A 237,676-nucleotide genomic window follows, 5' to 3' on the forward strand; every position below is an offset into this window, starting at 1 on the left:
TTCCTCTAAATTCATCAACAGAAATAGTATATTTTTAGATGTAATAAACCTAATATAACGTAATCAGTATTTAATTAGTAACAACTAGGAAATATGTTTCATAATATTCACACATTCATTATGTAAGACTCACTTATTCTAATGCATAATCACAACACGCTTGCAAGACATATTTAGTGCAAGATACTGGACGTTATGATGATATGAAATAACACACACTAGAAAACCCTTAACAATAACATATTTTGAAAAAAATGCTTTAGCACATTGAAAGAATACTTTGTAAAAAGTGCTTCTGAGCTCCCCCTACAATTTGCTGAGTGTGATTCACGTTTACAGTAGTGTCATGAAAAAAAGGCTTTCTCAAACACACACACACACACACACATACCTCTCTCTCTCTCTCTCCTCTCACAAACACACACACACACGCACATACCTCTCTCTCTCTCTCTCTCCTCTCACAAACACACACACACACACACACATACCTCTCTCTCTCTCCTCTCACAAACACACACACCTCTCTCTCCTCTCACAAACACACACACACACATACCTCTCTCTCTCTCTCTCACACACACACACATATACCTCTCTCTCTCTCTCTCTCTCTCTCTCACACACACACACACACACACATATACCTCTCTCTCTCTCTCTCTCTCTCTCCTCTCACAGACAAAAACACACAGATCTTCTGAGCCAAGGAATATAACCATCGGTCATGCATCGGCCATTATAACCACGCAAAAACCAGAGAACAGCATGCATTACATTAATCCAGTGGTTCCCAAACTTGAGGCACTAGGGGGACCACTTTTTTTTTCTTTTTTTTTTTATTATGTCCATTTATCATTAACATATTTGGCCATAACTTAAAACGTGATCTATGATTTTAAAATAATTATTATTTATATCTAATCTTGTTATTTATATTAATAATCTTGTTAAAATATATCTTCCAGCCAATCACATTTCTCAGTCGTCCGCGTGTGACCTGGCGGGTTGTCTATCCTTAGAACAGCGACACATTGGTAGAATCTACGAGCAAGTCTGTGTTTTTGGTGGAGATATCCAGCACAATGGACAAGTTTCTGGTAAGACAAGGGCCTGGTCCATCAGTTGAAAGTAGTGCTGAAGAAGAGCTTAGTGCAAAAAAAAATATATATATATATATTTATTTATTTATTTATGCGGGGCAGTGGCACTTACTTTCCACTTAAGGGGCCCTTTATTAGACAAGTTTGAGAACCGCTGCATTAATAGGGTGACCAGACGTCCTCTTTTTGTCGGACATGTCCTCTTTTCGGGACCTAAAATATGCGTCCGGGCGGGATTCCAAAACTATCCGGGATTTTACCGCCTACAGTCTTCCCCCGTCCCAATTCTTACAAAAAGCCCTAATTTATTTCTTGAAGTGTGCACTTCGATGACGTATGATGACGTTATTGTAGGTGAGCAAAAGGGGCGCGCCGGGATCAAGTGTTCAAGGGGGCGGAGCTCAGAGCAGAAATGGGACACACTTAGCCGCGCGCACATTTTTGTGCTTACATCACTTTCAGCCGAACTCCACATCACAGTGTTTTACTGCAGCCAAGAACAGAAATGTGTTGAAAGTTGTTTCATAGTTTCTTCTTCGTATTTGGAAGCGTTTCTGTGTCACACGAGCCTTTCGCTTTCTGCTCTGTATTAAAAAAAACGGAAAGTCGTCACTTCCGTCCCCATAACGACACAAATACACGGACACACTTGACCGTTACTGACTTTCTGACGAGTTAATCCAGTTACATCCGCGCAGTTTTTCTGTTTAACATTAACTTTAGAAGAAAACAGGCCAACTCTCCGGATCATTAACATCAGAACAAGAGAGAGACTGAATTACAGCTCTCACATACAGCACGGTTTATCAGCCAGACCTTATAAAATATGAAATATACGTATTTTTACACAAATGTCTGGACGTATTACTTCTGGTTGATAAAATGTGGTGCTTGCTTTTAGTAACGTTTAAAAAACACAGTCACAAAGTAAACAAGTCGCTTTAATACAGGGCTTCAGTTTTGAAAGTTTGGTATGAACAGAACATAACAGGTTTCAATGATAATAAACTGTCAAAAAATGACAAAAATAGTATTTTAATAATTAAATAATTATTTTATTCAAATTTGGTCCCCCTATGCATTAATCAATGTCTGTTGCTAAAGTGTAAGCTAATCTGGCTAATGTCAGCAGGCGCAAACCCTGGCTCACTGCTCAGTAACGCTCAAAAATCTGATTATAACACTTTTGTCAACAACATTTATCACTAACTAACACAGTAACACATGAAAAAGGAAACAAGCCACTTACAATTCTAACATACGTCTTTATATCTGTTTTAACTCACTCTGAGTAAAGTCAGTACAATATCATACTCTCTGCCACTCTGCCACTTTCTAGTCTTTTCTCTCTCTGCCATAATGTCCGTACAGGGAATACAGAGCTAGATTCTTCTTGTAGCAAGATAAACACCCGTGAGCTATGTGCCGTAAAGCGTTGTGCTTTTCTCGCGAGAGAAACTCCACCTCACGTTTCTGAATTATATGGCCAAGTATTTTCGAGAAGAAGGCCCGGGAGCAGTGAGAGAGGCACAATGGAGCCTCACAATTATTTTGAAGTTGTCGTTTTTAGGGGAAAAAAAAACTACATAGTGTTCCTTTAATTTGCAGATCTGGAGTGCCTACCAACTCAAAAGCTGTGGGAAAAAACCCAGTCAGTTTTGGTGTGGTCTGCCTAAGTCAGAAAATGTGATTGAATGAGTCTGATTTTGTGCTGCAAATGACATATGTGCAGTCAGTTTAGAATTGTTTTACATCTGGGTCTCTCTAGAAACAGCACTGGACCTGATCTTATATGAGCACAAAAAGGATGAGTTTTAACACCAAAATGACACAAGAAGACCAGTGAACTGATTAAATGTGTCAAAAATAATTACGGCAATGAATAGAGCCGAGCAAAAAACGATACTGGATAGTTTCTCTTTATTTTTCCGTATCAATAAAATTTGTCTCCAGTGAAGAGTGAGTTACAGTGGGTTTGTCTTGAAAGTTAGTGTTGTAGTGGTCATGCTCAGTGCAACACACTATACATTGTTATACGTTGTACACTACTGTAAAGAACGCTCACTAGAAGACTCTGGAGATTTTCCTCTACAACAGGAGTGTGAAATCTATTTGTCTTGGGGCTGTAAACAATGTCTGTGGAGAGCCAAGGGCTAAAAAGACAATAACAAGTAATATACAATAGGATAAAAAAAAATCCAAACAATGTTTTAAAAGAAAATAAAGGACTGAGTTTAATGGACAAAACGTTTAATACGAAATATTCTATATATTTTCCCTTTGGGTGAGGGGTCAGTGTTGGTGTCAAACATACTCCCAGGCCAACTTTGACTGACATTAGTAAACTACATTATTTCACATTATCTTGTTTACTATTCCACAGCGTGTGCATAATGTAGCCTATACAAATATCCATCCATCCATCCATTATCTGTAAGCGCTTATCAAATTCATTGTCACTGTGGGTCCAGAGCCTACCTGGAATCATTGGGCGCAAGACAGGAACACACCCTGGAGGGGGCGTCAGTCCTTCACAGGGCAACACACACAAACACACATTCACTCACACACTCACACCTACGGACACTTTGTTTTTGAGTCGACAAATCCACCTACCAGCGTGTGTTTTTGGACTGTGGGAGGAAACCGGAGCACCTGGAGGATACCCACGCAGAAATGGGGAGAACGCCCTATACAAATATGAATAATTAAATTATAATATCAGTAAAGTTAATGTTCACACTTCCCATGTATGATATACAGATTGGTATGAAGAATACCGCTCTCAAAATAGGGCTATTTTATAAATCAGATACTGACATCTGGTGGCGGCACACGGTGGATAACACTTCATTACTAGCTGGAGTTTAAGATGTATCTGTTGATTTCTAAGCAATGTACAACTGCTTTATCCACTGGCACAGGTGTACACCTTTGCTTTAAAATTTTAAAGCTTATTTTAAATGTTTTTATATTTCCTGTTTGACTAGAATTTGCTATACATCTAATTGTACTAATGGTTGAAAGAAAACTTTGGAGAAGGACTCTACAAGAATATTCTCAAAGACATGTCCTAAGACTTTTTCAGCAGATCACCAGATGATTATACTACAGATTTTACCCAGTAATTAAATACATAACTAAATAACAGAGTATAAGCATTCACTGCACATTTATTATTTTGGGAGATTATCATGTATCATGTTACAAAATCACATCATTCAATCATATTATTCATTCATTCATTATCTGAAAGCGCCAGTGGCGGATGCTGGTCTTTCAAGGAGGGGAAGCTCAATTTCAGCCTACATTATAAAATGTGTCGGTTTATTTATACGTAAATTCTACCCTCCGTTCCTTTTCAAGAAAATGATCTGTGACCCTGTCGTACCAACAAGGCGTCTTTTCTAGGGACTTGACTAGTGTCCTCTCAATGGCCAGCAGAGCTAGGCTGCTTAAACGGCCTTGGCCCATGTGAAGTGTGTCCGCCTGTGAGTGCTTGGTGACGGTGGAGGGGCTCAGCAGCACCCGCTGGACAGAAACTGTGATAGAAGTCAGAAAGAGTGATAGAAGTCAGTCTCCAAACACAAGCAGCTACAAAAAACCCACCAGAAATAGAAGCTCGATTTGTCGCTAGTCGTTTGTAACAAAGAAAATGCCACTAAGAGGATTAAGAAAGTCTCCGGTTCAACGCAGAACAGAATAAAATGAATGGATCTTTACACCAAAAGGATCGCTGATTCGCTCACTTCGCTGTCAATCAAAAAGGGATTCAGCCTCAGACAGATTATCCAATCATCATGCAGAAGCTGAGCGTCCGGGCCAGCCGAGGCCAGCCCACTGCCCCATAGACCCCCAGAGACTCTGAGCGTCCGATGGGCGGGACAAAGCCCAGCTGAGCTTCCCTTGCAGTCGCCTCTGGTAAGTGCTTATCCAGTTCAGGGTTGCAGTGGGTCCAGAGCCTACCTGAAGTCATTGGGTGCAAGGCAAAGGAGAACACACCCTGGAGGGGGTGCCAGTCCTTCACAGGGCACGTTTGAGTCACCAATTCACCTACCACCAGGTGTTTTTGGACCATGGGAGGAAACCGGAGCACTCGGAGGAAACCCACACAGACACAGGGAGAACACACCACACTCCTTACAGTCACCCGGAGGAAACCCACGCAGACACAGGGAGAACACACCAAACTCCTCACAGTCACCTGGAGAAAACCCACGTGGATATGGGAAGAACACACCACACTCCTCACAGACAGTCACCCGGAGGAAACCCACGCAGACACAGGGAGAACACACCAAACTCCTCACAGTCAGTCACCCGGAGGAAACCCACGTGGATACGGGGAGAACACACCACATTCCTCACAGACAGTCACCCGGAGGAAACCCATGCAGACACAGGGAGAACACACCAAACTCCTCACAATCAGTCACCCGGAGGAAACCCACGTGGATACGGGGAGAACACACCACACTCCTCACAGTCACCCGGAGGAAACCCATGCAGACACTGGGAGAACACACCAAACTCCTCACAGACAGTCACCCGGAGCGGGAATCGAACCCACAACCTCCAGGTCCCTGGAGCTGTGTGACTGCGACACTACCTGCTGTTTAGTTAAGGTGGTGAGCAATGCGCTCACTGATAAAACAATCAAAAAAAATTATTCTGTGATTATTTGACTCCATCTTAACGGCTAAATTTTCTGTACAATTAGATATTTGCTTATTTGAAATTTTCTGTACATCATTTAGGGTGCCTCTTACACCTTAAATGTGCAGCAAGTTTTTTTCTGTACTTGGAACTGAATTGATAAGGAGCTGCACTACATATCAAGGCAAGGCAAGTTTATTTATAGAGCACCTTTCGTATAAAAGCAATTCAAAGTGCTTTACAGAAGAAACAGTTAAATTAAGAACAAGAATAAAAATCACTAAATTCCAACCCCAGGATTATCTTTTAGAATATATTCTTATCTGTAACGTTTGTGCTTGTTACTCAGAGTGTCATTCCACCTTAAAACAAGCAGCATATTTACATTGTGGCGTATTATTAGAACGACAGGTGTGTCATCAGAAATCTTTTAGAAAACCAAATCTGTTTATCTTTTGGCCTGTGATCCGACCCACTGCCCAATCTCTAGTACCCTTTACTACACACCCTGGGTTGCCAGATATGAAACACATTATCAGACAAACACTGAGAGCTGTGAACTGAGATAAGTTTGAGAGAGTAAATGTGCCATAAAAACAAATTTCAGCCTTCCATTAAGGAAAAAATTAAAATAAAGAGATGGCAAATAATGCCAGTATTAGCCATTATTGGGAGGTGGAGCAGACCATTTTGAATTTGAACTATGGCAGCCATTTTTAATACAATCTATTGCAGATTGATCCTTTACCTTCAATTAAGAACTAATGGAATAGATGAGACTTTCTACAAGCCCAACTGGGAAAAAATTGGAAAACTGGGGGCATTTTGTCTTCTTAATTAACAAGTACCAATTAAACGATAAAGAAAAAAACCTCTAGGGAGAATTTTATGCTGTTTGTGTTTGTCGTGTTTTTTGTGTATGGAGGTGGTATAATTTGGACTCACCTGTAGGAGTTCCTCTGTGTTTTGAGGCAGTCTTTATAAAGGCTGTTGGTATTTCACCTGTTCAGTATAACCACTCAAGTGCTATTGTCCTCGCCTCTTCTTTGACACAGTTACAAGTTTATTCAGTAACTACAAACATTATGATACAATAATGTCAATTTCCTTGGCGTCTCTGTGACAAAATTAATGCTATTTTTTATAGCTAACCTATGACTTGGCTCGGCATTCGTAAAATTACCAATTTGATTAAAAAGTATACTATGTTATTATTATTATTATTATTATTAGTCTGCCCATCTCCAGCATCCAGGGCCACTCTGTTATTTATGATCTATTCTGAGATATATAGCTTTCATTACTGTGTTGTAGGCGTACACAAAACACTAGCTAAATAATTTCAGGAAAATGATCTACTTCATACCAGTGACCAAAATTCTATTGCTAGTGAGGACTCTTGCTCTGGGCGGCACGGTGGTGCAGCAGGTAGTGTCGCAGTCACACAGCTCCAGGGACCTCACAGTGACTGTCTGTGAGGAGTTGGTGTGTTCTCCCCGTGTCTGCGTGGGTTTCCTCCGGGTGCTCCGGTTTCCTCCCACAGTCCAAAAACACATGTTGGTAGGTGGATTGGCGACTCAAAAGTGTCCGTAGGTGTGAGTGTGTGAGCGAATGTGTGTGGGTGAGTGTGTGTTGCCCTGTGAAGGACTTGTGCCCCCTCCAGGGTGTGTTCCCGCCTTGCACTCAATGATTCCAGGTAGGCTCTGGACCCACCGCGACCCTAAACTGGATAAGGGCTACAGATAATGAATGAATATATATCAACAAATCATACAGTATATACATACAAATCATGTATACATCAAATATATATTTGAAATATGAATTAAATATAAACATTTCTCTATTGACTACACACACATACAGAGCTGGTATGATTTGGGTGATTGTTCATCCTCTGCGCTGCAGTGACACTGATGTGGTGCTGGTGTATGTTACTGTTTATTGTGCAGGTACGACTGGATCAGACACAGCAGTGCTGCTGGAGTTTTTAAAGCCTTCAGTGTCATTACCGGACTGAAAATAGTACACCAACCAACAGCATCCTGTGGGTAGTGTCTTGTGCCAACTTTTAACGGACTACAGGATCAACAATACAAACTGAGTGCATGTGTGTGTTCACTGCCATGGATGGGTTACATGAAGAAGACACATTTCGTTGTATGTTGTACAATGACCAGTAATTTCACATTTTACATTTTTAGAAAGCCAAAATTCACGGCCTTAACTGTATGAGCCTAAGTGCTGAACTACATCATTTAAAGAGATATTGTTTTCATGATTATAACTTTGTACAATAATGAATAGTCCAAGGTGCACATATGACGATGAACACAAGGTGGCAGTAACGCCATAGTTTGAATATCTCATCTATTTAAACACAGTTATTTGACACAATAGTCTCCTTGTTGATATATTGATATGAAAAATAGAATTCCTTCACATTTCTGACAGTTATTTCACAGATATATATGAACATCTTGGAAAGGATAAAGTGTTTTATATAGGAATATTTACAACAAAGTAGTGGTTGTGTTAGTTTTTAAGTTTTGTTTGTCAGGGCCCTTTAGCAGCCCTGAAGCTCCATTCCATACTAAATGCCAACCTGGCAGGGTGTGGCGGAAGCCTGTTTGATGAGGATAGCCTCAGTGCAAGTAGAGATAAGAGCTTTTCAAGTGCTTCATTAAAGCAGGGCTTTAACTGTAGATTTCTGGCTGGATGCTGTGCTGATGAAAGAGCTGTTAATAACAGACATCTGTGTAAGGTGATGGCTCTTATTTAAGGCTTTAAACGGCCATTTTGTGACAAATTGGTAGTAATTTTTAGAACCATGAGCAAAATGACAAATTATGCAAATGCTAAAACATATCAGCTGCAAACTGAGTCACTTTGATGTTGCTAAGAAGAGGAGCATGTCAGTTTTTCCTCCTTGTTCTCCCTGTTCTCTTTGTGCTGTGACATGGCATGAGGCAGATCTATTATAACAAATTGGAGATTAAAACATTTCCCCATCCTGTGTTTTACTAAAGTCACACCGATGAAAATAACAACCTGATTGTTATGATGGGAGAGTGCAAAGTCTTTTAAACATCTCTGCTCTATTTTAAAGGGCTCCAGCAAATTGAATATGTCCTCAGAGTAATGAAACAATTTATATCTGTACAAGTTATTTTAATCAGTCTTTTGCGTATGTTTCCAAAGGTAATGCACTACTGATCAGAATGGATATTCATGCTGTGCATCTCATGATTACAGTGCTTACATTTACCATCACTTTAGTCCTGTACACCTGCCTCACAGAAGAATGGCTACCCCTGTAATGACTACAGCATAGTATGCTATTTTCCCAATGCATTTGTTCAACATTGACATTCAGCTGGCATACTTAATTTACCAGGGCGCTCGTGCGTTAGTAACACTCTTCCCTTTGAAACCAAAGAAGCTAAAAATAATGTCTGTGAAACATAGCCGCACCTGTGTATCATCCTATAATCATGACAATGCCTAGCAACAATACCTGGCTCTTATGTGCACTTATAACAAGCCCCAGTAAAACCACAGTGATAATTGGGCAGAGCATTCAGCGCTTCACTATAGGCGCTCATCGGTCAATCCTTTCGTTAAACTGCCATTGTCTGTAGTATGGCTTTTGTAAAGAATGAGAGGAACCATAGGTTACTGCAATGGCCTTGTAGCTAGGAGAATGCAAAAAGAATACTTTTAATGTCTTTCAGGTTTAGCATGGTTCTGTATAGAGAAAAAAGGAATTATTTATTCATCCTCCTGATTCTGTGTTTTCTAAATGAATGATCTATTGTTTACTATTGCCATTGTCTCCATTCACACCTTGAACTGTCTCCACTAATCATGCACAGCTGTATCTCACACTCTGTAAATGAGATGGGCGATCTCTGCTCAACTTAAATGGCATTTATTAACTCAAATGAGCTCTCCTGGGTGGGTTCTGCTGCTTATATTTCTCATCGTTCCTGTGTGGAGCCATTTTTTTCCCACTGGCTCATTTGCACGCATAGAAGGTTATGGTAATGGAAATGTGCACTATCACTAGAGCCCTGAGTGCATTAAAACTTTATATGATTATGACAAATCTGTGTGTCTCCCAGGATAGGGGCTTGTGTTTTAAAGAGACAGCTTTTTAGTGCCATATGTGTACAGCAATTTGGATTAATGGTTTAAAATGGCATGCATTAAAGGTATTTACCTGTGGTGCTGGTGATTTACAGAGACAGATTTGTGCATGTGGAAGGGGTGTGGGGGTGTCTGTATGTTCAGGAAATATATTTTCAGTTTTGCAGATGCTTTTCTGTTTATAAAAATGTGTTTTGTTTGACTGCATTTTCAGCTTTTCCCTATCCAAGAAATCCTAAACATATTTAATAATGACATTAAAGTTAAAGTTGGGAGACACGGTGGCGCAGCAGGTGGTGTCGCAGTCACACAGCTCCAGGGACCTGGAGGTTGTGGGTTCGAGTCCCGCTCCGGGTGACTGTCTGTGAGGAGTGTGGTGTGTTCTCCCTGTGTCCGCGTGGGTTTCCTCCAGGTGACTGTCTGTGAGGAGTGTGGTGTGTTCTCCCTGTGTCTGCGTGGGTTTCCTCCGGGTGACTGTCTGTGAGGAGTTGGTGTGTTCTCCCTGTGTCCACGTGGGTTTACTCCAGGTGACTGTCTGTGAGGAGTTGGTGTGTTCTCCCTGTGTCAGCGTGGGTTTCCTCCGGGTGACTGTCTGTGAGGAGTGTGGTGTGTTCTCCCTGTGTCTGCGTGGGTTTCCTCCGGGTGACTGTCTGTGAGGAGTTGGTGTGATGCGCCCAATGATTCCAGGTAGGTTCTGGACCCACCGCGACCCTGAACTGGAAAAGCGGTTACAGATAATGAATGAATGAATAAAGTTAAAGTTCATGATTGTAATCAAAAACACTTATTATAAAATTCAGAAGATGTTTCCTTGCCATTTACTTGCTCTCCAGTCAGTTTGTGTGCTTGAAACCAGTCTAATGTGTTTTAACGAAACCCTTTACACGAGTAAATAAACAAACTGTCTCAGCCTGGTACGCTAGGCTTTCTCCCTCTCTCCCTGCTCATGGGAGAGAAAAGGCATCTGTCATTTATTTAAACAATGGAGAGAACTCCAAACATTCGAAAGCATGAACAGAGATGAGGCTGTTGCTCTATTACTGCTTTAAAGGTGGGTAATATTAACAAATTCTTATTTGAAAGAAATTACTTCTCTCTTGATTAATGGGCGGAAGGTCTTTTCACAGAAGATCATTGCTTCTTTTATATTCACCTGTGAAATGTCTGAAAATTATTTAACTTAAATTTTCAAAATTGTTCCATTTGACTGTTGCTGGCAGTAATTACGAAATTTGTTTATATTTATAAAATGCAACCGGATGGAGAAAACAATGGAGATTACATTACATTATATCTATCTATCTATTTATTACAACTGCACTATTCTTGTTACACACCATTGCTTTGAGCACTGAGACCATTTATTATGGCCTTTCACTCTATTATACAGCAGTTTTTATGAGTCTTTGCTGGTCAGTTGCTCCTTGCGTGGAGGATGGAGTATGTCATAATAGTAATGATTGGTTTAGGCTTCATCTTGAAGCAGTGAAAAAGACTCCAATTTGCATTTCATAATGACCAATGTCAAATGCATTATGTATGACAAGTCCACAATTAACCATGACGTATGGGCTGCAGCTGGAAACTGTAAAAATAATACTCACTCTCACTTTTACCTTCGGCAGCTGAGCCTGAATAGAGCGGCTTCATTTAGTCCTTTTAGTATTCCGTTATCCAGAGGAGCGGAGGCAGCATTTCCTGAATAGAATTCAGTAAAATGAGACTACTCTCAGACCTGGTTTACATCCTCATATTACACAGGTGAGGCTGAATTATGCATAGATGTCAGGTAGATCTAGCCTATCCTATGTTCCTCATTCAGGACTGTACTTGAGGCAGATCTCTCAAAATAATTCAAGAAGTTGTTTTTCCAATGGCTTGAAACTATATTGAATTAGAAGCTCTGTCAGATTGCTCTGTTTTTTGTTTTGGTCTCTTTTCCTGCTCCTTTCTCTCTCTCTGATGTTTTACCACTGTCACCAAACCATGTGTCCAGTGGCCCGTGAGACAGCGATTCTGTTTCTCCAACAATGGAAATTCAATCAGGAAATGGAGGAGCTATGATAGTCCAAAATCCCCATCTCTCTCTCTCTTTCTCACTCTCCAGTTCTCTCTCACTATCACTCTCTCTCTGGGTCACAGTGTGAGATGAAGTCATGAGGGTTGGCACGTCTACAGAGAGAATAGAAAGGATTTTCCTTCAGCAGAACGGAAGAATTGCTTAATGGCCAAGAATCATCAACACAGAGCTGGCAAGTATGTTTGCTGATGGCTGTATGATTGCAATATGTAGGAATCAAGAAGAGGACTGGTTTGATTGTTTAGAACAGTGGTTTTCAATAGAGTTTCTGGAGTAGCCCTGCTCTAGACATATTAGTTTTTTCTTTTTCATGTACCCAGACACTTCAACTCAGGAAGAGTGTGTTAATTAGCTGTTTAGTTTTATTAAGGGCACTCCGGGAGCAGGATTAGGAACCATTCATTTAGAAAACGTTTCTAGTTATTAGAATTATAAACAGTTCCTTCTGACCCCTAAGCAATAGGAGACCCCATTGGTATGCACTCCCTTGTAAAGTCCTTGTTGGATTTTGGTGTGAGCTGCTTGCTGGCATGTTCACATATTTTACATGTTGTTGAAGATTGCTTAGGCTGATTTCCCATAGGCAAAAGTCTAATGGGCATTGTCACAACTAAGTAATTTATGGAAATGACTTATTATCTTGTTCTTACACCTTGATGACTCAAGGCCAGAACTTAACTGAACTTGTTGCCGTGACTTACTAAGTCTTGGACAAGCATTTGGATCTTGTTTCCATGATGTAATCATTTGTGGCCATACGTTATTTTCATTAAGAGAGGATTGTAAAGCTTCAGTGCTTAAAGGAATAGTTTGGTGAGAAATCAAACTTACAAGATTATCCACTTACCCCAGATGCAGCTGATAGGACAAGAAGACATGTTTGGAGTCAGAATTTTGAGTAATTTTCTCTGCGAAGGCAATATTTGCTCCAAAAATGGAGTGGAGATGGTTTGGTTACAAAATATCAGATGTAGTGTAATTGTAAGCTATGGAAGTAGGCTGTAACAACAAAACGGGGAAACATAGCTAATTTGTTTCACTACCTCTAGATAGCTTCATGACTCAGCATAGCAACTATTCTGTATTTGTTTACTGTGAAGTTTGTTGGGCCACCTACCGGGCCCATCTGGAAGAGGCATTTTCTCTTACTGACTGACTGACTCCTACTGTTGAAACTCCCATATTTCGTCCATGAACTGTTAGGTCAGCCATATTTCACAGAAGGTGAGTTTCCATCCAAAACTTTAGCATATGTTTTGTGTAATAAAGAAATATCGGAAGAAAAAATGCGAAATTAGTCGTATTTCCATCCACTGCACTTTCACAAATAAACTTAGAGTTACGAATGTTTACAAAATAAGCAACATCTGTACTAATATTAAACTTAATATAATTAATATTAAAATAACATTTATTTTTTTGCAGAGGTGTGTTCATGAAATTAACAAGTATTTTTCCAGTATTTTCCTCATATCACCAATAATATTGTTATCTGCAAATACCTAGGAATATTGTGATATTATTTTATGGCCATATCGCCAACCCCTATTGATTGTTGGGGTACAGTGTTTGGTAGCAATACTAGATTCAGAAAGTGAAACTCATATATAGATTCATTACAAACAGTGATCTGTTTCAAGCATTTATTTCTTTTAATGTTGATGATTATGGCTTACAGCCAATGAAACCCCAAAGTCCTTATCTCAGAAAATTTGAATATTATATAAGACCAATTAAATGGTATGTACAGTATATGCACTCAGTACTTGGTCAGGACTCCTTTTGCATGAAGTACTGCATCAATGTGGAGTGGCATGGAGGCAATCAGCCTGTGGCACAGCTGAGGTGTTGTGGAAGCCCAGGTTGCTTTGATAGCAGCCTTCAGCTTGTCTGCATTGTTGGGTCTGGTGTCTCTCATCTTCCTCTTGACAATACCCTATAGATTCTCTATGGGGATTAGGTCTGGCGAGTTCGCTGGCCAGTCAAGCACAGTGATACTGTGCTTATTAAACCAGGTATTGGTACTTTTGGCAGTGTGGACAGGTGCCAAGTCCTGCTGGAAAATGAAATCCGCATCTCCATAAAGCTTGTCAGCAGAGGGAAGCATGAAGTGCTCTAAAATTTCCAGGTAGACGGCTGCGCTGACTTTGGACTTGATATAACACAGTGGACCAACACCAGCAGATGACATGGCTCCTCAAATCATCACTGACTGTGAAAACTTCACACTAGACTCAAGCAGCTTGGATTGTGTGCCTCTCCACTCTTCTTCCAGACTCTGGGACCTTGATTTCCAAAATTAAATGCAAAATGAACTTTCTTCTGAAAATAAGACTTTGGATACTGCGCAACAATCCAGTCCTTTTTCTCTTCGGCCCAGGCGAGATGCTTCTGCCGTTGTCTCTGGGTCATGAGTGGCTTGACACAAGGATTACGACAGTTGTAGCCAATGTCCTGGACACGTCTGTGTGTGGTGGCTCTTGAAGCACTGACTCCAGCAGCAGTCCCCTCCTTGTGAATCTCCCCCAAATTTTGGTTTTCCCAGTTAATTGTGCACCTTTTTCTACCACACTTTTTCCTTCCACTCTGTTTGTAAAGAATCTATATATTAGTTTCACTTTTTGAATTGAATTATGAAATAAGTACCTTTTTAATGATATTCTAATTTATTCTGATGCACCTGTATGTTGATTTTTCCCTTCACTATTTCTTTAACAAAAAATAAGTTGTAAGAATCCTAAAGCAAGGCTGTACAACTCAATAAAGCATGGAAATAACCCATGTTTTAGCAAATCATTGCCACAACATAACTAGCTCATTCACATGGCTTTCTAAATGGTTCGTAAGCAGAACGATCCCACTCCCATGCTAAGTAAGCTGAGCCCAGGCCTTATTTCTATTAAGAAGGACTCCCTGTGAGGCTCCATATAGTACTTAATTTCACTTAGCAACATAACTCTGTAAAATGCAGGTGCTAAACAACTGATTTAGCAACAGATCCTCCCACTGAGAACTACAAGCTCTAGCTGTGGAGAGCTGAGATTTGAACTTGATAGAGCGAGAGGAAAGGCCTCATTGATTAAATCTTTAAAAACACACCCAATTGCATTCTGAATACAATAGCAGCATGTAAATATGCTGAAAGTGTGCAGGGCTCTTGTCCTCTCCCTGAAGGTTTAATTGAAATGCACTGGTGAGGCACAGGGCAGCAGAGGGTGGGGAGATATTGTTTTAATATCAGTGCAGCTTAGCGAAACACTATAAATGTTTATTGAAATGCAGAGTTTATACGCAGAAAGTGCAGCCCTCTGCAAGACTCTGCTGTCTGCATGCACAACACATCAGCTAAACATATTTTCATCCTACCTCTTTTACTTTGAATGGAAAAGAAGCAGGTGCCCTGCTCTGATTACTCAGTGTCCTGAGGTGTAGGTGCTGCACTGAAGGGCAAAGACCTGGGCTATTTATTAACCGGGCCTATAATTCTCAGTTCGATCATCATAACTCATGCCAAAAGAACAGAGGAAGCTTTAATTAAAGATAAACTGAAAGTGCATGAATATTGCATTAAAGTTAGCAGTGGCACCAGACGCACTGCAGTCTAACATCGCCAGTGTGACTCAGATCAGTTCTGATGAGGTGTCAGAGTTGAGAATAGAGTTTCTTTAATTCATGCTGCTCATTCAAATGAGAATTCCAAGAGGAATGCAGTGGAGATATGAGAAGGGAAAGGCGAAAATCCCCATGTCTTGCCTGTTCTGAAGATTGAGGTATTCAGCTCATTGATGTAGCTACGAAAATGCTGCATATATTATATCTGAAAGCTGCTCAGGTATGAGAACCATTATTTTGTCGTAGTTTTTTTTTTCTTCTTTTTTCTCGCAAATGCAAAATGGCACTGCCGACATCTTATTTCTTTTGCTGTTATGGGAATAGCTATGAAATGTTAGAAGTGTGTCGAAGAATGACATTGGTCCTGATGTATTTCATAGCATTTGGAAAGCTGTTTTTTTTAGGCTGTCACTGCTTCTCAGAAGCTACATGCCTTTTCTTTTTCGGAAGCCATCTGAAGGCTGTTTGCAAGCTCTCCATCTTGTAAGGCATGACGGTTAGTGAGGCAAAATCCTATTAGCAGAGGTATGAAATGAGCCATTATGAAACATAACTCAGCAACGCTCACTACCCAGTGCAGCAAATCATTCACTGTGGAGTTTTACAACACCTCTGTGCCTTCCTTTTCACATCAATACAATCAAAGATCCCTGCTAAGACAATAACTGAGCAGATGTGTGCATCCAAGTGCCTTTTAAAATATTATGTATTAGCAATAACTTGAAATTACATTTAGCTTCAAATTCAGCCCAAGAGATTTTGCACTAAATTGAAGTTTCCAAGTTTTCTCATTTTCCCATCAAACTTTCATCAAAAACGTGATCAAAATTCAGTTTAATTATATAGAGTATGGAACATTGTGTGCTCAGATGGCTGTGTACCCAGTAATTCAACTCCTTCCTACACGTTCAGTTTACTGAGTTTACTTAAATACTTACAGAGCAGTGAGTTGCTGCCATTCCCTTTTATCAGGTTGTGGGTTCGATCCCTCTCAAGGTGACTGTCTGTGAGGAGTTGGTGCATTCTCCCTGTGTCCGTGTGGGTTTCCTCCGGGGCGACTGTCTGTGAGGAGTGTGGTGTGTTCTCCCTGTGTCTGTGTGGGTTTCCTCCGGGTGACTGTCTGTGAGGAGTTGGTGTGTTCTCCCTGTGTCTGCGTGGGTTTCCTCTGTGTGACTGTCTGTGAGTAGTGGTGTGTGTTCTCCCTGTGTCTGCGTGGGTTTCCTCCGGGTGACTGTCTGTAAAGAGTGTGGTGTGTTCTCCCTGTGTCTGTGTGGGTTTCCTCCGGGTGACTGTCTGTGAGGAGTTGGTGTGTTCTCCCTGTGTCTGCGTGGGTTTCCTCTGTGTGACTGTCTGTGAGGAGTGTGGTGTGTTCTCCCTGTGTCTGCGTGGGTTTCCTCTGTGTGACTGTGTGTGAGGAGTGTGGTGTGTTCTCCCCGTGTTTGCGTGGGTTTCCTCTGTGTGACTGTCTGTGAGGAGTGTGGTGTGTTCTCCATGTGTCCGCGTGGGTTTCCTCCGGGTGACTGTCTTTGAGGAGTTTGGTGTGTTCTCTCTGTGTCCATGTGAGTTTCCTCCGGGTGCTCCGGTTTCCTCCCACAGTCCAAAAACACACGTTGGTAGGTGGATTGGTGACTCAAAAATGTCCGTAGGTGTGAGTGAGTGTGTGTTGCCCTTGAAGGACTGGCGCCCCCTCCAGGGTGTATTCCCGCCTTGCATCCACCGCGATCCTGAACTGGATAAGCGCTTACAGATAATGAATGAATGAATGAATGAATGAATGGCCTTTTAGAATGCAGGGCTGTCTACTTTTGTTTTAAGTATGTAATCAAATGACACTGAACGCTCCTGTAAGGAAGCACCAAGCAGAACTATTTCTGTGCCTCAGCTAGCGGTGTTGTATTGATAGATAGCGTGCTGAAGTTGTAAATAATGCATATGCATTGGTACTGTCTTTTAGTTTAGTTACTCTTAGATATAAATCTTCTTTTGTTGGAGTAAAAAGAGGTGGTCTACCAGCAGCTTTTGATTTATATCTTCTAATACATTGATACAAATCTCTTGGTAGACTTCAGTATAAAATACTTGGAACTATTCCAAGATGAGTAGCAGCTTGTGTCTGTTAATTTTGAGAGAGAGAGAGAGAGAGAGAGAGAGAGAGAGGGGTTAGCCTTTAACTGCCCAGTCTTAAATCATCAGTTCAGTGAGGGGCATGCAGCAAGAAGAGGATTACGTTGCTGCCGTGGTGTTGAACCCTTGAATGGAGGCGGATTAGGCCGGTCTTAACAGCAAACCTAATTACAAGCAAACTGTTTTCCAAGCCCTTAAAGCCATATATATCACCTCTAAGGTCATTCATCCAATGAAAGGATCAATGGAGCAGACACAACGTGGCAGGAGAAATAGTTGTTCTCAGATAGATCGCATAATAGCAGCCACAATAATTACATCCCTTTGAGTGTCGTGGGCATCCGATGATTACACATCCTCCCAAAGACATATTGTTGCACTTTTTGACGATTTAAGAGTGAGGTCATCTTCACATTATTGGATATCAAAGGGGTTTCTTAAGCGACGTGTAAGAGGTTAGATTCTGACACTCATTTTTTTGTAGAAAATCCTATGAGAATTCCCATGAGTTCCAGCCCACCCTCAGAATAAGTTGTTGAGAAACGATTTAAGTCGCTGCGCATTAATTTATTACATTTAGTCATGGCTCATGTCTAATTTGCTTAACTTCTACAGTATGTTCTCTGACCCAAAGCCTGGTCATTTGCTTATTAATGAATCTTAATGAGGGCTGTTCTTTCGTGTCATTCATTCTCCTCCTCCTCCTCCTCCTCCCTCTCCTGCCATTTGCCCCAGTGTGCTCATTTCCCTGTGAGTCGGCCTTTGTCTGCTACTCTCCTGTTTCCCTCAGGATTGATTTCCGTGGCCTCTGTTGTGGCAAGGTGACCAGTGGAGAATTAATGGATAGACAAGTCTCAATGGTAATTATATAGGGCCCAATGGTAGCTCAATGAACAAGTGTATGACATTGCATTAGCAGAGTTTTACCAGTCGCTCTAAAACTCTCGATGGTTCTGATGACTATAATTTCTACCGCTGTACATTGATTGTTTCACAACATGTGTGCACAGACGCATAGCAATTTCAAGACAATGTGCTACAGGGTCACAATGAAATTCATCAGTCTTTATTATCTGCTTTCTCATCTTGCTCTGGTATTATTTGAGATTAATTACAAATTGTGAGACATGGCATCGGGATTGGTTATAGGGCTGTGCATCAGATTGATGGGTTCCAGAGAGAGAGAGAGCAATGTGTAGTCATACACAATGTGTTTTAATGAAGATGAATGTTGAGTCCCTGTTAATATGTGAAAGGGAAGATAGATTGGAGTGATGTTGTGTTAGTAAGTGAATGGGTATGATTGCCAGATGATCACAAATACTGATGCCATATTCAGCAGCAGCCTGCTGAGAAGCCGATCATCTCGTTAATGTCTAATTGTGAATGAGAAGGAAGAACTACAGTTCTGAAATTATCTGATGCCTAATTACAAGTTAGTAGGTTCATGGCTTCAGATATATCTTATCCTTTGACGGCAGTGCGGACAAGTGTGGCCTGTTTCGGTCTAACTTAAGCCTTTAGTTTTCTGTTGGATGTGTTGTGTAATAACAAGCTTTCTCCACAGGGGAGCAGTGTAATGTCTGTAAGACTCCTCACTACTCACAGGTTCTTGTGTAACTTATGTAATTGTCATCCTGGCATACATTAGGGCCAAAGTATAACGATCCTCCAGAGGAGAGGGGTCTGTCTTAGGGCCAACTGTCTGCCAGGAATTAGCAGTTATTGAAATCAAATGGAGGTGTAACGCAGCACACTTAGAGCTGTTCTCCACTTTACTTGCCAGGTTTGCCACTGGTTTCCGGTGCATCAGTGTCAGAAAAATCTCTGCAGCGATGCATATGGCTTTTCATGGCTCACAGCATGCTTCCTGAACCTCAGTCTCATATGACACTGCAGCTGGGTTAAAGCGAAGTGACAAACCAACACAAAGCTTCTAGAGGAAAAAGCCTTGTGCTGTGTTTGATTAGTCTGTAACCACAGAGCTTGATCATTCTTATTTACTTTTTGCTTTTCTGATCCCAGAAGATATTAAAAGGGAAAACTAAAACAAAAACTGTCAAAGCCTTGTTTAAGAGTTTTGAAAAAGAATGATTCTTCTTTGATAAATGTCAGTCACGCACAGCCACACGTTCTCTGTTGTCAGGGAGCAATATCAAAGGTCCTATTTCTGCATCTGGCTGTCATCTCAGGCCTTTGATAAATGAAGAATTGTCTCAGCCCCTCAGCTCTCCCACGTGTGCAATGTTTGCTATGTCTCTGCAGCGCCTTGTGTAGACATAGGGAGGCAGTGATCTGAATCTTTTTTTTTTCTCAGCGCGTTTCATATCAAAATATGGGGTTTGTTTTCGGCTGCGGTTGTTGCAGACCAGCAGCTGTAATGCATGGTCTCAAACGAGGGAATGTAGGTCATCCCGGTCCTTGTCCCTTCTCTTTTGTCACTTGAGACAGTTATATTTAGCCTATCTTTCTGAGTTTTTTGGGCACTGAGATGGGGTGTCAGGACTGACTGTCTCATACGACACGCAGGGGTCTAAATATACATGCTGTTACCATGAATGTCGGCTTATGCTCTCTTTAACATGCACCAGGCCTCTGAGGCCTATCTGCTGTAATGGACACTGCTGATATTCTGTCTCTTTCACCTGTTTGAAGTTTTCCTATTTGGAGTAGTTTCCCCAAAGCTACCCGTGACTGGCGGTTCTGAAATTTTAAATCATTCTGACAAAAAGGCCTCAACGCCAATTTGTGTTTTTGCATACACAGTGCCCTTTTTTTTCCTTCACACATTCATGTGAGGCTTTCTCAGTTTTGCACTTTTAAAGTGTCTGGAGTAGCACCCAACAGTGAGAGATTTCTCCTGAGAATTTTCAGGGCTCAATTGGGGGAAGCTGGCAGATCATTATTTTACTGAGACCTAAGTGAAGGTGATAGACAGCTGTGTGTGACTGGAGGGAGGGTTGTGGGGGGTGGGGGTGGGGAGTTAGAGGTGGGCAGACAGTGAGTCTGTGAGTGTGTGAGAGAAGATTTCTCAGGATGTAGACAGATTCGATAGTTGGTTTTAATGCAGGACACACTGACATAACTTCCAAACTTCTCTTGTGGAAGAAATATGATCCATTTTATTAAAATGTTCCAGCAGCTTGCAAAATTTTCAGTCCTCAAGGCCGGCCAGCTACTACATCAAGTCACACTTTTCCTCTGTTAAAAATATTCAGTAACAGTTATGGGCAAGGATGCATTAATCATTAAATTTTATGGTCAATTCCAGTTGCTTCCAACTGTTTCCAGATTCCTTTAAAAACCAAAGAGATTGATGGTGATTTTTTTTTGACCAGCTTTCATTAGCCCTTTTCCAAACCTGAAGTTCACACTCTGTCGGCTATTTCCAGTACAGTCCACTATAAATCTCACCATAATAAATCTCACCCCACTAAGTCTCACTATAAATAATGTCATTTGCTTTTTCAGCATTCAAATACAGCACACAGGTATTTGCCGGTCTCATGATGCTGTATTTGTTAACGCTAAGCCCAAATACGCTTAGATAAAATGATCAGTTTTAGGTACAGTTTTAATTAAAATCAACCTGTTTTGATTTTGCTTGAAAAAAAATCCTTCCCTTCCAGATGCAAGGAATCTAATTAAGGTGGTGGGATCAGGGACGGATTGTCCTCAGCCTGCCCTGAATCTTTCTAACGTGATATGCATTCTTCAAAACCTTGGTTCTCGCTGAAGGACAAGGAGAGGCGCTGAAAGATGGAGACGAGTTAACCCATCTGCCTCTCACCTTCAGCATCATCCGCCCTCATGCTCCTCCATCTTAAATTAAAGATCAGGCTTATGTATTATTCCCATTGCTCCTATTCAGACCGTCTCTGCCAATTCTTATCGGTCATCCCTCATGTTGTCACAGCCTGGCCTGCTGGTATACGTCCAGAGAGAGTTTTATCATTTAGCACGTCACTGGGAAGCCAAGAATCCTGTGTGTTGGAGTGTGTGTGTGTGAGAGTGTCAGAGTGGGGAGGGTGCAATATGTTCTCTGCCACTACATCAATTATGTAGCACAAAGGCACTATCCTCTGGCACAGTCTGACACAGTCTGCCTAAACAATGCACTTTGTCCTCTCTGGAAATAATCAGTATTTTAAATATGGCATGAGAAATTGGCTGTAATACCAAGATTATGAGGGGGAAAAATCCTTCACAGTCCAACACACAGTGTAATACAAGCCACCTGGATCCAAGGGCAGACTGGCTACACAAAAGAGCCTGTCTTCAGTATCAACTGTACAGAGCTCATGGTTATTTGGCTTTTGTATCATTGACAAAGGCTCAATTAACAGAAGTCATTTGCTTGTTGTTTAGAGCGCAGAATGTGTATCGCTGCTTTTCCCATTCATATCAAGCACCGTTTTGTTTTGTTTTTCTTACCTGGGCAAACATGAGGTGTAGAAATTAGCGTACCTGACAAAGGCAGCAAGTATAAAAAGCAAGGACTTTTCGTAAATGGGGACTGGTTGCCATGGCAAAAAGAAGTGAGTGGAAAACGTGAGAGAGAGAGAGAGAGAGAGAGAGAGAGAGAGAGACCAAGAGTATGTGTGTGATTGTGTGTGTGTGTGTGTGTGTGAGAGAGAGATGAGTGTCTGTGCACACTCGTGCGTGTGTGTGTGAAGGAGACAGAGTGAAAGTGGCTGTAATGGGAAGCATGAAGGTCATTTCAGCAGTGCGCGTCAAACTAAAGCATTAACAGGAGAGCAGCGTAATTAAGACCTCTCCTCACGTGCGCTCTCTGTCTCTCTCTCTTTCTCTCTCTCCATCTCCTTTTTGTCTTTCTATCCTTTCCCTTTAACATCACTGCACTGTACGGGCACTTAGCGCCTCTCTCTCCCTCCTCCAACAGACAGACTGAACCATATCTGACCTCCAGACCAAGCATGTGGGCGTCAGAAATGATGCCTTCACCCACGCCAGATTTATCACCAAATGGCTGATCAGTCCTACCCACGCGTGCTGGGGCCAGTCAGAATGGACTCAGGCTCGGGCTTGGGTCTGTGATGGGGTACAGAGTTTCAGGAGGACGATGAAGGCAGCAGAGGAGAGATTTGCATTCATTAGGTTGCAGCCAAGATGGACGCCAATGGGTGTGCAGAGGGGACAAGAAGAGAAAGAAGCAGAAAATATGCCTTACTCTAGCTGCAAAGAATGATGCACCATATAAGGTGTGTGTGTGTGTGTGTGTGTGTGCGTTTTATCACTAGGGAAAGGCATGACTGTTCAATAAAACGACTGAACTGTCATAGGCAAATAATTTTTCCGAAATTTTTTATTTATCTTTCATAAAGTCTCATAACCGAATTGAAGAGGAGGGAGTGTTAGTCATTTAAAAATTGACTAGTGCAGATAAAATGGCTGCATACAAAATGGCTCCCTATTTACATTTTAGGGCACTACTGAGTGTACTGTCATTTTTATCTGAGTGTCCAAATCATAAAGTTGAATTTGAGTGTGATATTTAGGGCACTACAATATCCCACAGTGCACTCCTAATTTATAGAGAACATTGTAGCTCACTACAGATCTGAAAGAAGACCAAGATGCATTGCCAGTGTCTTTGTTATGAAGCGAAAGACAATGGAAGTGTCTGAATTAACTTGTGTTTCTAGGGCTTCTGAAATACTGCCTCACTGCAGAACACAGTGAGGGATTCATTTTGGTCACAACCATAGATTATCACACTGACAGTGCTCATCCTGAGTTGTCACGACAACAACAGAATTTAAAATTTTAATGTCTCATGATTCCTGCTGCTAGCGTCAGCAGAATTGACTCCTTCAATCCTCTTTATTTGTACCTGTTTTTACCAAGACAGCTCAAGAGCTGGATCGAGTTGGGATTAATTCACTCTCACACTTGCAAAAGGGATTTAGTCAACTCCAAGCTTTTCCTGAATCATCAACCAAGAGCTGATCTCAGCTCCCAGCACACGTTGGAGTCACAGAATCATCTCTTTGGTATTCAATTGCTCATCTATTTTGTTCTTTTTTATTTCAGGTGTTTAACAAAAGTTAATCTTCCTTTCTGGAGGTTTCTTTTTGGTTAAAACTAAAAGAACTGTGTAAGAGTCCCTTAAAATATGTCTTGACAAATGAAATATATTACAATATATATAACAGAAAATGATCGGAATATTCAGTTATCCATTAAGCGATGTTTAAGAATACCAGCTGATATTTATATTAATTTGCAAACTTCCTTCTTTTCTTATTTGTCTTTTTATCTTTTCTCGGTAACAGCTTCTTAAAGTTGCACATCCGTTTAGACCCAGTGTTCACACACAGTGTTGTCTCACACATGGACAGAATGACTGATATCCACTCCAAGATGAAAGCTATAAATACTGTGTATACTGTTTAAGGTGAAGTTATAATGTGTTTGCAGTGTTGTTATCGTTATATATTTCTGGACAGATTCCAGATGGGTATTGCTGAACATCTAGCAGATGTATTTATAGGAATCTTCAACTAGTCTCTGACAACAGTCCCCAAGTACCTGGAGTGAGCCATCATCATGCCAGTGCCCAGTAACAAACATCAGCAGTTTAAAAGACTAGCATCTGGTTCCCCTCACATCAGCAATAATGAAGTGCCTTGAAAGACAGGTCCTTTAACACATCAAAGCCGTTACCCCTGCTTCTCTGGACTTAAAATCCCTGTGGCTCTTCACACTGTCCTGACTCACCTGGTGCACATACATGAGACTGCTATTCATAGGCTACCGTTCTGCTTTCAATACTGTCATTCCCAGCAAGCTCACCTCTAAGCTCCACCAGATAGGCCTCAGCTCATCATTCTGCATCTGGATCTTCTGAAATTCTCCTCAGAGCATCCTCGGGTGTCAAGGCCTCCACCTGTCTACCACTATAACACTGTGTACTGGCACACAATGATGTGTACTAGGCAGTGTTCTCTACTTCTTCTTCACACACAATAAAGCGTTTCCTGCATTTGCTACCAACACTATCATCAAGTTTGCAGATGACACAGCGGTGATTGGCCTGATCTCTGGCAGCGATAAGTCAGCCTACAGTACCAGGTGACCTCACATTGACCAAGGAGCTAATAATCAGTTTAAGTCAGAAGTCAGAGAATGATGAGTATGGTCTATGCTTCATTAACGTGGGCAGAGTGGAGAGAGTGTCCAGTTTTTCTCCATTCTTACAGAGTTACAGTGTTTCTTACATGGCCTACACTGCTGCATTAGTAAAGAAATCACAGCAACTGCTGTTTTTTTTTCTGAGGTCGCTTAAATAAGCTGGTCTACCCCAAAAGCTGCTGGTGTCCTTCTACTGTTGTACCACAGAGAGCATTCTAACATACTTGATTTCTAAATGGTATCTCAGCTGAGAGGAAAGCTGTTCAGTAGGTTGTGTGTAGCATGCAGTGGATCATTGGGATACAGCTCCCAGCCCTGGAGGACATTACAGCCCACGCTGCCCCAGGAAAGCTGCCAGCTTCTGTAAGGGCTCCACACACCCGCACATGCCTCACATTTGAACTTTGCACTTTAAATTTTCTCATCTGGACAAGAACTGTTACATATTATCACACATAAGAGCTTGCACTACAACACATTTATAGCTAACAACTGTCTCAGTGATAAACATTTGTCCACATCTGAGATTTTGCACTTTTACTGCTGCCTGACACTCTTGGTTTATGAAGTAGATTTTGTGTCAAACATTTTACAAAAGCAAAAATAAATCTGCAAACAAAACATATTATTATCATTCATTCATTCATTATCTGTAACCCTTATCCAGTTCAGGGTCGCGGTGGGTCCAGAGCCTACCTGGAATCACTGGGCGAAAGGCGGGAATACACCCTGTAGGGGGCGCTACTCCTTTACAGGGCAACACACACACTCATACATTCACTCACACCTATGGACACTTTTGAGTCGCCAATCCACCTCCCAACGTGTGTTTTTGGACTGTGGGAGGAAACTGGAGCACCCGGAGGAAACCTACGCAGACACCACACCAACTCCTCACAGACAGTCACCCGGAGGAGACCCACGCAGACACAGGGAGAACACACCACACTCCTCACAGACAGTCACCCGGAGCGGGACTCGAACCCACAACCCCCAGGTCCCTGGAGCTGTGTGACTGTGAAACTACCTGCTGCACCACCCTGTCGCCCTAAACATGAGTCTGCCATGTGTCGCCACACATTCCTTATCTCTTATAAAGTTGTTGAGGCTGGAATAGTGAGGTATATTATAGTCTGAGCTGTAAGCTGCACGTTGTAATTTTCCCAGTTAAAGAGAAACCTATGATTGTAGGGAAATGCAGTTCTCTCTGCTTGTTAACATTTAGAAGCTTGGAACTATGTGTTTGAGGAGAAAAAAAAACAACTGCTGTTTCTACATTGTTGAAATGAAACTTTCTGTTTGAATCACCACAGAAACTCATTTGTACCTCAAGATGTTTAGTTTTGTAGCGCTTTCGGTAAAGCAGTTAGGGTTAAGGTTACACTACACATAGGTTTTGTTTTATTTCCCTTCCAAAGAAACAAGGGAACACTAGGATTTTCATTTGCGCTTGATCATGATCAATCACATAATGTTGTTGTTATTAATTCAATTACATTTTTAATAACCAGTTGTTTTCACTATTAAAAAATTAAAAAACTGGTAGTGTCGCTGTTACGGGTTGTATGCCTGTCTCTCTTCTTTTCCTTTTCTTGTTGTCTTGCTATCCCTCCCTGTCTTTAGGTGGAGCTGTGGAGATTTCTGGGATTGCTGGCTACTGAGGTGTTTCCTGTATCTGCCTATAAAAGAAGCAGGAAGCTGAAGATTGACACGCCCCTTTTTCCAATTGTGAATTGCCATGTGTTGTGAACTTGGTGATTGCTTTGTCTCTGTGTGAGGACTATGTATTTCTGGAGACTGTGTGTTTCCCTGTGTGTGTTAACTTGGTGATTGCTCTGTCTCTGTGTGGGAACAGTGTATATCTGGAGACTGTGTGTTTCCTTCTGTGTGTTAGTTGTGAACTTCTGGAGACTGTGTGTTTCCTTGTGTGGGTTAATTCTGTTCTGTTTATTATTTTTGTGGTCACCTGTGCCGGAAGGGGGTAAGCGCCTTTTGAGTTTATCTATTTTCTCTTGGTTTATTGTTAGATAGGGAGTCAGGGTTATTTATTGTCATTTATTTGTTTATTTGGTTTGAATAGCAAAGTTAGTGTTGGGGTTGGAGTTAGTGTTGGGTTATGTTTGTTATTTTGGCCATGGCTTACCCCTGGAGATATGGCTTTAAGTTTTGTGTGTTGTTATAAGATTTGACTGTTTGATTTATTTAATATCCATATTTTCTTTGTAAATACACTTTTTTCATTTATTCTAAACTGTGTGAGTTTCTCTTTTTTTTTTTTTCCTCTTTCTACCCATCCCCTAGACCGAAACGTAACAGTCGCAGTCACACAGCTCCTGGGGCCTGGAGGTTGTGGGTTCGATTCCCGCTCCGGGTGACTGTCTGTGAAGAGTGTGGTGTGTTCTCCCCGTGTCTGCGTGGGTTTCCTCCAGGTGCTCTGGTTTCCTCCCACAGTCCAAAAACACAAATTTGTAGGTGGATTGGCGACTCAAAAGTGTCCGTAGGCGTGAATGTGTGTGTGTGTGTGTGTTGCCCTGTGAAGGACTGGCGCCCCCTCCAGGGTGTATTCCCGCCTTTCGCCCAGTGATTCCAGGCTCTGGACCCACCGCGACCCTGAACTGGATAAGGGTTACAGATACTGAATGAATTAATGAAATCTCCACCTGACTCTCACTCGCGGTGAGTGATTTGTCAGATCTACAGATCCAAGGTCTACAAATCCATAAACTGTGTATATGAATGAATAGTAATTACTGATGACTCAAATACTAAACGGTACAAATCATTTTGTTAATTCATAACGGTTCTAAGAACTGGAAGTGATTATTTACAGTTTCAAATCCGCACCACATTTGATAAAAGCAAAGTCTGCCTTTGGTATTATTGGTTTTAGGAAACATTTTCTTTAGGCGGAGAAACATTTTCACTGTGTTTGTTGGTCTCCTAGCAACGGAGCCACTCTGTGTCATGTGGAGAGCTGTGTGGAGCAGGGAGAGTAAAGTACAGATACATGTAAAAAGAACTTAAGTACAGTAACGAATCACATTCACTTCGTTACTGTCCACCACGGCATATCAGTGGCTGCCCCATGTGTCCGACTGCCAATTGGCTTGCTGAAGCAACACTTCAACTAACATATTTATTTGCATTTTCTTTTAAATCAGCCCCATGATGCTGTATGATTCATAAACAACTCGACACAAACACAAACATCTCTAAAGCTTTGATGTATTAAGTGCTGGCAAGGCAGTCTCTTGGTGTGCCTCTTCGACTGATTCCCAGGTTTCAATTTATTCGCTTTCTTTAAGGAGGAAAAAACACACATGCACACATTTTGCTCACCAAACACTTGCTCCCTAAGAGTTTTAAATGGACTTGAGCAAGGTGCTAATTACAGAATTACACAACATTCTGGAGGCATAAAGAGAGATAGCGAGAGCGACAGGCAGAGAGACAGGGAAAGAATGGGTTTTGAGGGTAGAGCCAATCCTCGCCTGCGGCCTACTGCCTCTGCACCTTTCACCTTCTCCAAAATCAGATCAGAGACAAAGCCCTGTCTCCTGCAAACAGCCTGGGAGCGACCTGTGCTGTACAGACAGCCTTCAGCATCACAGTTCCTGCGTGGGCTGCATACGATCGAATACCCAACGTTCCCAGGATTCTCTGAGCATCAAAGCGTTCCAGAGAGTTCCGGGTGAAGGTCTGCAGTATGGAGCAGACGCATCATATCATCCTCTAATGAAGAAAGGCAGAACCTGTAGCGTAGTCTCTTCTGAAGTGCTGCATATTTTGTGACTAGCTGAGAGAACAGACCTGATTGTCTCTGATTTTCTTGCTGCTGTGGAGGAGGGAGTAGTCCTGGAACTTTGATGTTGTAGTAGATGTCAAGATACTAAAGGGCCATTGACCTTTTCTGTGACAACAGAACTCTTCCTCCTAAGGTAGAAACATTCCTAGCAGTAGATTGCTGTAGGCTAATGCCAATAAGATTCAATTTTCTAGAGTGCCTGCTAGTTCTGTTTTCAGCTAGGTCTTGTCGGTTTTGTTGGCTGTTTAGGGTCTTGATTTTTATTTGGTGCATCTTTTTCATGTTTTAAAATCTCAGGGTTAGAGATTGTTGTAATCAATTTGGAATTTGTCATATATCTATAGATATATGAGACCAGGATATAATTAGTTAAAATCTAGACTAGATGACTAGATTAAGATGTTTTAAAGTATTTTTTAAAGAATTGCAAAAAATTTTAAAATACAGCTTGCATTATAAATTGTTCTTCCCCAGTACTTACAGTAAATATTCGTGCAGGAATACCTACATATAAAATAATACTGACAGTTGTTTCTGTTGTTTCTTTGTACTTACAGTGGAACTGTTCTATACATATGGGGTAATAGCAGGAGAACAGGACTTGCCTTGTGATGTCTGTGTAATTATTGAATAAAAACATTTTTATAATTACTTCAATCCCTAATTAGGGCGGTATGGTGGCGCAGCAGGTAGTGTTGCAGTCACACAGCTCCAGGGACCTGGAGGTTGTGGTTTCAAGTCCCGCCCTGGGTGACTGTCTGTGAGGAGTGTGGTGTGTTCTCCCTGTGTCTGTGTGGGTTTCCTCTGGGTGAATGTCTGTGAGGAGTGTGGTGTGTTCTCTCTGTGTCTGCGTGGGTTTCCTCTGGGTGACTGTCTGTGAGGAGTGTGGTGTGTTCTCCCTGTGTCTGCGTGGGCTTCCTCTGGGTGACTGTCTGTGAGGAGTGTGGTGTGTTCTCCCTGTGTCTGCGTGGGTTTCCTCTGGGTGACTGTCTGTGAGGAGTGTGGTGTGTTCTCCCTGTGTCTGCGTGGGTTTCCTCTGGGTGACTGTCTGTGAGGAGTGTGGTGTGTTCTCCGGTTTCCTCCCACAGTCCAAAAACGCACGTTGGCAGGTGGACTGGCGACTCAAAAATGTCCATAGATATGTGTGTGTGTTTGACTCACCCTGTGAGGGACTGGCGCCCCCTCTAGGGTGTGTTCATGCCTTGCACTCAATGATTTGGGGTAGGCTCCGGACCCGCCGCAACCCTGAACTGAATAAGCAGTTCAATTAATTATTGTATTAATTGTTAATTGTTGATCTTCCTCGGATATAGGCCATCCAGAGCTGTCCACTCCAGAGAGCTCTTGATGCACTTCTGAACGAACATGCCTACCAGGAGCTCATTTCTCAACATATTCTTATTCACATACATCATTCACAAGATGAAGTAGAAGACATAAGCATAATAAGTCCCGGAGGTATGTTGCCTGTCCAACTCCCGGGCACTAAAATGACTGCTCAGCTGTAGAAGTTAGACGTTAGCAATAATGTAATGTCTGATCAGTATGTGTGTGTGTGTGTGTGTGTGTGTGGACATTCAGCTGCATCCCCAGCTGTTGCTTGCTTGTTACCTGCTTGCTGTAACTATATATAACTACCAGTAGGAACTGATAAGAGTTTTACACTGGATTAGGATCACTGATCAAGTGCCTCCAGTTGGTGGTAATGTCACAGTCGGTTCTCATATAAGGTGTCGACTTGTCCACTGCACAGCAGAAGGCAAGATTTACCAGTTATAGGTAAACAGCTCAGTGACTTTAACTGTGGACTGATCGGGAGCTCAGAGGTGTGGTGCCAGTGTTTCAGCAACATCTGCACTTGTGGGCCGTTCCCGTACTACGGTATCACAGATGTTTTAAGAGTGGAGAAACCATCAACGAACATTGAGCCAAAGGCACATGTGGTTGATTCAATTGGTAATGTGACAATGATGTGCAACAGTGGGTATATTGACTAGCCGTAGACCGACATATGCTGACCACCCTTCCTCACAACCAACACCTCACATGGGCCAAAGAATTGCGTCAAAGGACCTTGGACACATGAAACACAGGGATTTGGAAGCTGCATCTTCTTGTTGCAACGTTGGAGTGCTACAAGCTGATGGTTGTGGTGCGATGGTCTGGGGAGCATTCTCTTGGTATGCCCTAAGGCCATAAGTCATCCTACGACAATCCCTGACTGGTGAATACTACAGGGACCTGTAAGCTGACCATCTACAGGGACCAAGCTGCCTTGGCCCCCAAACTTGCCTGACTGCACATGTTTGTGATATGCTGGAATTGGCTGTACATTAGCCAGGTGTTCCTAATCCAGTGGTCATTCAGTGTGTATGTACTTATTTATAAAGCGATGTTGCAGTGTGGGTACAGGCTGTACTGGAAATATCCCAGTATCTAAACACGGGCTGTGTCTTAATGTTAATGAAAATGATAGGAACAAAAAACTGTCATTTCAGGACAAAATGTGTTTGGATAGTGAATGACGGGAGCGGGGAACTGTTATTTCCTTTAGTAAAACTGAAAGTAGATTTCACTATAAAAATGTTAAGAAAATTTAATGAGCTTGAATGCATTGTTGATGTTCATAATGATAGATAAAACAACATAAAGTTTAGTTATTACTGACTGCAGGCGAGGAGGCCTTGCACTTAGCTAGTCCCAAGAACAGATTAAGTCCTCCTTACTTTAAGCTAAGGTAGTACACCTCGTGGGTAGTAGCTGTGGGCACACCGCCTCTAGATGCATTTGACTACCACAACTAATAAATGCTGCGTTCTCTCCTCAAGGCAGACAAAGAGAAGACACGTTGCTACACCTCGAACAGAGTGGATATAGTGTAGAATGGACAGGTAGAAAAACACTGGATGGCAGAGAGAAAATGTGCTACAGAGATGCCAGACTGAAGGTGAGCATGCAGCACTTCTCAGTGCAAATAAGAGAAATGCATAAAACGAAGTGCTACATGGACATGCACAGATATCATATGCTTCAGATTTATGTAAACATATTGGTGTTCATACACGGTATTGTTTGCAAACTTTCCTCTCCGGATGCGTAGTGATCTTGGCTGATGCTGAAAATAGAGTTGGAGCGGTGTATTGTTGTTGGATGCTGCTTTTTTAAACATCAGCTTTACTTGTCTCTCTAAAACTTGAGTAACAAAACAGAGCCCCACTCCCACAGCCAATTGACAGAGAGCAGCTTGTGTCAGAAGAAGGGACTCTGCAACAAAAGACCTGCCATTTAAATTCAACATTTTCTCTAAATGAAGATTTACACAAGAGTGATTTCTCCCCATCAGGTTTTTTTTTCAGAATTTCTCTCTCTCTCTCTCTCTCTCTCTCTCTCTCTCTCCCCCCCCAAGCCACCCCAGTAAAGCTGGGAGGAAAAGATAGAGCGTTGTTTCTAAATCCCTTGGTCTCCCACGGCGACGCAGTCCAGCACTGTCCACTTTACATCCAATCTCTTTCCCTGATCTGCCTTATCTAAGCTGGGAAATCGCAGCTTACAGCCATAATCATAGCCAAGCAGCCGCCTGCTGCTTCTCTCTCAGCTGAATTACCAGCCACTGTGTTTCTTCTTTGAGAAATGCCACATTACGCCTGAATGTAAATTGTGAGAGTGAAGGAATTTCTGCATTATTCAGTGGATGATGTAAAGAGTAGATACATTGTAAATCGGTTTATTGTAGAGAAAATGGCTGATTTCTTTATGCCAGTGGTGATAGAAACCAGGGCTCACTGATTACTTCTACTACACAAATATAGAATTTTACTGACTGTGACCATGTGACCAGTGAACAGTATTCAGTGTTTATACGTAACGCTGATAATCATAAAATGTGAAATAACATCTAGTGTCACACATAACCAGTTATTGCAAATGTCAGGTTTGACAAGTCTGTGCAGTTTTGTGGGTACAGGAGGCTCCAGGACTGGAGTTAGGAAACACATGGTGTGTATTGCATGGTGTGAGGGGGTTTGTGGGTTTGTTTGGAGTATATATTCCCTGTCCACTGCCTGATTCTTTTTTCAGCACTCTACTGGAAAGCCCCTTTCAATAACCCCATACTAAATATACCCCACATAGACAGAAATGCACCATCCCCTTAAGCCTAGAGCAGCTCCATAACCCTTGTGGATGAACAAGAAGATCTGAGCCGGGCTGAACCTTCACTCCAGCTCAGAGACACAGCGAGAGAGAGAGCGAGAGGAGGGAGTGTATGGCTGCTCCCATAATGCTGTTCGTTCTATCTCTCTCCCACAGAGCAAATCTTCCCTCGTGATTATGAAAAGCAATAACAGAGGGCAGCCTGTGATATTCTATTTGTGGTGGTGCAGAAGGTATTGAACCTCGCAGTGACTTTGCGAGGTGTTTAAGGAGTGCAAGGAGAACTTTTCACAGAGAGAGAGAGAGAAGGAGAGGGAGGGATAAGCGTCAGCGAAAGACAGTAATTTGATCCAGGGGGAGATATTCCTGAAAAGAGCCGCTTTGAGTTTTGTGTTGTTCGTGCTTTTGTCATGGCGGATTTTCTTAGACAAGGTTTTTCAGCAAACAAAGCACAGCAGAGAGAGAGTTGACTGTGCTGGTGATTAGAGGAGGGTTTTCTCTTCCCGCCACAATCTACCCACAATCCCTCAGAGGAGCTCTGGCGGAAGCACCGTCAGGGGAGCATTTGATTTGCAAATAGATTTTAGAGACAAAAGCAAGTTTTCACAGCCTGAAGGCCTGATAAGCACTTACACACACCGTGAGCTTGAAGATGACTTTTTAGCATTCTAGTTTCCTGAGGATAAAAAAGGAAACAGATGTGTAGGCTACTGATGGTTTTCTTTTATTCCTGATGTGGCTTTTTGATGTTGCCATAGCAGCAGTACAGCATCCAGCAAAAAGTGGCAGCGGTTTGATGTTTTCAGATGAAAGACAGAATTTACTGCTATTACTGTACATTAAAGCTGGTGCCATCTTGGTGAATCAAACACGCTTGCTTTTGTCCCTTAGAAATCTCATTTTCTGCTCATCTCTGCTAAAAACACCAGTCCTTTTGGACAGATATGATGGATAAGGCAAACCAGGAGAAAGATAGGTAAAAATACATAATATTTTGAAACAACTATAGGAAAGAAATAACATTTTTAGAAGTGAATGCTAGATTGAGAAAATAAGACTTGCATTCCTAATTTTGCTTTTTAACTCAATCTGTTGATTGAGGCATTACAGGTAAAATAATTATTTAACAATCATTTTACAAAAATTTCAATATTAATGAACTATGTACATTCAGGAATATACTGCATTCTTACAGTGAAAAAACAATAATAAAGCGTGAAAACAGCAGAGGGAGAACACAAAAAATATATATAAATATCACAATACAATTTTCACAAAAATGAACCAATTTCCTTGTGGGCAAAAAACAAACAAAAAAAAAAAAACAGTCAACTGTTTCATTCTATTCCTTTGATTACAATAGGTCTCATTTTTGTTACACGCTTTAGCCATTCCATTCATTCATTCATTCATTGTCTATAAGTGCTTATCCAGTTCAGAGTCCGGAGCCTACCCAGAATCACTGGGCACAAGGCAGGAACACAGGGCAACGCACACACACACACATTCACTCACACCTACAAACACTTTTGAGTCGCCAATCCACCTATCAACGTGTGTTTTTGGACTGTGGGAGGAAACCCGAGCACCCGGGGGAAACCCACACGGACACAGGGAGAACACACCACACTCCTCACAGACAGTCACCCGGAGGAAACCCACGCAGACACAGGGAGAACACACCACACTCCTCACAGACAGTCACCCGGAGGAAACCCACGCAGACACAGGGAGAACACACCAAACTCCTCTAAGACAGTCACCCAGAGGAAACCCATGCAAACACAGGGAGAACACACCAAACTCCTCACAGACAGTCACCCGGAGGAAACCCACGCAGACACAGGGAGAACACACCAAACTCCTCTAAGACAGTCACCCAGAGGAAACCCATGCAAACACAGGGAGAACACACCACACTACTCACAGACAGTCACCCGGAGGAAACCCATGCAAACACAGGGAGAACACACCACACTACTCACAGACAGTCACCCGGAGGAAACCCATGCAAACACAGGGAGAACACACCAAACTCCTCACAGACAGTCACCCGGAGGAAACCCACGCAGACACATGGAGAACACACCAAACTCCTCACAGACAGTCCCCTGGAGGAAACCCACGCAGACACAGGGAGAACACACCAACTCCTCACAGACAGTCACCCGGAGGAAACCCACGCAGACACAGGGAGAACACACCACACTCCTCACAGACAGTCACCCGGAGGAAACCCACGCAGACACAGGGAGAACACACCACACTCCTGACAGACAGTCACCTGGAGCAGGACTCGAACCCACAACCTCCAGGTCCTTGGAGCTGTGTGACACAGACACTACCAATTATTCCAGGGTTTTTTAAATTAATCTATTCTGATATTAAATGAAAATGTGATCTTTTCAATTATATAAGCCTTGTTGGTTATTTGTATTCAATGATCTATAGTTGATCCTTCTGATTGTAGCCATTTCCTATTCAATGCATTCTTTACTAGCTGCTAAGAGCACAGCCATTAAATATTCGTCTATCTGTCTTTTGTCAAAGGCATTCCTAATTTCAGCTTTTTTGTGTCTTCTTTTCATAGGGATACTTAACAGACTGTGTACTTCACCCTGGCCCTCAGTTCGAGAACCACAGTCCAGTACCAGTCTGCTTTGGCTGAGCAGTGGGATCCACAGCTTTGCAGGGCAGGAGCTTTATAATGGAAAGTAAGAGGCTCTTTCTCTGAAAATGTTGTAAGCACACACACCCAGCAGGCCTTCCTTAAAATTCTCTCTCTGTTCTCGGTTTTAAACTGGCTAATAATTTTAGAATTGAAATACATTAATATAAACTATTTCTGTTTATAGCCTTATAAAATAGATTAATAAATCTCCCCCTCGTTCTCAGACTTTAGAGGAGGTTGGGAGCTTTCTTGTGGATTATGTAACCTGAACCCACAGAGCGGTATTATATATTTTTTTCTGTCCTCTGGCTGTGCACCCATTCAGTGAAAGCATGTTCTAAATTCCTCTTTAAAAGTTTTCAAAAGTATCTCTAATCTGATTGTTCTGTGCCTTTTTGTAGCTAAACCACTCGTTACAGACTTTTATTCCTGGATTTAAAGCTGGCAGTCTGCACTTTAAGCTCTTAGTCTTTTCAAATGGCCTGCACGGCTAAAACAGCAAAAACAAGGCTACTGTCCAAATACTTACAAAAGCGCTGTGCATCTATTGCTGCAACCTCAATTTAATTTACATTTACGCAAATGAAAAACCTACAGAGTATCTTTAAGATTTTAGCCCAGATTTCAGATTGTAATGAATGTCTGACTCCTGGAACCTGTTTACAGTAAAAGCTCATTTAAAATGTTATTTGATGAGATGCTGCAGATGAGGGAGCTGGGTTTATTTGCTTTTAGGGTTTTTGCTCTGTGCATTGGCGTCAGCTTTCTTTTTGTTGTCTGTGGAAGCTTGTTTACACTTGTTTTTCAGCTAATCAGGGGAAATAAGCCTTTACCATGCAGAGAGAACTTCCACAAAAGTGTGTCAGGACAGCGCAGCACCCTTGGCACGGCAGGTTTTTGATTAAAAATGAATGGTGACAGATTTCTTTATTGATGTCTTATGATAAATATGCATGTGCTTTCCACCTCGCAAAACATAGCTGTACAATATAGTCTCTTTTCTTCAGCTTTGCGTGAATGTTTTATGTCACATTTGAAGTTAAATATTTAATTGTAGCAAAGGTTTTGTGATGAATTATAGCAGTTTTTTTTTCCTGTTGTATTTCCACGTGAAATGGCACTTTCATATTGCGCTGAAACATACATTTAGAAGTAACTGAACACACTCCCTCTGTGGTTGTCCCTCACTTACTATACAGACATTGACTGTGTGTATTTTATTTTGGGCTGCTCTTGTGATGTCAGTGTGCCCTTTCAGCAGGGTGTGGGGCAAAGGTGTTCAGGAATGATGTATGTTGACACATTCCTGTCTGCATGTGATACACTGCACCAACACTTGTGTTCAGGCCAGACTCCATGGCCCCTCTGCCTTCACATACAGTAATATACACACCGATGTGTTTAATCTCATCAACTAATTATACAGTAGCTACTAACTTCAGCACCCTACATCAACATGTCTGAGGCTCAGGCTCATTTGAAGCCTAGTTCGAGATCATCAGCAGCACTGTGTGTTAGTTGAGGACTCACAGATTTTTCGGAAAACTTTGACAATCTGCCAATAAAGAATAAAACATCAGTATACATTGAAGTGACAAAGTCAAAAGCTGCAGGTACATATAGCACACGTAAGTGGGATTACATGTGGATAACTTGTAAATGGACAGAAACCAACAAAACCACTAAGAGGTCTGGGATGCCTAACTCGGGAGGGGTTCATCATTCTGTGAAAGACTGCACAGAGAAATAATTCTGCATCTACCGTTCATAATACCAAATTTCTAAGAATCCAAAGACATCTCTATTAGCATGGGAAAAGGCCCAAAACAAAAAAATGCATTAAAAACAGACCTTTTTTAGTGGAAATCACAGTATTCCCTCAGGAACAACCACTGCCTGTGAACCCAGTCCACTCATATATGTGTACTGTATATGTGAACTCATATAAAGACTGGATCCAGAAATGGCACCAAATTCTCTGGGCCCAACTTCATTTAAGATGGAAAGAGGCAAAGTGGAACTATGTCTGTGGTCTGACTTCATGGAAATCATGAATGCCACATCCTCCACAATAAAAGAGGAGGGTTTCAGCCCCATTGAAACATATGGTGCCTCAAGAAATGAAAAGCATTTTAGTGGAGACCCTGAACTGTTAAGCATCTGAAATATCAAGCAAGAATGGGAGAACTTTCAAAACTGCAGCAATTGGTCTCCTTGGTTCCCAAACATTTACTGATTGTTCTTAAAGTTAGAGGAGATGCACAGTGGTAAACATGATACTCTCTCAGATTTTTGGAATGTATTGCTGGCATCAGGTTAAAATGTGATTTTTATTTTCTTCTATCAAATTTCTCAGTTTCAACATTTGACATGTTGTCTGTGTACAGTTATCAATTAAATATTGGGTTTAAACAATTGCACAACACTGCATTCATTTTTTATTTACATTTCGGAGTGTTCCAATAGGGCGGCACAGTGGCGGGTAGGTAGGCAGGTAGTGTCGCAGTCACACAGCTCCAGGGGCCTGGACATTGTGGGTTCGTTTCCTGCTCCGGGTGACTGTCTGTGAGGAGTGTGGTGTGTTCTCCCTGTGTCTGCGTGGGTTTCCTCCGGGTGCTCCGGTTTCCTCCCACAGTCCAAAAACACACGTTGGTAGGTGGATTTGCGACTCGAAAGTGTCCGTAGGTGTGAGTGTGTGAGTGAATGTGTGTGTGTGTGTGTCTGCGTTGCCCTGTGAAGGACTGGCGCCCCCTCCAGGGTGTATTCCCACCTTGCGCCCAATGATTCCAGGTAGGCTCTGGACCCACCGCGACCCTGAACTGGATAAGCGCTTACAGATGAATGAATGAGTGTTCCAATGCATTAGGAAAAATGTATGTGTAAATGGGCATGTAAATATTATTTACGATAGCATAAGTCTGCACAAATATCATAAATGAACCATATAAGCCAGGAAAAAGGCGTATTCTTTTCTCATATTCTCATATTCTAAGTCTCTTCTTGGAAACAGACGCCTAAAGCGTTCATGACCGGAATATTGGCAGTCTGAATAAAGCCTAGGCCTACAGCATGGCTTTGAATATTCAAAAACTCACAATGTCATTTTGTGACACAATGTTATATCTTTGGTATAATCTGAAACAGACTTAGAAATGGTTAGTTGTCTGTGACCTCCATTTTAACCTGATCTCTTTTACTCTTCTCTCATCCCAAGCCAAGGTACTAAAAGTCTGATATACAGTCCCTGCAGTGGTTAAGTCTATAGATTCTGCTTTATTACCATGTATTGTTGCCCTCATGATTGATGGCTAAAGAAGCATTAGAGCACATCGTTGTCAGTAATGGCTTTGTGATTGAGATTTCAGTGGGCGGCGGAGAGAGGAGGTTGTTGACACAAAGCCAGGACTAGAGAATAGAACAGATTGCTTGAGCCTAGCACTCTTTGGCAGGCTTTCAACGTGCCTTAGTTACCGGTCTGACTGTATATGGGTCAGCTGGTGAAGACTCACCTATGACTGTGCTGTGATTTTAGCCCTCCATGTTCTGATCTTTACACAAATTCCATTACTGCCTTGCTGAGGCTTTCTGCTTTTTTTTTTTTTCTTACACTCTATTAAATGATTCAGGTAAGCTTGTGGAGGCTGAGAGAGAAACTAGCCCTTAAAGAGCAATTCATTGCTCCACTTTTAATGGAATCTTGTTTTGTAGCACTTTCCCTATCTCCATTTTCCTGTGGACCCACAATGAGTTGAAACCAAATTGGTAGAATTGGACTTTTCCATTTATTAGTGGCTGTATCAGAGAAAGCCAGCACCACTGTCGCCAAGCCTGTAAAATATGATCTTGTAATGCATGGTTGTGTCTGGGAGAAGAGCCAAGGAAGGACACTCAAGTCATCTGGAGAAGAGAGGAGCCAAAGGTGCAGGGAAGCTAAGGGGAATGCTGATAGGGGCCTTAATCCAAACCTGCCAGCTGTTGTACCTTATTAGCATTGCACATACCGAGCGGTTAGGTAGTCTAGAGTAATGTAGAGACCTGATTAAAGATGGCCTGAAACCAAATCCTAATGTAAACCCGAGCTTAACATATTCTTGACCGCTGCTGTCTCTTTACGGCTCACCCAAAAGACATACCTCAAAGCTTTCAGTCTTTCCTGAAACGTAGCATCTGTCGAGCTGTACTTATTCAGGCAGCAGCCTTTTGGTGAGTCTAACCTCTGAATTCGTTTGGCCCGAATTCAAACAACCTGATAGTGCCCTCCTGACAGGCCTCTGCTGCACACAGCATCACTGCAATTCTCAAGACTTATACTTATACAGCACAGGAAAATACTGTGTTTCCTTTGGTTTTATCTGTGTGCACCTGCAAGGACCTTTTAAGAAATCCTTCTCAAAAGTGTGAAATTCCTCTATACTGTGTAGGGCAAGGTCCTTGTTTCTTTTTTTTTTTTTTGTGTGTGTGTGTGCTCATAGTTCTTTGAGATAGATTATAGATTTCCAAGGAATTTGACCTTTGACCTTCAGTTTTTTTTCTCAAACCAGATCACAGAAGATCCTTGATTTCACAGAGTGCTGAAACGCAGTAAGTCAGTGCCATGTCTCCATGCCTCAGATGGCAGGGCCATGAATTAGCAGTAATTCTGCAATCTGTATGATTTTACAATGATAAACACTACAGTAAAATCATTACAGGGTAATGAAAAAAGCATTTGTTTGTCATTTTAATATGTCAGGACACAATTAGCTTTCAACATAAAATGACAAATATTTATTTGCATATATTAGGCTGACAAATGTGTTTTTATTACTGCAAATCTAATTATGCTACACAGCCATAACAAAGTCATTAAAAAAGCACTGAAATGCTGTCTCATCCACTTTCCCTTGCATTTCTAATTTGTCCTCCCTCCTTTCCCCCCTTTATTTGGAAATGAAGGCTAAACCATCTAAAATGATTTAATGGATTTTAAATTACTTTCCTGTGCACTTTGTTCTCGAAAAAGGTGAAGCCGGTATTCTGTTTTGATGTACTTTTATTTCCTACTCATCCTTTGTGAGGAAAAATAGGTGTGAAAGGCATTTGTGTTTGGAGTTAATATTAAAATAGAGGAAAGGCTGCTGTATGATCCCAGCAAGCGAAATATGAGAAGTTCCTTCAGGAATTATAAAAGTATCATGTAACCTTGAAATTGACACGCAGTGTGTTGTTGACGTGGATGACATCTACTAACACTTATACGATGCTTGTTTGTTTGTTTTTTACCGCCTATATCTTGACTCGCTGTGTACTCATGCTTGAAAGTATATTTGAAATTATCAGCATCTCGCGAAGCTTATTTATATTTCATTAAGGTTTTGCTTGCATTAGATGTTGCTGAGGACTGTACAATTATTTTCTTTGCTGTCCCCCTCTTCCTTCTGCACTTGGCATACTGCTTGTTTACGAATGAGGCATTTTAATAGTGTCCTGATGTATGTCACGTCCCACCCCCTTTGTCCCATCTGCATTTGCTTTGTTCAGGCACAGAATATTTATGATGACAGTTACAAATCACAGTCCTCTGAAAATAAGCTGTGAGATTATGTTTGCGACACCTCGCTGTGTTTGTCAATCACTGAGAATGGCCCAGAGCTCCTGGTAAGCAATAATGAACATGAGTATGTGTGCAGTGTGCGCAACTCCCCAAAAGAACAAATGAAGGTGAATTATGAGCGAGTTCATGGTAAAGTGACAGAATATAACATAAAGTCCAGCTTGTCGACCTTGACCTGCTGCATCGGATACAGTTTGCTGTGCGCGTGTAGAACAACCCTGTCAGAGATAAATGAGGTGTCAAACGTTTTTAAAAGCCAACTGCAGAGCTGAGACAAACAGGTAGCTCATTATTCTCTGTGTGTGGTGATTGTGTTTTTCCCCGTTTTTTTTCCCCTTGCTTTCTCCTTCATGGTGATCTTGGCATGTGTTCAGTCATGTGTAACGGATTGAAGGGAGTGAGATGGAACTCTGGGCTTAGATCCCGTGAAGGAGAGACAGTTAGAGATCGGGAAATACTGATGTTGTTTGGGAAAAGAAAAAAGCAGACAGCAAGTGGGTTAAAGGGAGGCAGATGTTTGTAGGCAAAGAGAGAGAGACGGAAAGTGAGAGAAGGTAAGCTGACAGGCTCAGCTGGTAGTTAGCTCCTGAACTCCTCTGCATGTCTTCGCTTCACTGTTAACCATCAAAGGACACAATGACAGCTAGAAAAAAAGAGGACAATGCCATACAGAGATGACAGTGCAGAGCGTGTTAAGAATTGCTTCTTGTTGCATAAACCATTGCTACTTGATTCTATAAATATAGCTTGCGTTTTAAATATCTGTGTGTGACTGAAGCGTGTTGGATGATGATACTGTTTTCAGCATGCACAAACTGAAATTATAGCCTTGGATAACATTTATTTATTTGGGATTAAATCTTAAGATGCTGAATCAACATATAGATCATCATAATCAGACTCTCTCTCTCTCTCTCTCTCTCTCTATATATATATATATATATATATATATGAACTCACATTTGACAGGCACCCAGAGACTTGCTAAAGAATGAACCAATACTGTGGTGCAGCATGGCTTCAATTATGAATCAAAATATGCTACACACACACAAACACACCCACACACACACACACACACACACACACACCACACACATATATATAAAATGTGTGTGTGTATCCAAGATCAATATTTGTTTATGAAAATTGACACCAAAAACAAGTAAGTTTGTTTTACTTTTGATTTTATGTTTCAATCAAACATAGGAACTAAATAAAAATGGACCAGAGACAAACTCTGATGTGTGTTACAGGAAGGTCTGCTGTTTTGGCATTACGTGTAGAAGGAGGCAGTCTTTATGATTCATGTCAGACCAGTAGCAGAGCTAGTACAAAACGACACATGTAAGTGCATATATGCAGCTGTACAGAAAGCCAATCAGAACGCAACTGGCCAAATCCACTGTTTGGAGAAGGTCTACATCATTTAAATAATGCCAAGTTCTGTCTGTTTAAGTGCGGGGCAAAATGCCCTTGACAAAACAAGTCTGAGTCGACTCCATGAGGTTTGATTCTCTAAATCATTGGCCAAGCGTTGCTCATGACGCCCAGACACTGAAGTATGGATTTTTTGGGAGTGGAATCCTCATCACTTAATGCATTTACATTGACTTTATTTTGCAATCTCTCACATTTTATAGTAGTATCTTAGCAGAGGTTTCCTTACGCACTTAAAGCAAATGGCTTGTTCTTCTCTATAAACAACACCGTTGCAGATATTGCTGTGAAACATTGTGCTCTTTTTCACATGTCTAAAATTGTTTCAGACTTTGGTTCCAGATTCGTCCTGCTGAACAGTGAGAGCAGTTGAAAACATTCATTGTGAATGCACCTTGATACGCTGTGGTAACAGCCTCTGAAATCATAAAAGCAGACCTTTTCTTCCAGAGTGGTTTTTATTCATTCAGGTTCACGGTGGCTCTGGAGTCTGCCCAGAATCACTGGGCGCAAGGCGGGGACACAACCTGGAGGGGGTGCTAGTCTTTTGGCCAGTGTGATTGGCTTTGCCTTTCCCTGCTGTCACGTGAGACTCTAGCTACATTTGGTTATAAGCAGCAGCAAAACTGGAAGGGAAACTTTCCAGTCATATGCAAGACTTACTGTGCAAGACTCAGGTGCAACGTGGGTGACACCTGGGTTTCAAAAGCCGTGAGGGTGGCAGCAAAATTGAAGAAGGTGGGCATGTTTTTTTTTTTTTTTTCAAAGAAATGTGTAAGTCACGTGAAGTCAAGATCGCTAATGAAATGCATTCATCATGATAACATTAATGGCAGTGCTAGGCTTTGGTGCACAGCATATAGCAGACTAAAATCCTCTGTAGCTTTGAATGATATGGTTTGGAAATTTACTGCACCACAAAGATTTACAGGTCCCCAACAATGTCAAGAGCAAATCCATGCCCTTGAGCCACTCCACTTACCAGAGTATGTTTTTGGACCGTGGGAGGAAACCGGAGCACCCGGAGGAAACCCACACGGACACGGGGAGAACACACCACACTCCTCACGAACAGTCACCCGGAGCGGGACTCAAACCCACAACCTCCAGGTCCCTGGAGCTGTGTGACAGCGACACTGAGTGGTTTTGATTTCAATTGGATTTTTCTTTATATTGTTTCATTCATTCATTCATTCATTCATTATCTGTAACCCTTATCCAGTTCAGGGTTACGGTGGGTCCGGAGCCACTTGGAACCATTGGGTGCAAGGCGGGAATACACCCTGGAGGGGGCGCCAGTCCTTCACAGGGCAACACACACACACACACATTCACTCACACCTATGGACACTTTTGAGTCACCAATCCACCTACCAACGTGTGTTTTTGGACCGTGGGAGGAAATCGGAGCAAACCGGAGGAAACCCACGCAGACACGGGGAGAACACACCACACTCCTCACAGACAGTCACCTGGAGGAAACCCACGTAGACACAGGGAGAACACACCACACTCCTCACAGACAGTCACGCGGAGGAAACCCATGCAGACACAGGGAGAACACACCAAACTCCTCACAGACGGTCACCTGAAGCGGGAATTAAACCCGCAACCTCCAGGTCCCTGGAGCTGTGTGACGGCGACATAATTTACTATAAACATACAAGTATTTCTATTAAACAGGACAGCGCAAACCAAACATTGTACCATTATAAATGACAAGACAGTGTAATTAGACCAAGTAATTAGGAAATAAAAAGTGTAATAAATTAAACTGCTAGTGGCAGTCCAGTGTGTAGAAATAGCATTTAAAATGTCTGTGCTGTCTGTAAACATAATGGGGTATGTATTGGCGTTCTATTGTGTTGTAATTTTGGAGAGTTTTGTGTTGAAAATTCGTGTGTGTGTGTGTGTGTGTGTGTGTGTGTGCACGCGTGCACTTATTGGGAATAAAAGTCTATGTGAGGAGAGTGAGAGGATCCAGGGTGATGCATATGGCTGGGGGCAGTACAGAGTTCAGAAGTCTAACAGCTTGTGGAAAAAAAGCTGTTACACAGTCTGATAGATCTGCTGCAGATGCTGCGGAACCTCCTACCAGATGATGGAGGGGCAAACAGTTTGTGGGAGGGTAAGCCACAACGCTAGAGGCCTTACAGATGCAGTGAGCCTGGAAAATGTCCTGAGAGGGGTGAGAGATGCCAATGATGTGCTCTGCTCTTCACACAAATCTTCGGAAGCGTCTTGTGGACAATGGTGTGGCAGTTTTCCAAATCAGACAGTAATGCAGTAGGAGAGAACAGGCTTATACGTTTGACTTGTAGCTGTTCTCTGGAATTATGAAACTCCATCCAGTATCTTTTGAATAAGTTGGAGTTGATCTTGAAAGTACCCTCACACATCAGTTCCTGACCTTGTGGCTGTATGCAATCAAATCCTCACATAAATGCAAAAGTAGTTTAAGTTGAGTTAACGGTAAAGTAACATTAATTGTTAGTGAGGAATACAGGAGCAAAAAATGTAGAAATCAAGATGCATTGCAAGATGGAATTGTTTTATAACCCCATCTTGGCATCCTGGAGTAAAACTGCATTGACTCAGGAGGTGCAGAGAGACTCCCATGACCTACATAAAGTTCTAATTTGTGGAGGCTATAAAAACTGTACAGTGCTATTGGTATGTAAATGGATAATGGTGCAATTTTTGTTTTAGTTATGTCCTACAGTTCTTGGATTAAAAATAAACTACGCTATATTTAAAATGCTATACCACAAGGATTTCCTTCTGTGAATTGTACTGGAATCACAGCTTCTTTTATACATAGCCTTTCATTTTAGAGCACAGAAATGAACAGGATTACTTCACAAATTACAACTTTTAAAGCTGTAGCAAAACAACCTCGACCAAAATGAACCGCAACAGAAGAAAAACAAAAATAGCTTACAGACATAAAAATAAAAAAACAAGACCAGTTCATGAACACTCTCCAGGATCTAGGCCCTGATGTGTCAGAGACCATAAAGAGAAAAATACACCAGTGTGACCTCAGAGGGTTCACAAGACATCAAGTCTGCACTTGCAAAGGCTCAGGAAGAGAAAGATAAAATTACAGACTACTTCTAAAGTCCACGACAAAGGGAATCCCTGCATGTCGGTGTTATGACTATGGGTCACTGATTACAGTCATTGATTACACAAAATAAACTGCCACCAAGTAGTAAACATGACATTTTCATTTCTATATTTACTCACGTTCATTTGAAGCAGGATTCATTCATTCATTCATTATCTGTAACCGCTTATCCAATTCAGGGTTGCGGTGGGTCCAGAGCCTACCTGGAATCATTGGGCGCAAGACAGGAATACACCCTGGAGGGGGCGCCAGTCCTTCACAGGGCAACACACTCACACCTACGAACACTTTTGAGTCGCCAATCCACCTACCAACGTGTGTTTTTGGACTGTGGGAGGAAACCGGAGCACCCGGAGGAAACCCACGCGGACACAGGGAGAACACACCAACTCCTCACAGACAATCACCCGGAGCGGGAATCGAACCCACAACCTCCAGGAGCTGTGTGACTGCGACACTACCTGCTGCGCCACCGTGCCACCCTTGAAGCAGGATTGTATCTGTAAAACATACTACAATTCAATGCCGTACATTTGCTCTTGACATTGGTAGAGACCAATGAATCTTTTTCTTTTTTCATTTTCGACCGTGATAAAACGGCAATGTAAGAGAAATAACAATTGGCAGTTTATTGTGCATGTTATTTATAGCTACAGATGGTTTTAGCCTGCTGTTATAATGGGCTCATTCCATTAGCGAACTTGACTTTAAGTGACTTACATGTTTCTTTGAAAAATAGCTCCTTATGTCCACCTTCTTCATTTTTGCTTCCATCTTCACTGCTTTTGACACCCATGTGTCAACCACAATGCACTTGAGTCTTGAACAGTAATTCTCACTTATGACTGGAGAGCTTTCCTTCCAGTTTTGGAGCTGCTAACAACCAAACTACAGAGACGTTTGTTATTTATTATGTGTGCACAGAGGGGTGTTCTCTCCCTCCTACCCTCAAAGCTCTCCACCAACTCAACTTACAGATCTTGTATTAATTATTCATTCAGAGTATTTATTTTGAATTTACTTTGCACCACCATTACTCATCACTTGAGTGTCAGCAGGAAGTGTTTACAATTTTCATATATACTACAGAGTGACAGGAAGTAAGAAAGACTGATTTTATTGATGCACCAGACTAAATCAGGGTACAGTACAATACAGTATGTATGTGTACAAATGTGTAACATATAATTATAATTTAAAATTCAAGCATCCTCCAACTACTTTGCCTTTTCATGATGTCAATGCCTGTATAGTATTAACAACGACACCTCAAAAGCGTGCATCAGTTTGTTCTTTTCCTGGGGATAACATTGTATCCAAATGTAGGTATGAGTTTTGGTTTCAATGTAGATGTTAGTGTATTAATACTTAACGTTTTTAAAAAAATAACATTTGTCTTTTACATACAATGACAAAAGCTTCAATAAAAAAGGCTGTACACCTTTAACAGTCGTGTTCAGTTTCACGGTGTCTCTTGTCCCTAGCTATCTGCATGAGAAAGAGCACTCCCACAATCATTTCCTTTCCTCTGAGGAACACAGGTAGCAGGTGTTCGGAGGTGGCAGTGGAATGTACTCAGGTGGCGGGATTTTGGACGGCCTTGCTCTGAGACTTTCCGGATGATGTGGAGTGGGAAGACGGCAGGCTTATTTCTGAGCACAGGTGACAGCCTGGCTTGGGAAGCAGCGAGGTGGTGTCATTTACCTCCATGCGAGACTACTATATCCTGCTGCATTACTGGCTAACCCATGTAGCCTCGTCTCTCCTTTGGGGCAAGGACGCCCTGCTGAGAGTAAAAGCACAACCAAATCTGTTTCTCTCTCTCTCAGCCTCAGGTGTCTCTGCCGCACCATTTGTTCCCCCTCTAGCTCTGCTCTGTGGCTACAGTGACCCAGTTTAAAGACCCTCAACCCACTCCTCTTTTAAGCTTGTTCCACAGAGTGGTGTCCCATGCGCTGCGTTTCAATGTCTGGTTAGTTATTAAGCTGTATTTTGGGCAAAGCAGCTTTATATTTTTGTGTTGAAACAGAGACGGGGAACATAAAAGAACTCTTCAGTTGTATCCAGACTCTCTGCTCTGTTAACAGAGTGAGCAAAGCAGTAACCAGACATGCTGGAGTAGCAATTTGTAGTACAGAAGAAGGTGAAGAGGCCGAAATAAAGGATATAGTCTGTGTTTGTGAGATAGGGCATGATTGGATGAAACACTGATCGACTCATAACAGGTCTTTACCTCTTGCAGGGAGAACTGATAATGACAGAGGCCTTCGCTCTATTTACAAATCCTTCTCCAGCCTGATGGATAATGTTCATAGTACAAAACTTCGACCTGTTTTGGTTTTCTGAAGTTCTGAAAGCTGGGCCCTGAGACAGTTCTGTGTGTTCCTAGCATTACATTATCTGTAATGACAAAGTAAAGCATGATGATTTATTAGAGAAAGGGAGTGCCTAGGTCTCAGGAAGCCCAGTGAGGTGAATTTCTGTAACTGAACATGGAAGGCATGATGGCCTCTAAAAAAAGCCTTGGTGGCAGTACGTGGGATTGGGAGGGCAGGGGCGCGGAGGGTTTGGAAATAAAACCAGCTGTCCCTCAGCTCTGCAGTTAATATAGTGAAGCTGCTGGAGGAGCTGGTCTCCACCACCACAGCAGGACGTTCAGGACTGCTGACACGTCAGGCGACCTGCAGGCCAGGCCAAGCACTACTGGCCCAATCTGTGGAGTTCTATCACATCTTATATTCCTCCATTAGAGCTAGTGCTGCACATATTTGGTGAGTTGGGCTCTTCTGAATGAATGATGCCTTTGTGTTCGGTGTTGTAATAGGCAATTACGGGAGCACCATTTTAGGGTGGCAAAGACAGGTAGCACATTGTTGTAGCTGCTTAAAGTAGAAGTCATGTTGTTAAGCAAGTGTTTACTGACTGGAGTGCTTCTGTGTGCTGGAAGGTCAGCCATGAGCTCATGTATTGCACGCTCATTCATTTTCTAGGCTTGGGGAGATTGGTAAAGTTTGGTAGATAAATGGAAAGCTTGCTGATGGTGCACTACTGACATGCGTTTAATGGAATAGGCCTTGATCATTTCCCATTCTTCCTTGCAGTGATACTCTATCAATATTATGTTTTACTTCATTAAACATTTGATTAGTTTGGCTTTTTATGGCGTTGTCATATAGCTATGATGGTCACATTTCTGAATCTTATCTATCCTAATTTCTGTTCATGCTGTTCAGATTATGCTAGCCTTGGATTAAATTAAAGTGAAGGAAATTCTCCACTGAATAGCCTTTCAGTCTAGCACTAGATCTGAATCTGTCAGCGGGAATGTAGTCCATCATGTTTTTACAAGCCACAGATACTTTAATATTAAGAGGTTGTCAGATGAAATGTTCGGGCCATGTGAACAGCAAGGCTTTCTTGAAAACCCTGGCAAGGTTTTTGGTGTAGTAGGAGTATTAAAGTTCTCTCATTTTTTTTGTTCTATCAGTGACCTGTCCATTATGCGATTCATAAACTATAGCAATACGTTGCAATACTCCAGCATCAGCATATTCTCGGTAATAATGTTCACTTTGTTAAAAGTCATCTTTCACTGTCACAGTGCATAACCCTATGAACTGATATTTTGGCCCCATAAACTATAAGCATACTGTGATGTCTGTGTCTTGGCTTTCCGCTAACATAAGTGGTATTTAATTAGTGATATTTAAAACCAAATGACCCAGAGTTAACCAGCAGACTTTCAGTTTCAACCTCTGTTGGGCTCGCTGTGTTTCTCCCTTAGAAATCTGACTCTTTAGGCCATAGCGGTTTATAATAAGGTTGGTTTATTTTTGCAGGTACTTGGCGCCTAGATTACTTCACTTTCCTGTCATGTGAGCTCTGATCTGAACATAACTCGTCACAGGATAGCCCAGAACCATTGACTCCTTTCAACCCTTTTTTCAGGTCACATGTAGGTCACCGTGGACCACCATGAACATCAATGTACACTGCAAACAACTACAAATGTCCATCAATGTCTAGAATATACGTTATCCATGTATTTGCCAAAAGTATCGACTGTAAAGATGCAGAGAAGCATTTAAAGCTGAAACCATGCTTATTTCAGGGCAGGCTATGACCTAGGCTCATTCCTCTTGACAGCTTGATTGGTTTACACTAACATGCCCCCCATTCCAGTGGGGCTAAAATAGGGTCAGAGACGTTTCTGGACCAGGGTCGCCATATTCTACCAACAAGACCCCCTACCACATATCATGTGATACTGCCACTGCATGGTCTGTATTTAAGAGTTGTGTGCTATTTTCAAAGCCTCTTCAAGCCCTTATTTATGTCATGCAGAGTGAGTGTGATGTAACCCATTTGCAATTGCTGTTCAGGACTCCAGTAATCTTTCAAAAGAAAATATGAATAACAAAACAATACCACACAAAGCAGCGTCCCAGCATGTCCTGGAATTGGAAGCGTTTACATGCATTGTTATTTTGATGTCACTTCAGAATGGAGATCAACGGATCTTTTAATGGAGCTCATTGTGTAAAGTCCAGTGCTAGTGTTGTGCATTAGTTCTGATCTTCAGGCCATGAGAGTTGAAGCCTGGCTTTGTTTTGAAGGATTCTGATGGTGCAAGTAATGCAATGTTTCTGATAAGGTTGTTAAAGGTTTTGCTCAGACGTTGCTAGCATGCTGCCGTGGCTAGTGCAGGCATAACTCGCCCTGTGATGCGTAGGAAATTGGAATGTAATTGGATTAGTTCTGACTGAAATGCTTATAGACGATACCCATAGTCTTTAGTTCCCGATAGGCATTTTGAACAATATGTGTGTAGATATAAACACAAGATAGGGTTTGTTTAAAGCTGCCTCTTAAGGGATAAAGAAATCCTGTGGCGACTTAATTAATAATCCTGGAGCAACCTAATTACGCATTGCTTTTAACATGTCATTAATTATGGTTTAGTGTCAATGGGATATTTTCATTAATTGCTGTTCTAGAAAGTGTTTTTGCACACTTCCTGTTGTCAAACCTGCTGTCCTTTTTCTCTCTGCAAATGAGAGCAGCCCTGTCTAAAATAGAGAAATATTCGTTTTTTCGCATCCATGCCACAGTGATTTATTTTAATTAGGCTTGTTATTTCTTGTTATGGTTGTTGACTATTCTATTTTAGGGCATGGCTGAGTCCTTTCAAGATTTCTAGTATTATTCAAGAGAGGAAAAAAAGCATTGTCTGAGGACTGGAACATGTTTACACAGCTGAACACGGACTCTGTACCAAAATAAACAGCGCCATTACGTTGAGCAATGAGAATAGAATGACATGAAGTGTAGAATGGTGCCCTGTTTTATAGCCATGACAGATCACAAACAAATGTTGTTTATTGACACCTTAATTACTCTGTAAGTCAGGGCAGTTGGCTCATGATATTACTCACATTAGCACAAATGAGGCATTTTCTTTTTGCTCTGTGCATCTATGAAAGAGCAAACATAAACAGACAGACTGGCGGGGCTCAGATGCAGTGTTCACTCTCCTCAGGTAATGAGAATGCTCTAGTGTGTAGGTGTGTGTGTGTGTGTGTGTGTGTTCATTCACATAGGTATGAAATGTCCGTGCTGCCAGCAGCTCATTATCGTAACAGTGTTTTACGATAGGCGGTGAAACATAAATCCATATTGCAGCATGTTTAATTGGGCTGCCAGCGAGACGTGCATGTGTAATTGATTTGAATGATGCTCTGGTAAAAAGGGACTGTCTTGATTCATTGAAGTTCTTTTCAATCTGGCACCGTCCTGTACGAATGCCTCGGTTTCTATGTATAGACAGGATAGAGTAACAGAGTGACTTCATGCTCTAACAACGCAGAGGTAGCAGGTGATCCTGTAAGACACGGCTAGCTAACAGTCTGCTGTCTGATCTAGTTTTAGCTTCTGCACCCTGTGGTGTACGGTGAAAAATGACTGGGCCTTTGCCCAGGTAAACATGCATGTGCTTTACCTCGCCCCCCAAAATATGACCTTTGATAAATGCATAACATAAGGATATCATCCAGCGTCCTTGTCTCTAAGAATATGAGCTCCTTCTATGGTCCGTAGCTATATTTTATAAAGCAGCTTCTGTTTTTGATGGGGGCTTATGTAATTTTTTTCTGCTTACACAGTGCAGGATGTTATGTAACTGTATTGTGGGTTCATTAGCGGGCTGTTACTTGTAAAGGAATGAATCTTTCCATTCTTTAAAAAAAAAATAAATAATAACATAATTAAAGTTATAATGAGCCTGTTAATTAAATATCATTATAATCACTATTTATCGGATCTGTGGACCATCTGCGGTCCCATTATTCCTAAAAACATATACACTGTGGAAAATTGAGGGTTGATCTTTTCAAAGCCCTGCAGTAGGCTGATATTTCAGAAGTGAGATTTCATCACCATTAAGCTCAGTGCAGTGCAGCGAGGAGAGAAGCAGGACCTCTAGAGCAAATTTATAAAAAACAACATTTAATGTCTTAATTCCATAATGTTGGTTGTCCCGGGGTGTCCTATTTCCATTACACTGTGTTGCTGTTTGTTATTATGTACAGCTGCGGGCAGTGTGGTGGTGCTACCCAGGCCTGGTACTCGTGAGGAGGAAGAGCAGCAGGGGAGCAGGCCTCGCTCTGAAGCTATCCCTCTGAAAAACCGCATGGCCATGTACCAGGCTGCAGTCTCCAACCAGGATGCAACAGGCTTCTCTAGCGGGGTATGTCAGCTAATATCAACACAAACACTGTGTGTGTGTGTGTCAGAACATAGGTCTGAGGAAACTGTGTACTGTATCAGGTACATTTTAATTTCCAGCCTAAAATGCATACAAAATAATAGTCCAGCAAAACTGCATAGTGGACTACATGTGGACTAGAAGACAACTGCAAATATATATACCATTCATAGAATGTACTACAGTATAATGTATAGCTACAGTACACTACATTACTACATTACTAATGCCCAAGGTGCTTCTTTACATATACTACAGTAGAATGTATAGCTACAATGGAAACTGGAGTGTTTTAGAGAGAGAGAGCGCGAGAGAGAGCGAGTCTATTGCCTCTGTTATGACTTGCCTGTGACATTCATGAAACAGAAGCTCTGGTGCAGATCTAAAGACTGAAGGCCGCAGTCCTAGGTCTGGCAAAGGACAGGGTGTATGTGGGGCATGATGTCATTGTTGTGGTTGGGGCTGAAGGCTTTGTCATGCTATGTCATGAGTGTTGACCTGTATGAGTTCCAAACCTACACAGAAAGCTAACACCCACTCGCTCTCTCACTCCTCCACTCCCCTGAGAAGTCACTCAAAATACTTTAGCTGGCCTTACATGCTGCCTCTGCCCTCTACAGGATAGTCTTTGCAGTGATCCCCTTCATTCTCTCTATCAGTTCCTGTACTGTACTGACACCAGAGTGTGATTTGTGTGTGTGTGTGTGTGTGTGTGTGTGCGTGTGTGTGTGGAAAGAAGGATTACGCAAGGAGAATTAATGTGTTCACATTCACGCCTGCTTTAAATGTTCAGTCTAATTCGTTTTAACTTTCTCTCCCTCTCTTCATTAGGTCCTGGAGGAAGCTGAGATTTGCTCCCTGCCTGGAGGACTGGCCAGCATTCGGAGACAGTTCGAGAGTGAAGCGTTTTCTTCCACGCACACGGCCACTCAGTCCCATTACACACAAAGATCAGTGCAGGTTTGACAAATTTTGTAATATTTTAAAAGAATGCCACTAGACTGGACAGGCTATTTGCAAACATAGAAAAATATGTCACTGATATTAGCTCAATTTAACCCAAGTGAACAAAGCCTGGGCAACACAGTGGCGCAGCAGGTAGTGTTGCAGTCACACAGCTCCCGCTTTGGGTGACTGTCTGTGCAGAGTGTGTTCTGACTGTGTCTGTGTGGGTTTCCTCTGGATGCTCCGGTTTCTTCCCACAGTCCAAAAACACCTTTGTAGGTGGATTCAAAAGTGTCCATAGGTGTGAGTGAATGTGTGAGCGTGTCGCCCTCTGAAGGACTGGCGCACACCGCAGCCCTGAACTTGATAAACGGTTACAGACAATGAACAAATGAATAAACAAAGCCTAATTCAGGGGCTCCCAGTCCTGGAGACTTAAAGAAACACTGTGTCATACTTTTACTTCAAAATGACAGCTTCACTGACCTGTAATAGAGAGAATAGAGCCTCAGTCATTGCTACTCTGGCCTCAGCACTGCAGAACCGGCACTGTGTAACTTTTGGAGGAGGGTAGAAAACCAACCCCCTCCCCATTGATGTCAATCCAACGCTGTAAACATTCATTACTCTAGGGGAACCCCCACGAGCCAAAAACCCAAATCTTACCTAGTGTTTCTTTAACAGGATGCAGATCTTGTTATTTTTGTCTCATTGAGCATGCCTGATTCCACACATTACATAATTCACAAGCGTCTGGCTGGCTGGGTCAGGTGCATAAAGACAGGGAAAACATGCAGAGCACGCTGTCACCAGGAATCCCTTCCCTAATTTAAACCACAGTAGTATTTCAGTGGAATGAAGTCTCTTTAGAATATTGTACCACCACAGTGCACCACAAAGCCACATTTCTGTACGTCTTTAGTATTCATAAACGCTAAGTGCATGCACGCCAGCACCTGCACGAATACCAGATGACTAGCAGTGAGTGAAAGAATGGAAAAGCAGATTCATCTCAGCCAAAGCCTGTATAATCCTAGCCTGCCAATCCAAATCCAATCCAGCCCATCCATCCATACCAGTGCCTCTCTCTGCATGCCTCGTTCCCCCTGCAGAGACCGATGCAGCCGCGGAGAAAAGATGAGGCTGAATACTGAACGAGAGAGGAGGGCTGGAGAGCTGCATTCACTTCCATTATTTTACAAACCCAACAACGGGAGCTAAAGTGTTCTGGGATTTCGGCTCGGAATGTGGGGATTTCTTCAGCTTGTGTTGTTTGCCTTGGTCTGTGTGTAAAGAGTGTATACTTCCGTGCATATGGTATTCCATAGACTTTATGAGCTTATCTGATTAGATAATTGAAAGAATCTCTAAGCCTGGAAACACATTGCTGTGAAATTGTAATTAAAATAACCTCTTAAAAAACTTGACACAAGTAATACAAGTGTTCTGTGACCAGCTGTGCGGACTTATGTGAGTAATAATAGAGTACAGCGTGATTTCACTGCAGTGGGCCTCTGATTATTAAAGCGGGCTCTCTACTGTTCTTGATGACGCACACAATTTGAAAATTAATTAATGTTACTCGAAATGATAGCGTATGAGTTGAGGGAAGTATCTGGTGAGTGGAGTGTTGTAGAGAGAGAGAGAATAACAGATTGAGCATATTACAAGTGAACTGATAATGACTTTTAATGGATGATTCCTATTCTGATTTCTCTGCAGTGAAACTGGCCATAGGCTGACTTTTACTGTTTTTATTTTATTTAATTTATTTAATTTTTTTTATTTATTTTTACCAGAGCTCACACTTTGTGGGCTGAATGAACACAAAATACATTTCCTGTGCTTCCTGCCAAAGTTGCAGCATAAATGTATTATTTGCTATTTAATGAGACTGACTGGCACTTTACAATCACAACTGAATGTGGAGTAAGTGTCAGCAGGTTATTTGTCACAGTGAAACATCCAAACAGGCCAAACTTTAGTAAAGGTGTAGCGTAAGTATTGCCTGTGTCATATTATGTACATCGTAAAACTGCAAAAAACGAACAGGGAAAAATAATATAAATAATAATTTGACCTGTTGCCAAGCATGTGTTTGGAGCAAACATGTTGGTTCCTTTATTCAGTTTGTGCGATCTAGTCTAGTGAGTGTGTGTATGTTTGTGGTAATGCAAGTAACATATATGCCATTGCATTTTCCTCACCTCAGTTAATTTCTCCATGTCTTCCATTGCACAGGAAGTTTCAAACTCATCGGAGATGTCAGTGAGGAGTGGAATCAGAAGAAGAGAAGCCCAACAGGATGAAAGGGTACAGATGCCCTCAGCCAGCCCTTTTAATGACTAACCCACACAGGCAGCATAATGAAGCTACACAGGCAATCACAGAGCTCTAATTTACATTTCTGAGGCTCTGAAGGAGCTGTAATGTAATTTATTTTTTTCTATCTTCTGTCCAATCACGGTACATGAAAGTATTATCTAATGTCTGAGATGGATTTATACTCTTGTCACAGTCTACTCTTAATCTTTCAGACTCCTAAGGGACTCTTTTGAGACGTAAGGTTACATCTGGTTAAACATAATGTATGGTTTAAATGCCCAAGGTGCTTCTTTGCTAGCTTTGCATTACCCTCTCCTTAACACGCCTCGCCACAAGGAGATTTACTGATTTCCTAGCAAACTTTACAAAGCACCTATCCAGTTTTGTGAAGCAGTAAAACCATTTGTAATGAAAGCGAGACCCGAGGGGGCATATTTCAAAGCTTTAACAGCCGAAGTGAAAAACTACTTTGTATTTTAAAAAGTTTTAAGGATCTAGAGGAAGGGCAGTTTGTGGGTCATTTGCCTGGGCTTTCTATTTGAAAGTGTTTTGTGTTTCAACAGTTTAAGCAAAATGGTTGAAATGATGCCTTGTTTGTCAGGTTTCACATGATATGAGTATTCACCACGGAGTGGCCTCAAGCATGGAGAACCATCACAGTGGTGAGATTATCAATCTATCATTTATAGACTCATTTCACTGGCCTTGATTTTTAGTTGCACTGCAGTACTTTGCATGTTAATTTTTCTCATGCAAAACTGAAGGTTTTAAATTTATCATCAAAATGATTGCAGAAGAAGATGAATACTACCCAAAACTCTCAGCAAGGGAACTGGCACAGCACTTTGAGAGAACTATTGAGGAAGCTGCACCTAGTAAGAAAATTAAGGTAATGATGATTTGTGGTGACTAACGTGCGTTTTTGATATTGCATAACTATATAGTTCAGGCTGATTCAGTGCTTACAGAGAATATATTTAGCTATTGTGCTGTATAGCAGCCTCTTTCAGGGCCATGAGTATGATACATCTAATAGTTCTGTGTGTAGAAGTGTACTTGTTACCAACCCTCATGACACTGGCAGTCTCCTTTAGCTCAGTTTTCTTCCATTGCATATTCCTGTGTGTAACTCTATATCTACTGTGAGAGTCAAGATTTTTTTCTGAAAAGGATTTTGAAATATGCAGATGAGCTTTAAACACAGTAAAAAGTGCTGTCCTTTTTAAAGTTGATTGACATATCTTATCAAACTTTGGAGATCGATTTTGAGCTCTTTTGAATGATACGAACACGTTTTCTTTCCCAAAAATAAGATTGAACATGACAGCACCCGTTCACAGTGGGCTCCAGATGTAAACGTTTCCCACCAAGATTTCAGGGTTGAGATATCTGGCACATCAAAAGATTTCACTGGAGCAGAAGTAGAGCGCTCGGAATGTATAATTGCTACTGATGAGGAGGACTTGGATTATCTGCCTCCTCCGCCGCCGGACCTTCTGGAGGAACCTTGTGAGTTCACAGGTTTCCTTGAACCCTCTGAACAGCCCCACCCTATAAATCCTACCTTCCACAAAGATCAGTATTTTAAACAGAGAGAACTCCTGGAACTAAAGCGTTTGTGCAAGCACATTCACCCCGATGTCAGGAAAGACTTGGAGCGAGATTTCTACAATGAGGCTAATGAGATGGATGGGGATGAGGAGGTGGTGGGGGATGTACAGGAGGTTGCATACCATTTTGAGCACAGCGGGAACAGCCCTAACAGAAGCCCGGAAAGGGAATATCTGGAATGGGATGAGATCCTGAGAGGGGAAGTGCAGTCCATGCGTTGGATGTTTGAGAACAAACCTCTGGACTGCATTAAGGACTCCTCAGACGGTGATGAGGACAGCAGAAAGATACTTCAACAGGAAATCGTAGCTGGGGGGGATGTGAGAAACACTGCTTTGAAGTTTGAGACCCAACCAATGGCCATGTTGGGGACAGAGAGTAGTTACTCTGCAAAGAAGCGCTCTTATAATGAAATAGGCAAGAAAGATGTCCGCTTGGCAGCTTGGTTGTTTGAAACTAAGCCGATGGACTCTCTGAATAAGATGCATGGTGACGATGAGCAAACTAAGGAGGTCGTCTTCACACAGGAGGCAACCAGGGGTAATGTGAAATCGATGCGGTACATGTTTGAAAACCAAGAAATGGATTCTGTAGGTGACACTGAAACGATGGATGAAAAGCACCTTCTGAGTTTGAAGTCTGTCATGGAAGAGATCAAAGCTGATGTGAAGATAATCGTCTGGATGTTTGAGACTCAGTGTATGTGTGTGTTGCGGGAGCACTCGGGTGAAATAGTGGAAATTACTTCTGTCCGCAGAGAGGAGACAGAGAAAGGTGACGTCAAAACGTCGCGCTGGCTTTTTGAGACGCAGCCCCTTGACAGGGTTAACAAAGACCTGTCTCAGGTTAGACTCATCTCTAGTATTTCCATGGAAGACAATCAGCAAGGCGATGTGAAACGGGGAAGATGGCTGTTTGAGACAAAACGGTTGGACTCTATAAATGAGCAGTGGGAACGAGAAGAGAGGCTACAAAAAGAAGAGATCATTGGTGCAGATGTTCGCAAACACTGCATGGTGTTCGAGACCCAGCCCATGGACACACTGAAGGACGACTCAAACGCCAGGCCGGTCACCACTGAGGAGATCATCGGGGGTGACGTACAATCTGTGAGACATCTGTTTGAAACAGCACCCACCGATGAACTGAAAGAACTGCCAGAAGTGGGAAAACTGAAAAGATGGGTGGCACCAGAGGAAGAGAGGGGAGATGTAAGACACCAGAAATGGGCATTTGAAAAACAGCAACTAGAGAGTAGTCAGAATGTGGATGATGAAATGGACAGGCTGAAGAAAACAGTGACTTCTGACCAAGAGAAGGGGGATGTTAGACACCAAACGTGGCTATTCGAGAACCAGAAACTCCAAGATATTGGAGAGGAAAAGAGAGAAATGATAAAAATGGTCCACACTGAACAAACAGAAGAAGAGAAGTACAAAGGTGATGTGCGCAGGAATTGCTGGGTGTTTGAGACTCAGCCCATGGACACATTAAAGGATGATTCAAATGCCAGACCTGTCAGCACAGAGGAAATTATTGGAGGAGACGTTCAATCTGCCAGACACTTTTTTGAAGCTGCTCCAAAAGATGAGTTGAAGGAGCTTGCAGAGGTGGGGAAGCTTAAAAGAAGGGTGACAGCTGAGGAGGAGAAGGGAGATGTTCGACATCAGAAGTGGGTGTTTGAGAGACAGCCTCTGGAGCAAATCGGTGACGAGGAAAAGAAAATAATGAGAACAGTGAATGTGGAGGATATCGAAAAAGTGGATGTAACAAATTACAAGCAAATCTTTGAGATGTACGACCTTAGCAAGTATGATGAAAGTCAAAAGATTCAAGTTGAAGGCGTGACCAAAGGCTCTGTGAAATCAAACAAAGATCTTTTTGAAGTGACACCACTGTACGCCATGCAGGATAGCTCAGGCCACTATCATGAAGTGAAAACTGTGCGACGCGAGGAGATCGTGAAAGGAGACGTCAAAAGCTGTAAATGGATGTTTGAGACCCGCCCGATTGACCAGTTTGATGAAAGCGTAACCAAATTCCAAATCATTAAGGGCATCACTCAGCAACAGGTTGAAGCGGGTGATGTCAAAACCGCAAAGTGGCTTTTTGAGACCCAGCCGCTCGATGCCATCAAATACTTCAGCAACATTGAGGATGAAGAGTGTGTTACTAAAGAGACAACCGAAGTAGTAAAAGGTGATGTTAAGACCTGTAAATGGCTATTTGAGACCAAGCCTATGGATGTTCTCTATGAAAAGGCTGAGTCAAAGAATGAAAATGAAACTAGTGAGGTCCATAAAGGTGATGTGCAAACTTGCACCTGGCTCTTTGAAACCCAGGCCCTCGATACCATCAGAGATGAGTCAGAAACGGTATTGAAAGCGTGCACCGTAAAACAGGAAGACATTCAGGGAAAAGACGTGAGCATGGCTCGCTTCCTCTTCGAGACGGAGAACCTCGACAACATAAATGGGGAGGAGGAACAAGTTTTCAAGCGAGTGACTGAGATAGATATCCAGTCTGGAGACGTGTCTCGGATGAAATATATTTTCGAGACTCAGTCCTCTGATGCCATGACCTCAACCTCTGAGGAATTCATGCGCCAGCTGAAGACAGCTCAGGCTGAGGATATTCAGAAAGGAAATGTGGGAAACTGCAAATGGCTCTTTGAAAACCAGCCCATAGACGAGATCCGAGAGAATCCACACGAGCTGAAGGGGGCACGCACAGTGACAGAGGTTCAGGGAGGTGACGTGGACAAGGGGCGTTTCATTTTTGAGACCTATACATTAGATCAAATTCAGGACGTCTCTTCTGAGTCAGACATGAAGAAACTGCAGAAAATTGTCTGTGAGGAAGAGGAGAAAGGAGACGTTAAAAATTATGCCATGATGTTTGAAACTCAGCCGCTTTACGCCATCCAAGATAAAGAGGGGCATTACCATGAAGTTACGACGCTTACTAAAGAAGAGATGCAGAAAGGTGATGTGGTGGGTGCACGCTGGTTGTTTGAAACCAAGCCTCTTGACTCCATTAGAGACACTGATGAGGTTTACCTTATTAAAGCTGTTACTGAAGAGGACATGGTAAAAGGTGATGTCAGATCTGCAAGGTGGAAGTTTGAAACCCAGCCTCTTGACAAGATTGCTGATGACACCATAGACTCCTTTAAAACTGTTGAAGACATAAGGGGGGGAGATGTCAAGGCGAGTAAACAGCGTTTTGAATCGGACTCAGTGTCACAGAAGTTAGTTCGCACCGTAAGCATGAGTGAGATTCATAAAGGAGACGTTAGGGCGGCTAAATGGATGTTTGAGACTCGCACTATCGATCAGATCCATGGTGAAAATTCGGAGGACGAGATGGATACAGTTGTCATGCAAGAACAAGTCAAGGGAGATGTGAAACAGTCGGTGTGGTTGTTCGAGAAAAATCCACTTGATCATATCCAAGAGAACAGGGAAAGCAGGGAAGTTGCCCGTGAAGAAATACCCAAAGCAGATGTGAAAACAACAACCTGGCTTTTTGAAACTACTGCATTACCTGACTTCAATGAGAGCAACGTTGACAAACCTGAAATTATTGGTAAAAGTATAAAAGACACCTTAGAGGAGTTATACAGTCAGAGAATGGTGGAATCCAAAGGCATTATTATAGAGACAGATGAGGTTGGTGATGTGTGCATGGCTAAGTACAACCTGATGAATAAAGAGGCTCCTGAGATTCAGAAAGAAGAAATAATCAAAGGGGACTTGCAAAACATTATGATGAACCTCCTTAATAAACGAGAGGCAAACGAGAAAGGGATCATTATAGAAGCGCAGGAGAGAGGCAATATCAATAGTACAGTACAACAGCTGTTCAACCAGCAGACTGGCACCAACGTGAAGAAAGAAGAAATAGTTTGTGGTGACATTCAAGAAGCGATAAACAATCTTCTGAAAGAGGAGAGCACACGTAAGCATGGCGTACTCATTCAGGAGGACGAGAAAGGAGATATTCGCTTGACTGTGTATTCTCTTTTCAACAAACAAGAGGGGCCCACTGTCGAAAAAGAGGAGGTAGTCAAAGGCAATGTTCAAGGTTGTCTGCAAAAACTTCACAACCCAGGTGCTGAAGAGCTTGTTAAAATTAAGGTGGATGACACCGAAAAAGGAAACGTGAGCTTTTATTCAACCTGCATTGAGTCAGGAGCTCTTGATTACCTTAAGCAGCTCCAGGTAGAGCCAGAGGAGGCTGAAACAAGTAAGCTCCAAAAAGAGGAAGTTGTGTGTGGCGATATTAAAGGAACAAAAATGAGCCTTACAAGTAATCAAGCTCAAATTTGTCGCCTGGTGGACAGTGAAGAGATAGTGCCCGGTGACGTTCACAGTGCAGTCAAGGTTTTCATGACAGAGCCCATTGTTTCATTTGAACATGTTCAGAAAGAGGAAATAGTGGGAGGTGATTTAAGAGCCACTCTCAGCTCACTGACACAGTCCATAAATCAGTCAGTCATTCTGGAGAAAGAGGAGGTTGTAAAAGGTGACATCCCTACTGCCCTCAAATCACTGGAGGAAGCCCAAAAGCTGTCTAAAGAGGTGGAAAAGCCTGAAATAGTCCCTGGTGACATCAAAGGAGCGCTAAAATCTCTGAAAGACTCTGCTACCACCAAAATTGATATTGTTACTGAAGATTTAGTTCCAGGTGACATCAAAGGTACATTAAAATCTCTGGAGGAAGCCAAGCAAGCAATGAGAGAGGTGGAGAAAGAAGAGATCGTGAAGGGAAACATTCATACAGCTTTGCAGAGTCTGCAAGAGGCTTCTAATGAGAAAAAGGTTTACCAGCAAGATATCGAGATCCAGGGAGATGTCAGAGGAACAATTCAGCTCTTACTGGATTCTCCTACATCTCCCAGAATGCAGCGCAGGGCCAGCACCGAGGGTGATGTGAAGCTATCAATAAAAGCGCTGTATGACACACAAGAACACGTTCAGGCAGAAAAGGAGGAGGTGATAAAAGGGGATGTCAAAGGAACAATAAAATGCTTGCTAGAAACAGCACAACGCTCAAGCCCAAAGATCCCCAGGAGAGAGCCCATAAGAAAGGTTAAGGTCCCCAAAGGTAAAACCCCATCTCCTTCACAGCAAGAAACCCAAACACAGAAACCTGCCGCCGCATCGAAAAATCTCTCCAAAAGCAGTGAGTCACAGAGAAATGTTCAGAAGCTTGTGACCGCTAAGTCAATGCAAAGCGAAGAACAGGCAATGGCTCAAACTACATTAGACACACAGACATCAAAGACCACTGTGCTAGAACACAATACCATAGTCCAGACTCATGGGGTTAAAACTTTAAAAACAGAATTCCGCAACCTCAAAACAAACAGAAAAGGCATAATCAGACTAGAAAAAGCCAAAGACAGACAGCAGGAGGTTTGCTTACCACCCCCACCGACCACTCCGCCACTGCCGGTGTCTGATTACCCCCTCCCTCCCTCTCCTCCTCTAGATTATGATAGTCTCTCATTCCCTACTCCTCCTCCTCCTCTGTTAAGAGGCGATAATGACCTTCCTCCACCACCCACTCCTCCCCCTCCAGCTCTCAGTGACCCAATGAAGCCAGATCTTGATCATTTACCTCCACCACCTACTCCTCCTCCCACCTGTGAAACTGAACAAGAGTTCCTTCCCCCACCTCCCTCTCAGCAGGAGCTAGACCTCATGCCTTGTACAGCACCAGCAAAACCTACCAAACTAACAGTGAAACCAGTCAAAGCCCCAGTTCTGTGTAAAGTTCCGAAGCTGGAGCCAGTCCCACAGTTTGAAAAGATGGATATTCAAGCCCAAACATGTACGCAAGTGAGTACAAGCAGTGAAAAGGAGGGGAAAATCAGCAAAGTACAGCCACAGTATACCATTTCATCAGTCTCCTCCACTGTGCTCTCATCGGAGGTTCATTCAGCCACTTCAGCGACGCCACCCGGGTCTCCACGTCCCCCTAAGAAGGTTTTTGTTCCCGTAAGTTTGACCCCACCAGCCTCTCCTCCACCAAGCAAATCCCCAATAAGTAAATTCAGAACGCCATTAATAAAAGCAGAGCAGAAATACAGAGAGGGGAGAGGGGAGAGCTGCACACCACCCAGCTCCCCTGCCTTTGAAATTCACATGCATGAGTCAGTCAGCTCAGCTCTTGAAATGCTTTCCTCAGAAGGCAAGAGACCAGCACAGTCTGAGCAGGCCATATCATTTGATTTCACTCAAGAAAAAACTGTGACCAAAGCCAAATCAGACACAGAATCATATGATTCATCCAAGCATGCCTCTCTCTCAGATGTTCCCCCAAGCAAGTCTTTGATCTCCACCACAAATGAGAAATCTCCTACGGAATCTGCCATTATTTCCCCAGCTAAACAGCACATTATCTCTAATCAGACATCCCAAGCTACTTCAGTTCAGCTGCAGACCTCTGCCAGCACGTCTAAAAAGAAGAAAAAGTGCCGGTCCATGACAACCAGTATTCAACAGGTGACTTCTACCTCTGTTAAACAGTCACAGATGGTTGTTAGCACTACTGCACAGGTGTCTGCCAGTGTAACAGGGAAGCAGTGTGTCAGCGAAGCAAAAGATCAGAAATCTGTATCGGAAAATGTCACTCTGAGAAATGAATCAGAGATGGAAGTCATAAAGAAACACATTACAAATGTCCAAGGGACTGAGGCAAGTACAAAAAGCGATGTTTCTGCAACCAAAGACCAAAGAAAAAGTTCGCCTGTTCAGACCAAACCAGCAAAGGGGAATACAGACTGCAAAATAAAGGACTCTGAGCTGAAAAATGAGAAGTCAGAAAGAAAGAAAGGCAGCAAGAGCTGCAAAGATGAGAGCAAAGAAAAAAAGCCTGCCGATCAAGCTCAAGTTGTGAAAAGTCCACAGGAGAATGTCCAGGTGAGAGAAAGCAGTGATAGAAAACTCAGTGAGACGGAGATTAAGGTGGAAAAACAGGCCAAGCAAAAGCATGCTGAGGATGCCCCTGCCACACCGAAGAAGAAAAGGAGAGCTAAATCCAAGAAAGATAAAGAAGCAGTTCATCAAGTTCAGGTGCAAACACAAAATAATAGCCCTGCTGCTTCACCTGCCTCCCCCTCAGAGGCAAAATGTCCAGCCTTAACATCTAATCAGAAAAAAGAGGTAATCGCTGTGGTGCAGACACACGAAACAATCCAGGAGGAGCACAAAGAGGTCATCGTAGAGAGCAAAGTCCAGCAGAGCTCGCAGACACAGTGTGCCACTGCGAAATCTCAAAAGCAGGTCAAGGCTTCTTCTAAAAAGAAAGAGGTAGAGGACAACCGGGAGAAACTGGACAAATCAAAAGATGATGTTCCGATAAAAAAGTCAGAGATGCCAGCACAAAAGGAGCATGCCAAGACCCCAGCAGGGAGCACAGAGACATCACAAAGATACGCAGAAGCTCAGAAGTTGCTGTTTCGTATTACAGAGGCGCTGGAAGCTGAAGGAAAAATGGACGCAGAGTCTGTGAAGACTTTGCTCAGTGAAATCCCAGAGTGGCTTGTTGAGCCACAGGAAAGGAACGATTTGGAAGAAATAGGAGATGAACCTAACATGCAGAAACTCAAAGAAATTGTTGCTTGTGTACAACATCTCATTCAAGTCAAATTAATGCCCCTAGAAGGGAATGCTACAGCTGTTGAAAAGCATGAATGTGAGGCTACATCTGAAAAAGAAGCTGCAGGCAGAGCTACACAAAGAATTTCAAAGATCACCATTGGCTCCAAAAAGGTTGAAACTCAAAAGAAAGTAGTGGAGGAGAAAAAAGCCACTCACAAAAGCCGCAAACAGCAAGAAAAGAGCTTAAAACCTGCTGACCCCAGAGCACCATCACCTTTGTTAAGAATGCGCTCACCCTCACCCACATTCATCATTATCGAATCCACAAGAAGAACTGATTCACCACACAGAGTAGCGCCATCTCCTCCACCAATGCCACCCACTCCCCCGCCTCGCAGATCTGAAACACCCACGTCTCGCTTAAGTAGAGCCTCTCCATCACCCACTGTAGCCAGAGCTGAAAGTCTTACAAGGCTCAGAGAAGCATCAGCTAAACTCTCGCGTGGGGCCTCACCTGATGCTGTGCCCCATTCTGTGCCCGTTACAGGCAAGAAATCTGAGATTGTAGAAACTCCAGCTTCATTTCATCGGCAGATCAAAATTGATTCAAAACCCCTTGAAGGCTCACAGGTTTTGGAGAATTTTAATGATACAGAATGCCCAGATGTAGCTGGGTCAGGAGGGGTAACAACATCAGTTGCAGACAAGCAAGAACGCTTTGAAGAGTCTGAGGTAAATAACACATTTGTACAAAAACATCCAACTAAAATCCTTGGGAATTCAGATCTAGCCACAGAGGAAGCTGTGGCTGATGTACACGAGGAAAAGGACCTGCCCAAGGCTGACATGTCTGGACTGGTCACGAATTTCGAGACACCAGAGAAAGAGGTTTACACTGGGAAAGAGTCTGTCAATATCGCGGAAAGGTTTGGCAGTGAAACTAAAGACCTGCAGCCAGCCGCAGAGAAGAAAGCAAGTCAACAAGAGGATATGGCTGCTTTCAACATCAAGGTTATTAAAAATGTTTTTGAAATGGTTGAGCAAAGTTCTTCTAGCAAAGAACAAAAAAACAAACAGGAGGAGCAGGTGTCAAGAGTGAGTGAAATTGCATCTGAATGTTCAAAGCGCGAGCCTCAGCACACAACTCCCCGGCCTGACTCCCCGCAGACCTCCCCTCTCCCTCTTCACACAGAAGTAAAACTAGAGAAGTCGGTGGACCCAACCGGCTTTTCAGAGACACAGACCGTCACAGAACATTTCTCCACCGTCGATGAATTTGGCACAAAAATAAGTGGAACAAGAAGCACCACGACCGTATCTAAGCATTCGGAGAGTGATGTGACGCAACATGCTCCATTCTCTTATGCTGATGCTGTAAAGAAAAAGGCCTCAGAGGTGAGGGTTTCACCTGAGGCTTCTGCTGAAGAACTGCTGAAGAATTTCCACAAGACATGGACTGAAAGTGAGAATGTCTTTAAAAGCCTGGGATACAATATCTCAGGTGAGAGAACTTAAGTAGCTACTAAGCCAAAAAAGAACTTGCTGTGACTGGTAGACATGCTTGTATTGTTTGATGGGACTGGAGACTAACTGCAAACCCAAGCAGAAGGATTGCTTTTTTCTACCATAGAATGGTGGCTAAGCCCATTCACATTGTCTGTGCACCAGAAGTTGCATTGTTTTATTGTTTCGAGAGTGGAAGTGATGCATTTGTGTTTTAAAGTCTTGTTTAAGCATTTGTTTGTTTTACATGTGCTAACAGTTTGAATGAATGCAGGAAACTGAAATTAACTGGCAGTTTGTAACCTGTGAAAATATATTCACTTAGTAGTTAATTTACCCTTAGTATTAATATTATCTAATTGCCTGAATGGCGTTTTCCTGTACTTGATTTTCTGGTAGGAGTACTTTCAGACTGTTGAAATAACATCTAACAAACATTTATTCCTGTGTTTTGAAAACTCTTTTGCATGCAATAGTACAGCTCTTTGGCTTGTGCAATGTTTTTATTGTTTATATTCAGAGAATTGCATGTTTTTTGTCCCCATGTAGTATGGATAAATTACAAAGTTTAAGATTTTCATCTTAAGTTTCATATATTTTTAATATTATCAAACGTTTGGTATGTTTTTTAATTTTGGCTTCGTGCTGGTTACGTATAATAGATGCTCTTAGGCACAGTTTGGGTGTCTTCATATATATATATATATATATATATATATATATATACACACATACTTATACATTTGATAAGCTACATGATCACCTTTCCATTGGAAAAAATTTGGCTTTCAAGATGGCGGCCATGTTCCAGACATAGCCTTAAAGATAGGCCCCTCACCCATAACTTGCGGTATTCAGATGAAAGGCTGTGTTGTGACTTTTGACTCACCCTGTATGTATATATACAGTTGTTATTTGTGGCAAGACATAGTACAGATCAAAATTAGAGAACTTCATTTTTCTGAATTTCAAAGTCACTGCTCATAATAATTTATAATATTCCTAACATGAAAGGTTATAGCTGAAACGTATTTCATTATATTAAAAAAACAAAAAAGATTTCTGTACAACAAAAATAAAAGCTGAAGAATATCTATGATAAAAATTAGAGAACACTTTTGTATTCTTCTCCCTGCTGCTAATTTCTTAAATTATGGGACAAACTCTTTGTATCTGGCAAAATTTATCATCATTTTGTGAGATGGTGAGCTGCTCCAAGGTGAGTGAAACCCTGAGATGAAGGCTACGAAAAGACCTGTTCAGTCATCATAATAGAAGTCTGTCATTTTAAAAGCATTATTTCCACACTCCTACATCCTAACAATGACACTAATTCATCTCTAGTAAATGCTGGTTGTCCAACGTAAGAGCACAAGAGAACAGCATGATATGAAGACTCTAAATGGGAAGTCATTTCAACACTGCAGCTGGAACTGCTGCCAGTTCATAGGTGAATTGGCAAGTTCTCTCTCGGCATACAGTGTCTTGCCATCAGAGAATTTAGACTGAAATCCCACTTCGCAATAACCAAGCCTCTCATCAAAAGGCTAAAGTAACCTTTGCTGGGGAGCATGTTGCCAGGCCAAAGGAGAACTGATCCTGGTTCATGTTCACGATGAGAGCAGGTTTAATTTAGTGGGAGCAGATGGGAAGTATTTTGTACAGAATCACCTCATGGAAAGACTTTGGAAAACCAAAATTGTCCTTTTGGGTTGAAGGAGCATTTATTCATCGTGGTTTAGAGGTTGATTTCTTCAAGAGTTGGGCCTCTTATATAGCAACTTGGCAAAGTTAATTCTAATGTTTATCTCAACCTTCTTTGGCAACACGTTTCCTTCCCTGCAAACATTTTTCAGTGTTCAATGTTTATTCAAGACAGTGCCCCTCATCCCACTGCAGAATGGGCAAAGCACTTCTTGGAGCTGGTAACACTGAAATAATTAATCAAACTGGTGATTTACTGCTGGAGCAGATGTGCTGAAGTCATTCAAAGCTAGAGTCTCTACCCTATTAAATAATTCAGCAGTTAAGGAGAAATAACTTAGGAGGTTTTTTTATATAGTTATATATTATCTTAATTAGCGTATGAAATAGGCCTCACCTACATTTATTCTATTCTTATTAGGAAATGTTTTATTTTTCTCTGTTTTCTTAACAGCTAGTTTGGAATGAACAAGGAATTTTCCTTAAAATTTAGGAAAATCAGAGTTCTTCTCTAATTTTGATCTCTGTATTACATAATAAAGTAAAATGAATGCATAAGATTCAATGTCTTTCTCAGATTCGAGTTCCGAAGTCGGAGCTATGCACAGTGTGTCAGAAGAGAGTGTACCCAGTGGAAGGCCTGATAGCAGACAAAAAGAAATTCCATAAATCCTGTTTCTCCTGTGAACACTGCAACAATAAATTAAGGTATGTTATATGATGTCATAATTATTTTTTCATCTTAGTATACAACTATAGAAAGCTGTTTTATTAAGAGGGGGTTCATCAAAATACGCATCCGTGCATTTCCATGAGAACAATCTAGGCGCATAACAAATGTGTTGTAACACCTACCCAACAAATGTGATGTTATCAGCAAATCCCTAAGCTATAATTACTGTGGGGAACATAATCATTGCATGGCACTAGAGTGATGTTTTGAAACAGAATAAGCTGTAATATAAATGATTAGACGTGACGTGATATCAAATTTTAGATACTTTTTTACTTTCAAATAATCAAACCATTTATTCAACAGCCTTGGCAACTATGTCTCTCTCCATGGACACTTATACTGCTCACCCCATTATAAACAGCTCTTCAGATCTAAAGGGAATTTTGGTGAAGGATTTGGACACCGATCTCAGAAAGAGCCGCTGAATGCCAGGAATCTAAGAAGTGCGGAAGGACTTGACTGGAGATATTCTCTTTCACAAAGCAGTGTCAGTTCTGTATCCGATATGTTTGAAAAAGAAGCATCCAAGTCGATTGAGAAACTTGATCAAGCCCCTAAAACCCTAAACAAAATGTCTACGATGTGGCCCCCCAAAACTGACTCCCCAAACAAGCCCTTTACTATGGACCAGGATATAAAATTAGTGAAACCAGCTTGGCCTCCGAACAGTGAATCTTCAAAGTCTCAAAATCACCAGCAACGGAATGTATCTCAGAGGACCACACTTTATGAATAAGATGGTACTGCTACAGAGTGCCTGGGACACAGGGATATCACATGTAGGGTATGTTTTGAAGTATCCACATAGTCCTTTCCTGTACATTAATGTTCAACCACTCACTGCACTCACACAGGTGGGGTTTCCTTAAAAATATTACCAACAGAGCCTAAAGACACCATGTCTAACAGAAAGTGATGGGTGGAGGGGTCTAAAACCCATGTACATTTGGCTGAGGATCAGTTGAACTGCGGTTGAAGTCCAGAAAGAAATAACACTCTCCTGTACCTTAAGTATTGATGGGCTATTGAAAACGAATTATCAATCATATGCGTCTGACCTCACTAATGTACTCACTGCGGTGTTCCAGTACTATGTGTAAGGCCTTCTAAAGAAAGAGTAGACTGCTACAGCAGAAAAGTGATGAGGTGAATGCTGGATTCATCTAAAAACCTTTGGATATGTATTGTATGTCAGCATGTGCAGGGGGTGTCAGGATGTCCTGAGGAACTTGAGTCCTTGTCGGTATTGTAGAAAAAAAGATGATTATGATGAAGAAGAGTGCTGAAACATGATGATCTTCTCTCTGGAGAATCTGAGAAAGTAACAAGAGGAAGACGGCAGATATGGACATGGAAGGAAACTGGAAAAAAATGAATGAGGATTATGGAAAACGACAGATGGCAAAGCAGGTGCTGAGGGTTTGTGTGTTGAGCAATTGTGTTGAGAAGGAAATAAATAAAATGTAGAAAGACGTGAGATAATGAAAGACCACATAGGAAGACGACAAACAAGTGATAACATCTTAATCCAGAGTGTGCACTATTAGATTCAACAGGCAAGCAATGTGGAGAAAATTAAAATGACTTGCTTGATCAGGTGAAGGTTTAGCGGAAAATTACGTATGAAAACAAGGTGCCATATTCAAAGGTCTGTCATAGGGTTTGCTTAGGCTCTTTCATTCGACCCTACTGATTCAGAGAGCTGGAAAAATGTCTGTAATTCTTTGGTAGAACTGATTTTTGTGGAATATTTTAAGTGTTCATGGAGAGAGGAGAACAAAAACACAAATTCAAGCAAACATTTCAAAATTGTCTCCATTTATTTTTGTACTCTTTATATGATATTTTACCCTGGATCTTTCTGCATATCATTTTTACTTTTACCTTTTCAAGCACCTGGAGTGCAGTGTAGAGAAGGAATAAACTCAGCTCATTCTTATCATGTGTATATTTCATTTCTAATTGGTATTAAACATTGTTTGGGGCATTGGTGTCCTGATCTCAACAGAAAATATTGTGCAATGGACAGTGTATTTTTAGAGTAGTCTTCTAGGATTTGTACAATGGAGTTCCTGATCATTTAATCAGGTCTGGTTCAGATATGTCTTGCTAATTTGTTGGATGACAAATAATAAATGGCTCTTATTTTCAGTGCCTACGTTGTATTCTTTCCTAAGACATTTTTGAATGGGGTTGTCATATGGTAATTCCCAGTTACGTCATTTTGAGCACAACATTTCACAATCATTTAAAGATTCTGAATACAACAGATTTACATTTTAGTAACATTTATTGATACATCTTTTTACAAATCATCATAGGAACACACTACACAAATATAATCATTTGAATTTAATGCAATCCTCAGAATTGATCTAATTCCTGTAGGGAAGAAACAGACTAAAATTGTGATTAACAAAACACAGTGTCTTTGGTGTGAAGAACTGAATAGCACCCCCTTGTGGAGCAGTTGCTACGCAGTCCATAGTGGCGAAAGGTGCTCCCTGTGTAACAATTACTAGTCTGTGTATATGTGTGTGGGTGAATGTGTTTTATACTCAGTATAAAAATATAAATCAGTAATAAGGTATATGTAATCATTGCTATTTGTAGGGCACTGGCAGGATCTTTTACACATTGAATGTTTTTTAATCACTAAGCAGTAACTGATACAGTATTTTACATACAACAGTAGTGATATCTGGAGTAACCAGTCAATATTAGCTGTTTGTTTCCTTTTAGATATTGCGACATTATATTCCACAGTGTTACATTTTTGCAGTTACAAGTAATTATATTGCAGTGTATCAGGTTTTGCTCATCTGAGGAGTTGCTCAGATTTTTAAGATGAAGGGCTTTAAATAAGCAGCCAACATTGGTTCCAATCAATACCTCTTTCTACAGACTGGCCTCTGGGAACTGGTGGGTTTTGTACAGGGCATGAGGTATCGAATTCAGAATTCTTTTTGAAATTGTTAATGGATCCCCCGAGCCACCAATTCATATAACCCTTGAGTGAACCTCAATGACATGGCAGAGTTTCTCAGCCTCATGAGTGCAGTATAGGTCCCATACAGAACATTTAAGGGGCGTTTATCAGAGGGCAATAGGTTAAGCAGTAAATATATTCACGGTACAAGCTTTGTGTGTGTAATTACACTGAGTTGAGACAGAGTTTACCACTGTGTTTCATTACATTTCATAAATTAAACTGTTTATTTGTATAATAAACCGAGCATGCTAATTGTTGTAGTTTTGAGGTTGGAGATTTTGCCCAATGTTTATACAAGACTTGAGCTGATCAACAGTCCATGGTTGCCATTGTCTGATTCTCTAATGTCCATTTACACAAACATTCAAAAGGGTTGACTGATTCGAATGCATTTTACAAAAGAAACCCCAAAAACTTCTGGAATCTTCAAAAGTTTTTTGGAAACAGGGTTGAAATGTCTAGAACTGGAGCTACTTGTCTTTACACACTTTTCTCTTAACGCTGACACAGGAATAGACAGCTCTATAATTGCATGTCATTTGGAGTTGTGATCCTAAGCATTCTATTTTTGTAGCAATTTATTTAATACTTAGTCACTAAGGTTTTATATATAACTTTTAGTGTACACATCTGAACTAATTTTCATGAAATAAATGCGTAGACAGGGTGATGTTATTGGTTTGAAGATAACATTTAGAAATACTTGGTATAAGATTTATAAAAAGAAATACAGAGCCCATCCTGTGTCCGAACATCTCTAAAGGATCTGCCAATTGTTTGACTAAATTGCAATAACGGTAAAGTGTCTATGATAATGTTGTAATTATATTATATTGTAGATTATCATACACTAATACTGGGAAACTATCGTCTTTTTATGATCAAGAAAATCACCAAATTGCATGAATACATCCTTCAAGACAGGAATTGACCAATTTTGACTTTGTGGTTTAAATTCAATATATCGACTCTGGCTTTTCTTGTAAAAGAAATACAGTGACATTCTACTTAATTCCCTGATTGTACCTAAATTCTGACTTGAAAATAAGCCTTTTATGTTGTATTTAATGTAGCATTACTGAAAAAAAGGGCATAGCATCACTGAATTATTTATCACCAAAAATGTAATTATATTCCAAAGCAACTAATGGAACGACTTGACCCAAGAGTCTGTAAAATTTATCTCCAATATGCATTTACTGATTTACAGATATTGGCATCTCCCACAAACAACTTTCCTGTTGCGTAAGGCTATAAGATGCTGATTTCTCTGCAGGTGGTCTACTGGATTTTGAACATCTACATTTTTAGGTACCATTAAAGTCGGCTACATGCTAAGTGCATCATTTATCTCAATTAGATGTGTTTCTCTTCTTAAGCCTCCTCTAATCACTCTTTCATTAGCTCTTGTATTTTCTATCTTTAATCTAATTCTCTAGGCTGCAGTCCTCTGGGTCTGTGCCTCTGTAGAGCCTGAGTTAATCTACACATCCAAGAGATAAAGGGCAGGTGTGAGAGCACCCAGACTATTTCTGTTTCAGACTCACCAATATCGCCTGCTCCATTACAATTCAGTGGTTTCTTTTGGAATGCAGAGCATGTTCAATAATCTTCCATCTCAGGAAAATATGAAGTGTCTTTATTTTTTTCATATGCTCTCCAAAAGCGCATGGGCCAAAACCCATCTTCCACAAGGAGGTCGTCAAGTAGACAGCAATGGTCCTCACTCGACTGGCATGCGTGATGAAGGTGGTTCGCATTTTATGGCCCTCAGTCTACTCAGACAGAGGACGTAGGTTTGTTTTTTGACAAGGAGGATTAGGAGGTTGCTAATTCCTTCAGAAAAATAATCTACTTTGGTTTTGGTAATACTTTAAAACGTTAATTAACAAAATAAATAAATAAACAAAATTCACCAATAGGCCTAAAAGAGTAATGTAGGAGGTCACGTTGACTCTTAAAATAATAATTATAAAAACAGCTTTGTTTGTAACCTTTCAGAAGTCGGGCAGGAATGCCTAAGTGTGTTCCTTAAGGCCCCACACTTATAAGCCGCATGTCCTGTCTATTGGATGAATAAAGGAGGTGACTAAGAGAGATAATTCTACTCGCAGGTGGATGAGCTCCAAGTATCTAAGGACAGACTGCACATACCTTCTTTCAGAAAGCCTTGAAACATCCTCTGCTCCACTGAATAATAAACTTTGCTCTTAATAGATGATTGTAGATAACCTGTCTCCTGTGGTTATTATATGAATAAAGGCAGCTAACATTAGACTACTTTAAAATATGCTAGCTCTGTCCATCTTTCACTAATTAGATTAACCATACTGACCTCAGGTGCACTTTCTCATGGGTTTAACACGCTGGCGGAGATAATGAATGAACATAAATAGGGTGCTTACTGTGAAATACTGGTTATCTCAATATTCAAATACTGTGAATCTTTGTAAAGGTGTATTTGTGAAAAATAAATGTAGTAAGGTCTACATTTTTGGATGAAATGCCTAAACACTAACAACATACCTAGTAAACAAGGAACGTCCCTGGACGTTCAAAATAGGTCTAAAAGTAGTCTGTCCGTCAAGGACATATTTTAAACGTCAATGGACGTCCAAAATCCCTCTTAATAAGTTAGTTAAGTGGTGACCAATCGATAACGTCAGTGGACGTCCAAAACGAGTTTTATACAAGTAATTTATTTCGGGACCAATTAATAACGTCAATGGACGTCCAAAATACGTCTAATAGTCGTCTTTTCAATGTCTGTGTTTGGACGTCTTTTCAACTTTCATTTTCAACCTTAAGAGAACGTTGATTAGACGGTAGTCATTACGTTATTTCAACGTTGAATCAACGGCTAAATGTTTACTGGGTATGGATGTATACACAATTCCCTTTAATTTATTTGTTTTAGCATTCTCAAATCTCAATAAAAAGTAAGAGAATGTGCAAAGCGGCAGAGAAAATGTGAAAAATATATACAGAATGCCAGCAAAAAATAAATAAAATAAAAAAAATGTTTTATGCTGTTTGAAACTTAACAATGCTAGTACATGTGAACCTTAAAAACTGTAATAAATAAATAATAATTCACACATCATTATGTTTATTTTATATACACAATCTCCACGGTCTTAATCTTTATTAATAGACATTTTAGGGCAAACCGTAAGTTTTCTTATTAATCTGACATATACCATAATAAATGCTGGTATTATCTCATTCGTTTATTTCATAAACTGCAACAGTTAGCTTGTTTGGGTTGAACTGGCGAAACATTTTGCAGTGTAGTAGTCTGCAATTCACTTCTAAGCTCATAACTACGTGTAGGGTTTGTACACCCATATGAAGACTAGTGTCGTTTATCTCCTGTCAGGTTCTTTTTAGCGGTCAGAGCAGCGCTTCAGACTCTAATCTTCTCCTCTAAGTTTCGCGAATTACTTCACAACCTCAATCTACCATGCTATGCAAAGTAGCCATGTTCTGCCGCTCGGGATTGGCTGGAATGAGGCGAGACGGGATTCTGATTGGCTTAGAGCGGGCTATCAGGATTCCTCGAACGGACTGTTGGGCTTCAAGCCGACAATACTGAACGCAAACACACACGCACGCACTCCCTCACCATCAAACACACACACGCACAGCGGAGCAGCCGGCGGGATGTGGGGATGCTGGAGTGTCTGGTAAGTTCATCCGTTCTGTTTTTCTCCTGTGCAGGCTTTTAGTGGAAAAAAAAATATGCGCGTTTTGGAACTGACTCAGACTTAAGCGCCTGAGAGTGTTGTAAAGCCGGTGGAGGATAAGCTTGGAGACGCGCGACGCTGAACTTGGATTCTTATTCGAATTATCCGTTCCACCTTAAATGGTGTGGGAGTTCCATTCGAGTAAGTGTATATTCGGGTAACATGCGAGTAAGAAGCTAAGTTCAGCTTCACTGTGAGTGAGCTCTCTCTCTCTCAACCTCTCTTTTAAAAATGAAATCTCTGTACGCGGCTCTTCACATGTTTCTAGGCGGACTTTCAGTTCACAGTTAAGAACGGAGCTCTGACTCAGTGTCACCCTCTCAGTTCCCGGTCTGTTCAGCCGTTAGCGTCGGTTTAATTGAAAGCAGCCGTTACTCGCGCGGTCGTTACAAACTACAGCGCGCTCCCGAGGCTTCGTGTCCAGCCTCCTATTACATTACTCTTATCGCCGGCGGCACCGCTGATAACATTGTTTTCCAGCCCCTGTCTGTATTTGTTTGTTCGGCGGGACTCGGGGTAAGCTCAGCTATTTTCTGAGCGAATAGATGGCTATGAACCGGAGCCGAGGCGCGCGCTCATGCATGATATTGCAGCGGAGCGCCGAGAATGAGACTTTGAAGATGTTCGCCTTGCACTAACACTCCATCAGCCCCAGACTCATACACACACACACACACACACACAGCTGCAGCTCATTTCACACTGGTCGCTCATTTTCATTTCTACCTCGATACACGGACACAGTCAAGGACCTTCACCTACGTGTGATGGACAACGCTCAGCTCAGGGGGTAAATTTAGTCTGACGTGGGGTGGGCAGCGGGCTCCTCTGACAGCCTCTGGTTTATTACTCGCACCACATACAAGTTACAGGTCTCATATTCAATGTTGTGTGAACAAAGAATGGTAAATCACCAATACTCCTGAGGGCTGATAGTTTTCTATGTGAGTTTTCACACAAACAATAACAGGGATTGTATATATGGGCGTTTTGTAGTTTAACTGGAGGCTTTAATGTTGGTAGAATTATAAGGCAGTGCTTTATAGAGCATGGCTGCACACTGACAGAACCTCTTTAGATGTTAAGAACCTCATGGAAGTGGATTGTAACTCACTCACTCACTTACTCAGTCATTCATGTTTAATAAAATGCCCCAAAAAGGCCCTCCCCCCCGCTTCACTTCAGTGACACAGTGTGTTTACGTATGTAATGAGTGATGAGAGACTATGCAAATTTTGGATTCTCACTGTGCTATCCCACTAAGAAATGAGCTGATGTGATTTTAAATGGAGGACCAGGAAATGTCCCTCAGCCCCCTTCTTTAAATGTGTATCAGTGCAGTTAGAGCTCTTTTCTTAGTCATTGGTCATTCTGTGGTTTTTGAAGATGTGTGGTATGTACATATTCTCTTTAGTGCTAACTCGTTTCACTCAATTAATCCGCCTGAGCGCAGCAGCAAAACAGATGTCTTCCTTTCAGTCCACGTGCCTTTAAATGTGTGTTAATATGTTTTAAAAAGGCATTGATAAATCAATGGTATTGATTTTCCCAAAAGTGAATGTGTATGTTGTTGTGTGGTGGTTGCCCCAACATTTACCCTCCATTGATCCGTCAGACACAGTTTGTCCTTAGTACAGCCAGGGCATTCATGTTCTGTAAATAGAGATGTTCGCATTGCTTAGTTTTAATGACGATGATGCCTTCATCGTCAGATGCTGTCTGTAATGTTTGTGGAGGTGGATTGATTTATTTTTGTTCTCTCTCTCTCTTTCTCTCTCTCCATCGCTCTCTCTACACAAAAAAAAACATTGCAGGTCATTATCGGTCAGAATAAAAAATATGCTAATTCATATCTCTCTGATACTGCCACATGTTGGTTTCAATTACACTTTCAGCTGGGAAGCAGCTGCCGTGGCTCAGCCCCAGCTCCCCTCACAGCGTCATGTCTCTAAGCCCTGGTCATGGAGGGACAGCGAGGATGGAGCATGGGTAGATATGTCTCCTCTCACCCCTCTACTGAGCTCCCCTACAGGTGTCGTGGAGCTTGTGTCAGAGAAAAGTGTTATAGATGACTGAGACAGAATGCTTTCGAGATGTATTTCCATTCTTCCCAGGCAAGCTGTAAGTCTTTTGTTGTTGTTGCAAAGAGCAGGGTCTTGCTCGCGCTTCACTTTTTGCAGGGGCTTATTTGAAATCCATTACGAATTGTGCTGATGTGTTGGAATTTGCTTTTGTGGCTTAGGCAGTTGAACTGTTTTCTCTCTCTCTCTCTCTCTCTCTCTCTCTCTCTCAAGACAGGCTTGTATGTTTTATGGTATTTTGGTAAGACTGCTCCCAGAGGGAGATTCTTGAGTCTTGTCTGAAAGGTCCTGAGGGTTCTGCAGCACTGCTCTGTCCTGGATAACAGTGCTGTATTCTTTCATGGCAGACTTTTACTCTCCAGGGGACTAGTTTGTTTTAAAAGCTCCATGTAATAGATAAACAAATTATCCAGCACTGTAAAAAAATCCGTACAATTTACGGTAAAAAACTGGCAGCTGTGGTTGCCAGAATTTCAACGTAAAATATACAGTCACGTTTTTGGCAATCATACATTTTACATTTAATAACTGTTTTGTTTACAGTACTTTTCTGTAAAAATAAACAGATATACGCCGTAAAAAGCCATAGTATTTACATAAAAATAACAAAGAAACATTGTTTTGCCATAAAACTAACATGTAAATTGTGTGACAAATGAGAGAATGGAGACTGAGATATAGCCGTATTTAAATAAAGCCAAACCGCATCCTATATTCAGCCCTTAAAAGGAGATATTGCTGAAAGGACCAAAGAAATGTGCCATATCTGGGCGCCACACTCCAGCACTCGGAACACAGGCTGATGGAGAACCTTCCTGATCAACACACCTGTCATTTCTGTCACAACACACACACACACACACACACACACAAATACACCAAATAATCACGCCAATGCAACCCAAAATCAAAACGTCAGAAGAAAAGACAAAGAAAATCAGAGAAAATATGGAGAAGCAAGGCATGCTGGGAACTCCCTAATGAGTCTCGGCTCCTCCCAGTCCTTGGACACTTGTACCGTCCCCTAATGGTTTGTGTGTTTAACTGTGAAATGATGTATTTTTTACAGTAAAGGGATGTAAAACATTTTTATTTTGGCTGATAAAAGCATTTACGGTATTCCACTGTTTTCTACATTTTTAGAGTTTACAGTCATTTACTGTCATGGTTTTACAGTTTTCCAGATTTTTTAGTGTGTGGCACTTGAGTAAAGAATCAAGAAATGAAGAAAATTTGAAATTATACCATTCACGCTCAAAGAAGTAAACATAAAAAACAGAAAACTGCACGCAACAGGAAATATTCAGATGAATACAAAACATTTTCATTGTTTAATTTATATTTATATTTATATTATATCGGCTAAATATATATATGCAAATATTTACTAAATACTTCTTGTACTTCTACTACTACTACTAATAATAATAACAATTATTATATGAATAAAAATCAAATAAATGTAATAATAAAAATAATAGGAACAATAGTTAGCAGTAGCAATAGTTCTTAGCAGCAGTTATTTTTGAATGACTGATTACTAATAAACATTGACTAAGATGCGTTTGCTGTGTATATTACATTGTTAAAATTCGTTCCTTTGGAAAAAATACACATTTTTCCTGCTTTCTTTAGACTGCCCCCTCTGGAGAATCCCGGGTTTGAGACTGGTCTGTTCTGAGGGATAAAGAGAGGGAGGTTGGTAATGTAACAGGGATCTTTTAACTGTATTTGCTGTATAAACCTAAAATAAAATGTAAATACCAGGGGAAAAAATAGAAAAATAATGTAAAGTAATAGTCATTTGAAGGAATGATAAAAAAATATATATATAACCAAGCTATGGTTATGTCTGTTAATGCCATTCAAATTTTCTGTGCTAATGTAATCCTGTTAGCCATAGTGTGGCCTGTCTGCTCTTACTAGGTTTTGCAGAGATGTTTGTGTACACACACACACACACACACACACACACACACACACACACAGAGGTGGGAGGGGATGGCCCTCACTTTTTAATTACTGTTCTGAGCCCGGCATCTTGACATTGACATATTGATTGGATCTTGGAAAAGCTTCAATAAAAGCCAGGGCTAATTGATTCTTCTGCATTGACATGCAGCGACATTACGCCACACCATGAGGCCAATAAGAGCGTGCTGGCAATATTGACGCGTGAAATTAATTCCAAACATGAGCAAGGAATGGTTTTCAGTATTTGATCTCACCATGCTGCCAAGTGAAGCTGCTTCTGCTGTTCTCAGGTTTTCTTTGAGCAGGATCGTTCAAACAGCCACACTTCCACCCTTACATTGCAAATCTGTAGGTGTCAGAGCAGGAGGGACTCAGTGAGGCTACTTTTAGGACACCGCACTTCACACAAACTCTCAGGCCACTTTGTCTTTGTTATGGGCTCTTATGTTTTGAACCATTCTGTAGGTTAAATTTGCTCATTACTGTTAGATTTCCAGCCGTCTTTAATTTGCGCAGCGCTAGGCAGGTCCTGGAGGATATTACTGTCTCCTTTTCTAAAAGGTATTCTCATGGGGGAACTTGTGCAGCAGTAAGAGAGGGTGTTAAACAAAGGGCGGGAGATAATGATCATCTTTCTGACTTCTAAAACTTGGTCCTAATGATGTGCAAATAGAACAGAAGCCACTGCAGCTGCCACCGCTCCAGTTCTGTACTTCAGCTGGTGCCTCTGGGGTCAAAGAAGCCCTTGTAAAACATCGACTGGATGTCGCTGTCTTTCAAGGAGGTTTTGTGGAAAATGACGTGAAATAAGTTTGGACTTGAAGACAATGTTGTTGTTTGTTTATTTTACAACATGGAGCTCTGGTGAGTTCCATTAAGCCTCGCAGCACCGCGTTCTCCTTTCTCCTTTGGGCGGAGAGGTTTATTTAAAGCGTATTTCGATAATTGAGTTTTATTGAAAGGCTTTGCTGGGTGTCTGAGCCCACTGGCGTTGGCTATTGTTGAATTTAGTTTTGTGTTGTTCCTGGTCAAGTGAATCACAGAATGGGAGCTCGTGTAATTACATCTTCCCAATTCCACCACCCTGTGCTACTCCAGTTCTCATGAACACAACCGCGCTGAACCCTGCCATACATTTGAATGTGAGGAAGCCTTGTTACTATGCATGGACAACACTTAAATCGAAATGGTCTTTTTTTTTTTTGCCTTTCTCTTTCTGCCTTCACTAAGTAAAGCTCTTATCCAAGGTAAAGGATTACATTTTTGTTCATTTATGTAAATGGATATTCAGCGGAGCAATTCAGAATAAATGTCTGACTCACTGAAGGACACATCCATAGAATTTCACCGCTGGGATTTGAACCAGTAAACCCCTGGGATCGTGTCTTGCTGAGCTCCACCTGAGTAAGAATGCTGTGTACTGTCAGCTGCGTCATTGGGCTGTCCAAGTCATTTTGCTGCAGCTCAGAAAAGATAGTTATTTGAGAATGGTTTTATTAACTTATTATATGGCAAACATCCAAGAACAGAGTCATCAGAATTGGCAGTTATTAAGGAAATGATAAGCACAAGCTATTTCACGGTAGGTTTAAATTTCTGTGCATGAAGGTTAATGTCAGTCTGCCGCACATATGTTTAGTCATGAGTAAAGTGTCCCTTCTTTGCTGGAGATACAGCATTCAGTGCCATGTTTAACATGTTCTTGTGATGGATGCTTTAAGACATTCCCATCGACTTCGATTGCCAAACTGAGTACAGTATTTTTGGGGTTGCAAGACGGTGCTACACGTAGTGATTCAAGCTTCACCTCAGGTTATTCTCTGGGAGGAATTTGGTGTGTTTTCCCTGTGTCTGCGTGGGTTTTCCCTAGGTGCTCCTCTGTGTACCTACTGTACTTGTAGATGCCCTGAAAAAGTGCCCATAGCTGTGAATGTGTGAGTGTCTGTTTTGTGTGGTTCCAGAATAAGCTTCCAAACCCATGAACTTGAACTAAGTGGTTACAGACAATTAATGAATGAATGAATAACTGAGTACAGTATTTTTAGATGTAAAATACCTCGGTCTTGCATTTGCAACCGTCACATTGAGGAACCGCTCCACATGTGCTTCACATCAGTGACACTGTGTTTATCAAACTGACCTGATTATGCTCTCAATTTTCTGAAACGTACAGTTGGTCAGTGTTGTTTAAGTGCTGATGATGTCCTCATTATTCACAGACAAAAAACATCTTGTGATATAATTTAACTAGAGATGACACTTGTGTTGGTGTCAGGCTGATTTCAGCAGATGTTCAGCAGCATTTGAGGTTCCCAAGTGCAGCAGTGGTCTAACCATTGGCCCTATCATATGGGATACATGGGATATTGCCAGTTTTATCCCTCAGCCGCCTGAGACTGGGAGTCATAAGCCCTGTTCGCACACGCACTGTAATCCAGAACTGTTTGGGACTTTACCCGGAGGAACTGTATGTGTGAATGCAAATGCCTGTAACATTTATACTGCACAGCCCCTGGACTTCATCCTGGTACAAGGCCCCTGTAATGCCTGAGTTAGCACGTGTTACTAGAGCTGGTAATATTCTGGAGAATTCACAGTGAATTCATACCGTGCCGCCTGCATGCGCTACACAGACACCCCATGCCTAAAGCTTTCAGAATATTTCCCGCTGTGAGAAAGTGGCTGACACCAAAACTCAGCTCCAGAAAATGTGAAAACTCAGTGTGAAAACGTAGCTCCAGAAAATGTCAGAAATCTGTCTCTGACATTTTCCAGAGTTCATATATGACAATGGATCTAGAAAGCACAAGTGGCCACACTCTTCGTGTGGGTAGGATGACCCCTCTCTCCTCATCACACAAGTACAGTACTATTCAGAGCAGGTGGTAGCTGCCATAACAGGTCTGGGCTGTTGGTGTTCTTCTCCCAGTGTGTTGAGCTGTCCAGTGAGGTTGTGTGAGCTCGAAAAGAGATGCTGGTTGGCTTCATGTTTATGAAGAAGCACAGCTGTGCCTCTAATGCCAATAACTAAATGAAAAACGAACAGTATTCACCCACAGTTCGCATTTGAGTGCATTAGCTGTTTATTCATTGTGGGATAGTAGTCCTATGAACACCTTTTAATATCATAGTAGTAGCTGTTTCTAAGTGTTTGTCATTAAATGCGATTTACTGTAGTTTAAATTCTTATACAGATTTATTTTCTGTGCTTGGCTGCTGTTTTTTTTTTTTCCTCTTCCCTCGTTGCCATCGGCTCAGCCGGAGCATGCCTTCTGTCTGCCTGTCACTTTACCTGCTGCTAGAGCTGCATATGTGTGTCTTGGAATCACCCAAACGCAACCGACCATGTCAGACTAGTGCAGACCACACAGCAAATATCTCCACATTCTCCTCAGTGAGACGAATCCACAGAGAAGAGGCCCACAGAGCTGCAGTCTAGCAATGCCGAGCTGAGTTGTGCGTCCTGGATGTCCATGTGGGTGTGCTGTGAAATATCCTAACTGTGTGGCATCTACTCAACAGAGCTTTTTTTTTCCTCTGGTGAGAAGAAAAGAAGAGAGGAAGTTTATTTCAAAAAACGTTCCTCAGAGAGGTTTGAACAAAGAGCAGGCCACTGAGGTGCTCTCAGACAGTGCTCTGTGTCCCTGTAGCGTCGTGTGGCGGTACAGGAGTAGTTCTGCCCCTGATCAGGAGTGATATTCCAGGTCCGTATTGCTGCAGGTGGAAGCAGCCCGGCACGTAAAAGCCTTTCTGCTGTCAGTGATTTAGTGACTCAACACACTAAGTGTGACAAGTGACTTATTTGTTCTTTAACTGATATGAACGGCTGAAAATATTCCAGCGTCTTGCCTTTGAAATATCATCTATACCTCCGAAATGAAATTGTGTTCAAAACAAATATGAGTTAAATGATGTTGAATCACCCATTTCCTAATCCCATCATAACAGCATTGTTTGTCGTTATTGTTTTGTAATCACAGAAAGTATATCAAATGCTCCAGTTGTATTATCCATGTTGCAGTAGTACTGGTCTCCTGGGGTTTTCAATCTGATTTTGGCGTATTGGCAAGCCCCTTTTCATATGATAGCAATCTAAACTCATTTCCTGAAGTTGTTTCTTTGACAGGATGGTTTTGCTGGATGTTTAATAATCTGTGTGTGTAGTGTCCTGAGTTTCAATGTGTTTTGAATTTTGTAGGCTACAACATTTACTGTTTTCTGTATTTTTTTTAACATTTTTTTGTAACACACTTCTTTCTATGATTTTCACTTTCATCAGCAACGTCAATGTCATGGAAAATACCTGAGAAATGAAGTGGGCAGGTCAGCCCAGGCACATTTACCATGCCTGTAGATGGGCTCATGCTTGGGTTTGTGAGTTTCACTGTGGAGTGTGCAGAAAACAGGTACTGTGTTAATTTTTTATTCAAACAGACCACACTTCCAAATAATTTATTAATCTCATTTGCAGCACAGAGACCTGCTGAATGAAAGTGAAGTAGACACAATCTAATGCATAAGTAAAAGGATTGGTGTTTAGTCTTTAGCTTTTGAGATTTGAGTAAAAAGCTCAGTGTATCCAGCAAAGTCAGAGGATGCACAGTGAAAGTAGAATCACTTAATGGTGACATTTATGATTTTAATCAAGAAACACATTTTATAAAATTCTCAATAACTTTGCCACCATTTTCAAATCTCTAGTCCGTTTGCGTACTCAAAACCGGTCTAATGTGCTTACAAAGCCCCAGTGTCTGTAAATGGCAAAAAAAAAGTAACTCTGTCCGGTATGCTAGTCTCTCTCTTCTCTCTCCCTCTCTCTAATGCTCTTTCTCTCTCTCTCTCTCTCTCTCTCTCTCTCTCTCTCTCTCTCTCTCTGAGAGCATATTGCTCTGTTCCTGCTCCATAGGTGGGTAATATTGGCTTATTTTAGCTGTTTTGGGTCACTTGAGATGAAAATGTCTCCAAATTCAACTTAGACAAGCACATTTTCAGAAATGTACCAAAGGCACATTCAATCTCACCTTAAAAGACATGGAGGATGTGTACGTAAACAAATCATAAACAACAGCATTTGCCCACAGTTGTGGATGTTCCCTTTAATTTAGGCAGACCAAAAACTTCACAGGCATGGGATCAAGATTCAGATTTGACCAGTAATTTCCCTCAATGTTTATAATATGTTGTACTCCATAGTAAAGGGGAAAAAGCTGGGCTAATTTCCAAAAATATCTGGATTTTATTTATTTTACAGTATTGGTTACTGTGTGAAAACCTATAACAGTATTGATTGTGTTATAAATAATATTACATAAGCATTATATCATATGAAAAGAGTATAGAATAGTGTCAGTTAAAATCATCTTGAGCCAGAAATTACATTGTTTAATGCTCCTATTTACTAAGGCTATATTTTAATATTCAAACATATGCTCATGCTAAAAACCCCTCCGCCACTAAGACTGGGCAAAGCAGCAACGCTCTGAAAAAGAGGAAATGAGGAGAGGCTTGGCTTATACACAGAACAGTAAAAAGTAATAATAGTAAAGAATGATTATGCATCAGTCAGTTTTCATTTTATAAAATGCACATTTATCGAACCATAAACATTTTATAAACACAGGTATTTCGCATATTAGTGCATTTATAACGTATGAGCTTGAGTTGTTAAGCTTCTTAGTCGTTTCATGCAGTGCCCTGCTTTTAAACACCGCACTGAAAGGCATGGATATCCGTACATATTTTGATATTAACTTTTCTGGATTTTGTTAGTGGGTCTGGAAAGATGATCTTTGAAGTGAATCTTGATGCCTTTGGCTTTGCTGTTGAGGCAATTGAAGGTGACGCTTGTTACAAGATTTAGGAAGTCAGTGGTAATTCAAAATGAAGGAAGAGCAGCTGAGGGTTAGAGAAATCACACTTCTCGAGCATCGTTATACATTCTGTCCAAGATAAAAACTGAAGGAAGGTCAGGGGCAGAGTTGCTATGGCAGCAGCTGCGACAAAAATCCAGAAATATTCCACACACTTCTCTTAAACGATTCCACAGCGATTGTGTGATGTTTTAAAGTGCCGCATTCATTTTTAATTCATGATTCGATTAACAGCACCCTCTCGAGTTCCTTCAAAAAGCTGAGTTTCCATGTTAATTGGAGTTGATTTGAATGACATTAACATGTAGGGTGCTTTAATGACTATAAACGCTTTCAACATCACATGCTTGGTGAGCTGTTTTCTGACATGATGGTTTAGTCAGTATGCTACTTGATACTTGGATCACCCTTACTGAGGAAAACACTTTGCTGTGAAGCTCGTTTCTGGTTTGCCTGAGGGGTGTTGGTGAAGTACCTGCCAAGCCCCCAGGTCCACAGTCTTCCCTCATTACTCCATTAGTACCTTCAGTTGGAATCCCTGATTGGTGCCTTATGAATAGCTAGATTAAATGTATTTGTTTTGAAAAATGGTAAAGGTGAAATAAGTGTATGCATTAATATTTTATAAACCACAAGGAAAATGCCTATTAATTAATTATGAATAGCTTATTTTTTATTAATGTAATCTAAGCTAATATAAGGTAAATAGGTTGTTAGCTCTGACAGATGTGTGCTTTAAACAAAAGGCTGGCACGATTATGAACTATATACTGCCTTATTATTTGAAAGGATGGCTTCGTATGTTTTTATCTGATGCTGTGGTCAACAAATCAATGAACCACATTCAGCTTTACGGCTGCACCCAACCAGTCACTATAAATACAGTCAGTAAAACAATAGAGACGTTTTATTGTCATTGATTAAGGGTTGCTCAGAATAGCAATGTAGCACCGTGCTTCACACAACACCAGTAGGAGAGATTCAAATGAAATGACCCTAAAAGCAATCCATGCAGAACGCCGCCTGGCTCTTCAAAACTGGCTTTATTTTATTCACTTATTGGTTGTTTCCTGAGCTCCAATATCTCATCGCAGGAAGAAGGCCCAATCAATGTTCTTGGAGATGCAGGAGGCAGCCTGCTTAAGAGATGGAAAACAAATTCTGTGCCAGGTTCAGTCTTCATAACTGACACTTCCCTGCTCTGATATTGAGCACTGCAATTTATTAGCGGTGAGAGCCAGAGTGCTCTTAGAATAAAGGCAATAACTCACAGGGATCTGAAACAGGCCAGGGAATGTTCTCCAGCTCTCAAATTTAGCTCATAACATTCTGTCCCACCCTGCTCGTCTTTTTATTCCAATCCTCATTTGGCCTGTGGTTTCCTCTACCACTTTAATACCAGATTTCTTAAAAAGTGCTTAGCAATTAAATTAAACTCTAAAGTACAAAAGCACTAAAATACCCCTATTTCTCTCACTGCACACTGTAAAGCTGATACTGGGGGAAGAAGGCCATATAGGGGATAAGATCCTAGTGTTAAAGAGGCAATCTGATATCTTCCTTATTTGACCATATCTATGGAGATGGTGCAATTGCAAGGAAACAAACTGCTGAGGCCTGCATGAAATGTTTGAATATTCTGTGGATAATATTTACAGTGTGACCCTGGGATATTTATGAATGCTAGTGTGAGTAAATATTTGATTATTAATGCTATATTTAGAGCTTAACTTGAGAGCAGAACATACACAGCCCACCTCAGTGTGATAACTTAAGCTGACACCAAAGCTCTAATGGATCTAATTTCCATTCTGTTTGGCATTTTATTCATTAGTACATGTGGGAGATACGGCAACAATACATGGCAGTAGGTATGGTTAGTAGGGAAGTGTAATATTCATGTATATTTTCCTATAAACAACATTACAATATTATAATCAGTATAATTTCACTTGCACTAATATGTAGTAGATGTTCTGTTTTCTCTGTGTGTCGGAGTGGAACTCTTTCATTTTTGTTTGTAAATAATAAACACTGTGCAAATAATTATTATATCCTGAAGATACGGGAAGACTTTCATGATGTATGTTGCATATCACAGTAATTTATTCTATGTGGTACACAAACAGTGCACATTTAATGGCAGTGATTTAATTTTCAGTAAATGTGCACTAAATATGGTAAATTATTCTTGCAGACCTCTTAATGAAACACTTACTGATTATATATGATATAGTCTGAAATTGATACTAATAGGACATCACCATTAACATTTATTCATTCCGCTATCTGCAACTGGAATCACTGTGTGAAAGGCAGGAACAGACCCGAGATGCACGTTCACTCACACCCTTTGGACACTATCTATAGTCCACCTACCAAACCACATGGCCATGAGAGGTAACACCTGGAGGTAACAAACCCAGACATGGGAGGAACACACCAAACTCCTCACAGAAAACCCAAAGTTCCAGGACCAAGGGGTGGTTTGGCAGTGATAATAACTGTTGCACCATTGCTGCCTTTTTCGGTATCATGTCAAATGATATAATAGTGCCCTTTACTAGTTGAGGGTGTATGTTTTATAGCCACATTCTTAAGTTAGGCACGGTGGCGTGGCAGGTAGGTGTCGCAGTCACATAGCTCCAGGGGCCTGGAGGTTGTGGGTTCGATTCCCGCTCTGGGTGACTGTCTGTGAGGAGTGTGGTGTTTCCTCCGGGTGCTCCGATTTCCTCCCACAGTCCAAAAACACACGTTGGTAGGTGGATTGGCGACTCAAAAGTGTCCGTGTGAGTGAATGTGTGAGTGTGTGTTACCCTGTGAAGGACTGGTGCCCCCTCCAGGGTGTTTTCCTGCCTTGCGCCCAATGATTCCAGGTAGGCTCTGGACCCACCGTGACCCTGAATTGGATAAGCGCTTACAGATAATGAATGAATGAATGAATGAATAATTCTTAAGTTACAACCACTAGAAATGTGCCCGCTAGTCACCCACAGCTACTTATCTTGAGAGTGAAGGGCAGCCCATAGTTCCTCCTAGACATACAAGCCAGATCATTGTTTCTTATTGAGAATGCAACAACATTGTGCATCTGTGTGCTTGTAGGAGAATGCTATATTATCCCCAGTTTGCTTATTGTTGTTGTCCAATTAAAAACATGCATCTCCATTTTTGTGCATTTCTAGTTTACTGCATTTGAACACAGCAGCTGTCCCTCACACTGTGTGAACATTTCATGATGAATGAACCAATAGAATTGCTCCAGAATTTCTTGGAATTGTTTTTACATTAACTTCAGTTGAAAGTTAAGTAGGATTTTTTCCTTCTCCTGTAAAGTTGCTATTTTGCGAATTTTTTAATTGGACAGCAACGATATGTTAACTAACAGACAACTGTATTGGCCGGCATCACTGGAGAGCTGGAGGGAGAGAGGGAGGGCTTGTCTACACACTCAAGCAGAACAAGGACAATTATGCTCTCTTGGCTGTGGCATTACCACGGATCAAACCTTGTGACCGCTTGATGATGCTTGGAGGGTAAAACATGAACATCTTAAACTTCACTCTTTCTGTAGTCGAATCTCTCTATGTGCTGTTTCCCTGAGATGGATTAAGCTTAAGATCTTAAGGTGTTGTACTAAATTTAAGAGTCAGTAGACAATTACCATTGGAAACTTTTTAGCCGAAGCTTATGCTTAATATCGGTCTGGGAGAGTGGACATTTATATGGTAGGCACTAGCAGAGGGTGTGAATCTGTGTCTTCTCCCTTAGCCATTAAACCCCCTATAGTGCCTGCAGACAGCTGAAGTATTTGATGAGCCAGAGAGAGCTCATGTTTAAGGCTCATTAGCTGTCTGTTTGTTTCAGTTTTGCACAGAGTACGACAGCATGATGGATACACAGATTACTCCGTTAAATCATCATGTGGTCACAAAATCCATGCCCAAATGTGTCTAAATGTACTCGAGGTCATTTTCAAATTTTGTAAATATGGCTCTTGGTTCTGTTGGCCGGATTCTATCTCTGTGTTGGATGGTAAGTAATTTTCACTTGGATGTTGACAGGTAATTGCTGTCACCTAGATTACATTTTTCTTTTCAGTAATACAAACTTTGCCACAGCCGTCCACACTCTACCAAGCCCTGATTTCCCAAGGGCATCATATAACAATAATCATCCTTAAATGGTAGAGTTATTATCATTTTGAACACTTTATCATCTAACAATAATCGTTAGAGGCTTTAGGGAAATGCCACTCAGAATAGTTTTCATTATTCCGAATGATATTATGTGAGACTTTTTTTGTCTAGGGGCAGTCATGGGTAAAGCAGTGTCACTGAATGAACAGATTGTGCACTGTATGTTCCTACATAGTCATGGTGGTAGTGTTGGATTGAGGTGTTTGTTGAGGGTGTTGAGAATTAATTAGACAGTGTCATGCACGTGTGATTTGAAAGTAGGGATGGGTCGCTACTTGGTCACTCTCTCCCACCATCAATGGGAGCATACACAAATTACAGAAAATGTTACCACCCTCAGTTGTTCCATAAACAGTCTTCCCCCCAAGCATCAAGGATATAGATCGATGATACACAAACAACTCTGAAAGAGTTCACAGTGACCAAAAACAAAGTATAGGAGAATCAGAATAAAATATAGAATTAATATGAAATGAATCACAGCTGGATTTTAAACTTGTAGATAATTTGTGCTCATATCTGTGCAGACGTAATCAAGACTAAATATATTTTAGGAACAAAACCTAAGCTCAAACATGTGATTTGGGTAACAATACCTGGACATTAAGCATTGTCTGTGGGCTTCCTTGCTAACAGCATGCACTGAAAAATAAAAAGAGACCAACATTTCAAGTCTTTTCTGTTACACGTCAGTGATGTGAAAATGAGATATGAGCAGCAACTGAGTCACTCTTTACTGATCTCCTGGTTCCATTGAGGGTTTAAGTGGGTCTAAAAACCATCCTCAGCATCAGCTGATTTCCCTCGGGGGAAGCTAAAATGTCTCGCAGGCAGTTCAGAATCAAATAACTCCAGCCCTTTATTTCTTACATGTAGGCTGGCGTATGTCCCATCAACTCAGCCAAAATTTGGCATAAGTATACAATTTTTTATGACAGCAACAGAGAAGATTGATCTGACATGTGCAGTTAAGCCTGTTCTGTCAATGGTAAAATTATTAAACTTATTAATGCACTGTGATGATGATTAATAGCTGTAAAACTAGTTTCTAAAAAAACGATCAGCACAAATAATCAGACTGTTAATCAGACAGAAATGTGCTGCCCCTTTTGCTCCAAAATGAATTGTCTCTAATGGCTTAATACGCTGCTGTGTACAACCTGTGAAAATCCTGGAAAACATGGTTTGGTTTTGTTATTTCAATGTAAAAGTATGTTTTTAAACTCCAGCCTAAGGCTACAGTTTCAAAAACACAGGCTGGTTGTTGTTTTGGCAACTCCTGTGTTCATAGGTGTGTGAGTGAATGTGTGAATGTGTGGCGCCCCCTCCAGGGTGTGTTCCTAACTTGCGCCCAGAGATTCCGGGTAGGCTCCGGACCCACAACGACCCTGAATTGGTTAAGTGGTTACAGGCAATCAGTTAATTAATTAATTAAAAGTACAATTGTCAGGATAGAACCAATCCCATGTAAACGCACCCTTACACACAGGTTAATATATAGCTCACGCACTATACCGCTTGAGTCCTTGGGTAAGACCAGTAATATTACAATATATGTCCTGTGTGACATGACAAAAACTGCAAGTTGATCTGGAATTTTTACTGTAATTATTTATTAAGATGAGTTCCATTTATGTATTTATTTTATACAAACTAAAATATCTCTTTAACCTACATTGTTTCTAAAATTAAAACATGATTTCCATTTATAATACCACGCAGCACTTTCAAACAATGCCCATTTGAAAAAAACCTTAGCCTCTGCCCTTGGCATGGTCTGTGCACGTGACTGATAACTGTTTTGAGTGCCTTTGCCTTGGACTGTCAAATGACATGAATCACCCGGAACAAAGGGTCTGGGTGTGGTGTTACAAATGAGATCGGTTGAAAAGAACAGCTCCCATTGAGGCTGTTGCTGTTCTATTGTCTGAAGGTGATGTGGGTGATGGGTCCAACACCTACTATTCCCCATCCTTTTCTTTTCTTCTGGCTGTATTTTTGCCCTGGCTGAGGGAAATCGGTTCCATTCCCCTGGAGAGTGTGAAATAATAAGCTCTGTGAGAGACAGCAGGCTTTGCTTTTGCAGTGGATTTTGGTGACATGCATGTAAATCTGCGGCTGGTGCATTTGTCTGGTTGCCTAGGATTAACCCAGCTCCTTCCAGCCTGTCTAGAAAACACTGTGCATTTTCAGTATTAAGCCATATGGCAAAGTAAATGATTTGCAGGTATTCTGCCATATCACCTTTCTAGTGAGCATACAAGCCTGACAGGTTGCCACATGTTTATATTTCAGTAACTGCTGCCATATTGTGGCCCTGAGTGTGTGCATCAACGTCATATGTTTTCATTCTTTACAGTATTCTCTTTCTGTAAATAGCTACTGTGCTAAAGAAACAAAAGTGGATTAATAAAATAGTCATTAGGCCACAGTGTGGCATGGAAAGGCCAAGTTTAATAAGTCACTTTTTGCTGTAGTTGTTTCCAGATAAAAAGGATGTCCATGTAATTGAATTTCTATTCATATATATTATGAAATTCATATATAAAGAAATCTGGGATGCTGTACATAATTATTTCAGTAAGCAAGACCAATCTATATTCTTCAAAGATTACAGCTGCATGGAAATAAAATATACTTGGCTGCTGCACTAGTCCAGACTGTGTCCCACCGTAAAACATTGGGTGCTTTATGAAATGAAAAAAAACCCTGAGCTTTTGAACAGCTGAAATCCTCTAATAAGCAAGAACAGGAAAATATTTCACTTTCAAAACTATAGCATTTTGTCTTCTCAGTTCCTATGAAAAGCGGAGGAGATGTAACAGTGGTAAACATGCCCCTGTTCTGAAACATGTTCCAGGCATCAAATACAAAATGAACAAATATTTCTCAAAAACTACAAATCGCATAAACATTTGCATTTGAAATGTGGTCTTTGTCTTATTTTAAATTAAATATAGGGTTAAATTTGCACATTGTTTGAATTTTGGCTTATTTTAATTTTGCACAGCATTGCAATCTTTTTTGAAATGGGGTTTGAAATAACTGCTAATAATGTTTAATAATAGGGCATTTCAAGGGTGTAGAATTAGCAGGGTTAGAAGTGACCTGTTCCCATCAATATACAGCGATTATTGAATTGTCCCCACCAATAACCTGATTAGAAAAGTTTAAATCATGTTCTCTATTCGAGTCCTGCCTCCCTGTAACACATATGGCTAGTGTGACTGGCTGTGCCTTTCCCTGCTGTGACACTCTGTAGATACGTTTGGTTGTTAGCAGCGGCAAAACTGAAAGGAAAATTTTCCAGTCGTATGCGAGAGTCATAAGCAAGTGAGGATGGCAGCAAAAAATAAGGGGGACATAAGGAGCATGGAGCTACTTTTCAAAGAAACATGTAAGTCACTTTAAAGTCAAGTTCGCTAATGGAATGAGCTCATCATAATAATGTTAATGGCAACGCTAGGCTTGGCACATAGCATAAGGCAGACTAAAATTGTCTTTCCGGTCCCCACCAATTTGAAGAGCAAGTCTACACCCTTGGGGCATTTCCTACACAAACTAAGAGGACGTTTTGGTTTTTTTCTCTCCTTGAAAGCTTCACTTTACATCATTGGTCTCCTACTTTTTATGGTTAATTTTTTTTAAGAGCAATACAAACAAAAACCTATTCTATAACAATGTTTTCGACAGGTTGTAGATCTCTGATCATTAATGATTTGATACAACAACAGGATTTCCATCCTTTCAAAAAATGTTCCAGGTACATGCACATTTTTTGCATTTATTTTTGGAAGGGAAATAATTTTTTAAAACATCATTCAATCAGTTTATTTTATGTAAACATTGATTTCTTAAAATTAAACCAACCACACCACATGAAGGAAAACATCTAACATTTTTAGAACATTTAATCAAATATAATCACTATTAAAACCAGATTATAACTAACTATTATTACCTCCTTCCTATGGTTTCTGTCTTGTCCGATGGGTCATATTCAGTTGATTTTATAAGTTGCTATTTATAGATTTCTATTTAGACATATGTCTAGCTTGCAATGAATGGCAACATAATTATCAGCAATTATATTACATTTGCGTTGCATTACTGATGTTAACATGCTAAGTTTGATCTCTGCTGAGATTGGCCTTTTGTTCATTTTTGGCATTCACCAGCTTCTTTGAAAAAAATTCAATTCCACAGTAAATGGTACAGCAATTACTACGGGCAGATATAATACATTAAGTGAAATTAAACATCTCTCTGGTCATCACAGTCGTGCATCACACTCTTCACAACAAAATAATTCTTTTTTCTGTCCAGTTATTGGTCTGCTATTCTCCTAAGTGTAGCCATAAACAACTGCAAAGTCCTGTTACTTTTGCATTAAGCAGTCATGACCCAGGAATGACCAGAGTTGCCAGGTTCACACACCTCTCTAGTACAATATTAATGCTATTGTTTGAAGTTAACTTTAAATATTTCAGCTGTGATAGCTTAGAGGACCACTGCACTCTAAACTCTATTTTTCCTCCAATATTTAGCCCCAAAATGTTAAAGCTTTTTCACAAAGTGTTATCAATTAGAATCACTTCTAGCTTTGTGAAAACAAACACCACTGTGCTATGCAATTGACAACATAATCACATTTAATTAGCAGTTTGGTGCGCTGTTCAGAAAACGTCAGAGAAAAGTGGATCTGAATCTTATTTAAATAATAAAAAAATAATCACAGTATAAGCCATAATCAAAATATTGCTCACAATTCCATATTTTCCACAAATTATTTGACCCTAGTTGTAATTTATTATTTGTAACATCCAGGTGTTTTAGTCAGGGTTTTAGTGTTGTATCTGAAATCCACACACCTGTGTTAAATGCGTTCCCTTTGAGATTTGGGTCTTTGTGTGATCATTATTTCCATGTCGAGCTTTGAATGCTTTAAAAGCTTTTAATTTATTGTTATTATTAGCTTATTGGGTCGGCCTATGCAAGGCTTTTGCCCTTTGAACCTGAAAAACATCCCATGTAGAGATGAGTTTGTGAGATTCCAGAGAAGATATTCTCTAATCAAGGAGCAGGCAGAGTAGATTTGAACTGGACCACCGTAGCCTACAAGTGCACACAGTTCTGGTTAATCGCAGTGTGGTTTCCCATGGATCGCCTATGCTGTGATTGGACAACAGATCCATGACAGTTGTGACAGTCTCTCAGCGAAGCCAGAAAAGGGCAGGTGGGGAAACACTGTTATCACTTCATCACCAGTTTGAGTGTATTTTACGACCCATTAATGTTATATTTATCGCTTGGTGAATATTAAACTTTGGCCAAGCATTCTAAACTGCCACATTTTTATGTTGATAATTAAATAATTTTGCATAAGCTGTTATATTACTGGGCGGCACGGTGGCGCAGCAGGTAGTGTGTCGCAGTCACACAGCTCCAGGGACCTGGAGGTTGTGGGTTCGATTCCCTCTCCGGGTGACTCTCTGTGAGGAATTGGTGTGTTCTCCCTGTGTCCGCGTGGGTTTCCTCTGGGTGCTCCGGATTCCTCCCACGGTCCAAAAACACACATTGGTAGGTGGATTGGTGACTCCAAAGTGTTCGTAGGTGTGAGTGAATGTGTGTGTGTGTGTGTGTGTCTGTGTTGCCCTGTGAAGGACTGGCACCCCCTCCAGGGTGTATTCCCACCTTGCGCCCAATGATTCCAGGTAGGCTCTGGACCCACCGCGACCCTGAATTGGATAAGGGTTACAGTTAATGAATGAATGAATGTTATGTTACTTTAATAACCTGTCAGCATCTTGCACATCTACAATACTTTACCAGAACTTTATTCAATGTGTGTATATTTGTGTGTTAATTTATTGGATAACAAATTATACTTATAATTTAAAAATATAACTATATATTGAATTTAAATGTCAGGAGATAATTTATGAATTGTTATTTTGTGAAAATTCTTTGCACTGATTAGTTTTAGGGCGGCACGGTGGCGCAGCAGGAAGTGTCGCAGTCACACAGCTCCAAGGACCTGGAGGTTGTGGGTTCGATTCCCGCTCCAGGTGACTGTCTGTGAGGAGTTGGTGTGTTCTCCCTGTGTCCACGTGGGTTTCCTCCGGGTGCTTCGGTTTCCTCCCACAGTCCAAAAACACATGTTGGTAGGTGGATTGGCGACTCAAAAGTGTCCGTAGGTGTGAATGTGTGTGTGTGTGTGTGTGTCTGTGTTGCCCTGTGAAGGACTGGCGCTCCCTCCAGGGTGTGTTCCCACCTTGCGCCCAATGATTCCAGGTAGGCTCTGGACCCACCGCGACCCTGAATTGGATAAGCGGTTACGGATAATGAATGAATGATTAGTTTTAGGTTTCACTTTTCTGTGGCATTTTTGCAGTGTTAAATGATTCTTGCAGAATATGAATGCCAATTTTACCCAGTTTAACCTTTATTAAACACAACCTCATAAATGACCGCCTGAAATGATAGACAGATGTGTGTTTATTTGTCCAGATGTATTAAAATATATGGTCTGCATTTTCAGGCTCTGAGGAAAAGCCTTGTGATCTTTATTAGGCCCAATCACTAGACTGACTTGAAACTTGAAATGCCGTTTTATTTTTCTAAAGACAGCACATTTCACACAAATCTACATTTATTCGAAGAACTTTGAAAGATGTGTTAGGTGTACAAATAATATTTGAAGTGTTTTCTTGTGTAACATATAATTTTATTTGACAATTTAAATATTCTCCTGCTCTTATGTTAACTGCTGTGTAATATTTAAACTTCTGAAAATTTAACATTTTTATTTTTTTAAAATACATTTATAAACTATAAGTTAAGTAGATAATAATTGTCACTCAATTTGTTACAAAATATTTGTGTTTTAGATGATTTAAAAAATAGTAATTTTAATGTTGCAACACGGTGGCACAGCAGGTAGTGTCGCAATAACACAGGTCCAGGGGCCTGGAGGTTGAGGGTTCGATTCCCGCTCCGGGTGATTGTCTGTGAGGAGTTGGTGTGTTCTCCCTGTGTCTGCGTGGGTTTCCTCCGGGTGGCTGTCTGTGAGGAGTTGGTGTGTTCTCCCTGTGTCTGTGTGGGTTTCCTCCGGTTGGCTGTCTGTGAGGAGTGTGGTGTGTTCTCCCTGTGTCTGCGTGGGTTTCCTCCAGGTGACTGTCTGTGAGGAGTGTGGCGTGTTCTCCCTGTGTCTGCGTGGATTTCCTCCGGGTGACTGTCTGTGAGGAGTTTGTGTGTTCTCCCTGTGTCTGCGTGGGTTTCCTCCGGGTGCTCCGGTTTCGTCCCATGGTCCAAAAACACACGTTGGTAGGTGGATTGCCGACTCAAAGTGTGTGAATGTGTGTTGCCCTGTGAAGGACTGGCGCCCCCTCCAGGGTGTGTTCCTGCTTTGTTGCCCAATGATTCCAGGTAGACTCTGGACCCACCGCGACCCTGAACTGGATAAGCAGTTACAGATAATGAATGAATGAATAATTTTAATGTTAGAGATTGTGAATATAATATATATATAGATTTTGCTCATGGGACTTTGTAGCTGATAGCAGTTCAGCAAAACTAGGCTTGTCTCTCTGCCCCTCCTTTGAAAACTCATATATAATTTCAGCCGCTTTTCATTTGGCTGACACACCATGTCCACCTTTTAAATTTATGCTTTCATAAATTGGACTGGAGTGTATTATGAACACATCTAGTGGGATATAATATGAATATTATATATATAGGTCTAAAGTGTAAAGGTTGGATTTGATTGCGACCTGTCTGTTATGAAAGATACACATGTTTTAAGCCAGTCTTGAAATTTCTAGCTATAATTAGTTCTGCAAGATGTATTTCCCTGAGGAATTAATTGGAGATGTCTGATTGCATGCACTGTGCAAAGGAAGAAGGCAGTAGATCAAGCTTCACAAAGCACATTGTTGATTTGCTAAGGCTTATTGGAGGCTGCTTATACAGGTAGCTAAGGGTGAGTTTAAGTATGTGTGTTTTAAAGCATGTGAAAGTGTATATGACACACATGATTCATCCTGGCACCCGAAGCACTTAAATAATCCTTTGGATGTCTTTTATGGATGTCTGTGACCAGCCAAAAACTCACTACCTGCAAGTGTTTGTAGTGTAATGCTGGAAAAATCTCATATATTCAGTCTTGCTGTAGTAGAGACTGCACAGCTTGCGTTCTCTGCACTGGTCCATTGTATGAATGGTCTTTTGCCATTTCATTTGAGGCTCTGTGTGGTTCAAGGCGGTTTGTGTTAACAGTAGCACCTGTACAGAGGCAAAGCTGAGACCCACAGGAGGACAGAGGAAGACGCTCAGAGCTTTTGCTTCACACGCAGAGAAAATGACAGCATTATTTTAATAGGCTCTGTCAAAAGCAATTTACTCTAATGATTCACCTTGTGAAAATAAATGGCAGAAATGCATCTGTGTGAGCTGCACAAGCTTGCCATCCCCAACGGTAATGAGCAGAGTTAAACAAGGACTGTGACAAGGGAGTTTGAGTGTTTTGTGTCAAGCTTTTGATGTGTGCTTCACTCATTTCATATTCTTAATAATGCACAATGAGTTCAGAGAGACAATGATCTCAATATTTATGTTTTCATATTAAAGCAGATTATGCAATATGCATATACTTATGTACTGTTGAAGAGTAGTCTTGGGACACATCTGTTATCCTTTGTTTTTATTTATATATTTATTTATTTATTTATTCATTTTCTAAGAAATATAATATTTTTGAGTGCTGTCGCGAACAAAGCCTGTGTCAGAATTTGTGTTGCTTGAGCAGAGGCCAAAAATTTACATATGAATTTTAGTCTAAAAATTTCAAATGAATCCAAAGACAACAACAAAGGAACTGGTGAAGGAGCTGAAGGGGACAGGTTTCAAAGTGTATGAGTGCTGTGACAAAAAAAAAAAAAAAAGCCCCCGCTCTCATAAGCCATAGTGAGGTTTGCACATGATCATCAGTTTAAACATTTTTTCATTTGTAAAAGTATTCTCTGGTCAGATGAAACAAAAACTGAGCTGTTTGAACATGATGATCAGCACTATGTATTGAGGAAAAAAGGGTTATGATTTTAATCTAAAGATCACCATCATAACTGTGAAACATGAGAATGGCATCATCATACTGTGGGGCTGTTTCACTAGTTAAACAGAGACTGGTGCACATCAGAAAGTAGAGGGCGTGATGATGATGAAGAATTATTTAAAAATACTGAAGCAACACCTCAGGGCATCAACCAAAAAAAAGCTGAAGCTTGGTCATGACTGGGTCTTCCAGCAGGAGAATGATTCTTCTGTGATAACAAAGTGGATTTAGGACAACAAGGCCAATTAATATTATTCATTCATTAATTATCTGTAACCCTTATCCAGTTCAGGGTCGCAGTGGGTCCAGAGTCTACCTGGAATCATTGGGCGCAAGGCGGGAATACACCCTGGAGGGGGCGCCAGTCCTTCATAGGGCAACACAGACACACACCCATACATTCACTCAAACCTACGGACACTTTTGAGTCACCAATCCACTTACCAGTGTGTGTTTTTGGACTGTGGGGGGAAACCGGAGCACCCAGAGGAAACCCACGCGGACACAGGGAGAACACACCACACTCCTCACAGACAGTCACCCGGAGGAAACCCACGCAGACACAGGGAGAACATACCACACTCCTCACAGACATTCACCCGGAGCGGGACTCGAACCCACAACCTCCAGGTCCCTGGCCTGTCACCATTAAAAAAAACCATTAAAAAAAATAGTCCTGGCCTGTAGCCTGTAGCCAGTTTGAGGCTACACAGTAAATATTAGGCTAAAGGGTAAGAGTATGTTTGAACTGACTGAATTACAGCAGTTCTGGAGGAATGGGCTAAAATCCCAGACAGTATTGTAAAAATATTGATAAATGTCAGTCTCGGCCAAATTAACAAACTTTATGTAAATTTTTGATCCCCTGAAAATCTAAAATACAAATAAAACCAGAAATAAATTGATCTCTAGTCTGTTTATTGAAATTACTTCATCACTCAAGTACCTATCCTTATTAAGACTCCCACACTAAATATAGGGAGGCACGGTGGTGCAGCAGGTAGTGTCGCAGTCACACAGCTCCAGGGACCTGGAGGTTGTGGGTTCGATTCCCGCTCCGGGTGACTGTCTGTGAGGAGTTGGTGTGTTCTCCCGTAGAACTGGCGCCCCCTCCAGGGTGTATTCCTGCCTTGCGCCCAATGATTCCAGGTAGGCTCTGGACCCACCGTGACCCTGAACTGGATAAGGGTTACAGATAATGGATGGATGGACACTAAATATATGAACCCTAGTTTGAACATCTTTACCTTAGTTGATTGTCAATTTTGGTTCAAGTGAATTTTAAAACAAATATTAGAAGATTCATTGCAAAAATAAAAATTTTTTTTTTCATTTTCATTAGACGTGTCTTACATCAGTGTGTTTCACACACATGCAAAGATCATAAGGATCACACAACCCACGATTTCTACATTACTGTCTTTGCTTTTGAACCTTTCATAGTTTTTAAACTGTGAATATGACAGACTTCCTGTAAAGCCATTATCAATGCTCTGAAGGATAATACTTTAAATAATTTAAATATTGAGTTGCATTCGCCTGTCAAAATATTCTGTAAAGTTGTAGCAGAATTCCTTTAAAGAAAAACTGCATATTCAAGCACTTCATATTTGGATATATTCAGACTGTCACATAGTTTTCACTTTTTTTCATTAATATGAGAAAGCCTGAATAACAACTCAAATGCAGGTAAATATATCTTTCTCTTTTCTACTCTGTAACTATGACTAACTCTTCACATATGACATATTAATGAGAGCACTTTAAAATAATGAAGTCTCTAGCATTTGTGTGGCAAGTGTTATTACCACAGATGGTGCTGTCCTTATTGTGTAAATAGGTAATGGCCGTTCAGCATATTGCAAAATTTCTTTAGCATCAGTAACCATTCAGCGTGACTGAGTGATCACAGTGATTATGTTGGCTGCAAACACAGATTGTCCTACAAACCGGAAAGTGCAAATGTCATGTTGATGTAGCAATTCAGTATCATTAAACATAACATTACACAACATCTACTCGATGCTCTTGTGCTTGTGCGGTCTGTTCTACTCCTGTACTGTGCCTGTGAAAGGAGGGAAAGAGTTAGATTAAATCAGTTGAACTCATTGAATTTCCTTCTAGCAATTCAATTTTAAATCTCAGAAGTGATTCAATTGTGAATTTAAAATCCTTCTAGCAATTCACTTGTAAATCTCTGAAGTTAATTCATCATACTCTGCTCTAACTGTCCTTACACTGAATATTGCTTCAGTGCAAGAACTTCACCGTTTGAATATTACATTTTGAATTAGCATATGATTCAGTGACACTGCCAACATTATAAATGATTTTCAGTAAAACTGAGGAAAGGAATAGCTTTAAACCGCAAAGGGGTGCGGGTATTTGTCATAATTTTGTGACAGCTCCTGTTGTTAAACTCATCATCTCCTCCATTTGCAGCTGAAAGAAATAACATATACTTTTCTCGTGGGCCAAACTTAGGTGCCTCAAAGGTACTTAAAAGTTAAAGTACATAAAACTTTCTTTACCTTTATGATATTGTGAAATAATAGATTATATAAATCTGTTGTTTTTTTTAAAGAGGCCCCTTTTATACTAGTGGGTATTCTAGGCAGATATTTACATGCAAATATTCTAATATTCTATAGCATTCCCCACTGAAGCCCCTTTTCTGCTGCACACACAGTTTGTGCTATTAATGGTAATGCTGTTAATTTCCAGTGTGATGAAAAATATAAAATAAGCATCTCTGTTGGGTTCCCTCTATTCCCAACATAGTCAATCATGATTAATATCTACAGTTTATTTCTTGTGTAGATTTCCATCGAAGCTACCGGGCTAATACATTCATTCATTATCTGTAAGCGCTTATCCTGTTCAGGGTCACGGTGGGTCAAGGGCCTACCTGGAATCATTGGGCGCAAGGCGGGAATACACGCTGGAGGGGGCGCCAGTCCTTCACAGGGCAACACACACACACACACACACACACTTTTGAGTCGCCAATCCACCTACCAACGTGTGTTTTTGGACTGTGGGAGGAAACCGGAGCACCCGGAGGAAACCCACGCAGACACAGGGAGAACACACCACACTCCTCACAGACAGTCACCCGGAGGAAACCCACGCAGACACAGGGAGAACACACCACACTCCTCACAGACAGTCACCCGGAGGAAACCCACGCAGACACAGAGAGAACACACCACACTCTTCACAGACAGTCACCCGGAGCAGGAATCGAACCCACAACCTCCCTGGAGCTGTGTGACTGCGACACTACCTGCTGTGCTGGGCACTTAAAGAAAATCTGTCTAGTCTAGATAAGCTGGACTAATATATTGATGTATTTCTGCTTAATACTTAGGCAATAAAAGGCCTTGCTACTATGAATGTGAAACTGAAAACAAAACCTTTTAAACACACAAAACCAAACAAAGCACAAACAATCCTGCACTTATTTATTTATATAAAACCTTTTTGCCCCTTTTCACCCTGTTCTTTAATGCTGAGGAACCCTCACAGGATCACCACAGAACAGGTGTGATTTGGGTAGTGGATCATTCTCAAAGTCAAAGAGAGTTTACTGTCACAGTAAGGAAACAGGCTTCTGTGTACAATGAAATTCTTTTTATTGTTTTGCTCCTCACCAAGAATGCCGAATAGAAAAAGAAAAATACAATGAAGCAAGAAATAATTATATAAGTAAATAGCTAATATAAAGTGCAGTAATTCAATTATAGATGTATACATAACTGAACATGTGCTACAGTAAAGTGACAGTCACATGTAAACATGTAAACACTAAAGTGCAGGCTTATTTCTGTGGTAGGTTCAGGAGTCTGATGGCAGTGGGGAAGAAAGAGTTCTTTAACTTGGTGGTCTTGCATTTGACACGTTTTTTCCAGGACTCAGTGCTGCAGTGACACTTATGTGGTGGTGGTGTGTTAGTGTGTGTTGTGCTGGTGTAGAGTGGATCAGACACAGCAGTGCTGCTTGAGTTTTTAAAGCCCTCAGTGCCCGTGCTGGACTGAGAATAGTCCACCAACCAAAAATTTACAGCCAACAGCGTCCAGTGTGCATTGATGACAGTCTAGGGGATGACAGATAAGCTGCTCTGTCTGAGCTTATGCCTGCACAGTGGACCAATGAGGTAGGTGTGTTTAACAGAGTGGACAATGAGTGGACACTGTTTAAAAACTCAGAACTATTTGGCGTCTGATAACACCACCATCATACGTGCTCTGTGGTGGTCCTATGAGAAGAACAGGGTGGAGGGGGCACACAAAGTAGGAAGATACTACGGACTGTAATTGTAAAACTACAAAGTGCTGCTGTGTGGTCAGTGGAGCTGAGAGAACAAACAGTGAGTGTAGAAACAAGGAGGTGGTCATTATGCTATGGCTTATTGGCTTATACATACAACAACATTAGAAAATTACAACGACACTCTAAATTCTTACTGATCCGTGGGGACGTTACAATATTGGTACCTGAGTTTCTCTTTGATTTATTTAGAACACTTTCCAGTCTTTTATATAGAATGAGGCCTGCTTTTGTTTTACCAGGTTTTACCAGATTCTCTGGCTTTTTTTTTTTTGCATATACAAGTATTTAACAAATACACAACCTACTGCTGTCAACAGAGACAACCTAACATTACTCTCTCAATCTCCCTCCCTCACTCAGTCCATCACACACATTCTCATTGTCTGACCTGCTGCTCTGATAATCCACAGAGATTTAGACTCTGTTTCCCTACAGTTGGTTCGACACCTTTCCAGCTCTGAAAGACATGTGGGTGTCAGGAGTCTGCTTCAGTGGAGCTGCTTCTGAGACTCTGGTTAAGCCTTGTCTTGAGTTGAAAGAGTCATGGAGTGAAGAAAAATCTCTACTTGCACTCCTTCTTCTCTAAGGAGCAGTGTTTGCACAGTTGGATAGTTAAAAAAAAATTAAACACACTGACCAATATATTATGAGCATCACTTTTTTGGTCTTTGTCAAAATTGTCCAGATTCGAATGCTCACTCATTTTTCTTGCTTCAAAAATATCAACTTCAAGGACTGACTGTGCAGTTGCTGCTTAATAAATCTCACCACTTGACAGGTGCCAATTTTATATATATATATATATATATATATATATATATATATATATATATATATATATAATGTGTATATATATATATATATATATATATATATATATATATATATATTAATGTATATCTCAAACAGCATCAATTTCTTTCTACTATATTTCAATCAACTCGAGTCTTTAAGCCTGAGGATTTTGTAAGGCATGACATTTCCTTAAGCTTCTTTTAGCTGGATTGTTCATTAGCGATAGGTGCTACAAACAAAGCATGTTTCTCCTTTACTTGGTCTACAGTTGTCTCTACTAATACCATACAATTGTTAATGAATGTTCTGTAAAGCTTTTGAATGGGATGAGCTTTACTGTACCGCACAGTGCAATCCAACAGAACATTGTCTTTTTCTTTTAGAAAACAATACAGAGACATAAAGCTGCTGAATGACATTCAAAACTGTAACTGCTGCTGTTTTTCCTTTTGGGTTCTTTAAATTAGGACTTGGGAAACTGTCTACATGCCATCCCCGAGAGGTGTGTGTGTGTGTGTGTGTGTGTGGGAGTGTGATTGTTAATAGAACTAGTGACAGCTTGGGTTTCAAAAGACACAAAAGGAGAAAGAGAGAAAAGGAGAAACTTGCAACATTCCACTGGACTTGTGCTTTTCTATATACAGTGCAGTATTAACTTGTACATTGCTAGTTTCATATCGTTACAGATGTTTAATGCTTTACACGGCAGTGCTTAAGCTCAAAAGTCAAAGCCTAATGTTCTTTTAAGAGACACTGTAGATTAGAGCAGATTAGTGTGAAATAGGTTTTAATGTTTTCACATTTAAATGGAATGAAATTGATTTAAATATATTCAAATCTTAAAGCGGTCTTTCAGTCTAGTCTGCCTTACCAGATGAACCAGAACGTGTTCTTTTTCTGCAGAGAAAAATAGAATTCTTGAAGGCCATAAATTACTGCTGCCACGTCTTCATTTGTCAGCATCCAGGGAGATATAGCAGTAAACAAGATGGTGTTACCTTAAACTCTGCGATTCTTCTTCTACTGAAAAGGACTGCGCAAAAAGTATGACCTTAATTTGCTCAGATTCAATTATCATACCACTGGAATGGTATTATCAAGTGATTATCCCCCAGAAGGGCTCATTGAGGAGTCGAGAAAACCCTTAATTCTGCTGTGCATGTGGCATACATTTACAAAAATCAGGGAGAAGTGTTAATAAATCAGTTTGATTTTACCGTGTCCTTGAACACTGGAGCTGTGATGATATCCTACTTGTCTTTCAGAAAAGACCTGTCAAAGGCCTAGCTAATGTATGCAAATGAAAGTGGGAAATGCATAGGCAACTCTGCCTCGTGTTCCTCTGTTCCAATGCACCTTGACGATCATTCATATTAGATAACAAATATTTCAAATGCCATTCAATTTATTACCATCACAAATGCATGCTCTAATCCTCTCTCTTCTGGTAGAAGTACATCAAAGACAGCCTGATGTTAATGTGATGGCTTGATCTGAGATCAGATGCGATTATATGCTCCCCGTCAGTGCCACCGTCTTTGCTTTTGGTGCAAGGTCAGCTGGTGCCATATTCTTCCAGATGGACATCTGAACTTGTGGAAGTAGTTGAGCATAATCTTTTTTTTTTTTTTTGTCGTTCTGTGATGCTGTGCCCAACAGTCAAACATGGAGGAGAAACGATTAGTCTGCAGCAGAGCTCCAGCCAGTGGACGGATTAACAGCCAGAGAACCGTGTGTGCACGCATCTGCAGGGGTCGTGGAGAAATGACAGACACTGACTTTGAAACGTCCAGATGCTCAGCCATAAGACAGCTCCGTGATACCCCTCTCGCTTAGCTCTCAAACTGACCCCACGGGGTCAGCCGTCTTCTCAATGGCCAACTGTCATTTTAATGAAGCAGTGTTCATCTGCTTGTCTATCACACACATACGCACTTACTTTCTGTCTCGCTGACCAGCTTGTACAGGCAGATATATGAACACTCGTGCAACCCCTGATGGACTCAGACAGCCTCGTGAACACACACACACACACGTTCTGTTTAATTGTGTGTTGAATGAAAAGTGCTAGTTTGAGGTGGATTTGTGCTATTTAAATTGGGCCAATATTGTCCGTTTGACTTGGCATTAAATCGTTTCCCTCTCTATATTCCTGCCTCACATTCTTTATTTCTCTTGCGTACTTTCCTCTCCATTAGTCAGTTTTAAATTAGGCTAGAACAGCTATCGGCGCTAAAGTTGATATACTGCATGGTGCATTCGACTTTGACTATATTAAAATGCATTAATAGCATTGTAGTGATCTACACGATAAAGCTTTGGTTCTCCATTCATTTTCAAGGACTTAGGGAACGCCTAGCTGCCATATCTTTCCCGTTTTATGTGTCTGCACTCTGACAGAATGCGTGTTTCATTATCACTCATTCTCAATCTTTTTCTGTGCAGCATGTATTCTGTTCTGATAATATATGGTATGACACCATTTTCTAAAAGCAGGCATATTGCACTAAAAGGAATATCGTATCACACAGTGATGTATAACCTTCTCTCATGCACTTACTCCATGTGACTGAAAGCACTCAAAGGAGAGATGCACTGATATGGAATATCTTTGTCATCTTTACCAGTACATACCAATACATTTTGTTTGTAAATAGTTTTTAAAAATGTCATATTATAATCTGTAAATGAACAGCAGTGAACGCCAAGCGAGTTAAAATGCTAATAATGGCTTATTGATTATTATACTCAATAACCCTAACCCTATATCAGACATAGCAGTCATTGTGTGTTAAATTATTCTATGTACATGTTTTGGATTATTAACCAGACCTTTTTGGGCGGTACAGTGGTGCAGCAGGTTAGTGTCGCATTCACACAGCTCCAGGGGCCTGGAGGGTTCGATTCCCGCTCCGGGTGACTGTCTGTGAGGAGTGTGGTGTGTTCTCCCTGTGTCTTCGTGGGTCTCCTCTGGGTGACTGTCTGTGAGGAGTGTGGTGTGTTCTCCCTGTGTCTTCGTGGGTCTCCTCTGGGTGACTGTCTGTGAGGAGTGTGGTGTGTTCTCCCTGTGTCTGCGTGGGTTTCCTCCGGGTGACTGTCTGTGAGGAGTGTGGTGTGTTCTCCCTGTGTCTGCGTGGGTTTCCTCCGGGTGACTGTCTGTGAGGAGTGTGGTGTGTTCTCCCTGTGTCTGCGTGGGTTTCCTCCGGGTGACTGTCTGTGAGGAGTGTGGTATATTCTCCCTGTGTCCGCGTGGGAACTGGATAAGGGTTACAGATAATGAATGAATGAATGAAGCAGACCTTTTCAGTATCAGGGGAATATTGTATAAAACAAAACCTTTTTAAAAAATTTTATTACAAGTGTGTTTCAACAACAGCAAAATATGTTCTCTGCATTTGTTTTGTTTATATTTTGCCATATTTACAGCTTTCATCGTAATTGGAACTTGAAACTTTTTATTTAACTTTTTTATCTTGTTAAGGAAGGGCCATTTTTCCACGAGTCTAAATGTGTCTTTAGGAGTTTTAACTGTGAGTGTTCCAGGACGTCTCGAACACATTCTGTCCATTTTAAGGTCCTCACTCTGGAGTGGGCATTGTTTTATAAACATTAACTGTTTTATAATCTTTTTATGATCTATTTTAATGGACATTTTCCATTGGAAACAGCGTCCAGTCTGCAATTCAAAAGGAGTAAAGCCAGTTTGGTTATTCACAGAACTTCGTATTGCCATCAGTGCGAAAGGTAATGTATCCACCCAGTTTAATTTAGTCTGTGCACAGATTTTTTCCAATTTGTTTATCACACTCAGATTCATTCTCTCTGCCTTGCCCTGTGACTGAGGGCGGTGTGCCGCTCCAAACGCATGCTTGAGCCCTAGCATTTGTTCTACCTGATTCGGGTCTTGCGCTTTAAAATGTGTACCGTTACCGGATCTCACCCTCCTAGGGAATCCGTGTCATGGAATGTAATGGTTCACCAGAAACTTAATGACAGAGGCACTATCCTCTTTTAGTCGTCGTAGTAGAAGAATAGACAGATTTTTTTGAAGCAGACTATATCATTAGTGAAGTCAATGAGTTTAATGATAATGTGCAATTATTTGTCATTGTACAATGTACAATGAAATGTGAACACACACACACACACAGCGTTTAGAGAGTGTTTGGGGGTTCAGTGCCTTGCTCAAGGGCACTTCAGCCATGGATGTTCCTGCCGGTTCTGGGGATCAAACCGATAACCTTCAGGTACCAAGCCTGGTCCTTTGTGGAGGTCAGAGCCATTATGCACTGTTGTACTCCAGATGCTGGGTCCTCTTGACTTGCTCTCTTGAGAAATAGCAACAGGACAGCTCCTTGCAAGGGCACAGCCTTATAGGGCCCATTTTAAACCGTAAGGACCATACCTTTTTAAGTAATATACTTCCTAACGCCTGTGATCTGAAGCTATGAGATAGAACCGTATCAGATTGATTGCAGCCTGCTGTGCACAAGATCTTCTTTCTTAAGCACACGCGCACATGCTCATCCTTTTTTATGGGACGCTGGAGGAGGACTGCCTCCCACATGAGGATTGAACTGAAGTTTGCTGTGTTTAATGGCTTTGAACAGTCCGCTCTCACTGTGCTTCTCTGATTCTCTTTCTGTCCCTTTCACTGTCAGAGCATTTGCATGGCTCAGATTGGGCTGCTCTAATTGCAGCATGTAGCAGCTTTAGATATGAACTGGCCTCAGACATCTGGGCTATGAAAGGTCAGCTGCTCCACAGCAAACAGCAGCCTGTCGCCTGGATGCTGGAACCATGCAGGAAAACAGGGGGTTGAGGCCACTGACTCAGTCATGCTCAGGTGACGCTGTCTATGAGGCGACCATTCTTAAAATATATAAACCCAGCAGAAAGATAAAAAAAAAAAAAATCAGAGAGCAATCCTATTAATGCTTAATAATCCCGACGAAGGAGTGACTTCACAGCTGCCTGTCTCGCTTTTATGGCAAGGGTGCTGCACAAGGGGCCCTTTATGCCTGTTTTTGCTCAACTGAAGCATTTTAATGAAGCCAGCTAGTCCCTGAGCTCTTCTTACTGCTCACTGCAGGCCAACACACACATTCTTTCTCTAACTACCTGTCATATTTAACTTAACTGGGTACATATTTGCAATGTGTCTGCAGGACTACAGGAGCATATTGGCAGAAGTCAGGTAATGTGGCCGAAATTCATTTCTAACCTGCCATGACAGAGCTAGAGTGAGTAATAAGAGAGAAAAAAAAGATGGGGACAGACTGAACAAGAGTCAGAGAAGATAGAGAAAGTGAATGGAGAGGCAGCTGCAGACAGCAGAAGGACATAAAGAGAGACCGAACGAAATGAAAGAAATGGGGAAGAGAATGTGTAAAAGAGTGAGCTGCAGAGGAAAGGAAATGGAGAGAGTGAGAGGGGAGTGAGAGACGAGAGGAAGACAGGGTTGTGGAGTCTCATCTGATCAAGCCAATGAAGGAAGTGAAGAGGATCAAAGCAGCTGTTGCTTGCTCTGAGATGCCCTGAGCTTCTGTGCTATAACCCACAGCCCCTGTCACGAAAGCCCAGCATCGCTCTGTACCTGCGTAGAGCTCTGCATCCGGTAATCACACACCACCCCTAGTGCTTACAGGTCACTCCTTCACCTGTCATTTTCTGTGGACTGTTTTCAAATAGATCCACATTTTTATATTTAGATTGAAGATAATTGCTGTAACTAGAACTTTGTAAATGCCTGAAACCATGTAGATAAGACTTGATTACCTTGAGAATAATTATTCTAAATTAAACTTCTGTCGGTGTAGACGAGGATAGGCTTGACCAGATTTAAATGAAGATCAGGGCTGTATATAAGCATTTTGAAAATATAGCACTGCTGCTAGGAAAGCTGCCCATATTGTGGGACATGTTAGCTTCGAAAAATTCTTAAATAGTGGATTATTTTGTCATTTTAATGATTAAAAAAAACAAAAACAAAACAAAAATACCTGAAGCACCTTGTGGATTTGTATTTATTTTCTTCACAACAATTTATAACAATTACAATTATGCATCATTAAGAAAGAAACCCATTTACAAACCTGCAGTTTAAAAACAAGAAAGGAAAAGGGCTTATAAACATTATAATCCCAAATTTTGCATGTAATATTATAGCCCCATAAAACTATAACCAGTGTCACAGTTTATTGTATTGCATTGAGAAGATTATTCAGACAGGAGAGAACGTACAGGTTGATAACGTACAAACCCCATTTCCAAAGCTGGCAATATGTAAATACAGCAAGGTACAATCCTTTAAACCCTCCATGAATTAGCGAATGTACTGTAGATGATGAGATTGCCAATTTTTTGGCTATTTTAAGCTTCAGTTTGCTATTTTAGGAACATGATTATTGAATTGTTTGACTGTTTGGCTTCGGAATCTTTCACAACGTAGTAAACCCCACCCCATTATTACTTTAGAAAAAGACTCGTTTAAAATACAATTATGACCTGTTGCCAATTATATATTCATTCATTATTTCATTTGCATTACACAATTTTACCCATTTTCTTTTGCTTTTTTTGAAAAGTGTTGCTGGCATCAAGATTAAAAATGGGCAAATATTTTCCACAAAACAATGATTTTTTGTTGCAACATTTGAAATATTGTCTTTGTACTGTTTTCAATTAAACACAGGGTTTCAGTTTCTTTTAGTATCATTGCATATCCCATCTTTTCAGCAAATGGGGTTTGTTCCTGCTGTGTAGTGGGAATAGAGCTCTAGGACATGATGACATTTATAAATGTTTATGTATGTGAACAACTGGGACTTTTCTTCTTCATATTTACCCAGAATTCCTCCCAGTACGTGTGATACCGTCTCCCGGCACAGCTCTGAACATAGTCTTTACATGGTATGTACCGAGCAAGATATTTGAATATAATAGTTTTACTGAGAGCTCTTTTCCGTGTCATTGTATTCACTGAGATTCTTACGTTAACCACAATTGGAAGTTTATTTTCCAAAGCAGCTCCTCTGGGAGATAATTATCTATTGTAGGGGTGGTTTTTTTATGACTAACATTCTGAGCTGTCAGTCTGAGAACCTTGAAAGTGAAAGAGGATGCTTTTCCTCACGCTGACTACCATTAAAGTCGCTTTGGTGATTACAAATATGTGTAGCTTCAATTATTCAATTATTCACACAGAGTGTGTGTTCTCTCAGCGAAGACTACTCTGTGATACCTGCATCAACAGCAAACAGATTACACAGTAGTGGAGTCACAAATGCTCAGTGTCAGAAATGGCATCCTTTGCGCGCTGTGTCTATTTTCTGCAGCTTTCCGCACAGAAATCCTCTTAAGGTGGGTTGAAAAATTGCAACACAAACTCAAACTCTGCTTTGTTCTGACTACAAGCCGGATCCCAAGGGACCACAACATGGAACACTTTAGCGTTCTGTCTGCTTCTTCACGACCCGTTCACCTCAGAAGGCCTTTGATCTTTTAGCTGATGTAATGCAACATTTTAAAGCCCTGGAGTGTGTTTTGCTTTGCCCTTCCGGACAGTATTTGCGTAACCCCTCCACTCTGCTTTACTGTAAATAATGAATGTAAACAAAAATGAATACCAGCTGCCATCTCACGCATGATCTGATATTAAACTGACATTTACTCATTGGAATATTTTCTGAAATACAGAGAGTGAAGTCCAGGTCGCTCTGCTTCCTATCCACAGATACCGAGGAGGACCTGACCAACACTTTATAGTCTTACAGAACCTTAAACTGTAATTCAGAGGATTTAAAATTAGATTCTGCACATGGTCTGGAGTCACTTATTCAGTATTAATGCAGATTTTGAATAAAATCCAAGTTGAAGTAATGCACTAGACGACATTAGACGGTATAAATAATACCAGATCCATTCTTCACAGTGCATCATCACCACTAAGGCTGTGATGAGAATATTGATTTTTAAAATATTGTCAGCTATACACAGGCTTGTTGCAGTTATTGATATAACGATGACTATATTGATGTGTGTTTTTAATTCAGATTGGTTCTAGTACGTAGCCTGCTGTGAGGAATGATTAGTGATTAGTAACCAGTGATTAACTGGCTCCTGTGATAAGTTGTCTGTGGCACTAGAAGTTAATATAAATGTTGGCTGATTGTTTTACAGCCACAGACTCTCTCAGACAGACATATGGGCCTAAAACTGACTGCAGCTTTCTGGGCTGAAGATTAACCACAATGATCTGTTCTGCATCTGTTGTACATTTAAAAATCTATCATGAACTTGCTGACAATTCCTCACTCTCCATGTTACACATTGTCACAGTTAGGCATCAATAACACAGTCTCATTAATGCTTAATCTCCCTGTGACTATATTCATTCATTATCTGTAAGCGCTTATCCAGTTGAGGGTCGCGGTGGGTCCAGAGCCTACCTGGAATCATTGGGCGCAAGGCAGGAATTCACCCTGGATGGGGCGATAGTCCTTCACAGGGCAACACAGACACACACTCACACATTCACTCACACCTACGGACACTTTCGAGTCGCCAATCCACCTGCAACGTGTGTTTTTGGACTGTGAGTGGAAACCGGAGCACCCGGAGGAAACCCATGCAGACACAGGGAGAACACACCAACTCCTCACAGACAGTCACCCGGAGGAAACCCACGCAGACACAGGGAGAACACACCAACTCCTCACAGACAGTCACCCGGAGGAAACCCACTCAGACACAGGGAGAACACACCAACTCCTCACAGACAGTCACCCGGAGGAAACCCACGCAGACACAGAGAGAACACACCAACTCCTCACAGACAGTCACCAGGAGGAAACCCACGCAGACACAGGGAGAACACACCACACTCCTTACAGACAGTCACCCGGAGCGGGAATTGAACCCACAACCTCCAGGTCCCTGGAGCTGTGTGACTGCGACACTACCTGCTGCGCCACTGTGCCGCCTGTATTCTATATGAATATAGAAAATATTGTCGCTGTATTAAATTAAATTCTCCTATATAGTTACTATGTTGGAGATACATATTTTTCTTTGGACAGTGATGATGTGTTGATTGATCTTTTTTTTTCTCTCTCTCTCTGTCCCCTTTATGTAAAGTGTCCTTGGATTTGGGAAAGGTGCTATATAAGTTGAACTTATTATTATTATTATTATTATTATTATTATTATTATTATCTGGTTGTAAGATATTTTATCCTCTTTTTAAACAGTAGGATTTTCTGTCACAAAAGGCTCACACGGGTTAGTAATAAAATCTCCCACAGAGTCCATGGAAAAAAGTCTTGCACTTATACACCCCCAAGCAAGCACCACAAAAAGCCTGGGTTTTTCACTTTGCCTTTTGTGACTGAGACGCTGTGTGGCCATCCCCGGAGGGGGCAGTGAGAAGGGTCAGTGGATGATGTTCAGAAAGCTCGAAGCGCCGAGGTCTGTGTGTCGACGCTGCAGAAAATCCACTTGGCACGGCTCAGAGGGATGATGAGGACTTTGCTGCGGTGACATATGGCGTGGCGGAGGCCTGCTCTTTGTCCTCTTCTTTGCTGAAGTGTTCACTGCTGTTCGGTCCTCAGAGCACAGAGCCTGGGGAAGAGGCATGATGCAGCCAGAGCAGGGAACTGAAGCCTCTGTCATTATTACAGCTTCGCGAAAAAAGAAGACCTAGTTTTAGACCTCTTGTGTTGGACACTTATAAGGCTGCTGGGGATGGTCTTACTCTGCAGGGGATCAAGATGACACTCGACTATAGCTTACAAGTTATAAACCCACTGCTGTGGTCCTTAAAGAAAAGACTTTTGATGGAAGCTCCGAGCAGTAATGCATATGATTTTCTGTGCGTGTTGCGGGGCTCAATCGCTCTCCATCTGAGATTAGCCCTGATTCAAGTTACATTTTGTGAACATTTTATACTGAAATCTACAATTTATTATTTCAGGACTCATCAGTGTGTGAGCATCGCTGCTCTGGAGATGAGCTCAGTGCTAAAGACAGTCACAGTGCTGAAGAGTGGATGACTGCATTCAGTACAGACTTCAAGTTTGAATGAGCAAAGTTACAGGAAGCATTCTGAGGTACATGAGTGTCACATTCTGAAATGACCTCAGCGTATATTCCCAATCCACTGTGGCAACGGAGTGTGGTTGTGCCCTTTCTCTCTCCCATAACCTTCTCGGTCATTTCCTGTTAAAAATATTATATCTTCTGAAAATGTCTCATTACACAAGAGTACAACAGCAGTGTTATTGTGCCTGCTGAGATATGCAAAACTGCATCTATTCTATCACAGTGTAAGCTGCCTGACAGATGGATGTGCATAATTTTTAAATATAATTTACACTCATCTCTGTATAGTGTTTTCACACTAGGTCTTTTTTCCAGACCCGGGTCCGCTAGCTCTTTGGGTTCAGTATGTTTGGTCATGTGTGAAAGCTGTTTTCTGCTCATGGTGCCGCACGGTGGTTCGCTTGATTGGTTAATTTTGTATTGTGTCTGCTTCTACTCATTATATTACTTCCCTTTCCCATGCCACAGAGAAGCACACTTTCATAGAACTGGAGCAAGGCGACTGCAATAAGATCACCTTTTTGAAATGCCATTCATCCCCAAAGCACTGGATCCACAGAAAATCATGAAAACCGTCAAACGGATGAAGTGTCTTCCTAACGTTTTGTGAGCCTACACACAGAAAAGGGACAAATGGGACCGTCCAATCGATCCACAGTTCGGATGGAGTTCTTGTGTGTGGAAGCAAACCAGAGATAACCAGCCCCTCCTCCGAACAAGCCCTGGATCTCTCCTGGCGTTTTCATACTTGTCCCTAACATTTACACATTACACATGCTGCTCTTTGTGTAATGTTTACATGCCCCGTGTGTACGGGTATTTTACCGATATTAACAGCACTCCAGACCCTGTAGCGCTTTAAAGGTTGAACTCAGTTATGTGTAACTGGGGAAATCAAGCTGAAGACTTGCCCTACTTAGGATCTTTTTAACGGCAGCCCTGGATTAAAATGACCAGAGGCCTGTGATGTATATTGATTTATTAGGAGGCACTGTTAAAGGAACTGTAGTTACTAGAATTGACTTGAGGTTGCATGCTTCAAAGCCCTTTTTTTTCTCTCTTGGTAGTGTAGCAAGTGGATGGTCCATGCCGGCTAGTGAAGTACAATTACCATCTAAACAACATGAGAGCAAATGGCACTCAGGCAGAGATCAGGAAGTCTTGTTCTCATTAGGAATAAACAGCCCACCGTGCTCTCTATGCCCATGCCTTACTCATCCTTCATAACGCATGCCTGCTTTTAGCAGCCTTTCTCCAAGAATAGGATGATAATTGCATCAATTAGTGACAGAGGGGAGGAAACAAGTGCAGCCCCTTCAGCACTAGATAATGGTTAGTGTGGCAGCGGGAGGAAGCTGAGAAGTGCTGGGATCTGAACCCTAGGACAGATCTGGAGATTAAAGACCCCTTTACACTCAGCTATGATGACCAGAACTGGTCAGGGCTGGATGAAAGGACATCACTTAAGTGTAAAAAGGCAGTAGAGAGAGTGAGAGAGAGACAAAAAGAGAGAGGGGGGTGGTGAGGGAAGAGAGCCAGATGAGAGAAGGTAAGAGAGAGGGGAAGGAAGGAAAGAGGTGTGTGTGAAAGGGTATGAGAAAGAAAGGAAGGGAAAGAGTAAACGAGAGAGAGATGAATGAGAACGTAATAAAGGGAGAAAAATAATCTTTCTACATACCGTTGCTTGAGAGAAGTAAGCTATAAAGGGAGAAAGGAAGTAAGAAAGGGTGATGATGGGGGAGAGATGGAGAGAGAGAGAGAGAGAGAGAGAGGGTGGAGTTTGATCAGTCTTACAGCAGAGGACCATGAGGCCAGCATGCCTGAAAGCCAAATTGGCAGCAGAAGAGAGAAGTTGTTTGGGGGATCAAAGGCAGAAAGTGAGGGAACTGTCCATCCTGGGAGAGAGGGTGTCTGATTCCTTTAGGCGTGATGTGCTGTAGGTTTAATGGCAGCGGAAGGTTACCTCTGTAGGCTCAGGCGAGGGGTGGGGGGGCCGCTAGTGCATCAGTGAAGCATCAGTGAATATTCATCCTTACAGCAAAGTACACTGCTGAATGCTTCCACTAGGTAAAGGAGTGCAATAAACAGAATGGTTTTTCATGTAAAGAGCTCAGAGAGTCATCACGATGTGTTCAGATACTCAGTGTAGAGAAGAAGGAAGAAATGAATGGCTTTTTTCCAGCTGTCTCTCTTGATGAGCTTTAAGGGAGATTAATGAGTTCAGGCTTGGTGACAGGCTCATCTGCCTGTTATCAGGAAAGACTTCGTAATGTTCTTCTGTAAAATAGGTGTTGCTTCCGTTTAAACACGGTTCTGTCAGTTGTGTTATCATGTTAATCAAAGAGAAAGAAACCTTGTTTTTAATGTGTTATTCCCTGCACGCCTGAAACAAGCCTTACAGAGGCACTTGGGAGGGGTCTGGAGAGGTTAATCGATTAAATGTATACCTCAGATCAGCGCGTTGGTAGCTTCTGTGGGCTGTGTATGTAATTTAATTTGGTGGTGTTGTTTTTTTTTACCTCTTCACCCAGATGAAAGTCTAAGTATAAGGTATATAAGATATTATATTTAAAAAAACAACTTTGCTAAAGGGCGGCACGGTGTCGCAGTCACGCAGCTCCAGGGGCTTGCAGGTTTAGGGTTCGATTCCCGCTTCGGGTGACTGTCTGTGAGGAGTTGGTGTGTTCTCCCTGTGTCTGCGTGGGTTTCCTCCGGGTGACTGTCTGTGAGGAGTTGGTGTGTTCTCCCTGTGTCTGCGTGGGTTTCCTCCGGGTGACTGTCTGTGAGGAGTTGGTGTGTTCTCCCTGTGTCTGCGTGGGTTTCCTCCGGGTGACTGTCTGTGAGGAGTTGGTGTGTTCTCCCCGTGTCTGTGTGGGTTTCCTCTGGGTGACTGTCTGTGAGGAGTGTGGTGTGTTCTCCCCGTGTCTGTGTGGGTTTCCTCTGAGTGACTGTCTGTGAAGAGTGTGGTGTGTTCTTCCTGTGTCTGCGTGGGTTTCCTCCGGGTGACTGTCTGTGAGGAGTTGGTGTGTTCTCCCCGTGTCTGTGTGGGTTTCCTCTGGGTGACTGTCTGTGAGGAGTTTGGTGTGTTCTCCCTGTGTCTGTGTGGGTTTCCTCTGGGTGACTGTCTGTGAGGAGTGTGGTGTGTTCTCCCCGTGTCTGTGTGGGTTTCCTCTGGGTGACTGTCTGTGAGGAGTTGGTGTCTTCTCCCCATGTCTGCGTGGGTTTCCTCCAGGTGACTGTCTGTGAAGAGTGTGGTGTGTTCTTCCTGTGTCTGCGTGGGTTTCCTCCGGGTGGTTCGGTTTCCTCCTACAGTCCAAAAACACACGTTGGTAGGTGGATTGGCGACTCAAACGTATCCATAGGTGTGAGTGTGTGAGTGAATGTGTGTGTGTGTGTCTGTGTTGCCCTGTGAAGGACTGGCGCCCCCTCCAGGGTGTATTCCCACCTTGCGCCCAATGATTCCAGGTAGGCTCTGGACCCACCGCGACCCTGAACTGAATAAGTGCTTACAGATAATGAATGAATGAATAAAGTAGAGGTAGATCAGGGAAATAACCACAGGAAGAAACAACACTGTGAGCCCTTGTTCCTCTGTAGTTATGTATACATTGTAGGTTCAATCCATGCTCCGGGTTGCTGGCTGTGAGGAGCTTGGTGTGTTTCCCTACAGGTGTGTGTGTGTGTTTGTGATGCACTGTAATGGACTTGTGACCAGTGCAGTGTGTGTTCCTGCCTTGCACCCAATGATTCCAGGTAGACTTCCTGTTTAGAAGATGAATAAATAAAAATGAAAAGGGGACCCACGCTGGTGGGGCATCCATGTGTACCCTGTGTGTTGGAAATGCTGATAATTGCTCACTTTTCCGTCTGAAACCTGCGCTGAATTAAACTGTCACATGATGTTAGTTATAAAATGTAAGCGTTTAGAAATGTGTGCAATTAAAAGCAAAACATACGTATGATTCAGTGCAGTAATTTTTTTTTCCGCTGTAATTTCTAAAGCTGCACTTACCTCCTTTCACTCTCCTGTCAGATACATAAAATGCACTAAAAATCTGAATGCCTGTTTTGTGCTTTAATAGTAATATGTTCCTGCTTTGAACAGCTTTAGTTTTTAAAGCAGGGCGTCACTTTGCTGTGACAGGTGTAAGTGATACAAATTCTGCATTAAGTGATGATCTAATACAGAGTTGAATGAGAGCATAGAGAAGGCAGAGGAGGGGTGTTCATCTCTTGCTTCACCTAAAGGATCATGGCTATCACACACATCAGTGGAGAGTGAGAGAGTCAGTGAGAGAAAGATGTGTCACTGTGATTTACAGAAGCATTTTCTGTCCTTTTAAACTAGTAATGAGCATGTATGGGAATTTCCCCCAATTTGCCGTATATTACATACATACTGGACATACATACATCTCTCAGTGCCACTGCTGATTCCGGTGAACACTGCATTTAATAAAAATGTGCTCAAACCCTGGATTAGCATAATGGAATAATGTATTGTATCATTTTGTTGTGCTAAAGCTACAATAAATTCAACAAAATGCAAGTGATTTAGCATCGTAGCTCGCATTTAAAAGTGCTGCTTGTTTGTTATGGTGCAAATGCATAAATAGATATTCCTTGAAATGATCAGTTAATTCACCATCTCTGTCCAATACAATACACATCTTTAAATAATCGTCTTCCAGTTATGATTTGAAATTAGCAGTCGCCTATATACTGTACATGGTGGCTACTCTACTTGGCTCTAATCACTTTTTAATGGTACTAATGGTAGCTTTACCACAAGTAGCTATAAAAAATGTAGCTGGTAACATTGCAAATCATCATCTGTAATGGGAAACGACAACAACGGAAGCAGTACTTTTAAGTTTACTCCTCTATTTGCATGTTGTTTTTGAGTTTTGGGACGGAACACAGCTTCGTGCCCCAGTTTATAGAGAACAGTGTAGTTTGTTTGTTTGTTTTTTTGCAGTATTCAACTCTCACTGGAATCTTTTATCAGTCACCAATCCAAGGAGCATTTGAATATCGTTTGAAAAAAAAACACGGCCTAATTTTACACGCTGCTACTTTTATTCGTAAAAAAAACAAAACAAAACGAACAAGGAAAAGTGATCTCTACTGTAACATGGAGATTTTACAAATGCCTAGTTTGTGCAGAATGTTAGCATTTCTCTGAACAATCGGTGCTTTGCAAGGTTTACACAACACAACAAACTTGGCTCATTCGGAACCAGGCACTAAGAAAAATAAAGTACTCAGTTTCAGGAATCAGGTACCACTTTACCTGGAAAAGCAAAAAAGCCAAGTCGAGTAGGTACCATGCAGTTGGAGACTGCCACAGGCCTGTGGTGTAGTGTAGTGAAGTGAAATCATCAAAGCACTTTCTCTGAATTAATGGAAAAGTCTAAAGCTGAGTCTAATGACTGTGACACCAACAGGCACCATTAGTCTTGAGATGTAATGTAATTATGTTCTCTTCATCTCCTAATTATTTTGATGAGTTTGAATCTTTCACACTTGATGCATGAACAGAATGAATGCACGTCTTGTCAAAACCGTAGAATGATTTTGGAATCTATTGATTTTTGGCTGATATTTGCTGCCCTCATTGGAAACTGTACTTTGTTTACTTTTATAATATTTCATGCTCTTAATTTCAAGTGAACGTCCTCTTTTTGAATCAGCTTTGATGTATTTTGTGATCAGAATCCCATACAATGGACAGTATACATCACACACTTTTTTCATTCATTCATCCATCCATTATCTGTAACCCTTATCCAATTCAGGGTCGCGGTGGGTCTAGAGCCTACCTGGAATCATTGGGCGCAAGGCGGGAATACACCCTGGAGGGGGCGCCCGTCCTTCACAGGGCAACACACATACATTCACTCACACACTCACACCTACGGACACTTTTGAGTCGCCAATCCACCTACCAACGTGTGTTTTTGGACTGTGGGAGGAAACCGGAGCACCCGGAGGAAACCCACGCGGACACAGGGAGAACACACCACACTCCTCACAGACAGTCACCCGGAGGAAACCCACGCGGACACGGGGAGAACACACCACACTCCTCACAGACAGTCACCCGGAGGAAACCCACGCGGACACGGGGAGAACACACCACACTCCTCACAGACAGTCACCCGAAGGAAACCCACGCGGACACGGGGAGAACACACCACACTCCTCACAGACAGTCACCTGGAGGAAACCCACGCGGACACAGGGAGAACACACCAACTCCTCACAGACAGTCACCCGGAGCGGGAATCAAACCCACAACCTCCAGGCCCCTGGAGCCGTGTGACTGCGACACTACCTGCTGCGTCACCGTGCCGCCCACACACTTTTTTTATTATTATTCTTTTAAAGACAGATATATAATCAGTCTTGCTTTTCACAATTTGTTCTGGGCACTAATGAGAGTTTGGAAAGAGTGTGTTAAGAGTGTGTATCTTCAACATGCTCCTTGTGTATTATTGTCGTCCTAATTAGCAGTGAAAGTGACCCCCCCCCCCTCTCTAAGGCATCTCCTATGATAAGGTCACACAGGGTCACTTTGAGCTGAAGGAAGATGCGCTGCAGGCAGTGGTGATCACGATAAGGCACTGATTAGTCTGAGAATTCTCCCTTAGGCAAGGTGACCCAAACAGGTTCTGCCCAAATGGGCAATTAGCTCTTCTCTGATTTATTACCTTCACTGCCCCCTAACAAGAGTTTACCACAAATATCCCCCAAACCCAGGCTGGAAAGCCTATCAATGGCTGACTGTTCTGTCATAAATAAAATAAGCTGATGAAGAACAAATTAGCTCATTAAAAACAGTTAATAGCCAAGCATTGAAATGTAGTTTCCAGCCATATCAACGGAAAGCTCAAACTTTATAATTAGACAGGTCTAATGAAGTCCATGGAGTGGAGGAAATCACTTAATTGTGCACCAAACCGGACTAAGACTTTGTGTAATATCTTTCCTACAACCGCAAAAGTGGGTACTCTATGTATGATTTTAGCATAACCATTCTTTTCTGTGAATCCTGGCGTAGTAAGATGCTTCCCAAAAACAATTCCCTCCCTGCAGAGGACAGCTGATGATGGATATCAGAGAGGGGTTTTTTCATATAATTGCAGTGCAGCCTCGGCGCTGTTTGTTTGGTGACACACACATTACGTTTCACCGCCTCAGTGCTGCAGTACAACACCTGAAGAGGGAACTTTGATAGTGGGTGCTGAATTTGCATGAAGTTTTGAGTAGTTGAATGTCATTTATCTTTGTGCCTGTCTGTGCTCTAATGATGTCTGTCAGGCTGCAGTACAGGGAGAGCAAGCTGAAGGTTAATCGCTGCCTCCCATCCCTTTTGCTCTGGAGAGGACCCGCCACAATTCTTTCTACACAGACATGCTGGTCAGAATTCACAAAGAGCTCTGCTAAGCACTCTGTCCCCTAGTCGTCCACCCCTCTCTCTCTCTCTCTCTCTCTCTCTCTCTTGCTCTGTCTGTCTTTCTCTTCTCTCTCTCACTTTATTAGACTCTGCCTCAAGACAGAGATCAGATAGAGTACACAGTCTGATACGTATAATGCTTGCACTTATGCCGTCTGACAGAGAAGGATGAGTACGGCAATAATGAGGGATAAACAGGGAGATGCTGAGAATGGTAATCAACCCCCAAACAAACTGTTTTGAAAGTAGTTTTTCTTCCTGAAATCCCTAAGCATAATGTGCTCTGTGTTTTTTTGTATGAGCGGAATATCACATATTATATACTGCCTTAATTCTATTAATGCACAGCCTAAGGACATGCTGCATTTGAGTTTCTTTAATTGTTAAAGGAGCACACTCACTGTTAAAGGAACACACACCCTACAGAGTATGGGTTCTACTTTGTACTGGTAAAAGTATGTGGACGTGGAGTCTGTTTCTACGTTTCCCCACTTGTGGCTATAGGGGTTTTAATCCATTCCGCCACAAGAGCTCTGGGTGAGCTGATGTTTGATGATCAGGTCTTGATATAGCTGCTGTTGAGTTTAATCCCTAAGGTGCTAGATGGATTGACTTTCTGTAATGACTCTCACTTTGTGCATAGGGGCATTGTCCAGCTGATCCAGGAAAGTACTTTCCTTCTCAGAAAAACACATTTCTCTAGAATCTATGTTGATGTATGGTGCACCACTGCGATTGCCCTTCTCTGAGACTAAGGGACCCAAAGTATGAAAAGCAGCCCCAGACTATTATTATTCCTCTGCCAAATTTTCCAGTTGGCAGTATGAATTCAGGCAGGTAGTATTCACCTCGCATCTGCTGCCAAATCCAGCTTTATCTGTCAGGCCGCTAGGTGGTGAAGCATAATTTATTGCTCCAGAGGATCCATTTCCTTTGCTCCAGAGTTCAATGGTTGTGTGCTTTAAACCATCTCAGCCATTGCTTAGCATTGCATATGATGGTTGCACTGAGCTTGTTTGTGATTACTTGACCATGAAATGAGTCATCTCGTGTTGGCGTTGCTTCCAGAATCAGTTTGGGAACTCTGTACTGAGAGGTGAAGCCGAGGACAGATGGCTGACAGTCGTGATGAATGAACCTGTCCCTTTTAAGATCGCTAATTGCCTTTACAATCGCCATCTCCTCTTTACACTGTAACATATGCAGAGCCACTGGCATGGTTCACAAGCAATGGAGAAAATGAATGCGTTTGGCCTAAATGGCTCTCCTTTAACAGTACTTAGAATTTGAGTTTAATGCTGTGCTTTTTATTTACTTTTTAAAGTGTCCATAGAGTCGTTTTTATCAGTCGCTTCCTCACTCTCCTATAGCTTCAATTCTTCAGCTAAATCAGTCGTGCTAGCTGCAGCCTGCTACTAGTCATGTAGCTTATCGTGATATCTCAGGTTCAGTTCAGCATACGCACCATTTACTTTTGGCATGTGTATTAAATTTTAGGGTAAGTACAGCAAATAACAGTAAATAAAGTGAACAAGCAGCAACCACAGAGACTTTGTGCTTTGTGGCAGTGTTGCTGCTTGTGTATTGTTTAATTGTGCATTTTCAAATGAATCATTTAACTTCTCCTCCGCTATATCTTCTGAGGATTGATTGCCATTCTGTAGTCACCACCAGCAGGAGTGTGGGTTTGATGGTGAAGTCTGTCAGAAGCTCTTGTGTGTGGATAATCAGTAATTTAGAACATATCTTCATTCCGAGTGACTCATGTAAAAATAACCGTGATGGAAAGATGAAATGTTTGCTTTGGCTGGGGACGAAGGTCTGGGTTTGGATCACCACTAAGTTAACTTCTCCCGCGTCACTCAAAACTCCAAGTCAGTGTCTTTTAAGAGGCTCATTTAGAGACAGTAATTAGTTTTTGAGCACTTAATTGTGCACTGAAGCTGTCAACAATGTTTCAACTAACAGCACATGCTCATTAATGTTTGCTATGGGAGGAGGGCAGAGAGAGAAAAAAAGAAGGGGCGGGGGGGCTGGGTGTAGAGAGAGTAGGGGAGAGAGTGCACAAAGGCGTTCAGGCGAGGAACTCTGCAAGGAGCAGCAAACATCCTGCAGCCCTCCTACTGTGATCCATCACCCTGGTGTCATAAGAAATGCTGATGAAATCTGCCACTGCCGCTGCTCAGAGACACAGAAAGACACAAAGGAATAGAGAGAGAGGGAAACAAAGGGAGAGAGGGACTCAATCCTGCTCAGGCCATTTCCTAGGCCATGGCCTTGTCTCCATGCCTTTTTTCCCGTATGAGGTAATACAGCAAATTTCTTTTTGATATAAAAAAAATTCAGCCGTCTTCTTGCTCGAGTCCCTTTTTGATGGATTAGTCCGAGTAGCCTCTGCTTTCCCATTCCATGTCCTATCAGACATTTTGCCTAATTGTATTTCCAACATGTTCCTTGAGCCAAATTGCAGAAATAATTATTGCTCGGGGATATTATTTGTGATTAAAGCAAATTGTCATTTTGTCCTTCAGAGGGCACGAGCGAAACACAGAGAGCCAAGCTTTAAAGCAAACAGCAGACGGCGTGAAACCCGTTTTCAAGAAATTCCTCCATATCCCAGTTCTCTTATGATGAGTAATTTGGTGCTTTCAAATGCATTTAAGGTTTCATCACTGAAACATTACCAGAATGCAAGGTGAAAACGCTTGCTGAAAAATAGCACGTTTTAGCAATTGAGCTGCCATCAACATTGGACTGGTCAATTTACCCCTGCCCTCAAATGCTTAGGCTAATTTTAAAGATAGCAGTTTATTAGCTTCCTGTCAGAGCACGCTGACCTTGTTCTTGAGAGGAAGAGTGGAGTGGCTTGTTCGATTTCTAAAACGTTGATGTCAAATTTGCGAAAGCCTGCTTCTGTTACGCTGTCATGCACACGGGACAACTGCTGAAGACCAAATTACATTAAAACATCCTGGCATTTCATAAAACATTATTGATTTATTTCCTCTTTCGATTAGAACAGGTTACTTTTAAAACCAGCGTATATCTGAGCAGGGTTGAGGTAGAACATAAACCTGGAGGAGGTAATAAATGATCCAGTGGCCGAATTTCACATTACTACTGTAATATCCCAGCCTCCTCAGTTGTGCACGGATACCTTTCTGAGTTATCAGATGTCTCTGAAGTAGCTCACCTATTTCACTCCATGCGTTTTGCTGAGTGGGGAGAGTGTGCGAATAATGGTATGAATCAGACACAGTATGGGATCTCATTTCACCACGTCTTAACCACATAAGGATGCTTCCTCTTGGATTTAAATCTCCTTTTTGGTCGTATTACCCTCATAATTTCACCCTCATCCCAGTGATGAATTGCAGTGACTTTCGTATTAACTAGTCCTGTTAAAGTTCATGTAGTTAATTTAGTCCGTCCTCTGTACACTGCGCTTACGCTAATGATATTCTAAAGGTAATAGCCCCGATAGGAGCTAATCTCTTTAATCTATGTCAGTTTCAGCTTCAGTCTACCATCCAAATGAGCTCTTTAATACCATGAGAGAAAAGTGCCCTCTTGTCTTTGACTCACTTTTCTTTCATAATGTAATGATTCTGTGTTGTTGTCACATTTATTTTGATAATGTGACGAACATTCATTCATTCATTATCTGTAACCCTTATCCAGTTCAGGGTCATGGTGGGTCCAGAGCAGTGGCGGATGCTGGTCTTTCAAGGACGGGAAGCTCAATTTCAGCCTACATCATAAAATGTGTCGGTTTATTTATACGTAAATTCTACCCTCCGTTCTTTTTTAAGAAAATGATCTGTGACCCTGTCGTACTGACAATGCGTCTTTTCCAGGGACTTGACTAGTGTCCTCTCAATGGCCAGCAGAGCTAGGCTGCTTAAACGGCCTTGGCCCATGTGAAGTGTGTCCGCCTGTGCTTCCACGGATCTTTACACCAAAGGGTCGCTGATTCACTCATTTCGCTGTCAATCAAAAGGGGATTCAGCCTCAGACAGATCATCCAATCATCATGCAGAAGCTGAGCGTCCGGGCCAGCCGAGGCCAGCCCACTGCCCCATAGACCCCCAGAGACGCTGAGCGTCCGATGGGCAGGACAAAGCTCAGCATTTATCCAATGACTCGTCGACGCAGACACAGGGAGAACACACCACACTCCTCACAGACAGTCACCCGGAGCGGGAATTGAACCTATAACCTCCAGGTCCCTGGAGCTGTGTGACTGCGATACTTTACTGTGTTACTTAATGATATGCATTTACAAAATACTATGCCGAACAAAGACATATCACCACTGTTAATTGTTACTTTGATGAAATTGTCATATGTGCTCATGATCTCTGGAAACTGTCAACATTAAACACAGTACTGACACTGACATTCCCATTGTCATTCATTCATCTTCTGCCACCACTTCATTTTGTCAGGGTCAGGAGCCCACCCGGAATCACCCATAGCAAAGCACCCAGTGCCAACTGTGGCCAATTTTGCGTAACCAAATGCAGACGCAGGGGGAACACAACAAACTCCTCGTAGACAGTGCTCTGAAGTTCAAACCCAGGACTCAGATCCTGAAGCTGTGTGCTGTTTTACAGTGAAACTGCCACCTTGCTGCTTCATGCGTTGGAGTAAAAGGAACTTTGCCAGTGTCCTTATGTGTCGCTGGTGAGACGAGAGGGAAGCTGTGCTTAAAGGAGCTTATTGAATTCTCTGTCATTGAATAAGCAGGTAGACAAGCTGTGAACAGCTGTTTATAAACTACACCCAAATGACTCCACTTATCCAGGATGTACTCAATGTTACTGCACTGAAGTCTGCAAATAAATCAATATCTTCTGAGGGTTTCAGTTTGCACTTTTGCTGACGCTATATTCGCTTGAAACAGTGTTGTAGCGTTGTGCTGAACAACACATTTTCAAAGTGGAAACATTTCTTCTGTGTCTCAGCCGTTTGCCTTTTTCCCCCTCACCATTCACTTTTTTGTACCATTACTCTTCCTCCCTCTTTTTCTGTTATATCTTCCCTTCTATCCTTACTCCCCACCTCTGTGTTGTCCTTGAGAGAGAGAGAGAATGTTTATCTCCTCCCTTCATGGCTCTGTCCTTTCTTCTTGAAGATTTTCACAACCACAGGTGTTCCCGAGTCAAGAACATGTGAAGAGGGGCATTACAGTTTTAAACAGTCTGTGACATTTCACACGTGACGTTTCACCATTTCTGCGCCTTCGACCCTATGTCATACATTCATAAGACTTGTTCACTGTTTGAATGAAGCTGAATGCCTCAATCAATTATGTGATCTCACGCCAGAAAAATAATACATTCAACATCCATCCATTATCTGTAACCCTTATCCAGTTCAGGGTCACGGTGGGTCCAGAGCCTACCTGGAATCATTGGGCGCAAGGTGGGAATACACCCTGGAGGAGGCGCCAGTCCTTTACAGGGCAACACACACACTCGAACCCACAACCTCCAGGTCCCTGGTGATGTGTGACCGCGACACTACCTGCTGCACCACACTGCCACCCTTGCATTCAACATAAAAGGAAGAAAACGTGTCTTCGGCAGCACTTTGACAGCACTGTCTCTCCCTGTGTTCTAACGAGTGATGCGACCGGTGATTCTCTTCTATAAAAACTAGCTACGGTTTGTACAGAAAGTCGCTGGTGCTACTTGGTTTTTTGTATTTTAAATAGCTCACTAGAAGATCTGAAAAGCAAAATCATTAAGGGATGGAGATTAGTCTGTGTTTGTTTATGTTCATTCATTCATTCATTATCTGTAACCCTTATCCAGTTCAGGGTCGCGGTGGGTCCAGAGCCTACCTGGAATCACTGCGCGCAAGGCAGGAATACACCCTGGAGGGGGCGCCAGTCCTTCACAGGGCAACACACACTCACACACACATTCACTCACACCTACGGACACTTTTGAGTCGCCAATCCACCTACCAATGTGTGTTTTTGGATTGTGGGAGGAAACCGGAGCACCCGGAGGAAACCCACGCAGACACAGGGAGAACACACCAACTCCTCACAGACAGTCACCCGGAGGAAACCCACGCAGACACGGGGAGAACACACCAACTCCTCACAGACAGTCACCCGGAGGAAACCCACGCAGACACGGGGAGAACACACCAACTCCTCACAGACAGTCACCCGGAGGAAACCCACGCAGACACGGGGAGAACACACCAACTCCTCACAGACAGTCACCCGGAGGAACCCCGCGCAGACACAGGGAGAACACACCACACTCCTCACAGACAGTCACCTGGAGCGGGAATCGAACCCACAACCTCCAGGCCCCTGTGTGTGACTGTGACACTACCTGCTGCGCCACCGTGCCGCCCTGTTTTGTTTATGTGTTATATTTACAGACCATGTCCGTTATGCTATAATACGCTGAGAGATAATGACATGCACCTTACATACAACTGATATATCAAACTACTGCTGTGCACACTCCACATCATTCTGAATATTTCTTTACAGAAGATCTGAGCAAAGACCAATCAATATTGTGGCACCAATCATCAAGTTATAAGTCAAACAGTCAAAGGTCCAGCGTGAGTCATTATTGTGTTGATTATTTAGGATTATACCACAGTTAGTTCTGACCCTGCAATGTGATTGGCTGAGAGACGTTCCAGGAGTGCCAATGTTACACTAAAATGGCACTCAGACTGAACACTTCAGGTATCGCTCCACAAAATACATGCAACCTAGCAACGACGTCAGTGCTTACAAGACAGAGCTGTGCCTGGACTACGTCACCCAGTGGGGAACAGGTTCATTTTCCGTCCGCGCTCTTATTTTGAACAGAGTAAAGAGTTATGGCACAGTGGACTCTCTGATTTGTAAACAAAAGAATATTACTTATATATACTACGTCTATGTGGTTTCTGTGATTGTGAGTCTTTTTTCTCTGCTGTTCTCGTTCACCAGCTCCGCAGCAAGACTTTTGGTTGAAAAGTGCAAAAAGGAATGTGTTATGGAATGGAACTATTTTTCCTCGTGGAAGGTTGATAAACAAACACATTTTCACGGTTTGTCTTTATCTTAAAACCTAATAATAATCGAAGATAACCAACTGTGGTATAATTGCAATAATACACTCGAGGTTCGTGCTATAATGTGAGATATTGGCAGTAGCTTACTGATCTTCCACCAGTGCCAGTATCTCACGTTATAGCACTCCCTTTTGTGTATTATTGCATAATAATTAAAAAGGCAGTTGGGGCAAGTAACTCATTCATTCATTCATTATCTGTAAGCGCTTATCCAATTCAGGGTCGCGGTGGGTCCAGAGCCTACCTGGAATCATTGGGTTCAAGGCAGGAATAGACCCTGGAGGGGGCGCCAGTCCTTCACAGGGCAACACACACACACTTTCTCCAATCCACCTACCAATATGTGTTTTTGGACTGTGGGAGGAAACCGGAGCACGCGGAGGAAACCCACACAGACACAGGGAGAACACACCACACAGACAGTCACCCGGCGGAAACCCACACGGACACAGGGAGAACACACCACACTCCTCACAGACAGTGACCCGGAGGAAACCCACACAGACACAGGAAGAACACAGTCACCCGGAGCGGGAATCGAACCCGCAACCTCCAGGCCCCTGGAGCTGTGTGACTGCGACACTACCTGCTGCGCCACCGTGCCGCCCTGGGGCAAAGCCACGTAGTGGTTCAGCAATTTATGAAACGTGGGGATGCTGCAACAACATCAGTCCCCTTGCTTGTGTTTGTTGTTTATCAGCATTTTGAGCATTGGGTACATAGTGCAAACACTCTTACATTTAAAGCTGTTAGGTTTGTTGGTTCAGTGCCATAATTGAGCTACTTTTGCTTTACATTATTTGAATAGAGCTTTAAAGAACCATGTATGTAAATGATGTATGAGTTGAAAGAATCTTTAAATGTTTTATGAACCTCCACATATTTATATTCATATTTCTAATTAAGATCCTGCTGATAAAAGCAAGAAATATATATATTTTTGCTTCTCTTCAGCAAGAATACTTCTGTAGTACAAGGTACGTATTTGAACGAGTGTATCGATTTGGGCTGAGCAAATTGTTTTGTTTTTCTGACATTTGCCTGAACCACAAGAACATATTTTATAGTATGTTTTATTTATTGGAGCTAGATACTCTATTTTTGGGTCAGATATAGATATTGATTTTTAGGGGGCTCCTAGTCTGGCAATCATCAATATAGACCAATAATTCTATAGCTGTAATAGTGGGCTGAGCAGAAATGCTGTGTTGGCAGATTTTACTCCAGCAGACACACTAGCAGCTTGTACAAGTAGGTCGTACATTAAAGTGATAAAACATGAAGGAACGAAAATAAATGGAAAGCCTTTTCTTGATGCATTTTGGCTGCCACCAGAGACTTGTCAGAGCTTGTGGCTGGATTTGACATTTAGTTTGTCTGACGTACTCATCCCTCAGTTCTTGAGAAAAAACGAGAGATGGTGAAATGTAGCAAAAGTGCTGTGGATATCTCTTGATTGGCTGGTCCGGCTCTCTGTGTGTTGATTGGAGCAGCAGACCTAGGTGTGCTGTCAGTGTTGCTCTTGCCTTAGGTGTGCTGGCAGGACCTGAGCTGAAGAACTGTCCATGGTGCTGAAGTGGCAGCTGCTGTGGAAGGTGATCAGTTTCCAGAAATTAAAGAACGAATACTGTTAAAGCTGAGTGAGTGCTGCACAGGTCCTGACAGAAACATTTAAATCAGTGTCATTTTCTTTGACAAGTTTTACGAGAATGATGCTGAGAAATTATTCATTCATTCGTTATCTGTAACTGCTTATCCAGTTCAGGGTCACGGTGGGTCCAGAGCCTACCTGAAAGGCGCTAGTCCTTCACAGGGCAACACACACACACACATTCACTCAAACCTATGGACACTTTTTGAGTCACAGATCCACCTACCAACGTGTGTTTTTGGACTGTGGGAGGCAACCTGAGCACCCGGAGGAAACCCACGCGGACACAGGGAGAACACACCACACTCCTCACAGACAGTCACCCGGAGGAAACCCACGCGGACAGAGGGAGAACACACCACACTCCTCACAGACAGTCACCCGGAGGAAACCCACACAGACACAGGGAGAACACACCACACTCCTCACAGACAGTCACCCAGAGGAAACCCACGCAGACACAGGGAGAACACACCACACTCCTCACAGACAGTCACCCAGAGGAAACCCACGCAGACACAGGGAGAACACACCACACTCCTCACAGACAGTCACCCAGAGGAAACCCACGCATACACAGGGAGAACACCTGAGAAATTATGTAGTAGTTTATTACTTCTTGGATATGCAGCAAATACCAACCCTGATTAGTGGAATGAAAATAACCATTCATAAGTGATCAAAATGTAACATGAATGTGGTTATTATTACTACTAAAAGGGACACATTATGGGGGAAATTTTCAATGTCTAAGTGCATTAGCTCAATAATTTGAAGCTCTGGGGGCCTTACCAACTCAAAAACAATGAAATAAAGCAGCCCAGTCATTTCTGTCCTGCCTGTGTAAGTCTGAACATGTGACTGAAGAAACAAACTGTTAAGACTGTGTGCTGTGTTGCGCTGGGGGCGAATGGGGGTGTGTTGTTTGATCTTATTAATATATCGACCAAGTCATGGCACAAACCATTTAAAAGCCCAGGGAAGTGTGTTAATTTGTAGGAAATGGGTGTGTTATATTCTTCAAAGACTATGGCAATGTATGACTCTTAGGAAAACATTATTTTCCATTTCTTAAAGACATTATAAAGCTGCATATTTGTTGTGATGGTAGCCTCTACACATTCACCTATTTTACTCGTAAAGCTGGTAGATCACTTGCTCTAAATATAGGAGAACGGGGTTTGAGTCCTGCTGAGGGGAGCACACAGCTGTGAAATTAGACACAAGTGCAACCACTATGTTCCTGTAAATGTAATTGCATCTGGTGTGTAATGTAATTTGTTCCATTGTGTCCCAGCCCTATATGTCAACTGTGGAAGCTCAAATCACAATGACGATAAAATACAGCTCTGCTGATTACATTGGTGCAACTTGTACTCCTTCAGAAGCGCTCTTTGTTCATATTAGGGCTTTACGTTACATTAAACCTTTGAAAGTACTCTCATAATGTACCTGTGAACAGCCAGGAGCTGAAATGAGAAGGCATTAGTTAAATCAAGTGTTTCAGTGTGTAGTTAGAGACTGAATGCCTGCAGGGCTTGAATGACTCAGAGATGGATCAGAATAAACCTGCCCTACAGTGTTGACAAAACAGCTTCATTATACTGGACTTTCACATTGTCTGTGCTAATATAGCGACTCGAATAAAAGGGTGTGTGCTGCCTCGTTCCTCCCCTCAATAGTGTTTACCTTTTCTTTAACATTCATGAGACTGGGACTTCATATAAACGCATTGCCTGCCTATATCTATAGCATGGTATATTAGTGCAACCTTATTTATTTATTAAGTTGTATTTTTTTGCAGACAGGCAATACACTCGGCTATGTTCCGGTCAGTGTGTACTCATCATGATGCTTAGGATCAGTTTCATCTCAGTCGGGAACACCTCTCACAGACTCAGGCCTGTCACCCTGCCACTGGCAGAACAATAAATATGATGAATCTACCTCTTTAATTACCCTGCAGTTCCATGCCAGCAGTCATCAGCAGTCAGCAGCAATTAATATCCCTGCAATAACTGTTCCTCTTGGCAAAGTTTAAAAAGGAATGAATGCATCATGGTGTGAGTAGTAGTTAATGGCATTGTTTACCGTCATTGCCGCAGCAGCAGCCGAGGAGCTTGCGAAATTAGGATAAAGTGGAATTCCACTTCAGTTTTCCAAAAACGTGATTCCATTAACGCTAAGCCTTTTGAGTGGAGGCTCTGAGAACTGCACACATTCATCATTCCAAAAGACAGCTTATTTACAAATGAGTGCACCAAACAGATAATTCAAACATCACCCCGCTGAAAGAGTGGAGGCATTGGAGGAGTCAGTAAACGACGGCGTGCCGTGTAAAGATTGCCCCCCGACAGTTCAATCACAGCTGCATGTTATTCACATGTGTTATTTATTAATGTATGTTTTTATAAAGAGGAGGAAGCGGTCGTGAGGGTGTAATGGGTGTGTCAGCACCGCTGAGCGTACAGACATAATAATCAGGTCAAAAACTGTTTCATTAGGGAAGACTCCATCTGACCTTTCTGCGACAAGGGCTGCGGCATTCTAATTTCCCATGAAATAGCACGCATCAATAAGTTTGACATTTACATTGGCGCAAAGCAGAATGTGTGACGCTCGCGGTGAAACCTTGCAGCAGGAGAAGGGAAAAACCCCGGATTACCCAAATAGACTTTAAAAGGGTAGATGCAAACATGAATAACGCATTAATGTCGTCTGAATTTTTGATACAGTTTCAGTGCTTTGCCGTATCCATCATTTATTATCGAACAATGGTGAGTCGTGGTGAGAAACGGTTCTAAAACAAAATGGATGACCATACTAATAAATTTCATGTGAAATTTAGTCAGTTGCTAATTGGAAACCTATCTCCCAATTCATTATCTTGTCTCACAGGCTTTATACCCTTTTTATTTCCTCCCAGTTTGTTGACCACGTCTGCTTTGTCTTGTGGCTGTGCTCTGGGAGGAAAGTCATGGAACAAGGCCGAAGCTTGGAGGAAAAGGCTAAACGCTTGGATGATAAGAGACAGGATATGAAGAGCTCCTTGCTGCTATAGGTCTTCATACTTTTTAGACACAGTGCCTTCGTTCACTTAGACCAGACCAGACTACATCAATCTCTGCACTACGGCTTCACACTGTGGGCCTTCCAAACAAACCAAGCCTAATAATCAATTGTTCCAGTCACAGAGTCTGACAGTCTCATAAAAGAATGCAGTCATTCACCCTCCATCCATCTTTCTCTTTGTCATCCTTCCTTTCAGTGATCTCTGTCTTACTCTCTGTTGTCTGCATACTCTCTCTCTCTCTTTCCCCGATCTCCTGTGTCTTCTGCTCTTCTTCGTCTGCTTGTTATTGTCTCAAGTGCTTTCTAACCACCTCTCACCCCTGTCTCCACAGATCAGCTGAGGAAGGGTGGTCATGGCCTGGAGAGCACAGCAGCTGTTTGAGGTACGGTTTAATGTTCTGTCTCTGAAAATGCTGATTACCGCTGTTCAGTCAGTCTTCACCTGGCAGTGGCAGGTTCAGTGATTGCAGTGTCCACGGTAATTTAATTAACTCCTTAAAATAATTGACAAAGTGTTGTAAACCTGAGATGTAATGTAGCGGTGAATTATGACCTGCACTGATTAAAATGATAAAAGTCATTTTTAAATAGTGTATAAATCAACACACTGCCCTTCAGAGTCGCTCATTTACTGTAAAGATGCACAAAGAGCCTATGATTTGTTTTTGTTTTTGTTTTTTAAGTCATTAGTCTGATTTCACTCTTAAATTACTCAACAACATGTTCTCATTTATTCAGCAAAACACCATTAGTCACCCTTCAGCATTGAGACGATCCGAGAGTACGCAACTAAACAAATAAATCAGACTCCAGCAGCACACTCTCCCGTCTTTACGGTTAGAAACATATGTTAAATGTAAAGGACAAACAAGAAGTTACATACTTCTGAGACTTTGAAGAATCTGCTTGAAAGAGGACCATGTGCTCTATATAGAGCTGTAAGTTATTCCTTCTGAAATAAAGGGTGTTAATTTGTGGTTTGTCCCCTTTTTAATGCAATAACAGCTTCTGTTCTTCTGAGAATACTATAAATATATAGACGCTGTTACATTTTCGGTGAGAATTTAAACACATTCAACCTTGAGAATATTAGTGAGGTCATGGTGGATGATTAGTTTTTCAGACACAAAAGACCTCCCAACTCATCTTTAAGGTAATGCCTAGAGCTTAATCACTCCAGGGAACAGAGTCCCACTGTTCCTCAGGCCTGTGCTGGGGAGGCTTTATGCCCCTTTTACACACACTTTAGAGGTTTAGAGGGCATGCTGACCTTTGGCTTATGTTTAACTGTCTGTCTGTATAGGTTTTATAAACGGTGTGTGTGTGTGTGTGTGTGTGCAGATGATCAGATGGACTCACCACCTAATAGAGGTGTACAGAATTCTAAAGTACTACACTTGATGGCATCTCAGGGTCACCACGTGTCCAAATCTGCAATTAGACATAACCTTACGGCCAACAAAATATTTGTAAAGCTCTCCAGAGGATGCCTCTGCTGTAATCACGCCACAAATGCAAGTGTCTGGTGCATGGATCTGGGTTCTGTGGCCAGATGGGAAATGTATCTGAGCCTCCACGTGAAGTGTGTTGGAGGATTTTGTTTATTGAAGAACAGTGCTTTAGTTCCAGGGCCTCTGCATATGTCTTTAGAGCATATGTACACATACAGGCCAAATACCTGGATGTTTCACATCAGGCTTTCGAACACAAGTGTGGATCAAGGAGAGCTGGAAATTCTGCTTATGTGTTCTCCCACCCCTCATCTGGCATTCTGAAACAAGACAGCTGTTATCTTAGCAAAGAGATGGAACAGAAATACTCAGTGGGAGCTACCATTTTTGTGACTCTTGTTCCTAAGAAAAAGACAGGAATTCAAGGATCAAGGATTCAAGACGCTTTATTGTCATTTCAACTATATGCACAGTACACAGAGTACGCAGTGAGACAAAGCAACGTTCTTCCAGAAACATGGTGCAAGACAAAACACGAGGGCACACAGAAACACAAGTGCAACAGAGTACAATTGCACACAGACAGACAATACAACACAATACAGACAAAGATGTGCTGTGTTAACTGTAGAAGATCTGCATTGCCGTCTTTAAGGTAGCAGCCACAGCACAGTAATACAGTACAGGAGATAATGTGCAGAATACGCAGTGTGCTACAATGCACGGATATCTGTGCATAAAGGCTCCAGGGTCACTGAGTGAGGTAGTTAGGTAAGTGCAAATTTTGCTTATCACATGAAGTGGTTGGTGAATGTGTGTGTTTGTGTGTGTACCTGGAACAGTCTTTCAGTTTCAGGCGCTGGATTTGAGGAGTCTGATGCTTGTGGGAAGAAGCTGTTGCAGAGTCTGGCCCCACGGCGGGAGGGATAACAGTTTGTGTGAGGGGTGGGTGGGGTCGTCCACAATGCTGGTTGCTTGGCAGATGCAGCAGGAAGTGTAAATGTCCGTGATGGATGGGAGAGACACTCAGATGATCCACTCGGCTGTCCTCGCTAAATGCTGGAGGGTCTTTCGGTCAGAGGCAGTGCAATTCCAAAACCAGGGTGTGATGCAGCTGCTGAGGATGCTTTCGATTGGTGCCTCTGTAGAAAATGGTGAGGTTGGGCAGAGGGAGACGGGCTTTTCTCAACTTCCGGAGGAAGTAGCCATGCTGCTGGGCTTGCTTGGCTGTAGAGCTGGTGTTCAGGGTCTAGGTGAGGTTCTCCGCTAAGTGGACACCAAGGAACTTGGTGGTCTTAATGGTGGAGGACCCGTCAATGTAGAGCGCAGAGTGGTTATTTCGTGCTCTCCGTTCAGGTGAAGGTTGTTGACTTTATACCAGACTGTCAGCCACTGCACCTCCTCTCTGTATGCAGATTTGCTGCCTTTGCTGATGAGACCCAGCACGGTTGCATCATCTGCAAACTTTATAATGTGATTCGAACTGCGCTTAGTCATGAGTCAGCAGGGTGAACAGCAGAGGACTCAGAACACTGCCCTAGAGGGAGTTGCTGTGGGAGGTGTTGAGGCCCAGCAGGCTTAGCTTTCTGATGAGGTTCTGTGGGATAATGGTATTGAAAGCTGATCTAAAATCTAAGAACAACATTCTGACGTATGTGTCTTTCTTCTCCAAGTGAGTGAGAGAGAGATGAAGGGTAGTGGTGATGTCATTATCCATGGTGCGGTTGGGACGGTATGCAAATTACAGGGGGTCCAATGATGGGCTTAGCTGACTTTTGTTGTTCCTCATGGCTAGCCACTTGAAGCACTTCATGATGGCGGTGAGTGCAACAGGTTGGTAACCATTGATGCAGGACACTGTAGACGTCTTTGGCACAGGGACAATGCTGGTGATCTTGAGGCACGCTGGGACAGTGGAGCTGCTCAGGGAGATGTTGAAAATGTCAGTGAGAACATCCATCAGTTGGTCTGCACATTCCTTGAGTACTCTGCCAGGAATGATGTCTGGTCCAGCAGCTTTCCATGGGTAGACTCTGCACATGAGTTTTCCTTATGTCCACTGAAGTCAGAAGCAATACCTGCTCGTCTGGTTCGGGCATAGTCTTCCTCGCCATCATGCCATTATGTGCCTCAAATCATGCATAGAAATTGTTCAGGGCATCAGGGAGGGAGGCATCACTGGGGTTGTCCTGTACTTGGTGACTGCCTAGATGCCCTGCCACATGAGTTGCTTGTCACCTGTGACCTTGAAGTGACTGTGGATTCTCTGAGCGTGTGCACGCTTAGACTCTGATGGCTTGTGACAATTTGGCTCTTGCTTTTCTCAGGGCCACCTTGTCATCTGCACTCAGTAGCGCACACACATCAGCACCTTCTGATTTGGGCGTGAGATGATGGTCTTGAAGACAGTAACATCATCAGTGCATTTGCTGATGTAGGCAGTCACTGATGCCGTGTACTCCTCCAGGTTAACAGTGTCACGGTCAGTTGCAGCCTCCCTGAACATGTCCCATGCAGTGCGCTCAAAACAGTCGTGAAGGTTAGAGAGGGCTCCTGCCGCCCAGGTGTTCACTGACTTGAGATTTACATGGTTGAAATCTGCGGTGATAATAGTCCGGGTCTGTCCAAGTGTTTGTTCTGCAGCTCGTTGGTGGCGCCATACAGCATTAGCACTAGCGCTGGGTGGAATGTACACGGAGGCTATCAGCACAGTGGAGAGTTCATGTACTGAATAAAAAGGCCTACATTTGACGATCATAAACTCCACCAGTGGAGAACAGTTCTTAGAGACTATCACAGCGTTGTTACTCCATTCCGTGTTGAGGTAAACACACATGCCTCTACTGCAAGTCTTCCCAGACAGTGCTGTGATCCTGTCCGCTCTGAGTGCGGTTAGCCCCTGTAGCTGAATGGCGCTGTCTGGAATATTGTCACTAAGCCACGATTCCGCAAAGACAAATACTCGTTGTCTTTAAGGAAAGAGAATACAGTCATTTTTCAGATGTTTGAATAAGTGTATAACACCACCTCTTGAACTGTTATCAGTCACTTGTCAAAACAGAAATATATTTATTTAAAGATCATTTCCATCCTCTCTAGTCTTTTCCCTCCAAAAACTAACACCTTTAATGAAGACTTACCCACACTTGGCACCACTACGATGTACAACAGATTATGTAACTGTACATTTTTTTCTCATACATTTTTTAACCTAATGAAACAAGATTGAAATAATCTGTTCTCAGTTAAATTATTTGTAAACATTATGCAAAAAAAAAAATATATATATATATATATATATATATATATATATATATATATATTCATTTTTTCATTCATTCATTATCTGTAACCCTTATCCAATTCAGGGTCGCGGTGGGTCCAGAGCCTACATGGAATCATTGGGCGCAAGGCGGGAATACACCCTGGAGGGGGCGCCAGTCCTTCACAGGGCAACACAGACACCCACACACACATTCACTCACACACTCACACCTACGGACACTTTTGAGTCGCCAATCCACCTACCAACGTGTGTTTTTGGACTGTGGGAGGAAACCGGAGCACCCGGAGAAAACCCATGCGGACACAGGGAGAACACGCCAACTCCTCACAGATATATGTACATATATAGCATGCAAATATACCAATCTTCCTGACTGAATAGTTATATTTCTCTCATATTCACAGTCTAATTTTTCAACAACAGGCATTACTCATGACATTGGTTGGTCATTTTTGCCAAGGCTGTCAGGAGGTCTGGAATGCTTTGTACAAGTTCTTTACACATTGCTGCTTTTTAGTGTTATTACCTACTGTACAAAACCACAGAACCAATTCAGCACCAGCCTTTTTATGCAGAGACAAGGTTTGTTTGAAGGTTGACCTTCAGACATTATTTCTTATTGTCCTTTCTCTCCTGCATTTGCACTTTGTGCCACTCAGTCTATTTCAAAGGCCTTTAACTGCTCTTATCTCTTAATTTCTAGTCATTACCACAGGGCAGTGGTCATTTTTCCTTTAGAAAAGCAGGCTTTGACTAAACCAGGGTGCACATTTAACATAAAGCAGGCAGATTGGCTCACACTAATTGTATCAAAAACTTTAATTTCATTATTAGCTGACCAAAAACTTTCAAAGGTTTATTGAAAGCACACATCCTTTGCTCTTTCAATTATCAAATGAAAGCATAGGAAAAGCTTTTAATACATGTTTTGGAATGACATAAATGATTAATTAGTGATACGAAACACTCCGGTAATGGTGCCATGTAGGTTAACTCTGTGACTTCAGCTGTGAGTACGCTGTGGTGGTGGTGTGGTTCCCAGCTGGCTCACAGGAACAATTAGCATTCATTAAAACACCAGGAGTGCTTTAGGAGTCTCTTCTGGGCTGAGATCTCATTTCACTCTCTTTAAAATCTCTTTGTCTAAAAATAGAATGGTGCAAATTGCATTGGCTCTGGTCTGTCAGCTGAGGGGCTTCTAACCACTGTGCTTAATAGTTTTGCTCATTAATATTATTTGGGTTTATTTTATATGCTGAGGAGTGTAAGGGGAATGGTGCTGGCAGAGCTGAGTGCCTGCTGCTGTTCCTTAAATGTTTTTTTAATGCATTCTCATCACCAGCTGGACTGAATGCCTTTTTTTCACCATATACATCTATGGATTTAATGATGTTTTATAGCAGGGGTCCCAAATAGGTCGGTTGTGGTCCGGGTCTGTACCCAGACGCTGTCCTATCCGGACCTGGACCTGTAACTGATAAACTGTTTCCTGGACTCAGACTAATCTCATGTTTTTCTGCATACCACTCATGAGGCTATTTGGCCAATTAGATCTGTGCATTATGATGAGCGCTGTGACTCAAATGAGTTACACACACAGGGCAGGGCTCCAGATGCCGCTGTCCTGGGGCCAGTAAAATACCACAAGGGACGTGATAAAAGCTCTTTTGGGACAAATTCTCATAAAGTTGAACATGGATTCTGTTTACGGATAAATTGCCATCCTTGGTTATAAAGAACCAATCAGCTTGCTGTTAACGGACAACGTCCCACCCTCCAGCAATAACAGCCAATCAGATTGCTGGTTATGGAAAAGCAGTAAAGTCAGCTGCAACTACAATACATCATGAGTCATGAGGGACTTTATTTACATATACTTTGTTTTTTTGTAAATTTGACCTGGCCTGGAGGTTGTGGGTTCGATTCCCGCTCCGGGTGACTGTCTGTGCGGAGTTGGCGTGTTCTCCCGGTGTCTGCGTGGGTTTCCTCCGGGTGACTGTCTGTGAGGAGTTGGTGTGTTCTCCCTGTGTCTGCGTGGGTTTCCTCCGGGTGACTGTCTGTGCGGTGTTGGTGTGTTCTCCCCGTGTGTGCGTGGGTTTCCTCCGGGTGCTCCGGTTTCCTCCCACAGTCCAAAAACACACGTTGCAGGTGGATTCCAAAGTGTCCGTAGGTGTGAGTGTGTGAGTGAATGTGTGTGTGTGTGTCTGTGTTGCCCTGTGAACGACTGGCGCCGCCTCCAGGGTGTATTCCCGCCTTGTGCCCATTGATTCCAGGTTCTCTGAACTGGATAAGCGCTTGCAGCTAATGAATGAATGTTAACTACATGAAATGATGCTATAAATATAAAGCTAATCTACAGAATGTGGCACTGATCACAATGCATGTTATACAATATATTCCGGACCTTGGCTGGAGAAAATTTCCTGTAACTGGATGTTAATGAATTTGAATGAGTTACCCATGTTTTATAGGTTATAGCAGTGGCATGGTTGTTCATTGTGGCTGTTGGCACTCTTTTCTGAAAAGAGCATTCTCCAGCATTAAGCTTGTGCACTGACCTGTCTAGTCAGTCATATTTCTCCTGTGTCACTGCAGAATTTTTTTTTTGCTGTGGACTGTAATTTCTGATGGCATTGAATTGTGTGTGTGTGTGTGTGTGTGTGGGTTCTGAAACTTCACTCTCATGCTCTGCAAATTGGTGCAACCCCAAACAATGGATCTTTTAGAGAAACATTACATTACAGTGCGCATAGCCTTTAAAAAAAATTAAAAATCACATATTTACTAGCACTTTTGTATAAACATTCACCAATATACGCAGTGAGCTTTGAGTTATAGTTAAATGGTAAATTATAGGATCAGAGATGTTTAACATTCCTTCTAGATAAGCTTTTGAGTGCTCCTGACAGCCTGAATACACAATATTTTATAGGCTCATAAGTTTTCATTGTCCTCATAAACACCTACAACTCCCCTATTCAAGGAAGTGGTTTAATGTAGTTCACAATAGTGGCAACCCTGCTGTGCTCCAGAGCATATGTGTGTGTGTGTCTGTGTTTGTGTATGTGCGCCCCATAATCATAGCAATCATTATGTTCTTCATTTCCTTCTGTTTATTCTCAGTAGCTCTGCTAAGAGGAAGTAGGATTGATTTTGGCATATGACAACAGCAATTTGCAGTTTTTCATGCTCATGTTAATTCAATGCTTTTGCAAGGTACAGTGCTTTAGTCCATCCGTGTAAAAAATGCGTAGTCAATACTCTGTAGCTCTTTCCTCATTTTGCAATTGATTTGATCTGTTTGGTTTAATGGAATTTCAGAGGTGGGTGATATGACAAAAGTGCGATTTTAAAGCATACGTATGGCGGCATTTTGCCCTCTGCCTGGCACTTCTGCCCTTAGGGTCTAGACGCACCCTCTTAGTCAGCATGTGTAATAATTGCAGTTTTTCCAGCCTCCCCCGTAGTTTAAGACTGATAAGGCCCACTGTAGCCCCACCTTGGTAATAGAGGCAGAGAGTGAGTTTAGATTTCATGAGTTTCATCACTTCAGAGGTGTCCCCTCTGGTGCAGTACCATCCGCTTGTGGAGATTTCACATCAGTAACTCTGATCTGAGCAGCCAGCCACACAGCACCACAGCTCTGAGAACCCACTTAACAAAGCATTAGTACAATCCCAACCATACCTACATGTCTCCCATGCATGCTTTAGTGATTGTTATTTATATGAAAAATTATAGCGCTCTGGTTGATATTAATAGATTACACAGTGGATAACATTTACAGTCCTAAATGCTGAAGAGTGGGATTCCAGTGGGGTTCCAATGCCTGTTTGCACAGTAGTGCTGCTATTTTTGCTTGCCTTGAGGATATCTCCCAAGGCATCCAAACATTACATTTGCTTTCCTCTGGTCGTTATGGATGTGTTTGCAATTTGATGTTTGCTGTAAAATAGATTTAATTGAATCTATATTCAGTTTGCCCTTTTTGTCTTTGAGCCCAAGAATCTCAGAATATCAGCGCAACGCCTGTATAGCAATTTCGACAATAACTGATACGTTGGAGTTAACCCACTGCAGCAGCAGGACCACATTTCAAAAGGCTAACAGAATCAGAGCACAAAGAAATTTATTTCACACACTGCCATGCACTAATTAAACATTGAACAGGGCTAATTAAGTTCTCCTTTTAATGAAACCTACAGACGGTCAAGTTAACTACAGATGTTTTAATTACGTCACCACAAGAAAAGCGTGCGGTGCCCTCATTTATCACAATATATTGCTCACCCTTCGATTGATTCAACCAGGACTGACCTTAAAACTCATCTCAAACTCACCTGACACTGGCATTAGAGTATTTTAAGTACTTCTACTCAGCATTGCCCAAACCCAGTGTGGCCTGTGGTATTTGTACCGTATTGACTGTTAAAAGGAGACTGTATAATTGTTTAGTGAGGGAGGAGGCTCTCAGCCAGGCGTTGCCTCAGTAGTATATTTAACTTAAAGCTGACCTGTATGTGAGTGTGAGTGTTATTGACTGCAACAGCAGTGTGTGAGATGCCGCTGGCCAGCGAGCGATTTCTGTGCAGCTCCCCCGCTGCTGCGGCTGCTCTCCCATCACTCTCGCCTCCTACAAGATTAATGGCCTTTTTACCACCCCTCTCTCCTTACTTTTAATCTATCCATCAATAACCCTGATCAATTGGATGGGAATTATAGAGGGTAATTAAAGAAATTCACATTAACGAAATCCTTCGAGAAAAGATAGAGCAAATGTCCCCTTAAGCTGGCCGTAGTGGCATTTGTGAGAGGAGTCATTTTTAGCAAGATGGCACCCATGTTTATTAAGCACGGTCCTCGGGTGAGCTCAGGTCTTTCACCATGTATTTTTTAGGCACTGTTCACACATTCAAAAACAATACTGATCCAGGGTAAGCATTGTGATGGAAAGATTTGCTAACTCAGGTGGTAGCACCACATTGGTTCACTCAATAATTTCATTCTGCAAGAACATTCTGTAGAATGAGTAGGTACTGGTACCAAAAAAGCTTAATTTTTGCTTTGAAAAGTTTCACAAGAACACTCAGCAATTTGTGGATTTGTCAAGGGCACTGTGTTCTGTCTGGCTGCTATGTGCACAGACTGACTCATGTTGTATTGACACATGCTTTCCGGTTCTAAGAGCTTGCCTACTGCCGTCAGAGTCTTTAGGAACCTGATTTGCTTTTGAGTCCAAAAGATTTTTTGAGTGACCTGAAAAAAAAAAAGATTTTGCAGAGTCATTGACCTTGAAGTGAGATTACATTTTGTGAGCTCTCAGAAGTACATCCCACAGCCTTCTGTATCCAGCGGCTGAACGGATGATGAATAATGCACCACAGGCACAGTCTCCCAGGCTCTGGCTCTCCTGAGAATGTGGACTTCTGGCTCTTCTCAGTCCCCATCTCCCAACGCTCTGCTCAGTGCACAGCAGCTATTAAGTGTCACCCCATGAGCGAAGCTAATCATCAGAAACAACTTTTACTTCTCACCAGTGAAATAGCATATGAAAAAACACCAGCTCCACTGTAAGATGTTTTATTGTTACATTACCATTCAGAGTTTAAGAATCAGCCATCTTATATTTGGAATCCGTATGTTCCATAATACAACAACACTGCTGAAGATGCATGTACAGAGTGATTTCTATTATTATGTAAGGTTTTAACTCATTTATAATTTATATGATGAAATGTGAGTGTTAAAAATACTTCTCTCAGATGATTCAGTAATGACTGAGAAACAAGCTTGAGAATGAATCAAGCTTTGTTTATTTTGTTGTTCCCCAAGGGCTTTAAAAGTCCAGCTCCAGTCATTGCCCTAGAAACAAAACTGATATTGATAACTGATAACTGATATTTTTATTTAATTAGTGAATCAAACCACAGTGGTTATTAATGTAGTGTACAATGATTACAGTATTTTCACAATAGAAGTGCATTTAATTTTATTAATTTTATTAATAAAATAAATGTATTAATTATATTCAGTCACACAGCTCCAGGGGCCTGGAGCTTTTGGGTTCAATTCCCGCTCCGGGTGACTGTCTGTGAGGAGTGTGGTGTGTTCTCTCTGTGTCTGCGTGGGTTTCCTCCAGGTGACTGTCTGTGAGGAGTGGGGTGTGTTCTCCCTGTGTCTGCGTGGGTTTCCTCCGGGTGACTGTCTTTGAGGAGTGTGGTGTGTTCTCCCTGTGTCTGCGTGGGTTTCCTCCGGGTGACTGTCTGTGAGGAGTGTGGTGTGTTCTCCCCGTGTCTGCGGGGGTTTCCTCCGGGTGACTGTCTGTGAGGAGTGTGGTGTGTTCTCCCTGTGTCTGCGTGGGTTTCCTCCGGGTGCTCCGGTTTCCTCCCACAGTCCAAAAACACACATTGGTAGGTGGATTGGTGACTCAAAAGTGTCTGTAGGTGTGAGTGTGTGAGTGAATGTGTGTGTGTGTGTCTGTGTTGCCCTGTGAAGTACTGGCGCCCCCTCCAGGGTGTATTCCTGCCTTGCGCCCAATGATTCCAGGTAGGCTCTGGACCCACCGCGACCCTGAACTGGATAAGCGGTTACAGATAACGAATGAATGAATGAATTTTAGCTTATGTAGTTTCAAGCCATCCATTACAGTGTCAGTTAGTCATATCAGTTTATTTTTATTGGCAACGCAGGTTTGCGTAAGCCTGTTGTTAATGTGTGTAAACAGTGTTTACAATGTGTTGTGCTGCATTTGAAGTTACACTTTCAGACTCATTGGGCCACAGCGTTTATAGCTGACTAAAAGCCACAGGGAAGCATTGTTTAAGCTTAAGATTACAGAGATGTCAGACTGAGTGGCAAAGCACAAAATAATCAGCAGTTCATCAGTCCCCAGGCTTCAAGACTAACAGCACCATATATATTTATTTAGACAGACCAATAGGAAGTGGAGGCAGGTCAGTTGATTTAAAGTGTTCTTTACATTGACATTACAGTAAATTTTTAAAGAAATCTCTGCTGTCTCTCATAACTTACAAAGTGTGTGTGTCTGTCCATCTCTTCGTCTTAATCACTCTAAGACGGCCATGTTGTTTTCCAGTGACATCCTAGAGCTCAGTGTGGGGTCAGTGCTTTTTAAAATGTCATTGTCTGTCAGGAAACAGTAAATTGCCGGGTAAGATGTATGGTACGGCGACTGAGGAGAAGGCAATGTTAGTATGGAATGACTTCCAGTAATGCTCAATCCCTCAGCAGTGCTTTTAAAGCTATCAAGGGCAATTTAAAAAGAAACTCTCTGTTGTTTTCACTTCTGTCTCAGGCTACATGAAATGTTCTACTTTCAAAGGTTCAGCTAGGACCCCAGTGGCGTCGGTGTATTAAAATGTGAAGCAGAAAAACCAGCTTTAGATGAGAAACATCATATCCAAATCACTCATTACAACTCTGTACTACCTTTAGGGGAAATTGACTCTGATAGCTTTAGGGCAAATGATCACGGGTTCATTTTGTTCTTGTGTAAGTGGCGCTCTGTTCTCATACACCGCTGCCTGATGAGTTTTTCAAGGAGAGCTTGTCACTTTGACATGAGCGTTTGTAACGAATTCAGGTGTGTTCTGGTTCCTGCTTGTTTGACAAATTGAAGTTGCTGTGATAGTGCATTGAAAAAGGTCACCGATATTGTGACGTTCAGACTCTCACACTGCCTGCTGTGTACTCGAATCCTGTAGCTGAGGAAAAGGAGCTCTGTGGAGGTTCATAAAGGCACTTAGAGAAATTTATGAATATTGCGTTTGTGTTCAAATTCTCTGTGGCCTTCATTTTTTTTCGCAGGTCATCGAAAGCAGGAACAGAAACTGTGCTCTTTACCTCAGACGGTGTAGAGTATTGACCACTGTTTAGAAACCTGCCTCAGAAATAAAGATCAAATCAATTTTTACTCTTTGAACTGTAGGTTTTTCTCTTGATAAGGAAGATGAATGAGTTTTAAAGGTATCAGTGCAGGAGCAGAAACCTATATTTGAAGATGAGCTCTGGAAGGAAGACTGTTAGTTTCTGGAATGGAATGAAAAAGTATTCCCATCTGGATGTTCCCTTCTTGCTCTTTGCCTCTTCTCGCTCTCTCCTTTACTTTGCATTCACACATGTCTTCCCACTAGTGTTACAGTTTGCTGATCACAGTTTGGACTTCGCCATACGGCACCCTGCTGTCACACACTCAAACACACAAAGCCATTATTCACTATGCATCTGTGAACAAACTGATCCTCACTCGCAAATGTTACTCTGCCATCGTCGTGTCCACTGCTTGAGTGCATGTGGGCATACTCCAGTCTGTTTGTGAGTATAGAGTGCCATGCAAAACAGACCACACTCCATTTATTCAGTTTCCAGTCATATAGCCCATCTAGTACATACTATTAATTTTTTCATGAGCTATGTCTGATGAGATTAGACATAAGATGATTCCTTTGAATAAAATAACAGCATTTTCCAGATCTTTCAAAATATTAGATAAAAAAAGAAGACCTAGTAGATGAACGTAACTGTCATCGTCAGATAAAAACTACTTCTTGCAGTTGTAAAAAATATAATATACAACCATTTTTGCAGGAATATCTTTGTAGATTATTTTGATAAAAAAATTAAGCAAGTTTCTTAAACAAACTGAAAGCTGTAATAAAGAAAAATGTGGACTTGCACAATACTGAAGCATTTGTTATTGCATTTAATTGTTGATTTATTTTATTATTAAATGGCTCAGGTTGAAAAATGAACAACATGTATTTAGTGGCTGATTTAACTGGTAATTACATGCTTGAAATTTGCACAGTGAATATATGAAGGTAGAGAGGGAAGAAGACACATCATTGTCACTCGTCCCATGGCCTAGCCCAATTCTTTTGCCCCTAATGCTGAGACTCATCCCGGCACCTCCAGGCCTTTGCGCAGTTGGTTCAGCCATCTGCTCATAAAGTCAGGCATTATTAGTCAAGAGCAACAAGAAAACATGATCAATACAGTGCATGCCATCATACACTTGGAGCTTAAACAGGGCACTATTCACTGTTTACCAAATCTCTCTCTGGATGTGCTCAAGCTGTTAAGAGTGTGTGTGTCTCTCTCTATTTCTGTGTGTGTGTGTACTCTGCACTGCCAAAGAGCCTGCTCTTAATGAATTTGTTTGGGATGGCTGTGCCCTACACTGTTAAAAATAAAAGTTCCAAATTTGGGTTCCTTGGAGTCATGCCATAGAAGAATCACTTTGTTTCCCTAAAAAGCCTTTCTGTGTATGGTGCTGACAAGTTAATTTTTTTTCTTTTCTTTTTTGAGTAGTGTGAGTGGGAAGAACTTTTTATGAGTATCCATGTTCTGATTCTATGGGAATTTTAAACAGGATTCAAACTGGCAGCCTACCAACAATAGGGCAAAACCTTAAGGCATTTTTCCACTTGGCAGCGTGTTATGGCTTTAACATGGCACGATTACTAATCCAAACCCAGAACTATCCTGCATTCTACTTGAGTGTGTCTGATACCATAACACAACAGAGCCAGGGGTCACTGGATATTGTGTGGTCACAGTATTTCATACACTATTCTAAAAATAACAATTCTAGCTGTGAATGTGGTGTTGTGTGAAGTGCAGTGGTGGACAAAGTGCACAAACCATGTACTTGAGTAAAAGTACAGCTACTCAAGGTAAAATATTACTAAACTTAAGTAAAATTATAAAAGTATTTACCTTCAGTATCGAAAGTAAAATTACTATGAAGTATTATGGTTCTAATGTCCTATTATCATTTTTGTAACAAGACTCTTGATAAGACAATGCTTAACACATTGTAGTGTCACTCTTGGCTCCCCTGTCTTTGTGCTACCCCTCCAAACCAACAGAGGTCACTCTCTCCTGAGTATTAACCCCAGTTAATGCCTCTTTGTTGAACCTATGCTTTAAGAAGCGGCCTGATTCTCCAAAAATGTAACTGCTCACGTCTACTCAGACGACAACGACTGTGATTGGTCTGCAGTCGGATGAACATGGTTCAAAAGTCCAGAAATATTAACTCTTAAATATTAAGCAGCTCCAGGGACCTAGAGGTTGTGGGTTCGATTCCCGCTCCAGGTGACTGTCTGTGAGGAATTGGTGTGTTCTCCTGGTGTCCACGTGGGTTTCCTCCGGGTGCTCCGGTTTCCTCCCACAGTCCAAAAACACACGTTGGTAGGTGGATTGGCGACTCAAAAGTGTCCGTAGGTGTGAATGTGTGTGTGTGTGTCTGTGTTGCCCTGTGAAGGACTGGCGCCCCCTCCAGGGTGTATTCCTGCCTTGCGCCCAATGATTCCAGGTAGGCTCTGGACCCCCGCGACCCTGAATTGGATAAGTGGTTACAGATAATGAATGAATGAATGAATATTAAGACAAAGAAAATGTTTGAAATGCAGCCCTAGTTGTTTGATGGTGTAATTACAGAGCGACGCAGACACCAACCCACAATTATAAACATTCACAATGGCATAGGACACTTGTGCATAACAGTTTTTACTCAAACACTAGGCAACACTAGGATTTTGGTGATTTTTTCTGCTCCTGGGGCTCCCCCTAGTGCAGTTAACTTTTACAGCACTGTACTGAAATTGTTAGGGAGGGAGAGGGAAGGGGTGGTTTACTACCCTCCTCCAAAAATTTCGTAGTACAGTTTCTGCACTGCTGAGCTGAGAGTAGCAACGACAGAGGCTTTTTACTCCATTATACAGGTCAGTAAAGCATCACAATGATTTTGAAGCTGTAATTTTAAGGTGAAATAATTGCATAGTGTTCCTTTTAAACTGTTTTGTCTACATAATTGCAGAGTGTATTTTGAGCTATTTCTGCAATTCTGAGAAAGCTGTTTCTTAAACAGGCTACGTTTTAGATTTTCTGACTTTTTGCTGGATACTTTTGTCGTGTGGACGTGTACTTTTGGGTTTTGGAATATTTCTTCTGGTTTTGACCTTGCTTCACGTATTGTGTTTAATAAATCTCCAGCTGACTCTCACCCTCTGTGAGTGATTTGTTTCAGCTACAGATCCTTATACTGTGTATATGAATGAATAGTAATTACTAATGACTCAAACACAGCCAAATACTAAATAATACAAATAATTTTGTTATTTTATAACGGCTCTATCTGAAAGTGATTACTTACTGTGTCAAATTCGCACAACTGTTGATAAAAACAAAGTCTGCCTTCGGTATTATTAGTTTTAGGCGGAGAAACATTTTCAGTTGTTATATCGACAAAGACTGTGTTCGTTCGTCTCCTAGCAACGGAACAGCTGTGTGGAGCCCGGAGATTTGTTCAAATACGTTACGGTTTTATTCACACATAAACAAAAAGTAATGGGATTTTCATAATATAGTGGAATAAAAAGTTATATATTTGTGTAGTGGATAATAAAAGTGTAGTGGACCGAAAGTTAAAAAGTACTTAAGTGCCATATAGGGACGGGGGTGGGGGAGGGGATTTGGGACTAACCCTAACTGTCTAGGGAGTGAGTTTTCACTACAAATTCGAACGCCTACATATCAACCAATCAAATAAAAGCATCTGTCTGCTACAGCAGAAGAGAAGACGGATGCAACAGCAGAATATATGTTTATTAAAAAGTGAATGAATGTGTGAATGAAAAACCGGGACAACAGGCGTCCCAAGAAGGATGATTTATTTTCCGGGACAGACAGTTAAAAAAAAAAGAGAACAGTCCTCGGAAAACCAGGATGTGTGGCAGCACTACTACCATAACGAATTACATTTACTTTGTTACTGTCCACCACTGATGAAGTGGCACAGAGAGTGATCCTCAGCCATGCCTTCTGGTTTGGAACACTTTAGAAGTCAGCAAGAAGGTTTACCAGTTGTACCAGTTGTATCAGATGTATTTGTGTACGCTGAGCTTCACTAACCAGAATAAATGACCACTAAATGTGTGATTGTGGATTTGTGATGGTACTGTACCTCTGACTCTTGTTAATACACCATTAGACTGCTGTTCTACTTGAAGGCTTCATATTCATTTCTAATGGGAAATAGAGTGTTAGTTCTGTCAGTATACTTGACATACTCTGAAGAACTTATCATGACAATTTTTCATGATTTCAATACCATATCTGCCCATGACGCACCTCCCACTTATTTTAGACTGTGCAGTGTGTTGTGTTTTTGGATGTGTAATGTTGTACACTCTGGTGCTTCTGGTGGTTCAGACTGGGCACTGTTTCAGAAAGGGCAGCAGTACAGCAGCAGATGGCTGGTCTATATTAGAGGTCCTTGCCGCAGGGCCAACATGCTCCTCTCCTGTTATACCCACCACCCCTCTTCACTTTCTCACTCCCTTTCTTTTTCCTGTGTGCGCTATCACACATGGACCTTCACAGACTTAAACACACACACACACAAACGTTACCCACTGGTACAGCTTCTGCCACAGTGATGAAACAAGTGAGCTTTGTACACTTCCTCTGATCTTCGCAGTGTTACATATCCATTTCAACAGCTTTCAGACACTGGATATCCTGTGTTTTCTAGAAAGGGCAATTGGGTCATAGAGGAGACAAAGACAGAGAGAGGTAGAAAGAGAGAGACAGAATGTGATCGATCATAGAGCAACAGCAGCACCTGGACCCAACCCTAGCTATAGAAATAACCACAGGGAGGCGGCTTTATGTTCAGCGATTTCACCTGTTATTACTCAAGTACGCACTCAGAAATGACCCCCAAACATACAACAAAACCTGAAACTAATTTAAGAAGCCAATAAAGCATTATTCACTATTATACAAATCAAAGAGCTAACACCATGCGCTCCTGGCTCTGTGATCTTGACCAAACAGCATGAATACACTAACATCAAAAATCGAAATCAAATTAATTTGTATAGCGCTTTTTACAACTGATGTTGTCACAAAGCAGCTTCACAGAGTTCTGCTAAGACAGAGATTTAACATGAAAATGTAAAGATTGTAAAGATGTAAATATTCCCATGTGAGCAAGTCAAGGGCGACAACAGTGGCAAGGAAAAACTCCCTCCGCTGAGAAAGAAACCTTGAGAGGAACCAAGGCTAACAAGGGGTGACCTATCCTCCTCTGGTCAAGATCATTTTTAATTCAGTTTCATATAAAACTGACATTAATTAAATTCCTTTTTAGAAGATGTATAATTGTTCATGTGCATAAGTCAGAGGAAGAGAAGAGAATGTTAACATAGATAATTGAAAGCTGGGGATAAAAATACTGAATAAATTAATTCATTAAGGGAAGAACTTGCCTACAACATTGAAAAAGCAGCACAGATGAAGTACTCTCCAGGTTGTTTACTTTAACCTTATCAGCACTGCATCATAAAGATCTGGTGAACGCAGCTAAGTGGATGCAGTTAACTCTGCAAAGTATGTAATGAAGAGATGAATATGCTACGTTATGTAGTATGTAGATATGTGGTGAGAGAGCTGTGTAGAGATAGGGAGACTGGATGGAGAAGGTAGATGGAGTGAAAGCATGTGTGAGAGAGGAAGAGAGGACAGAGAGAGTTGTCCTCTGTTAGTGTCCTCGAGGTTGACACTGAGAAATGGGTTTCACACACACACACACACACACACACAGACACAGTCCCTGCTCCATATGAATCCCCTCTGGGTGTCCAAAGTAAGTGTGTTAGGTATTCACTCTCTCTTATACAACATATTCATAATTTTGCCCATCCATCATATCCTCCTCGGACATCCCACATGTGAATGGAAAAACTGCAGCAAGTTGGAGATCTACAAATAAAGCTGTAAATCTAAATAAGAGCAATTTGATTGCTTTATATAGAGACAAACATATGCTAAGGAGAGTAAATATATTTAATCACGGTTCATCATTGAAGGTGAGTTGTACAATATTCTGGCAATGGATGTTGCAGTAGAGTAGCTGAACCTCACACCACAACAAATGTTTCATATTCAGTCACACTCTCTCGTAGTGCTGGGCCGTAAAACGATATCGATGTGTTTTGTGATTAATTTTCGCTCGATAACGATGATAAGCTTTGTGTTATAGAGCTCAATAAACCTTCATTTCTATTCCCGGTTACGCAGCCAGCTACACGCTATCTGGTGCGTATAGTCCTGCTATTACGGTAAATGAACAGTCGACCGCATGAACGTGAGAATGTAAACAGAACTATAATAGGTTTAATTCAAGTGCAGGTGTATGTATTAAATATATAAACATTTATATTAAATGTTATTGTCTTTTGTTCGCTATGTGTTTTGTGGTGTATTTTGTCTGGGATGGCGACCCCCTGTCAGAACACAGGCACAGACACTTTCCCTCCCGCGCAGGGAGAATTCAGTGGGTTTTTCTTCACTCAAAGTATGTTTTCTGGTTTGCGACAGCACTGTTCGTTGCCTGACGTTGTTTTCCTCACACGAAATTATTTTCTCAGCTTGTGAATTTTTAATTGGCTCCGATGCCATAGATCAGGCTGCTTCTCTTAAATACAAACTGCCAAGGCCGGAATTTTTCCGCCTGGGTAGGCTCCGGACCCACCGCGTCCCTGAACTTGATAAGCGGTTAAAGGCAGTGAATGAATGCGAAAATGAAAATGCTTTAGCTTTCCCACTGTTCCAAGTACAGTTCAAAACCTTCTAATGGGTTAAGTGCAATATGATTATATTGAGATTGATCCATTTAGAAAACCTTATCGTGAATATTTTTGCCATATCGCCCAGCTGTACTCTCTCGTTTATACTGCCTCATCATCCTGTCAATTGTTTGAAGGTCCGAACCATCAAAAACAATGTTTTCACACAGAACTTAACCTTAACTAACCCTGACCCTTCAGTTTGACCCTGTCCAATAACCCCTCTTTAGATCAGACTAAATGTTGGGCCTTTAGTCTAGACCAGGGGTTACTCAAATAGAAATGATGAGGGGCCACAATTTTTTTTCTTCAATGACTCAGAGGGCCATTTATTGGGACCGTGTATGATAACGTATCATAACAATATAACGTATAACATTTGTAACATTTCCTTTTTATTCAAAACAAAAATATATTACCTAAAATAAAAATATAATTTGCATTTGGGCATGTCATTATTGCTCCGGTCAGTAAAAGTGTTGCTGCTGCTGAGCGAGAGAGTGACTGTCTCGTTTCTGAGGGCTTTACTGCTGTCTGTTTATTGTTGGTGGCAATCCCCAGCCTCGTCTTGAGATCGCGGTGCGCGATTTCAAAATAAGAGCGTACAGCGCAATTGAAAAAATAATAATAATAATAATAATAACTTTTCAAAACAGCTCGCGGGCCAGAAATAGATACTCAATGGAGGCCGCTATTTGAGTATGGGGGGTCTAGACCATGGTCTGAGGCATCTTTCATGTCTGCAAATTTGCCTTGGACCAAACAAAATAGTGGTGAAAGAATGCTTCCAATAGGAATCTGGACTGGCATTTCTTGTGCCAGATGTGTAACGTAATGGCTAAATAAAGGTTCCGTTTCTGTTTTCATGACTGACTGGCTGAAGTAGTCATGATTTGTTGTTGCTGAATGCCATGTGCTCAACAGGAGGAAGAGTGTGTGACTGAATACCAAGCATGTCATAAATCACACCCACCTTCACTTTACCTTCTATACGGAGTGCCCTTTTGATAATGATGCAGTGTTTTTATACATTGTTTAGTGTGTGAATGTGTGGCTTGGATTTAGGTCACACCAGAACAACAAATAAGAATCTTGTAAATACACAAATATTTAACAACATATTTAGTACTCTCACCACACTGGAGTGTGGAACCAACCCTTTCTGGATCAAATTTATGCAATGTATCAAAAACACAAACTTTGGTTCAGAGCCTTGTCCAGACTTTCAGGTGTGGAAACGACCGTAGTGTTTTCCAACTCAGAAACAACAGACCAGCGTTGATTCTTGTTTTGTGTCATTCTTTTTCAGAGGCCTATTTAGAGGAAGAACATTGGGGGTGACCTTGTCACACCAAACTTTAGCCCAAAAAGGGTCTGCATTTACATAGTACATTCAATGGCTTTGGTAGTCGCTATTCTTCAGAATAATGTAGTTGAACCTGGTGTTAGGACTTTGACCCAAGGATTCGTGTTGATTTAACATGGGTGTTTCCAAACTGGAAATAACCTGTCGTGTTGTAGCATAGTTTCTAATCTGTCATGAAGTTTAAATTGTTATAAATAGTGATTAGGTCAAAATCAGAATTGTAAATAACTTCAATTTGGTCCCCACTTTAACTGAGCTGTCTTAGGTTTGTAGCTGTTAGGTTTCTGCTTTCAAGACTCTTGTATTTTAAAACGACTTTGTCTGATTTGTTTCTGTGGCTGTAAAGTATTTTCAGAACCTGTTTAACTCCGAAGTCCTGTTAATACCCGGGCCAATCAGTATCAAGACTGTTTGACACTGATGCTCAAAGAATCTCCAAGGGTGAACACACAGACTATACACATTTAAAATAAATCAATTAAGCTTCACTGAATGCTGGACTTTTTGCTTTCCCCAAACCTTTGGTTTCCAATTTTACACTGGTTGACCGCTGAGTTTCACAAGTTTGCTGATTCATTTGAACAGATTGCAGAAACCCTGCTGAGAGGGGCAGGCAGACACACTTCACTTATAACCGAAGTTGGAAAACCACTCGGTTACAAAAAAAAAATAATAATAATCTCCTGTCTCAGCACTTATGTCAACACCTGCTGATGTTCACTGAGGCAATATCTTCATAGAAATAAATAGTGTTGACACAGTGATCAACCTGCCGAGAAGGAAATAATGCAGAAAATCAGTGCCAAACCAGTGCAGTTAAGATGGGAGTGTCTTGCCTCTTCTGTCACAAGTTATTTTTTTAATCACAGACCCTAAACTGTGACAAAACGGCCAAAACACAAGACAAAAGTAACTGACTAATTGTGCTCACCTTGGGGTTGAATAATGAATTATGACTTGAATATAATATGCAAGAAATAGGTGAGCAGAGGAATGAAGGTTTTGCATCTGAATGATGACTGTAAGCCTGCTGCACTGGGCTCTTGTATCTTGCCGTTCACTGACTCAATGTGAATGGTAATGCATTTTTCACCATGCTTCCCAGTAGGGAGGAAAGTGGGGAGTCAAGGTCAGCGGGGAGTACTGCCTTTCTCTTCATTTTAAGACACAGTCTGAGTTTGATTTTTGGGAACACAATATGCTGTAGAACAGGGAAGCAGCAGCAGCTTTCATTGAGCATTACAGGATGTGTTGAAATGAAGTTCATGTGGCATGTTTTTAAAAGATGGGAACAAATTAATCTAACTCTAAAATCTAAGCTTTGGATGGTGTTTATATTCTGTGTGTCCCATTTCAACGTATTAGCAAATCAATTGGTACATCATGAGATCTAGAGTCCATATATCTCCTCCATCGTATATTGACCATGTCTTGGCAAGCATTGGATGCATTAGAAGTAAATAAACTTTCTTTGAATCTTACTCCTCTCTGCTCCCTTAAAAAGGGAAGACTGATGCTATTGTATTGGTGCGTGATGCTGTACCATCTTCTGGAAATTGAAGTTGGCCAATCTATATCTCATCCCCTTCTTCTGTCTTACTTATACCTTTAGCCATTACTCAAAAATTGTCTCCCCTTAAAGCACTGTTGAAAAGGAGGTACATGCTGCAGCCCAGAGGAAGCTGCTTCTCAAGGCCTCTGAAAGCTGAATAATCCTGAATGCACTAAAGCCGACTTCTGTTATACTGGCAACATTTACACATTGTTTTTTTCTCCTCAGATAGCTGTGATCGTCCAATAGTCTGATGTGGTAAAAAGCTGTCAGGTTGGAGTTGCCACCTTTTTATGTAGCATTTGTTCAGACAAGAAATACCTGGAGATGGGTGTGGGGAAGGGCATAAACCAGGAAATGTATATGTAGACATGCGGGACCTCACTGATAGTTATTGGCTTACCATGCTTTGCTGGCACGATCCTAGTGGATTGTTTTTGTGAGCATGGAGCACTATTTGTTTGCCACTCAGTGCTTAGTGGAGGAATTCTCAGCGTGAATGCTGATCCACATGCGAGGCAGCAGCTGTGAGCATGTGTCTCACTGGGGCGTCCCATCATTTTAATCCCTCCACTGAGACTGGGCCAAACGAGCAGCAGATACACAAGCAGATGTCAAAACTTTATTAAATATGGATGTGACTTTGTATCAGCTTTTTTTCATATATATGGTGAACTCCTCTGAAATCTTATGTAACGACACCAGTTTTCTGTGATTGAGGATGCAGTGTGTAATTTAAACCATTTTGCACAACATTTGCAATATCTTAAGCAGAAGCAGTCAACAGGCTTTGATCTAAATTGACGTCAGCAGGTTTATAATGTATTGCGCTTTGCCAAGACTAAGTTGAGAGGGAAGCCAGTTAATTTACTGGAGAGTGAAATTATATTCTCATATTTTTCTTATACCCCACATTCTACCTTAGTCACAAAGCTGCAAGAAATTCATTTATAAATGTGCCAAGAAAAAAAATACAATACGCAGTATAATTTAACCTATAAAATATGGATTTCTGTGTGTCTGATTACATCCTTTGTGTGAATACATAACATTGGCTTTTAAAAAAAAAGTCTCATTCTGTTTTGGTGCTATATTTCATTTTAACAGCTGTTACAATCACTTCACACTCACTGACTCATACTGAGGCTCAGTCGGGGGATAAGAAGTTGACTACCATGTTGCATAACTAATCTTCTGATAGGAGGCCAGACTGCTCGCTTTCAATCATAAATGGCGTGTTAAATTGGTGCTGCACTTGTATTATTTTGCCATTTCTGTGCCAGCAGATAATTGTAAGCACAGTATTATGAATATAAAAAGTGTCATTTGAATCGAAATAGGCAGCAGCAGTTTTCTGTTTTTTTGTTTTGTTTTTGTTTTTTTTTTTTTTGGGATAAAGATTAATTCTCATTTTTCTTCCCATTTTTGAACTGTGCTGTGAATTTCAAAACAGTCCTGACACAAAAACGAGACATGTCAGTGTTGATTTTGAGAAACATTTCCGTAGCGTAGGGCAATACACATGAAGAATGTAGTTTAGTTTATGAAAGCCAGTGTAAGCAGATGTCATTGTGACAAAACATTGTTATTCTGGCATGTGGTGTGTGCTTAGAATTAGTTTTCTAACAGTTTTCAACAAAGTCAAAGCAGTTCTTGACAGGATCGTCATGCAATAAAGCACTGAAAAACTAAACGTCTTTCTTTGGGTGTCACAGGATATTTTAAAAATCATTAAAGCCTCTTTCCCAACTCAACAGTCTTGTTCCCAGTTGAGTTATCAAAGCTTGTGCTCCTATAAACACACACATGATGGATACTCCAGACATTTAGCTTAAAAAATTTATCTTTCTTAATACATCTAAAATGTGGTTGATGCAATGTAACAGATGTACTGAATGATGTTGTATAGAGTGATTCAACTTCATTGCTTTTGCTCAGTACAAGGCAATGAAATGCAGGTAGTATCTACCAGAAGTGGAAATAATAGCATACTGCAAATGCAGACAAGTGCAGGAGCACAGATAAAAAGGTGCCATAAATACAATACAATATAAATGTATGTAAGTAATATAATCACATTAATCACAGTGGCATTCTGTGGTTAGTTACGAGTTAACGAAAGATAAAATGTTAGTATTTCCTTTATTTTAAGGAAGGTAAAACAAATAAATGTGTAGAATATTACGCGCAACAAACTGTTTAGAGGAAACGTCTTTTTAATTTACTATACATTTTAGTGTAGTTTCTCTGTCTCTGAGAGACGGTAAGAGTGATAGTTCATTCATTCATTCATTATCTGTAACCGCTTATCCAGTTCAGGGTCGCGGTGGGTCCAGAGCCTACCTGGAATCACTGGGTGCAAGGCGGGAACACACCCTGAAGGGGGGGCGCCAGTCCTTCACAGGGCACCACAGACACACACACATTCACACCTATGGACACTTTTGAGTCGCCAATCCACCTACCAACGTGTGTTTTGGAAGAGTGAGAGTTAGTTATGAGATTTCATTCATATTTCAGCACAAAGTGTAATCTTCTGGACTCAACAGTAGCGAAGCTGTGTTTACATTGCTTAATAAAACCACTACTATGTCACTAGCCTTTGTAAAATGAGTGAATTATGGGAGGAAGTTGATCAGACACAGCAGTGCTGCTGGAGTTTTTAAAGCCCTCAGTTTACTGCTAGTCCTGTGTCCTCTGATGAAGGGCTAGAGTACGACCAACACACACTGTGCAGCAACAGATGAACTACTGCCTCTGACTTTACGTCTACAAAATGGACCAACGAGGTAGGTGTGTCTAACACAGTGGACAGAGAGTGGGCTCCAGCAGCACTGCTGTGTCTGATCCACTCCAGACACAACACATACTAACACATCCCACATGAATCTGAATAGGATAAAATGGCTCCGGAAGATGGATGAATGGATGGACAGTTGAACAGATAAATAGATAGGCGGATGAATAAATATTTTTTTGTTTAATAAAAGCTTGTAAAAACAAGCTTGATTAAAAACATAAGGCTTTGGGGAAAAAAACTTTAACCGTGTCCTGTCAAAGTGAGCCCATATGTAGAGGTCTGAAATCAAGAATCTCTTAGAGCAGTGTTAGAATCTATTTTTTCAGTTCCGTGTCTCAAGACATTTCATTTTAAACTGTGGCCAGAGCATAGCAATGTAATAAAAGGAAAGCGTTTTTTATACATACCAGCAAAATGCTACAAGAAAATTGTATATGTGTAAAAGGTAGCATAACACAGCCTTTGAAACCTCTGAGATCAGCATAAACGAGTCTATGCCAGCTCCCTAAAGCCAGCATCTAATCACTCACACAATAGACAATAATCACTTCGCCCTCCTCTGTGCTTGTGATCACAACAGGGCTGTTTATGTATTCAAGAACTGCTGCTATTCTCAGTTTACAGAGAATCTCTTTGTGTAGCTCATACTGGAGGACACAGTGGTGGTATTACTTTTAAACTGCAAATGTGTTCCTTAGCATTACTATGAGACCTCCTCTAACTCCAGCTCGGACTCTAATTGTATAGGCCCTAATGTAATTTCACATTTGAGTTCTGCGGTGTGCCTGACTAGCTAATTCTGTAATAAATTAGTGCGAAACGAGTGAGAACTGGAATACAAGACGCTTACCTGCCAAGAAGGAGAAATCCAGGCTCAGATTTCCTGCTCTTTATCACATTCTGGCTGGTGGCTGGTGGCTTGTGGTTTCCAATGTGTAACATACCGACTGCTCGTGTCCATAACCACAGTTTGTCCAAATGGAATTTCCTAACCGAGAAATATTACTGTAATTACTTAATTAAATGTAACCATGTCCAATTAGTGCTGTAACTTATAAAATCCAGAATTAAAGCAAATGTCACAAGCTAATGTGATCAGTCATGCTGTTCAAGAACAGCCAGAGCGAAATCAGACAATTTAACTAAAATATAGCATGTCAGCACTGTCTATAATGAAAATGAATCACTTTAATGTTCTATTCTCAATTGAATTTTTCTCTGGGGGCCCGGTGCCAATCTAGTGAAAAGACAGAAGCACTGTGGCTGGAAGGAGCCATTTCACCTTCTTGAAATCCAAAGAGAGGGAGAAACCAGAGCCAAATTCTCAGATTAGAGAGACAATGTGCAGTGGAGCTGAGGTGCTGTCAGTATATTAGTGCCCTTTAGGTGATAGTGAAGCAGCACAGTATTACTGTATTTAACTTCGGTGTTGAAACAGTAGAAGTAAAGCAGAGTGACAGTTGTTACTGCGTTTGGCTGCAGTGAAAAGACCTGAGGTGTGTAAACCGCGCTACTCTCGTCTCTGAGTCTGTGCATTGTGTGACATTTCCAAAGCCTTCGTTGCACTCTGTAATCCCTGGGTCTGTGAGAGAGCAGAGGGTCTTTAGTGCCTTTAATACAGCACTGGAGAGAGAGAGAGAGGTAATCTTTCTATGACAGCACAGGTCTGCGGCACAGACCGGAGAACTGCAGACAGTCTGATAATGAGATGAAAATAAACCAATCTCCTGCATAATGACCTGCATTAAGGCTGCAGCTGAGAGCTGGAGAAGGATGGCGGGTGCAGCAGGCACAGTTAGTGCTAGAGGCTAAGTTGCTGAACAATGGCCATCTTTCCCCTTATTAAATCTCAATCTTTACCATCATGAATGGAATCTCAAAACTGGCTTCAGGTCTGCACCCATGGCTAACATCAGCACTACGGCTTGTGGTGTTAGCACCGCTCGGCTCTGCTGTTTATTATACAAGAGGTCAGAGCCGGGCACTGTGTTGGAGCTTTTTCTGCTGTAGAGTACTGGGTTAGGGGAAATGGAAGTAATGAAACTGAATTACCTCCCTTATCTCTGCCTTCCTCTCATCCACTGATGCTTTGCAGTATCGGCACTTTGAATTAGGGCTCGCTGCATACTCACAGAGCCAGTATGCCCCAAAATAAATAACAATACCAGGCCTTGAGTCCAAGCTAGTGATTGTGCAGAAAATTAAATGACCTTACACATCAGAACAATTGATTGCTGTTGCACCTATCTTCATCTTATGATTTAAAATATAATAATAATAAGGTTGGGTGGCGTAGTTTTATGTATTTTCCTTATGTCTCAAGCAAACCATCAGACTGTGAACAACAAGCTGCAAACAGAAGCTGAACAGCGCTTTCTGTGTCTGAAAATACATTCTGCAATTAGGGCGTTTATGATTTAATAGGGTGCAGTTGATTTCATCGTCTCTGGGTGGATGCTCCAGGAAGCTCTCCTCCACACGCTCCTCCAAGTGTGTTACGATGTCCAGTGGTGTTGGGTTTGCAGTAGTTTGAAAAGAGGTAGGATTTATGTCTCGGAGGAAGCGTGTGCTCTGTTCCCCCCTCCCAGGTTGGTTGCGTTGTACCTGGGAGAGTATTAGCCACCAGTGTGGAATCGATGATGACTGATTAATTATATCTGACCCCCCTCCCCATTAATCAATAAATCAATTAGTCAATATAATGTGTTTTTGTTACAACAGAGAAAGTAGCCCAATCCATAACAGTGTATATCTCTATTCATCTCATGGAACCCAGTTACTTTTACTTATTGTTGACTTTTATATAATTAAATTAATTATATTTCAGTTTAAAACATCTATTTTCATACAGGAAGACATTATTTTTTTGTTACGACACAGAACAAATGATCCCCATCTGAACAGACCCACATCTAAACAGAATGGATAAGTATTCTCAGGAGGGCAATCAGTTTCTCTTAGGTTTTTGTGAGTGTTCCATGTGCTGACCCAGAAATTAACACAGTGCCAACCAAGCTCCTTCTAAGGCAGTTGTAAAATAATGGCCTGTGACTGAAGTATTCGATTTTGCACTTATTTGCGTGACAGCTTTTAGTGTTGCTGACTCTCCTGACTCTCCTTTGAATGAAGGCATAAGTCATACTTTTATTAACCTAATTACTCACAGCAGCATTTCATTATAACATTGTAATTAATTTATCCCTGAACAGATTTGATTTACTTGTTGTTTGAAAGCCGTCTTCTGGCTTTTGTATCGTCACTAGAGTCTGTTGTCACGTCTCCATTTTGTAAGACACAGGACCTACGACATTTTCTTACTGAATCATTGAGTTTATGCCTAGATCTCCACTCTTGAGTGCATGCTTAAACTCAAATGGCTGTGCCAATCATGCATGCATTATTTTGATCTGGAGATTTAATCCCTTGGTGCAGTTTTGCAGGGCTAAATAGAGTTATACTGCATGACTAGAGATTAGAGCAGCGTACTGGGAGTTGAAATCGTAGACCACTAAACTGAAAAAATGGGAAACAGTTCTTCTGTCTTCCCTGTTGCTCTGAAGGTTTAATAGCCTTGTGACAACCTTATGGCCAGAACAATGCATACTTTTGTTTCACACAGCCTGGTTTTTGTGCTAATTCAACTGTACCTGCTATTCCTCATTGAGTATGCAGGTCAGCATTCCTTCACTGAGAGTCTTTTTCATACATACAAAAGAGATGATGTTTAAATATGAAGGTGAATGGCACACAGCTGTATGCAGTTGCACCTTGTTTCCTGTATAATTCACGTTTTTCGCTGTGCGACTTCCTAATGGATGTAATGATTGCTGCCATCTCCGGGGTTCATTGAGCTCTCGTGTTTCAGATATTGTCTTTTGATAATACCCACGCCATGGGCTGAATGGAAGCATTACACCTTGTGCTGTTCATCACTGCATTTAAAGCATTCTCCACACAGACGACACTTATAATGAAGCACTGCAGTTCAGGCTCACAAACTTTCACTACTGTCTTTAGATCTTATTACTTTTCTGCAGAGGGTTTCTCATCTGGTAGATTAAAGGTCATTGTGAGAGGCAGTGAGAACAATGTAATGCTGGGAATCAGGGCTTTTATTATAATCACATATCTGATTAAATGTGCATTTTATTCCCAGCCAACAGCCTCAAGGCTCTGTCCAGAAAATTCAAGAGGGCTGATTGGTTTGGACAAAATTCCAATCTTCCAGAATTTTCTCGCAGACCATATGTACAGGGTGGGCCATTTATATGGATACACCTTAATAAAATGGGAATGGTTGGTGATAGTAACTTCCTGTTTGTGGCACATTAGTATACAGGAGGGGGAAAGCTTTTCAAAATAGGCGGTGACCATGGTGGCCATTTTGAAGTCGGCAATTTTGGATCCAACTTTTGTTTTTTTCAATGGGAAGAGGGTCTTGTGACACATCAAACTTATTGGGAATTTCACAAGAAAAACAATGGTGTGCTTGGTTTTAATGGAACTTTATTCTTTCATGAGTTATTTACAAGTTTCTGACCACTTATAAAATGTGTTCAAAGTGCTGCCCATTGTATTGGATTGTCAATGCAACCCTCTTCTCCCACTCTTCAAATATTGATAGCAACACCACAGGAGAAATGCTAGCACAGGCTTCCAGTATCCGTAGTTATACTATATACTTCCTTCCAGACTATGGAATTTTTTAAAATTGTTGACACACAAATATTTGAGCTCTGTAGCTCTTTTATTCAGAACATTTCCATAGTTATGAAATTATGATATTAATATAGCCTCTTAAAGTATATTAAATGTTTTGTACATTTGTAATTTAACATGTTATGTATGGACCAACAGAAATGCCAAAAAAATTTTGTTTCCTTCACTAACTTACCTAAAAGTGATTTTTGTTCCTTCTTAGGATATGATACCATTTTGGAGCTATGTGTTTTTCCCCAGTAGAGAGAATAAGTAACAATTACTTGGATAACCTCTTTTCCACATGACTGTTCCTTTAAAAGCACAATAAATAACATGGCGTCCAGGTATTCCAGGTTTGTTCCCCTAAAGTAATTATGTAATTATTTTGTTCAGTCACACCTTCATATTTATCATTGTGTAGTCATTTGTTTAATTGTGGTGTCTACTTTGAAAAAGCTTTGTTTGCTGTTAAACTTGAAGCAGCTTTATGGTTTAGTACTAAGCGTCTGTGGGGTCTTATATTTTGCCAAATCCTGGGAAATTAATATGTTCCTCCTGCTGATTCTTTCTTGTGGAAATTACTGTTATTACAGTATTGCTCAATTTTGAATGATGGGCAATATCAGTTAATCTCCCACTAAAACCTGGTTTTATTGACTCTGAACTGTGATTGCTTTGTTTCCATGTAGGGCAACTCAACAGTCAACCTTTAACAGATTGTGAGTTCAATTTTCGACAAGATCTTCCCTGAAGGTAATAATGTGTAGAAAATTGGTTTGAGATTTTTTTTGTCTTATTAAAACAAATGTAATTGGGATGAGGTGGAGAGCAGGGAGGAAGGCTGCAGATGAGAATTGTACTCCCCTCTGTTTTAACCTTTCATTCTGAAATATCTCTCCATTACTGCCCTGCTTTCTGAGAAATGTCTGCTGCTCCAATTTCAGACAAATGTCAGCGTGCTTTAGAACGTCCTCATTACTCGATACTTAAAGCGAAATAAGTTCCTTTTCATTTTAATAGCTCCATGTCATGCAATCACAGATTTCACAGAAGGTTGACCGTGGATCCACCTTGTTCCGTGTTTCTGGAGCCCCGTGAGGCATGTACTTTTTGATAATCAGAGCTTCTGACAGTCGAGCAATGCCGTTGGGTACAGTATGCATAAAGGAAAGCAATGTACAGAGCATGCTTCGAGTTTAGACACACGCTGGAAAGGAAAGGGGGTGCTTGTGTAAATATGCATAATGTGAATATTTATTATATTAGCTCACTGGTATGTGGAGTGCTTATTCAAGCTGTAATATTTTACACTAATTAATGGTTGTTATGCAGTTTGCAGTACACAAAACAAGCAAATGAGAACATCAGCCATATATCACATTATAGAATCTTGTTTACTGCAAAATGTTGCAAAACATTTGCATAACAGTAAACAGTGATATATCTGAAGAGGAATGTTTAGCTATGGTAGCTGTTGGAGAAATATATTTTGATTGCACTCTGTCCATGATGCGTCAGAGCTGTGCTGAGTGAGGAGACACTCAGATACCAATCAGCAGCTGCACCATCTGCTCCGGCCTAATGACTACCTGCTACACGAGAGAGAGAGAGAGGGAGAGAGAGAGAGAGAGGGAGAGAGAGAGAGAAGAAAAGACACAGGGCAAGACTGAAAACTGGGGGAGGGGAAACGAGGGATGGGGAGATGGTAAGGATGAGAGAGAGGACGGGTGAACCTTGCAGATACCCTCTCATTATGTGTTCTGTTATGCAGCTCCAGACTGCACAGAAAGCCACAGATGATCAGGGCATATACACACAGTGTTGATCTTACATTAGGCCTAGGTTAGGCAAATTACTTCAGGTCATACATCTTCAGGGGGTCTATAAATGTAGTGTGATCTTGTTTATGTAGCAGGCCAATATCAGATCAGCCACAGACTCTTCTGCACAAGGACCTCACGCAGTAAGAAGTGTCAATTAAACTTAAATCACTGGCTATGAGAGAAATCAGTGATCTCACATTACACACTCAGCACAAAAGATACAAGCTACATTATATTTTATTTGCTGTTTCCTAAAAACACCCAACTTATTAACAACCATCTAAAGGCAGTACCTTGCTCCGCTCTCCAGGCCCTCCAGATTATTAGCACTAAAGATTATTGCTAAAAATCAAGATAATTGAGGAAACAAGACACAAAAAAACAGATGTATGGCTGGCTGATATAGTTTAATGTTTACGTGTGGGATTTAAATATAAACATATTTAATAAAAGCATATTTTAAATGTATTTTGTGTAAGCGCTTTATCTGTAAGCGCTTATCCAGTTCAGGGTCACGGTGGGTCCAGAGCCTACCTGGAATCATTGGGCGCAAGGCAGGAATACACCCTGGAGGGGGCGCCAGTCCTTCAAAGAGCAACACACTCACACATTCATTCACATACTCACACCTACGGACACTTTTGAGTCGCCAATCCACCTACCAACGTGTGTTTTTGGACTGTGGGAGGAAACCCAAGCACCTGGAGGAAACCCACGTGGAAACAGGGAGAACACACCACACTCCTCACAGACAGTCACCCAGAGGAAACCCACGCGGACACAAGGAGAACAGACCAAACTGCTCACAGACAGTCACCCGGAGGAAACCCAGTGGGGACACAGGGAGAACACACCACACTCCTCACAGACAGTCACCCGGAGGAAACCCACGCGGACACAGGGAGAACACACCACACTCCTCACAGACAGTCACCCGGAGGAAACCCACGCGGACACAGGGAGAACACACCAAACTCCTCACAGACAGTCACCCGGAGGAAACCCACGCGGACACAGGGAGAACACACCACACTCCTCACAGACAGTCACCCGGAGGAAACCCACGCGGACACAGGGAGAACACACCAAACTCCTCACAGACAATCACCCGGAGGAAACCCACACGGACACAGGGAGAACACACCAAACTCCTCACAGACAGTCACCCGGAGGAAACCCACGCGGACACAGGGAGAACACACCACACTCCTCACAGACAGTCACCCGGAGGAAACCCACGCGGACACAGGGAGAACACACCAAACTCCTCACAGACAGTCACCCGGAGGAAACCCACGTGGACACAGGGAGAACACACCACACTCCTCACAGACAGTCACCCGGAGGAAACCCACGTGGACACAGGGAGAACACACCACACTCCTCACAGACAGTCACCCGGAGGAAACCCACGCAGACACAGGGAGAACACACCAAACTACTCACAGACAGTCACCCGGAGGAAACCCACGCGGACACAGGAAGAACACACCACACTCCTCACAAACATTCACCCGGAGGAAACCCACACAGACTCAGGGAGAACACACCACACTCCTCACAGACAGTCACCCGGAGGAAACCCACACAGACACAGGGAGAACACACCACACTCCTTACAGACAGTCACCCAGAGGAAACCCACGCGGACACAGGGAGAACACACCACACTCCTCACAAACATTCACCCAGAGGAAACCCACACAGACACAGGGAGAACGCACCACAAGGTCCCTGGAGCTGTGTGACTGCGACACTACCTGCTGCGCCACCGTGCAAAAAAATGTGTAAAAAATAAGTTTTCATAATTTTAAAAGTCATGTGAACCTTTGGAAACAAGCTGTTTACAAAATAATTCAAACCCCTTTCAAAGAGTGTCCCACTCGGCAAAGTGTGAAATTTATTCATCCCCCGTTATGGCCCTTTGTTTTAAGTACAAAAGGGAATAAATCAAACAAATTACATACAAACTGGCTTTTGCCCCCCCAAAAAAACAATGGCTTGAAAGTTTTCTTTAATAAAGTTAGTAATGAAGTTAACAGACTTTGGCCTACTAATGCAGCAATTGAGAGAGGCAGCTCATCAGAAATAATACATTTTATGTATTGTGGAATTTTTGAGGTGTAGTTAGCTTAAATTAATTTTTGTTTTGATTAATTTTATTTGGGACTTTGAGTGATCTATTTACTATGGGAAAAGATTATTTGTTCTTGTGTATTCTATCTTTTTAAGTAGTCGAACACTATGAGCTGACTTCAGATGTGTGTTACTGACATCACTTGGCACATATAGCTGCTTCATAGCTTTCATTCTTTGTCATAATGTTGCAAAAATTAGAATATACTGAGGATAAAGGTTCCTCATTTTGTGTAGCTGAAAAAATGAAAATAAATCAGCACTGCTCTTCAATCATTAAACAGTGCGTTCAGTAATAAATCCCTGGACAAAAGAGGGCTTTCAAAGTCATCACAGAGCAGACTTTTGCCAAATGCTTCAGTTTCAGATTTTACTTTCACATTTTTGTTCACATTTTCCAATCATGAAAAGAGAGCAAATATATATAATTTTTCAGTGTAGGCATTTAGCATCACCTTAATTAACCATTACATTAAGAGCTGGAATGTCTGCATAGCATTGCATTACTTATTTTAAACTTCTTATCAGAGTTTAACTGTAAAATAAAAACTCTGCTAAAATGTTAGACGGAAACGGACGTTGAGATTGACATAAATTATAGGAATTCAATTCCGTCATAATTGTGACTGAAGCAGCGAGTCTAAATCCGGGCACAAGGGCTCTGGAGACCTCCCACTAGGGGAAATAATTCTCAGTCTGTGAAAGAAGCCATTTCTCTCTCACACCCCAGGCCCCATGCTGGTCTTTATGAACAGTGAGGCTGCTTATCAAGAATAGGCCTTGGTTCTATAAGGCGCCATATATACAGTCACTCCACCCCACCCAAGAAAAAAAAAAATAATAAAAAAATGACACAGTTAGGCAAATTCAAAACTTTCCTGAGGCAATATCTTCCGGATTAGATTGCATCCTCTTTCAAAGCTGAAAGTTCATGTTTGCTTGGCATTTCAATTCTGATTTCCACACTGTTGACATTTCCTGGCAGATGAGGATTTGCATCTAGAATGATACATTATTTTCAGAAGATGGATGTGGTCGTGCCTTACCGCAGCAGACTATTATATACTGAGAGGTAAAATACCTGTGCGGTATGTCTGTGCACATTAATGTAAAAAATAACTTGTTTGTTTTACAGTAATTCCATGAGTAATTTATTGGCATAAGGTCATGGCGAGCTCATGAGGAATTCAAGGCAGAATGACACATGATGGCTCCAAGCTGTTATCTGTGCTCCTTTACAGCCTGGAAATTCAATAAGCTGGCTGTTTATAAAAAGCTTTGTCCAGCTTTCTCCGCTTATTGCATTTATTGCCCTCGCCTCTTTAGCTAGTGGAAGTGTCTGGGTGGTGGGTGGAGAGCAGGAGAGTTTCAGCGCTGTTGGACTGTGTTGTCTCTTTAGCTGACATGGCCGTCACATTGGAGTAAGACTAGATCAGACACTTTCCCTTCACTCTTTCCATTTAAGCGCACTCACCGTCTGGCAGCTGTCTCTTGTGCCAATTACGGATCAAAGCAGAATAGATGGTGCTCATTTACAGTGACATCTGCACTTGTTTGTGCACTGTCATTCTCACTTCATAATCTACTCTCTCCCTCTCTGTGTGTATGTTGTTTAATTGTTGCGCTGCAGTTTAAGATGTGCTTTATCATTATTCCTGTCACAGAAAGTTGCTAGCACTTGTTTAATAAAAGTATGCCACCATGACTTCTCCCCAAAGCCTGAGTGTGATGGAGTGCTATCACAGTGCTTTTGATGCATGTGAAATGCTGTTTTTTATACAGAAAAGCTCTCCTTCATTTTCACCTTGGTTGAGGTCCTTAGGAAACACCAGTTCCCACAGCGCAATCATATTTTTGCAGGAAATATATTAGAGCTCCTGGGCATCTGTAGAGAGGACAGAGTCACTTTGTGTGAAATTAATCCATTCCCCCATCATAGAAATAGCAGTTTGGGACCTTGTTAAGCAGAAAATGTTCTTAGAGCTAATGTTTTTATAGAGAACACACTGTAATATGCTCACTAATGATATCTGGAAAATTTACTATAATGAAATAAGGTATAACATTTGGGCAGTTATACAGTACGAGCACTGTACTCATTTGTCTGGGCACTGTACTGATTTCAGTGATACCGTCTCCATTTTCTTATTCCAGTCCATTACCAAATGGACTGCAGCATACTCCGTTGAAAAATGATAGGTGTAATGCATTTCATAACTAACTGAGAGCTTTGGAATGGATCGTTAATGTTATTAACATTAGCCTCTTTCACTTGTTTTCATTGGGAAAATGTTGGCCCTCTTACTAGTTCATTAAAAATGGCTTACGTGGTATTAAACTGCTCTTAATAAAGCAACAACATTGATTTATGATAATTTGGCATTTCTCGTAAGTGCTGCTCCAGTTTTTTATTTATCGCTGATGTTCCAAGTGTTTGTTTTTGCTGTTTCTACTACAAGCTTGTGGCTCCTGCACCTGTAATTGAAATGGTTTCCCTCCCATTCCCATCCTAGCCATCCATCATGGAAGATTGATTGATAGAGGAGAGGTGAAGGGCTAGTGTAGCTCCTCTACAATCCCTTGCTTTAAAACAGGTAGATACGCAGTCAGGCCTTTCCCTAGAGTCTGGCAGGAAGGAGATTAAAGTGTTTAATAATGGGAAGGTGAAATTAAAAAGACATTGAGAGTGCATGGGGTAAAGATAGCTTATGATCTAATACCTTTTTTTTTAATTGTCTCGGGCGAGCCGAAATTCATATTTATCTCCAAAATGGAATATGATTAGTTGTGATGTTAGTTATGATGTTAGTGTACTATATATATATTTATAATTAGTGAACAGTTACAGCAAATTAAGCCATTCTTGTTTTAATTTTCTTGATGTTTTGCTGTGATTTTGATTGTTTGACTATATTACATGCATTACAGAGCACTGCGCTCATTTATGCCCTGTGTATTGTTTTATTATTATGCTTTGAATAAATTGAACTAAGGTGCTACATAATGAATAACAACTTGAAGCAGTAAATTTGGGGAGGCTCCATCTGCCATAGTCCTGTTGTAATTAGAAAGAATATGAGTTGCTCCTGCCAGCTTTCACTCTTTCATTAAGCTTCCAGAGTGTCAGCCAAGAGCCCGATGACAGTGGAGGGTAAAGTTTGTTATGCACTTGTCATGAATGCTAAAGTGACACTTTGGCCTACACCTAACAACGTCGTATATCATTTGTGCAAATATAAGATATGGCAAGAACGTCACAGCCTGGCACATTATGATGAGCTAAAGCAGTGTGTCCAGTGTCTGTCAGTATGTTTCCATCAGTAAGTCAGTCCATGCTGTGGGCCTAAGCTCTGATCATCTGGATAGTTGATGATAGGCCTGTAATACAGCTGTGTCTGTTCACCTTTCTCTGCTGGTCGTTACCATGTCCTCAGAAGGCCGTTAGTGTAGCTGTGTACCGGTCACCCACTTAGGCAGATGGATGGGGTGTATCTCTGACACTTTAACTACATGGCCATCAGAGTCGCCTGGCTGAGATAAATCAAAGATAGGTGATAAATGTCTTTCTGCCTCCAGGCTCCTCGCAGGCAAACTACTCAGTTTAAGACATCAGAAAAAGCAGGGCAGAAAATTATGGGAGAAGCTTTGATTGGTCTTTCCGTGTGGGTCCTCCAGCCCCACAAACCCTAAGGTCATTTGTTTAAATATGCTTTACTTGTACAGCTTAATATGAATGCGACCATTACTATTACCCAATGACCATGAAAGGCGTCATGTGACTTCCAAAGGGTTTCAGGGCAATACATCTCAGGAATTAGGGCTCGGAATCACAAACAATGCCATGAAAAAGTATTTTCAAAATAATTGTAGTGTTCTGTTGTGATATTCTAAGTACTGTGATATATCGCAAACAAAAATAGCCTGTAAAGTAGGTGCTTTTATCCAGGGCTATTTACAATTATATGTGAACCTTGCGCCTTAAGTGTTTGCCACTGTGCTTAATAACAAATACCATGCTGCTATACGTATTAGGAAGTAAACAATTTAATGGTCATATTTGAGTGTTCAAATATCAAAGCTAATCGTCATCCTTTGATATTATAGCACTATGCTGAGCTTTTTTTTAAATCCCCTTCAACGTACGCAGCCATTCAGCATTCAACCTTTTAAAGTTCCCAGAATGTAAATGATTACATTTGATGAAATTGTTGCCAGAGGAAGGGTCTTCTCCCAGTTTCACACTGCTCTTGGTGGAAGCCATATGGGGATGACAGCTTGAGCACGAGGAAAGCAGGCAGCCTTGCATTTATTCTGAGTTTTATCAATAAGTCCACGCGTTTGATCTTTGCTGATACAGAATAATGAGCTTATGTGGGAACCTGATTCCAAATTGCTTCTTGAGGCTTGAGATAATCGAAATACAATGAATGAGCACTGACTATGAAATGAAATACATTATTGACTATATAAGCCTTTTAGCGGTAAATCAGAGTTTATAGAGTGGACCATAGCAGAGAACAACTGAGAAAAGGAATTTCACATGCTTCTGAACTGCTGTTAAATCACAGGCTATTGCTCCAAGCGGTGAGTGTTCAGCATGTGTAGCTCAGCTGACGTTATTTCAGAGCTTTTCCAGTACAACAGTGTTGTAGATGTGGAGGCTGATGAGCCTGAAGTGCTTTTCTCTGCAGGGTCGTGCTGGTTGGGGGTCTCTCACTTTTTGCTTAAATTCTTACTCACACACACACACACTGGCATATGTGTACCAACCACCCATACCCACACATTCCCCCCCACCGTCTCATCATTACAGCAGAAGATCCACTGCTGTGGCCCCCTTGCTGGCGGAGAGATGAGTCTTATTGTTTTAGGCATGTTTAATGATTTATTTACTGCCTCAGCTGAGCATGACTTAAAATTAGCAACAAACAGCTCTTGCAGCCAGTGTGCCCTGCTAGCATCTCCTCGAAAGCTCAGAGATCCACCCAGCAGCCTCCACCCTATCACTGTCCCCCTGTCTGAGCTCTGGGGTCTCTAACACCCTCCATGCACCCATTGCTGCTGCATGAAGCTTCAGCAATCATATCATTACTACGCAGGCCATTAACTGTATTGTTAGATAGGGGAGCTTGGCACATGTTGTGTAAAATGGAAACAGTGAGAGCCCCCCCGTTGTTTTAGAGCAGTGAGAGAGCTGAGATGCTGCACCATAAAGCATGAAATATTTGTTCCAAGCCAAAGGGAGCTGAGTGTTCTTTTTTTTCTCCCAAACTATGGTTTGGCTCAGTTCTGGTTGAGATTTCCTGTTCTGGACTCTCACCTTTTAAGCAGTTGTTTTGCTTGCATTTACTTCTGTTCTTTCTGTATTGTTTCCTTTTACTTTTTCTTGAATAAAACAGCTGACCACCTGCATCCACTCTATCAGCAGAAAAATAACTTAACTAAGTTATATAAACATAAACTACGATCATTTAATGCAGTTGTTTAAAGGCATTGATTTTTGAGTACGTTTGTTGTGAAGTGGAGTGGGCGGCACGTAGGTAGCAGGGCAGCAGGTAGTTTCACAGTCACACAGCTCCAGGATTGTGGGTGGTGGGTAAAAGTCCCACTCCAGGTGACTGTGTGTGAGGAGTGTGGTGTGTTCTCCCTGTGTCTGTGTGGGTTTCCTCCGGGTGACTGTCTGTGAGGAGTGTGGTGTGTTCTCCCCGTGTCTGCGTGGGTTTCCTCCGGGTGACTGTCTGTGAGGAGTGTGGTGTGTTCTCCCCGTGTCTGCGTGGGTTTCCTCCGGGTGACTGTGAGGAGTGTGGTGTGTTCTCTCTGTGTCCGTGTGGGTTTCCTCCGGGTGACTGTCTGTGAGGAGTGTGGTGTGTTCTCCCCGTGTCTGCGTGGGTTTCCTCCGGGTGACTGTGAGGAGTGTGGTGTGTTCTCTCTGTGTCTGCGTGGGTTTCCTCCGGGTGACTGTCTGTGAGGAGTGTGGTGTGTTCTCCCTGTGTCTGCGTGGGTTTCCTCCGAGTGCTCCGGTTTCCTCCGTCAGTTCAAAAACACACATTGGTAGGTGGATTGGTGACTCAAAAAGTGTTCGCAGGTGTAGGTGTGTGAGTTTCAGTGTGTCACCCTGTGAAGAACTGGTGCCCCCTCCAGGGTGTGTTCCTGCCTTGTGCTCAGTGATCCCGGCTAGGCTCCGGACCCACCACGACCCTGAACTGGATAAGCACATACAGACAATGAATGAATGAATGTGAAAGTGGAAATCTAACTAGAAAAATTTGAGGGGAATTTGAATTTTTGTTCTTTCATTCATTCATTCATAATCTGATGATGGCGGTCAATGTAAATGCAACACCAGTTTATTCAGCAATCACTACGTTATAAAGTCAGATTTTGTTTGTTTTCAGGTTGGTGTCAGTCAGTCGACGGTTAGCTCCCAATCCTGTCTTCTTCCTGTGCGCTTGCTCTCTAATGATATGCTGATAGCTAAGAGGAAATCCTTGTTGACAGACCAGACCCTCAGGTGAACATATGCCTGTGATTGTATATGGATATTTCTACTTTGCTGCATTCCTTTAGTTTTGACAGCTTGACTGTGGGCTAGAGTCTACATTTTTCAGTGCACTTAGTACACTCTGAGCAATTAATCTACCACATGGACATGAATTATAGATATCCTGTGCTTAGTGAGTATGTAGTAACTGTGTACTCCCCCAGTCTTTGGTTAAGTAGTAGTTTCTATGAAAAAAAAATAAAGAATAACATGAGCGTAATTCTCGTTCAGCCCTGGTCTTTCTAAATCCTGCCTTTAGTCTCCTTCTGTCATTATAAATGTCATTCCATCAACTATAAATCCTTACCCCCTTTAGAACTATCCTCTCTCTCTCTCTCTCTCTCCCTCTCACTCTCTCCCAGCGATATTGTCTTAGAAAAAGCCTGTGATAATCCCCTTTACCCTCATTATCTCCTTCTCTTGATGAGCTTTTACATCCCATTCAGACATAGTCACAGTCGGTGTAGGATTTCCGAGTGAGTGTCCAGTGAGAGGCTGAGACTATGCTGGCTTCGACAGACAGTCACCACTGACAGTTTAAGCAGGAAATATCATCTGACAGAAATATCAAGTTGGAAGAATGTTAATAAGCCTGCTTAGAAATGGATACGGCCTCCGTAAGTAATTCCCACCATATGGAATAATGTAGCATTAATGCAGATTTTATGAGCTTGTTTTCCACCACCAGTTTAGTGCGATTCATCAAAACTTCTTATTTGGCATAATGTAGCCGCAATCATCTAATTTTCTGATAGATTTCCCGCTCCCTGCTACGGCGAAAACTTCAAATTAGTTCAGGCCTCAAGCTTCAAATATGTAAATTACTATTGTCTGCTGCTGTTAGGTTGTAGCTCAGAGCCTCACGAGGAAAACATAAGAAAAGCTCTTTAGCATTGTTTTAGGTACAGGTTATTGATCATGTTTTAGATGCAAAACATGTTTTCTCATTGCTGTTCAGTCTTTGAACATTTAGAGAGTGATCTGGCCTGTAGCACTTCATAGTAGCAGTTCATAGCTCTGTGATATGAAATATTGAGCATGGTTCATGAGCTGCATAATACAGAGGGTGTGTGCAGATAGAAGCATGATTTCTGCATGTGTGGCTCTTATAGATCCAGCCGGAGTTTTTTATTTTCAGGGTTAAGCCGAAGTGGTTCTGCAAATAGCTCCCCACCGCTGTATGCTTTGTCCAGACTCTCCCTAGAAACCTGTCTCTGTGCTCCCTGTCATGCCAGCCATTCTCCCTGCTTCAGAACCATTACTGCTGCCAGCAACAATACATCTCCCACACACTGTGTCCCTGCAGGAAGGGACAGAGGTGGCCTGGAAAAACAGCTTATATCATCAGGAATTTTACTGGCCGCAGATCGACTTTATGACTTTGAGATGAACTGCAGTTTCCTCCTGGATCAGACAGGTCGGCGTGTGCTTTATTTCCATGAAGGCTCACCCCAGCTATTAGTAATGATGACTGCCAGGGGATGAGTGGCGGTGGCTTCACTCCTCCTCAGCCCTTCCGTCATTCTTGTTTTGCTTTGATATCAGATGCATGTGTTTACAGGGGAAACAGATCTAAGCTTTGTGATGTTCTTTAAATGTCTATTATGGAGGGAGGAAGCACAAAAAGAAGCGCAACCTCATGCTGAGCCCAGCTGGCTTCTTTATCTTCTGCCCGTGGCATCGCTGTGATTTCAGTAAAGTGGCCGTCACCAAGTTTTCCACCAGCAATCATTCAATTATATGTTATCATCTGAAAACACAAAGTCACGCGTCATGCAGAGAAGCCTTATCAAGGCTAGTTTTAATTAGAAATCTGGTGAGAAATGGGTAGGCAGTAGTAAGGCAACCTCCATGAAGACCTTCATGCATCATTAAACGGCAGACAGGCAAAACCAAACCTTTCAAACTGCAACAGCAAACAGTTGAAAGGAGGTGACGACCCAACAACCCAGTAGGGAAGCTTCATTATTGACTATGGTCACTCCCTCAGTGTCTGTGTGTTTTCATTGCCCTTGACTGTTTTCATTGCAACTACACTCTGAATCAGTTGGTGTTTTAATGATCGAGCCCTTTGAACTCTATTAACACACACACACACACAAAAACATGTTTTAAAAGATGAATTATTTAGATGTTTTCCCCCTCAATATTACAGCCAGAGTACTGTTCAACAGTTGACGTCCATCCCGTCTCATCCTCTATTCCATCTTGTTTCCTGACCTGGGATCAAACGGTAATTTATAATAATTAATAATTGTTTCATGGTGTTTACATAAATGGGTTTATATAAATAAACTGAGTCGACCTGTTTCCATGCTGGAGTCCTTTTAAAGTCTGGAATCTTAGACTGAGGGTTAGAACCTAATGTATGATAGTGTTACATTATCTGTCTCATGATTCATCCATCAAAAATGTTGAAGGTTATTAACATCAGACGATTTGACCTTGTGGGCATTTACAAAAGGGTCTTACTGCTATTGAGGATTTTGTTGAATGTTCAGCTTGTTTGATACTTAGTCACTGGTACAACAGAAAAAAAACAGTATTTTCATTAACTTTTTTTCCCCTAAAAGTGGAGGGAAGGTGAATTTTTGTGCATTTACTTATTGTAATTCAGGTTTGGTCATTTTGAAGATATGCGGTTTAATAAATTCAAACTGACATGTATTAAACTAGAGATGTCTGTATCACTGAGGCACTTAAAAGCTCTTCTTACGGACCCATATGAAGCTATAAATCAAAGTGATTCCTTTCTGAGGTATAGAGGACAATATAATTGCTCTCTTTACTGAGTGGAGTGCAGAAAGCCTATATGAAATTGTTGCCTCTGTTTTGATTAATAGATGTTTTTACACTGCTCTCCCACTACAGATTTGCCCCCCTCAACTTTCCATGAATATTTGGATATTTGGTATCTTCTGGTTATTTGGTCTAATTATTTCAGTGGCTTGCAATTTTCCCTACGATTCAATAGATTGCTTGTCTCCTCGGTCATGAATATACATGGCCGTGATAGGTGTTTGGCCGTGCATGCAAAACAGATTAAGGGCGAATGCCCCAAGCAATAAAAGTCGCAACTGATAGTGTATTTCTTGACCATGGCTCTGGTTTAGAAAATTCGCCAGTGAAGCAGAGGACATTCCACTATTGAATAGAAACAGAACTGTATCAGCCAACAGCTTTATTAACAGAAATGAAAATGGTTTAATGGGAATTATATTGGGATTAGTGTCACAGAGGCATTGTATATTGTACTCTACTGCTTGTTTTGGACAGGCGTTATGGATACTGAGGATATTTGGCTTTGCTAAATGAACAGCCACGATAACATGCATAGTTTTCCATGAAGATGGTTCTACCTTCCTGAGCATCTCTGAATATATTCCACTTGTATATTTGATCAGAGATTCTCAATGGCCCTGTGCGTGTATGCTGTCAGTAGCTGGCAGGCAGAGAAGTCGAGCTGTGTGCAGGTTTCTCTGCTGTGGAGATGGATGGGTGTAATTGAGCAGCTTTGCTCTGGCTCTCTGCCTTTCTGTTCCATGCTGCTGTAATTCTGCAATAGGCTTAATGTCAATGCATGAAGCTGCCAGCTGATACAGGCCATTCAGCCAAGTCATGAATTAAAATTGAAATTTCACTTTAAAATATCAGACTGTGTTCTCAATGAGCAACTCATAACTTGGTCTCATAGCTAAAAGCATGTGTTATGGGTTTGTCCACTCTGTACTGCCATCTCCCCTAGTTTGGAAGGAGCTAGACTGAGTGGTCAGCACATTTGATGGTCCGCAGTGATAGCTACACTTCAGGTTCCACTGCTGTCCTCTAGTCAGTCCAGTACAGTAAACTGCGTTTGCCACATTGCCCTGGATTTTCCAAACATTCAATCTGCTATTGGCTGAGAAGCAGATGTTGAAGGCCACTCTTGTACTAACACTTAGTTTAATAACATTTGAATAGCAGTGTAGAGTGTGTGTTTGGCAGATTGAGCTGTATGCTATACGCCTGTGAGTGTGTACTGCTGCTGTGACATGCTGGAATTACTGTGTAGGATGGTCAGACAGAGGGGTGACAGGCCAGACGTAGCAGATTTGCAGCTCAGCTGCCTGTCAGCCGTCCACCACCTCACACTCGCTTCTCTGCTGCAACACTCAGCTCCTGTCACTCACACAAATGAGCCCAGCACCTGTGGATTTATTTAACATTTTTTTTTCTATTTATTATTTATGATGTGATTCTGTCAACAGTTCTGGTGGCAGTATGAAGGTTAATCATAAACTGAAGATTGCAGAGTTAGGGAAATGTGTGAGTAGGGATTGACCTTTTCAGTTACAAAAATCTCAATCTGCAAATAATGAATTCTACTGTGATGCTGCGTAAACACGGTAAAGTCCATCAGCTGAGAACAAATTTATTGATATTGAAGTCTTTCAGAGTTTGTATGCATCTCACTATCATTCAGTGAATCTTGTAAATTTGTATTGCAGAATTGGTAGATAATCAGGGAAGGGTTTATGTACTTTTTAGAGAACTGTATACAAGAGTCAGGAACCATACTTCATTATGCCCATGATGAAACAACTTATAATCCACTTGGATACGTAAGACGCATAAGCAGGTTGCAACCGATGTCTAAAATGGAAATTTGGAGACCTGATAAATAATTAAAGAAAATATGTTGATGCCTTACATAATGAAAAATACTGTAGTTTTTTTGTTAATTCCAGTTTCTGATATTTCTCACACTGAGAAACGAAGAGCATGTGCTTAACAGCAAGTTTGAAAAAATGAAAATGAACAAAGGCTGATATCTGACTGGGGCGGCACGGTGGTGCAGCAGGTAGTGTCGCAGTCACACAGCTCCAGGGACCTGGAGGTTGTGGGTTCGTTTCCCGCTCCGGGTGACTGTCTGTGAGGAGATGGTGTGTTCTCTCTGTGTCCGCGTGGGTTTCCTCCGGGTGACTGTCTGTGAGGAGTGTGGTGTGTTCTCCCTGTGTCCGCGTGGGTTTCCTCCGGGTGACTGTCTGTGAGGAGAGTGGTGTGTTCTCCCTGTGTCTGCGTGGGTTTCCTCCGGGTGCTCCGGTTTCCTCCCACAGTCCAAAAACACACGTTGGTAGGTGGATTGGTGACTCAAAAGTGTCCGTAGGTGTGAATGTGTGTCTGTGTTGCCCTGTGAAGGACTGGCGCCCCCTCCAGGGTGTATTCCCGCCTTGCGCCCAATGATTCCAGGTAGGCTCTGGACCCACCGCGACCCTGAACTGGATAAGTGCTTACAGAGAATGAATGAATGACATCTGACTTCTCCTCAGTAGACTATGGCTTCTGGTGTTGGATTCCTGAACATATTCCTCACCAAGGACCAATGCCCCTTTCCTTGCTCTGCCCTCTCTCGCTCAGTCACTCACTCGCCTGATGATGTACAACAAATGCCTTCCTTTAAAGCATTACATTTTTATTGATTGTGATGGAATGCTGAGGGCTTTGATGATGTGCCCATAGAGAGCATGGACCAAAAAACTGCAGATAGTTAAGAGATGGGAGGGCGTGTTACTAATAAGACACATTTTTATCTATTGACAATGAGCATTAGATAATGACAAAATGTGAAATAATATAAATTTTAGACAAGCTGATAAACTGATCACTGCTGGAGAGGAAAAAGAACAATCCTGATCAGCACAGCGGTCAGTACCTGAAGCCATGCATGAGCTCGAAGTATTTTGCTTGGAAATTTGCCTCTGGCTTACACTAGGTTTAAAACAAAATCCATACTGGGCTTATCTGTGATGGACAGTGGCTATCTGCTGCTGTTTCTTGTTGCAGCACGAGGCATTTGCCCTTTAGAAGTCTTTATCTCTTTTTTCTGACAAAACTTTCTCCTGTCTGTCTGATAAACAGGGTCTGATTGTAAAAAAAAAAAAGGCTATAGCTCTTTTGTTGTTGTTATCTCCATACCATCGTGTGTGTGTGTGTGTGTGTGTGTGTGTGTGTGTGTATACAGACAAGTCCAACCACAAATCATGTAAGCTAGCCTGCTGGTGATGTTATCTGGCTACTTTGGGGAAGTTTCCTTTAAGGATAATGTGCTTGAGTTGTGTGGCTGCCCTCGCGTCGTGCCTTGACTATGAACATGTAGCTGGCCACGTGGCACAGAATGTGCTTCTGTTACTTTTCTTTACTTATAACCAACCTACAACACACACACAGATGTGCAATACCACTGCTCAAAATGGTTTTGGAGGCAGTGCTGCCTTAATGCAGAAGGAATGTAATTGGTTACCAGCCCATAAGGCCGCCTCAGAGGAAGCTGCAGTATGTTATAACACTCTGAAAATGATTGCTGCCTCTGAAGGAGCTACAGAGTGTTATACTCTAATGCTCTGCTTCCTCTGAGGCAGGTACGAAGACATCGGTGAATAGCAGATGTTTGCTGCTTCTGAGACTGTAGAGCACTATTGTATGTCATTGTGCAGCTTCTTCAGAGGCAGTGATGCTAAATCAAGTGTGCAAAAACTCTTTAGAATACGGTATGTTTAGAATATGGTTCATTGGCATTCTTCGTTTATAACAAACCGTGAAACGGATCTATCACCCACGCCATATCTGTTTTAACCAATCACATTCATCATCGCCTGTTCTGACTCTAAGGCAGCGCTGCCTCCACAACCATTTTGATTAGCGCTTTTGAACACATGCCAAACACAGTCAATTCTCCTGTACCCTTCCAGGCACTCTCACACCCCCCACCCCCTCCGCCTTGCAGGGATTTACATTTCCCACAGAACAGATTGAGAGATTTCAGCAACTTTATATATTGATGTAATTTTCATATTCTGTTTGCACCTGTTAGAGTGTGTGCTGGCAGCGGAATATCACTGCTTTGCCTCTTTGCGCAGCAGATGGTCAGCAATCTTTTGTGCCTATTTTGAGATTTTATAAAGATGAGGTTTTTACGCAATATAATTCAAAGCTAATGGCGTACAAAGCTGTAAAGGAACACCGTAAAAGTTGATTTGTAGCAAGTCTTTTATGAGGGAGATTAATATTTTAATCTTCAGCAGAATGTTTGCTGTTTTTGTGAAAAATGAGTCACTGAAGACCATGTGCCAGGGAGCAGTGTGGAAGAAGGCTGTGAATAACCTTCTCTTGAACCCCTGCTTTCATTTCTGTAGTCTCCTCCTGAAAGCTTGTCTGAATGGAAATGACACAGGCCAACGCTGAAGGATATTCCTCCACTGATCTTTGTGTGAGGGAGAAGTAGAAGAAGAGAGATGGTGTAAAATTCGAACGGCCTGTGGTATGTTGTTCATCTTAGTTTGATAAGCCATCCCTGAAATATGGTGAATGTGCAGATATGGAGAACAGTAATAACCCTTTCCTGTCTCTAGAATCAATAACATCACAAATCACACGCGCAGACATCATGAGATGATGAGAAGCATGTGGGATAGTAGAAAGAGTAGGCTGCATATTTAATAACTTGAGGTTAAAGGAGAACTATCCCGTTTGACAAGGTTGTTTACTCGTGCTTCAGCTCCTGCTTACCAACACCAGCATGCATATACAGACACAATATTCTCGGTTCTACTGAGCAGACTGCCTGATAGCATTATTTAATTCATTGCTGGCACAAACACTTTGTCACTGTCAGCACCGTTTAAAGCAGATGGGCTCCAAGGCTGCTTTAGCTTACTTAAGTAACCTTTGTATTCTCTTTCTTTTATGAACTGTCATAACCTTTTACTGTCACAGAGCGCATTTCAGAGTTTGGATTACGAATTTTAAATCTGACAAAGTCCCAGTGGTTTGATGGCAGCAGATAGCATTTGAAACTCGTGTAAGAAAACCAAGAGTGCAAAATCAGTACAGGCAGTGTTGGCAGAATCAAAGCACGCAGAGCTTTAGAGCTATGGCAACGGACTTTCAGCTTCATGGATAGAAAATAATATGCTTGCGTAAAGCTCTGAAGGACATTTTCACTTCAGAACGTTATTTGGAAACATTTAATTGGACAGTGTTTGAGTTCACTGTCAGGTCAGATCAGCATGTTGGTTTAAATAGCAGTATTCAGTGTGTTCAGAGCAATAAGGATATATACCACTTGGCTGAAACTACCCAAGCATCACATCTATATGTGTTTCATGAAACTTCTCCTTCCAAACTCATGTATATTAATATGGAGCAATATTCATGCACATATACAGCATTCCAAATGTGTTTTGAAAGAGTGGTGAAGGCTGTTCAAGTCTCATTTCAGAATGTTGTGCATTGGTAACATGAAGTCTTCCTCTAACTGCTGCCCAGCATGGTGGTCCCATTCTGTGAACTATTTCAATATGACACCACTTACCCTGTACAAGTTTACGTGTTCTTGTAGGGAGTTCTTGTAGGCTAAAGAATTCAAACATTAATTAAACCGTGGTGCAGCAGGGGGTGTCAGTCACACAGCCAATAAATGAATGAATAATTAGAACTGGGAGTGTCCACATACTTTTGCTTGTGTAACACATATGAACTTTTGTTTTCTATTGTTGTTATTTTACAACAAACGATCTGAAAATATAGTTGATTGATGTTTTGTTTTATTTCTTTTCAGCTGGTTTGTCTCCTTCTGAGAGCCTGATAATAAATGGTAAGTAAACAATTCATTTGCAGAGAGCAGTGTATCTAGAAAATGTAATTTCAAATATATAATGGCTTAGGTGTATTTGTATATTTTCACCGTTTTGAAAACGTGAAATTACTGAAGTGATGATAAAACCGTATTTTCATTTACGCATTTTTAAGATGCAAATGTTTTCTGTTTAAAACCTCAAGGTCATAACTTTCACAACTATGGAACTGACGTGATTCATGGGAGTTAAAGAAGAATTTGTAATTGTTAGTGAATAACAAATCTGATTAATAACTGAATAATTTCCCTGGGGTTAATGAGTAAACTATGAGGAGTTTAACAGAAAAGGTAGTTTTTTTTTATTATTATTTAAATCTAAACTGAAATAACAATAACAAAACATCCACGTGTCTTGTTTGTATTTCATGGGATACATTCTTTGTGCTAAACCCATGCATTCGTCCATTCCTTTAGCATGTTGATGTGGTTATCCACCCCACTGGGAAGAGATCGAGCCAATAAACTGGCTGCTGTGTAGATAGAGCACCCTTATCAAAAACACCACAGTATCAAGCCCCAAGACTTCAGAGAACTCAGCATACACTCATTTCCATACAAGCTTCTAAACTGATGAATACCAAACGAAAACGCATCCACATTCTGATTCTAAATCTAAATTCTAATACACCAAATATAGTCTTGAGTTATTATTGAGCAACACAGTAATCAGAACAGCAGTGGATTTTGGTTTTCCAAAGATATCCTCCTCATAGCTTTGTTCTTTGTTGTTGCTTGTTTGTGAAGAGCAATACACTGGGTTATTTAATCTGAGAAGTCTGAATCTGAATATTTGAATCTCGTTTACACCTGGTTGTTTCGTGTAACTTGGATATGGATTGTAACCTGATAACATTTTAAGCACATACCTATATTTATGTGCTTACCATATTTACCATGACTCTAGAAACGAACCCAAGCCGGCGGCTGGAAATGGCCTCTGACCCCAATAGGCGAGTCTCCCAGCGCCCAGACTTGAGTGAGCTTTTAAGATTAGCAAATTGTAGCTTTAGCAATTTAGCATTAGTGTAAATAGCAGACATCGAAATTCGTGCTAAGTTAAGCCGTAACTACGCTTCGTCTCCCCACATTCACCGCCTACTCTCCGTTATTCCACCCACCCCCACCTCCTGTCATACAGCCAGTGCCTGTGTTACTGCTCCAGCCAGTCGTCACGTCTTCAAGGTAGCGATGTGTAACCACTTAAATCTTTATTTCTTTTTTATTACTGTTACCACTGTATTTCTCTTTTATTTTTAGTAATGACACATGTATTTTTTTTACTAATTTGAGAGTGTTGTAAACATATATCAGTGCAAAAAGGGTGACGTTCGGGGTGGGGGCTGGAACCCATTAATTGCTTTTCCATTATTTTAAATGGGGAAAATTGACTCGAGAAACGAACTTTTCTACTTACGAACCGGGTCACGGAACGGATCAAGTTCGTAGGTAGAGGTTCCACTGTGTATATTTACACAGTGTGTATATATAAGTTGCTTTATTTTCATGTTCATTTCAAAATATGGATGTCTCCATGACATCTCAGCTTTGCTTGTCAAATGTGCCAAAGGTATTTGGATATCCTCTCTGCAGGTAAACTCATGATGATGGAAATGACCAGGTGTAAACTCTCATTGTATTTATTTGAACACAAAGTGAAATCCTATAATCATTGTATCCGTTCCGCTGGTAATACACTACAGTGTAAACTGCTATAAGCAATAAGATCTACACTTTACAATTTCCTTTAATACTCCATGTGCAGTGTGTACTAGGTAAAGAATAGGTAACAAATTGAGTAGAGTTTGCACTGTGCTCTGTGTCTGCGCCATATACTTGATTCATCATTTAGGACCTTTCCCCTGTGTTCAGTATAATATTGGCTTCTGGCTGCATGCTGTAAAAATGGCCGTGATTCAGTGGTTATGAAGTCTAGGTCTGCCATTCAGGCCACATTTTTGCACTGTACCACCTCTCACCACACCTGCACCAGGAAATCACTTCTCTACAGCCCTTGATTAGATGGCTCAGGAGCACTGAGAGCTGGACTATGCTTAAAGACTAAATGCTTCCCTGAGGATTGGGTTGCTATCCAAGAGTTTAAAGTATCTGCATGCTGTTTTTGTTTTCCAGACTTCAATGGAACATGTGGAAGAGTCTCAGGAGGAAAGTGTGGAGCCCTACAACAGTTTCTTGCTGTTTGTGCATGAAGAGGAAATAGCTAAGTTTTTCTCTAAAGCCATCCATTTCTGACAATTAATGTCAAGCATCACACAGCTGCAGCCTTGTGCTGCTTTGCCTGAAGCACCGTCACTAATGGCTGGTATGCCATTCCAGTTTTACCAACCTATACATGCATAAATGCTTCATAATGCCTTCAAAAGTCTCATGCCTGTATGTATTGACCGTTGTTTGCTGGGCAAGTGCCCTGTGGTACCTAAGCATATCCAGACCCACGGCGTCGTACGTGGGACAGCTGTCCGCTCCAGCGCGGAAGAGCGCTAAAGTCCAGAAGAGCAACACGACCACCTTCAGCAACATTAGAACACGCCCGCTAAACCCTCACGGATTCGACTTTATTATCAACGAGCCTAAGAAGTGTGAGACGGATGTGCCATTCCTAGTGATCCTCATCAGCACGACGCACAAGGAGTTTGACGCCCGGCAGGCCATTAGAGAAACATGGGGTGATGAAAGCACCTTCAGTGACCTTCGCATCATCACACTCTTCCTCCTCGGGCGCAGCACTGACAATGTCCTCAACCAGATGGTGGAGCAAGAAAGTCAGATCTTCCATGACATCGTAGTGGAGGATTTTGTGGATTCCTACCATAACCTGACCCTCAAGACTCTGATGGGAATGCGATGGGTGGCCACCTTCTGTAACCAGGCCAAGTATGTGATGAAGACGGACAGCGATATCTTCGTCAACATGGACAACCTGGTGTACAAGTTACTAAAACCAGCCACTAAGCCTAGGCGGAGGTACTTCACAGGCTACGTCATAAACGGCTCCCCTATTCGGGACATGCGCAGTAAGTGGTATATGCCCAGGGACCTGTACCCAGAGAGCAAATACCCGCCTTTCTGCTCTGGCACGGGCTACGTGTTCTCAGCAGATGTGGCAGAGCTGATCTATAAGACTTCCCTTCGCACCCGCCTGCTCCATCTGGAGGATGTTTACGTGGGGGTTTGCCTGAGGAAGCTCGGCATTCACCCATATCAGAACAGTGGCTTCAATCACTGGAAAATGGCCTACAGCCTCTGTAGATACCGCCGAGTCATCACCGTGCACCAGATCTCCCCTGAGGAGATGCATCGGATCTGGAATGACATGTCCAGCAAGAAACATCTTAAGTGTTAGTATAGCCTGAGAACTTCTACGTACCTGTGCCCATTTTTTTTAATATCTAAATAAAAAGATCACAAAGACACAGTGAAACATGGCGAGCACATGCAGAGTTCTCCTTAAGCCCTGAAAACAGCCTGTGACATTTAGTCAACTGGAAATGCTCATGTTTTTATTAGAGCCCTCGAGCCTTTGCTTGGAGTGGAGAATCTCCTACTGCTGGCGTGCAACTGCGAGGTGCACTGAAAAGTATACCGCGAGTGTGAGTGGGTTTTTTTTGCCATGGCAGTCTAATTGCATCAAGGGAAGGTGCACCATGCTGTTTTAGAATACCTTAAAGGCTAATTCATGCATAAACAGTTTTTTTACACTGTAGTAATTTGGCTCAGCTGCTCAGAAAAGGTGCACTCTGAGTTGGATGAGACCAAACATGAATGTCCTTGGCAATTCTTTTCTTTTCATTGCACATAATACTGTTGGATGTAATTATACAGGAGTGTTGGTAGTGATCAGCACTAATGATAGTGTTAATATATTGTTCAAAATATATTCCAACAGATGCTTTTTCCCCCCGTGGAAGCGCCTGAGTTCTATTTGTTTACATGTCGATGTGTAAAAAAGAAAATGCTTTTTTTTTCTGTAAAAAAAACAAAACGAAACAAAAAAGACATGAAGATGTATAACTCATTATTTCTAATAACTACTACGACAAAATTATTTTCTTACTTTCTGTAACCAATGGTTAACGACTCTGTCCTCTCTTCAAATCTAGCTGGTTCATATTTGTATGACAATTGCATATGCATATTATATATTGATTACTTACCACTTATTATGAAGCATCATATAGTGAGTATTTACTGTATTTGGTAAACGACACTGTAAATGCATTCCTTGAAGGAATGTCTCATCATGTGTATGTTACATATCAATCTATAAGAAGCACTTCAAGAAAAATGATCGGACAGCGGAAAAACGCTATATTTTCTAGAATTTGTCGAAGCCGAATTTTAATTTTCATGTGGTTTATTTTTTTATCCACTCATTCTGTTAAGCAATTTGTGGCATTTAACTGTGAAACACATAGATAAAGGGGAAACTGTCCCAATGGAAGGTTGTTGTATTGTTGTATTATACTGTGGATTTTTTTAAAAACATAAATCTACTCAAGCATACTGCAGTTTCTTTGAAGTGTTTTTCTTTTTAATTATATTTTCATTCAGTTACATTTAAGACCTAAGGCTCTACAGGGATTTACATGCACTCCGACTGCCCAACAATGTGCCATTTATTTAAAAATCCTATTTATTAATGCTCTCTTCATGGGGGTCTGGTTCAAAGAGAACACGACTTTTACTCTTTTGTGTCATTTCCAAGGCACACATTTCCTTGACTTTCGCTGTACAGGGGGAACGCCAAAACATAAATCTACGACCGAGGCAGGCATATGATGATTATCAGACTGTATCCAGCTCTGACATAGGAAAGTATTACAGCCACGTTTAAAAGCTAAGTGGTGATCTCCTTTAATAATTTGCTAGGAAGGGTAAAAGCACATCTGGGAGTTTGAGCAGACCTCTCCAATCCACCTTATCTCCACCCTCAGGGATTTACCAGACTCTACCCTTGCCAAGTAGTGTCATTTGGCAGAGGTCTGTCCATCAGAAGATGTGCCAGATACTGCCAATGCCAAATTCTATCATCAGTAGTGACAAATTGGTCCAGCCTTTGGTGTTGTCAGCTCATGGTATTATGAGCAGCAGCGACAGTGTGGGGCTGTTTTAAAGCACAAGCTGGCTTTTTATGTGATTATAGACGGATTATAGGTTGTCATAGCACCATTAAGAACGGTAAAAAAGTGAATTATGATATTTCCCTTCATATATAACTGTAGGTGTTAAAACACATCACCGTGTAATAGAAGTTACAACAGTGTTTTATATATAAACAAGTTATTGGTATGTCTTTGCTACAGTTATAGAGAATCAAGTCTAAATCAAGGCTCACCGGGGCAACTGTGATTTTCAAAACAACATACACAGGCACGCTCGTTGCATAGGGATTCGCCCAACAGCTTGTCTGGCCAGGACTTTGGAAACAGGAAAGATGAAGCGTGGGTTAGTAAACGTCACTCTCTGTTGTAACTGATTTTAATCATATTTCTGAGGTCAACGGAAGACTAAAATCTCTCTCTGGGAAAAGGCACAGTGGCACCGATAGTGAACTCCAGCACCCGGCCATCCACTCTGTTAATTATAGCAGTTCTTTATTGGTTGCTCTTTTGCTGAAGTTTTTGATTTTGCTGATTACAGAAAAGGAACAAGAATAATATAATGCAGAAATGGTACCCACACTTTCATGTAGAAAACACAACTTCAGAAAATACTCACTTCAAGCTAGAATTATTTTCAAACAGGGTTTGAAAAATAAAGTCATTTGGAACAATGTACAGGTTTCTGGATCCATGACTCAACGTATTTGTAAGCTACCTTTTGGTGTCAACATCGGTCTGTTAAAATGTCAGAGACAGATGTGTTGTGGAATTTAAAAGTCATGCTGGGTAGTGCAGTGGAATGCCACAGCTACCTTTTATTTTTTTTATAAGCAGCAGCTGGATTTTCTCCACCGAACACAGTCCAAGATCATGTGGTGGAGAGTTGTGTTTTTGGCTTTCTTTTTTTTTTTTTCACAACAAAGATGTACAGGTTAAATTTGGATAATTCTCCAATGGCAAAGCGCTAGAATCACTGATTAACATACATTGCACTGCCCAAATTCAAAGTGCATTACAGCTTTGTAATTTCAACATTAGCCATTAACCAGTGAGAATACTATTAAATGAATGTATCGACTGAAAAGCAATTCTGCCTAATGCTGCTTTAACAACATTGAGCAGTATCTGCTTTAGACGGCTTCGGCTTGTTACCTATGTTCTTAGGCACGGATTAATGAACAAGGCACGTCTAGCGTTTAAGCATCAACACTGTCCTGAAAAACTAAGCAGTACATTTGCACATGGCAGCATTCAGTTCTTGCTTCCAATGGAAAAAAAAATGGTTCCATTAATTCGTATTGGATAACATACTATGTACAGTACAGTTCATTTGTATTAAAACAACATTCATCATGGAATAATGAAAATGTGCTTTTTTCCCCCCATAAATAAGACATCTTACATTTGGAAGGGGGACTTCTATTAATAGATTTAACACAATCTTTAAGTTTCATGGTATTAATGTATGCACCGAAAAAGCTATTCCTTCAACACAAATAGCAGAGAAAGAAATGAAAGGCATACTTTTTTTTTCAATAAATAATAATAGTAATAATAACTTTGCTCAAAGCATAGATAACACAATAATAATTCTCTTTTTATCACTAGCTATTGCCACCTGAGAGCATCGAGAGTTAACAGGGCTGAGTTCTGCTGGGTACGTGGGAAGGTGGGTGATGGAATGTTGTTGAGAGGCTTTGCGGGAACATAATTTAGGCTGGGTACAGGCTTTGGGGAATGAGTGTGTGTGTGTGTGTGTGTGTGTGTATACGCACTGCAGGGTTGTTTGGGTCTATGCAATCTTGAGCAATGCAAACTTTACTGAAGGGTTGAAGGTGATTGTGAGGAGGACAGAGGTGAGTGAGAGGAGGTGGAGCTGGGAGAATACAGGAGGAGTGTGGAAGTCACTATTAAACCCAGTCTACTCTTCCTGTGCCTTTCATTCTCTTCATACAGCGCCTCCTTCCTCCTCCTCTGTCACACACAGGCCATCAGGTAACACTCAGCTGAGCAAAGCCAATCAGCTTCACCTCATCTGGAATCTCGGAGCTGTCGCAGCCGGATGCCTGCACACACAAAGATCGCAACACCATTAAACATCCGAGATTAGGTGAAACACGCAGCTAAAGACACAGTCGATTTACTCTGCGTTTATCTCGAATTTCACATTTAACAGACAGCGATTTTTGACTTATTTCTAATTATTCCAAAGGAATGCTGTTACAGGCCGTTTAGAATACACACACACACACACACACACCCTTCAGTCATAACATTAACACCACACTCACTGTTTATCAGCTCTTTGGAACACTTTGCCCTATAAAGTCCCTCGCTGCCACTTCTTCAGTGGAGAGGAACACCACAGAGTAGCTTTATTGTGTTTGTTAAGGTGATGGATCATCCTCAGCACTGCAGTGACACTCATGTGATGGTGGTGTGTTGTAGAGTGAGGACCAGTGGATCAGACACAGCAGCACGACTGGAGTTTTTTTTCTTCTTAGTGTCACTTCAGCATCCAGTGAACACTGATTAAGGACTAGAGGACGACTAACATCACTCTCTGCAAGGTGAACTCGAAATGCACTGCTGTGTCTGATCCAGCTTTTACCAACACAACCTACAGCATAGGCCTCTGTGTAACACTATTACACTTGTCCCCACACACTAATAATTACTGTACTTAATCGACTCCATTCTGAAATAAATAAATAAATAAATAAATAAAACCCCTGAGACATGATTAAACATGCGAGTAACAGTTAGATGATTGAATTATTTATTTAATCAGCAGAAACCGTTCTGCTTTAATGTGGGTTGTGGTGTTAACACTAGTGACAGCACTGGTGAAAGAGCCAAGTGTAACACTCACGTTTACAAATCCTTGGATAAGGTCTGCTCTGACACAGGCCTCGCTGTATTACACTGCACATTCACCACATACGAAACGTGCACTGGGGTGTGGTAGTAATAGTGGGGAATGGTATGAATGAAAGTATATGTCTGTCTGTGTGTGTCTGTGTGTATGCTGAGATTTCCTAGGTGTTAGATCCATTCACTCTGGCACCTCTGTGTGCTTCCTGGTCCCCACAGGGGGAGTATGACCTGTTCACATCTATTTTCAGAGCAGTGTCTGACTGAGAGGAAAAAGCTCCCTGCACACATCCGCACTGCGGACCCCCTCACACCGTCCAGCTGCAAATTTGCACTTCAGGTCTTTACGCTCCAGATGTGATTTTACAGCAAATGGGCTGGTGTGTTTTACACTGCTATCAATGAAATCCTGCGGGTGCACGGAATATTTATGCTGTTCTCTTTCATTAAAGTAGTGTATGACGCTATGTGTCTGCTGCATTTACTTTAAGTTGCTGTGGGAAAGAACACCTGCTAAAAGATAAAGTAATATAATTTAGTAAGAGTGTACACACACACACACACACACACACGGCTGTCTGCCAAAGCTTTCTGTACAACACTACCCTGCACTCAGCTTATGTTCTGTATTTCTTTAACCTTCTGATCAAGAGAAAAAGCTCAGTAGAAACAAACAAACGAAAAAAAAAGCTGCTATATTTTTCTGTCACATTGACTTTAGCAGTAATTTTTTTTCTTTCTATGAAACAGACTTGGCACCTGTACGTTACGACCTGCTACGAAACCAATCGATACAATGGAGACAATCAGCATTAAATGGAACCATTGCCTTGACCTGCTTCCAACAAAAGTAAATAAAAAGAGAAAGGAAGGAAAAGAAACATTAAAGAAAGGTCTCAACTGAATACGAAAGAACAGGAACCGTCATTGGCGCTCCACAGATTTACAGCTGTATTAAGGCTCTATATACATACTATCAACAATTAATCAATCGTGATTCAGCAGCATTTCCACCACCAGAGCAGCCTTTAGTCCACTTCTTCACGGCAAGCAATGACCACTGATTAAAATAAACAAGAGTGAGTTAATGTCTGTGAGATTTGTATGAATTCAGCAGCAGAACCCCCCCCCCCCCCACCCCCCGATAATTATACTCCATATTGTCATTTTTAATCATGCAATAGGGATAAGCAATTTTGTTATTCATTTTTTTGTAAGAAACGTTAAGGCCTCGGCTGGCAGCTGGTAAACCTCAATGTTTAAATAAAAAAGTATAATGATAAATCACAGTGTTATTATTCACTTCTCTACTGAACTGTAACAAAAACAAAGTTTCATTAAGTATTTATTAGATTTATTTGAATGTAAGTGGAACATCAGTCTAAAATTAGAACAACAATGAGCCTGATACAATAAGTTTTGATTGTTTTTCATGTCCCTACACATTTAACCATTTCCTCCTCACTGCAGAGTAATGTTAAATACAGCTATAATTCAACACCTAGATTGACTCAATGAGCTCTTGGTGCTGGCTGTGAATAAATCTATGCTACGTCTGTGTGCGTGTCTTCTATGTTTATTTCCCTTTATTCTTATGTTATACTGTGTTTACGGTGATTCAAGTAGCAAACACACGGCTGAGATATTCTTGGCCAAAAAGTAGTCATTCCCATTTAATTAAGAATCTAACATCATCACCAGCTGAAGAGAGAGGAGAGGGAGAGAAGTGAAGAAGCAGACGCAAATCCACTAATGAAATTCTGCTGTGCAGTGTGGGCCATCCCTGTCCCTGCAAAGTGTTTGCAGCTGTATGTAGACTAAAGTGTGAGTGTCTCTGGGCAGCGAGGGGTCTTATCACAGCTAGCACACACTCTGTGGCTGAGAGAGGGTCTGAGAGGTGATCGATCTCTCTCTCTCTCTCTCTCTCTCTGACACTCCGCCTCAGACAGCTGGAGAAGTAGCTTTGGGCCAGACAGCATCCAGCAATTTATAGATGGGCTGGAAAGAGAGGTGTGTGCATGTGTGTGTGTGTGCACACGCGCATGTCTTTACAAAGGCTGATAGGCCAGTGATGAAAAACGCATCTGGGGCGATGCCTTCCTTCTGACTCCACTCAGCCAGTGAGGGCAGCTGGGGCTTGCAGAGCGACCGGACGATAAAACTACACAGTGACATCAGTCAAATAAATCCTCCCTGTGAAATGTTATGAATTACACTGAAAGGAGAGAGGAAAGAAGAATTTATGGTTTCGCCTGCGCTCTCTCTGTGTGTGTTTGTGCGTGCACCTGCACCTGCACAGACGTAAGTACTATTCCTCTCGGCTCCACATACAGTGGTACATTTCTGTTTGAGCTGCACACTGGGGCTGATGTAACAAGAGATATCAAACGGCCAGCCAGGCTACCACAACGGTTCCCTTGCTGCTCCTTGTAGAAGCTTTAACTGCTCGATTTTCTTTGCTTTATCCATGTAACGTTCAACACAGTTTTCTCTGGAGGATGTTCCAAGCTTTACTTCCTGTAATGTGTAGTGCCTCACCAAGAAACGCTCCGTAAAATAAAAAGGTATCAGACACGGCTTTTAGGAGCTGTGCCACACAAAAACCCTTCCTGGCTCCCTTAAGAGTCACTCTGTAAATTATACTTTAAAGAACTGTGTTTGTGTTTCCCCACAATGTTAAGTTCTATACCAACTGAGCAACTGCAGAACTGTGACACTCTACACAAGGGGTGAGGAACCTTTGGCCTGAAGGACATACACGGCCCTCTGCTCAACCGAACATGAACTGCCAGATAGTTCCTAGAATTGTATCGGCTATGTTTCTGCTTTGTGCAATAGCCACTGTTTGTTATATGCAAATTAAATGAATGACTCTCACATTTTCAAAAAGGCCACAAGAAACATAAAGTGCAGTTTCACTCTACAGCTATGTCTCTGACCAGTCACTGGTCCGGTTTGAAACATGGCCAAGCGAGGGGAAGCCCGTGTTTGAGGTACTAGACTTTAAACTGGACAAAGGGCAACAGATTTCTTTTTTGTAAAAGCGAAAGGAAAGGCTGTGATATTAATTTGTGGAGGAGCCCTTGTTCTTTAGCCCGTTCTAAAGAAAGGCGACATTGAAAGCCATCACACCATCAGAAACGCAAATCACGTCACCAGGGACAGAAAGAGCAGAGGAATTAAAGGTGCTCCACTGTAATTGAACTGTACTGCATGTGTTTTCCAGCGACATAAAAAAGGGCAGTTAGGTGGTGAGCAAACAAACAGAAAACACCTGAAGGCCAGTCTCTGAAAGGATATTAAGTTCATGATGACTGTGTGATAGGGGCGTAGCCACAGACGGCCTGTGCCTACTCAAATTGGACCAAGTCCCACCCAGTCAGCCAGAGGTAATTCCCCGTGTGCGGAGACACGTTCCTTGCTGACAGTTCCGCACAAACACACATTCAGTCGAGTTGCATTCAGAGTGGAATGTGTTTAGGGAGCTAACCCTCCTGTAAAATACAGAATCGTCCTGTATTCAGATGTAAAAAGCTGTTTTGAACCAATATGGGATGCATTTTGTGATTTTTTGGAGGTTAGAGTGTTAAGACGGATGGTTTGTTTGAGACAGACAAAAGCAAATGATGGGAGCAGTAGGTGTAAGAGCATTAGGGCTCCCCTAATTGTGCCCACCCACTTTTGCCCAGGCCCATCAAAAGGTCAGTTTCTGACTATGGTGTGTAACTTTGCCGCAGTCTGTGGCCCACTACATTCAGTCTCCAGTGAGGAAAAAAAGATTTTACCCACTCCAATCCAAACTTTCATTTCTCTGTGTACTTTACACTGAACCACTGGAATTATATACAGACGCTTCTGTGTAGCCTGAGCTGGAAGTCTGACGAACATAATAACAGTATGTAAGAGTGGTGGAAACAGCTCAGATTTCTGTAAACATCATAATTAGAAAATGAGATCCAAGCCAAGGAGCATTCAGGAACTTTTGTTTTTGATGGTGTAGGTGTAGACGGGTGCTTTAACAGCGCACGTCTGAGTTGATTAGCCTTGATTTGCCAGTGTTATCAGGGTGAACCGAGGGAGCAACATGCAGCTGCTGAAGAGACATTTCACCACAGAGGATCAGAACCGGGCGAGTAGCGCTTGAATGCACAGATGTTGTTTACCTCCACTGAAACACTCCATCCACAGGAGTGATTAAAAATGGCCTGAGCCATATTTCAACATCCACTGGGATGTGTGTAAAGTATTTAATGTCTCTCAGGGTGAATGGCTGTATACTGACAGACCCTTGAATTTCATAATGAACATACATCACATCAGCACAGGATTAATGACATCCATGCAGAATAGCATTATAAAGAGGAAAAACCTCATCCTCTTTAAAAGGAATTAGAGAGTCATCTGTCTGCAGGAGCTCTCAGTGATTTCCCAGAGAAAAAATAAATCATCCATGGCAAAAACATGAGCCTATATCACTGATACATGTAAGACTGGTGTTTGGACTTTGCAGGGATCAGCAGGGATCCCTCTAATGCATTTCCTTCATGTGTTTAATTAGAAAGCCTGTAAATTTGAGCATGTGAGTATCCTCAGCAAAATCAGGCTAGGCTTTTAGACAATGGTGACTGTCTTAAGAGACACACATGACGAATTCAAAATCATCACTGAAGTAATAGACACTAATGCATAAATCTGTCTGTGTGAGAGATTAAAATAAAACGAGATGTCACCCAATACAGACCTGAAAGGATGTGTTGCTACTAAGACATTATTTACAAAACTAAACAAAAATAAGAAAGTTGTCAATAAAAAAATATAGGCTGCGGTCGTCACTAGAAGTAAGTAAGTCACTAGAAGTAAGTAAGTAAGTAAGTCACTAGAAGTAAGTAAATAAGTCACTAGAAGTAAGTCACTAGAAGTAAAGAAGTAAATAAGTCACTAGAAGTAAAGAAGTAAATAAGTCACTAGAAGTAAGTAAGTCACTAGAAGTAAGTAAGTAAATAAGTCACTAGAAGTAAGTAAGTAAATAAGTCACTAGAAGTAAGTAAGTAGGTCACTAGAAGTAAGTAAGTCAGTAGAAGTAAGTAAGTAGGTCACTAGAAGTAAGTAAGTCAGTAGAAGTAAGTCAGTCACTAGAAGTAAGTAAGTAAGTCACTAGAAGTAAGTAAGTCACTAGAGGCAAGTAAGTAAGTCACTAGAAGTAAGTAAGTAAATAAGTCACTAGAAGTAAGTCACTAGAAGTAAGTAAGTAAATAAGTCACTAGAAGTAAGTAAGTAAGTCACTAGAAGTAAGTCACTAGAAGTAAGTAAGTAAATAAGTCACTAGAAGTAAGTAAGTAAATAAGTCACTAGAAGTAAGTAACTAAGTCACTAGAAGTAAGTAAGTCAGTAGAAGTAAGTAAGTAAGTCACTAGAAGTAAGTCACTAGAGGCAAGTAAGTAAGTCACTAGAGGCAAGTAAGTAAGTCACTAGACGTAAGTAAGTCACTAGACGTAAGTAAGTAAGTAAGTCACTAGACGTAAGTAAGTAAGTAGGTCGATCGGTCGGTCGGTCGCTCCAAAACCAATATTGCTTAATTGCTGAACATTGTGGCTTTGTGAAACACAGCTTAGACGAATGTAAAACAATATGAATTCACTCAATGTTGAGGGAAAAAAATAAGCAACCAAACTGTAATCTGCATCTGTACAACAAATACAAACATTTTTAAAAATGCAAATGCACTTAAAAGCGAGCACATATAGACCTTATCAAGCTGTTGTACTTGACTAACTGAAAGATGATGGAGAAAAAAAGTTGAGTTGTCAACTGAAACAATGAATACAGTTATAAAATTCCTTTATAAAGGAACTTCAACACAGAGTGCAGTAAATGATGCTGGCTGTCCCCAATCAGCCATGGTTCAAGAATAAATAAAAAGGAGCAAGAAAGTAGTATTCATTATTTCTTTTGGTTAAAGATTCAAACAGCATTTTCCTCTTATTAATCTTTAAAACATACCCTTATTTCAAATATTTTAATTTAATTAGCTTGAAGCATTACACAAAACCAGAATTAGTTGCATCAGGTGTTTTAGGAGAATGCTGTAAGACAGTGGTAGGGCCAGGCTTAAAAGTGTTATTCTGAGAGAACTCTTTGATTTAGAAATAATAGAATTGTGTTCTGTCAAGTCCTTTTCTGTTTATGGACATGATGCTTTTTGGCATTTCCTATTGTAATACTCACCAGCTTAAATGTCAACACTTTATAGGTAACTGGGTCTTCTACAATCTTCTGAAGGTTAGCAGCAACTGAAAAAACATGTGTGTAAAATGCTTAATCATACACATAAAGCTACCCCTGAATCCTAATACAAACACAGTACAGATGTATTTGACATGAATTAGCCAGCATAAGAGGAATGTTAAGGCAGATGTTACATTACCAATTACAACATCATGTCCATTAACTAGACCGGCAGAAAACAGCTCCTGTGAAACGCCATCAGCAGTATCTACAAAAAGAGCACACGAAAACACAACCAAGAGACAGAAAAGGGGTAAATAAATTCATAAATATCCTTGAAAAAATGCACTATGATTAAATGTACTTGTTCATAAATATATCCACCTTCTCTTCTCTTACAGTACAAATGTCAATGTTAGTTCATGTGGCTTTTTTAGCCTATACACTACATCTATACACACACACACAAGCAAAATGCCTCATCACGCCTCATCAATGGCCGGACCCATAGGGCCATAAGGCCAGCCAGATGCTCAGATGCTAATGTTGTGTATTCAGAACAGCTCTTACCTTGCCCTGGTGTGAATTCAAACCGAATGTCATTCAACTCCTTCCTTGAGTTCCTGAGAGAGAGCGAGAGAGAGAGAAACATTTAATGCCACCACCTACTGTTTAAGAGTCAGCCAAAGAGAACCAGGCATTTCTGAGATACATGCAGTAAACACAAGATAAACAACAAACGTCATATCATTTTCATAATCTGTATGTCAGTGTACTGACATGTGGATGTGCAGTGTAAGTGCACTAGTTTTCTCTAGAACATGCTTCATGTCATGCTGGTATATGCACAATATTACACTGGAAAACTGTAACCTGTCTGAAAGACCCATACATTCAGGAGAAAAATGAAAGGACAAATCTGCAGGTCTTCCCTTAATTTGATTGATCTTCCTACAACAAATAGCATCTAAAGTAGAAATGATGCATAAAATATGATGGCAATATTTAAAAAGTATGAGGAAAAACATTCAGGTTGTTCACCGTTTGCAGTCTTCCTTGAAAAGCAAGAAATGACAATGTGAAGCAGATGCATATGAACTTCGAGGGGATGTCTACGATTGCAGGGAAACACTGTTCTCTCTGTTTTATTTACTTTTTTTTTTAAATGTTCATCTATTTTTAATGTGGAACAGTATCTCTGAGAAAAACAAGACTGTTTGTACATGGCTGAAGTTTTTATTCACTGTCAGAATTACCACAGAATTCCATGTGTAACTCAATTTGTTTAGTTATAGCATTTTAAATTGGAGACATTTCCAACTAAAGTTGTCCAAAACAGCAAACATCAGTCAATAAAACCCACCTATGGGGCAGGAATAGAGCAATAGCCTAATCTCATTTCATGCTTTTAAAGGTTTGGAGTTCTCTCCATTGTCTAAAATACTCAAGATACCATTTTTCTGCCATGAGCAGAGAGAGAATATAAGGCTAGCACGCTGTTGAGACACATTGTTGTTGTTGTTAACATATTTACAGACACTGGGGCTTCATAAACACATTAGACTGGTTCAGGCAGAGAGACTGGAGAGCCAGAAATTTTTAAAAAGTGTAATTTGATGAAAATCATGAATGTTGCCTTTAAGGTCACTACAGCAAACATAAGGTGTGAGATAACTGTGTATTTCAATAAGTATGCATTCAATAAGCTGGTGACCGTGATTCCTTACACAGTCCTCTACATACGAATGAGTTCAGTTCTGAAAGCTTTATTCGCAAAGTTCACTTTGTCCAACAAATTTGCCTGGGCATCCAGCATTGCTTTTTGTATATGCAACTTCATTAAAGGCTAAGTGCATCCGTTTTATTGTGTTCCAAATGAGTCCATCACTGCTGTCCATCATCTGTTATTTTATCGTGCTGTCTGACAGCAGCATGCCAGAACAATAGGGAAAAGAAGAGTTATAGTTGCTCGTCTTACAAGGAGCTAGGTGTGAAGAGCACTAGTGGGAGCGAGCCTGGATGCATGCCCAGCCATTAGGTTTGGGGTTTGACTCAGCGTTAATTAAACTTGGCTCAATAAAAGAAGGCAGGGTTGCAGCAGTAAAGCAGAGCAAGACCAATCACTACACCAATCACCAGCTTATACACTCCACAACTGTATTCTTTAAATCCCTTGACATCATCAAGGCCTGGGGCTAATCACTGAGGAGCTGGTTCACCAATCACACCTAAATATTACACAACACACGCCGCAATCAGTCAGAAACAGCTGGTTATGTATGAAAAATTAAATAATTATTTCTCTGTTGTGCATAATGGCATGCTGTTTCACTCACAACTCTGTTGTTGCAGGTTCAAGCTCTACATTTTGGAGTAGTATTCCCCCCACTCTCCCTCCCTCTAGAAAAGCACTCATAAGAAATGTCTGGTCTGATAAGAACTGATAATCCTCAAATATTTACTGCATTTAATTATTCTCTTGATAAAAACAAGTTCACCTTCAAATTACCCTATGATTGAATGTAGAATTATACATGTTGCCTAAAGCCAAACTTTTGTTCAGAAGGAGCAGTGGTTTAATGCACTGTGCTACGTGTGTTTTATCAATTTATGAGAAGCATTATATATGAGATGGACTAATGGTCTAAAGATGGTAATTAATTAATTTGATGTAACCATGGTGCAGATGTGACACACGTCGTAAAGATACGGCATTGTTATATTTCATATTTACAACACAGTGAAACACAAATGAGAACATGCTTTGGCTATATTTTCTTCACAAACCCATTGGAGTAGTGGCTGTATCTGAGAAACTAGGCTTTGTTTTAAAAAAAAGACTACATTTACTTCAGCAAAAGGTTGAATTTCTCTTATATTTTTAATGTGAGAATGATCTAATTAACCACAAAGATGTGTTCATGACCTTTATCTTCACCCATCTTTGCAGAGGCTTCCAGTAATTAAGAAGCCGGCTTTATTTAGCAGATGTTGTTATCTAGAGCCACTTACAATGAGCGAATATAGCATTATGTATTTTGCCTAATGACTATAATTGTGGCATTTTGGCTGCATGAGGAATTGAACCTCCAGTCCACGATGCAACGGGCAGTGCTTTAATCCACTACATTATTTGGGTTTGATGAAGAGTGGAGACACGTTATATGAGTGAGTATCTCAGTTATCAACCGTAATCGTCAATATAATTACACTAGTGTGCCAATATTTCTTTTTAATTTCACCTTGTTTTTCCCCCCCAAATATATCAAGACCCTGTTCTAATACAGTGCCTTTCCCATAGATTAGGGCCTCTGATATATTAATGCAAATTCAGATTCCTTGAGAACCCACCTAGAGCTTTAGGTGATCAGTCTTACTATTCCCCTTGCTTGAACACCACAGTACACACCAGCCCCTGACATACTGTGGACTGCTCTAAACCCTGTGAAGTATGAACAGGCCTCTTCAGTGAAGCATGGCAGAAAACTGGCACTTACTGACTGGCGTTTATGATGAGCTGCTCTCCTGTAAGGTTGCACAGTGCTAAGGCTGATCCTCTCTGTTTTGATTCAACATCGGCTGGGTTTTTGCCACTGCAAGCCTTGCTGGACTCATGGCCTCGTAAATCTCCCACTTGCTTTCAGAGAGAAATCTGAGGGAGTCTTATAATATGCACAGCCTCGCCTCGCCCTTTGCCACGGAGACAATGAAGGGACTAGCGTCGGCACTGCTGCTGAAAACAAGCCTTCCCTTCACGCTCTACTTGGGGGACGTTTCAAAGAGGAAAGGTGACGTGGCTGTGCATCTGAGCCACAGCATGGAGCACTTTTAGAACTAGCTGCAGGAATATGGCAGCTCTTTGGAGTACACCTTTCAGCTCATGACAATGGAATTGTTTTCACAAAGATTTTTGCTTTTCTTCTGCCCATCAAAGGTGTTTAACAGGTCACTGGAGGAAAGCAATTAAGCCAGGAGGAAGCTTTAATAAAAAAGACATTTAAATGACTTCACTATCCTTCGATTGAAAGCTAACGAGAGGCCCCTTCACTTGGGCTATAAAAGTCATGGCCTGAATCCAAACAACAGCTTTCAGCATGGTATTGTGTGTATATGACCTGGGTATATGGCATATTCAAAACTCCATTTGGCAAAATTCTAATCTAGTAATAAACAACTTGCCATGACGCACCATAAATATGCTCCTTACCTTTCAATTAAACGTTGTGAATATGACACAGTGCAAAGACAAACAATAGTAATCTGCATGATCCTAAATTAAATTTCAAAACAAACTGTGTTTATCTTGAATTAATATGAAAAACATCCCACTCTTTCATCAAATACAGAAATGTAAACCCATAACTCTCTTCAAAAACACAAAGTTCCACAGAAAATCCTATCAGAAATGTACACTCTTAAAAATAAATGGAAAAAATAAACTTGAGAACAAGTGATGGATGGTTAAAGTATTAAAAAAATTATTTCTTAAACAAACATAATTCTTTATGGAACCAAAAGTGGTTCTTCTATGGTATTGTTCAAATATCCCTTTATATCCCTTTCATTTTAAATGTATATTACACTGGATTACAAAACAATAATATAATAAAAGGGAAAAGGTGTACCTCAGCCTGTTAGAGTGTGTACTGATGTTGAATATCTCTGTCTGTATGGACTTTTGACATCACTAAGTAAAAATAAACTAGCTAGATTGATAAAGGTGGCAGGGAAAATAATTGGCCGTCAATAAAAGTCATTAGATGTTCTCTATAACAGAGCATTACTTAGGAAAGCCACAGCAATGTTTACTGATCCGATGCATCCTCTTCACGCTGAGTTTGAGCTACTCCTTTCAGGCTGACGCTATAGAGTGCCTTTGTTGAATAAAAGGTCTATACAGGAGCTTTTGTTCCTAAAGCTATCAAACATATTAATATATATATATATTATTAATCCTTACTATCATTTCGATTCATTGAATTACGTCTGTATTGTGTTGTGATTGTGGTGAAACCAAAGAAAAAGTATCTGCTTTGGCAGGACAGTAAAGCTTTATTCTATTATTCTATTATAAAAAAAATCAGCAGCTTCCAAGTCAATTTGTTCAATTCACTGGGAAAGTGCTTGTATCCTATTTAAATTGCTGAACACTCAAATATCTGCTTGGTGTATAATCTGCAGCACTTTAGCCGCTGCAGTTTAAAAGCAAATACACCAAATGAAAGAGGCAGCATCACAAAAACCTCAACAGCAGATTTGATCAAATATACAAGGTCTAAAATGAATATTAAGTTTGGCAACTTAGACTCACAGTGAAGTATATTTTGTATACAGCCCTAAATATTACAATATAGTCTGATCAGATGTCTCTTTTTTTATCTTCTTAAAACTGAATAATGAATAGCGATAAAAAGCTGATAATATTTGCATATGAATATCACATTTAAGATATAAATAGGCACTCTAGCCTCAGGTCATCAAGAGTGTGTGTGTGTGTTGTGTTGTTATACTTCACTGATCAGTAGTTTAAACCTCCCCTCCAGCTGTGCTATTCTACCCACCACACTGATTTAGCAGATTGACAGTTGCATTAGCTTCATTTCCCCCAATCCCAGATTACGCTGACAGCACTTATCACTGATCTCATTTGAGTTTTAAAAATATCCCTTACTACCACCCACACGCTGTTAAATCCAACGCTGTGGTGACAGTTTAAAGAAACGGATTTTAAGCCGAACATGCAACGTGCGCATCAGAGTAGGCATAAGTTGATGTAATGGCTCTGACTTTGGGATGCACTGCGGCGTATGGGCGACAATGTGGGCTGCAACCTAAGCTTCTATCCAAACACACACTTTAGGATTTAACTTCTATCTTTATTTACTAGCACACTAGCAGCACATCAGTTACACAGCTGACAAGCAGCCATCTGCAGGAGCGCGAAGTGAAAATCTCAGCCGACAGAGGAGGGATAAAGTGAGAGAGGCTCTGTGTGTTATCTGGCATGAGTTGGAGAGGGCTGCCGAAAGCCTGTCATAGCCACATCGAACTTACAGGCCCTGAACCTTCCATCTCAATGTACCTACTTATTCTACCTCAGAAGCAGGTGCCAGAGAGACACAAAAAGAGATAAAGAAAGACAATGAGAGACAGAGAGAGTCAAAGAGAGAGACTTGAGCATGGGTATGAGCATTGAAAAATCTTAGGGACTACTAACTAACTTGAACGGTGTAAGTGAAAAGGTCCAAACAAGTGTGTAGACTGAGGGTGGGAATCACTAAAGACGCCAATATTATCACAAAACCAGAGCCATATCATGATTCTGTTTTCTTGTTTTGTAGATTTGTGTTATGTACTGCAAATCCCACATCGCAATATACAGGGGGTATACAAAGTAATGGAAACAACACATTAAAGGAACACTATGTAATATATTTACCTTAAAATTTCAGCTTCAAAATTACTGTGATACGTCACTGACCTTTAATAAAGAGAACTGAGCCTCTGACATTGCTACTCGGGGCTCAGCACTGCAGACACGGCACCATGAAACTTTTAGTGGAGGGTAGGACACCAACTCTCCCTCCAACTCCCCACTGATTTCACAGTGCTATAAATATGAATAACACTAGAGGGAGCTCCACGAGCAAAAAAAATCCAAATCTTACAGTGGGTTCATAATCATTCACGGTTTAATGAGATGCCTCCCATGTGGGTAAACTTTGGAAGGGATTGGAAGGTTGACTGTAGCCCAACTACAGTTTAACAGCAGTGACAATGACATGGTACAGGCATGGCAGTGTGTGATCAGTGTATGAGAACAGTCCCTCTATCACAATATTTATATATATAGTTATAGTCTCCAACTGTACTTTTAGAACAAGGAAATTGTCTGTAATAAATGTGAACAATAAGAGTATACAGGGTATAAGGGCATAAAAAAAAAAACAGCTACCTTTGTGCCTGCTACACTGACCAGAGCACCACACCCCCGCACTAACATGCCTCCCCTGTTCACCACTGAATCATCACTGTGCTGTGATTCACATTCTCAGTTCTGTGACTACGTGCTCATTCAACATTTCTTCTGAAATCAAGTGTATTTACGAGAAATTTGTCCCCTTTTGTTTCTGTAACACTGGGAAGGATTTACACTATGTGCTGGAACACTGCTTTGATTTGCTTGCATTAAGAGATTTGTATACACTTGAAAGTCGGTGTCCACAATCCATTTATTTGCATATTTGCCTTTGATAAAACTACAGCTTTTACCTAATGGAGATTCCAACCCCACAGCACCAACACTTTTTAGGTTTTACAAATAACAGTTGGGGAGTTAACACGGTTGAATCTGAGCATAGGGTGAAGGTTTATATTTACACTGAAAAGTGTAAGAAAGTTATCACCAATGTTTAACATTTGAAGTCTCAAATTTGGAAGGTGGATTTCGTTGTGCAAGTGGTTCTGCTCTCAATGGGAGTCGTTTTTTATTAACATTCTTAAGATATTCACTATAACTATACACACACTGTGAAGTTATGTGGCTGAGCAGAAGGTGTGAATGAACAGAAAAAACACCATTCAGTGCATTTACAAAGGAGTTGTCCATGTCACATCACAGAGAGGTCAAGCTTTCCATCTGTAGGCAATGATAATGGGCTAGAAAAGCAGAGAGAGAGAGAGAGAGAGAGAGAGAGAGAGAGAGACTAAAACATATGAGCACTAGCAGCCCCCAGGCTTGAACTGTAGAAGTGACGTTTGTTTTGCTTCCATTAGCCACTGAATCAATTGTGAGGTGGGATGGAGGGCCTGTGGTCCGGTTCTGGCCCAGAGGTGATATTTTTAATCCTGCAGTCAGTGGAAATTGGCTTTCTGCTTGTTGTTTTCCCTTATTCGTGCTTGCTCATGCTTTCAGACCCTCCTGTCCCTGATCTCTCCGATTATGTTTCTTATCAGATCCATTGTGCTGAGCACTCCCTTACTACCACTCTGAAAACTAAAACAACAACAGCACTCCACACAGCCCAACCCTTCTCATTATTTCTTGCAGAAGAATAAAAAAAGTCTCATTTGATCATTCCAGCACATTTAATTATTTCGCCCTTCAGTGCACTCTGTTGTCTCCACAGAACAGCTAACTAATCAGTGCGAAAGACGCTTTAGGACCTCCCAGAGAGCAGGAATTTCTAACTTTACTTAGAGAATCTCATTTAAATCTACAACAATATTCATTCATTCATTCATTCATTATTAGTGATGGTGACCAATCACAGTAACTTTACCTGAATTTTATAATACTTGCTGAAATTGTTGGTGTTTAACAACAGATGAAAGAAGCAATGTGTATTACTAAGTCATAAAAAGACTAGAATGTGTCATTAGAGACTAAGAAAACATTCAAAGCTGAAGCACTGCCATCTCTAACAGTGTTTTGGCCTGAGATCCCACCCACCGCCCAATCCTAATAAGGTTTACATAACCCAGGTTGCCAGGTAAGACACAAACAGCCATGGAAGCAAGCCAGTGAACAGGGATAATGTTATTTTTTCTAAATCCAAAATGCTAAAATACTGGAGGAAATACTGGCAATGTATTTAAAACATGGAGACAGCTTAGAGTCCTGCATGACGTTAAGAAGGGTGCAGATTTGTCTATTTTCTCTTTCACAGGTGAGCAAAGCATTTCTGAAAAACAGACGTGTATGCATGAATATAAAACTGTGGTTTGAGAGTTTTAAAATAAATACAGTGAGTAATACAAGCAGATTAAGTGATGTAAACACAGTATAATGTGAGTTTTTAACCAATAAAGAGAGGAATACATGTTGTATTTCAAAGCTAACGTAGCCTTGCTTAGTTAATGTGGAAAGGAAAACTCAGCTGCATGGCAAATAGTGCCAAAAGCAGCCTTGTAAACGAACCCACAGAAGGTGGAAATAAAGGTGTGAATAAGAAAATCATGAATAAGAAGCAAACACCGGCTCACTGGCTTTTAAGTCAGAAATAAAGCTGGTAAATACAGGAAAGAGATTGGCAGCTGCCACACATTTTGCCTTTCATTAGCGAAGGTAGATATTTTAGTGATGTACACTTTTCTATGTAAATAGGCTGATTATGGCACATTCTTTTTAGACATTATGGTTCTTGAACTCCTCCTTATGTAGGTTCAGTTTCCCCCAACATAGACTTTAGGTCTGGGGAGGAGGGGGATGTAGGTAGAAAACTCCACTGTTTTGAATGTGAAGTGTAATACCCATTTTAAACACTTGCTATCAGTATTATGCTGATATTGCTGTTATATACAGTGGAACCTCTACTAACGAACTTTCCAAGATACGAACCGGGCATTTGAATATTTATAATAATAACCATGACTCTAGAAACGAGCCAGCGGCTGGAAATGGCCACTGACCCCAATAGGCGAGTCTCCCAGCGCCCAGACTTGAGTGAGCTTTTAAGATTAGCAAATTGTAGCTTCAGCAATTTAGCATTAGTGTAAATAGCAGACATCGAAATTCGTGCTAAGTTAAGCCGTATCTACGCTTCGTCTCCCCACGTTCACCCGCCTACTCTCCGTTATTCCACCCACCCCCCACCTATCGTCATACAGCCAGACTTTCGGGGTGGGGGCTGGAACACATTAATTGGTTTTCCATCATTTTAAATGGGGAAAATTGACTCGAGAAACTAACTTTTCCACTTACGAACCGGGTCACGGAACGGATCAAGTTCGTAGGTAGAGGTTCCACTGTACGCTGATATATACATTCATTACGTGAGTCATTTAGGCACAGCGACAGGAAGTGAAAATGTGCGCTGCATTCAAAAGGTTTGGAAATAAAATATCAATATCCTATATATATTTTGAACAATGTCAGAATCTTGGTGAGTTACAGTTGTTTACAAACGTTCTTGTTTGTTTCTTCTGAATGTTTGAAATATAATTTGAATAAGAAATTATTATTAATTTAATATAATTAATATTAATATAAGTATTTTTCAGTGTGGGCAGCACGGTGGCGCAGCAGGATAAGCACTGGGATTGTTGAACTGGATAAGCACTTACAGATAATGAATGAATTAATGAATTAATTTTTCAGTGCTATTTTTTCCATATCGCCAAGAATATCGCTATCGCCAAAATACCTGGAAATATTGTGGTATTATTTAAAGGCCATATCGCCTTCCTCTACTTCCCAGTCATAGACAATCCCTGCTCCACTCACTTGCTGTGTCTTCATGTGATACAACATAGCTAAATTAATTTTCGCTAAATAAACATACTGAAGACATAGACCCCTTAAGGGAATTGGAAAAATAAATAATGAGTGTATTAAGAAAGAATGTGGGCATATAATTTTGTGATATTTCTGAAATCGGTGATATTCCACAGTGGTTATTTCACAACACAGGCTCATGAAGGTAAGTCAATGCACTCTATTTACTGTCATCATTATAACACCTTTTTTAAAATGCCTACAATGCATCTACAGCGGAGGCCATGGGTTGAGGTGCTGCATGGTGCAAACAACTGTCAAAAAGTCAAAAAAATAAATAAATAAATAAATAAATAATACCAGAGAGAGATTCCAGCTGATCTCCGATCTGTGAAATGCAGCTAATGTAATTCAGCCTCCACAGAAAAAGGTATCACTGGAGCGCATCAAATGTAATGTGATGCTCAGTCAACCATCGACTGCATAAAAAGGCTGCTTATACACTAGCAGCAAATAAACAGCTCTGCATATGATTCCCACACAGACAGGAGGTGCGGAAACATCCACATCATATTTTTACACAAAAGCCGTCAAAAGCGATTGGCCAAACAGCGGCGTGACGGGTAATGGGAGCTGACAGAGCTCAGTGAAACCCATTGAGCATGATTTGTACGGCTGCGGGAGTGGAAGTGCCTTTAAAATCTAACAAGCCTGATAAAAGAAGTGAGAGTGGTCTGTGCGAGTGTGTGAGGGGTGGAACTTTAAGTGTAGATGTGGACTAAAATTATAAGATCTAATTAAACAAATGGCAAAACATGAGACAAATACCATATAAGCCCTGCACAATTTGTTAATCCCCCCTTACAATATTTCAATATATATATATAATATTTATTTGTTACTATTGGTTTAGATTTAAAGCACTGTTTACTGTTTTTCCTACTGTACTACACTTGATTCAGCTCATCAGTTAGCGAGGAGTTGAATCATATGCTCTCGAGAGGAGTAAAAACACTTCAGGTGGGCTACCCACGATGCAACCTACTGCACCTGTTAACGGTTTATTTTACTCCCTCAATGCTTTTAGCACAAACTCTCTAAAATGTTCCTTTAAATTATTTCCAACCACAGTATGGAATCTATTCCTAATGTCATGCCTCTAACTGATTTAACAAGTGTTCCACAGCTCAAACCTATTTAATCCTACTGAAAGCATTTTAAACCATGTTTTGTTATTTTATCTTATTTGTAGCAAGCTGCTCCAAACACGATGGAGCAGTCAACGTGTAGAATTTGGGATGGGCCTAGAAACTAAATTAAGCCATAAGTCACAAGACACAGTTACTCTGATGTTATCACAGCTAAGGGATGTTCTAAAGGATGATACAAAGCTGAGTTTTAGTAGTAAACACTTTTGGCACTTTCAGTTACACCGACAAGTGCTGTTTGGGCCAGACATGAGCCAACTTTCATGAACCGGGCTTGAACTGAATTATCGCACATGTTGTGTGGGCTAGACGTGAGCCAAATATCGATTTGGCCCAGATTTGGTCTACAACGCACATGACATCTGGCCCATATAAGCTAGATCTCTGGCTGAACTGAGGCAACCAGACTCTCCCAGAGACGTCACCGTCATTGAAACACACATGTGGGCCATAACAGAACTGGAGATGTGCTACGTTTGGGCCATACCTTCATTGCTATTTAGATCAAGTCCTTATTTATAAAAAGGCATTTAAATTTTATCCTATTGATCTATTGGTTTAGAAAACTCAAATTATTTATACATTTCACACTGTTATGCCAGTAGCACACCACTGCTGCTGTGTCAGTACTTACACTTAAATTAATATTTGATAAATCACAAATTAAACAGGCATTTCTACTTAAGACACTTTTAAGATCAAATGTATAGATGATTAAAAAAAAAATGAACGAGGTCCCTGGTTCTTACATCATTTGTCAACCAGTCCATTTGAGTAGCATTTCATTCCATCAGTCCATTTACAACACACTGGTTTTTACTGAGGAAGCTGCAGTAAGAAGCAAAGGGATATAGAGTATTTTACAATGGTTTTGAGTTTGTCTCGGTTAATCAGTTATTAAAATCTGTTTTATAAAATCAAATAAATATGCAAACAAAACATCTGAGAGGTTTGCATATAAAATATGTAAAGAAACAAAACTAGGAATCCAATAAGTAACCGTTTTAAAACATGTCTTTCCTATCACTGGGCGAAGGGTGGAGTAAACCTCACTGTAAACAAAACAAATCAAAGTCCCCATAGGCCAACTTTAGGCAGCTGTGCCATAGGCCTAGGTCCCATCCTGGCTTTGGGCTGAGTGAAGCTAAAGAGGAAGTGTGTTACTGACAACCTGGAAGGAAGAGGAACAGTAACTGGAAAGGAAGTCTATTCATTTGCAGGTGAAGTTCAGAGTAATTACACTCTGAGCACATCTCTAGCTGATATTTCTAGAGGGAAGGGGCTTTGTGCACTGAAGGGGAGCTTTATGAGAATAGAAGGGTTTGTAAACATTTGTGTACCTGTGCGTGTGTGTGCATGATTTGTTACTGGAAGAAGGTGTAAGAAGTGTGTTTGTTTGTTTGTGTGTGTGGGCACAGTTAGAGCACTAGAGTGGGACCCTGGGAGGAGTCAACAAATGCTGTTATCACATCACCCCAGAGCACAATACAAAACAGCCACAAGTCTGGCTTCACTGGAAAACGACTATCCAAAAACATTCTTCTGTGTAATCTCTACTCAATGTGTGCGCGCATGCATGTGTGGGTGGTTTGCATGTGTGTGTGTGTGTGTGTGTGTGTGCGCTTTTGCCATCCTTCCATTTTCTACAAGAGAAAGTAATACAAATAACACTATTGTTTTTTTTTTGTTCCACTGTTGGATATTTTTGAAGAATATCCAGTGTGAAAGTGTGATTATATTTTTATTTGTTTATTTATGTTGCCCCGTGTGTTCAGTTTTCTTAAAATAAAAAAGGTCCAGATTGGATGAGGCTGATGTGGTTTGCAACAAAGATGTGATGCTACAGGCCTTGGCTGTGACACTCTGGCTTTTTAATTTATGCTACCATTAGACTGCACAGAAATAAAGAGGATCGTGTAATAACCATAAATTTGGTCTTTCCAGAGAGAATACTCCCTCTCAATCGTTTTCTCACTTTCTCTTCTTGCCCCGAACCTCAGCCCCGTTGGAATATATCACCTATTATCTTATCAAATATATAAAAAAAAAGCTGCCATCCCGGTGACTGCCAACTGAATCCTAATAAATTTCACATTTATATTTTCATTTTCATTCTGCAGCGCAGCTCTTGTTATGACTCATAGTTTCCAAAGAGCTGTTCCTTTCTGATGTGAAGACAGAGAGCTAATCACACAGAAAAATGAGTGGAATCAAACAATCAACAAAATGGAAGTCTACCTGCATACTAATCAGTCATTTCACACCAACTCTCCTGTTTAGATTTCATTCACTCATCTCAAATCAGTGTAGAATTTATCTTCACTCCATCACTGCTGCATTAGTGCAGACAGGAGGTGCTGCCCATGTTCTCTTGGTCCTCAGAGTGCACAGTAGGTTGAAAGAAATTCAACAGATCAGCTACTGATCTGAAAAGAGCTTTTGGTTTTCCTTTTATGCCTTAAAACTGAGGGGAGAGTGGTATGATCGCAGACAGGGCATTCTCCACCCAGAGCGCAGTATAGCAATTCAGAACATCCAGCAGAGCGTATCACTCTAATTTTAGGCACTTCCTCTCCATGGACTCTCGACCAGACCGAGTGAAAAGGATCGTTTGAAAAGACGCACACGCACACACACACACACTCTTTAGCACACAAAACACAGCTATTAGGTCGCTTCAGAAAGCCAAGATGCCTAAATGGTTCTGACTATTTCCATCTTTTAAGAGCTGATGAAAGCCTGATGAAGAAAGAGTGGAAAACCAAGCACTTTGCTCACCTTAGCCTCAGAACCATGTTCACAGCACTCTGGGCGCTTGGGGTTTTTTCCAACGGCTGAACCTTGATGAGAATAAAAAACACCAGTTACTTTTTAAGATCAAAAACAGCACAATTACTCATCTTCTAAACACTATTTGACATCTACACAAAACACACCAGGATGTGACTACTCTGTCCTTGGCCTCCCCAAACCACATGAGCACAATGTAACCCAATAAAGACTGAGAGTCAGGGACGGTGGTGGATGAGCACATTTTTTGGTGGAAAGGCAAAATAGTCAATATGAGTTTTGAATTTATTTTTGAGAGATACATTTGACTTATTGTGTAACATCATTTTGCAGTCTCCTGCACTGCAGTGCTTGAACTTCAATGGGTTCTGTACACATCCTTGTGATTGTCTACCTCTCGTGTTTGACTTGGCTGAGAAAACGGCAGGGAAATGAAATAGAAAGACAATAAAGAATGAGAAAAGCACTGAAAGAGGTGTAAATAAAGAGAGAAAGAACAAAGAAGAGAAACAAACAATAAAAGAAAGAAAAGCTACTGTTGCCATGTTATTTCTGCTGCAGCCCTACTATTTCATCCACAATGCTTTAAAACCTGACCACACAGGCCCACAGGGCAACAGCCACGGGTTCCGTTTAAACTCGCTACGTCTCACGCCAATTTTCACAAACAGAAATAACCTTGGCTGCTGTGAACAAACAGAATACATAGTTTTGTAGCAAAGAGCTCACCTTTGTCAACCCTTAGGCTTGCATTTGATTTATAGCTGTGTGTGAACTTACAAACCCCATTTCCAGAAAAGTTGGGATGCTAGTTGGCATAAGAAAACACTGTGATTTGTTCATTCTCTTGAAACCTACTCTAGCTGATACTGACCAACCTGAGCGTATTTTTTAAAAATACACATTAAATACTTGATGCCTGCAATACACTCAAAATTTCCAAATTTATTGGTAGGTTGTTGCACTGTTTGGTTTTCACCAGTTGGTTATAAAACAGAGAGTTTCCTCTTTAATAACCATGCTTTGCCTGGACCCTAATAGCACTTAATTGTTAAGCAGCAAATCTGTTCTTTCAGATTGCAACCTACAGAGCGTGAAGATAAAAGCCATTCAAAGGGCGCTAGACATTCGCCTGGAAATATATCCATCTTTTTTTTTTATTTAACAATTATAATCTAATGTCTGTAACATAAGTCTATGCACATGGTCCTGTTGCACACACACACATAGTTAATAAGAAACTATAAAGCTTGCATGGGATTATGTGCATTATGGTGTGGATTAAGTATTGAGATATACAGATCTCAGGATTGGAACCACAGAGTTCTTGTGTAATCTTCAAGGCGACTGGATGCTTTTTATAATTTAAACAGGCTTATGGCGGAACCTCAAAGAAAATACAGGTGACTCATCAGACATCATTTCTATAACTTCTGATGAAAGTGACATTAATTATTAAATTGTATAAAGTATCTGCTGTTAAACCTAAGCAAGTTGTTTTCTTTCCAGATATATTTCTGCTTTATCTACATCTTACTTTCATTTAAACCTGAAAAACAAATGCAGTTCTAAGTCGAAAAAAGTCAAGACTGTATCCTCTAAAAAGCAGCAAATCAAACAAGTTATTTCAGTGAATGGAAACGGAAGCAGCAGCATTGTTCAGTTAAAACCTAAACTGAAGGTGGGAGCTTTGTGCAGTAAAGAAATACATCCTGCAGGACTCCAGCTATGACTATTCCGTGACTCGCAACCATAAGTTTAATGCATAGTTCTTGCATGTCTAAACATCTACACACACCTAGCTGTACTCAGATCCTGTGAAATGGACTAAAGACGAGAGATAGACAGAGAGAGCGCGAGAGAGAGGGGAAGGCAGAAATTAGATGAGAGATCTACGTGAGAAAATGCTATTCTATATGTAATACCAAGAAGACCAAGTGTGGTAGCAGTGGTGGTCCACTTTGGTTCCCTGAGTTATTGAGGCTAAAAGCATCCCTCCAGGCCTGTACAGCCTGCAAAGCCTCTCAGCAAGGGCCAGCAAGGTTAGTGAATCAAGACAAATCACATCCACTTCTGCACAGTGCCTACCTGGGGATGCTGAATGGACAGGCCTTCTATAGGGACATTGTTGGCATTCACTTCCCCCTGCAGAGTCAAAATGGACATCAGAGACTGAAAGGAGGAACAGTGAGACATACCTCTCCCGCTCCCACCATCAAGTCCATATTTTCTATTCAGCTGTTAGGCAATGGTTTCTGAAAAAAGCCTAGCCCAAAGTCATGACATTTTCTAATCCACTGAGAGAAAATGTGAATGTTTGATTGCCACACACACACACACACACACACACACACACACACACACACACACACACACATACACACATACACACATACACACATACACACACACGATGGAAATGCATGAGCCTTTTCTCATTTTTAATAATTAGTGTTTGTCCTCTGCGGTCAAATATGCTACATTTGTACATAATTTAGGTTGGTTTATCAGACAAACAATTCAGTCCCACGACACTTGTAATTACATTATAAAACAATCCTTCGGCGGCTAATTAAAACAGAGATGGCCCAAGCTTGTCAGACAGGGGTGCTTGTCTGTTAGGCCTCTTTTCATTCATGTTTGGACATTGATAACCTTTTTCGTCGTATTTTCCTTTAGCGTACTACACCCTATATACCCAGTACTGACATGTTAACTCAAACTGATAACATTTAAATGTCTATATGGCGAGAGGAAAGGTCTACTTACATCCTGGATTTCGTCTTTGACCCTCCGTGACTGAAACGCAATTAAAAGACAGGATTATATTATGTTCTTTTTCTCCCACAAAGTATGATAGACAGATGTAGCTATTTGTGTAGGAGTGCAATCAGCAGCGGTTCATTTGCATTTTGTAATAAACAATACACAGAAGCAATGCGTCTCTAGCCTCATTAGTGCTCGCTGATTTGCGACTCCTTTGCTGTGGAGGGGGTTTGATTTTTATTTCCGACTCAAGATGACTGAGTTATACATTTCTCATACACCAATCAAAGGCACTTCTCAGCTTTGATGATATTGTCTCCTTCTTCTTCAGCCCACTTTAAACCCTGAACAACAGTCTGGCACAACAATGTACACATCTATGTACGAACGGTACTGAGAGAGAACTAAGGAGTACATGGAATATAAGAGAGAGGACTAGATCAATGTAAATGAGTATAAAAAAGATAGTAACACAGTCATATTTATTTATTTTCACTCTATATAGAGTGGAGCATACATTTTATATCTGTAAATGTGCCAGACAAGTCACATAAAATGTATACAAAACAATTAACGTAAACGAATGTGCCATTTATGATACCGTAAGTGAAAGACATAAAATAGGGTCACACTTACCCTTCCTTGATTGACAGCTGCTTTACCTTCTTCACTCTTTTCATCCATTTCATCATCACTCCATTCCCAGTCTCCGTCCTCCGTCTTGTGCAAGTGGCCGCTTGAACCAGGCACTCGTCTCACCTGAGCAAGACACGCATACTTATATCAGTACTTATATCTCACAATCCGCTAGTCAGTTGAATCTTTTGTTATTACACAATTTTCTCCTGAATTTAGATATTGCCAGCTCCAGCCACTAGCTAGGTTCCCCCAGTCACGCGTGGTCCTAAGCTGGGAAGGTGAAGGCTAGCACATGCTTCCTCTGAGATATGTGAAGTCAGCCACAGCATCTTTAAGAGCTGCCTTCAACACATTTTCAGTTGGCAGCTCAGTGAACTTGGGAGGAGAACGCTAACTGTCCAGTTTCTATGTCAGCTAACAGACATCTCCACATTGGTTAACATAGCACTGAGTGATGGTGGGAAAGTGAGGGCAACCCTACCCGAAGAGGAAGAGAGATAATGACCTAGAATCTCACAATCTCCTGAATAAGAGACAGTGGTACAAGTCTGAGATGTGAATCTGTAAGCTGGGAGTGAACTGATTTGATTTAAATCCAATATTTGTGATTAAAAAATTATTAGATACATTACACTGTGATTTGATTCTGTAATTAAATTCAGCAATTTACAAAACATTAATAATGCCTATAATTAATGGACATAGTCTTTACTTACCTTAATTGCATAATTCATAATTAACAAAATAAACAAATGAGTGTGTGTGTGTGTGTGAAATAAAGATAAATGTTGACCAATAATGAGACATGTTTCAAAATAAGCCTGAAAGAATGTGGATATCCCTCTTAATTATTGACTTCAGCTGTGTCAGTCAAAGCTACTGCTGAGAGATGTATAAAATATGGACACTACCAACATGGAGAGCCATTAACATTGGACTTCATGACTTTACACATAGAACTGTCATGGGACGCCACATTTGGCATCCATGTCCATGTTTAAAATATCTGCCAGAGATCTACTAAATCTGGCCTGGTCAACTGTATGTGCCTTAGACTAGAACAATGCAGTTCCCTATGAAAACTCCTAGAAGAGGGTTGGTGAGTCCTCATATGCTCTTGGTCATCACTCACAGAATTCAAAACTTAATCAACATCATCAAAATAACAGGGCCTCTGTGCCCTAATAAAACAGCACACCAGTGGTGAACAGCTGATCACACAAACCTATGATCATTATGCACAAACACCAAGTGTTGACTGGAGAGGTGTAAGGCATTCTTCCAATGGACTATAGAACAGTGGAAAAGTGTTGCCTGGAGTGTTGGGGCATGCTTTAATATCTGACAGTTTGATAGAAAATTCCAGCATAAGCAGATGCCAAGGGAACACTACCAAACAGAATGCATAGTGCTAAAAGCTAAGTTAAAAACTAAGCTAAGTTAGCACAAAAGGTAAACGCCCTGGTTTTTCAGGGATTGGGCTAAGCTTTCTATATCAGATGGCCAATGTTAAAGCAGTGGAATGCAAAGATATTGTACACAATTATACCCTTCCAAGTTTATGTTAATATTTCAGGAAAGGCCCTTTCCTGATTCAGCAAGATTGTGCCTTTGTGTACAAAGCGATGTACGTAATACATGGTTTATTGAGGCCTATGGCATATTCTGGAATATCAAAACAAGAAAGGCATTTCCATTTATGTATTTTGACAAATGCATGAGCAAAATATCCCATAGTCACACTCCAAAATCTTGTGTAAAGCACTCCCCGAAGAGTGGAGGCTGTTATAGCCTCAAAGGAGGAAGAGGGTTTTTGATGAAGCCACAAAGTGATTACTTCAGAGAAAACGTCTGTTGAGTTAACGCCAACACACTGCTGATCATTTGTCTAAATCAGCGGTTCTCGATCTGGAGCTCACACCGTAAGCACAAGGTTTGTTGATTTGAGAGTTCTGTTTAACCTGTGTGCTGCGAATACATGGCTTTGGTTTTGTTCACTTTCTTAATTTTAACACCATGCTACCCACATGAGTGAGCGCTGGGTGAGGAGAGGCGTAAGCATTTAACTTATCGGCCAACTTGAATATCTTTGTGTGTGCTGAATTATGTGATCATTAACTAAACAAACAACTAGAAAACGGGATTGGAAAAGTCAGAAAAAAATAATTGAAATAACATCAGCTTCCTGTTGATTTTTTTATGATCAGCAATGTGTTTCATAAGTCAATTGTGCGCCTTTCCTCCTGCGATGCGTACACTTGTAAAACAAAGTCTTGCACCACATTTTACACAATATTACATGTATTTGTTTCCATAACACTAACGTTTGCTCAAAAAGAAGTTTGGGCTATTTTTGCTATTAAATTGTAATTTAAAACATAAACGTGCACGTATACGGTGGCGCAGCAGGTAGTGTCGCAGCCACACAGCTCCAGGGGCCTGGAGATTGTGGGTTTGAGTCTCTCTCCGAGTGACTGTCTGTGAGGAGTTGGTGTGTTCTCTCTGTGTCCGCGTGGGTTTCCTCCAGGTGACTGTCTGTGAGGAGTGTGGTGTGTTCTCTCTGTGTCTGTGTGGGTTTCCTCCGGGTGACTGTCTGTGAAGAGTGTTGTGTGTTCTCTCTGTGTCTGTGTGGGTTTCCTCCGGGTGACTGTCTGTGAGGAGTGTGATGTGTTCTCCCTGTGTCCGCGTTGGTTTCCTCTGGGTGATTGTCTGTGAGGAGTGTGGTGTGTTCTCCCTGTGTCCGCGTGGGTTTCTTCTGGGTGACTGTCTGTGAGGAGTGTGGTGTGTTCTCCCTGTGTCGGCGTGGGTTTCCTCCGGGTGACTGTCTGTGAGGAGTGTGGTGTGTTCTCCCTGTGTCTGCGTGGGTTTCCTCCGGGTGACTGTCTGTGAGGAGTGTGGTGTGTTCTCCCCCGTGTCCGCATGGGTTTCCTCCCACAGTCCAAAAACACATGTTGGTAGGTGGATTGACGAGTGTGTGAGTGAATGTGTGTGTGTCTGTGTTGCCCTGTGAAGGACTGGCGCCCCCTCCAGGGTGTATTCCTGCCTTCCGCCCAATGATTCCAGGTAGGCTCGGGACCCACTGTGACCCTGAACTGGATAAGTGCTTACAGATAATGAACGTGCACGTATTCCGTGTCCTGCTACTACTGGTTTTAGGATCAAACTGGCGACCTTCCCATTTCTCTGACTATTAGGGTTCAGCTCCGCCTAAGTGCTGTGTTAATTTGTTCAACTTGATTGAATTAAGTAATTGACTCAAACCATCAATGCAGCTGAATGAGAAGGAAGTGTAAGCAATGGAATGGAAAAAATCATCCACTACAAGCTATTTTTTGGCCATGGGGGGGCTCCGTATTTATTAACTCAGTATGAGAAATTAATTCAGCTTAGAACATTGTCACAATTACATCGAGAACCTACGCCAATTTTGCACAGTTGTTCATCAATAAACCCAGAATCTCAGCAAACCTATCAAAATCAATGACTTAGCGGCGGCTTATAGATGAACAGCTTTTAAAGCCCCTAGAAGAATAGCTGTAGAGAATTTCTCCTCATTCTGCTGTGCTAAGCTAGGTTCGCCTGGAAACTTGTCCATTCAGTCACTTGTACTTTATGAGAGCAGTTTTGTTCAGAGAGCAGATTGAATGAGAAGCAAAGATACATTTTCTTTGTTCAGCTTAACCTTAACATGAACCAAACAGAATCCATCTTCAGAGAGACCTGCTCAGAGAACTCCGCTACATTTAAGCACGGCCTATACTGTATTCATGTGGCAGATAAAAAAACAATGTACTTTACTCAGAGCCAGCCGCAGCTAAGATGGAGGCAAGAACCTAGTTGCCTAAAGAAAAAGAACATGTTTCTTTTCTCAGCATCATGCTCTCCATCAGAAAACACCATCAGGTCAGCATTCGCTTGCCTTTCTGCTGGAACCTTCCGCAAGCTAATGTATAAATAAACAAATAAACATCACTGGTTCATTTTCACAAACAACATCTGTGAGCTGAGTGTATGAATAACATGAGAGGGCCAGCTGCCCTAAGCACCCCCCCCCCACACACACACACACACACACAAAAAAATACAAACACAAACAAACAAAATGATTTAAAGCCTTTCATGTGCCAAAACACCCAAATGGATAATGGCTGTAGGCAAAGCAAATTATTCACCGTTATTATTCAGTCGCCCTCTAATATGCTAAAGAAATGTAGAACACACAAACACAATAAATAAAAACAAATATGTTGCAACTGCTAAACAAGTAGGAAGTAATCAGTGAAGGACAAGAAAGGACAGTGATGACACAGCGCTTGCCTATAACACCAGTGCCTACAACACACCTCTTCTGCTGCTGAACATCCACATCACTGAAATAACATCATGATATGTTCATTATGCACTGGCCACATCTGTCCTGCAGATGCAAACTGTCGTTGTAGCTCCTGACAGAGTGACTGCCAGCCGGAAAAGCATTCATGAGTCTAGATAAAACAAAGAACTCATGTGCCCCCTGCTGACCAAGCCATAACAGTGCTGCATTTGGAGCTGCCCCTCTTGCTCATTACACTATGTGAAATTGTATGATCATCAACACAAAGCTTTTTTCAGGTAAAAATCTGTATGAATTAATCAGTTCTGACGGCAAGGTCAAATACTGATTATCAGATTCTGAGCTTTTTCAAGGTCATCAGATCAGAACATACCTCAACCTTTATTAAGGGTTAGATATAGCTTTGAATTGTTATTGCTATTGTGTGTAAATTAGTTGCTAAACACCCTTTGTTGTTGTGAGCAAAGTCAGAGACAGGTACGTTTAGAGAAAGTGAGAAGGAACAGGATCTGGTTTCAGCGGTGCTCAGGGTGACAGTCCTCATGTGACCGTTTTCCTCATGCGATCCCTTTCCAAACCCTGGGTTATCTAGCTGTGTACTTTCATCCTGATAAAAATAAATAACTTAAAAATCCACTGATCTACACTCTTGTTGAACCAGCTTGGTTACAAATTTGCATAACCGAGCTGTGTTTTAGCAGACTGAAACTGCATTTGTGAGCAGCAATGAAAAAGAAAAAAAAAAAAAGGCGAGGGAACATCAGCTGGATCTCAAAAATGCAGTGTGTGAATATTAATCAGATGTGCATATGAAGCAAAGGCATATACAATGGCTTCAGTTACTTATGTTTAGGTTGAGTGACTTGGCAGGCAGGTAGGACTTTTGCTAAATTAAAACAAGAGCTTACTGTAATATCTGATACAAATGCTTTAAAATGTCCATCTGTAACAAGAGCTGGCCAATGTTAGATTCAATTCTGTGAGAGCAGTGAGCCAGTGAAAAACAATTGCCAGTTCACTTGATTGTATTCAAATATCAGCCACAAGATTATGACTTCCAGCTTCCAATTTCAGCTGCACTGATCGTACAGGACCAGTCCCTTTGTTGCTTTGTATATATATCGTTTGCCCTTTTCACCCTGTTCTTCAATGCTCCGGACCACCACAGGTATTATTTGAGTGGTGGATCATACTCAGCACTGCAGTGACACAGATGGATCAGACATAGCAGGGCTGCTCGAGTTTTTAAATACAGGGTGAAACATGCTCACCCTGTAACAAACAATTGTCCCACCTTGTGTGTGTGTGTGTTTGTGTGTGTATAAGAAATTAATTTGGGCCATAAGTCCAAAATGACATCCAAAAATTATTTTTATTTAAATAATGCTGGGTTGCATCTCTTATCCATGAAAGAAGCAATAAATCATGCCTTATCAAGAAACCGAGTATTTGACTTGCTATAAAAAATGCGATAGGTTGTTCCCAGCCTATAAGTGTGTGTCCAGGTGATACTGTTACACGGAAATCGGGATGACACAGTGACTAACCCAGTGCCACACTAGACACAGTGCATCACAGTGCAATGGAAACACACACATGTTCGCTCATAAACAAGTCACACTAGCTGGAAAATTCACCTCATTGTGCTATGCATGAGATTTCAGATTCATTTTCATAACTGCATTTCTACAAACAGCAGCAACAAATAAAACAAATAAGGATGCAAAACTGTGGTCTCAGCTGATGACAGTTGACAGCAATTACTTCCAAAAAAGCATCATCTACTTACACTTCCAATTATATACTTGTGGTGCCACAATCAACTTTTCAGTTGTGCAATTAGAACTGCATTTCCCAGAGGTTCCCATCATTGCATACTAAAGCTGAAGTGACTTCAACTGCTGTCAGCTCTAACAAGTATTCATGGGTTCTATCCCACCCAAACAATCGGGAGCATTCTGCTCTCTCTTTCTCGATGCTAATGCTAATTCACTAACTGGAGTCGATTAGTGAGCACAGGAACAGTTTTCCCAGAGCCCTCCGGAGGAACGTGGAAAGCCATCACACATCATCCATGTCAATTATCCTGCAACATCACAATGGTATGGTGATTACGAGGCTTTTAGCTTTATGACACAAGCTCTAAATATAACTCTGGGCCATACAGTAATCCATTTGCATCATTCAGGCTAGGATTTTAACGTCCGCTTGTGAGGTTATTCCCGTTCCTGTTACAATAAGCCATTTATCATTGCACACCGTGGTTTTAAAGGGCGCACATCTTATTTTCGTACTATTCCCTAAGATACTTTTATGGCATTTGTGTAGATTGGTGCTTTAAATATAACGACAATTACCTTTTACTTGACTCTCCTTAACCTTTAAAATTCACACAGCCTTTAAGACGGATATTTGCAAATGTACTCTGTTCTGATTGGCTGCTTTGTTCTGCATGTTGTTCTAAGAAAGACTTTAAACAATATTTATATAAATGTTATATGTAAATGCACTGATTTTTACAAAGAACATCACAAGGCTGTTTATAACGGGCTGTTCTGTCTGCTTAGTTTCCATTGGCCAGTGCATGCTTTGAAATAATACATGTTCCATAATATGAACCTTTCAGAAATGCACATTATTTTTAAACTGTTAAAAGTGTGTGTGTGTGTGTGTGTCTTCTTTGGGCAAGTATCAAGCTAAACATCATTCTCTTCATTTTCTTCCATCTGTGCCACTTCTTTTTCATTCGTTTCCACTGACAGTCTCTCCATCTCCTAAATGGAGTCAGGCACTGAGGGCTGGAGCTCTCGTCATTTTTTGGGCTGGAGGTGGCAGGAGAGACTTTGGGCTAATAACACCCAGCCCAGCAGATCTCACACTCAGTTAGGTTGAGAGTAAGAAGCAGCCTAGCATGCAAATGGCCATGCTTAACTGCAGTGCCCTGTTACCTAAGCGCCCGCATTAAACGCCATTTTTCTTTGTCTGCTGTCAGGGCCCAGAGATATTAGGCTCTCCTGAATGCTTGAGTTGACAGTGCATTCGTTCTGCATGAGTGATATATTTTCTAGCTACTGCCTCCTACTTGATTGCATTTGTTCATAGCCTACACACATACACAGGTCCCCACAAGCTGGGAGAACCACACAACATGAGGCATAACAAAAGGTTGCGTGGTCTGGGGCTGTTACTGTTTAAAATGCACAGAACAATGGAAAGGTCATGACGTCCCAAGAACGGAAGATTCAAAATTTCATTGCAAGGGAAGACATCGGGGTAGAACTCATGTCCTGCTGTCTGGGTAGGTCCTAATGCAATTTCATTCAACCTGTCGAGAATTACTCTGCTGGAGAAAGCATGTGTGTGAAGCAGAGACATTCATAGGTTGTGAAAAATTTCTAAATATAGTTCCAAACATTAATGAAAATCGTTATTAAAGCAGCCCATATACAAAACTATTTTGAAAGAGTTTGGATTTTTAAATCAGAAAACAATCCAAATAAATAAATAAATAAAAATAATAAAATCAGTTTTAAAATGCTACTTTAGGTTTTTCCAGTGTCACACTACTTACAAAACTATTCTCATGGTAAAATAAACAAAAATATTAATTAATTAGGTTACATCAAAACGAAAGTTGTGGATCAGTGCCAAAAAAGCAGTTTTCATGCATATACACGCTCTGATAAAATACTGGGAATCCATCGAGGCAAGGCAAGGCAAATTTATTTATAGAGCACCCTTCATACACAAGGGCAAGTCTTAGTGTTTTCTTCCTTTTTTTATCATCTAGTTTAACACTCGTTTTAAGAGTTACAACTGAACTGCCGTTAATTTAGTGCAGAATATCAGTTTGAAACATCCATGTTTGAGGCAAATATCTGCCCTTAAAGACAAAGCACACATCACTGCACAGCCTGCCACATAATTAAAAGGCACTCTGAGAGATGTCCTCTGTAAAGACATCTTTCAGAACCAATATAAATCAAAACCATTCATTCACTTTCACTTATTTTACTTCCTCTTTTTATAATCTCTTCCTCTTTTTAGCAGCTGGTCCCAAACTATCTTCTAGAGCATATAAACACAAGCATTAAACTTCAGTCCCATCTTAGTTTTTCCCTCATGAACCAAATAAACTCTAAACATCTCTAAATAGGTGTTTCTCTGCAGGTAGAGACTGAGATTTCCCACTTCCCCACCACATCTGTATCATTACGCCCTCTGGTGTCTGCACCTAACCAGCCTCCTTGGAACACTGGAAACCATACGACCAGGGTATAAGATCTAGCTGGGACACGCACACTCTCCTCAGAATACATAAGCAGCATCAGCCACACATCTTTATTTTGCACTGAATCCATCTGACCTTTATGTGCAGTGCTACTCTCACCAGGCCGTAAAAATAAAAGTTCAGAGATGTCACAGAGAGCATGTATACAAAAGACACTTTGTATGACATTTTAATGCCGTTTTGTGATTGGAGAGACGAAATAATAAGCAAATCTAAGGATGACAGCAACAGTGATTAGATTTTAGCCCAGGAATGTCAGTCCTAGAGACATCATACTCTGTAGTTTTGTGTCTTCCCTGCTATAACACACCTGAGCCTTCACACGGGGAGTTCAAGGAGTCGAATCAGGTGTTAGATAAAGGAAAACAATGCATAAATTGTACAGCCCTTAGGATTTCATTAGCAAAACAATATTGTCTCAAGGTGACAACAAAACACAGCAAAGTATATTAAGTGTCTGGTAAAGTATAGAATTATACAGGAGGTGCTCGGGTTACGTCAGTCCCGAGTTACGATGTTTCGTGGTTACGACACATCTCCCATTTACTGTATAAAGCCTTGTTTCGACTTAAGTCGTTTTGCGTCATAAACGTTCGTAACGTAAAGTTTGCGTTTGGTGTGCGCGGCGGAAGAATACACGGTTGCGCGGCGGAAGAATATAAGGTTACGCGGCTCGGGACAGAGGAGGATAGGCGTTAGGATAGGATAAGTGCTTACAGAATGTTATTTACATACAGTATGTACGTATGTTCTGACTTACACCGAAAATCGGTTTACGACGTGTCGTAGGAACGGAACAACTTCGTAAGTCGAGGACCCCCTGTATATATTTTAAATCAGTGTAATGTATTCTCTGTTCAAAAACTGGGAACTTTTAGTATCTTTTGATAACGTATTATTGTGATTATTTTTCTATTTATTTTAAGGGTCTCTAGTAAAAGGTTTTCATACATTTCAACTTGCAAAGAAATTTACCACATCTAAAATAACCCTAAACCTAACTGAGGTTTTATAACGGATACATGCAGGTCAGAGTAAAGAGAAACCAGTTCCTAAAATAATATATTTTTGTCATCATCATCATCTTTTCCGCTTGTCCATTTCAGGGTCACTGTATATTTTTGTTGTATTTACCACAATTTTACTCTTATCAATATAACATATTTGCCCTGTGAAGGACTGGCGCCCCCTCCAGGGTGTATTCCTGCCTTGCGTCCAATGATTCCAGGTAGGCTCTGGACCCCCGCAACCCTGAACTGGATAAGGGTTACAGATAATGAATGAATGAATGAATATTACATACTAAACTCAGAAAGCTCATGCAGGTTCACTGATCACGTGACCCTCTGGTTCCTTCCACCACAACTAAAGAAATCAGAAGTAGCTTCTCCACAGTGAACCATTTGATTTCACTGTAAACTACACCGACTGAGTGAATGACGGCAGCTATTTTGAGATTTCTATAGACCTACTGTGGTCACTTCCATCATATGTCTAATGTCACTGTTGGAAAAAAAATTCGTATTGCCTCTATAGCTAGAGTAATCAGTACTTGCAATGCATTAAAAGTAAGACATTACACTGGCTTTACTCTCATGCAAGCCATCAACATGTAGTTAATACCAGGTCCACTTTGATGATCATGGTTGTTCAGAGGAAAGAAGAAAAGAATACCTTTTTGGCTCTTTGGCTTATATTTGGGCCTTTACAAAGCAGCCTCTCAACCAGGAATTCTCTGTTCTGCAACAGCAAATGTGAGAAAGAGATCAAAACAAAAAGTGGCTGTCAGCTTTAAAGCATGAAGGCAGTGATCTGAAGAAGGGAGGGAAAGGAAAATAAATAAATAAATAAATGAATCTGTACCTTGGCCTTTTGGAAAAATTTACATTTCAATAGTTCGGAGGCAGTCGGCCTGTGGAGACATAATCGGGGGGGGGATGAGAAAAGTAAAGATGCTAGGTGAACATTCCTAAAATAGATCTTCATAATGCATGATAACAACAACACTTAATAAAAGTAAGGTTGATTCTATAACAGCTTATATTACGAGTGAATACTGCCAAAGAGATCCTGCTTGGGAAAGACCCATTACATGGCATGGGCTCATCTGTATCAATTTGACCCTAATCGGTTTTCTGCACTGAGCTCTACAGCACTGCATCTCTCTACTGAAGGTGACCAAACGTATGGGAGAAAATGCATGTAAGCAAATAAATAAATAAATGTACTGCCTGGTTATCACACTGTAGCACAATACAAAAAAGAGCTAGTGTATCAATGAACTTACTAATTTATTTGCTATTGGCAGACAACACAACTAAGCAGGGGCCCATGGTTAACCTTATTTCCTCCATATAAATAGAAAACGAAAGCTGATTACCTCTTAGCAGGGTCCTTCTGAAGGCACAGAGTTATTAGTTTCCTAAAAGATTTCCCATATTTCTTTACCATCTCTTTGTCCTCCACTCCGGTCTCTAGGGCTGGGGGATCATTCTGCAGTGTTAGCATTAGGACCTACACAAGTTAGCATAGGTATATGCTTTTAGATACTGAATTGTAATGATAGATTTAAAAGGCTTACAAAGGCTTAAAGTGCTTACTCTGTGTATTCCAATCATACTGCAGTCAAAAACTTCACATAAGCATTATATGAGAAAAAAGCCATACTTAGCAGACTGATTTCTATTCCCTAATTAACATGACATGTACCTTCATTGGTGGGTATCGATGGTAGGGAGCAGATCCAGTGGCCAACTCTATGGCAGTGATTCCAAAACTCCAAATGTCAGCTTTAAAGTCGTAACCTCGTACCTAGAATCAGTACAGGACTTGCATATGATTCATGAAAACAGGGTCAAATTTGACTAGATAGATAGACAGACAGACAGACATAGACAGACAGAAATTGGCAAACCACCCTAACTCTATAAAGTCAAGAGAAACCCAACTGTTCTTGAAGTAAATATCTCCATTTAAGTTTAAATTAGTAGTCAGTATTTTCATAAATTCCACAGGAAATTGTTCAAGTTATAAATAATCACAAAGGCGTCAGTCTTGCAAATAATCCTATTTTTCCCGAGGTCTTCTCCTCCACCTAAAACGCCACTATAAAAGAAGCCGACTGCCATTTTCAGATATCCAAATATTAAAATAATGCCTTCTCCAGTTTTCTTTCCAACTTACGGGAACACTGACACTGTTCATTCCCAAGAAATGCAAAGCAAAAATGTTTGCCTTAGGATGGCATTGCTTAACAAATTTACTAGTAAGCAAACAGGCTTACCTGTTCCATCACTTCTGGAGCCATCCAACAAGGAGTTCCCACAAAGGTTTTCCTGACTTTGTGTCTAGTTACATCTCCTCCAGTCGCCAGAAATGCACTCACACCAAAGTCTACAGGAAGTATTAAGCAGATGATCAGCAGGGAAACCGTTGTGAACCGTTGATTCAGCACCTTTCCTTGGGTGACTTTAGCTCAACGTGGCAGCAAAATATGAACTAGACGACCTACAGTGTTGTATTTTATTAAATGATGCTTCCATCCCCTGGACTAAACATTGCACCTGCGAGTAGAAGCAGTGGCAATAAGAAAATACTGTATGGAATTTCAAATTTCAATTTCAGCTCCCTTCATACATTAAAATATTACAGCCCATTTCAAGAGCACGCTCCGTAGTTTGAACTCCACACAAATCAATGAAAGCCAAGGTCAGTGGGGCTTGTTGCAAAGCGTGTTATATAAATCAAATCAATATGCCTGCACTAGATCTGCCACTTTACCCCTCAGGAGTTGAAACCACCCACATCAGGAGCATATCACACATAAGCATTAGAGAAATATGCCTGTTCTTCAGTAAGTGTTCTCTGCTCTGTCCCTATGCTACTTTCCATAATCTGTTCTTTATCCACTGGACTGGGCTGACGTGTATATAAGCAACAGCAGTGAGAGTAAAATAAAACATTTCTAGTTGGACATATCAGTAAATGAACATCTTGAGAGAACTGCATCTTAGTCTCACAGCCAATGTTTCCTTAATGTAATTAATAGTCAAAGAGGGGAAAAAAACAACTGGTTTAATAACCTACTCTTTAATTTAAGTTTATCGACATGACCTTTGTGTTCTCAAGCAAAAAAGCAACATCAATCTCACTCATAATGCCTATAAATAGCAAGCTGCCTATAAGCAGAACAAACTCCCCAAACTAATTACTGCAGCATTTTCACAGCTAAGGAAGCTTAATTAATGCAGAGCTATAAATAACTGTCATAGTTCTTGGAATTCTTTAATCCCGTTCTAATTGTGCAGTCCACAGTTTATGATTTAATAACGGATTAAGTTTTATATTAGACCATGCAGCATAATAACAGAGTAAGCGAAAATATTCGAGCGTGTTTTAACTGAGGTTCCAACATGAGGAATGTACTACAAATATACTATTAAAAAGGACTTTAAGAAGCAACAGAAGGGATTTAATGGTTTTTGTTTCACATTTATTCTAGTTGAAGAAGAAGAAGAAAAAAAAAAAAACTACCCGCATTCAAAAAATAAATAAAATAAAACTTCCTGGAGTAAAGTGTACATCTAGTTACATAATAGGTAAATGAGTCTAAACAAACCTGCTATCTGCACCGAGCCATCCTCTCCCAAAAGAATGTTCCCAGCTTTTACATCCCTAAGGTCAAATATCGGAAAAACATTACTGGGTCATTTCTCTGCAAGCAACAACAATTCAGATCTCCAAAAACTGTTAAAGGAATGTCATAGCATTTGTTGTATTTTAACTGAATTTTGTTTTATTGTAAATAATGTTTTATATACCTCTATAAGTCAATAACATGAAGAGAAACTATAAAGGCCACAAAACGTCAAAAATCAATATACGATTATATTGGGTTACTTTCTGACAGCAATAATACGTGTCTGTTAAGCATTAAATAACACCCACCTGTGAATCTGTCCATTCTTGTGAAGGTAATCAAGTCCCTCTAAAACTTCTTTTAAAATGGTAGCTATCGTGGGTTCATCCAAAACACCATTCTTGTGCTCTCCTTTGCTACATGTGTGCTTTATTATATCCAAAACCGATCCTGAATAAAAAACACAGCAGGAGGTCCACTTCATTCAACCTATTCAGAACTTTTTTTCATTCATTCTTGTCCGCCTGTAACAGCTTATCCAGTTGTTTTTGTCTGTGGGAGGAAACCCACACAGACACAAGAAGAACACACCACAGAACTCCTCACAGATTGTCACCCAAGGTGGGGTACAAACCCACAAACCAGGAACCTGGAGCAGCAACACTGGGCCATAGTGCGCCGCCCATTCTCAATTTTAAAAGTTCAAAGACAAAGCAAGATGTTTGTTAGGCGCCTGATAAACTCGTATGATGCAATAAGCACTCACAATAATGTCGTAAATGACGCCACTTCAAGCAGGAGCTTCAAGGGCACACAGAACTAAGCCCACATACAGCACATTCCTCTGAGTGTGCTAAACTGCTCCATAATGTTGCAAATGTGGTAGCTGGCTTCACATGCTCTGAGTTAAGGCACAATTTTATCCCACAATTGGCCTGAATGATAGCCAATATAGAATCATGAGATTAGCTTGGCAAATATATCTTCAGTTCCCTTCTGTGTAGTGAGCTCTGCAGTTAGAGCCGAGGCTACTCTACAAACAAATATAAACTGTATAGTAAGCGTTCAAATGAATTGTGGAAGACCAGGGTTTGGTTCTGCACCTGGGTAAGAACACTACAGCAAGTCTAGTGTTTGGGGAAGACCCCTAACACCACATCTGCCAACCACTACAAAAAGATTATTATTGTTTATGGCTCTGGACAAGAATATCTACCATATGCTGGACATGTAAAATAATAATAATAAAAAAAAAACAATAGATGAATTTCATGTATTCTTACCTCCACTGAGGAGTTTCATTACTAGCCAAAGCTCATCCTTTACCACAAATGAGGTATAGTATGTCACTACATTCGGATGGTTGCACTGGCTCATGGCTTGGATTTCTTTCTGAATTGAGACAAGAGAAAAATATGTTACGTTAAGACTCTGCTCCAGACAATGAAGTGTTCAACACAGTCATTTAATCTTTGTACACTCTGTGACCAAATTCAAGACTTAAAATGTAAACAAAGCTCTATCACTAATCATTCAACACTGCAGCTTTAAACACTGTTTAAGATGTTTACAGAATAAATTAATACAAGTTCATATTTCTACATCTGCCAATAATAGAGAGCTTTATTGTTCACTGTCTTCACAAATCACACTCACGACCGAGCACTTGTTCATCAAACCTCTCCAGGCTCACAACAACTGAATTATGCAGCGTCAGTCTAAGTCTAAGCGCGCCTGATGTGCAGCATGTGTGCGTGGGCCCTGACTTTTGAGATTAAAAATTAAATTGCGTTCTATAAATTAAAAGTTCAGGCTAATTTATTTCCACTTTTCTGCCTTGTAGGCAAATCCTGAATGATCCAATGCATTTACAGGCAGTGTAAAAGCAAGTGATTAGGTAAAAATCATCCTACATACAAATGTTAAGCGCTTGCAATTTCAGAATCAACCATTTCAAATTGTGTGATATGAACATTATTCCTCTGTGTATATCATTATAGCCCAATGTGTATATAACTGTGATATGTTAAATGCAGGCCCAAAAAAAATCCAATATTTATTCCATGTACATACAGTATCTGCTAATGTGAACGCATGACAACTTACAAATTTACAAACAATTCTGCTTTTCTGGAGTAGAGCATATGCATCAATACAATTTGATTTGAAATACAGGTCAAATCTAATCAGTCCAGTGTCAATATCTGTCTTTTTCAGCAAGTATCTGCATACATCAATACGACTGGTTTCGTTGTGCACCCAATGCCTTTTTTGTAACTTTCCACATCTAGCCTTCAGTTCAGGCAACAAGCCGCAAAGACTTTTGGCGTGTCTATTTACGACGGATATTTGAATTCATACAGCTTCTGGCATTTTATTCAGAAATGACACTGAATTAAACTGTGACCTGTATATAGTGGCTGTAGCTGTGACTTTTAAACTCTTATATCTAAATGTCATCAACTCTGCTGAGAATGCTCAGCTAATATTTTGCTTTGCTCAAGAGGAAGTTCAATACACAGAAAATGAAAAAAAGAAATCTGGACCAGCAAAAAAGAGTGTGTGTCTGTGTACATAAAAGGCTAAGGCACAGATTAAAGGATTATTATTTAGCATTTATCTAGCCCTACCAGTAGTTCTTCCATGCTGGTCTGGCATTTCTCCAGGTTGATCCTCTTGATGGCAACACGCTCTTGCCGAGGAGTGCAGAGAGCAGCCTGGACTACTGCAGTGGCCCCACTGCCTGTACAAATACAGTTTAGAAAGTTATTATACATGTACAGTATGCATGCAGTATGTTATTTACAACCAAATAACAGTTGTGTGTGCTACTAATTTTAGCTTGCAGTAATAAATGATTATTTTTTAACGTTACTGTAAAAAAGCAGCATTTAAGAACACTGGAAAGACGCATATGATTGTTAATTCTAATTTGCATTGAGACATAATTTACCACAATATTGATAACTTATTGCCCATCGCTGTGTAGAATCCAAAGTGCAGAACTGAAAGTGAAGTTTCATTGCTTCTGTGTGTCCAGTGTATGAGAGTGACTGGTGCACGGTTTAAAGCATTATAAAACTACAACTTCTCAGAAACGGCAGCAGAAAACACTGCACTCGTGTCAGTCATATCACACAGCATCTATGCAGAGGGCCTGTTCACAATCACCACGCACTAACACGCTTGTGCTGCAGTTCACACGAAGAGTGTGTAAGAGACCCACCACACACACACCATGCCAACTGCTGCTGACAGATAAGACGGGAGTTCTGAATGTACAGCAGTGCTGATTAGGAACATAGCACAGATGCACTGTACAGGACCTCTACAGCAGTACTTACACTTATCAGCTCATATGATATGGTCCAAAAGGGACTCGTCTACAGTGGTCTGCTCCGTCTATGGCTCTGAGCCATGGAGGGCTTTTGAGAGGTAGATTTTTGTTTGAGGTAAGACCTAAAAGCTTTATTCTACAGACAAAAAAGTGCAAACAAAAACTGTTCAAATGTTTGCAAACTCAAAAAGCTATGTGACCGTGGCAGGTTTGCCACTGTGTTACATCACTTTCCCTTTTAGTTACACTTTAATCATTTGGGAACTGAGGATACTAATCGTAAAAGTAACATTTTGCAAGTGGACTTTTTGCCCATTCTTCTGTCTTGAGACAAGACTCCAGCTGCTCAACAGTCTGTTGTTGCTGTTGCCTGATTCTTCTCTTCATGAGGCACCATAGGAGACAGATCTGGACTTCAGGTAGGTCAGTCAAACACACATATTCTTTGTCCACAAAGCCATGTTGTTGTAGCAACATGCCATAGTAGGTATGGCACTGGCTCCCTGAAATATCCATGGACAAAAAGATACATTGCTTGATTGTAGTTTTCAATGCTCGCCTCTTTATCGATGGAATCTTCTCACATATCGTCACTGTATCTCGAAATAGTAACTTTACAGGTGAAGGGTAAAAAATCTTCTTCATTTTCAAAGTAAGTGCATCTAAAAGGATTTTATTTGAAGTAATTCTAAAGCATTTCTATTGGTCCTTTCATCATGAAATTTCCATACAGTGTGAAACTAGAAATCAAGAAAAATTGAGATACATATTTTTCATTGGAGAACGACGATATGCAAGTCATCCACACTGTGGTCACTGATGCACCCTGCAAGTCATGAGAGATGGTAGCTTAAGCACCCATCACTGATAATTGTGTGGATGGTTGATTTCATCAATGGCATGGAAAACACAATGTTTCTATTTTATGAAAACAAGTTGAAACAGGACTCCTCTGACCACAGCACACACTTCTAATGCCTTGTGGATGATCTGAAGTGAGATAGGGCCCAAAGAACTTGTTGGCTGTTCTGCATAGAACTGTATGGCATTTTCTTGCGTAATAGAGTTTCAGGTTGTCACTGTCCAATGAAAACATGTCCAAAAATAGACATTTTACAAGAGAAGGAAAATACCTTCTTAGCTTTCAATGGACGTCAGTGTAAAAAAATTTTATTTTGGACCATTTCTATTGGTCCTTTCATCACAACACCTTTATAACACTTTAAAGAACAGCTGCTGTGTTCAAATGATATCGTAAACTAAAAATCTACAAAAATAGAGATGTTTTTCATTGGAGAGCAACAACATCTTGATGGCAGACTCTGTTACTGTGACAAAAGCACATCTGACTATATTTATCACTGTTGCAAGACAGTTACTTTTACTAATACAGTGCTGTCTGAGGGCTCAAAGGTCACACTCATTCAACAGTGGTGTCCATCTTTACCGTACAGACTGGTATTTCTCCAGATTTTTTGATTCACTTTACAATATTCATTCATTATCTGTAAGCGCTTATCCAGTTCAGGGTCACGGTGGGTCGAGAACAAGGTGGGAATACACCCTGGAGGGGGCGCCAGTCCTTCATAGGGCAACACAGACACACATACATTAACTCACACACTCACACCTACGGACACTTTTGAGTCGCCAATCCACCTACCAACGTGTGGTTTTGGACTGCGGAAACCCACGCAGACACAGGGAGAACACACCACACTCCTCACAGACAGTCACCTGGAGGAAACCCACGCAGACACAGGGAGAACACACCACACTCCTCACAGACAGTCACCTGGAGGAAACCCACGCAGACACAGGGAGAACACACCACACTCCTCATAGACAGTCACCCGGAGGAAACCCACACACACACAGAGAGAGACCACACCACACTCCTCACAGACAGTCACCCGGAGGAAACCCACACACACACACAGAGAGACCACACCACACTCCTCACTGACAGTCACCCGGAGGAAACCCACACACACACAGAAAAGAACACACCACACTCCTCACAGACAGTCACCCGGAGTAAACCCACACAGACACAGAGAGAACACACAACACACTTCACAGACAGTCACCCGGACAGGAATCAAATCCACAAACTCCAGGCCCCTGGAGCTGTGTGCCTGCTGCACCACCATGCCGCCCCACTTTACAATATTACGTGAGATATATAATAAAACTCTTAAATCCTTTGCAATCTTGCACTGAAAATGTTCTGTTTGAACAATCTGACAATTACATATTCTCGTACGTGTAGTGTAATGCTCCAGAACAAACTACAAATTTCCCCATCCCAACTATTTTTGAGTGTGTTATAGGCATCAATTATATATTTGTTTATATTTACAAACACAGGTTGGTCAGTGAAATTTTGAAATGTTTTCTTTGTAATATTATCAGTTAAATAAATGTTCAAGAGATAAATCAGTTTTTTTTTTAATTGCATTTTTTTTAATCTTCCAATTTTTCTGGAAATGATGTCAATATATAACTAATAGATTAAATGATGGACACAAAATGGAGTAATGTGTCAGTATCATCCAATAGAGGGCACCTGTAGGAAAGTTAAGTAAGAAGAAAGGTGAATCAAAATTGAAAATGTTGAGCCAATTCAGTCTGAACACAAAAAAACTAATTATACTGTTTCATATTCCTACATGATGGTCATTTATATGGCACATAGGAAAATGGATCTAATACTTTAGTTTTTAATGGTAAATCTGCCACTAAGCGATTCGACAGTAAGAATGCAATATAAATGAAAGGTAATAGTAAAATGCAGGGCAATAACAATGATATAAACAACATTAAGTTATTAAGTTTCATTTTTTAAGCTTTCATGAGTAACTCAAGAGCAGTGTGCAATATATTCAAAAACAATCATTGTATTCACAGCTGTTTTTAAATCTGGCACTAACGGGACAGTTTGTCCACGTCTAGAAGCTGTGATACAGATGTGTAAGGGGTAGTATGTGTTCAATCCTCTTCTTCTATATCTCTCATTGTTAAGCTATAAGTTAGCCTATATAGGACATAACCAGGTCAAAATTAATATGATAATAAACCTTCTTATCATAACCCAGCATGTAAAATGATTAATACACTTTCTAGAGCAGTTTCATTGCTTGTAAAATGAGCAAGGCCTGCTATTTAGGGACCTTGGGCAGACTTTACCTGACATTTCAGACCACAGACCCTGATCCAGACATGTCATTAATAAATGTCTGAGATCTTGCTGGACACGTGCCACTGGACAGCATCGCTGGGCAGCAAGACTGACAATATATCACAGAGTTTTAAATGGCGGTCTGCCACATGTCCAGAATCTGATCTACAGTCAAGAGCGGACCTGGCTCTACTGAAGACATTGGTCTAGTTCAACACCGGCGGTCTGTCACATCCGCATTGCATTAGTGAACAGGCTGCTCCTGTGAAGCTGAAGTATGAAAAAGCCGGTAGGCCCGTTTCGCCATTCACAACACAACCACCACAAGTATCAGAACAACACGCTGCCATCGTCTGGAACTGAACTACTGTGGTCATGACTCACCTATGACCTCCTGGAGCTCGTACGCGTCTTTGACAATCGGCCAGCTGCCTGAGAGCACTGGCTGCGGATTGAGGACCGGAGCCGGAGACTCGCCTTGCTCCGCCATGATGCTGCGGCTCGGCTGCTATTTGTGATGTGTCGTTCGCGAAAGAGTCAGCTCTTTGAGTCGATTCACTGAGTCGATTCTGGAAGCCAACTCGCACTAAAGAGCCGATTTTTCAAAGTGTGAATGAAGACTAAAATAATTTGAAGAAATTTGCAGAACTAATGACGTGGTATGAGGACATTTCAGCTCCGCCCCCAGCTCCATTCTTTTTGTGTTAGCTCCTGTTGAGTTCAGGTTTCATGAAATTCTAAGCCGTGATTCCAGATAACTCTGGAATATCCAGTTAATAACCAGTCAGATGATGATCTTTAGATTTTTTTAAGACGACTGATGTTTCTTTAAAATGCTTTTCTTATATTACCCCTTTCGATAATGTTGTTATTGATTTTTAATCAGAATAATTTTGTTTTGGACTTGTGGGTTCGAGTCCCGCTCCGGGTGACTGTCTGTGAGGAGTGTGGTGTGTTCTCCCTGTGTCCGCGTGGGTTTCCTCCGGGTGACTGTCTGTGAGGAGTGTGGTGTGTTCTCCCTGTGTCCGCGTGGGTTTCCTCCGGGTGACTGTCTGTGAGGAGTGTGGTGTGTTCTCCCTGTGTCCGCGTGGGTTTCCTCCGGGTGACTGTCTGTGAGGAGTGTGGTGTGTTCTCCCTGTGTCCGCGTGGGTTTCCTCCGGGTGACTGTCTGTGAGGAGTGTGGTGTGTTCTCCCTGTGTCCCCGTGGGTTTCCTCCGGGTGACTGTCTGTGAGGAGTGTGGTGTGTTCTCCCTGTGTCCGCGTGGGTTTCCTCCGGGTGACTGTCTGTGAGGAGTGTGGTGTGTTCTCCCTGTGTCCGCGTGGGTTTCCTCCGGGTGACTGTCTGTGAGGAGTGTGGTGTGTTCTCCCTGTGTCCGCGTGGGTTTCCTCCGGGTGACTGTCTGTGAGGAGTGTGGTGTGTTCTCCCTGTGTCCGCGTGGGTTTCCTCCGGGTGACTGTCTGTGAGGAGTGTGGTGTGTTCTCCCTGTGTCCGCGTGGGTTTCCTCCGGGTGACTGTCTGTGAGGAGTGTGGTGTGTTCTCCCTGTGTCCGCGTGGGTTTCCTCCGGGTGACTGTCTGTGAGGAGTGTGGTGTGTTCTCCCTGTGTCCGCGTGGGTTTCCTCCGGGTGACTGTCTGTGAGGAGTGTGGTGTGTTCTCCCTGTGTCCGCGTGGGTTTCCTCCGGGTGACTGTCTGTGAGGAGTGTGGTGTGTTCTCCCTGTGTCCGCGTGGGTTTCCTCCGGGTGACTGTCTGTGAGGAGTGTGGTGTGTTCTCCCTGTGTCCGCGTGGGTTTCCTCCGGGTGACTGTCTGTGAGGAGTGTGGTGTGTTCTCCCTGTGTCTGCGTGGGTTTCCTGCGGGTGACTGTCTGTGAGGAGTGTGGTGTGTTCTCCCTGTGTCTGCGTGGGTTTCCTCCGGGTGACTGTCTGTGAGGAGTGTGGTGTGTTCTCCCTGTGTCTGCGTGGGTTTCCTCCGGGTGACTGTCTGTGAGGAGTGTGGTGTGTTCTCCCTGTGTCTGCGTGGGTTTCCTCCGGGTGACTGTCTGTGAGGAGTGTGGTGTGTTCTCCCTGTGACTGCGTGGGTTTCCTCCGGGTGACTGTCTGTGAGGAGTGTGGTGTGTTCTCCCTGTGTCTGCGTGGGTTTCCTCCGGGTGACTGTCTGTGAGGAGTGTGGTGTGTTCTCCCTGTGTCTGCGTGGGTTTCCTCCGGGTGACTGTCTGTGAGGAGTGTGGTGTGTTCTCCCTGTGACTGCGTGGGTTTCCTCCGGGTGACTGTCTGTGAGGAGTGTGGTGTGTTCTCCCTGTGACTGCGTGGGTTTCCTCCGGGTGACTGTCTGTGAGGAGTGTGGTGTGTTCTCCCTGTGACTGCGTGGGTTTCCTCTGGGTGACTGTCTGTGAGGAGTGTGGTGTGTTCTCCCTGTGTCTGCGTGGGTTTCTTCCGGGTGACTGTCTGTGAGGAGTGTGGTGTGTTCTCCCTGTGTCTGCGTGGGTTTCCTCCGGGTGACTGTCTGTGAGGAGTGTGGTGTGTTCTCCCTGTGTCTGCGTGGGTTTCCTCCGGGTGACTGTCTGTGAGGAGTGTGGTGTGTTCTCCCTGTGTCTGCTTGGGTTTCCTCCGGGTGACTGTCTGTGAGGAGTGTGGTGTGTTCTCCCTGTGTCTGCTTGGGTTTCCTCCGGGTGACTGTCTGTGAGGAGTGTGGTGTGTTCTCCCTGTGTCTGCGTGGGTTTCCTCCGGGTGACTGTCTGTGAGGAGTGTGGTGTGTTCTCCCTGTGTCTGCGTGGGTTTCCTCCGGGTGACTGTCTGTGAGGAGTGTGGTGTGTTCTCCCTGTGTCTGCGTGGGCTTCCTCCGGGTGACTGTCTGTGAGAAGTTGGTGTGTTCTCCATGTGTCTGCGTGGGTTTCCTCCGGGTGACTGTCTGTGAGGAGTGTGGTGTGTTCTCCCTGTGTCTGCGTGGGTTTCCTCCGGGTGACTGTCTGTGAGGAGTTGGTGTGTTCTCCCTGTGTCTGCGTGGGTTTCCTCCGGGTGACTGTCTGTGAGGAGTTGGTGTGTTCTCCCTGTGTCTGCATGGGTTTCCTCCGGGTGCTCTGGTTTCCTCTCATGGTCCAAAAACACATGTTGTTAGGTGGATTGGCAACACAAAAGTGTCCATAGGTATGAGTTAATGTGTGTGTGTATGTGTGGACCTGTGACGTATTGGTGTGATCCTGCCTTGCGCCCAATGATTCTGGGTATTCTCTGGACGCACCGTGACCCTGAGTTAATATGTCAGCTCTAACTGAATATTATGATCTTTATTACCAGAACTATTGAAATTGGGTTATAGGATGTTAAAATCTGTGTCTTATTGTGTCTAGGTATTTAAGTTCTGTCTTGGTAGGCTTGTGTTGTGGTTCACTTTTAATGTTAGCACGATTGGTATGTTGGGTATTCGTTTCTATTCTTGTTATTCATTCCTTGCGTCAAAGTAAACCCACTTGAGCATATGCTTCCGCCTCTCTGTGTGACCGACAACACATGATAGGGATCAAGTGTTCAAGATGTTGAAGAGCTGAGTTTGGTCCTTTATTTGGTGTCTGCAGTACCTTTTCAGATTTGAACATCTTAAGATGACAGAAAATATACTGTTTAACACATAATTTCTGTAGATCCTAAGGTATTTGGACCACTAGTGCTATCATGTTATTGGTTGGCACCAATGACTGCAGAAAACATGGACCATGAGCTTC

The 237,676-nt window shown here is 41.3% G+C and overlaps 3 protein-coding genes across 7 annotated transcripts; 2 read left to right on the forward strand and 1 right to left on the reverse strand.

Annotated features, from left to right (window-relative positions):
* Positions 1-52,358: 52,358 nt before the first annotated feature.
* Positions 52,359-69,308, forward strand: xirp2b (xin actin binding repeat containing 2b). The gene is made up of 8 exons (XM_066641333.1): positions 52,359-52,415; positions 53,265-53,393; positions 55,620-55,691; positions 56,305-56,362; positions 56,498-56,592; positions 57,017-66,425; positions 68,709-68,839; positions 69,171-69,308. The coding sequence occupies exons 1-7, from the start codon at positions 52,359-52,361 to the stop codon at positions 68,798-68,800; spliced, it is 9,912 nt and encodes a 3,303-aa protein (XP_066497430.1). The 3' UTR covers positions 68,801-68,839; positions 69,171-69,308.
* A 6,137-nt stretch (positions 69,309-75,445) lies between these two features.
* Positions 75,446-186,823, forward strand: b3galt1b (UDP-Gal:betaGlcNAc beta 1,3-galactosyltransferase, polypeptide 1b). Of its 5 annotated transcripts, XM_066686733.1 has the most exons (6): positions 75,488-75,545; positions 83,940-84,066; positions 133,685-133,735; positions 163,855-163,918; positions 182,262-182,297; positions 184,470-186,823. In XM_066686733.1, exon 6 carries the CDS (start codon positions 184,690-184,692, stop codon positions 185,698-185,700), a length of 1,011 nt encoding a protein of 336 aa, XP_066542830.1. In that variant the 5' UTR covers positions 75,488-75,545; positions 83,940-84,066; positions 133,685-133,735; positions 163,855-163,918; positions 182,262-182,297; positions 184,470-184,689; the 3' UTR covers positions 185,701-186,823. The 5 variants fall into 5 exon arrangements, with proteins under 5 accessions (XP_066542831.1, XP_066542829.1, XP_066542827.1 ...); XM_066686734.1 differs by lacking the exon at positions 83,940-84,066 and having other exon boundaries at positions 75,446-75,545; XM_066686732.1 differs by lacking the exons at positions 83,940-84,066; positions 163,855-163,918 and adding an exon at positions 180,838-180,962 and having other exon boundaries at positions 75,446-75,545.
* An 837-nt stretch (positions 186,824-187,660) lies between these two features.
* Positions 187,661-234,461, reverse strand: stk39 (serine threonine kinase 39). The gene is made up of 18 exons (XM_066686436.1): positions 234,343-234,461; positions 230,071-230,183; positions 228,724-228,832; positions 227,749-227,890; positions 227,420-227,475; positions 226,085-226,194; positions 225,511-225,612; positions 225,182-225,315; positions 224,665-224,713; positions 224,476-224,541; positions 214,175-214,297; positions 213,542-213,571; positions 212,861-212,917; positions 210,761-210,822; positions 197,129-197,181; positions 196,758-196,826; positions 196,559-196,623; positions 187,661-189,525 (listed from the first exon to the last, which is right to left on the reverse strand). The coding sequence occupies exons 1-18, from the start codon at positions 234,446-234,448 to the stop codon at positions 189,451-189,453; spliced, it is 1,521 nt and encodes a 506-aa protein (XP_066542533.1). The 5' UTR covers positions 234,449-234,461; the 3' UTR covers positions 187,661-189,450.
* Positions 234,462-237,676: the final 3,215 nt, after the last annotated feature.

Source organism: Hoplias malabaricus, chromosome 12 (genome assembly GCF_029633855.1).
Source record: "Hoplias malabaricus isolate fHopMal1 chromosome 12, fHopMal1.hap1, whole genome shotgun sequence".
Lineage (NCBI taxonomy): Eukaryota > Metazoa > Chordata > Actinopteri > Characiformes > Erythrinidae > Hoplias > Hoplias malabaricus.

Coding starts and splice junctions, on each gene's coding strand:
- stk39 (XM_066686436.1), bottom strand. CDS start 234,448: ATGGCGGAGCAAGGCGAGTCTCCGGCTCCGGTCCTCAATCCGCAGCCA. Junction 225,613..226,084: donor CTCCAGAAGTGATGGAACAG/GTAAGCCTGTTT, acceptor TACTGATTCTAG/GTACGAGGTTACGACTTTAA. Junction 214,298..224,475: donor TAAGCCAAAGAGCCAAAAAG/GTATTCTTTTCT, acceptor TGTCTTGCTCAG/GTGAGACGAGTGCCTGGTTC.
- b3galt1b (XM_066686734.1), top strand. CDS start 184,690: ATGCATAAATGCTTCATAATGCCTTCAAAAGTCTCATGCCTGTATGTA.
- xirp2b (XM_066641333.1), top strand. CDS start 52,359: ATGGCCATGTACCAGGCTGCAGTCTCCAACCAGGATGCAACAGGCTTC. Junction 52,416..53,264: donor CAACAGGCTTCTCTAGCGGG/GTATGTCAGCTA, acceptor TCTCTTCATTAG/GTCCTGGAGGAAGCTGAGAT. Junction 56,363..56,497: donor AAGCATGGAGAACCATCACA/GTGGTGAGATTA, acceptor AAATGATTGCAG/AAGAAGATGAATACTACCCA.